Genomic DNA, 288358 nt, shown 5'->3' with positions numbered 1-288358 from the left:
AGCACCACTTATTGAAGAAACTATTGTTCCTCCATTGTATAGTCTTGCCTCCTTTGTCATACATTAATTGACCATAGATGCATGGGTTATTTCTGGGCTTTCTATCCTCTAAGATCAGGAATAAGACAAGAATGTCCACTCTCACCAATTTTATTCAATGTACTGATAGTTTTGAAAGTCCTAGTCATGGCAATCAGAGGAGAAAAAGAAATAAAAGGAATCTAAATTGGAAAAGAAGAAGTAAAACTGTTGCTGTTTGCAGATGACATCATACTGTACATAGAAAATCCTGAAGACGCTACCAGAAAACTACTAGAGCTCACCAATGAATTCAGTAAAATTGCAGGATACAAAATTAATACACAGAAATCTGTTGAACTTCTATACACTAATAATGAAAGATCAAAAAGGGAAATTAAGGAAACCCATTTACCATTGCATTAAATATTATAAAATACTTAGGAATAAACCTACCTAAGGAGGCAAAAGACCTGTACTCCAAAAACTATAAAACACTGATGAAAGAAATCAAAGATGACACAAACAGATGGAGAGATATACATGTTCTTGGATTGGAGGAATCAATATCATGAAAATGACTATACTACCCAACGCAATCTATAGATTCAATGCAATCCCTATCAAATTACCAATGGCATTTTTTTTCACAGAACTAGGACAAAACAATCTTAAAATTTGTATGGAGGCACAAAAGATCCCAAAACTCACAGCAATCTTGAGAAAGAAAAACGGAGCTGGAGGAATCAGTCTCTCTGACTTCAGACTATACTACAAAGCTACAGCTATCAAAACAGTATGATACTTGCACTAAAACAGAATTGTAGATCAATGAAACAGGATAGAAAGTCATGTGATGCTAAAAGTTGTCAATTGGACATTTCTTAGCATTAAAATTTTCTTTCTTATGTTGTCATTATATCTGTCTCCTTTTACATATCACTATGGATCCTAGTTAAATAATCCTCTCAGACATTGTGAAAGTGACATTATTACTTGGGCAAACCAAACAAGTCCAAAATATTTTATATGTGATAACTTTTCACATATTTGGAGAGAGCTCTTATGTCCTGCAGGAAACTTCTTATTCTGGATAAATGAACAGAAGTATTTCAAATATTTATCATATGACAATGTGTCTAATTTCATCACTATCCTCACTATATTTTAATTTGTTTAATGCTTGAAAAAAAAAGTGATGCCTTATGAGGAAACCAATATTCCAGATATTGACTCCAGAATGTAAATCAAGAAAGAATATCTCATCCATTATTGCAAGTATTGTACTCAACTTAAAGTCATAATATCACGTTAATATTTTTTGGCTGTCATGTCATATTTTTATCACACTCAGTTCATTTTCAATTAAAAGCCATTGAATCTTTATTATGTGGGTTGTTGAAAAGCCTTTCTTATGCATTTCATGGATATTTTCCCCTTTTCAAGCACAGAAATATTTTATTTATTTAATATTACATTTATTCTTTTTTTCCCATCAAAATTATTTGGACATTGATGATGACAATAATATATTGTTTCAATATGTGTCACTGGGAGTAATGTCAGCAAAATGGCAAACTAAAAGCCTCCAAGCTCTTATTTCCTCACAGAAACATTTTTAAAAATAATTAAAAAACAACAACAAGTAGAAACTGAGCTAGTTTATCAGTGCTCTGAAAAACATTCAAAGCCTTACAGCAACAAATCAAACACCCAATTTAAAAAAAGCTATCAATCATTTTGGAAAGTTTTGTGGTGTTTTTACTCATTCCTGCTTTACACCCTTCTTGCTGTGGTAGCTGTCTTTGTCTTCAAGTGAAGCAGCCTGGTTGCTAATTATTTCTCTCAAACTAGAGGAAGCTGAGCAGAACTTATTTGCAAATTATTGTGTAGAGTTCTTCTAATCTGTCTGGCGTCTACCTAACTACTGACGAAAAATGCACATCTCTGTTTTGCCTAATGTAGATCTCATTCAGAAAATGCAATGGGCACTTTTGAAAGTTTCACGATGGTCTAAAGACCCAAGAAATTTGGGGCAAAAGATTATGGGTGTCTCAGGACATACAATAAACTATCTAAGAAAGAGGAGAATCTGAGCTGGGACTCTTTGATAAATTACAATGTTCAAAGCAGCCATGCAAACTGAGAAATTTAGAAAGCCATGAACATGCCCAGGCAAGATACATGTTCAGACAAGATTTTAGAAGCTAATCTGTCAGGTTGGGCTGATACTTATGGTCAGAAAAGCCTAGCTAAGTGTGAAGTGACCCAGCACTGATAAAAGCAGAAAAACTTGGAGAGGTGATTTTTTTTTTTTTTTGCTTCTCTCTTTTATATTTTTTGTGTTTTGGTTTGTTTCATTTCCTTGCATCCAAGGAAATTTCTGTCAATCATTAACTGAACATGAAGGAAAAGAGTCATCACTAATAACACATGACACAAAATATTCTATGTAAAAATAGTTTGGAAAGGTCTAAAAAAACAGACTACTACAGTCTGTAACAAGCACTGAGGAAGGAGGAAAATCTGATTTTCATAGTTGCAACATTATAATAGTCAAATACCAAATTTTCTATATGAAGTCTCAAGGCATATGAAGACACAGGAAAACATGGCTCGTTCAAAACAACAAAATAAACATGCTAATACCCCTGAAGAAGAGTGGACATCAGACACACTAGACAATAACTTTGATACAACTATATTAATTATGTACAAAGAGCTAAAAAGAACACATACAAAGAACTAAAGGAAATCAGAAAAATGACATATGAACAAAATGAGAATATCAACAAACATGTAGAAACTATATAAAAGGAACCAAACAGAAATTCTGGAGATGAAAATTACAATAACTAAAATACAAAATTCACTAGAGGAGCTCAACTACAATTTTGAGCAGGCAGCAAAAAGAATCAGAAGACTTGAAAGTAGGAAAATGAAAACTGTTGAGTCTATGGAGCAGGAAGAAAAAAGATGGAGAAAAAGTAAACAGAACCTAAGGGATTTGTGGTATACCTCCAAGTGGACCAATATATACATTATTGGATTCCCATAAGGAAAAGAGAAAGAAGAAACAGGGAGGTAATTTGGAGAAATTATGGTGCCAAACTTCCTAACTTTGATTGAAGGACATGAATCTACAAAGTTCAAAGTTTAACAAACTCCAAATATTCCAAAATGATAAGAATGAGACACATTAAAATCAACTGTTGAATACCGAAGACAGAGAAGGACAGGAAAAATGACCCTTTACATATAATGGACACTCTATAGGATTATCAGCCAATTTCTCATTCAATATCTTGGAGATCAAGTGGAGATGGAATTATATTTAAAGTACTGAAAAAAACCTATCAGCCAAGATCTCTACATCTGGCAAAATTGGCCTTTAAAAATGAGGGAGGGGCTTCCCTGGTGGTGCAGTGGTTGAGAATCTTCCTGCTAATGCAGGGGACACGGGTTCGAGCCCTGGTCTGGGAAGATCCCACATGCCGTGGAGCAACTGAGCCTGTGAGTCACAACTACTGAGCCTGCGCGTCTGTAGCCTGTGCTCCACAACAAGAGAGGCCTCGACAGTGAGAGGCCCGTGCACCGCAATGAATAGTTGTCCCCGCTCGCCGCAACTAGAGAAAGCCCTCGCACAGATACGAAGACCCAACACAGCAAAACATAAATTAATTAATTAATTAATTTTTAAAACATGAGGGAAAAATTAAGACATTCTTAGAAAAACAAAACGTGAGGGATTAAAGAGGCCAAGAAGTCCCACAATCTGCCATCTGTAAGCTGGAGAACCAGGAAAGCCATTGATGTACTTCAGTCTGAATCTCAAGGCCTGAGAACCAGGGGAGCCAATAGTGTAAGTCCCTGTCTGAATCTGTAGGATTGAGGACTAGTAATTCTGATGTCCAAGGACAAAAGAAAATGGGTGTCCTAGTTCAAGCAAAGAATGCAAATTTGACACTCCTCTGCCTTTTTGTTCTACGCAGGCCCTCAGTGGATAGGATGATGCCTACCTACATTGGTGAAGGTGATCATCTTTACTCAGTCAACTGAATCAAATACTAATATCTTCCATAAACATCTTCATAGACTCACCCAGAAATAGTATTATATTTACCAGTTATCCAATCATCCCGTACCTCAGTCAGGTTAACACATAAAGTTAACCATCACAACCATCACAAGTCCATCCATTGTCAACTTGACACCCATACACATCTCTTTAAACCTCACTTAATCTCCAGATAAATACAATAACAAGGATATAATTCCACCTAACATGATACAACTATCCTCACAACCAAAAATTCACTAATCTCTTCCCCAGAAGAGGGGGTAAAGTTCTTGAGTGGTCTTTATGCTTATCCTGATACCCTGTTTAAATAAATACTATGATGTAAAATTAACAATATTAAACACTGATAGAAAATAAATACATCTTACATTACATGATAAGGGAACAAGAGAGGAAATAAAACAAAGGTATTTGCTCAATATATGTATATACACACAAAAATGTATTCATAATATTTTTCATAATATAAAGAGGAAATTCACCTTCCTCATGACACAGTCCTAGATCCTGTAACTTGTAACATGGTTGTAGCTTGTATTTGTTAACTACCTTATTCTACTATCCCTTTGGTATTGCTTTTGCCTTCAGCAATGATCTCAGCTGGTCCTGATTTTTCACCTGGTGGGGTGACCCAAATCCTTATTCCTTAAGGGTCTGGGCTATTGTTAGTCCCTCCTGGATTGAGCTGTAGTTTTCCACTAACCTTAATCACAGGACATGGTAATACTAAAATACACCCTGTGTGATCTCCTGTAATCCAGATATGCTTTCCTTTGCCCCTATTATGGAATAGTAGTATAATTTACCCTTAGTAGACTGGATCAATCACCCTAGCTGACACCATTATTCCTTTTTTTGCCCTTTGATTCAGAGGCATTAAGTATCCCAGTGTGGTCAGGTGACATTCTTAGCTTCCAGTGTAATGAAATCATTACTGTTTCTCCTGGTATAAGTATTCCTCCCTCTGGAACAAATACCTCTATGCCAGAAAAGCATAAGGTTGCAGGACCAGGAAGCAAAATTTTTGCTAGTGGGTCACTAGGGGTATTAGTGAGTAGTGCCACTCCCATTTTCATTGCTTGATACCTGGATCTGTGAATCCTGGCTATGGGAGAAATAGCACCATATATTGAATGCTTATTCAAAGCATATACACCCTTCTGGAGAAGCTTTATCCAATGCTGTGATGTACTGCCACCTAGATGGCACAGATACTGAGTCTTCAAAGGCCATATCACCATTTGATCACACCAGCTGTTTCAAGATGGTGGGGAACATGATAAAACCAGTGAAGTATATGAGTATGAGCCCATTGCCACACTTCTTTTGCTGTAAATTGATTTATTTGAGCAGAAGCAATGCTATGTGCTATATAATGACTGTAGATAAGGCCTACTGTAAGTCCATAGATGGTAGTTTCGGCAGAAACAATGCATGCATAGAAGAAAATTCCATATCTAGAGTGTCTATTCCAGCAAGAACAAAACACTGCCCTTCCATGACAGAAGCTGTCCAATATAATCAACCTGCCACCATGTAGCTGACTGATTGCTTCAGAGAATGGTGTCATATGAAGAATTCACTGTTGGTTGCTAAGAGCAGATTGGGCATTAATGGTGTCCATAGTAAGATTGGCATTATTTTTTGTTGTTCAATATTAAATCACTTTTTTATATAAATATAGTTGATCACAATATTATATTAGTTTCAGGTGTGCAACATACTGATCTAATATTTTATAGATTATACTCCTTTTAAAGTTATTACAAAATAATGACTATATTTTCCTGTGCTGTACAATATATCCTTCTTGCTTATTTATTTTATACATAGTCGTTTGTGTCTCATAATCCCATACCATTATCTCATCCCTCCCGCATTTCCTCTCCCCACTGGTAACCACCAGTTCGGTCTTTATATCTGTGAGTTTGTTTCATTTTTTTAATATATGTACCTTCCTTCAATTTATTTTTTAGATTCCACATATAAGTGATTAACATACAGTGTTTATCATTCCCCGTCTGACTTATTTCACTAAGCATAATATTCTCTAGGTCCATCCATGTTGCTGCAATTGACAGAATTTTATTCCCTTTATGGTTGAGTAATAGTCAATTCAGTGTGTATAGATACAGAGATAGAGACACAGTTGATATATGTATATACCACGTGATATATATATATACCACGTATTTTTATCCTTCATCTGTTGATGGGAATTTAGGTTGCTTCCATTTCTTGACTGCTGTAAATAAAGCTGCTATTAACATTAGGGTCCATGTATCTTTTTTTTTTTTTTAATTTTATTTCTCGGAGTACTTTTTTTTTTTAATTAATAGCTACTTTCTTTCTTTCTTTCTTTCTTTCTTTCTTTTTAGCTGTGTTGGGTCTTCGTTTCGTGCGAGGGCTTTCTCTAGTTGCAGCAAGCAGGGGTCACTCTTCATTGTGGTGCGGGGGCCACTCGTCATCGCGGTGCACGGGCCTCTCACTATTGCGGCCCCTCCCATTGCGGGGCACAGGCTCCAGATGCGCAGGCTCAGCAGTTGTGGCTCACGGGCCCAGTTGCTCCGCGGCATGTGGGATCTTCCCAGACCAGGGCTTGAACCCGTGTCCCCTGCATTAGCAGGCAGATTCTCAACCACTGCACCACCAGGGAAGCCCCCATGTATCTTTTTGAATGGGTGTTTTCATTTTCTTTGTTTACATACCCGAGCATAGAATTTCTGTATCATATGGTACTTCTATTTTTAGTTTTGGATGAACCACCAAACTGGTTTCCACAGTGGTTACAACAATCAACAAGCCCATCAACAGTATACTAGGGTCCCCTTTCCTCCACATCCTCAAACAACATTTGTTATTTGCACACATTTTGATGATAGCCATTTTGACAGGTGTGGGGTGATATTTTTGTTTTGATTTACATTCCTCTGATAATTAGTGATGTTGAGCATTGTTTCATTATCTGGTTAACCATCTATATATCTTCCTTGGAAAAGTGTCTATTCAGTTCTGCCAGTTCTCTAGTTGGGTTCTTTGGTTCTTTGATATTGAATTTTATGAGCTGTATATAAATTTAAATATTAATCCCTTATCAGTCATATTATTTATTTATTTAACTTTTTTTTTTATTGGGGTATAGTTGTTTTACAATGACGTCTTAATTTCTACTGTACAGTGAAGTGGAGTTCCCTGTGCTATACAGCAGGTTCTCATTAGCAATCTATTTTATACATATTATTGTACATAAGTCAATCCCAATCTCCCAATTCATCCCACCCACCCCTTTCTCCCCTTGGTGTCCATACGTTTGTTCTCTACATCTGTGTCTCTCTTTCTGCCTTGCGAACCAGTTGATCTGTACCATTTTCTGACATTCCATATATATGCGTTAATATATGATATCTGTTTTTCTCTTTCTGATTTACTTCACTCTGTCTGACAGTCTCTAGGTCCATGCATGTCTCTACAAATGACCCAATTTTTTTCCTTTTTATGGCTAAGTAATATTCCATTATATATATGTACCACATCTTCTTTATCCATTAGTCTGTCGATGGACATTTAGGTTGCTTCCATGACCTGGCTATTGTAAATAGTGCTTCAATGAATATTTGGGCACATGAGTCTTTTTTTAATTATGGTTTTCTCTGGGTGTATGCCCAATAGTGGTATTGCTGGGACATATGGTAATTCTATTTTTAGTCTTTTAAGGAACCTCCATACTGTTCTGCATAGTGGCTGTATCAATTTACATTCCCACTAACAGTGCAAGAGGATTCCCTTTACTCCACACTGTCTCCAGCATTTATTGTTCATAGATTTTCTGATGATACCCATTCTAACCGGTGTGAGGTGATACCTCACTGTAGTTTTGATTTGAATTTCTCTAATAATTAGTGATGTTGAGCATCTTTTCATGTGTTTTTTACCATCTGCATGTCTTCTTTGGAGAAAAATCTATTTATGTCTTCTGCCCATTTTTAGATTGGATTGTTTGTTGAGCTGCATGAGCTGTTTATATATTTTGGAGATTAATCCTTTGTCAGTTGCTTCATTTGTAAATATTTTCTCCCATTCTGAGGGTTGTCTATTCATCTTGTTTATGGTTTCCTTTGCTGTGCAAAAGCTTTTAAGTTTCATTAGGTCCCATTTGTTTATTTTTGTTTTTATTTCCATTACTCTGGGAGTTGGGTCAAATAAGATCTTGCTGTGATTTATGTCAAAGAGTGTTTTTCCTATGTTTTCCTCTAAGAGTTTTATAGTGTCCGGTCACACATTTAGGTCTTTAATCCATTTTGAGTTTATTTTTGTGTATGGTGTTAGGAAGTGTTCTAATTTCATTTTTTAAATTATTATTTATATTTTGGCTGTATTGGGCCTTCGTTGCTGTGTGAGCTTCTCATTTGTTTTATTTTATTTTATTTTACTTTATTTATTTATTTTAACAGCCACAATAGTTTATTTACAATTGAACTCTTTATAAGATATTTACAAGACAACCAATTTAACACATCAGAAATGGTATCAAAAATATGAATTACAGCACAGACAACAGTATGAAATGGGCATAAAACAAAGCTGAGGTGGACAGACAAGCAATTTCTCATTTTAATTTATTAAAACTAGCTTAAACTTTGTTAAAGAAAGAAACAAAGAGCTATGTTTTAGAAGAATTTCAGGGCCTTCAGTTGAAGATTGAATTTCACAGTGTTGTACCCCATGTAGGGAAAAAATAAAACTAATTTTCCCCCCACAATCTAACACACTGTAATTTTGCTCTTGGAACTTCTCTTGTTGCAGAGCATGGACTCTAGGTGACCAGGCTTCAGTAGTTGTGGCTCGCAGGCTCTAGAATGCAAGCTCAGTAGTTGTGGCACATGGGATTTGTTGCTCTGTGGCATGTGGAATCTTCCTGGACCAGGGATCGAACCCATGTCTCCTGCATTGCCAAGTGGATTCTTAACCATGGCAGCACCAGGGAAGTCCCCAATTTCTTTCTTTTACATGTTGCTCTCCAGTTTTCCCAGCAGCACTTATTGAAGAGATTATTTTCCATTGTATATTTTTGCCTCCTTTGTCACAGATTTGTTGAACATAGGTAAGCGGGTTTATCTCCGGGTGTTCTATCTTGTTCCATTGATCTATATTTGTTTTTGAGCCAGTACCATATTGTCTTGATTACTGTAGCTTTGTTGTATAGTCTGAAGTCAGGGAGTCTGATTCCTCCAGTTCTGTTTTCTTTCTCAAGATTGCTTTGGCTAATCAAGGTCTTTTGTGTCTCCTTAAAATTTTTTTAGTTTTTTTGTTCTAGTTCTGTGAAAAATGTCATTGGGATTTTATAGGGATTTTATAGGGATTGCATTGAATCTGTAGATTGCTTTGGGTAGTATAATCATTTTGAAAATATTGATTCTTCCAATCCAAGAACATGATAGGGATTGCATTGAATCTGTAGATTGCTTTGGGTAGTATAATCATTTTGAAAATATTGATTCTTCCAATCCAAGAACATGATATATATCTCCATATGCTTGTGTCATCTTCGATTTCTTCCATCAGTGTCTTATAGTTTTCTAAGTACAGGTTTTTACCTCCTTAGGTAGGTTTATTCCTAGGTATTTTATTCTTTTTGTTGCATTGGTGAATCGGATTCATTCCTTAATTTCTCTTTCTGATCTTTCATTGTTAGTATATAGAAATGCAAGAGATTTCTGTGCATTAATTTTGTATCCTGCAACTTTACCAAATTCATTGATTAGCTCTAGTAGTTTTCTGGTGATATCTTTAGGATTTTCTATGTATAGTATGATGTCATCTGCAAACAGTGACAGTTTTAGTTCTTTTCCAATTTGGAATAGTTTTCTTTCTTTTTCTTCTCTGATTGCCATGGTTAGGTCTTCCAAAACTATGCTGTATAATAGCACTGAGAGTGGACATCCTTGTCTTGTTCCTGATCTTAGAGGAATTGCTTTCAGTTTTTCACCATTGAGAATGAAGTTTGCAGTGGGTTTGTCATATATGGTCTTTATTACATTGAGGTAGGTTCCATCTATGCCCACTTTCTGGAGAGTTTTTATGATAAATGGGTGTTGAATTTTGTCAAGAGCTTTCTCTGCATCTATTGAGGCTATCATATGGTTTTTATTCTTCTATTTGTTAATATGGTATATCACATTGCTTGATTTACATATATTGTAGAATCCTTGCATCCCTTGGATAAATCCTACTTGATCATAGAGTATGATCCTTTTAATGTGCTGTTGGATTCTGTTTCCTAGTTTTTTGTTGAGGATTTTTGCATCTATATTCATCAGTGATATTGGTCTATAATTTCCTTCTTTGTGACATCTTTGTCTGGTTTTGGTATCAGGGTGATGGTGGCCTCATAGAATGAGTTTGGAAGTGTTCCTTCATCTGCAGTTTTTTGGAAGAGTTTGAAAAGGATGCGTGTTAGCTCTTCTCTAAATGTTTGATAGAATTCACCTTTGAAGCCGTCTGGTCCTGGACGTTTGTTTGTTAGAAGATTTTTAATCACAGCTTCAATTTCATTACTTGCGATTGGTATGTTCATGTTTTCTATTTCTTCCTGGTTCAGTCTAAGAAGGTTATAGCTTTCTAAGTATTTGTATATTTCTTCCAGGTTTTCCATATTATTGGCGTATAGTTGCTCATAGTAGTCTCTTATGATGGTTTGTATTTCTTCAGTGTCTGTGGTAACTTCATTTTCATTTCTAACTTTATTGATTTGAGTCCTGTCCCTCATTTTCTTGATGAGTATGGCTAAAAGTTTATCAATTTTGTTTATCTTCTCAAAGACCCAGCTTTTAGTTTTATTGATCTTTGTGATTGTTTTCTTCATTTCTTTTACATTTATTTCTGCTCTGATCATTACGATTTCTTTCCTTCTAACTTTGGGTTTTTTGTTCTTCTTTCTCTAGTTGCTTTAGGTGTGAGGTTAGGTTGTTTATTTGAGGTTATTCTTGTTTCTTGAGGTTGGATTGTATTGCTATAAACTTCCCTCTTAGAAGAGCTTTTGCTGCTTCCCATACATTTTGGGTCTTCATTGTCATATTTCTCTCAGTATTTTTTGATTTCCTCTTTGATTTCTTTAGTTATCTCTTGGTTATTTTGTAATGTATTGTTTAGCCTTCATGTGTTTGTGTTTCTTACAGTATATTCCTGTAATTGATTTCCAATCTCATAGCATTGTGGTCGGAAAAGATCCTTGATATGATTTCAAATTTCTTAAATTTACTGAGGCTTGATTTGTAACCCAAGATGTGATCTATCCTGGAGAATGTTCTGTGTACAATTGAGAAAGAAGTTCATTCTGCTGTTTTCAGATGGAATGTACTATAAATATCAATTAAATCTATTGGTCTATTGTGTCATTTAAAACTTGTGTTTCCTGGTTAATTTTCTGTCTGGATGATCTGTCCATTGGTGTAAGTGAGGTGTTAAAGTCTCTGACTATTATTGTGTTACTGTCAATTTCTCCTTTTATGGCTGTTAGCATTTGTCTTATGTATCAAGGTGCTCCTTTGTTGTGTGCCTATATGTTTATAATTGTTATATCTTCTTCTTGGATTAATCCCTTTATCATTATGTAGTGTCCTTCCTTGCCTCTTGTAACATACTTTATTTTAAAGTCTATTTTATCTGATATGAGTATTGCTACTCCAGCTTTCTTTTGATTTCCATTTTCATAGAATATCTTATTCCGTCCCCTGACTTTTATTTCCTATGTGTCCCTATGTCTGACATGGGTCTCTTGTAGACAGCATATATTTGGATCTGGTTTTTGTATCCATTCAGACACTCTGTGTTTTTGATGGGAGCTTTTAATCCATTCACATTTAAGGTAATTATCGACATGTATGTTCCTATTACCATTTTCTTAATTGTTTTGTGTTTGTTTTTGTAAGTCCTTTTCTTCTCTTGTCTTTCCTGCTTAAAGAAGATCCTTTAGCATTTGTTGTAGAGCTGGTTTGATGGTGCTGAATTCTATTAGTTTTTGCTTGTCTGTAAAGCTTTTGATTTCTCTGTCAAATCTGAATGATCTTCTTGCTGGGTAGATTTATCTTGGTTGTACGTTTTTCCCTTTCATCACTTTAAATATATCTTTTCACTGCCTTCTGGCCTGCAGTGTTTCTGCTGTAAAATGAGCTGATAACCACATGGAGATTCCCTTGTATGTTATTTTTTGCTTTTCCATTCCTGCTTTTAATATTTTTTCTTTGTATTTATTTTCTGATAATTTGATTAATATGTGTCTCAGCCTGTTTCTCCTTGGGTTTATTGTGTATGGGACTTTCTGCACTTCCTGCACTTGCTTGACTATTTCCTTGTCCATGTTAGGGAAGTTTTCAATTATAATCTCTTCAAATATTTTCTCAGACCCTTTCTTTTTCTCTTCTTTAAGTGGGACCCCTATAATTTGTATGTTGGTGTATTTAATGTTGTCCCAGAAGTGTCTGAGAGTGTCCTCACATCTTTTCATCTTTTTTTTTTTTCTGCTCCGTGGCAGTGATTTCCACCATTCTATCTTCCAGATCAATTTTCTGTTCTTCTGCCTCAGTTATTCTGCTATTGATCCCTTCTAGAGTATTTTTAATTGCAGTTATTTTGTTGTTCATCACTGTTTGTTTGCTCTTTAGCTCTTCTAGGGTTAAACGTTTCTTGTATTTTCTCCATTTTATTTCTGAGATTTATGATCATCTTTACTATCATTACTCTGAATTCTTTTTCAGGTAGACTGCCTATTTCCTCTTCATCTGTTTGGTCTTGTGGGTTTTTACCTTTCTCCTTCGTGTGCTGCATATTGTTCACTCATGCCAGGGAGAGGGAGGGATATGGCAGTCACAATTGGGATATGTAGGAAGTGCCTACGGTGGCAGAAGCTGGCAGGAAGTTGCTACAGCCTGAGGTGCACCGTGCATTCTCCCAGGGAAGTTAGTCCCGGATTGCAGGACACTTGACAGTGGGGGGCTTCACAGGCTCCCAGGAAGATGTGGGGAGTGACCTGCACTTGCTCACAGGAAACTTGGTAACAGTGGCGGCAGCCATCACACCCCCCTCTGGGGTCCTAATTAACAGCCGTGGCTCATGCCCACCTCTGGAGCTCACGTAGTTGGTGCACTGCCATCTGTGAGCACATGGAGCAAGAAGCTCCTATGGCGGGCCCACCCCTCTCCTCACACCCAGCAAAAATGGTCTCTTGCCTCCTTGGTAGGCCCAGGTCTTTACCTAGACTCCCTCAGCTGTGGCATACTAACCCTCTCAGGCTGTCTTACGAAGCCAACCCCAGTCCTCTCCCTGGGGTCTGACCTCCGAAGCCAGAGCCTCAGCACCCAGCCACCACCTGCCCCGAGCAGACAAGCATCTCAGGCTGGGGAGTTCTGTTTGGCACCAATCCGCTGTGCTGGATTCTCTCCACTTTAGCCTCTGCACGCCTGTTGCTGCTCTCTCCTCTAAGGCTCTGAAGCTCTCCCATCCCCACCAGTGAGGGGGCTTCCTAGTGTGTGGAAACTTTTCCTCCTTCACAGCTCTCTCCCAGAAACAAAGGTCCATTCTGATTCCTTTGTCTCTCTCTCTCTTTTAATTTTTTTTTTCTTTTTTCTTTGCCTTACACAGTTATGTGGAGATTTTCTTGCCTTTTTGGAAGTCTGAGGTCTTCTGCCAGCATTCAGTAGGTTTTCTGTAGGAGTTGTTCCACATGTAGATGTATTTGTGGGGAGGAAGGTGATCTCCACGTCTTACTCCTCCACCATCTTGAAGGTCCTCTGGTCATATTATTTAAAAATATTTTCTTTCAATTCGATTGGTTGCCTTTTTATTTTGTCACTGATTTTCTTCACTCTACAAAAGCTTTTAGGTTTAATTAGATCCTATTTGTTTATTTTTGCTTTTATTTATTTTGCTCTAAGACACAGATCCAAAAATTATTGCTACTATTTATGTCAAAGAGTGTTCTGCCTATGTTCTCTTCTAGGAGTTTTATGGTTTCAGGTCTTACTTCCTTCTTTTACATGTAGTCTCCAGTATTCTCAGCACCATGTATCAAAAAGACTCTTTTCTCCTCATTTGTCATAGATCAATTGATCATAAGTGAGTGGGTTCATTTCTGGTCTCTCTATTCTGTTTCATTGATCTATGTCTGTCTTATGCCAGTACCATGCTGTTTGATTACTATAGCTTTGTTGTACAGTCTGAAGACACAGGGCATGATACTTCCAGTTTTGTTCTTTTTTTTTCAATATTGCTTTGGAATTCAGGATCCTTTGTGGTTCCATATAAATTTTAGGATGCTTTTCTACTTCTTTGAAAAATGTTATAGGCATTTTTATAAGGATTGCATTAAATCTGTAGATTGCTTTGAGTAGTATGGTCATTTTAACAATTTCAATTATTCCAATCCAAGAACACATATAGCTTTTCATTTCTTTGATTCATTTTCAATTTCCTTCATCAATATTTTATAGGCTTCAGAGTATAGGTTTTTTACCTCCTTGGATATATTTATTCCTAGGTATTTTATTCTTTTTGATACAATTGTAAATGGGATTGTTTCCTTAATTTCTATTTCTTATAGTTCATTATTGGTATATAGAAAATATATATATTTCTGTATGTTAATCTTGTACCCTGCATCTTTACTGAATTCATTTTTTACTTCTAATAGTTTTTTTTTGTGGAGAATTTAGAGTTTTCTATATACAGTGTCATGTCATCTGCAAATAGTGACAGTTTTACCTCTTCCATTCTAATTTGAATGTCATTTGTTTCTTTTTCTTGTCTGATTGCTATGGCTAGTACTTCCAATATTGTGTTAAATAGAAGTGGCGAGAATGTGCATCCTTGTTTTGTTCCTGATTTAAGAGGAAAATATTTCAATTTCACTATTGAGTATGATGTTAGCAGTGAGTTTTCATAAATAGCTTTTATTATGTTGACATATGTTCCCCCTATAGCAACTTTAATGCAAGTTTTTATCATGAATAGTTGTTGAATTTTGCCAAATGCTTTTGTCTGCATCTATTGAGATTACCATGTTTTTTATCCTTCTTTTTGTTAATGTGGTATATCAAATTGATTGATTTGTGAATACTAAACCACCCTTATATACCTGGAATAAATCCCAATTGATCTGGTTTTTGATACGTTTTATATTTTGTTGAATTCTGTTTGCTAATATTTTGTTGAGGATTTTTGCACCTATATTCTTCAGAGATATTGGCCTATAATTTTCCTTTTTTGTAGTGTCTTTGGTTTTGCTATCAGGGTAATGGTGGTCTTTTAGAATGAATTTGGGAGTCTTCCATTATCCTTTTTTATTTTATATTTTTATTTATTTTATTATTTTTTAAAGTAGTTTGAGAATGATAGGTACTAGCTTTACTTTATATGTTTGGTAGAATTATTCTATGAAGCTGTCCTGTGTTGGACATTGTGTGGAGTTTTTTTTTTTTTTAATTAGAAATTTAATTTAACTACTTGTAATTAGTCTAATCGTATTGTCTATTTCTTCCTGATTCAGTTTGGAAGGTGGTATGATTCTAGAAATTTGTCTGTTTCCTTTAGGTTGTCCAATTTGTTGGCATGTAACTGTTTGTAGTGTTCTTTTATCTTTTTTTTTTTTTTTTGTTATCTCTATGGTATCAGATGATATTTCTCCTCTTTCATTTCTTACTTTGTTTATTTTCATTCTCTCTCTTTTATTCTTGGTTAGCCTGCGTAAAAGTTTATCAATTTTGTTTATCTCTTCAAAGAACCAGCTCTTGGTTTCCTTGTTTATTTCTATTGTTTTTTGATCTCTATTTTATTTATTTCTTCTCTGGTCTTTATTATTTCCTTCCTTCTTCTGATTTTGGCATTTGTTTGTTCTTATTTTGCTAATTCCTTTAGATGGAAATTTAGGTTGTTTGAGATTTTTCTTGTCTCTTGAGGTCGGCCTCTATTGCTATGAACTTCCTTCTTATAACTGCTTTTGCTGCTTCCCATAGATTTGTGAAACTTGCTTCCTTTTTCATTTGTCTTGAGTTATTTTCTGATTTTCTCTTTGATTTCTTCATTAACCCATTGTTTTGTTTTTTTTGTTTTTTTTTGTTTTTTGTAGCATGTTTTTTAGTCTCTACATGTTTGTGCTTTTCACTTTATCCTTCCTGTAATTAATTTCTAGTGTCATACCATCATGGGCAGAAAAAAAATGCTTGATATAATTTTAATCTTCTTAAATTTGTTGAGACTTGTTTTGTGGCCTAGCATGTGAACTATTCATGAGAATGTCCCATGTGCACTAGAAAAGAATATGTATTCTGTTGTTTTTGGAGGAAATGTCTTGTACATATTTATTAGGTCTAATTGGTCTTGTGTGTGAGTTAAGACCACTGCTTCATATTGATTTTCTGTCTCAATGATCTGTTCATTGATGTAAGTGTAGTGTTAAAATCCCCCATCATTGTGTTATTGTCAATTTTTCCCTTTATGTCTGTTAATGTTTGCTTTATATTTCTAGGTGTTTCTATATTAGGTGAATATATGTTAATGAATGTTAAATCATCTTCTTGTATTGATCCTTATATTATTATATAATGCCCTTCTTTGTCTTTTGTAATAGACGTTATTTTAAAGTCTACTTTTCTGATATGAGTATTACTACTCCAGCTTTCTTTTCATTTCCATTTACATGAATTATCTTTTTCTATCCTTTCACTTCCATTCTGTATGTGTCTTAGCTCTGAAGTGAGTCTCTTATAAGCAACATATAGATGGGTCTTGATCCTTAGCCTTTACTATATATTTGCCTTTACTAATAGGACTGTTCCTTTTCTATAGGTACTTGATTCTTATTATAGCCTTTTCTTTTCCACATAGAGAAGACCCTTTAGCATTTCTTTTAGGGTAATTTGAGTATTGATAAACTCCTTTAGTTTTTGCTTGTCTGAGAAGTTCTTGATCTCTCCTTCAATTCTAAATGATAATCTTGCTGGGTGGAGTATCCTAGGTTGCAGGTTTTTTACTTTTAGCTCATTAAGTATATCATGCCACTATGTTCTGGTCTTCAAATTTTCATCAGAAAAATCAGCTGATAGCCTTATGGGAGTTCCTTTGTATATGATTCTTTGTTTTTCTCTTGCTACCTTAGAATTTTCTCTTTTTCTTTAACTTTGGCCATTTTAATTATGATATTTCTTGTTGTGTTCCTGTTTGGTTTCATCTTGTTTGAGATTGTTTGTGCTTCCTCTACCTGGATATCTGTTTCCTTATTTAGGTTTTGGAAGTTTTCATAATTTCATTAAATACATTTTTGAACCCCTTCTGTCTCTTTTTCATTCTGGGACCCCTATAATGTGAATGTTGGTATGCTTGAAGTTATGCCAAATATCCCTTTAACTGTTTTAATTTTTTAATTTGTTTTTCTTTTTGTTGTTCTAATTAGGTGATTTCCATTATTCAGTCTTCCAGATCACTTATGCACTTTTCTGTACCACCTACTCTGCTGTTCATTCCTTCTAGTGTATTTTTCATTTTATTGTATTCTTTGGTCCTGGCTGGTTATTTTTTATATTTCTAATCCCATGTTAAACTTCTCACTGTGTTCATTTACTCTTTTTCCTAAATAAGTTTGCATTAGTATTACTAATACTTTGAATTATTTTCTAGTTGTTTATTTCTCTTTTATTAGTTCTTTTTAGGGGAGTTTCTCTTGATCTTTTAATTGAGACAAATTCCTCAGTCTTCTCATTTTGCTTATCTTTGTCTCTATGAAATTAGGTAAAATAGTTACCTATTCTGTTCCATTCTTCTTAGTGTCTATTTTTACGCCAGCACCATACTGTTTGGATTACTATAGGTGTGTCATACAATTCGAAGTCAGGAAGTGTGATGCCAAGACCTTTGTTCTTCTTGCTAAATATTGTTTTGGTTATTCAGGGTCTTTTGTGATGCCATGTGAATTTTTCGATTTTTCTTATAATTTCTGTGAAAAATTCCATTGAAATTTTGATAACTATTGCACTGAATCTGTAGATTGCTTTGAGTATTATGAACATTTTCACAATATAAATTCTTCCACTTCATGAACAATAGATATGATTTGCATAATTGCTCTAGCTAGGACTTCCAGCACTATGTCATATAGAAGTGGTGAGAATGGTCACATTTGTTTTCTTCTTGATCTTAGAGGAAATGCTTTCAGTTTTTCATCATTGAGTATGATTTTGGCTGTGGTATTGGCATATATGGCCTTCATTATATTGAAGTATACATCCCTTCTATTTTATTTCTCTCTTTAGTTCTGTTAATATTTACTCTATATATTAAGATGTTCCAATGTTGGGTGCATATATATTTACAGTTGTTATATCCTCTTGTTAACTGACCTCCCTTTATCATTATATAATGACCTTCTCTGGATATAGAGAAAGTTTTTGACTTAAATACTGTTTTGTTTGATATAAGTACAGCTCTTTCACTTCTATTTTTATGGAATATCTTTTTCTATCCCTTTACTCTTCCATCTATGTGTATCCTTAGGTGAGCCTCTAATAGGCACTATATAGTTTGGTCTCTTTTTAAATGTATTCAGTCTCTATATCTTTTGATTTGAGAATTCATTTATCTTTAAATTAATCATTAAAGGGTAAGGATTTACCATTGCCATCTTATTGTTTTCTGGCTGTTTTGTAGTTCCTCTGTTTCATTTTTCCTCTCTTTATGTTTTTTTTTTTTTTGATTTGATGATTTTCTGTAGTTGTATGCTTTGATTATTTTTTCTTTACAATATATGTATACACTATAGATTTTTGCTTGTTGGTTACCATAAGAATTTCACAAAATATCTTATAATTATAGCTGTCTATTTTAATCTAGTAACATGTTAAATTTGATCACATACAAATACTCTAGCCTTTTATTCTCCTCATCATATTTTTTGGTTTTGGTATCACCACTTACATCTTTTTATATTGTGCATACATTAACAACTAACTTAGTACTTATGTTCTTTTTAGTTTTATGCTAGTTATGTGATTTTTACACCACAATTACTGTATTAGTGTTTTCTGAACTTGTGTATACACTTTCATTTTCTAGTGAGTTTTATACTTTCATATGTTTTCATGTTTCTAATTGACATTCTTCATTTCAGCTTGAAGAAATACCTTTTAGTATTTCTTGTATGTCAGGTCTAGTAATGCTTAACTCCCATGATGGCTAACTCCTGTTTTGGGGTGGGGGGGCGATTGTCTACATATCTTCTTCATTCTTGAAGAGCTTTATGTTATGTCATATTCCTGGTTGTCAGGGTTTTTTTTTTCCTTCAACACCTTAAAAATATCTTCCCTCTCTCTTCTGGCCTGCATTTGTTCTTTTGTGAAATTGCCTAGAGCTTTAAGGGGGTTCCTTTGTATTTCGTGAGTCTCATTTCTCTTAGAAGTTTCAAAATTCTTTTTACTTGATTTTTACTCTTGATTATGTGTCTTGGTGAAGTCATCTTTATGTTGAAACTCTTTAGGGCATTTTGAGCTTCATGTACCTGGAAGTCCATATGTCTCTCCATTTTGGGGAAGTTTCCAGCCATTATTTCTTCCAGGAATATTTCTCCATCTGTTCCTCTGTATTCTACTTCTGGGATTTCCATAATATTTATATTAATAATGTTTCTTATATTCCACAAATTCCATAAGCTTTCTCTACTCTTTTTTATTCATTTTTCTTTTTTCCTTTGATTGTATATATTTTCAAATAACTTGCCATTATTGTAAATTATTTTTTTCTGCTTGATAAAGTCTTATGTTGATATCCTCTATTTTAAAAAAAAATTAATTGTTTACGTTTTTAGAGCAGTTTAAGGTTCAAGGCAAAATTGAAGGGAATCTACAGGAATTTCTCATATATTCCTTGCCCCCCACATACATAGCTTCTTCATTTATCAACATCCCCCACTAGAGTGATACATTTGTAACAATTGATGAACCCATGTTGACACATTATTAACACCCAAACTCCATAGTTTCCATTAACATTCATGCTAGGTGTTGTACATTGTAAGTGTTTGGAGAAATGTACAATGACATATACCTAATATTATGGTATCATACAGCATATTTTCACTTACCTAAAAGTCACTTGGCTCCACCTATTTAATTTTTCTCCCCCGGGTAAACCTGCAGCTACTGTCCTTTTTACTGACGTCATAGCTTTGCCTTTCCAGAATGTCATGCAGTTGAAATCATACATTGTGTACACTTTTCAAATTGGCTTCTTTCATTTAGTAAAATGCACTTAAGTTTCCTCCATGTCTTTTCATAGCTCAATAATTTATATATTTTCAGTGTTAATTAATATTCCATTATCTGGTTATACCACAGTTTATTTATCCATTCACCTTCTGACGAACATTATGGTTGCAATCATGATATGACAGTTATGAATAAAACTGCTCTGAACATCCTTGTGCAGTTTTTTAGGTGGATGTAAGTTTTCATCCCTTTGGATGAATAACAAGATGTGTGATTGCTAAATTGTATGGTAAGAGTATGTTTAGTTTTGAAAGGAACAACCAAAATGTCCTCCAAAATGGCTGTACTATTGTTCATTCCCACCAGCAAGTAATGAGAGTTGTTACATCACATCTTCACTAGTATTTGGTATTATCAATGTCCTGGATTTTGCCCTTTCTATAGGTGAATATTGCTATCTTGTTATTTGTATTTGCCTTTCTCTGTTGACCTATAATGTAGAGCATATTTTTATATGCTTTTTTGCCATCTATATGTCTTCTTTGGTGAAGTGTCTGTTGAGATCATTTGCACATTTTTAAATTATTTGTTTTCTTATTGTTGAATATTTAGTATTCTTTGTATATTTTGGATAGCAGTCCTTTATAAGACTTCTTTCACAAATACTTTCTGCCAGTATGTGGAATGGCTTCTCATTTGCTTAACATTATCTTTCAGAGAAGGAGTTTTTAATTTTATTAATTAATTAATTTTTATTTATTTTTATTGAAATATAGTTGGTTTACAATGTTATTTTGTTTCAGGGGTACAATATAGTGACTTGAAGTCTCTATAGATTATACTCCATTTAAAGTTATTATCAAATATTAGTTGTATTCTCTGTGCTGCACATTATATGTTTGTATCAATAATTTATTTAGTACCTAATAGTTGTACTTCTTAATCCCCTTCCCCTATGTTGCCCACCCACCTTCTCCTCTCTCTGCTGCTAACCACTAGTTTGTTCTCTGTATCTATGTGTCTGTTCTAGTTTTGTTATTTTCATTTGTTTGATTGTTTTTAAAATTTCACATATAAGCGAAAATATACAGTATTTTTCATTCCCAGTCTGACTTACTTCACTAAACATAATACACTCCAGGTGCATCCATGTTGTTGCCAATGGCAGCATTTCATTCTTTTAATGGCTGAGTAATATTCTATTGTATATATTACAACTTCTTTAACCATTAATCTGTTGGTGGACTGTTAGGCTGCTTCCATATGTTGACTATTGTAAAGGATGTTCACATGAATATTGAGGTGCATGTACATTTTAGAATTAGTGTCTTCATTTTCTTTGGATATATACCCAAGAGTGGAGTTTCTGGATCACATAGTAGTTATATTATTAATTTATTTAGGAATCCTTATACTATTTTCCATAGTGGTGATATCAATTTATATTACAACAACAGTGAACTAGGGTTTCCTTTTCTCCACATCTATGACAATATTTATAATTTGTTGTCTTTTTGATGCTAGCCATTCTGACGGGTTTGAGGTGATAAGTCATTTTGGTTTTGATTTGCATTTCTCTGATACTTAGGGATGTAGAACATCTTCTCTCCTGCTTGTTAGCCTTGTGTATGTGTTCTTTAGCAATATAACTGTACAGGTCTTCTGCTCATTCTCTTAATCAGATAGTTTTTTTAAAATATTGAGTTTTATGAGCCCTTTATAAATTTTAGATATTAACCCACTTATCAGACATTTGATTTGTAAATATTTTCTCCAATTCAGTAGGTTGTCTTTTCATTTTGTTGACTGTTTCCATTGCTGTGCAAAAAATTTTAGGATTAATTAGGGGCCATTTGTTCATTTTTGCTTTGGTTTCCCTTACCTGAGGAGAAAAATCTGTATATATATTGCTAAGATTTATGACAAAGTGTGCCCTATCAATGTTTTCCTCTAGATGTTTTATGGCTTACAGTCTTACATTCAGGTCTTTAATTCACTTTCAGTTTATATTTGTATATGGTGTGAGAAAATATTTTAATTTTATTCTTTTACATGTAACTGTCAAGTTCTCCCAACACCACTTATTGAAGAGACTGTCTTTTCACCATTGTATATTTTTGTCTACTTTCTCATAGATTAATTGACCATAAATATGTGGGTTTATTTCTGTACTCTCTGTTCTGTTCTCTTGACCTATGTGTTTGTTCTTTGTGCCACTACCATGCTCTCTGAACTATTGTAGCTTTGTAGTACAGTCTGAAGTCAGGGAGTGTGATAGCTCCAACTTTATTTTCTCAAGATTACTTTGGCTATTTAGGATATTTTGTGGTTCCATACAAATTTTAGAATTATTTTTTCCAGTCCTATGAAAAATTTCATGGGTGTTTTTATAGAGATTGCATTAAATCTATAGATTGCTTAGGTAGTATGGACAATTTGACAATATTAATTGTTCCATTTCATGAACACAGTATATCTTTTAATTTCCTTGTATCATTTTCAATTTCCTTCACCAATTTATTAGGGTTTTCAGAATATAGGTGTTTCACCACCTTGGCTAAATTTATTCCTAGGTGTTTTATTCATTTTGAGGCAATTTTAAATGGGATTGTCTTCTTGCTTTCTTTTTCTGAGAGTTAATTATTAGTACATGGAGAAGCAATAGATGTCTGTATGTTAATCTTGTATCCTGCAACATTACTGAATTCATTTATTACTTCTACTAGTTCTTTTGGTGGAGACTTTAGGGTTTTCTTTATATAGTATCATATCATCTGTAAATAGAAACAGTTTTACTTCTTCCTTCCAATTTGCATTATTTTATTTCTTTTTCTTGTCTGATTGCTGAGGCTAGAATTTCCAATACTCTGTTAAATAGAAATGTTGAGAATGATCATTTTTAGTTTGTTCCCGATTTTAGAAGAAAAGCTTTCAATTTTTCACTATTCAGTATGATGTTAGTTGTGACCTTTATTATGTTGAAGCATGTTCCATTTATACCAACTTTGTTGAGATTATTTATCATGACTGGTATTTTGAATTTCATCAAATGTCTTTTCTGCATCTATTGAGATCATGATCTGTTTTGTATTCTTCTTTTTGTTGACGTTGTGTATCTCATTGAATGACTTGCAGATATTGAACCATCCTTGCATCACTGAAATAAGTCCCACTTGATCTTCATGTATGACTCATTTTATATACTGTTGGGAATTATCTGCTAATATTATGTTGAGGATATTTTGCATCTATATTCATCAGGGATATTGGCCTATAATTTTCTGTTTTTATAGTGTCTTTGTCCAGTTTTGGTATCAGGGTAATGCTAGCCACATAGAATGAATTGGGGAGCATTCCCTTCCCTTCAATTTTTTTTTTTTTTTTTTGCACTAGTTTGAGAAGGATAAGTATTAACTCTTTTATATGCTTGCAAGAATTCTCCTATGAACCTGTCTGGTCCTAGACTTTTGTTTGTTGGGAATTTTTGATTACTGATTCAATTTCTATGCTAGTATTCAGTTTGTTCAGATTATCTATTTCTTCCCAGTTTGTAAGTTTGTATGTTTCTAGGAATTTATCCATTTTTTCTAGGTTGTCTAATTTTTTGGCATATAACTGTTCAGAGTGGTCTATTATGACTGTTTGTATTTTGTGATATCTGTTGTAATTTCCTCTCTTTCATTTCTTGTTTTGTTTGAGTCCTCTCTCTCTCTCTCTTTTTTTTTTTTTTAAGGAGCCTGGCTAAAGGCTTATCAACTTTATTTATCTTTTCAAAAATAACTCTTGTTTTTATTAATTTTTCCAATTGTTTACTTGACCTCTACCTATTTCCTCTTTGATCTTTATTGTTTCTTTCATCTGCTGACTTTGGGCTTTGTTTGTTTTTATTTTTCTACTCCTTTAGATGGTAAGTTAAGTTGTTCATGTGAGATTTTTCTTGTTTCTTGAGGTAGACATTTATTACTATAAACTTCTTTCCTAGAATTGCTTTTGCTGCAGCCCATAGATTTTGGAAAGTTGTGTTTTTATATTTATTTTCTCTAGTTATTCCCCATTTCCACTTTGATTGGTTCATCGATCCATTGATCCTTTGGGTCTTTTAGTAATATTTTGTTTAGTCTCTACGTGTTTTTTTTCCATTTTCTTCCTTTAATTGTTTTCTAGTTTCATACTGTTGTGGTTGGAAAAGATGCTTGATATATTTACTATTATCTTAAATTTGTTGAGACTTATTTTGTGGACTAGCACATGATCTATCCTGAAGAATGCTTCATGTGCAGTTTAGAAGAATGTGTAGTCTGCTGTTTTTGTATGAAATGTCCTGTATATATTTACAAGTCTAACTGTTCTAGTGTGTCGATTATTATTGTATTATTGTCAATTTCTTCCTTTATGTCTGTTAGTATTTGCTTTATATACTTATGAGCTCCTATATTAGATGCATATATATTTATGAATGTTACATCCTCCTTTTACTGTTCCCTTTATCATTAAATAATGCCCTAATTTTTCTTGTATTACAGACTTTGTTATAAAATCTACATTGTCTGTCATATGTTACCCTATAACAGACAAAAGCTACCCTAGCTTTCTTTTCATTTCCATTTGCATGGAATATATTTTTCCATCCCCTCACTTTAAGCATGTGTGTGTGTTTCTTTACCTTTAAAGTGAGCCTCTTGTAGGCAGCATATTGATGGGTCTTTTTTTAAAATCCAATCAGCTACTCTATGTCTCTTTAGTGGAGAACTTAGTCAATTGACATTTCAGTGATTATATATCAGTTTTTACTTGTTGACATTTTGTTACCTGTTTTCTGGTTGTTTTTTGTAGTCTTCTCTGTTCTTTATTATTTTCCCTTGTGGTTTGATGATTTTCTTTAGTGATATGTTTGTGTTCCTTTCTCTGTAGTTTTTGTACATCTGTTGTAGGTTTTTGATTTGTGGGTACCATGTATTTCATATATGTTGACCTATACCTGTATCTACTTTTTTAAGACTGATAATCATTTGAGTTCAAACACTTTCTAAAGGCTCTATGCTCTTTACTCCCCACTCCATGTTTTGTGTTTTTGATGCCTTATTTTACATCTTCATGTCTATGCCTTTACTGTTTATTGTAGTTATAGTTCATTTTACACTTTTTGTTTTTTAACATTTGTACTAGCTCATTTAAATGTTTGGTCCATAGCCTTTATTTGCTGTTACCAGTTGGATTTTCCCCTTCCTTTAATTTCTTATTTCTTTTTATGGCCTTTTCTTTTTCACATAAAGAAGACTCTTTAATACTTTTTATAAAGTTGGTTTAGTACTTTGGAACTTTTTTACTTTTTGCTTGTCTGTGAAGCTCTTTATCTCGTTTTCAATTCTGAAGTATAACATCTTACTGGATAGACTATCCTAGGTTGTAGTTTTTCTTTTTTTCCTTTCATGACTTTAAATACATCATGCCAGTCTCATCTGGCCTGCAAAGTTTCTGCAGAAAAATCAGCTGATAGCCTTAGGAGGGTTCCCTTGTATGCAAGTCTTTCTTTTTCTTTGGTTGCCTTTAGAATTTTATCTTTATTTTTAACATTTGCCATTTAAATTATAGTATGTCTTGGTGTGGGTCTTTTTTAGCTCATCTGTTTGGGACTCTGTGTGCTTCCTGTGCCTGGGTATCTTTCCTACTTCAGTTTTGGGAAATTTTCATCCATAATTTAATCACATACATATTTGACCCCTTTCTCTCTTTTCTCCTTCTGGGACCTCTAAAATATGAATATTAGTATGCTTGATGCTCTCTCAGAGGTCGCTTAAACTATTCTCATTTTTCATTTTTTTTTCTTTTTGCTGTGCTAATTGTGTGATTTTCATCATTCTATCTTCCAGATGGCTTATGCATTCTTCTGTATCATCTAATCTGTTGTTAATTCCCTCTAGTGTATTTTTCATTTTATTTAATGCATTCTTCAGCTCTGTCTGATTCTATTTTATATTTTCCAGGTCTGTGTTAAAATTCCTACTGTGTTCATTTATTCTTTTCCTCACTTCAGTGAACATTTTTGTTACTATTCCTTTGAACTCCTTATCAGGTAAAATATTTATCTGTGTTTTATTAGGATTTTTTACAGTATTTTTTTTCTTTTATGTTCTTTTTTTGATTCATATTCCTCTGTTTTCCCATTTTGTTTTTCTTTTTCTGTCTGTTACCTTTCCTTGAAGGAGTGACGTTGTGTGGGATCTTCCTTATGCAATATGTGTGGCTTTGGTGCATGAGCTGGTTCTGAAGTGAACATGGACTGATGAGGTGTCCTGGCAGCCACCACCTTGGTGGGAGGTAGGGATGGGTTGGATGGACTAGAGCCAGAGCTCTGAGGGAGTTGATTTCCTTCTGAGTGTGTTGGCTGTCCCCAGCTTGGTTTGGGGCATGGTTGGGGCCTGAGGGCTTAGGGCTGCACTTCTGTGCTGGTTTCACTCTTTCGCTGATGTGTGCAAATTTGTTAGCAGCTAGGTCTGGGCCAGAGGATTTGGTGCCATCACTCAGTGGGCCTCTCCATCTCCCAAGTGTGCACAGGGACACTCACTCATACAATGATGATCTCCACACTGGAACTAGCTTCATTCCATTCAAACCATGCACAAGAATTGGCACTCCTGTATTGGTGGTCTCTGTCCTGGAGCTAACATTACTCCTTTCTGAGTGTGTGTACCAAAGTGTGCACTGGCAGTGGCTGCCTTTACCTTGGTCAGAGACAGGACAGGCATCCAATTTGGCCCCATTCCCTTCAAGGATGCACACTCTTATTGATAAAGGCCTCAGTGGGGAGCAATGCCTGGGCTTGAGGGACTGGAATAGGAGCCCAGTGCAGGCTGGATGCCATGCTGGGCCAATTCTGCCAAGCCAGCCAGAATCCTAGGCAGTTTTCAATCTGCTGCCTCCATGCTGTGACTGGGAGTAAGCAAGTTTGTGCACATGCTCTCCAAGAGTTGAGTCTTGTTGAGGCTTACAACCTTTTGGTTTGTCCTACTGGTTTTCAAAATGGTTAAGGGGACTTCTCTTCCCAGTGTCAGACTCCAGGGGTGGGGTGCCTAATATGTGGCTCAAACTCCTTGCTCCCAGGGAGGATCCTCAAGGCTGTGACATTTTTCTTCCTCTTCTGTGTCCCCCACTAGCAGTGGGAGTGCTGACCAGATTGCTTCTCCTCCCTACCAGACTCTGTGTGGATCTTTCTTTAGAGCCTTGGTTGTGGAGAGTTGTTCAGCTAATCCCTAGGTCAATTTCAGTGAGAGACACTCCATATGTATTTGTAATTTTGATGTATTCATGAAAAATGTGAGCCCAGCTTCCTCCTACTTCACCAATTAGATCTCTCTTCCCAGACTTTTTAAATTTAATACAGTCCAGCTTATTGATTGTTTCTTCCATGGATTGTGTCTTTCGTGTTATAGATAAAAAAGTAATTGCAATATGCAACATCATCTAGGTTTACTTTTATTTTTCATTTAGATCTGTGATGCATTTCAACTTTATTATTCTGCAGGGTATAACGTCTGTGTCTAGATAAAGATGACAATGATTGCATTCAGGGGATCAGTTGTTCTGCACCATTAGTGCAAACGACTATTTTTGTTCCTCTGTCAAAGATCAGTTGATTATTTTTATGTGGGACTTTTTATGGGCTCTCTATTTTTTCCCATTGATGTGTTTGTATTTTATTTCACTGGTATCACAGTATCTTGATTACTATAGCTTTAGAGTAAGTTTGAAGAGGATAGTGTCAGTCTTTCAGCATTGTTCTCCATTATTGTGTTGGCTAGTCTGGGTTTTTGTCTCTCCATATAAAATTTAGAATTATTTATCAATATTCATAAAGTATCTCTAGAGATTTTTATTAGGGTTTCACTGTATAGTTCAAGTTGGGAAGAACTGTCATCTTGACATTATTGTCTTTCTATACATGAACATGGAATATCTCTCCATTTATTTATTTCTTATTTGATTTTGTTTATCAGAGTTTTTGTTTGCTTTGTTTTCCTCATAAAGATCTTGTACTTATTTTGTAAATGTATACCTAAGTGTTTCTTTCATTTTTTAGTGGTTTTATTTTATATATAATATAAATTTCACAGATGTATATTTCAAATTTTACTTGTGTGTTGCTGGTGTATAGAAAAAAAATTAACTTTTGTTAATTAACCTTGAATACCAGAATCTTTCTATAATGGTTTATGAGTTCCAGGAGCTTTTTTTGGTGTTGATTATTTTGGATTTTCTGCATAAGTTATCATGTCATCTGTGAACAAATACTGTTTTATTTCTTCCTTCCCAATAGGTATACCTTTTATTTCCTTTTCTTATCTTACTGAAATATCTAGAACTTCCATTACAATGTAAAAAAGTGATGAGAACAGACATTCTTTCCTTGTCTCTAATCTTAGTGTGAAAGTTTTAAGTTTCTCTCCATTAAGTATTATGTTAGCTGTAAGCTACTTGTAGATATTCTTTATCAAGTTGTGAAAGTTTCTCTCTGTCCTTATTTTACTTAGAGTTTTTACATTGAATGGGTGTTGGATTTCATCAAATGCATTTTCTGCATCTATTAATATTATCATGTGATTTTCCTTTTTTAGTCTGCTGTTGTGATGTATTATATTAATTGATTTTTGAAAGGTGAACCAGCCTTGCATACCAGAGATAAATCCCATTTCGTTATGGTGTATAATTCTTTTCATACACTGTTGGATTCATTTTGTTAATATTTTATTTAAAATTTTTGAATCTATGTTCATGAGAGATATTAGTCTGTAGTTTTCTTACAATATCTTTGATTATGGTATTATGATAATGTTGGTCTCAGAGAATGACTTAGGAAGCATTCCCTCTGCTTCTGTTCTCTGAAAGAGATTATAGAATATTGGTATAATTTCTTCCATAAATGTTTAGTAAAATTCACTACTGAACTCATCTGGGTCTGGGGTTTTCTCTTCTGTAAGGTTATTATTGAATCATTTTATTTAATAGATATTATAAGCCATCTATTGCAGTTTAAAATTTTTATTCATTGTATTCTTTTCCCCCAGAATTTCTGTTTGGTTCTTTTTCATATTTTCTATCTCTTTGTCAAATCTCTCATTTTGTTCATGTATATTTTTCCTGAATTTATTGAGTCATCTATCTTTGTTCTCTTGTATCTCATAAGCTTCTAAAGAAGACAACTATTTTGATGTCTTTGTCAGGCAATTTGTAGGTCTCCATTTCGTTGGAGTTTGTTGCTGAAAAAAATGTTGTGATTTTTTTGTAATGTCATGTTTCCTTGATTTTTCATGTTTCTTTTAAACTTGCATTGCTGACGTCAAATTTGTAAATACAGTTAATTAATTCACTCTTTACTGACAGGCTTGGGGAGAGAAATGCCTTCATCAGTATGCCTAGCTAGGGATTCTAAGGATCTTTCAGAAGTTTTATATGGATGTGCCCACTTCACATGTCTTGTTCCTTTCTGGAAATGAAGGGAGAGGTTCTTAAGATTTTATTTATTCTCTCAATCCTACAAAGTCATGCTGAGTGCTGAAAGCCTCACATTTGTTTTCTCTAGTGGGCTGCCCTAAAATTCTCAATTTGTCTGTGTGTGTCTTCACCTAATTCTGCAGATTCAGACTGGCTTTCTGCATGTGCTTGTGAATCTTCTAAAAAGGGTTGCACTTCTTGTCAATGGGCATGTGTGCAAGGAGCATACCACAGGATGTGAATGAGGTGCATGGAGCATTGGGTGTGCCCATGCATCAGTTAAAGGGGTCAGCAGTAAGGCATCACAAGAAGCTCATGGGCGGGCTTCCTGAATGGGTCCAAAAAGCTTTTAGTAATACCTGCATTCCTTTCATTAGATCTGGAGTTGCTGTGCTGCAAGTCTCTCCCAGTCCTTCAGCTTTGCCAATCACATCAGTATTCTAGGTGAGGCATGAAAGAGGTAAGCCTCTTGGGCAGTGTCTCACTTGATTGGGGAATCCAGGCACTCACTGACTCTACTCTCACTTTCCCTGTGGTAGAAATCACAAATCAAGGTGGTCTCTCTTGACACTGAGCTGTGCTGTCTTGTGGGAAGTGTGATGTAGGTAAAGTGACACTGTTCTTACCCTCTTTAATGTATTTAATCTTGGATTTTTTGCTCTAATTGTATTCTTTCATTTCTATGCTGGGCTCCTGAACTTCCACAAAGATATTCTTGTCCATAGGTGTTGTCAAAATAGATGTTTTGTGGAGGGATGATGGTAGAAAATTACTATTTTGCCATTGTGCTAATGTCGTTCTGCCTCAAATTTTTTTGTTACTAATTTTCTAATTATGTTCCTTCCAAGTTCTTGGACATACAGCTAAGCCACTGGAAACAGCCCATAAGTAGGTATATACTCAAACATTTGGCATTTTCTCCTTCCAAGAAAAGTAAACAACCAGATGCACTGCCCAAAGTTCTGTCCACTAGGAGGATTTTCCTTTATCACTCTCCTTCAGTGATGTCCCAGAGAGGGGCTGCAGTGTTATAGCTGTCCAGTTTTAGGTGGTGACTGCAAATTGTGCAGAATAATCTGTAAACTAGGCCCAAGTCTTCTCTACTTCTGTCAACTTATTATAGGAAACTTTCCATAAGGCTATAGGTGCAGGCTGGGATACAGAAGACTGTGTAGCTAGAGTGGGACCATGGGCACTTGGACCACTTCTTTTTTTTTTTTTTTTAACATCTTTATTGGAGTATAATTGCTTTACAATGGTGTGTTAGTTTCTGCTTTAAAACAAAGTGAATCAGTTATGCATATACATATGTACCCATATCTCTTCCCTCTTGCATCTCTCACCCTCCCTATCCCACCCCTCTAGGTGGTCACATAGCACCGAGTTGATCTCCCTGTGCTATGCGACTGCTTCCCACTAGCTATCTATTTTACATTTGGTAGTGTATATATGTCCATGCCACTCTCTCACTTTGTCCCAGCTTACCCTTCCCACTCCCCGTATCCTCAAGTCCATTCTCTAGTACGTCTGCAGCTTTATTCCCATCTTGCCCCTAGGTTCTTCTGACCATTTTTTTTCTTTCTCTTTTTTTTTTATATTCCATATATATGTGTTAACATACAGTATTTGTTTTTCTCTTTCTGACTTACTTCACTCTGTATGACAGTCTCTAGGTCCATCCACCTCACTACAAATAACTCAGTTTCATTCCTTTTGATGGCTGAGTAATATTCCATTGTATATATGTGCCACATCTTTATCCATTCATCCAATGATGGACACTTAGGTTGCTTCCATGTCCTGGCTATTGTAAATAGAGCTGCAATGAACATTTTGGTACATGACTCTTTTTGAATTATGGTTTTCACAGGGTATATGTCCAGTAGTGGGATTGTTGGGTTGTATGGTAGTTCTATTTTTAGTTTTTTAAGGAACCTCCATACTGTTCTCCATAGTGGCTTTATCAATTTACAATCCCACCAACAGTGCAAGAGTGTTCCCTTTTCTCCACACCCTCTCCAGCATTTATTGTTTCTAGATTTTTTGATGATGGCCATTCTGACCAGTGTGAGATGATATCTCATTGTAGTTTTGATTTGCATTTCTCTAATGATTAATGATGTTGAGCATTCTTTCATGTGTTTGTTGGCAATCCGTATATCTTTGGAGAAATGTCTATTTAGGTCTTCTGTCCATTTTTGCATTGGGTTGTTTGTTTTTTTGATATTGAGCTGCATGAGTTGCTTGTATGTTTTGGAGATTAATCCTTTGTCAGTTGCTTCATTTGGACCACTTCTTCAAGTAAGTTAATTGTGCCTTCAGAAGATATGCGGGCCCAATCATGTATATACTATTTCCATTTGATAATGTAGTGTTGCTGGGCACACCCAACTTTATGACTTGTTGAGTCAGATAACACCCAGTTTATTATGGACAGCTTAGTTTGCATGGTAACTTGGTGGTCCTTGGTTAAGTGTTCAGTATCTACTGAGCCCAGTAGCAGGCTAAGACCTATTTCTCAAAATGAGAGTAGTTATCTGCAGATGACAGAATGACCTTATGACAAAATTATAAAGGACTACTCTGTGGTTCACCTATAGGTGTATGACATGCAAATGTCTTACAAATAAGTATACAGAAGTTACTACTTCCTTCTTACTAGGTCCAATCAGCATATGCAACCACACCCACCTTGCCTTTGGCAGTTGAATGCTGCCATATGGCTCCTGCCACCCAAGGATTCAATTACTCACATTACATCTAGGTTTTTCAATTATGTGGCTGTTGTTCCCACTGTAAGTTCTGGCCTACAGAAAAGAGCAATCACGGAGCACTTTAAGGATGCTGGAGGCTCCCCTCATACATTTATTTCTCGAAGTATTAGTGAACGGTGTGTGTTCTGAACCCTCCCAATGTGGGTGAGTAGATGTTAAATGACAAATTGCTTTCAACATTACAATGTCCATAAGCCTCAGAATCCTTTTCTCTACATTAAATCAAGGAAGATCAGGCATTTCTAATTCACTCACAGTGGACCATCTTTTGATCCACATTTCAGCCAGTCAGCCAAAAAGTTTTAGAGATATTTTTAACTCCTCGAGCCGCAACATTAAATCCAGAATTTCTGCTTAATAGGCTCATATCAATAAATGCACACTGATCCAACTTTCTGAATATATCACACCCTTGGTATCCAATCCCATACATGTTTCCCAGATTTTTGCTTGTATAAATTAGAAAAATCAAGTAGTTCTTTTAGAGTGTACTGTACCTTCTCATAGATCATACTTTCAACTTCACCTTAGGATTCTGTTGGGACTTGAGTCTAGTTACTGGCCCAGAAGCACAGAGGAGGTGGTAGGTGTGGATCCCAAGCAGAATCAGCATTGTCTTCCATGACATCTGCTTCAAGGGAGACAGTTAACATTTCCTCAAGCAATGTTGGGCTAATCCCCTGAGGTGGAGGCGGAAAGGCTAATACCTCTGAGGTTGTGGCTGCCACCAGGGATGGGGAAGTCACTTCTGCTGGGGTTGAGGAAGCCACTTTTGCTGGGGGTTGGGAGACCAATTCCACTGAGGGTGGGGATACCTCTTCCACTGGCAAAAAAGACTCATCATAATTTAAGGGCTCAATTCCCCAGCTTCATAAGGTTCTTCCCACATGTCCCCATCCAAAACTACATGATCCCATTCTTTCCCTGTTGATACTCTCACATTAATAGTAGATACCTTCTGAGCCTGAGAGTTCAAATTGCTTTGTAAGTTAGCCAATTGCAAGATAAGTTACTGTGCCTGACTTTCAGCAATGTCATCCCTGTGGCTACAGAACATAAGGCTTTTGTTCAGAACACACATAGTAGCTCCTAGACATTTATATAGCTCTTGCATAAAGTAATGTATCAACTGTGGTATGCATTTTTGAATTGGGTCGCTTTCTTTTGTGTTGTTGTATTGGAGGACATTTCTCTAAAGAAGACCTACAAGTAGCCAAATAAGTACATGAAAATATCCTCAACATCAAAAGACATTGGGAAATGCAAATCAATATGACAAGTAGATACTACTTTACATGCATTAGGCTATTAAACATAATAGAAAAATAAAAAGTGATAGTGAGGATGCTGAGTAATTGGAACCCTTGTGCATTGCTGTTGGAAATATAAACTGGTACGTTGTCATGAACAACAATTTGGTGGTTTCTTAAAAATAATTAAACATAGCATTATCATATGATCCAGCATTTCACTTCTAGATATATATTCCAAAATATTTAAAGCAGGGACTCATATAGTTGTAACCAATGTTCATAGTAGCATTTATTCATAATAGCCAAAAGGTGGAAGAAAACTCATGTGTTCATTAATGGATGAATGGATAAACAAATTGTGGAATACACAAAAAACAGAATATTATTTAGCCTTAAAAAGGAATGAAATTGTGACACGTTACAACATGGATGAATTTTGAGGACATTATGCTTAGTGGAATAAGCCATTATAAATAGGTGAGTAACATGGTTAAGTTTTAGAAAGTAAATATGGGATGGGATAAATTTAATTTACTTTTGTTCATCACCAACTTTTACTATTCCTTCCTTTCTTCAGTCGAAGATATGTCTACTGAATAAAACACACAGTGTAAGAGCAGTGAGGTTCAGTTTTGTCTGAGGACATTACTGAGGACTATAGCTGTATCCCTGAAACTGAGACAAAAAATTACATTGAGGTAAGCTCATGTTTGTTAATACATATCTGAATATTGAGGTTGTTATAAAAAGGGACAACTATGACCTTGATGTCTTCTTAGAGACAGAGTCCTGGGATTGTAGGGGAGCAGAATTCAGCACCTTAAAACTATGTCTCCTTGGCATATTTATTATTTTAATCTGGTTATTTTCTGAGAAACATCAAACATGAGAAAAACTGAAAACTAAGTAGGAACTACCCTTTTGTAAGAAACATTTACATTTATAAGGGAATCTCTATTTGTAAGGGTGTCTCCCTTCCTCTACGAGGAAATGAAAGATGACCAAATTCCTCGAAACTTTTATCAGTGGAGAAGGCAATTACTTAAATCTGCATAACAAACTTATTTTTGTTATTTGTGCTTTTCCTGGCAATCTTGCATAACTAACTGTCCCCACTCTCAAGATCTTCTTCTGTCTTTAGCTGATGATCTTTAAGGTGAGGGTTTTGGCCATTTTGGCAAGTTACACATTTTCCTGAGTCTCTCCCATGTATAATGTTGTTAAACTTTTTGTTTGATTTATCTCCTGTTAATCTGTCTCATGTCAACTTAATTATCAGACCAGCCAGAAGAAACTAGAAGGATAGAGGAAAATGTGTTCTTCCCCAACAATATGGTTAATCACGGGCCTGTGTTTATTCTTGTAAAAATGTAGAATACCCATAGTGATTAGTTCTTCAACTTCCTTAGTTTCAGCTCCTGGAAGCTATACTGAGTCCTAGTTTAGGAGAGGTAATTTGGTACCTTATGTTGAGCTGAATTTAAACTGTAAGCACTTAGGGGAAGTCAGAGATACATAGTGAAATGAGAACTGACCTTTTATAAGCTAATCATATGTAATTTTTCTTCTTCCTGTTAGATAAAACTGATTAAGATGGAAAAAAGTGCAAATTGATTAAGGTAGTTATCGTTCAGCAAAGCAGCCTCATAAATCAATTCTCAGATGTGACATTTTATTGTGATAAAGTCACAATAAGCATTAACTGTGGGACAGACAAGTAAACCATTTAAGGTGACTTTCACAAATGCTATTGGAAGAGGTGGAAATTAATATCTGAAAGGTTTACCTGCTTTCCATGAACTCTAATAAACTAAAAAAAGACAACATTCTCTTGCACCACAGAAGCTGAATTTGTAATAGCTCATCACTTGTCGAAAGTCTACACAATATTTATTATTGTCTATGAGTTCAGTGATAAGTTGATCTCTTTAAAGTCTTATTCATGAATTTTTATAAAATTATAAAATGTGAGAAGTGAATAAAATTATAGACTATTAAGTCTAACCATTTTATGGATTTTCTCCAAATAGAAATACTGAGAAACAGGGGAGGGAAATAATCTATCTAATGTCATATTGCAAGTTAGTGGTAGAACTGGATATAAAATTTAGATAGTTTGGCTCCTGATTATAAACTCTTTTCACTTTGGGCCTGGAAGGATTTTCTTAGCTGGCCGGCAAGACCTACTTTATGCATGGATATAAGTGGTATAATGAGGGGCATTAGTTGCTTAAGAGGTATAATGAGGGCCATCAGTCAAAGCTCCATGCCCCAAATATTTCTCCCATTACCAAGTATATTAATATAATTACACAGTTAATAAACTCTTTTGGGAGGGGCCATACACTCCCTGATTTTACTCTATAAAAATACACACCCTCTGCTACCAACCCACATGACCAGGGTTGAAGGAGGGTGTTAAAGTGTTATCTGTCTCTAAATTATTTAGTGCAATTTACTATTTTTTATTACTATAAGTGCCCTCTTAACAAGTAGTTAAGGTTTAGATTAAAATTGTGGGTGAAGAAAGGGGTCTAGGTTTTATTTTATTCAACTGCTCTTTACCCATTTGTGTGGAAAGAATTCCTATGCTAGGGTTATGTGGATGACCAAACACACAACACCTGACACTGGAAAGATGTGATCTACAGCAGTATATTAGTCACATATACTCACAACTTAGAGGAGGAGGAGACAACATATCATGCAGGGCTACATGGGGCTTGTCCTCAGAAACAAAGTGAAACCAGGGGCATGGGAAACAAGCATAGTAGTATAATATTAAGAGGAGGAGGTAATACCTGGTTCCCATGGGATTATATGATTGGCTTGTTTAATGATTCCATGGTCTGTCACGGAACTGAAGCCTTATACTCAGGGATAAGCAGTCATTGTACCTCCCCTGTAATAATAATGGTTGTTAGGATAGGGAACCTTTCTGAGTGACCATAATAGGAAGAGGAACTTGCAGTTAGGCCATTTGAGGCCTTTTCAGTTTTTTCTAAATGCCAAGGTACACATAATATTGCACCTTAATTTTAGGCACTATGCCACAGATTTTAAGCGTGGGGGCATTTCTAGGCAGAAATCTTCAATGGGCTTTCAATGTTTTTAGGACAAAGACCCAAACTTTTAACATAGGCTAGAGGACCCCAAATGATATGGTTCCTGTTCACTTTTCCAGTCTTATAACCCTACCACCCCCCACTTCCCACCTTGATGCAGCAATACTGGTTTTGTTTCAGTTCTTTAAATGGACTCTATTGTATCTTCAGTACTATTTTCTTATCTGTAGACTTTTATACTTACTTCTTCCTTCTGAAACTTTTCTAACACATGCCATTATTCTTCTGGCTGACTCCTACTCGTTCTTTAGATCGCAGCTTAGAAATCGTTCCCTTAGGAAGATATTTCCTGAACCTATCTGTTAGGTCCTTCTTGTAACATTTACCAAATAGCATTCAGTACTTTTCTTATAAATTAACAGCCTTGTTTTTCCTCTATTCTTCCCATGAAGTTGGCAGAATAATGGTTCTCCCAAGACATGCATGTCCTAATCTGCAAAACCTGTATCTATGTTTAGCATAGAAGACAAAAGAGACTTTGAAGATGTTATTAAGGTTATGCACCTTGCAATAGGGAGATTATTCAGGTGGGCCCAATCTAATCACATGACTCCTTAAAGGCAGGAAACCCGGCTGAAGTCAGAGAGATGTAGTAGAAGAAAAGAGAGAGAGAGAATTGAAGCATAAGAGGGACTCTTCATTGTTTGCTTTGAAGATGGAGAAATGAGGCAATGAGACAAAGAATGTGGGTGACATCTAGAAGCTAGAAACAACCCTCAGTTGACAGCCAGCAAGAAAATGGAGAACTCAGTCCTACAACCACATGGAATTAAATTCTCCCAATAGCTTGTATGATCAAGAAAACATATTCTCCTCTACAGTCGGCAGAAGAGAATACAGCACTATGAATACCTTGATTTTGACACCGTAAGCTTCTAAGCAGAGGAATTAGTTGAGCAACACTGTGTTCAGACTTCTCTCACATACAGAATTGTGGGATAATAAACTTGTGTTGTTTTGAACTGCTAAGTTTATGATGATTTGTTATGGTAGTCATAGAAAATGAATACCTTAATAGACTGAAAACTCCATGAAGGTATGGGTTATATCTGCCTTTGTTCCTCCCAGTATCCCCAGTGTACAGCTCAGTGTCTGGCAGAAAGTACTTCAATTTTTGTTGAACTCAAGAGAATCAAACAGGAGACAGGTAAAGTTCCTGGGTTTTACTTGGAGACAGTCAGACATTAGAAGAAGGAAGAAAAACACATAAAATGTAGCCATGAAAGTACCATAGACCAGTCTTGTCGTTATGTACATTATTTCACACAGGACCAACTCTCATAGCTAGCTTTACTTAGAGAAGAATGATGTGCTCACAGTCTACAATGGAAAAAATGTTTAGCTTGTGATACCATCAGCTGTGATATTAGCAAGCACTTTAACTCTTGCCTGATCCACACAGAACTCTGATGAGTTTGGACAATGCAACTCAAGTGCTTATTCCACTAGTTTTTCAAATTCTACTGTTTTTTCAATATTTGCTTTACCTCCATTTAATTTTTTAGTTTTACATTAGCAGACTTCAGATACAGAATGAAGGACCCTGAAAAATACTTTAAATTTTCAGCTTCAGTGGCTCAATACACAGTGCAATCATATAAATAAGATCCCAAAGCCTATTCAGCTTAGTTAGAAACAAATTTAAAATGTGCTCTAAATACATTTGACGCTCTTGTATTCAAATAGTTAATGTGTTATGTTCTGTTCAAGAAAAAGAAAACTGTCACCCTGTCATTTTAGAGTCTGACACTAAGCTTGTCAAAAGAGACAGCTGTTAAACTGAATTACTGTTGACATGAGGAGAAACGACCCTTGCTAGATGTAAAGGACATCTGTGACAATAAAGTGGTACAGGGTGGCTTTTCAAATGTGGTCACACTGGTATTTGAATAGCATGTCTATGGCATGAAAACATGGCTTTGACTTACTCCATTTAAGGCAGTGAACCAAAGGCAATGAGAAGCACAAAGAAACTGATCTCTGTTGCTATAACTTATGCCTGGGTATAAAAACAGTACAGTAACAAAGCCCTCACATTCTTATCTTGTATTCAGAAGCAGGGGGGGCTTAAACCACAGCCAGAAATTTGAGTTTCTAGGTCATTGAGTATGTGGCTAGATGAGGTGTAAATTGATGAAGTAGATTTTACAGAGAATGAATGAAAATATTCTTGTATTCTAGTAACAAATGTTTCTGTGATAATTTTAAAAGGTTTTAAGTTGGTAAAGAGTTTGCTGGTTGAGGTATTCTGACACTGTTCTTCAGGAATTTAAAGCACTGAATTTACAGATAGACAACACAGATAAATTTTTAGTACATATGAGTTACATTGATGACCAAACAACAGAGGTAGTTCAAAAATATATACTAATTGCTTAATATGTCTGAGCTACTGTGTTAGGTATTACTCAGAATGCATGAAGTGTCCAAAACTGAGGACTTCCTCCCTCAAAGAGCTCCTTATCTAATGGGAAGATGAACACAAACACAAAAAAGTCTTTTCTGAGGAAGACTGTGATAAGAGCAGGGACTAAGGCACCAAAAATATTTTTCAATAATGAATAAGAAAAAAAGATCAGCAAAGGTACCATGGAAGAGGTAAGAAGTTAGCGGAATCTTAAAGGACAGGTGTATGTATATATATATAAAAATAAGAAGAAGAAGAAAAAAGAAAGTATCAATGCAAACACATTTTCGAAGGTTGTTTCACAAATAATTTGGAATTTAAGGAATTGAGCTAAACAGTACATTCTATTATTAACCATTGTGTTCCTTGACTATCTCTAATTGTACCTCCAACAGAACTATACCCACTTCAGATCAGAACAGAAAGTGTGAGATTATTCATCCCTAGAGGCCAGAATCATCCAAGCAGTTAAGCCAGAGCCAGATCTGATTTTCCTTTTCCATGACTGGTAAGAGCAAAAATCTCATGGCTTGGTGGTGGTACATAGAGACAGACTAAGAAATCATTTCACAAGAAGGAGCATGATTCTACTACAGTATTAGATATTATTAGCCATCATTTATTGGGCTAGTTGCTTTATATCATATCTCAGTTAATAGGCACATCAATGCTGTTAGGAGGTATTTACTATTACCATATTTTAGATAAGGAAACTGAGGCTCAGAGATGGAATCACTTGCACATGCTACACAGTAGAAAGTGGTGGATCCCTTGGAATGCCTGAGTCCAAAGACTTTCATGCTTTGTTACTTACAACTGCTTTTACAAGCTCTGGAGTAGATGCTTGATAGCTTTACTCAGTAAAGCAGGTCAAAGTAGGAGAAATATCTGTAACTCAACTTTAATACTTGCCTTCTCAGTTCACTACTGCTGGAGACACCATGTATTACCATGTAGCCCCAAAACTGTTTGGTGAATCATTTGGCTTGTAATTTTGGCCACCTGTAAACCATACCTGAAGTGAATGGAAATATTTGAGGACTTTAAATAAGAAAGAACTGTCAGAACCAGTCCCATATAGTTCAAAATCATATTTATCCCACTACAAAAGGAATTAAAAATCTAAGAAATTTGGAGCTGCACATATACCCCAATATTAAATCTAGAGTAGCCACTTGTTTTTAATAGACTTTCTTTTTCGAGTAATTTTATGTTGAGCAGAAGGTATGGAGATTTCCCATATACCCCCTGATCCAACACATGCATAGCCTCCCCCATTTTCAACATCCCCACCAGGGTGGTACCTTTGTTAAAATTGACAGGCCTACATTGACAGATCATTCTCACTCAGAGTCCATAGTTTACATTAAAATTAACTTTTGGTGTTCTACATTCTATGGGTTTGGACAAATGAATAATGACATGCATCCACCACTATAGTATAATACAGAGTAGTTTCACTGCCCTATAAATCCTCTGCTCTTCACCTATTCATTCCTCACTTTCCCCTCACCTCTGGGAACCACTGATCTTTTTATTGTCTCTATAGTTTTGCCTTTCTCATAATGTCGTGTAATTAGAATCATACAGTGCGTAGTCTTTCAAAGTGACTTCTTTAACTTAGTAGTATGCATTTTAAGTTTCCTCCATGTCTTTTCACGGATTGAGAGTCATTTTTTATCGCTAAATAATATTCAATAATCTGGACGTACCACAATTTATCCATTCATCTACCGAAGGACATCTTGCTTGCTTCCAAGGTTTGACAATTACAAATAAAGTGGCAATAAACGTTTTTGTTCAGCTTTTTAGGTGGACATGAGTTTTCAACTCCTTTGGGTTAATATCAAATATTAAGATTACTGGATCATATGTAAGAGTATGTTTAGTTTTGCAAGAAACTGCCAAGCCATTTTCCAAAGTGGCTGTACCATTTTTCATTCCCACCAATAATGAATAAGTGTTCCTGTTCCACTGTATATATGTACCACATCTTCTTTATCCATTCCTCTATTGATGGACATTTAGGTTGCTTCCATGTCCTGGCTATTGTAAATAGTGCTGCAATGAACATTACTCAGCCATAAAAAGGAACAAAATTGTGCCATTTGCAGAGATGTGGATGGACCTAGAGACTGTCATACAGAGTGAAGTAAGTCAGAAAGGGAAAAACAAATATCGTATAATATCACTTATATGTGGTATCTAGAAAAACGATACAGATGAACTGATTTACAGAGGAGAAATAGAGACAGAGATGTAGAGAGCAGATGTATGGATACCAAGGGGGGAAGGACGCATGGGATGAATTGGGAGATTGGTATTGACATATATACAGTACTATGCATAAAATAGATAACCAAACCGAACCTACTGTATAGCACAGGGAACTCTACTCAGTGCTCTGTGATGACCTAAGTGGGAAAGAAATCCAAAAAAGAGGCGATATATGTATACATATAGCAGAATATTTTTGCTGTACGGTAGAAACTGACACAACATTGTAAAGCAACTATACTCCAATAAAAATTAATTAAATAAAAAAGAGTTCCTGTTGTCTATATCCCTAGTGTTTTCAATGTTCTCTATTTTGGCCACTCTAATAGGTATGCAGTAGTATAGCCACTTTTTAAAGACATCCTTAACTCTTTGTTCCCTCATAGATATATCTTTGGGTTTAAAATACTAGCATAATGAATACCGCAAAGATCTAACTGCCCTCTGTGTAAATTACATTTAAAAATGGGCAATCACTAACGTAAAGAGAGTAATTTATTAAAATACATGAAAGATCATCCAGTACATGATGAGACCTAGAATTAAGGGGCACGGTGTGTGTGTGTGTGTGTTTGTGGGTGTGTGCACATGCAATGTGTGTATTGAGGATGTTGGTGAGAAGATTTGTGTTAAGAGGTGAATTCCCAATAATCCTAGTTTAAGATATACCACAGACTTCCTGAATGAATTTTTCAAGTTTATCTTCCAATCTGGTTTTCTGTATCCTCATTTTAAAAGTAGAAGTTGTTATCAGATTATCATTGTCACTTTTTTAAATTTATTTTTTTAATTTTTTTTTAAATTGGAGTATAGTTGATTTACAATGTTGAGTTAGTTTCTACTGTATGGCAAAGTGAATCAGTTATACATATACATATATCCCCTCTTTTTTGGATTTCTGGCACTCACATAAAGGGGTTCTAGGGTTATAGGATAAAGAGTGAGAAAACATCCCAGAAAATTTGCTATTTTAAACATTTTTAGTGTAAAGTTCAGTGCAATCAGTTACACTCAAAATGTTGTGCAACCATCATATTACCTATTTCTAAAATATTTTATCACCTCAAACAGAAACTCTATAGCCATTAGGTAATAACTCTCATTCCTTCTTACCCACAGCCCCTGGTAACCACTATTCTACTTTCTATTGCTATTAATTTGATTTATTTATTTTAGGTATCTCATGTAAGTGGAATCATTAAATACTGGTTATTTTGTGTCTGGATTATTTCACAAGGCATGTTTTCAAGATCCACCCATGTTGTAGTATGTATTAGAAATTCATTCCATTTTATGGTTGGATAATATTCAATTGCAGGCATATAACATTTTGTTTATCCATTTATCTGTTGATGAACACTTTGGTTGTTACAGCCTTTTGAGTATTGTGAATAATGCAGCTGTGAATACTGATGTACAGTTGTGTGTTTGAGGGTCTATTTTCAATGTTTCTGAGTTTATACATAGAAGGGAGATTGTTGGGTCATATGGTAATTCTATGACTAACTTTTGAGGAACTCCCAAACTGTTTTTCACAGCAGCTGCACCCTTTTACATCGCCACCAAGAAAGTATTATGGTTCCAATTTCTCTACATCCACTCCAAAACATATTTTCATTTATATATATGTATATAAATATATATACATATAAACACATATAAATATATATATATATATATATATATATATATATATATATATATATATATATATATACTCATCCTAGTAGGTGTGAAGTGGTATCTCATTGTGGTTTTGATTCCCATTCCCTTAATGACTAATGATGTTCAGAATTCTTTCATGTGTTTATTGGCCATTTTTATATCTTCTTTGGAGAAATATCTATTCAAGTCCTCTGTCCATTTTTTAATTGGATGGTTTGTCTTCTTGTTGTTGAGTTCTAGATGTTAAGTTGTTCTCTATATATTCTGGTTATTAATCCGTTAGAAGATACATGATTTGCAAATACTTTCTCCCATTCTGTGGGCTTTCTTTTCACTCTCTTGATAGTGTTATTTTATGCACAATGTTTTTAATTTGAATAACATCCAATTTACTTTTTTCTTTTGTTGCTTTTTCTTTTCATTTCTTATTAAAGAAACCATTGCCAAATCGAACACAGATTTGCCTCCATGATTTCTTATAGTTGTAGCTATTAAATTTAGGTTTTTGTTCTATTTTGAGTTATTTTTTATATGTGGTATAAAAGTGCAACTTCATCCTTTTATTCAAATTTTGGTATATCCACTTTTCTCTTCATCATTTGTTGTTCTTCCCCCTTTAAATAATCTTGGCTCTCTTGTTGAAAAATCAATAGACCTTAGATATGTGGGTTTATTTCTGGGTTTCCAATTCTACCGCATTGGCCTATATGTCTGTCTTTATGCCAGTTCTACACTGTTCTGAGTATTGTAACTTTGTAGTAATATTTGAAATTTGAAAATTTGAGTCCTCTAATTTTGTTTTAGTTTTTCAATAATGTTTTAGCTATTTGAAGTTTCTTGAGATTCCATATAAGCTTTAGGATGAGATTTTCCATTTCTTTACAAATGTCACTGGGATTTTGATGGGTATTACGTTGAATCTGTAGATCACTTTGGGTAATATTGACATCTTAACATTATTAAGTCTCCCAATTCATGAACACAGGATAGTTTTCTGTTTACTTGTGTCTTCATTTTCTTTAGGCAATATTTTGTGATTTTCAGTATATGAGTCTTTTTACTTCTTTGTTAAATTTATTCCTAAGTACTGTTTATTGATGCCATTGTAAATTAAATTGTTTTCTTAATTTCCCTTTTGGATTGCTTATGCTAGTACGTGGAAATATAGCTGATTTTTGTATGTTTATTTTGTATGCTGCAACTTTGCTGAATTTGTCTGAGTTCTAACATGTGTGTGTGTGTGTGTGTGTGTGTGTGTCTGTGCCTGTGTGTGTGTGTTTTAGGGTTTACAAAAGGAAGGTCATGTCATCCGACGATATAGTTTTATAATTTCCTTTCCAATCTGGAAGCTGTTTATTTTCTTATTTTTTGCATAATTTCTCTGGCTAGAATTTCTACTAATATGTTGAATCTAGGCGATAAAAGCAGACATCCTTGTCTTGTTCCTGATCTTAGTGGGAAATATTTTGCTCTTTCATTCTTGAGTATGATGTTAGCTGTGTTTTCCTTTTTTAAACTTGGCTTTGATCATATTGATAAACTCCCCTTATATTCCTAGTTTACTGAATGCTTTTATCATGAAACGGTGCTTCCTTTTTTCAAATATATTTTCTGCATCAGTTTATATGGTCACATTTTCCCCTTTAATCTACTCATGTGATACATTACATTGATTGTTTTTCATATGTTAAATCCACTCTTACATTCCTGGGATAAATCCTATTTGGTCTTGGTATATAATTACTTTAATATGCTGTTGGAATAGGTTTGCTAGTATTTTCTTGAGGATTTCTGAATCTATATTCATAAAGGATATTGGTTTGCAGTTTTCTTTTCTTGCAGTGTCGTTGTCTAACTTTGCTTTCAGGGCAATGCTGGCTTCATAGAATGAGTTAGAAAATGTTCCTTCTTCATATTTTTGGGAAAAGTTTGAGAAATGTTGGTGTTTAGCATTTTTAAAATGTTTGGTAAAATATATCAAACATTTGGTAGTGGGTTTTTGTTTTGGGGAGGTTTTTATTAGGGATTCAATCCTCTTAGTTTTTATCAGCCTATTCAGATTTTCTGATTTTCTATTTCTTCCTCAGTCAGTCTTGGTAGTTTGTGTGTTTATCAGAATTTGCTCATTTAATCCAGATATCCAATTTATTATTTTTTTTGAATTTTATTTTATTTATTATTTTATGCAGCATGTTCTTATTAGTTATCCATTTTATACATATTAGTGTATATATGTCAATCCCAATTTCCCAATTCATTCAATTTAGTGTCATGCTGATGTTCATTATATACTCTTATAATGTTTTTATTCCTGTAAAATCAGTAAAGTTCCCTTTTTAATTTCACAATTTAATAATTTGAGTCTTCTCTTTGATTTAGTCAATCTAGTTAAAAGTTTGTCAATTTTGTTGATCTTTATAAAAAAACTTTTGATTGTTAATTTTCTCTATTGTTATTCTTTTTATATTTAATTTATCTCCACTCTATATGTAGTATTTCCTTCCCTCTTCTAGCTTTGAGTTTAGTTTGCACTTTATCTTCTACTTCCTCAAATTGTACTGTTCAGTCTTTCTTCTTTTTAATGAATGCATTTATAGTTATAAACTTCTATCTTATCACTGCTTTTACTGCATCCTACAAGTTTTTGTATGCTGTGTTTTCATTTTCTTTTGTATTAAGGTATTTTATAATTTACCTTGTGATTTATTTTCGACCCCTTGGTTATGTAAGTGTATGTTGTTTATTTTCCACATATTTGTGAGTTTTCCAGTTTTCTTTCAGTTATTGTTATCTAGCATTATTCCATTGTTCTCAGAAAACACACTTTATATAATTTCAATCTTTCTAAATTTGTTAAGATTTGTTTTGTGGCCTCACATATGGTCTATTCTGGAGAATAGTCTATGTACACTTGAGAAATATGTATATTCTGCTATTTTTGGGTGAAGTGTTTCTCATGTATCTGTTAAGTAGGTCTAATTGTTTTATAGGGTTATTCAAGCCCTCTCTTTCCTTATTTTACCCTGTCTTGCTGTTCATTCCATTATTAAAATTGAGGTATTGGAGTCTCCAAATATTATTCAAGATCTGTATAGTTCTCTCCTCAATTTAGTCAACTAATACTTCATATATTCAGTGGCTCTATTGTTAGATACATGTATGTTTATATATGTTATATCCTCTTGGATTGAGCCTTAATCAATGTATAATGTCCTTCTTGATCTCCTGTAATCTTTTATTACTTAATATCTATTTGGCTGGTAATTATATAACCACTCCAGCTCTGTTTTGGTTAATAGTTTCTTGGAATATTATTTTAAATTATTTTACTTTTCACCACTTTGTTTCTTTTCATCTAGTTTCTTGTAGATTTTATATAAATGAATCATGTCTTTTTATCCATTTTTCCATTACCTATCTTTTAACTGAAGATTTTTATTCATTTACATTTAAATTAGTGATAATAAAATATTTCTGCCTCTATGTATTTTTTAAAGAATGATTCGTTTTAAAAAGTATTTTTCCAGTTTTATTCAGATATAATTGACAAACAGCACAGTATAATTTTAAAGTGTACAGCATAATGATTTGACTTACGTACACCATGAAATAATTACCACAATAAGTTTAGTGAATATGCATCATCTTGTATAGATAAAAAATTAAAGAAATAGAAAAAAAAGTTTCCCTTGTGATGGGAACTCTTAGGATTTACTCTCTTAACAACTTTCTTAAATAATGTACAGCAGTGTTAATTATGTTTATCATGTTGTACATTATATCAATAGTACTTACTTACCTTATAACTGGAGTTTGTACATTTTGACTACCTTCATCAAATTGCCCTTTCCCCCTACCCTGGTCCCTTGTAATCACGAATCTGAACTTTTTTCTATGAGTTTGTTTTGGATTTTTTGTGGTTTTTTTTTGAAGTATAGTTGGACTACACCATTTTGTTAGTTCCTGGTACAGAATATAGTAATTTGATATTTCTATACACTTTACAACAATCACCATGAGAAGTCTAATTACTATCTGTAACCATACAAACATATTACATAATTATTAACTATATTCCCCACACTGTATATTTCATACCTGTGACTCACTTATTTGTAACTGAAAGTTTGTACCTCAATCTCCCCCACCTATTTCTCTCCTCCCATCCCTGCCCTCTGGCAACCACCTGTTTTTTCTCTGTATCCATGATGGTGTTTCTGTTTAGTTGAGTTTGTTAATATGTCTTTTTTTTTTTAGATTCCACATATAAGTGAAATCATACAGTATTTTTCTTTCTTTGTTTGACATATTTCATTTAGCATTAATACACTCTAGGACCATCCATGTTGTCACAAATGGAAATATTTCATTCAGTTTTATGGCTGATATATACATATATACATATACATATATATTATATATATATATATCTCACATCTTCTTTAACCATTTATCTATTAATGGACACTTAGATTGCTCCCATACCTTGACTATTGTAAAGAGTGATGAAATAAACATAGATGTACATATATCCTTTTGAATTAGGGTTTGTATTTTTTTTCATAGATGCACAGAATGAAATTACTGGATTCCATGGCAATTCTATCTTTAGTTATTTGAGAAATTTTCATACTGTTTTCTATAGGCTACACCAATTTACATTCCCACCAACAGTGCATGAGTGTTCCCTTTTCTTCACATTGTCACAAAAAACTTGGTGTTTCTTGTCTTGTTGATAATAGCCATGCTGACAGATGTGAGGTGATATCTCATTGTGGTTTGTATTTGTATTTCCCTTAAGATTAGTGATGATTCACGTCCTCTAAATAGACATTTAAATCAAATTGTTTGTTATTTTGATGTTGAGTTTTATAAATTCTTCAAATATTTTGAATATCAACCTTTTATCAAATATATTGTTTGCAAATATCTTCTTCCATTCAGAAAGTTGCCTTTTGTTGTTTTTGACAGTTTTCTTCACTGTGCAAAAGTGTTTTTTTTTTTTTTTTTTGCTTTGTTTTGTTTTGTTTTGTTTTTTGTAGTCCCATTTGAATCCCATTTATTTATTTTTGCTTTTGTTGTCCTTGCCTGAGGAGACAGATCCAAGAAATTGTTGCTAAGTCTGATGTCACAGAGATTACTGTCGTGTTTTCTTCTAGGAGTTTTATGGCTCTAGGTCTTACTTTTAAGTCTTTTAATCAGTTTTGAGATTGTTTTTATATATGGTGTAAAAATGGTCCAGTTTCTTTCTTTTATTTGTAGCTGTCTAGTTTTTCCAACACCATTTATTGAAAAGACAGTCTTTTCCTCATTGTTATATTCTTGCTTCTTTGCCATAGATTAATAGACCATATAACCATGGCTTTATTTCTGGACTCTCTATTCTGTTCCATTTATTTATATGTCAGTTTTTGTGTCAGTACCATGTTATTTTGATTACTGTAACTTTGTGTTATAGCCTAAAATCAGGGACTGTGATAACTCCAGCTTTGTTCTTCTATCTCAAGATTGCTTTGGCTATTGGAAGTCTTTTGTTGTTCCATACAAATTTTATAATTATTTGTTCTGGTTATATGAAAAATGACATTGATATTTTGATAGAGATTGCACTGAATCTGTAGATTGCTTTCGGTAATATGGAAATTTTTGCAATGTTGATTTTTAATTTAATGGATTTTTAAATCCATAAGCATTGTATATCTTTGTTTTATTTGTGTCATCTTCAATTTCTTTCATTAATTTCTTACAGTATTCAGAGTACAGGTCTTTCACGTCCTTCTTTAAACTTATTCTTGGGCGTATATTATTTTTAATGTAATTGTTAATGGGATTATTTTCCTCTCTCTTTCTGACGATTCATTATTAGTGTATAGAAATTCAACAGATTTATGCATATTAATTTTGTTTCCTGCAACTTGACTGAATTTATACTTCTAATAATTTTTTTTGGTGGAGTCTCTGGTTTTCTACAGATGGTATAATGTCTTCTGCCAATAATGACAGTTTTATTTCTTCCTTTCCAATTGGGATGAATTTTATTTCTTATTCTTGCCTAATTGCTCTGATTAGGACTTCCAATTATATGTTAAAGAAAAGTGGTGAGAGTTGGCACCTTGTCTTGTTCCTAATCTTAGAGAAAACGAGTTCAGATTTTCACCATTGAGTATGACAGTAGCGGTGGGTGTGTCATATATGGCCTTGATTATGATGAGCTACGTGACCTCTATACCCAATGTGTCAAGAGTTTTTATCATAAATGGAGGTTGATTTTTTTCAAATACAATTTTTACATTTATGATATGATCATATGATTTTTTTAAACATCTTTATTGGACTAAAATTTCTTTTCAATGGTGTGTTTGTTTCTTCCTTATAACAAAGTGAATCAGCTACACATATACATATATCCCCATATCTCATCCCTCTTGCGTCTCCCTCCTTCCCTCCCTATCCCACCCCTCTAGGTGGTCACAAAGCACTGAGCTGATCTCCCTGTGCTATTTGTCTGTTTCTCACTAGCTATCTATTTTGCATTTCATAGAGTGTATATGTCCATGCCACTGTCTCACGTCATCCCAGCTTACCCTTCCCCCTCCCCTTTTCCTCAAGTCCATTTCTACATCTGCATCTTTATTTCTCTCCTGCACCTAATTTCTTTCATCAGTGTCTTACATTATTCTGAATACAGGTCTTTTGTCTCCTTAGGTTAGTTTATTCCTCGATATTTTATTTTTCTGTTGCAATGGTAAGTGGGAGTGTTCCCGTAATTTCTCCTTCAGATTTTTCATCGGTACTCTATAGTAATGTAAGAGATCTGTGCATTAATTTTGTATCCTGCTACTTTACCAAGTTCATTAATTAGCTCTAGCAGTTTTCTGGTAGCCTCTTTAGGATTCTCTATATGTATTATCATGTCATCTGCAAACAGTGAGAATTTTACTTCTTCTTTTTCAATTTGGATTCCTTTAATTTCTTTTTCTTCTCTGATTGTTGTGGCTAAAACTTCCAAAACTATGTTGAATAATAGTGGTGAGAGTAGCAACCTTGTTTTGTTTCTGACATTAGTGTAAATGGTTTCAGTTTTTCACCATTGAGGATGATGTTGGTGGTGGGTTTGTCATACATGACCTTTATTATGTTGATGTAAGCTCCCTCTATACCTACTTTCTGTAGAATTTCTATCATAAATGGGTGTTGAATTTTGTCTAAAGCTTTTTCTGCCTCTATTGAGATGATCATATAGTTTTTCTCCTTCAATTTGTTAATATGGTTTATCACATTGCGTTATTTGTGCATATTGAAGAATCCTTGCATTACTGGGATAAATCCCATTTGATCATGGTGTATGATTCTTTTAATGTGAGTTGGATTCTGTTTGCTAGTATTTTGTTGAAAATTTTGGATCTATGTTCATCAGTGATATTGGCCTGTATCAGGATGATGGTGGCCTCGTAGAATGAGTTTGGGAGTGTTCCTCCCTCTGCTATATTTTGGGAGAGTTTGAGAAGGATAGGCATTAGCTCTTTTCTAAATGTTTGATAGAATTTGCCTGTGAAGCCATCTGTTCCTGAGCTTTTGTTTGTTGGAAGATTTTTAATCACAGTCTCAATTTCAATGCTTCTGATTGGTCTGTTTATATTTTCTGTTTCTTCCAGATTTAGTTTCCAAAGGTTGTGTTTTTCTAAGAATTTGTCTGTTTCTTCCAGGTTGTCCATTTTATTGGCATATAGTTTCTTGTAGTAATGTCTCATGATCCTTTGTATTTCTGCAATATCAGTTGTTACTTCTCCTTTTTCATTTCTAGTTCTATTGATTTGACTCTTCACCCTTTTTTCTTGATCAGTCTGGCTAATGGTTTATCAATTTTGTTTATCTTCTCGTAGAACCAGATTTGAGTTTTATTGATCTTTGCTCTTATTTCCTTCATTTCTTTTTCATTTATTTCTGATGTGATCAATATGATTTCTTTCCTTCTGCTAAGTTTGTGGTTTTTTTCTCTTCTCATTTGTCTAATTGCTTTAGATGTGAAGTTAGGTTGTTTAGTTGAGATGTTTCTTGTTTCTTGAGGTAGGATTGTATTGCTATAAACTTCCCTCTTAGAACTGCTTTTGCTGCATCCCATAGGTTTTGGGTCATAGTGTTTTCATTGTGATTTGTTTCTAGGTAGTTTTTGATTTCCTCTTTGATTTCTTCAGTGATCTCTTGGTTACTTAGTAGTGTATTGTTTAGCCTCCATGTGTTTGTAATTTTTACAGAGTTTTTCCTGTAATTGAAATGTAGTCTCATAGCATTGTGGTCAGAAAATTTACCTGATATGATTTCAGTTTTGTTAAATTTAACGAGGCCCAATTTTTGACCCAAGATATAATCTATCCTGGAGAATTTTCCATGAGCATTTGAGAAGAAAGTGTATTCTGTTGCTTTTGGATGGAATGTCCTATAAATATCAATTAAGTCTATCTTGTTTAATGTATCATTTAAAAATTGTGTTTCCTTCTTTATTTTCATTTTGGATGATCTGTCCATTGGTGAAAGTGGGGTGTTAAAGTCCCCTACTATGATTGTGTTACTGTCAATTTCCCCTTTTATGGCTGTTAGTATTTTCCTCATGTATTGGGGTGCTCCTATGTTGGGTGCATAAATATTTACAATTGTTATATCTTCTTTTTTGATTGATCCCTTGATCATTATGTAGTGTCCTTCTTTGTCTCTCGTAATAATCCTTATTTTAAATTCTGTTTTGTCTGATATGAGAATTGCTACTCCAGCTCTCTTTTTTTTTTCCCTTTGCATGGAATACTTTTTGCCATCCTCTCACTTTCAATCTGTTTATGTCCCTAGGGCTGAAGTTGGTCTCTTTTAGACTGAATATATATGGGTCCTGCTTTGTATCCATTTAGCCAGTCTGTGTCTTTTGGTTGGGGCAATTAATCTATTTACATTTAAGGTAGTTATTGATATGTATGTTCCTATTACCATTTTCTTAATTGTTTTGGGTTTGTTTTGGTAAGACTTTTCCTTCCCTTGTTTTTCCGGCCTAGAGAAATTCCTTTAGCGTTTGTTGTAAAGCTAGTTTGGTGGTGCTGAATTCTCTTAACTTTTGCTTGTCTATAAGGTTTAAATGTCTCATGATTCTGAATGAGATCCTCACTGAGTAGAGTAATCTTGGTTGTAGGTTTTTCCCCTTCATCACTTTAAATATGTCCTGCCACTCCCTTCTGGGTTGCAGAGATTCTGCTGAATGATCACCTGTTAACCTTATGGGTATTCCCTGTATGATTTTTGTTGCTTTTCCCTTGGCACTTTTAATGTTTTTTATTTGTATTTAATTTTTGGTAGTTTGATTAATATGTGTCTTGGCATGTTTCTCCTTGGATTTATCCTGTATGGGACTCTGTGCACTTCCTGGACTTTTGGATTATTTCCTTTCCCATATTAAGGAAGTTTTCAACTATAATCTCTTCAGATATTTTCTCAGTACCTTTCTTTTACTCTTCTTCTTCTGGGACCCCTATAATTCAAATGTTGGTGCATTTAATGTTGTCCCAGACGTCTCTGAGACTGTCCTCAATTTTTTTCATTGTTTTTTCTTTATTCTGCCCTGCAGTAGTTATTTTTCACTCTTTTATCTTCCAGGTCACTTATTCGTTTTTCTGCCTCAGTTATTCTGCTATTGATTCATTCTAGAGAATTTTTAATTTCATTTATTGTGTTGTTCATCACTGTTTGTTTGCTCTTTAGTTCTTCTAGTTCTTTGTTAAACGTTTCATTTATTTTCTCCATTCTATTTCCAAGATTTTGGATCATCTTTACTATCATTACTGTGAATTCTTTTTCAGGTAAACTGCCTATTTCATCTTCATCTGTTTGGTCTAATTGGTTTTTACTTTGCTCCTTCATCTGCTGCATAATTTTCTATCTTCTCATTTTGCTTAACTTTGTGTTTGGGGACTCCTTTTCACAGCCTGCAGGTTGGTATTTCCCATTGGTTTTGGTGTCTGCCCCCAGTGGGTAAGGTTTGTTCAGTGGGTTGTGTATTCTTCCTGGTGGAGGGGATTGGTGCCTGTGCTCTGGTGGATGAGGCTGGATCTTGTCTTTCTGGTGGGCAGGATTGCATCTGGTGATGTGTTGTGGGGTGTTTGTAAAGTTATTATGATTTTAGGCAGCCTCTCTGTTAATGGGTGGTGTTGTGTTCCTGTGTTGCTAGTTGTTTGGCATACGGTGTCCCGCCCTGTAGTTTGCTGGTCGTTTAGTGGAGCTGGGTCTTAGCTTTGAGTTGGAGATCTCTGGGAGAGCTTTCGCTGTTTGATATTATGTGGAGCCGGGAGGTCTCTGGTTCACCAATGTCCTGAAATTGGCTCTGTCACCTCAGAGCCTCAGGCCTGACATCTGGCTGAAGCATCAAGACCCTGACTGCCAGATGGCACAGAAGAAAAGGGAGAAAAAGGAATAAAGAAAGAAAGAAGGAAAGAAAGAAAGAGAAAATAATAATATAAAGAAAATAAAATAATTAAAATATAAACTAAAAAATATTATTATAAATAAAAACTATTTAAAAAGTACTTAAAAAGAAAAGAAAGAAAGAAGAGAGCAACCAAACCAAAAAACAAATCCACCAATGATAACAAGCACTAAAAACTATACTAAGAAAAAAATAAAAATAAAAACGGACAGACAGAACCCTAAGACAAATGGTAAAAGCAAAGCTATACAGGAAAAAATCACAGGAAGGAGCATACACATACACATTCACAAATAGAGAAAAAGGAAAAAATATATATATAAAAGGAAGAGAGCAACCAAGTCAATAAACAAATCTACCAATGATAACAAGCTCTAAATACTAAACTGAGATAAACATAAAACCAGAAATGAATTAGATTCAGAAAGCAAACCCCAAGTCTATAATTGCTCTCAAAGTCCACTGCCTCAATTTTGAGATGATTTGTTGTCTATTCAGGTTTTCCACAGATGCAGAGTACATCAAGTTGATTGTGGAGATTTAATCTGCTGCTCTTGAGGCTGCTGGGAGAAATTTCCCTTTCTCTTCTTTGTTCACACAGCTTCTGGGGTTCAGCTTTGGATTTGGCCCCACCTTTGTATGTAGGTTGCCTGAGGGGGTCTGTTTCCCACCCAGACAGGATGGCATTGAAGTAGCAACTGATTAGGGGCTCTGGCTCACTCAGGCCAGTGGGATGGAGGGGTATGGAATGTGGGGCGAGCCTGAGGCTGCAGAGGCCAACATGATGTTGCAACAGCCTGAGGCATGCCGTGTGTTCTCCAGAGGAAATTGTCCTTGGATCATGGGACCCTGGCAGTTGCAGGCTGCACAGGCTTTTGGGAGGGGAGGTTTGGATAGTGACCTGTGCTTGTGCACAGGCTTCTTGGTGGCTGCAGCAGCAGCCTTAGTGTTTCATGTCTGTCTCTGGTATCTGTGCTGACAGCCATGGCTCGCACCCATACTGGAGCTCATTAGGCAGTGCTCTGAATCATCTCTCCTCACCCACCCTGAAACAATGGTCTCTTACCTCTTAGGCAGTTCCAGGCTTTTTCCTGGACTCCTTCCCAGCTAGCTGTGGCACACTAGCCCTCTTCAGGCTGTGTTCATGCAGCCAACCCCAATCCTCTCCCTGGGATCTGACATCCACAGCTGAAACCTCAGCTCCCAACCCCCACCCACCCAGGTGGGTGAGAAGACAAGCCCCTCAGGTTGGTGCATGCTGGTTGGCACCTATCCTCTGTGCAGTAATCTCTCTGCTTTGCCCTCTGCACCCCTGTTGCTGTGCTCTCCTCCGTGGCTCTGAAGCTTTCCCCCGCCCACCCCCCATCTCCACCTTCGAATGGGCTTCGTAGTGTGTGGAAAGTTTACCTCTTTCACAGCTCCCTCCCAGAGGTGCAGGTCCCGTCCCTATTCTTTTGTCTCTGTTTTTTGTTTTTTCTTTTGCCTTACTCAGGTTCGTGGGGAGTTTCTTTCATTTTGGGAAGTTTGAGGTCTTCTGCTAACATTCAGTAGGGCTTCTGTAGGAGTTGTTCCACATGTAGATGTATCTCTGCTGTATTTTTGGGAGGTACATGATCTCCACGTCTTACTCCTCTGCCATCTTGAAGGTCCCTCTGATCATATGATTTTTATTCATCATTTTGTTGGTTTTGTGTATGACATTGATTGCTTTGTAGATGTTAAATCATCCTTGCATCACTGGAATAAATCCCATTGCAGAGTATGGAGTAGAGTTCCCTATGCTATATAATAGGTTCTTATTAGTTATCTATTTTATACATCCTAATGTGTATATGTCAATCCCAATCTTTCAATTTATCCCTCTCTCAATTACCCCCTGTTAACAATAAGTTTGTTTCTACATCTGTAACTCTATTTCTGTTTTGTAGATATGTTCATTTGTACCTTTTTTTTTAGATTCCACATATAAGTGATAACATATGATATTTGTCTTTCTCTGACTTACTTCACTCAGTATGACAATCTCTAGGTCCATCCATGTTGCTGCAAATGGCATCATTTCATTATTTTTAATGGCTGAGTAATATTCCATTGTATGTATTTACCACATCTTTTTTATCCATTTTTCTGTTGATAGAAATTTAGGTTGCTTCCATGTCCTGGCTATTATAAATAGTGTTGCAATGAACATTGGTTGGATGTGTTTTTGAATTATGGTTTTCTCCAGCTATATGCCCAAGAGTGGGATTGCTGGATTATATATTAGCCATTTTTTTCTTTTCCAAGATTCCCTGCTTCTCTTCCTCTTTTTCCATCAAATACATGAATTTGTGCTAATCAAATGTAAACTGAGAGAAGTGATATTTCCCCCAGTTTTATTGACAAATAATTGACATACATTAATGCATAAGTTTAAAGTGTACAGCAAGAAAGTTTGATTTACATATAATGTGAAATGATGACCACAATAAGTTTAGTTACCATCTATCATCTCATACAGGTACAAGAAAAAAAAAAGAAAACCATTCTCCTTTTGCTGAGAACTCTTAGGATCTAGTATCTTAACAACTTTCTTATATTTCATAGAGAACTGATAAATATAATCATGTTGTACATTATATCCCTAGTACTTATTTATCTTATAACTGGAAGTTTATACCTCTTGACCACCTTCCTCCAATTCCCCCTCTTCCTACCTCTTCACCTCTGATAAGAACAAATCCGATCACTTTTTATATGAGTTTTCTGGGGTTATTTTTGGTTTTTGTTTTTTTGTTTCTTTTAGATTCTACTTACAAGTGAGATTTTACAGTGTTTGTCTTTGCTTTATTTTACTTAGCATAATATCATCAAGATTCTTCCATGTTGTTACAAATGGAAGAATTTCCTTGTTTTTTATGGTTATATATATATATATATATATATATATATATATAATCTCACAACTTCTTTTTTTCATTTATCCATCAGTGGACACTTAGGTTATTTCCACGTCTTGGTTATTGTAAAAAATGCTGCTTTAACATGGGGAGGCAGATATCTTTTCAAATGAGTGGTTTTGTTTCCTTTGGATATAGTATTCCCAGAAGTAGAATTGCTGGATCATACAGTAGTTCTAGTTTTTATTTTTTGAGGACCCTCCATACTGTTTTTCATATTGGCTATCCCAATCTACAATCCCACCATCAATGCACAAGGGTTCTCTTTTCCCCACATCCATGCCAGCATTTGTTATTACTTGTCTTTTTGACAATGACCATTCTAACAAGTGTGTGATGATACCTTACTGTGGTTCAAGTTTGCATTTCCCAAATGACTAGTGATATTGAACATCTTTTCATGTATCTGTTGGCCATTTTTATATCTTCTTGGAAATTTTTGGAATGTTTATTCAGGCCCTTTACCCACTTAATTGGATATTTTTGCTATTGAATTGTATGAGTTCTTTATATTTTTTGAATAACAACTCCTTATCAGACATATGGTATGCAAATATTTTTCCATTCCATAGCTTATCTTTTCATTTTGTTGATGTTTTCTTTTGCTGTGCAATCGTTTTTAGTTTGATGTACTTCCAACAGTTTATTTTTGATTTTGTTGCTTGTACTTTAGGTGTGATTTTCAGAAATGCATTACCAAGAGCCAAGTCAAGGAATTTTTTCTTCTGTTTTCTTTTAGGAATTTTATGGTCTCAGATCTTACATTTAAGTCTTCAATCCATTTTGAGTTATTTTTTGTGAGTTGTATAATTATGGGTCAAGTTTCATACTTTTACCTGTGAATATCTTACTTTCTCAGCACCATTTTTTAAAGATACTGTTATTTCTTCATTGAGCATTTTGATTCCCTTGTCAATTATTAGTTGACTGTGAAGTGATATTTTTAAAAAAACAACAAAATGAAAGAACGTGCAATCCCCTCACTCACTCAAACTTGATCAGCAGAAAGTTATTTGCGTGGACTTTATTTTCCTATCTTCTCTTAAGATAGCCTTCAATGAGCTACCATTTAAAGTTATGCTTTTGGCCTTTATCAAAGTTCTGTAAAGAAAACCTACTGGTAGATTGCTTATTCACTTGCTTTCCATCTGTTGTCAAAAAGACATTGCTAATTATATCAGTTGAAGTCTTCCATAAAATTTCCTGTGTGATAAATTAATTTGTAGTCTTAACATTGGAAATAAGTGTGTTTTGATGAAGAACTAATATACTATTTTTATCAAATTATGAGTGAAAGATGCCGAGAATTAGCAATCAGAAAGAAGGATAATTAAGAAGCTACAAGGAAGCTAAAAAGAAGGGAATTATCAGAAGGTGTAAAAGATCAGAGAAATGGATGACTTTGGAGAAAGAGCTAAAACTGTTCATCGGTAGATTTGTGAAACTGGATGTAGTCCACTATCACAAATCTACCAATTTGTGATAGTGGATAATGTGATAGTGGATTTGTGATAGTGGATAGTGTGATAACCCATTTGGATGAGCCAGCATTGGATCTGTCATAGTCCCATGTTTTGGTCTTAGCTTCCCGTCCTGGTCCCTGAAGCCTATATACAGAGACTCCTTCTTTTTGTTTAACTTGGGGCAGCCACCCAGAGTTTCTAATCATTATGTTAGTACTCAACCATTGAAATTAGTATCATCTCAATAGCACAATTTTGGGGAGCAAAGTTGCAACATATCTTTACTAAATGAAGAAAAACAACTTCTTGGCAATATATCCTTTGTAACATAGCTTTTAAATTGCTGCCTTTCTTCTTTAGCTCATTCATCACTCTAATAACTGGTGAACGGGTGGGAGATTCACCCAAAGTGTCACTTCTCCAAATTTTTCAAATCACACTGCCCAAACATTTGTATATCTTGTTAAATTCCAGAGCTTAATAATCATAAAAAGACATGTCTTATTAAATATCATGTATGATAAATGTGACAGATAGCTACCATATAGGTAGTTTTTCACCCCAACCTCTTTCACACCACCAACCTCTTGATACAATGCTTAGCACAGTGCCTTCTTTAGAGTGAGTAATGAATAAAATAGTTATAATTACAATTACATGGACATAAGACCATTACTCCTTATCATTCAATTAAATATATTTTAAGATATTTATTAACAACTCAAAAGAATTTTGAGGTGATATAGAGGGGAAAATATTGCACTTGAAACTAACTCTGCTTTCCATAGGCTTGCATTCAATACTGAGTACAATAACTTCCCCCATGTCTTTTCTGAAACCACATTCCAGAAAGTTCCAGAAATGAGAGGCATTAAATATAATTAAAGGTGGAATTAATGTAACTAAAACAGAAGGGTATGTTGATATTCTGTGAAAGGAGCATTTAAACACCCAGATGCCTTCTTACTGCTTAGTTAGCCAAGCCATTATCCATCTCTCATCCCTTAAGAATTTAGATTTGTTCCTTGAAGAAATTAAGTGAAAAATTCCCCAGGATTTGGAAATGGGACACAGTAAAAGTCTGGTGGTAATATTTGGTGGCTAAAAACAAAGAGAATAATTGAAAGCCTATGTAATGAACACTAAGATATTGGTTTCTTGTTCTATCTATATCCCAGCATTGTGATAGCCAGCTTGAAATATCTAAGGCAGGAGATAATTTTTTTTGAGAAAATACACTGCTCTAGAGAAAATATCTACAAATACTGATATCTCGGTGTTTCTGTGGTGAAAAAAAAAACTTGCTTGCTAACTGATTACCTTAGAGTAGAACATACCAGTCATCAAGCTCCACCCATGTACCTAGAGCTTCCAATCAACTATTTAGAGTACTATTTCTCAGTATGAATGGATATCTAAAAATCTTCAGATATATGAAGAAAATCTAAAATATGAAAGGAGAAAAATAAATAAAATGTTGTTTGGTTTACTTAGAAAGAGTCAAAAATATGTTATATCCTTAAAACATGAGTATAAGGCTATGAAAGAAAAAAAAAAGGACAGACTAAAAAAGTATATATATAGAGAGAGAGAGAGAGAGAGAGAGTTTAAGCATGAACATGCTCACCCTCCTTAATTTAATAAAAAGACTGAAGAATAAAATTTTTATAAAAATCTCTCAAGGATGTAGATCTGAAAACACAAAGGCTGGGATAATTTAAAAAATATACATAAAAGACTAATCTAAGAGGTCCAACTAAATGGAGTTTCAGTGGATAACAGAAAATGAAATTAAGGCAAGTAGTAAAAAATTATAGAAACAAAATTTCAAGAGCTGAAGAAGTACACGTAGTTTCATAGTGACAGGGCTCATCAAATGTTCAATAAACTGAATGAATTAAAAAGATTCCTATTCAAAACAACAAGGATAAGAGAACTCCTAAGAGAAAAACAAGTTTAGAGGAAGGACAACAGGTCATAGATAAAAAATAACTCTCAGAAGGACATCAGGCCTCTCATAAAGAACTCTGATGTAGAAAATAGTAGAATATTGCCTTAAAATTCTGAGGAAAATTTGTGAACCCAGATATCCAGACACAGCAAAACAATAAATTAAGTGGCGTGTCTACAGATTTTCAGATATGCAATCATAAAAACACTTCCTAAGATTTTAACTGGAAGCTCTACTTCAGTAATATGAGGGAGAGAACTGAAGAAAAGTAAAATATGAGATTGAAAAAAAGAGGGCACAACTCAAAAGAATAGTGATAGAAAGTGTCAGGATGAGATCTGGGCAGAGTTCTAGGGAGCTACTGATTCCAATTGGAACAGTAGGATAGAAGGGCACATGAAAGAGGACTGTCAGAAAAATGAAGTCCCCAGGAAACAGACAGTGTAATGAAAAGGATAAAAATATCTGGAAATACAATGGAGGCTGATTTTTTTTCTAACAGATATTTTTAAAGTTCTGGTAGAAGCTCTTGAATTCATAAAGAGAAAAAAAGTCCAAATATTTCCAAATAATTATAAACAAAGTAAAATATTCCATGATTTTAAGCAATTAGGGAAATATAGTTGACCCTTGAACAACATGGTTTTGAACTGCACAAGTCCACTTATATGAGGATTTTATAAAAATGGTAAATACTATGGTACTACATGATCCACAGTTGGTTGAATTTGTGGATATGGAACTGTGGATAGGAGAGAACAACAGTTACCAAGGAACTGGGTTATAGAAAACAGTTATAAGCAAATTTTCTATCGCAGAGAGGGTTGGGGCCCCTAACATCCACATTCCTCAAGGGGCAATGGCCTATGAAAAATTTAATCATTTGTCTTCAATGCTTTAAACATTTACCTTTGAATGGTTGAAGGAAGAGAGCACAGTCGATCGTTTTAAATACTCCAGAGCAAATAATTAAATATGAGGAGTAAAGTACACAGAATTTACTGAAAAAACGTATTTTGTCAGATTGTAAATGACTTTACATTTTTTACAAAGTATTTGAAATGGCTTTAGCAAATTCGTAGTGAGGGAAATAAGTCGATTAATGTAGACAACTCTGCCAATAACTAACTCTGATGGGGAGAGAAAACATAGAACAGAAGATAGAGCTCTGGTTGAAGTTGATTTTGCCTTTTCTTATTTTCTTTTAACTTTTAAAAAATTGACATACAGTTGATGTACAATATTATAATAGACATATACAACATTGTGATTCACAATTTTTGACAGTTATACTCTATTTTTAGTTATTATAAAATATTGGCTATGTTCCTTGTGCTGGACAATATATCCCTGTAGTTATTTATTTTGTACCTATTTTAAACCTATACCCATATTTTCCCCTCCCCCTTCCTTCTCCCCACTGGTAACCACTAAAATTTTCTCTATATCTGTGAGTCTGTTATTTTTTTTTTTAGTTATATTCACTAGTTTGCTGTATTTTTTAAATTCCAAATATAAATTATATCATACAGTATTTGTCTTTCTCCTTCTGAATTTTTTTATTTAGCATAATATCTTCCAAGTCCATCCATGTTTTTGCAAATGGCAATATTTCTTATTTTTTATGGCTGAGAAGTATTCCATAAATAAGAATATATATGAGTATATATATATATATATATATACATATTCTTTTTCAGATTCTTTTCTCTTACAGGTTATTACAAAATACTGAGTACAGTTCCCTGTGCTATACAGTAGGTCTTTGTCGCTTATCTATTTTATATACAGTGTGTATATGTTAATCCCAACCTCCTAATTTATCCCTCTGCCACCCCTTTCACCTTTGGTAACCGTGAGTTTGTTTTCTATGTTCTGTGGGTATATTTCTGTTTTATAACTAAATTCATTTGTATTTTCTTTTTAATTCCATATATAAGTGATATCGTATGATATCTTTCCTTCTTTGTCTGGCTTACTTCACTTAGTAAAATAATCTCTAGGTCCATCCATGTTGTTGCAAATGGCATTATTTCATTCTTTTTTCATGGCTGAGCAATATCCCTTTATATATATATATATATATATATATATATATATATATATATATATATATACAGTCTTTTGTATGGAAACAAAAAAGACCCCACATAACCACAGAAATCTTGAGAAAGAGAAACAGAGCTGGAGGAATCAGGCTCCCTTGACTTCAGACTATACTACAAAGTGACAGTAATCAAAACAGTATCGTACTGACAACAAAACAGACATATAGATCCATGGAACAGGATAGAAAGCCCAGAAATAAACCCACACATCTGTGGTCAATTAATCTATGACATAGGAGGCAAGAATATACAATTGAGAAAAGACCATCTTTTCAATAAGTGGTGCTGGACTGGACAGCTACATGTTAGAGAGATTAACTTACCCATACACAGCTATGCATTGAAGTGTACAGAAATTTAAAACCCATGCTCTTAAGTAGAGTTTTTCAATGTATAGTGAACATGCCTCTGATTTGGAATGGTACATTTGAATATTTTTGATACTTGCAGCAGGTATTTATTAATTTTATTATATTTAAAATATATAACATGTACTTTTGTGATATTAGGTGCAGGGTTACATAAATGCCAATTAGATCAAGTAGGTTTATAGTGCTGTCCAAGTCTTCTAAATCCTCACTCATTTTCTGTCTATTTAAACGTTCTATCAATTATAAAGAGGAAAGCTAAGGACTCAAACTGTAATTGTGACTTCTTTTGCTCCTTGTATTTTAAAGCTATAATTTAGATGTATACACTTTCAGGATGGTATTTTTTTTAATAATTTGATCCCTTTATTGATATGAAAAGCCCCTCTATATTTCATGTTCTGATCTCTATTTTATCTAATACTAATATAGTTATTTCAGTTTTTATTGATTAGAGTTTTGATAGTTTATATTTTTATATCATTTAATTTTTAATAAACCTGAATATTTTATGTAAAGTAGGCTCTTTGTATACAGCAAATAATTAGGGGCTACACTTTTTCTTTCAGTTTTATTAAGATATAATTGAAATAAACGTCTGTAGAAGTTTAAGGTGTACAGCATAACAACTTAACATATATTACAAATGACTACCATAATAAGCCCCAAATGAAAGAAATCCTGCCATTTGTGACAACATGGATGGACCTTGAGGACATTGTGCTAAGTAAAATAAGTCAGACAGAGAAAGACACATACTGTATAATTTCTTTTATATGTGGAATCTTAAAAAAAAAAAAAAAAAAACGCATAGAAAGAGATCAGATCTGTGGTTACCAGAGGTGGGAGGTGTGGGTGGGGGAATTGGATGAAAGTGGTCAAAAGATGTAAACTTCCAGTTTTAAGAAAAATAAGTACTAGGTTCCTACATTTTTATCTAATTTGACAATTTCTGCTTTCTAATTGGAGTGTTTTTACCATTTATGCTTAATATAATTATCAGTTTGGTTCATCTCAAATCTACTATATCTTGCTTTTTTTTTTCTTTTTAATTTTCCTAGCTGTAGCTGTTCACTGTCTCTTTTCTCTCTTTTCCCACCTTGTCTTGAATTAAATAATTTTAATGATGCCATTATATCACTACTATGGGCTTACTTTAAAATTTTTAAATATTATTGGTATGAATATTCCTATATCCAAGCAATGAACAATTGGAAATTGAAATTAAAACAAGATTTCATTTTACAATATTATCAAATTGAGATATATATACAAAAAATATCAGTAAAAAACTACAGTAGACATTTTATAGAAATGGACAAGCTGATGCTAAAGTGTACATTGAAATGCCAAAGCCCTCTAATATTCAATACATTTTTGAAAATAATAAGACAATTGTGGATCTTAGATAACCTTATATCAAAACTTAACATAAAGCTACAGTAATCAAGACAGTGTGGTAATGGTGAAGGCAGATCCATAGATTTATGGACTAGAATAGACACACTAAAAATAGATCCATATACATATAGTCAACTGATTGTTGATAAAGGTGGAAAAGCAATTCACTGGAGGAAAGACAGTCTTGTCAAGAAATGGTTCTGGAACAATTGTATATACATCCATATAGTAGTAACACAGATGTAGTCCTCACAACTTACACAAAAATTCACTCAGAGTGGACCATATATGTAAATGTAAAACACAAAACTCTAAAGTCTAGAAAAGAGTAGAAAATCTGTGTAAATTTAGGTTTGGTGATGAGTTCTTTTTTAAAATACAACATCCAAAGAATGATAAATGACATACAAAATTGATAAGTTGGGCTTTATTAAAACTAAAAAGTTCTGCTCTGCAAAAGACACTATTAAGAGAATGACAACATGAGCCACAGACTGAATTTAAGTATTTGTAAAATACATATCGTATAAAGTAGTTGTATCCAATATAGTTTTTTAAATACTCTCGAAACTCAAAAGAAAAAAGAAATTTAAAAAGGGGGAAATATCTAAAAAGCCATCTCCCTAAAGAAGAATTTCATATGGCAATTAAACATAGGAAAGGATGCGGATCAATTATCATTAAAAAATGCAAATTAAAATAGCAATGAAATACCAACTCACTGATTGGAATGGATAAAATCCAAGATCTGACAATAGGAGGGGACACCTTCAAGATGGCAGAGGAGTAAAACTTGGAGATCACCTTCCTCCCCACAAATACATCAAAAACACATCTACATGTGGAACAACTCTTACAGAACCCCTACTGAACACTGGCAGAAGACCTCAGACTTCCCAAAAGGCAAGAAACTCGCCATGTACATGGGTAGGGCAAAATAAAAAAGAAAAAACAGAGACAAAATCATAGGGATAGGACCTACACATCTGGGAGGGAGCTGTGAAGGAGGAAAACTTTCCACACACTAGGAAACCCCTTCACTGGTGGAAATGGAGGGTGGATGTGGGGGAAGCTTCAGAGCCACGGAGGAGAGCACAGCAACAGGGGTGCAGAGGGCAAAGCAGAGAGATTCTCACACAGAGGATTGGTGCCAACCAACACTCAACAGCCTGAGAGGCTTGTCTGCTCACCCGCTGGGGCAGGTGAGGGCTGGGAACTGAGGATTGGGCTTCAGAGGTCAGATCCCAAGGAGAGAACTGGGATTGGCTGCATGAACATAGCCAGAAGGGGACTAGTGCACCACAGCTAGCTGGCAGGGAGTCTGGGAAAAACTCTGGACCTGCCTAAGAGGCAAGGGACCATTGTTTTGGGATGCACGAGGAGAGAGGATTCCTTCCCTGTCTGCCCACAGAAGGCAGAGCACAACCTAAATGAACTCCACAGATGGGTGCGAGCCATGGCTATCAGCTCCAGAGCTCCCTAATCAGCTGCTGCTTTAACCTCGTCCTGTCTCGGTGGGAACAGATGCCTGAGGCAACCTACATGCAGAGGTGGGGCCAGAACCAAAGCTGAAGCCCAGGAGCTGTGTGAACAAAGAAGAGAAAGGGAAATTTCTCCATGCAACCTCAGGAGCAGTGGATTAAATCCCCACAATCAAATCGAGGTACCGTGCATCTGTGGAATACCTGAATAGACAAAGAATCAACCCAAAATTGAGGCGGTGGACTTTAGGAGCAACTGTAGACTTGGGGTTTGCTGTTTGTAACTGACTTGATTCTGATTTTTATATTTACGTTAGTATAGTTTTAGTGCTTGCTATCATTGGTGGATTTGTTTATTGGTTTGGTTGCTCTCTTTTTTTAATTACTTTTTAAAATTTGAATAATATTTTTATTTTAATTATTTTATTTTATTTTTTAAATTATTTATTTTTCTTTATTTTTCACCTTTAACTCCTGAGCCATGTACCTGACAGGCTCTTGGTGCTCTGGCCTGGTGCCAGGCCTGAGCCTCTGAGGTGGGAGAGCCAAGTTCAGGACATTGGACCACCATCAAACTGTGAAAGTTCTCCCAGAGATCTCTGTCTGAACCCTAAGACTCGGCCCAGACAACAGCAACAAGCTCCATTGCTGGATGTCACATGCCAAACAACTAGCAAGACAAGAACACAACACCACCCATTAGCAGAGAGGCTGCCTAAAATCACACTAAGTTCACAGACACCCCAAAACACACCACTGGACACGGCCCTGCCCACCAGAAAGACAAGATCCAGGCCCACCCACCAGAACACAGGCACCAGTCCTCTCCACCAGGAAGCCTACACAACCCACTGAGCCAACCTTACCCACTGGGGGCAGACACCAAAAACAATGCGAACTACAAACCTGCAGGCTGCAAAAAGGAGACTCCAAACACAGTAAGTTAAGCAAAATGAGAAGACAGAGGAATACACAGCAGATGAAGGAGCAAGGTAAAAACCCACCAGAACAAACAAAGAGGAAATAGGCAGCTTACCTGAAAAAGAATTTACAGTAGAGTAAAGATGACCCAAAATCTTGGAAATAGAATGGAGAAATTCAAGAAATGTTTAACAAGGACCTAGAAGAACTAAAGAGCAAACAAACAATGATGAACAGCACAATAAATGAAAATAAAATTCTCTAGAAAGAATCAATAGCAGAATAACTGAGGCAGAAGAATGGATAAGTGACCCGGAAGACAAAATAGTGGAAATAACTACTGCAGAGCAGAATAAAGAAAAAGAATGAAAAGAATTGAGGACAGTCTCAGAGACCTCTGGGACAACATTAAATGAACCATTTGCATTATAAGAGTCCCAGAAACAGAAGAAAAAGAGAAAGGCCCTGAGAAAATATTTGCCACTTGTGAATTCTTGTTGACTATGATAAGGAAACCTCATGTAGATAATCACTAAGGTCTGAAAATTGGTTTTCTTATTTGCATGACAGTTTGCTTCTCTTTTGCCTTTCAATGTGCATAATTTTAACTCTGTAGAATTGCATTATAACATTAAAAAGTAAGACATTTTACTTCTTTTACTAAGTTGTAAGCAGCTTAATGGCAGATATTTTTTCTGATATAATTTACAATATTTCACACTGGTGCACATATTGTAGTATTTAGTAAACATCTGTTGGTAAATAAAATAAAGTTTCAAAAGATCACATCTTCCAACATGTGGAGGAGATATTTTAAGTTAAAAGAAAGATTTCAGGGCTTCCCTGGTGGCTCTGTGGTTGAGAATCTGCCTGCCAGTGCAGGGGACATGGGTTCGAGCCCTGGTCTGGGAAGATCCCACGTGTCGCGGAGCAACTAGGCCCGTGAGTCACAATTACTGAGCCTGCGCGTCTGGAGCCTGTGCTCTGCAACAAGAGAGGCCGTGATAGTGAGAGGCCCACGCACCGTGATGAAGAGTGGCCCCCACTTGGCACAACTAGAGAAAGCCCTCGCACAGAAACGAAGACCCAACACAGCCATAAATAAATAAATAAATAAATAAATAAACCCAAAGTTTAAAAAAAAGAAAGATTTCAAAATAGGAGAATACTAAATCTTCATATTGCTTAAAATGCACAAAAGTCCTAAGTAAGGTATTAATTACCGTTACTTTCAAAATATTTATCACCGTTTCTTATAAATTCACATGAAAATACTCTATGGGCAATTGTGTTGGTGACTGGGAAGGGAGATACAGAGAAAGACATGGAAAGTAGCAAAGGGAGATAATTAAAGAAAGGGAGATAATTAAAGAAAGGGAGAGGGACAAAAGGAAACAGAAACAGACTTAGAGAAACATTGAGAAAGAAAATGATGTGGAAACAAAGAGAATGGAAAGTATAGATGCAACCACAGAAAATGAGACAAGGAGAAAAAGAAAACAGAGCATGAGAACAGGTAAAAAAAAAAGAATGACAGGCATATTCAAGAGAGAGGAATTATGAAGGAGAAAAATAAAGTCTGAGAAAACATAGATAAAGAGATGGTTTTGTTTCAGAGCAAGATAGAGTAAGTATATTCCACTTCTTTCCCACTGAACGGAAATATAAATCATTTTAATGATAAAGGAAGCAGCTATATGGGACCATAAAAAGTAAATTATAACAGGTGGATTAGGGAAGTAAGTTAGAATTTGATATACCACCGAATGGTTGGGTGGTGGTGGTGGTGATGAGTTTTCTGATCCTCACTCCTCACCCTAGTCTTGCCTTGCTGGATTCAAAGACAGACCAAATTCCAGAAGTGTATGCTCAGTGCAGACAAAGAGTTTTAGAAGACTACTTTTCCTTTCCTAATGAGCAATAAAAAGAGCACCTAAATCAGAGAAACAGGGGAAATGCCTTTATTTTCTTTTTGTTTGTTCAATTTCATTCTAACACTCAGGTAATTCTATGGTATCCCATTGTCAGTAAAAGCTGAGCTGGTGCCTAGCACTCTGAGAGGAGATTCTTTCTCTCTGACTAGAGGAATTATGGTCCCCCAAATTTGGGGTGAATTCCCATCGCATTTTGTTTCTCTTTTCTTGTTGCTTTGCCCAGGATAGGGCCATAGTAGTGGAAATACATAACAGAGAAGAGAAACTAAAGTCTTGGCTTTCTAGCCAGAGTAAAATGAAGCAAACCCCCAGGGAACCAAAAAGTGTTGGGTAATTCACGGAGATGAAAGAACTCAAGACCAGTGCCATAGTGAGGTGTATGAACACCTGGGTTCACCTTAAAGGCCACTTACATGGATCTAACCTATATAACTCACCAAAAGCTTTGAAAACTGACCTTCAGAGTTAACTACCACTAAGTTTACAGAACAACTACTGGGTGGCGCACATGCAAGGTAAATCCAAGTAACATTACAAAGGCTTTGAAAAATGAAGAGATGATATCTGTGATCACATATCACAGAAGGCATGTAGGAACTTTTGGCCAGAATAGAAACAAGTTTATTATCTATTAAAACAAACAAAAATCAGCATTCTCCTTAGGATTTAGACAGGATCTGGACAGGAATGCCCAGTGGACAGATCTGAAGAACAGTGTAGAGACTGTGAAAACTGTAATGACATTTGAACAACAGGCCACAGAAAGTGCGTAGAAAATTGTGGCCTAAACCTACCAAGTCAATTGCCTGCTAAAAGAAACCAGAAGTTAACATTCTGCTCAAGATTTTAACAAGACAAAGCGTCTCATAAGAAAATATAGAAAGGTAAAAGAAATAATCTAAAATTACTTGGCATATGAAGAATCAGGAAAGAAAATTTACAAGGAAACTGCTAATCAACAGATGAAAATCGAAAAATGAAACTGATGTTGGAATTATCAAAGACTTTAAAGCAGTTTTTATAATCATGTTCCAAGAAGTAAGGACTTACACTCTTTGAACAAATGGAAAGATAAAGAATCTTATCAAATAAATAGAACATATAAAGAACCAAACAAAAATTGGGAACTAAAAATACAATAATCAAAATTAAACTCACTAAGTGGCTTCAATAACAGGATGGAGATGACAGAGGAAAGATTTAGTGGTCTTGAAGGTAGATCAATAAAAAGTATTCAATCTAAATTAAAGAAAATGAAAAAGATTGACAAAAATTAACTGGACATTGGAGACCTGTGGGACTATAACAAAAACTATAGCATTCAAACATTATCAATACTTGCATTAAATGTATATGGTCTAAATATATCAATTAAAAGACAGATTGTTAGAATGGAGTTTTTAAAATGACCAAATGATTTATTGTCTATAAAATAGTTTACTGTCTATATTTATTGTCTATGTAACTCACTTTACATATAATGATAATAAATACTTTAAAGGCAACAGGATAAAAAATATTTACCATCCAACTCCAAAGAAAACTGGAGTGGCTTTATTAATATAAGGCACAGTGTATTTCAGGTATCAGGAGGAACATTACATAGGGTAAAAGTTTCAATTCACCAAGAAGGCAGAACATAATAATCCTAAAAGCACATACATTTAACAATAGAATTGTAAATTATGTAAAGCAAAAATTGATACAACTCTGAGGAGAAATGGAGAATCTCTGGTATTTTTCACTGGAGCACAATTTTCAGCAATCTTCATGTATTGGATTTTCAAATAGTGTTGAAAGGTTTTCTAAATATAAATTAATCTTAGAAGCTTTCCCGACTTCTAATTAAAACAAAAATTTCATTACTATCAGTATATACAGGTAATAAGAATTTATTTTACTAATGAACTTATGTGTTCTAAAACCTCTTATGTATTTATTCCAGTTGATTTTCTAATCTTTATGGAAGAAGTGAGAATGAAGTGTTGATACGTTTCCCTCTTCAGAGTCTATAACAATATTTGGCTTATCTCTTATGAAAATCCCAACTCTGACATTTTGTTAAGCATTTTTGTAAAAATTGAAAATTTTTCATCTAGGAGGGTCTTGAAATGTGAACGAATCAAATATTACTTGACCATAACTTCTAGACCTTTGAATCAAAATTATGGAATTTCTGCATTGATTTGACTCCTAAGGGAGACAAAATCAGTTGGACACATTGCTTCTTTTTTATCAGGGAACTACTGATGGTGTTATGTTTCCATTGTACTCCCTGTCAATGAGTATGTCTTTCATGGGTATGCAGGAATAAAAAAAATAAGTAAAGAAGTATTCTATGAAAACAAAAACCTAGGACATTCATTTATTTATTTAGCACATAAAAATTACATGAAGGCCTACTCTGTCAGACACAAAGAATAAAGTGAACAACGACACAATATTTGCTGGAGAACATCTTACCATCTAACAGGGTTTAGAAAATTAGTGCAAAAAAAGTAAAGTAGTAGAATTCTAATACTTATAAACGTGATATAGTATGAGTACTGTTACCATCGAAAGCAAAGTCTGAGGAAGTTATAAATTTAGTCCTGAGATGCTGCTATTGTTCAAAACATTTTGAATACTCTTCCAAACTTTGGAACTTCCTTCAGAACCATTGCCACATTCTTGGAATATTTTTGTGGGATAAACTTACAGCTTTGGAATGTGGATATGATTTTCAGAAATAGTCAAAAGCTTTCTGGAAGAAAGATGATGAAATAATGGAAATTGGAATTGGAGAGATGGAGAACAATATTGACAAATGGATTGATTTTTAAAAGAGGAAAAATGGATTCTGGCAATAGATGTCAGGAAATCTTGAAATGAATGTCTCTCTGGTAAAACTGTAGGATGAATTATTGAACTAATTGTTTGTAAACACTTAGAAATTGAGGCAGTAATCACTAGAAGGGAACTTAACAGTGAGTTTGTCAAGCTAAACTCCTAACCCTTTCTAATAGCATTATCAGACTGGCCAAATTAGGGTAATGGTAGATGTAGAAATGAAAGCTAATTAACATTTAATAAACTCCTATCTGGTACTGGGCCAGGTGCTTTATATCATTTGATCCTCACCAATATCCTACAAATTAGATAATATCACCCTCATTTTACTAATAAAGAAATTGCAGTTGAATGAATTTCAGTAATGTGGTACAGAACTGATAAGCCTCAAATTGACCTCAAGGTTACCCAATTGCAAAATACGAGTTTTATTTATTTCAGAATTGTGTAAAATTTCAAACATACAGAAAAGTATAGTGACTAATATAACCAACACCCACAGACACTGTCAAAATTAACAAATATAAATATTTTCTTTTGATTTTTAAATAAATAAACCTTACAAATACAGTTTAAGCCCTCTTATGCTTTTCATCATCTCATTGCTTTTGCTTCTCCTTCAACTACATCCATTATCTCGAAGTTAATGTGAACTGTATCTACCCACGCTATTTCAATTTTTTAAATGTATCAATATATCACAATATTTACTATTATTTTTGTGCTTTAAAACTTAATTCCAAGACATGGAAGCAACCTAAATGTCCATCAATAGATGAATGGATATGGAAGATGTGGTACATATATACAATGGAATGTTACTCAGCCATAAAAAAAGAATGAAATAATGCCATTTGAGGCAACATGGATGGACCAAGAGATTATCATACTAAGTGAAGTAAGTCAGAGAAAGACAAATATCATAGGATATCACTTGTCTGTGAAATCTAAAAAGATCATACAAATGAACTTAGTTACAAACTGAAATAGTCATACAGACTTAGAAAACAAACTTATGGTTACCAAAGGGAAAATGTGGTGGGTGGGAATAAATTATATATATTCTGTATATTGTATAACATATACACAGTACTATATATAAAATAGATAATCAACAAGGACATACTGTATAGCACAGGGAACTCAACTCAATACTCTGTGATAACCTATATGGGAAAAGGTTCTGAAAAAGAATAGATATATGTATACAGATAACCAAATCACTTTGCTGTACACCTAAAACTAACAAAACATTGTAAATCAACTATACTCCAATAGAAAATAAAAATTTTTAAATAAAAATAAAAATAAAAGTAAGTATTATTTACAGTATACGTTATTGTGGAACATCATTTTCTCATTCAATACTATTATTGAGATCCACTAATATTGATACATGTGGTTCTAGTTCAATTATTTTCACTGCTCTAGCATAATTAATCATATGCCTTTTAATGCATACTTTTAGTTTCCCCACACCAAAATTTCCACTCTGGGAAATAGTACTGCAATAGATATTTTTGCAAATGTTTTCATTGTACACATGTGCTGGAGTTAATATGTACCTTGGAGTGGAATTGTTAAATTGTTGACAATGCACATTTCATATTTACTAGGTATTTTCCTAATTGTCCTACATAATTGTTGACCAATTTACAATCCTTTTGCTGTTAATTTTTTTTTAATTGCCCGTCCTATATGGTTTTTGAAAAATACCTCATTTTTATTTTAACTTGTAGTTTCCTGATTAATAATGAAGGTGATGACCCTTTCTTGCAATTACTGTTCATTCAGGTTTCCTCATCTGTTAATTGCCCATCCATATCATTTGCCAGTTTTTATATATATTTTATTTTACTTATTGGCTTATAGGAATTATGTCTTATGAATTGGAAATATTTTATCCTAGAACCTCACATAAATATTTATTTTGTTTATAGTATTTTTTCACACAGATGATTCTTGTTTTAATGTAGCCAAATTTATCAATATTTTCTGTATGTTTTGTGCTAATTATGTCCTATTCAAGAAACCCTTCTTTACACTGACATATACATATCTTTATGCTTTCTATTACAATATATAGAGTTCTAAATTTTTACTTTGCTGTCTTTGATGCATATTTAATTCATTTTAAGAGATATGTGAAACCAAGATGGTGGAGTAGAAGGACGTGCTCTCACTCTCTCTTGCGAGAGCACCAGAATCACAACTGGCTGCTGGACAATCATTGACAGGAAGACCCTGGACTTCACCAAGGAGGATACCCCACGTCCAAGGACAGAGGAGAAGCCACAGTGAGATGGTAGGAGGGGCGCAATCAGAGTAAAATCAAATCCCATAACTGCTGGGTGGGTGACTCACAGACTGGCAAACACTTATACCACAGAAGTCCACCCACTGGAGTAAAGGTTCTGAGCCCCACGTCAGGCTTCCCAACCTGGGGGTCTGGCAATGGGAGGAGGAATACCTAGAGAATCAGACTTTGAAGCCTAGTGGGAATTGATTGCAGGACTTCGAGAGGACTGGGGGAAACAGAGACCCCACTCTTGGAGGGCACACACAAAGTAGTGTGTGCATCGGGACCCAGGGGAAGGAGCAGTGACCCTGGGGGAGACTGAACCAGACCTATCTGCTGGTGTTGGGGGGTCTCCTGCAGAGGCAGGGGGTGGCTCTGTTTCACTGTGGGGACAAGGACACTGGAGGCGGAGGTTCTGGGAAACACTCCTTGGCGTGAGCCCTCCCAGAGTCTGCCATTAACCCCACCAAAGAGCCCAGGTAGGCTCCAGTGTTGGGTTGCCTCAGGCAAAACAACCAACAGGGAGGGAACCCAGCCCCACCCATCAACAGTCAAGTGGATTAAAGTTTTACTGAGCTCTGACCACCACAGCAACAGTCAGCTCTACCCATCACCAGAGCCTCCCATCAAGCCTCTTAGATAGCCTCAACCACCAGAGGGCAGACAGCAGAAGCAAGAAAAACTACAATCCTGCAGCCTGTGGACCAAAAACCACAGTTACAGAAAGATAGAGAAGATGAAAAGGCAGAGGGCTATGTACCAGATGAAGGAACAAGAAAAAACCCCAGAAAAACAACTAAATGAAGTGGAGATAGGCAACCTTCCAGAAAAAGAATTCAGAATAATGATAGTGAAGATGATCTAGGACCTCGGAATAAGAATGGAGGCAAAGATTGAGAAGATTCAAGAAATGATTAACAAAGACCTAGAAGAATTAAAGAACAAACAAACAGAGATGACCAATACAATAACTGAAATGAAAACTACATGAGAAGGAATCAATAGCAGAATAACTGAGGCAGAAGAACGGATAAGTGACCTGGAAGACAGAATGGTGGAATCCACTGCTGTGGAACAGACTAAAGAAAAAAGAATGAAAAGAAATGAAGACAGCCTAAGAGACCTCTGGGACAACATTAAACACAACAACATTCGCATTATAGGGGTCCCAGAAGGAGAAGAGAGAGAGAAAGGACCAGAGAAAATATTTGAAGAGATTATGGTTGAAAACTTCCCTAACGTGGGAAAGGAAATAGCCACCCAAGTCCAGGAAGCGCAGAGAGTCCCATACAGGATAAACCCAAGGAGAAACACGCCGAGACACATAGTAATCAAAGTGGCAAAAATTAAAAACAAAGAAAAATTATTGAAAGCAGCAAGGGAAAAATGACAAATAACATACAAGGGAACTTCCATAATGTTAACAGCTGATTTATCAGCAGAAACTCTACAAGCCAGAAGGGAGTGGCATGATATACTTAAAGTGATGAAAGGGAAGAACCTACAACCAAGATTACTCTACCGGCAAGGATCTCATTTAGATTTGATGGAGAAATCAAAAGCTTTACAGACAAGCAAAAGTGAAGAGAATTCAGCACCACCAAACCAGCTCTACAACAAATGCTAAAGGAACTTCTCTAAGTGGGAAACACAAGAGAAGTAAAGGACCTACAAAAACAAACCCAAAACAATTAAGAAAATTGTCATAGGAACATACATATCAATAATTACCTTAAACGTGAATGGATTAAATGCCCCAACCAAAACATATAGACTGGCTGAATGGATACAAAAACAAGACCCATATATATGCTGTCTACAAGAGACCCACTTTAGACCTAGGGACACATACAGACTGAAAGTGAGGGGATGGAAAAAAGATATTCCATGCAAATGGAAATCAAAAGAAAGCTGGAGTAGCTATACTCATATCAGATAAAATAGACTTTAAAAAAAAGAATGTTACAAGAGACAAGGAAGGACACTACATAATGATCAAAGGATCAATCCAAGAAGAAGATATAACAATTATAAATATATATGCACCCAACATAGGAGCACCTCAATACATAAAGCAACTGCTAACAGCTATAAAAGAGGAAATCGACAGTAACACAGTCATAGTGGGGGACTTTAACACCTCACTTACACCAATGGACAGATCATCCAAAATGAAAATAAATAAGGAAACAGAAGCTTTAAATGACACAATAGACCAGATAGATTCAATTGATATATATAGGACATTCCATCCAAAAACAGCAGATTACACTTTCTTCTCAAGTGCGCACGGAACATTCTCCAGGATAGATCACATCTTGGGTCACAAATCAAGCCTCAGTAAATTTAAGAAAATTGAAATCATATCAAGCATCTTTTCTGACCACAACGCTATGAGATTAGAAATGAATTACAGGGAAAAAAACGTAAAAAAGACAAACACATGGAGGCTAAACAATACGTTACTAAATAACCAAGAGATTACTGAAGAAATCAAAGAGGAAATCAAAAAATACCTAGAGACAAATGACAATGAAAACACGACGACCCAAAACCTATGGGATGCAGCAAAAGCAATTCTAAGAGGGAAGTTTATAGCTATACAAGCCTACCTCAAGAAACAAGAAAAATCTCAAGTAAACAATCTAACCTTACACCTAAAGAAACTAGAGAAAGAAGAACAAACAAAACCCAAAGTTAGCAGAAGGAAAGAAATCATAAAGATCAGAGCAGAAATAAATGAAATAGAAACAAAGAAAACAATAGCAAAGATCAATAAAACTAAAAGTTGGTTCTTTGAGAAGATAAACAAAATTGATAAACCATTAGCAAGACTCATCAAGAAAAAGAGGGAGAGGACTCAAATCAATAAAATCAGAAATGAAAAAGGAGAAGTTACAACAGACACCGCAGAAATACAAAGCATCCTAAGAGACTACTACAAGCAACTTTATGCCAATAAAATGGACAACCTGGAAGAAATGGACAAATTTTTAGAAAGGTATAACCTTCCAAAACTGAACCAGGAAGAAACAGAAAATATGAACAGACCAATCACAAGTAATGAAATTGAAACTGTGATTAAAATTCTTCCAACAAACAAAAGTCCAGGACCAGATGGCTTCACAGGTGAATTCTATCAAACATTTAGAGAAGAGCTAACACCTATCCTTCTCAAACTCTTCTCAAACATTGCAGAGGAAAGAACACTCCCAAACTCATTCTATGAGGCCACCATCACCCTGATACCAAAACCAGGCAAAGACACTACAAAAAAAGAAAATTACAGACCAATATCATTGATGAATATAGATGCAAAAATCCTCAACAAAATACTAGCAAACAGAATCCAACAACACATTAAAAGGATCATACACCACGATCAAGTGGGATTTATCCCAGGGATGCAAGTATTCTTCAATATATGCAAATCAATCAATGTGATACACCAAATTAATAAATTGAAGAATAAAAACCATATGATCATCTCAATAGATGCAGAAAAAGCTTTTGACAAAATTCAACACCCATTTATGATAAAAACTCTCCAGAAAGTGGGCATAGAGGGAACCTACCTCAACCTAATAAAGGCCATATATGACAAACCCACAGCAAACATCATTCTCAATGGTGAAAAACTGAAAGCATTTCCTCTAAGATCAGGAACGAGACAAGGATGTCCACTCTCACCACTATTATTCAACATAGTTCTGGAAGTCCTAGCCACGGCAATCAGAGAAGAAAAAGAAATTAAAAGAATACAAATTGGAAAAGAAGAAGTAAAACGGTCACTGTTTGCGGATGACATGATACTATACATAGAGGATCCTAAAACTGCCACGAGAAAAATGCTAGAGCTAATTAATGAATATAGTAAAGTTGCAGGATACAAAATTAATGCACAGAAATCTCTTGCATTCCTATACACTAATGATGAAAAATCTGAAAGAGAAATTATGGAAACACTCCCATTTACCATTGCAACAAAAAGAATAAAATACCTAGGAATAAACCTACCTAGGGAGACAAAAGACCTGTATGCAGAAAACTATAAGACACTGATGAAATAAATTAAAGATGATACCAACAGATGGAGAGATATACCATGTTCTTGGATTGGAAGAATCAACATTGTGAAAATGAGTATACTACCCAAAGCAATCTACAGATTCAATGCAATCCCTATCAAATTACCAATGACATTTTTTTACGGAGCTAGAACAAATCATCTTAAAATTTGTATGGAGACACAAAAGACCCCGAATAGCCAAAGCAGTCTTGAGGCAAAAAAATGGAGCTGGAGGAATCAGACTCCCTGACTTCAGACTCTACTACAAAGCTACAGTAATCAAGACAATATGGTACTGGCACAAAAACAGAAACATAGATCAATGGAACAAGATAGAAAGCCCAGAGATTAACCCACGCACCTATGGTCAACTAATCTATGACAAAGGAGGCAAAGATATACAATGGAGAAAAGACAGTCTCTTCAATAAGTGGTGCTGGGAAAACTGGAGAGCTACATGTAAAAGAATGAAATTAGAATACTCCCTAACACCATACACAAAAATAAACTCAAAATGGATTAGAGACCTAAATATAAGACTGGACACTATAAAACTCTTAGAGAAAAACATAGGAAGAACACTGTTTGACATAAATCACAGCAAGATCTTTTTTGATCCACCTCCTAGAGTAATGGAAATAAAAACAAAAATAAACAAATGGGACCTAATGAAACTTCAAAGCTTTTGCACAGCAAAGGAAACCATAAACAAGACAAAAAGACAATCCTGAGAATGGGAGAAAATATTTGCAAACGAATCAACGGACAAAGGATTAATCTCCAAAATATATAAACAGCTCATGCAGCTCAATATTAAAGAAACAAACACCCCAATCCAAAAATGGGCAGAAGACCTAAATAGACATTTCTCCAAAGAAGACATACAGGCGGCCACGAAGCACATGAAAAGATGCTCAACATCACTAATTATTAGAGAAATGCAAATCAAAACTACAATGAGGTATCACCTCACTCCTGTTAGAATGGACATCATCAGAAAATCAACAAACAACAAATGCTGGAGAGGGTGTGGAGAAAAGGGAACCCTCTTGCACTGTTGGTGGGAATGTAAATTGATACAGCCACTATGGAGAACAATATGGAGGTTCCTTAAAAAACTAAAAATAGAATTACCATATGACCCAGCAATCCCACTACTGGGCATATACCCAGAGAAAACCATAATTCAAAAAGACCCATGCACCCGAATGTTCATTGCAGCACTATTTACAATATCCAGGTCATGGAAGCAACCTAAATGCCCATCAACAGACGAATGGATAAAGAAGTTGTGGTACCTATATACAATGGAATATTACTCAACCATAAAAAGGAACGAAATTGAGTCATTTGTTGAGAATTGGATGGATCTAGAGGCTGTCATACAGAGTGAAGTAAGTCAGAAAGAGAAAAACAAATATCGTATATTAACGCATGTATGTGGAACCTAGAAAAATGGTACAGATGAGCCGGTGTGCAGGGCAGAAGTTGAGACACAGATGTAGAGAAAGGACATATGGACACCAAGGGGGGAAAACTGTGGTGGGTTGGGGATGGTGGTGTGCTGAATTGGGCTATTGGGATTGACGTGTATACACTGATGTGTATAAAATTGATGCCTAATAAGAACCTGCAGTATAAAAAAAAAAACAAAAAAACAACTAATACTAAACTTTCATTGGGTTATTTGTATGGAAATACGTTAATATAAATGTTTCAGACATTACATGAAATTTCTAAAAATCTTATATTTGTATTTGTATGGAAATATGTATGGAAATATGTTAATATAAATGTTTCAGACATTACGTGTAATTTCTAAAAATCTTATATGTTCTGGTATAATGTTATAAGTAATAATCCTAGTTATTACTTTAAAATGTATATCTCAGAAATAACTAATTTTCTTGTGAACTGCATTATTATGAACTTTCATCAAATCTTTAACTGTGGTCATTTTTAAGTCTTTTGTCATTTACAGACAGTTCTGGGTGTACTCTGATGCTTTTGCAAATATGTTCCTATAAAAGGCTTTCATCTTCAAGAAATTCATGGAAAAGACTCTGACAAGTACAGGTTTCTGGTAACTGACTGTACTGCTGAACTGAATGAATAAGCGTTTTCAGAACTCTAATGAAAAACTGATGAACTCATAAAAGTGCTAACAAAAGATCAAGATGAAAAAAAAATTAATTACATGGGACTGAGTGAACTGATGAGGATGAGTATAATTTTTGTGACTTTCTGTCTGAATTAAAAAAAAAAAAATCCCACAAGGTCTCAGAGGCAAAGAATATACAAGTCAATTTTCACTGCAAAGTAAAGGAGCTGTTACAGTGGAGGATTACTGGACTGAATGTCAATATTATGAAATAGTATGAGTCTGTTTCATGTTTGGTAATTGCAATCATTGTTGCTTTTGTTGTGGTCATCCATGTACAATGCTTGGTGTCAGTCTATTTATCTCTTGTAAAAATAAAATACAGTGTGTGTGTGTGAAAAAAAAAAAAAAGAGATATGTGAGGTGGGCATCTAATTTTGCTGTTTTTCATATGGAGAGTCAGTTGTTCCAAATTATGACACTGTATAAAATATTATTTCCCTACTAATCTGTAATGCCTCCTGTGTTACATTATATATATAATATATATATATATATATATATATATATATATATATATATATATATAAATTTTCGAAATACATTTTTGAATCAATTTTCATGATAAATTTTATTGTGATTTAAATTGGAATAGCACTGGCTTTTAGATATTAATTAGCAGATGATCACCATCTTTATGAAATTAAATTTTCCCATTCAGACACATGGCATACCTCTACTTATTCAGGTATTTAAAAATGTACTTTAAACAATTTCTTTACATTTTGTGTCATTCAGCCTCAGGTTTATATGCCCATTGATAATATAAATCCATAGACAGCATAAGCCTTCTCATATATGTCATTGTGTCTTCTGCAATGTTTGTCACAGTGTTAGATATATGATTGAAGCAAAGTCACTACTATACTCTTGTAGACTTTTAATGATGGCCAATCTAACTTGTGTGAGTGATAGCTCATTGTAGTTTTCCTTTGCATTTCTCTAATAATTAGTAATGTCGAGCATCTTTTCATGTGCCTGTTGGCCATCTGTATGTCTTTTTGGAGAAATGCCTATTTTGGTTTTCTGGTCACTTTTTAATGTTTTCTTTTCCTTCTTTTTTTTTTGATATTGAGCTTATGAGCTGTTTGTATATTTTGGAAATTAATCCCTTTTGTCTCATCATTTGCAAATACTTTCTCCCATTCTGTAGGTTGTCTTTTCATTTTATTTATGGTTTCCTTTGATGTGCAAAAGGTCTTAAGTTTAATTATGTCTCATTTGTTTGTTTTTGCTTTTATTTCCATTATCCTAGGACACAGATCCAAAAAATATTACTGTGATTTATGTCAAAGAGTACTCTACCTATGTTTTCCCCTAAGAGTTTTATAGTATCCAGTCTTATATTTAGGTCTTTAATCCATTTTGAGTTTATTTTTGTATCTGGTGTTAGAGAATATTCTAATTTCATTCTTTTACATGTAGCTGTCCAGTTTTCCCAACACCATTTATTGAAGAGACTGTCCTTTCTCCATTTTATATTCTTGCCTTTTTTGTCTTATATTAATTGACCATAAGTGAGTAGGTTTATTTCTGAGCTTTCTATCCTGTTCCATTTATCTATTAGTCTGTTTTTGTGCCAGTACTGTATTGTTTTGAATACTGTAGCTTTGTAGTATAGTCTGAAGTAACGGAGCATATGGCCGTTAGCATGTGGAGCATATGGCCACCTACCAATTCATTCAGCTCGCTCCTTCTTTCTCAAGATTGTTTTGGCTATTCTGGGTCTTTTGTGTTTTCATGCAAATAATAAATGCTTATAGGGTTTAGAGAAAAAGGAACACTTGTAAACTGTTGGTGTGAATGTAAATTGTTGCAGCCACTATGGAGAACAGTGTGAAAGTTCCTTACGAAACTAAAAATAGAGTTACAATATGATCCAGCAATCCCACTCCTGGGAATATATCCCAGAGTAAACCATAATCCTAAAAGATACATGTACCCCAACTTTCACTGAAGCACTATATACAATAGCTAAGACATGTAAGCAGCATAAATGCCCATTTATAGATGAATAAAGAAGATGTGAGATATATATATATATATATATATATATATATATATATATATATACACACAATGGAATATTATTCTGCTATAAAAAGAATGAATTAATGCCATTTGCACCAGCACAGAGGGACCTAGAGATTATTATATTAAGTGAAGTAAGTTAGACAAAGACAAATATCACATGATATCACTCACATGTGTAATCTTAAAAAATGATACAAATGAACTTATTTACAAAACAAAAATAGACTCACAGACACAGAAAACAAACTTATGATTACCAAAGGGGATGGGGTGGGAGATAAATTAGGAGTTCAGGATTAACATATACACACTACTATATACAAAATAGGTAAACAGCAAGGACGTACAGTATAAGTCCTTTCCTATAGTATAAGAAACTATACTCAATATCTTGTAATAAGATATTGTAATATATATTATCAATATCTTGTTATATATATATATATGTGTGTGTGTGTGTGTGTGAATCATTTTGCTGTACACTTGAAACTAACACATTATAAATTAACTATCCTTCAATTAAAAATATACTGTAGTCTTCATTTGAATCCACAGTATGAAAGTTAATAGCAATGTGGTTTTTATATTGCACCAACATTAAATTCTTATTATTGAATATTTATTATGAAGAATAATATTATGAATATAATAATATTATGAAGAATATTTATTTCATGAGTAAAATGAGATGATTATGAATATCAAATACAAAATAGGAAATCAATAATATGCTGTTTAATGTTAGATTGAAAAGCCAGATCTGTGTGGTAAAGAAATTGATCATACCTACTATGGGGATATTGATGTTATGCACTTTGTTATTATTATTGTCACTGTTGTATAATTTTATAAATTATGTGCCTACTCACTTCTAATAACAAGTTTGATAATGAACCAGAGTGAAAAGTGACCCTCAAAGGTCACCAAAAGAGCTAGAGATCAAGTTGATGGACTAAGAAAATGTGGAGTGCACCACCCTCAATGAAGACATCAAAAAATTCATCTACTTTGAGAACAATTTCCACTGAAAACTTCCAGAAGGCCTCATGTACAACAAAGGCTGTAAGAAATATATACACATTATCGAGTATGACTGGAAGAAAATGATTAGATCAGCACCTGTGCCCCTGGGAGGTGACTCAGAGGAAAAGGGAGATAGCAAGGGTAGACATCCACCCTAGGGAATAAACAAGTCAAGCCACAGATTGGGTGTCCCTGTCCTGAGATCATACATGTAGGATACAAGCCACCTTGGCTGGTTGGAGAAATGCTGGGACAGATAGAATGGCTGGAGAAGCCTGGACTCCACTCATGAGGAGTGCATGAGTGCTTGCTTACTTCAAGGCAGAGTGGAGAGAGGTCTGCCCCAGTGACTGCTGGGATTCCTGTGACCTCCTTGCCCCACTCCCAAGGCTGAGCTAAGTGAATGTCCTGACCCTGCTCACTCCATTCCACACCACAACACTGGATCTAAGGCACCCAGGAAATGGGAAAAGACTCAACCTTGGGGTGCAGAAGCAACCCAGTCCTGGGATGGAGCCCAGGTAGAGCAGCAGTGGCCATTTTTGGTGCTTATTCAAGTGGCACCCCTGAAGCAGCCCAGACTTCCAGTGGGAGCATGGCTGCATGGTTTCTCACAATAATCTCAAAGTGTGCCCCAACCAAAGCAGAGCAAATAATCTAGCCCTGCTTACTCCATGCACAGCACAGCACCAGATTTGCGGCGGCCATGATGGAGGAAAAGACACAACACTGGGCTGCATTATAGTAGAGTTGCAGATATCTACACAGGCAGAGTATCAGATATCTGTAGGCACACGAGAGTCACTTGCTTCAGTACTCTGTCCTTTGGGGAAAGGTCCTGGTGTGGGTAGAAGGAAAAACACACATAAAGGGAACACATCCAGCTCCAGCTTGACCCTCAACACTTCTGCTTCAGCAACTTGGGAGAAGACCCTGCCCCTGACAGGGTGGTGATGGCCACTGAGCAAAGAGGAAGGGAAGTCCTGCCTCACATCTTGCACACCCTTTGGCTCCGCTGTTTCAAGCTGTACCACCTACCAAGGTGATAGGTACCAGCACAACCTGAGGAAATACATGACTGTGGACCACATCAAATCCAGGCCTCCCATCAAAAGCACTGGGTACACAGAGTCTGCATTGGGATGTTCCCACCTAAGAACACCCCTTCAAGACCACAAAAGGTAACTGTTTCTCCTAAATTCATAGAGTCAGAAAAAGTTATGTAAATGAAAAAGCAGAGGAACTACTCTCAATTGAAACAGTAAAAGAGAACACCTGATAAAATAATGAAACATAAATAACTTAACAGATTAAAAATTCAAAACACTGGTAATAAAATGCTAACTTAATTAGGAAAAATAATTGATCTAAACACAGATCATTTTTTCAAGGAACTGGAAAAAATATAAAAAGACCAAATCAAGGAGAGATAATTCAATATCTGAAATAAAAAAAAAAACACTCTAGAAGCAGTAAAAAGCACACTACATGATACAGAAGAATGCATAAGTGATCTGAAAGATAATGTAAATTATCTTTAAAATAATTAAAGATAATGTAAATTATCTTTAAAATAATTTAAAAAATATAAAAATAATGTAAATCACCAAATCGAAACAGCAGAAAGACAAGTAAAAAATGAAATCAATCTATGAGGTCTTTGGTATAACATTAAGCATGCTAACATTCACATCATAGTGGTTCCAGGAGGAGAAGAGAAAAGAGGTTCAAAATTGTATTTGAAGAAACTATGGCTGAAAACTGTCCAAACCTATATAAGGAAACATATATTCAGGTACAGGAAGCATAGAGAGTCCAAATAAAGATGAACCCAAACAGAACCAAAACCAGATACATAATTAAAATGTCAAAAGTTAAAGATAGATAATTCTAAAGGAAAAAGAGAAAAACAAAAAGTCATATAAACGGGAACCTATATAAGGCTATCTGCTAATTTCTGTGCAGAAAATTTGCAGGCCGGAAAGCAGTAGCATGATATATTCAAAGTGATGAAAGAGGAAAACTTGCAACCTAAGATACTCTACGCAACAAGTTTATCATTTAAAATAGAAGGAGAGATAAAGAACTTCTCAGAAAAGCAGAAACTAAAAGAATTCATCAATACTAAACCTACCTTAACAGAAATGTTGAAGGGCCTTCTCTAAATGGAAAAGAAGTAAGAATCTATAGGAAAGGGAAAATCCCACTAAGACAGGCAAGCATATAGTAAGGCATAAAGATTACTGAAATAGCCAGTATGTAGATTAAAAGGCAAAACAAATGTAAAAGCCAATATAACTACAATAAACAGGTAAGGGATAAGCATGACAATGTAAAATATGATATTAAAACATAAAATGTGGGGGAGGGAAGTAAAAACTAACCTTGCACCTAAAGCAATTAGAGAAAGAAGAACAAAAAACCCCCAAAGCCAGCAGAAGGAAAGAAATCATAAAGATTAGGTCAGAAATAAATGAAAAAGAAATGAAGGAAACAATAGCAAAAATCAATGAAACTAAAAACTGGTTCTTTGAGAAGATAAACAAAATTGATAAACCATTAGCCAGACTCATCAAGAGAAAAAGGGAGAAGACTCAAATCAATAGAATTAGAAATGAAAAAGGAGAAGTAACCACTGACACTGCAGAAGTACAAATGATCATGAGAGATTACTACAAGCAACTCTATGCCAATAAAATGGACAACCTGGAAGAAATGGACAGATTCTTAGAAATGCACAAACTGCCGAGACTGAACCAGGAAGAAATAGAAAATATGAACAGACCAGTCACAAGCACTGACATTGAAACTGTGATTAAAAACCTTCCAACAAACAAAAGCCCAGGACCAGATGGATTCACAGGCGAATTCTATCAAACATTTAGAGAAGAGCTAACACCTATCCTTCTCAAACTCTTCCAAAATATTGCAGAGGGAGGAACACTCCCAAAAACGTAAATCTTTTAGAATGTGTTAGAACTTAAAAACTACCAGTTTGAAACACATAGATATAATCATGTTGAGGTTCAACATATATGAACTCATGGTACCACAAATCAAAAACTTACAATAGATACACAAAAATCAAAAAGAAAGAAACCCAAGTATAGTCCTAAAGAAAATTATCAAACAAAACAGGAGAAATAAAAAGAAGAAATGAATAGAAAATAACTACAAAAACAACTGGAGAACAAGTAATAAAATGACAATATGTCAATGGAATAAAAGCTCCAATCAAAAGACAGCATGGATGATTGGATTAAAAAACATATATGCTGCCTATTAGAGACTTACTTCAGGGTTAAAGACATACACAAACTGAAAGTGATGGGATGGAAAAAGATATTTCATACAAACAGAAATGACAAGAAAGTGGAGGTAGCAATACTCATATCAGATGAAATAGACTTTAAAACTAAGGCTCCAGGGAAAGGAGTCAAGATGGTGGAATAGGAGGACATGGAATTCACCTCTTCCCACAAGTACATCAAGAATACATCTACAAATGGAACAATTCTCACAGAGAACCTGCTGAACACTAACAGAGGACCTTGGACACCTAAAAGGACAAGACAAACACCTATGCAACTGGGTAGGATTAAAGAAAGCAAAGAAAAAAAAAAGGAAAAGAAGAGTCAGGATAGGACCTGCAACCCTAGGGGGAAAGCTGAAGGACAAGAGAGGTTCCTGGACCCATAGAAGCCCCCTAACTGGTGGGGAGACAGGCTGGAACAGAAAGGGAGCTTCAGGGGCTTGGAGGAGTATGCAGCAAACAGTATGTGGCAAGCAAGACAAAGTAAGACCTACACAGATGGCCCATGTCACAGCCCTACACACTCCAGCCTGAAATGTGTGCCTGATGGTGCAGTTGTGGGCTGGGTCTAGATTGTGAGGTTTGGAGAGCAGACTCAGGGAAGGGACTGTTGTTGGCTGAGAAGAGACAAACTGAAGTGACAGCAGTAAGGAGCTCCACAACCAGGAATGTTCGTGGAGGAAGCCCAGACACCCATGGAAGCAGAGTGCCATTGTTGAGTGGCACATGAGGAGTGAGGCTGCCATTGCAGCCCCTTCACTACATGCTGGTCCCTGCTTCCATGGGCACTAGGAGGGGCCCCTGCCTGAGCAGGGTCATGCACCTCACCTGCTGCTGCCTCCTCTGCCCCTTCTGTTCAAACAGGCCCGTGTGCCCCACACACCACCTCCTCCTCCACCCCCACCAGCCTGAGAGGGCCCACACTCCCTGCCTGCCACACTCTCCAATGCTCCTGCCCACCTGCATGAGTGCCTGTGCTCTGGAGCAGCCTCAGGAGCAGACACCAGTGGGAGGCCCACACACAGAGGTGAGGCTGAGACCACAACTGAATCTCAGGGGCCGTACAACTAAGGAGGAAGTGCTGAAATCTCTCCTTGCATATGCAGGAACTGCAGATTTACAGCCCTGCTGCTGGGTTTGTAAACTTAGCACCTGTGGAACATCCAAATGGACGAGTGCTCCTGTAGCTGAGATGGGTCTAGCTTTAGCAGCTGTGGGCTTTGTAGGCACATACACGCAGTGACTGGACCAGGCCAGAATCTGAGCTGCCTCCATAGCTCCCACAGCGGTTCAAGGTACATGATTACTGCAGTCCTGGAACCTGACTTCTGTTGGTCTGAACTGGTGACATGATTAAAAGAACACCCGAGAGACACCAGGGCCAACTGCTGGCATATCCACAGTTAAAGTGTGGCTGAAAGTAGTGCCAACAACAGTGTAATTTTTTAGCCAGCACAATGGGGGAAAAGTGACACAACAGAGTAGACTCATAGGTGAACAGCTCCAGAGGAGGAAAACTCAGTGCATTCTCTCCCAGTGGGAGTGATCCAATCCCACCTACCTCACACAGCAGATCAAAAACACAGCTCAGGAACATATCTGGGGGCCTCTACTCTAACAACTAGGGAACAGATCCTGCCCCTAACAGGACAGTGACAATCACAGAACAAAGGGGAGGCTGTGCTCAATATCCAGTGAAGGCTCAGATCACCACATCAGTCACACCTCCTATCAAGGGGATAATGGCCAGCATACACAGAGGAAAGAGGTGGCAGACATCCATACTAAAAACAGCCCTTGAACCAAAAAGTATTATATTCATGCAGGCTACACGGGGACATTTCCACATAAGTAATAGCCCTCTAAGATAGTCAGAGGGCCAGGCATTAGGAGGAAGAACCCCCAGAGCATTTGGATTTGAAGGCCATTAGGGTGTGAAAGCAGGAGCTTCACAGGACTGGGAGAAACACAGACTCCACACGTGGCAGGAGCACACAAGACCTCACATGCACTGGGACTCAGCACAAAGCAATAGGGACAGGGGCTAGAATTACCTGGGGTCATGGAGTGCATCATTGGGAGGCAGGGGTTGGCTGTAGCTCACTAGGGGGACAAGGACACTGGTGGTGTAAACCCAAGGGAATATTGATCAGGGTGAGCTCTCCTGGAGGTCCTTGTATTGGCACCAAGATCCAGGTCCACCCAACAGCCTACAGGCTACAGGGCTGGAATGCATCAGGCCAAACAACTAGCAAGACAGGAAAATAGCCCAATCTATCAGCAAACAGGCAGCCTAAAGCTATAGTGAGCTCACAGTTACCTCAAAACACACCTTTGATACAGACCTGTGCATCAAAGGGACAAGGCACAGCTCCACCCACCAGTGGGCAGGCATAAGTGCCCCCAACCAGGAAGCCTGCACAAGTCCCTCAACCAATCTCAACCACCAGGGGCAGACACCAGAAACAAGAAGAACTACAATCCTGCGGCCTGCAGAAACAAGACCACAAACACAGACGTTAGACAAAATGAGACAATAGAGAAACATGTTGCAAACGAAGGAAGAAGATAAAAACCCACAAGAACAATTAAATGAAGAGGAGATAGGCATCGATCTCAAAAAGAAAAAAAGAAAATTCAGAGTAAAGATAGCAAATATGATCCAAAATCTAGGAAAAAGAATAGAGGCACAGATTGAGAAGATACAAGAAATGTTTAACAAGGAGCTAGAAGATTAAAGAACAAACAAAGATGATCAATAAAATAACTGCAATGAAAAATACGGTAGAAGGAATCAATAGCAGAATAACTAAGGCAGAAGAAGGAATAAGTGAGCTGGAAACAGAGTGGTGGAAGTCACTGCCACAGAACAGAATAAAGAAAAAGGAATGAAAAGAAATTAGGACAGTCTCAAAGACCTCTTGGACAACATTAAAAGCAACAACATTTGCATTACAAGAGTCCCAGAAACAGAAGAAAAAGAGAAAGGCCCTGAGAAAATATTTGAAGATATTATAGCCAAAAGCTTCCTAACATGAGAAAGGAAACACTTAAGCCCAGGTAGCACAGAGAGTCCTATACAGGATGAACCCAAGAAGGAACACACCAAGACACATGTTAAACAAACTGACAAAAATCAAAGACAAAGAAAAAATATTTAAAGCAACAAGGGAAAAGCAACAAATAACGTACAACAGAATCCCCATAAGGTTATCAGCTGATTTTCAGCAGAAACTCTGCAGGCCAGAAACGAGTGTCATGATATATTTAAAATGATGAAAGGGGAAAACCTACAACCAAGAATATTCTACACAGCAAGGTTCCCATTCACATTCAAGAAATAATCATAAGCTTAACAGACAAGCAAAAGCTAAGAGAATTCAGCAACATCAAACCAGCTTCACAACAAATGATAAAAGAACTTCTCTAGGCGGAAAAGTGACCAGCAACTTATAACAACCTTCTGTATATATAGACTGCTATATCAAAACCTCATGGAAAATGCAAACCAAAAATCTACAGTAGATACACACACACACACACAAAAGCAAGCAAAACACAACACTAAATATAGTCATCAAATCAAAAGAAAAGAGAACAAAGAGGAAGGAAAGAAAAAAAAACCTACAAAAACAAATGAAAAACAATTAAGAAAGTATCAATAGGAACATACATATCAATAATTATCTTAAGTGTAAATGGATTAAATGCTCCAACCAAAAGACATAGATTGGCTGAATGAATACAAGAGCTAGACCTGTATATATGCTGTCTACAAGAGACCCACTGCAGACCTATCAAAACACACAGACTGAAAGTGAGGGGATGGAAAAAGATATTCTATGTAAATGGAAACCAAAAGAAAGCTGGAGTAGCAATACTCATACCAGAAAAAATAGACTTTAAAATAAAGACTATTATAAGAGATAAGGAAGGACACTACATAATGATCAAGGGATCAATCCAAGAAGAAGATATAACAATTGTAAACATATATGCACCCAACACAGGAGCACTTCAATATATAAGCCTGTTTCTTTGTTTGTTTTGATATTGAGCTGCATGATCTGTTTGTATATTTTGGAGATTAATCCTTTGTTGGTCACTTTATTTGCAAATATTTTCTCCCATTCTATGGGTTGTCTTTTCGTCTTCTTTATGATTTCCTTTGCTGTGCAAAAGCTTTCAAGTTTAATTAGGTCCCATTTGTTTATTTTTGTTTTTGTTTTCATTACTCTAGGAGGTGGGTCAAAAAAGATCTTGCTGTGATGTATGTCAAAGAGTGTTCTGACTATGTTTGCCTCTAAGAGTTTTATATTACCCAGCCTTATATTTAGGTCTTTAATCCATTTTGAGTTTATTTTTGTGTATGGGGTTAGGCTGTGTTCTAATTTCATTCTTTTACATATAGCTGTCCAGTTTCCCCAGCACCACTTATTGAAGAGACTCTCTTTTCTCCATTGCATACCCTTGCCTCCTTTGTCATAGATTAGATCACCATAAGTGATGTGGGTTTATCTCTGGACTTTCTATCCTGTTCCATTAATCTATATTTCTCTTTTTATGCCAGTACCATACTGTTTTGATGATGCTAGCTTTGTAGTATAGTCTGAAGTCAGGGAGCATGATTCCTCCAGCTCCATTTTGCTTTCTCAAGACTGCTTTGGATATTTGTGGTCTTTTGTGTTTCCATACAAATTGTAAAAATTTTTCTATTTCTGTGAAAAATACCATTGGTAATTTGATAAGCATTGAAGTGAATCTGTAGATACCCTTCAGTAGTGTAGTCATTTTGACATTATTGATTCTTCCAATTCAAGAACATGGTATATTTCTCCATCTGTTTGTGTCATCTTTTGTTTCTTTCATCAGTATCATAGTTTTCTGAGCACAGGTCTTTCGCCTCCTTAGGTAGGTTTATTCTTAGGTATTTTATTGTTTTTGATGTGATGGTAAATGGGATTTTTTCCTTAATCTCTCTGATTTTTCACTCAGTGTATAGGAATGCAAGAGATTTCTGTGTACTAATTTTGTATCCTGTAACTTTACCAAATTCATTGAAGAGCTCTAGTAGTATTCTAATAGCATCTTTAGGATTTTTTATGTATAGTATCATATCATCTGCAAACAGTGACAATTTTACTTCTTCTTTTCCAATTTGGATTACTTTTATTTATTTTTCTTTTCTGGTAACCATGGCTAGGACTTCGAAAACTAAATTGAATAAGAGTGCTGAGAGTGGACAACCTTGTCTTGTTCCTGATCTTAGAGGAAATGCTTTCAGTTTTTCACCATTGAGAATGATGTTTGCTGTGGGTTTGTCATATAGGGCCTTTATTATGTTGAAGTATGTTCCCTCTATGCCCACTTTTTGGAGAGTTTTTAGCATAAATGGATGTTGAATTTTGTCAAAAGTTTGTCTGCATCTGTTGAGATCATCATATGTTTTTTTTTTTCTTTAATTTGTTAATATGGTGTATTACATTGACTGATTTGCATATATTGCATATATTGCATCCCTGGGATAAATCCCACTTGATCATAGTGTATGATCCTTTTAATGTGTTGTTGGATTCGGTTTGCTAGTATTTTGTTGAGGATTTTTGCCTCTATGTTCATCAGTGATATTGGTCTGTAATTTTCTTTTTTTGTGATATCTTGACTGGTTTTGGTATCAGGGTGATGGTGACCTCATAGTATGAACTTGGGAGTGTTCCTTCTTCTGCAATTTTTTGGAAGAGTTTCAGAAATGTACGTGTTAACTCTTCTCTAAATGTTTGATAGAATTTGCTTGTGAAGCCAGCTGGTCCTGGACTTTTTTTTTTTTTTTTTAAGAAATTCACATTATTTTTTAAATTAATTAATTAATTTATTTATTTATGTCTGTGTTGAGTCTTCGTTTCTGTGCGAGGGCTTTCTCTAGTTGCGGCAAGTGGGGACCACTCTTCATCGCGGTGCGCGGGCCTCTCACCATCGTGGCCTCTCTTGTTGTGGAGCACAGGCTCCAGACGCACAGGCTCAGTAATTGTGGCTCACGGGCCCAGTTGCTCCGTGGCATGTGGGATCTTCCCAGACCAGGGCTCGAACCCATGTCCCCTGCATTGGCAGGCAGATTCTCAACCACTGCGCCACCAGGGAAGCCCTGGACTTTTTTATGTTGCAAGATTTTTATTCACAGTTTCAATTTCAGTTCTTGTGTTTGGTCTGTTCATATTTTCTATTTCTTCCTGGTTCAGCCTTGAAAGGTTGCATCTTTCTAAGATTTTGTCCAGTTCTTCTAGTTTGTCCATTTAATTTGTGTATAGATTCTTGTAGTAAACTCTAATGATCCTTTGTATTTATATGGTGTCCATTGCAACTTCTTTTTCATTTCTAATTTTATTGATTTGAATCCTCTCCCTTTTTTTCTCTTGATGAGTCTGGCTAAAAGTTTATCAAATTTGTTTATCTTCTCAAAGAAATAGCTTTTAGTTTCATTGATCTTTCCTATTTTTTTCTTTGTCTCTATTTCATTTATTTCTGCTCTGATTTTTATGATTTCTTTCCTTATACTAACTTTAGGTTTTGTTTGTTCTCCTTTCTCTAGTTGCTTTAGGTGTAAGGTTAGGTTGTTTATTTGAGATTTTTCTTGTTTCCTGAGGTAGGACTGTATTGCTATAAACTTCTCTCTTAGAACTGCTTTTGCTGCATCCCATAGGTTTTGGATTGTTGTGTTTTTGTTGTCATTTGTCTGTAGGTATTTTTTTATTTCCTTAGTGATCCTTTGATTATTTAGTAACATATTGTTTAGCGTCCATGTGTTTGTGTTCTTTACAATTTTTTCCCATAATTGATTTCTAATCTCATAGCATTGTGGTCGGAAAGGAGGCTTGATATGATTTCAATTTTCTTAGATTTATGGAGGCTCTATTTGTGACCCACAATGTGATGAATCCTGGAGAATATTCCATGTGCACTTGAGAAGAAAATTTATTCTGCTGCTTTCAGATAGAACGTTCTTTAAGTATCAGTTAAGTCCATCTGGTCTAATGTGTCACTTAAGGCTTGTGTTTCCTTATTGATTTTCTGTCAGGATGAGCTATCCATTGGTGTAAGTGGGATGTTAATAACACCCACTATTATTTTGTTACTGTTGATGGTTGTTAGCATTTGCCTTGTTTATTGAGGTGCTCCTGTGTTGGGTGCATATATATTTACAATTGTTTTTTCTTCTTCTTGGATTGATCCCTTGATCATTATGTAATGTCCTTTCTTGTCTCTTGTAAAAGTCTTTATTATAAAGTCTATTTTGCGTGATATGAGTATTGCTACTCCAGCTTTCTTTTGATTTCCATTTGCATGGAATATCTGTTTCCATCCCCTCACTTTCCATCTGTATGTGTCCCTAGGTGTGAAGTGGGTCTCTTGTAGATAGCATATGTACAAGTTCTGGTTTTGTATCCATTCAACCAATCTGTGTCTTTTGGTTGGAGCATTTAATCTACTTCATTTAATGAAATTATTGATATGTATGTTCCTATTGCCATTTTCTTTATTGACCGGGTTTGTTCTTTTAAGTCTTTTTCTTCTCTTGTGATTCCCGCTTCAAGAAGTTACTTTAGCATTTGTTGTAAAGCTGGTTTGGTTTTTCTGAATTCTTTTAGCTTTTGCTTGTCTGTAAAGGTTTTTATTTCACTGTCAAATATGAATGAGAACCTTGCTGTGTAGAATATTCTTGGTTGTAGGTTTTTCTCTTTCATGACTCCTTTCTGGCCTGAAGAGTTTCTGCTGAAAAATCCACTGATAACCTTATGGGGATTACCTTATATATTATTTGTTGCTTTTCCCTTGCTGTTTTATTTTTTTTTTATTTGTACTTAATTTTTATTAGTTTGGTTAACATGTGTTTTGGCATGCTTCTACTTGGGTTTATCCTGTTAGGGGCTCTCTGAGCTTTCTGGACTTGGGTGACTATTTTGTTTCCCATGTTAGGGAAGTTTTTGACTATAATCTCTTGAAATATTTTCTTAGACAATTTCTTCTTTCTCTTCTTCTTCTAGGACCCCTATAATTCTAATGTTGGTGTGTTTAATGTTGTCTCAGAGGTCTCTGAGACTGTCCTCTTTTCTTTTCATTCTTTTTTTCTTTATTCTGTTCTGTGGCAATTATTTCCACCTTTCTATCTTCCAGCTCACTTATCTGTTCTTCTGCCTCAGTTATTCTAGTATTGATTCCTTCTAGTGTATTTTTCATTACAGTTATTATTTTGTTCATCACTGTTTGTTCTTTAGTCTTCTAGGTCTTTGTTAAACATTTCTTGTATATTCTCGATCTGTGCCTCCATTCTTTTCCCTATATCTTGGATCATGTTTACTATCATTATTCTAAATCCTTTTTCAGGTGGATTGCCTATTTCTTCTTCATTTATTTGTTCTTTTAGTTTTTTACCTTGCTCCATATGCAACATATTCCTCTGTCATCTCATTTTGTCTAACTTGGTGTGTTTGTGGTCTCCTTCCCACAGGCTGCTGGGTCATAGTTCCTCTTGCTTCCGGTGTCTGCCCCTTGCTGGGTGAGGTTGGTCCAGGGGCTTGTGTTGGCTTACTGGTGGGGGGGACTGGTGCCTGCCCTCTGGTGTGTGCAGCTGGGTCTTTTCCCTCTGATGTGCATAGCCACATCAGGGTTTTTTTTTGTGTGTGTGTGGTATCTGTGAGCTTAGTGCAACTATAGGCAGCTTATTTGCTGATGGGTGGGGCTCTGTCCCTGTCTTGCCTGTTGTTTGGCCTGAGGCGCCCAACAGTGGAGCTTGCAGGCTGTTGGTTGGAGCCTCATCTTGCTGTTGAGATGGGGCATTCTGGGAGAGCTCATGCCAATCAATATTCCCAGGGGACAGGAATTGTCTGGTGGTCCAGTGGCCTGGTCTCAGTGCTCCCACAATTGGGGCTCAGTTGTGACCCATGGCCAGGAAACCAATACCCTGCAAGAGACACAGCACAGTCAATTAAAAAAAAAAGACAAAAGCCAAGACAAATAATAAAAACAAAACTGAACAAAGACAAAAACAAACAAGACAAATGAATAATAAAAAACACAGAAAACAAAAAGCAGGAAACAATAAACCAAACAAACAAAAAGAAAACCCAAAAGCAGAACAAATAAAAATAAAAAAACAAACTAAAAAATGCAAAGAAAACAAAAGACAAACACAGAAAAAAATGACAAGAAAAAAGAAAAACAAAACAACAAAAATCAAAAGACAAAAAAACCCTAAAACAACATCAACAACAAACAGAAAAGAAAAGATAAATAAATAAACATAGAAAAAATATATCAAAAAAGTAAAAAAAGAATAAATAATAAAAAAAACACAACAAAACAAAACATATATTCCCTGAGGTCTCCACTATCAAGGTCCTTGCCCACATGGTGAGCCACAGCTAACCCCTGCCTCCTTAGGAGGCCCTCCATGACCTCTAGGTAGGTCTCTGGACCCACTGTGTGGGCACTGTAGGGTAGCTCAGACTCTGACTTGGCCCAAGTCTTGTGTGTACTTGTCCCCAAATTTCAGAGCTGCTAAAGCTATACTGGTCTTAGTTGTGAGAGCACTCATTGTTCATTCATATTTTCCACAGACCTTGGGTTTACCAAGCCAATCACAGGGGTTTAATCCGTGGCTTGTGCAGCTGCATGGAGAGATTTCAGTTCTTCTTCCTTAGTTGCACAGCCCCTGGGGCTGAGCTTTGGTTTCAGCCCCACCTCTGTGTGTGGGCCACCCTTGGGCTTCTGTTCCTCACCCAGGTGAAAAGGGGTAAAGGCAGTGACTGACTGGGGCACACTTGCTTGCTTAGGTGGAAGAGGGATAAGGTGTCAATGCCTGTGGTGCATGCTTGCTCTGATGGGATCCCTCTCTAGTGCCTGCAGAGGCAGGGTCTGGCAGGAGGCAGCAACAGACAGAGGTGCACTCACTCTGGTGGGAGTCCCTCCCATTGCCCACAGAGTCAGGGGTTGGTGTGTGGGGAGAGAAGCCATGATGGAGACCTTGTCCCTTGTGCTCCACTCAACAATGGCACTTCACTTCCAAGGCAATCTGTGCTTCCTCAAGGAGGAGTCCTGGCTGTGGAGCTCCTCTCTCCCATTCCCTCAGGCTGTCTTGGCACAGCTGATCGACACACTCCCGTCCCTTCAGGCCACCTCCATGCAGCCAACAGCAGTCTTCTCCCAGGGTCTGCTCTCTTAATCCCATGCTTCAGCACCCAGACCCCACCAGCCTTGGTGGACACCCTTCTCAGGCTGGGGTGTGCAGTGTTGTAGCACAGACCATCCGTGCAAATCTTGCTCTGTCCTACCTGCCACAGACCATCTGCTGCACTTCCAATAACCCCCAAAGTCCCCCCCTCTACTTCTGCATATCCATATCTTGTTGTTTGTGAGGGGCTCTCCCTGGGTGCAGTAACCTCTCCCCTTCTTCAGCTCCTCCCCCAGGAATGTGGGTCCCATACCATTTCCTCTTTTCTTTTTCTTCCCTTTCTGAGACTCCTTCATCCTACCCTGTTGTGCAGGGGTCTATTCTTGTCCTTTTAGATGTCTGAGGTCCTCTGTTAGTGTTTAGCAGGTGTTCTGTGCAAATTGTTCCACTTGCAGATGTATTCTTGATGTACTTGTGAGTAGAGGTGAACCTCAGGTCTTCCTATTCTGCCATCTTGACCAGGATTCCCTTTTCTTGATGCTTTGTTTTTCTCTTGCTGTCTTTAAAAGTCTTTAACTTTTGCCAATTTAATTGTGATATGTCTTCATGTTGGTCTCTTTGAGTTTATCTTGTTTCAGACTCTCTGTGTTTCCTGTATGTGGAAATCTGTTCCTTTCTGCAGGTTTGGGTAGTTTTCTGCCATAATTTCATCAAATACATTTTCAATCTCTTTCTCTATCTTCTTATTCTTCTGGGGGCCCTTTTATACAAATGTTGGTATGCTTGTTTTCCCAGAGGTCTCTTCAACTGACCTCATTTTTAAATTAAAAAAAAAAATTTGGCCATGCCATGTGGCATGTGGGATCTTAGTTCCCCAATCAGGGATTGTACCCACAGCAGCTGCATTGGAAGTGTGAAGTCTTAACCACTGGGCCACCATGGAAGTCCCAACTGTCCTCATTTTTTAAAGTTTGTTTATCTTTTTGCTATTCTAACTGGATGATTTCCATTATCCTATCTTACAGACCTTTTTTCTGTATCACTTAGTGTGTTGTTAATTCCTTCTAGTGTGTTTTTCATTTCAGTTATTGTATTCTTCAGTTCCAACTTTTATTCTTTATATTTTCTAGTTTCTTGTAAAAATTCTCACTGTGTTCATTTATTATTTTCCTATGTTCAGTTAGCATTCTTAATATTTATGCTTTGAACTCTTTATCTGTCAAATTATTTATTTCTATTTCATTAGGTTTTTTTTAGGGTTTTTCTCTGTTCTTTTATTTGAAACAAATTCCTCTGTCTCCTCATATTTTTCAGTTTGATCTGTCTCTATGAAATTAGGTTAAACAGTTATCTATACTGCTCTTGAAGGGGTGTCCTAATGTGGGAGGATCCCTATGCAGTCTTCATGTGCCTAGTGCCTGGTGGTATGGTTGGATCTGAAGTGAGCATGGATCACCTCTCCCCCCGTGGCATGATGCTACCTATCACCGTCGTGGGATATGGGACTGGAGATGAAGTGGCTAAAGCTAGAGCCAGGTGAAAACTGGAGCTACTCCTATGCTCACTGGCTGTCACCAACCTATGGGGACAGGATCAGTAAGATCAGTGTGGAAGGTGCTGGTGCCCAAGACTTGAGTGTCAGGGCTATGGTGGTTCTTTTACCTCTAAGTGTGCACTCGTCACCCTCCTGGCAATGGTGCCTTTCTCCCAGAAAGAAGTAGCTCTGAAGCAAGAGGGGCTGGAGCCACTGCCAGGTGCAGGCTGGGGCATACGCTGGGAAGTCCCAGTATGCCAGTCACACCTCCAGACAGCTTCTGATTTGCCATCTCCATACATGCCAACTAGGTTCACCCTTGCCCCATTTGGATGTAGTGCCGGTTCCAAGCTGGCTCTGTCCCTTCCAAGTGTGCACTCTCCTTGGAAAAGGCAGGCTTTGTCAAACTGTACTGGAACATGAGGGGCTGGAGCAGACACCTGGTGCAGGCCAGGGCTTGCAGTGGTGCAGACATAGGAAACTGGTCTGAGCCCCAGGCAATTTCATTCTGCTTCTTCTACCTTGTTTCCAGGAGTAAGCAACAATGTACATACATTCTTCATGAGTGGAGTCTCAGTTTCTTTCAGGCTTCCTGTAAGTTCCACTGGTTTTCAAACGAGCTAAGGGGGATCATCTGCCTGGTGTTGGACCTCAGTGCTGGGGTGCCCTATATGTGGCTTGAACCCTTCACTCCCCACAGAAGATTTCCAAGCCCATGTTTTCCCTCTCTTCTTCTATGTCCCCTTCTAGGGCCAAATGTCCCAACCTGATCACTTCTCCTCCCTTTCTACCCAACTCCACTTGGATCTTTCTGTACAACCTTGGTTGTAGAAAGATCTTTCTTCCAGTCTTCAGTTTGTTTTTATTGTGAGTTGTTCCACATGTAGACATATATTTGATGTGTTCATGGGGGGAGGTGATCTCACCATCCTCCTACTCCACCATCCTTTTCTCCTCCACCTCTTGAATTCCTTTAATCATATTTTATAGTTGAAATGATAATAACACTGTCTGATATGGAGCTCAGTGCACATAAATAAATAATTCATAAATTAAATGTTTAAATTGAGAAGACAAAGAAATCTAATGGAAGTAACGTTTCTTGAAGTTTTAATACTTTAACACCTCTAGGCTGTGATAAGTTGTGTATGTATATGTATTATAATACCTACATCAACCACAAAGCAAATAGAACAAGGCTATGTACTAAAATAGATGAATCCAAATGGAATTCTAAAAAAGATACAAGCAGCCTCCTGAGGAATGAGGAAAGGAGGGAACAAACAGAAAATAAAATAGCAGATATAGAAGCTAATATATCAATAATTACTTTACATACAAATGATCTAAATACAACAACTAAAAGACAGAAATTTTCAGAGTGGCTCAAAATCCACACAACTGACCCAACTGTATGCTACCTACAAGAAATTCACTTTAAACCTAATGCCAGAGGTAGGTTGAAAGCAAAAGAATGTAAAGAGGCATTTCATGCAAAAAGTATTGAAGAAATGGAGTGGATATATTAATATCAACTAAGCAAATACTATTATTAAGTACTTAACTAAACTAAGATCAATTCTCCAAGCACATAATTGTAATTCATTATGAGTATTTACAAAACACCAGAACTCCAAAATACATACAGCAAAATTGTTAGAGATGAAATGAAAAATAGGCAAATCCCTAATTTCAGATGGGGACTTCTGTAGTCCACTCTCAGAAATTGATATAATTACTAGTCAGGAAATTTTCAAGGATCTAGAAGAACAGAACAATAACAAGAGCCAAAAGAATCTAATTGACATTTATAGAACATTTCATTCTACTACAGAATACACATTCTTTTCAAGCACCTGTGAAACAGTCATCAAGCTAGACTACATTTTAGGTCATATTACTATTCTTAACACATTTAAAAGAATTGGTATCATATAGAGTGTGCTCTCTGATAAAAAATGAAATCAAACTAGAAATCAGTAATAGACAATGATAAAATCTCCAAACACAAGGAAATTAAGCAAAAAATGTCTAAATAGAGTCTATAGATCAAAGAGAAAATAACAAAGGATTTGAAAGAAATGAATGAAAATGAATATAAAACATAACCAAATTTGTGGGATGCAGCCAAAGCGGTAGTGAGAAAAAAGCTTGTGACACAAAATGCTTATATTAGAAAACAGTAACAATCTCAATTCTTAGTTTTTACTGCAAGAAACTGGAAGTAGAAGAGCAAAAACATCCCAAAGCAAACAGCTGGAAAGAAATAATAAATACAAAAGCACATATAAATAAAATTGAATAGAGGACAACAATGGAGAAAATTAATAAAACAAAACCTAATTCTAAAAAAATCAATAAAATTAGCAAACTTTTAGCAGCATTACAAAGATAGAAAGAGAGCACAAATCACCAATATCAAGAATGGAACAGGGCCATAAAACATATTCTACATCCATTAAACGATAATTAGGAAATAATACTTATAAATTCAATAATTCATAAGAAATGAACCAATTTCTTAAAAAACACAAACTTCCCAACTGAAATAGATAACCTGGAAAATGCTATAACTATTAAATAAGTTAAATGTTTAATTAAAATACTCCCCCAAAATAAATCTCCATGTCCAGATGGTTGCATTGGAAATTTTTACCAAATATTCAAAGAATAATTAACACCAATTTTAGAAAATATCTTCCATAAAATAGAAGAGGAGGAAACATTTCCCAACTCATTTTAAGAAGGCATTATTACCCTGTGTGATTATTAATTTTATGTGTTAACTTGGCTGGGCCATGGTGTCCAGACATTTGGTCAAACATAATACTGGATGTTTCTGTGAGGGCTTTTGAGGGGGGATGAAATTAATATTTATCAGTGGAGTTTGAGTACAGTAAAATAGATTGCCCTTCATAATGTGAGTAGGTCTCATCCAGAAAACTGAAGAGAAAAAATTACCTCCCATGAACAAGAAGAAATTCTGCAGCATATGATTTTGAACCTGAATAGCAATATTGGCTCTTTTCTGGGTCTCAAGCCAGATGGCCTACCCTGCAGATTTTGGACTAGCTGGTCTATAATCATATGTGCCAATTCCTAAAAATAAATTTTTTTCTCTATATATGCACATCCTATTGGTTCTGTTTCTCAGGAGAATGCTGACCAGTATATCCTGACACCAAAATCAGGATAGGAAAAGAAAAATGCAGACTAATATTTCTCCTGATCTTACACAAAAATTCTCAGGAAAAGTTTACCAATAAAATCTAAAAATGTATAAAAGGAATAACATACTACAAACAAATTGGGTTTTTTCCATGTAAAGCCTGGTTTGATATTTGAAAAATGAATCATAAGCTACAAGGATATATTGTACAACATGGGGAATATAGTTAATATTTTATAATAATTATAAATGGAATACAGCCTTTAAAAATTGTACATCACTACATGTACACCTGTAACTTATATAATATTGTACATCAACTATATTTTGATTAAAAGTCAATCAATGTAATCATTCATATCAACAGACCGATAAAGAAAAATATCCCATGATAATTTTAAATGTTGCAGGAAAAGCATTTGACAAACTTCAATAACCATTTATGAAAAAAAAACTCTCACTACACTATAAATAGAGAAGACCTTCCTTAATCTCATATAGATCATCTACAAATAAAACAGCAGGTAACTTCAAACTTAATGGTAAAGGACTGGATGTTTCCTCTTAGAGATAAAAATTGAGGCAAAGAGAGCAACAATATATATATATATATTATTTCCCTTTTTCTCTTTCTGTGAGGGTGTATGTGTATGCTTCTGTGTGTGATTTTGTGTGTATAGCTTTGCTTTTATCATTTGTCCTAGGGTTCGGTCTATCTTTTTTTTTTTTTTTTTAGTATAGATTTAGCACTTGTTATCATTTGGTGGATTTGTTTTTTGGTTTGGTTGCTCTCTTCTTTCTTACTTTCTTTTTTTTAATTACTTCAAACATTTTTAAATAATATTTTTTTTATTTTAAAAACTTTTAAATTTTATTATATTTTATCTTCTTCTTTCTTTCTTTCTTTTTTTTTCTCCCTTTTATTCTGAGCCATGTGGATGACAGGCTAATGGTGCTCCAGCCAGGCATAAGGGCTGTGCCTCTGAGGTGGGAGAGCCAAGTTCAGGACATTGGTCCACAAGAGACCTCCCAGCTCCAGGTAATATCAAATGGCGAAAATCTCCCAGAGATCTCCATCTCAACGTCAAGACCAAGCTCCACTCAATGACCAGAAAGATACAGTGCTGGACACCCTGTGCCAAACAACTAGTAAGACAGGAACACAAACCCACCCATTAGCAGAGAGGCTGCCTAAAATCACAATAAGGCCACAGACACCACAAAACACACCACCAGATGTGGACCTGCCCACCAGAAAGACAGATCCAGCCTCATCCACCAGAACACAGGCACTAGTCCCCTCCACCAGGAAGCTTACACAACACACTGAACCAACCTTAGCCATTGGGGGCAGACACCAAAAACAACGGGAACTACGAACCTGCAGCCTGTGAAAAGGAGACCCCAAACACAGGAAGTTAAGCAAAATGAGAAAACACAGAAACACACAGCAGATGAAGGAGCTAGGTAAAAACCCTCCAGACCTAACAAATGAAGAGGAAATAAGCAGTCTACCTGAAAAAGAATTCAGAATAATGATAGTAAAGATGATCCAAAATCTTGGAAATAGAATGGAGAAAATACAAGAAACGTTTAGCAAGGTCCTAGAAGAACTAAAAAGCAAACAAACAATCATGAACAACACAATAAATGAAATTAAAAATTCTCTAGAAGGGATCAATAACAGAATAACTGAGGCAGAAGAATGGATAAGTGACCTGGAAGATAAAAGAGTGGAAATAATTACTGCAGAGTAGAATAAAGAAAAAAGAATGAAAAGAATTGAGGACAGTCTCAGAGACCTCTGGGAAAACATTAAATGCACCAACATTTGAATTATTGGTGTCCCAGAAGAAGAAAAGAAAAAGAAAGGGACTGAGAAAATATTTGAAGAGATTATAGTTGAAAACTTCTGTAATATGGGAAAGGAAAGAGTTAATCAAGTCCAGGAAGCACAGAGTCCCATACAGGGTAAATGCAAGGAGAAACACGCCAAGACACATATTAATCAAATTATCAAAAATAAAATACAAAGAAAAAATATTAAAAGCAGAAAGGGAAAAATAACATACAAGGGAATCCCCATAAGGTTAAGAGCTGATCTTTCAGCAGAAACTCTGCAAGCCAGAGGGAGTGGCAGGACATATTTAAAGTGATGAAAGGGAAAAACTTACAACCAAGGTTACTCTACCCAGAAAGGATCTCATTCAGATTTGATGGAGAAATTAAAAGCTATACAGATAAGCAAAAGTTAAGAGAATTCAGCACCACCAAACCAGCTTTACAACAAATGCAAAAGGAACTTCTCTAGGCAGGAAACACAAGAGAAGGAAAAGACCTACAGTAACAAACCCAAAACAATTAAGAAAATGGTAATAAGGACATACATATCGATAATTACCTAAAAGGTAAATGGATTAAATGTTCCAACCAAAAGACATAGACTGACTGAATGGATACAAAAACAAGACCCATATATATGCTATATACTAGAGACCCACTTCAGACCTAGAGACACATACAGACTGAAAGTAAGGGGGTGGAAAAAAATATTCCATGCAAATGGAAATCAAAAGAAAGCTGGAGTAGCAATTCTCATATCAGACAAAATAAACTTTAAACAAAGACTATTACAAGAGACAAAGAACAACACCACATAATGATCAAAGATCAATCCAAGAAGAAGATATAAAAATTGTAAATATTTATGCACCCAACATAGGAGCACCTCAATACATAAGTCAAATACTAACAGCCATAAAAGGGGAAATCAACAGTAACGCAATCATAGTAGCGGACTTTAACACCCCACTTTCACCAATGGATAGATCATCCAAAATGAAAATAAATAAGGAAACACAAGCTTTAAATGATACATTTAAAAAGATGGACTTAATTGATATTTATAGGACATTCCATTGAAAAACAACAGAATAAACTTTCTTCTCAAGTACTTATGGAACATTCTCCAGGATAGATCATATCTTGGGTCACAAATCAAGCCTTGGTAAAGTTAGGAAAATAGAAATTGTATTAAGTATCTTTTACAACCTCAACGCTATGAGACTAGATATCAATTACAGGAAAAGATCTATAAAAAATACAAACACATGGAGGCTAAACAATGCACTACTTAATAACGAAGTGGTCACTGAAGAAATCAAAGTTGAAATCAAAAAATACCTAGAAACAAATGACAATGGAGACATGATGACCCAAAACTTATGGGATGCAGCAAAAGCAGTTCTAAGAGGGAAGTTTATAGCAATACAATCCTACCTTAAGAAACAGGAAACATCTCGAATAAACAACCTAACCTTGAACCTAAAGCAATTAGAGAAAGAAGAACAAAAAAAAACCCAAAGTTAGCAGAGGGAAAGAAATCATAAAGATCAGATCAGAAATAAATGTAAAAGCAATGAAGGAAACAATAGCAAAGATCAATAAAACTAAAAGCTGGTTCTTTGAGAAGATAAACAAAATTGATAAACCATTAACTAGACTCATCAGGAAAAAAAAGGAGAAGACTGAAATCAATAGAATGAGAAATGAAAAAGGAGAAGTAACAACTTACACTGCAGAAATACAAAGTATCATGAAAGACTATTACAAGCAACTCTATGCCAATAAAATGGACAACCTGGAAAAAATGGACAAATTCTTAGAAATGCCCAACCTTATGAGACTGAACCAGGAAGAAATAGAAAATATGAACAGACCAATCACAAGCACTGAAATTGAAAGTGTGATTAAAAATCTTCCAACAAACAAAAGCCCAGGACCAGATGGCTTCACAGGCAAATTCTATCAAACATTTAGAGAAGAGTTAACACCTATCCTTCTCAAACTCTTCCCAAATATAGCAGAGGGAGGAAGACTCCCAAACTCATGCTACAAGGCCACCATCACCCTGATACCAAAACCAGACAAGATGTCCCTAAGAAAGAAAACTACAGACCAATATCACTGATGAACATAGATGCAAAAATCCTCAACAAAATACTAGCAAACAGAGTCCAACAGCACATTGATAGGATCATACACCATGATCAAGTGGGGTATATCGCAGGAATGCAAGAATTCTTCAATATACGCAAATCACTCAATGTGATACACCATATTAACAAATTGAAGGAGAAAAACCATGTGATCATTTCAATAGATGCAGAGAAAGCTTTCGACAAAATTCAAAACCGATTTATGATAAAAACCATCCAGAAAGTAGGCATATAAGGAACTTACCTCAACATAATAAAGGCCATATATGACAAATCCACAGCCAACATCATTCTCAATGGTGAAAAACTGAAACCATTTCCACTAAGATCAGGAACAAGACAAGATTGCCCACTCTCACCACTATTATTAAACCTAGTTTTGGAAGTTTTAGCCACAGCAATCATAGAAGAAAAAGAAATAAAAGAAATCCAAATTGGTAAAGAAGAATGAAAGCTGTCACTTTTTGCAGATGACATGATACTATACATAGAGAATCCTAAAGATGCTACCAGAAAACTACTAGAGTTAATCAATGAATTTGGTAAAGTAGCAGGATACAAAATTAATGCCCAGAAATCTCTGTCTGTCGTACATAGTGAAGTGGGTCAGAAAGTAAAAAACAAGTACCGTATGCTAACACATATATATGGAATCTAAAAAACAAACAAACAAAAACGGTCATGAAGAACCTAGGGGCAAAGCGGGAATAAAGACACAGACCTACTAGAGAGAATGGACTTGAGGATACAGGGAGGGGAAAGGTTAAGATGGGACAAAGTGAGAGAGTGGCATGGACATTTATACACTACCAAATGTAAAATAGATAGCTAGTGGGGAGCAGCTGCATAGCACAGGGAGATCAGCTCGGTGCTTTGTGACCACCTAGAGGGGTGGGATATGGAGGGTGGGAGGGAGGGAGATGCAAGATGGAAGAAAGATGGGGATACATGTATGTGTATAACTGATTCACTTTGTTATAAAGCAGAAACTAACACACCATTGTAAAGCAGTTATACTCCAATAAAGATGTTAAAAAAAAAAAGTAAGGCAAAGATGTACAACCATTCTTATTCAACAGTCCTGGGCATTGTAGCCACTGTTACAAGGAAATAAAAATAAATAAAACACCCTTGGAAAGGAATAAATAATGCCATCTCTATTTGCTGACAGCTTAATTATGTACATAGAAAATCACAAGGATTCTACAAAAAAAATTCTAAAAGTAATAAATAAATTTTGTAAGTTCACAGGATACAAGGTCAACACCCAAAAGTAATCAATTGCATTTGTGTACTGAAAATACAGAAGTAGAAAAAGAAATTTTAAAACAAAATGTCATTTGCAGTTGCACAAAAGAAAGTGAAATAATTATCTGTGAATCTAACCAAAACATGTACAGGTTCTGTATGATGAAAATTACCAAACGCTGATGAAAGAAATGAAAGAAAAACTAAATACCTTAAAAAATACTGTGTTCATAGATTAAAAGACTCAACATCGTAAAGTCAATTCTCTCTAAAGTTACCTATAGGTTAAATGCAATTCCTATAAAAATCCCAGCAAGGCATTTCATATATGAAGAGAGCTTATTCTAAAATTTAAACAAAAATGGCAAGGCAATAAAATAGTCAGAACAAGTATGAAAAAAATGAAGAAGAATCAAATAGGAGGAATCACTCTTCCTAATATATGCCTTACTATTTACCTCCCCTAATCAAAACAATATGGCACTGGAGGAGAGATAGATATAAATAAATACCACAGAATAAAGAATCCACAAGTAGATTCATACAAATAACCTAGTTAATCTTAACAAAGAAGCAAAAGCAAACACTGAAGAAGGATAAGTTTTTAAATAAATAGTGCTAGTGATTGGACATCCATAAGCCAGAGAGAAATAGTTAAATTATACAAAATTTAACTCAGAATTGATCATGGACATAAATGTAAAACAAAGAACTCTAAAACTTTTAGAAAAATTCACAGGAAATCTTCAGGACTTAGGACTAGGCAAAGAGTTCCTAGACTTTATACTAAATGCATGATTCATAAAATGAAAAATCAATAATTTGGACCTCATCAATATTATTTTTTTTCTCTATGAGAGACTGTGTGAAGAAGTTGATTAGGGAAAGTAAATACCGTGAGAAAATATGTACAAATTACTATTTGTTTTCTATTTCTGCTGTAACAAATTGTCACAAAGTTATTAGCTTAAAAGAACACAAATGTATTATCTTACAGTTCTACATGTCAGAAGTCCGAAATGGCTCTTACTGGGCTAAAACCAAGATGTTTGCAGAACTTCTTTCCTTTCTGGAAGCTGTAGAGGAGTATCTATTTTCTTATATTTTTCAACTTCTGGAGGTGGGCCTCATTCCATCTTCAAGCCAACAGTGTCATCACTCCAACCTCTGCTTTCATAATCATGTCTTCTCCTCCAACTCTACTTCTCCTGCCTACATCTATCATTTATAAGGCCCTTGTAATTATATTAGGCCCACCCAGACCATCCAAGATAATCTCCCCTTCTCAGAATAAAATTATTACCAACTTTAATTCAATCTGAAAACATATTTCTGTCCCACTAATTATATAACATATACTTAGGTTTGGAGGATTAATATGTGGGCATTTCTGGAGTGGGTGTCATTATTATGTCTATCAGAATCACATATCAGACAGAGGACTTGTATTTAGAATATAAAAAGAATTATAAATCTCAACACTGAAAATCAAACGATTTAACTGTGAAATGGGCTAAAGATATGCACAAACAACTCACCAAAAATATATACATATAAGAAATAAGCACATTAATGTATGTTGAACATAATTAACCATTAGGTAAATGCAAATTAAAATCACAATGAGATATTACTGCACAGCTATCAATACTGTATGTATATATATGTATATATATATATATATATATATATATATATATATACACACCCATATGTATACATCATGCCAAAAAACTGTCAAGAATTTGGAGAAACTAAGTAATACTTTGCTGATCAGAATGTAACATGATAAATCCACTCTAGAAAACTGTTTGACAGGCTTTTTTAAAAACTAAAAATTACATGATACAGTACATAAAAAATCCTAAAGACACTACCAGACACTAGCTCATCAATGAATTTGGTAAAGTTGTAGGTAACAAAATTAATACACAGAAATTTGTTGCATTTCTATAAACTAAAAATGAAAGATCAGAATGAGAAATTCAAAGAACAATCACATTTACCATTGCATCAAAAAGAATAAAACACATAGAAATATACCTACCTAAGGAGACAAAAGATCTGTACTCTGAAAATAATAAGACACTGATGAAAGAAATAGATGACACAAACAGATGGAAAGATATACCATGTTCTTGGATTGGAAGAATCAATATTGTCAACATGACTATACTACCCAAGGCAATCTACAGATTTAATGCAATCCCTATCAAATTACCAATTACGTTTTTCACATAACTAGAACAAAAAAATTTTAAAATTAGTATGGAGACACAAAAGACTCTGAATAGACAAAGCAATCTTATGAATGAAAAGCAGAACTGGAGGAATCAGTCTCCCTGACTTCAGACTATACTACAAAGCTATAGCCCTCAAACAGTATGGTACTGGCACACAAATAGAAATATAGATCAATGAACAGGAGAGAAAGCCCAGAAATAAACCCACACACCTATGGTTGATTAATCTATGACAAAGGAGGCAAGACTATACAATGGAGGATATACAGTCTCTTCAATAAATGGCCCTGGGAAAACCAGACAGATACATGTAAAAAAAAATGAAATTAGAACATTATTTAACACCATACACAAAAATCAACTCAAAATGGATTAAAGACCTAAATGTGAGACCAGACATTATAAAACTTTTAGCGGAAAGTATAGACAGAACACTCTCTGACATAAATCACAGCAATATCTTTTTGATTCATCTCCCAGAATAATGGAAATCAAAACAAAAATAAATAAATGGGACCTAATTAAACTCAAAAGCTTTTGCACAACAAAGGAAACAATAAACAAAATGAAAAGACAACCCACAGAATGGGAGAAAATACTTGCAAATGATGTGACCAAAAAAGGATTAGTCTCAAAAATTTACAAATAGCTCATGTGGCTTAATATTATCAAAACAAACAACCCAATAAAAAAATGGGCAGAAGACTTAAATAGACATTTCTCCAAAGAAGACATGCAGATGTCCAAGAGGCACATGAAAAGATGTTGAACATCACTAATCATTAAAGAAATGCAAATCAAAACTCCAATGAGATACTACCTCACACCAGTCAGAATGACTAACACCAAAAAATCCACAAAAAATAAATACTGGAGAGGGTGTGGTGAGAAGGGAACCCTCCTACACTGTCGGTGGGAATGTAAATTGGTGCAGCCACTATGGAGAACAGTATGGAGGTTCCTTAAAAAACTAAAAATAGAGCTACCATATCATCCTGCAATCCCACTCCTGGGCATATACCTGGATAAAAACATGGTCCAAAAGGAAACATGCACCCCAGTGCTCATTGCAGTGCTGTTTACAATAGCCAAAACATGGAAGTATCCAAAATTTCCATCAACAGAAGAATGGATAAAGAAGATGTGGTACATATATGCAATGGAATACTACTCAACCCTTAAAAATGAAATAATGTGATTTGTGGCAACATGGATAGACCTAGAGATTGTCATACTGAGTGAAGTAAGTCAGACAGAGAAAGAGAAGTATCATGTGATATTGCTTATATGCAGAATCTAAAAAAAGATGATACAAGTGAGCATATTTACAAGACAGAAACAGACTCACAGACTTAGAGAATGAACTTATGGTTACCAGGGGGGAAGGGTGGGGGGAGGGACAGTTAGGGAGTATGGGATTAACATGTACACACTGCTATATTTAAAATCGATAACCAACAAGGACCTACTGTACAGCACAGGGAACTCTGCTCAATATTCTGTAACAACCTAATTGGGAAAAGTATTTCAAAAAGAATAGATACATGTATATATATAACTGAATCACTTTGTTGTACACCTGAAATTAACACAATATTGTTAATCAACTGTACTCCAACATAAAATAAAAAGTTAAAAAAAAATGAATTTACCAATAATTCTCGATTATTGCACTACTAGGCATCCATACCAGAGAAATGAAAACTTATTTTCATGCAACATTTTGTACATAAATACACACAGCAGCTTTATTTTTGATAGGTCCCAAATGTAAACTACCCAAATGTACTTCAATAGGGGAATCCTTAACCAAACTGAGGTATACTGTGAAATGCTACTCAGCAGTAAAAAGAATAAATTATTGATACATGCATCAACTTGTATATATCTTAATGAAATTATCCTGAGTGGAAAAAAATTACTGAATGAATATGTACCAAATTTTTACATTTACTTAACATTTGCAAAATAATATAATTGTAGATGGATAGTAGACTTGTGGTTGTCAGTGGTTAAGGATAGGCAGGGTTTTGGTAGGTGTGAATATGAAGGGCTAGCACCAGGGAATTATGTGTTCATGGTACAGCATGGGGGTTAAGTATCTTGATTGTGGTGGAGGTTGCATGAAGCTAACATGTGTTCAATTCTTGCATAGAGCCTCACATGCACACACACATATGCACACACACATATAGATGAGTACATATATAACTAACAAAATCTCAGTAAGCTCAAAGATTGCTCCAGTGTCAATTGCCTGATTTTGATATTGTACTATAGGTGTGAAAGCTGTAGTTAGAGGAGTCTGGGTAGAGAGTTTATAGGATCTTCCTGTACATTTTCTTTCATACACATGTGAATCTATAGTTATTTCAGAATAATGCCTTTTTTTTTGTAAATTGAGTTACAATAAAAATTATCAGATAGATTTTTCCAGGGAATAAAAATGTATAAATTTCTCATGCTTTCCAAAGAATTTATATGTTAGGCGATAGATGTGGCCATTTTCCTTTCACTTAAGCTTGAAGCATTAGGGGTAATCTGAATTGTTGCATCCTGCCTAAAGTTAGTGTGGATTAACTATTTTTAAAAACTCCTTTAGTAGGGTATGATTGGCATGTAAAAAGCTATACAAATTTAATGTTTACATCTTCATTATTTTGAGGTTAAATATATACCCATGAAATCATCATCACCATCAAGGCCATAAACATTTCATCATCTCCCAAAGTTTCCTCCCAACTTCTTTATTATTACTTTTTTTTTTTGTAAGAAGTAAAAACACTTAACATAAAGTCTACCCTCTTAGTAAAATTTAAGTATACACTACAGTATTGTAAGCTATGGGCAATTTGCTGTATAGGTGTTAATTGAAATTTCTTTCACTTTAACAATCATCTCCCCAATTCCCACTCTCCCAAATTCTAGCAATTTCCATTCTAAATTCTGTCTTTGTGAGTTTGACTATTTTATATTCCACATATAAGTGAGATAATAGAATATTTGTCTTTCTCTGTCTGGCTTATTTCACTAAGCATAATGTCCCCCAGGTAAATCCATGTTGTTAAAAATGGCAGGATTTCCTTCCATTTTTTAGGTTGAATAATATTCCACTGTGTATATATATATATATATATATATATATCACATTTTCTTTATCCAGTTATCTGGCAATAGACATCTAGGTTGTTTCCATATCTTCAGTATTGTGAATAATGCTGTGATAAACATGGGACTGCAGGTAACTCTTTGAGATGCTCATTTTAGTCCCTTTGGACAAATATCTAGAAGTAGAATTTATTCATGATATGTAAATTCTATTTTTAATTTTTTGAGGAACTTTCATACTATATTCCATAATGGTTGTGCCAATTAACATTTCCATCAACTGTATACCAGAGTTCTCTTTTCTCCACATGCTCACCAACACTTTTTTTCTTTTTTTTAATTAATGGACATCCTAACAAGTGTGAGATGAGATATCAGTGTGGTTTTAATTTTCATTTCCCTGATGATTAGTGATGTTGACACATATTCATATGCCAGTTGACCATTTGTATGTCTTCACTGGAAAAAATGTCTATTCAGGTCATTTTCCCGTTTTTTAATTGTGTTATTTATCTTGCTGCTATTCAGTTGTAGGAGCTACTTATATATTTTAGATATTAACCCCTTATCAGATATATGTTGTGTAAATATTTTATCTCATTCCATAGGTTGGCTTTCCATCCTGTAGTTTCCTTTGTTGTGCAGAAATTGTGTAGCTTGACATCATCCTACTTGTTTGTTTTTGCTTTTATTGCTTGTGCCTTTGATGTCGCATAAAAAAAAAACAAAAACAAAACCATTGTCAGGATTGTATCAAGGAGACTTTCCTTCATGTTTTCTTCTGATAATTTAAGAGTTTCATTTCTTATATTTATGTCTTTAATCCATTTTGAATTGATTTTTGTGTATGGTATAACATAATAATCCAATTTCCTTCTTTTTCATGTGGATATCCAATTTCTCAACACTATTTGTTGAGGAGACTATTCTTTGCCTACTGTTTAATTGTGGCACCCTTGTCAAAGATCACATATATGTGGGTTCAGTTCTTGGCCCTATATTTTGTTACATCCATTTTTGAGTCTGTTTTTGTGCCAGTAACATACTGTTTTGATTATAATAGCTGTGTAATATAGTTGGAATTCAGGAAGTGTGATACCTCCAGCTTTACACTTCTTGCTCAAGATTGCTTTGACAATTTAGGGTCTTTTGTGATTTTATATGAATATTAGGAGAGTGTTTTTTATTTTTGTGAAAAATGCCACTAGAATTTTAAGGAATTGCATTGAATCTGTAGATTGTTTTGGGTAGTATGGACATTTTAACAATATTTATTATTCTAATCCATGGACACTGAGTATCTTTGCAATTTTTGTGTCTTTTACAGTTTTTAAATCAATGTCTTGTTGCTTTCAATATAGAGATCTTTCACTTCCTTGGTTAAATATATTCCTAAGTATCTTATTCTTTTTGATGCTACTGCACAAGGGATTGTGTCCTTACTTTCTGTCTCAGTTAGTTTTTTGTTAGTGTACAGAAACTGAACTGATTTTGTAATGTTGAATTTATATCCTGCAAATTAACTGACTTTATTTATTTGTTCTAACAGTGTTTTGGTAGTCTTTAGGATTTTCTATATATGAGATTACATGATCTGAAAATAGAGACAGTTTTACTCTTTGTTTTCCAATTTGGATGCATTTTATATTCTTTTTGTTGCTTAAATCTCTAACGAGGACTTCCAGTACTATATTGAATAGAAATGGTGAGAGCAGGTATGCTTGTATTGTCCCTGATCTTAGAGTAAAATCTTTAAGATTTTTCACTATTGAGTATGACGTTAGCTGTGGGCTTGCCATGCATGGCCTTTACTTTGTTGAGGTACATTCCTTTTACACCAAATTTGTTCAGAGTATTTATCATGAAAGGCTGTTGATTTTTGTCAAAAGCATTTTCTGCATCTATTGAGATGATTTTTATTCTTCCTTCTATTAATGAGATATATTATATTTATTGATTTGCATATGTTTGTCCTTGCACCCCTGGGATAAATCCCATTTTATCATAGTGTATGATACATTTAATGTGCTGCTGAATTTGATTTGCTAGTATTTTGTTGAACATTTTTGAATCTATGTTTTTTGTGAGCTATTGGCCTGTAATTTTCTTTTCTTGTCGTGTCCTTGCCTGTCTTTGGAATCAGAGTAATACTGACCTCATAAAATATTTTAAGTGATTCTCCCTCTTCAAGTTTGTAAAACAGTTCAAGAAGGATTGACACTCTTTCTTCTTTAAATGTTTGGTATAATTCACCAGTAAAGCCTGGACTTTTTTTGTTGTTGGGAGGTTTTGGATTACTGAATCAATCTCCTTACTCTTTATTGGTCTGTTCAAAAATTCTATTTCTTCATGATTCAGTCTTGGTAGGTTGAAAGTTTCTAGGAATTTACCTATATCTTCTAGGTTGTCCAATTGCTTGGCATATAATTGTTCATAGTACTCTCTGTTGATCCTTTGTATTTCTGTGGTATCACCTGTAATGTCCCCTCTTTCATTTATTATTTTATTTATTTGAGTCTTCTCTATTATTTCATAAGTATTCCAGCTAAGGGTAAGTCAATTTTACTTACCTTTTCAAACACCAACTCTAATTTTGTTGATGTTTTTATTATTTTTTCTTCTTTATTTCATTTCTTTCTGCTTTATTATTTTATTTGTCCTGCTAACTTGATATAGTTTATTCTTCTTTTACTAGGTCTTTGAGTATTAAAGTTAGAATTTTTTGGTGGGGGGATTTTTTTCCCTGTTGTTGCTTTGTATTACTTTTATATTCCATATATGAATGAAGTAATATGATATTTGCCTTCTCGGTCTGACTTTATTCACTTAGCATAATACCCTCAAGTCCATCCATGTTGCAAATAGCAATATTTCATCTTTTATGGCTGAGTAGTATTCCATTTTGTGTGTGTGTGTGTGTGTGTGTGTGTGTACACATCTCAACTTCTTTACCCATTTTTCCATTACAGACACTTGGTTTATTTCTATATCTTGGCTATGGTAAATAATGCTGCAATGAATATAGGTATTCATGTATCTTTTTGAATTAGTGCTTTCATTTTCTTCAGATAAATACCCAGAAGTGGAATAGCTGGATCACATTGCTGTTCTCTTCTTAATTATTTGAGGAATCTCCAGAGTTATCCATAGTGGCTATACCAGTTTACATTTTCAACAACAGTATATGAGGGTCCCCTTTTTTCCACATACTTTCCAACATTTGTTATTTCTTGCCTTTTTGATAATAGTGATTCTACTAAAAGGTGTGAGATAATATCTAACTGTAGTCTTGATTTGCAATTCCCTGATGATTAGTGATGTTGAACATTGTTTCATGTGTCTATTGGCCATCTGTAGGTCTTCTTTGAAAATAAATGTATTCAGATCCTCTGCCCCTTTTAAAATCTGTTTTTGTTGTTGTTATTGTTGAGCTGTATGAGTTCTTTATATATTTTTGATATTTTATAGTTTGTCTTTTCATCTTGATGTTTCCTTGGTTGTGCAGAAGCTTTCTAGTTTGATGTAGTCTCATTTGTTTATTTTTGCTTTTGTTTCCCTTGCTTGGGGATACATATCCAAAAAGATATTCCTGGGACCAATGTCAAAGAGGGTACTGCCTATGTTTTCTCCTAAGAGTCATGTTTTCAGGTGTCACATTTACTTCTTTAATCCATTTTGAGTTTATTTTTGTGTATAGTGTAATATACTGGTCTAGTTTGTATTTTTTTATTTTTTTAAATTTTGCATAATGCTGTCCAGCTTTCCCAACACCATTTACTGAAGAGAATATTCTTTTTAAATTTTATGTTCTTTCCTCCTTTGTTATAAATTAATTTTCTATATATGCATCAGTTTATTTGTAGGATCTCAGTTTTGTTCTATTGATCTGTGTGTCTGCTTTTATGCCAATTCCATGCTCTTTTGATTACTATAGCTTTGTAGTATAATGTTAAATAAATGAATGTGATAACTCTAGCTTTGTTCTTTTTTCTCAGAATTGCTTTGTCTATTTGAGGTCTTTCTGGTTTCAAATAAATTTTAGGATTTTTGTTCTATTTCTTTGAAAATGCAACAATTTTTAAAGGGATCACATTGAATCTGTAGATTACTTTAGGTAATATGGACATTTTAACAATGTTAATTTTTCCAGTCCATGAGCACAGAATATTTTTCCATTTATTTACATCATCTTCAATTTCTTTAAACAGTATCTTACAATTTTCAGTGCATAGGTCTTTCACTTCCTTGGTTAAATATATTCCTACATATTTCATTATTTTGTTGCAAATATAGATGGGATTGCTTTCTTATTTTCTCTTTCTGCTAGTTTGCTGTTAGTGTATAGAAATGCAACTTATTTCTGTATATTGATTTTGTACCCTGCAAATTTACTGTGTTCATTTATTATTTCTAATACTTTTCTTGTGGTGTCTTTAGGGTTTTCTATGTATAGAATCATGTCATCTGCAAAACGTGATAGTTTAACTTCTTCCTTTCCAATTTGGTTGCCTTTATTTTTTTCTTTTTCTTGCTTAATTGCTATGGCTAGGTCTTCCAATATTATGCTGAATAAGAGTGGTGAGAGTGTGTATCCTTGTTTTCTTTCTGTTTGTAGGGGGATAGGTTTCTGACTTTTACCATTGAGTATGATGTTAGCTGTATGTTTGTCATATGTGGTTTTTATTATTTTGATGTATGCCATTCTACACATATTTTATGGAGAGTTTTAATCAAAAACGTGTGTTGTATCCTGTAAAATGCTTTTTCTGCATCTATTAAAATGATTATATGATTTTTATCTTTCATTTTGTTAATGTGGTGTATCATGTTTCTTTCTTTTGGTTGCCATTTACATGGAGTATCATCTTCTATGACATCACTTTGAGTATTTGTTTGTCTGTAGAGCTGAGATTATTCCCCTAGAGACAGGATATAGTTAGATCCTATTTTTTTTTAACCCATCCAGCTACTCTGTGTCTTTTGATTAGTGAATTCAATCCATTTACATTTTGGGTGATCATTGATAAATGAGGATTTAGTACTGCTATTTAATTTTTTGTTTCCTTTTTCCTTTATATCTCCATTGTTTCTTTTTCCTTGTGTTTCTGTCTTCTATTTGAGTTTAGTGGTTTTCTATGACGTTTTTCTCAGTTTCTTTTTTTTATGTTTTATATCTCTGCTCTTGATTTATGTTTTATTGTTACCATGAGGTTTCTAAAATAAGAGACTCATAGATAATATAGTCATTTTTCTGCTGATAGCATCTTATTTTCATTTGCCTATATGTGTTCCATCCTTTTCCTCTTTTATGCTTTTGTTGACTTAAATTATCACTTTTTTGTTATGAATTTATTAGAAAATTGCAGTAGCTATAGTTATTTTTACTGTTGTTTCCCTTTAGCCTTTATGATATAATTAAGTTTTTAACAATCTATTCTGGCATAGTGTTGCAATTTTCTGATTCTGTCTGTCCATTTATCACCTTAATCAGAGTTCTGTTTATTTTTGCCTTTTTTATTCCAGGTAGAAGAACTTCTTTCAACATTTCTTGCAAGGCAGGTCTAGGGGTGATGAAATCCATGAGATTTTGTTTGTCTGGGAAAGGCTTTATTTCTTCTTCATATCTGAAGGATAATTTTGCTGGATAGAGTATTCTTGGCTGAAAGTTTTCAATCTTTCAATATCTTTAGTATGCCATTCCACTCTGTCCTGGCCTGTGGATATTCTGCTGAGAAATCTGATGATAACCCAATGGAGGTTCTTCTTTAGGTTACATCCTTTTTTCCATGGCTGCCTTTAAATTCTTTCTTTGTCATTGACTTTGACAATTTACTCTAATGTGTCATGGAGAAGGTCTTTTTGCATTGAGGTAATTAGGTGTTCTCTTAGCTTCATGGGCTTGCATATCCAGTTCATTCCCCAGATATGGCAAGTTGTCAGCTGTTATGTCTTTAAATAAACTCTCTGCTCCTTTCTCCCTCTCTTCTTCTAGGATGACCATTATCCTAATGTTTCTCTTCCTAATAGAGTTTGATAGTTCTCAAGGAAGTTCTTTTTTTTTTTTTCTTTCAGATCTTAATATTCTTTCATTTTCTACCTTTATCATTTCTAGATTTCTTTCTTTGGACTTACTAATTCTCTCTTCCATATGATCTTCTCTATTTCCAATGCTTTCTAGTGCATTCTTCATCTCATTTACTGAGTTCTTCGGCTCCAGAATTTGTTCGGTTCTTCTTTTAGAGCTTCAATCTATTTGGTAAAGTTTTCCTTCTGTTCATTAATTTTATTCCTGGGCTCAGTGATCAGCCTTTATGCATTTTCTTGTAGCTCATTGTGTTTCTTCATGACAGCTATTTTGATTTCTCTATCAGATCACAATATTCCATGACTTTAAGTTTGGCTTCTGGAGAATTGTCACTTGCTTTTTGTGATACCATTTTACCTGTTTTTTCATGGTATTTAATGAGTTGCTCTTCTGCTAGTTCATTTGAGGAAGTAGTGTATACATTTCTTCTTAGGTAAAACTTTTTCTTTTTTATAAGTTTAATTTTAAAGTTTCAACAAGTTCAAAATTAAATGATTTTTTGTTGTTATTTTCAGTAGGTGGTGCTATAGCACAAGTTTTTAGTTTCACTTACTTGAGCTGCCTCTGTTTATATTTGAGAATTCACACTTTCCACCCTTCACCACTTCTGCCAGAAGTGTTGCTTGGTGTCCATTTTGTTGCTGCTTGTGCCTCCAGGGTCTCCAGTCCCTTGTTGCCACTGGTGTCACTGATGCTGTCACTGTCATTTAGGGAACCAGGATGTTTGTTGCCTCTACCATGTTCATGGTCTTCTGGGTCACAGACTCTGCCACAACAGGGGGGAAGTTTGGGGGGATCCAGGGTCATGGGTGCCTCTGCCACTGCTGGGGTCATTGGGTTTGCAGGCACTAATGTTTTGGGTAGAGGGCCAGAGTTGCATACATCTTCACAGCTAGAGGGCTGTTGTCTCAGGCTCCACTGCTGCTGCTGCACAGTTCCTTGTGATCATGTACATTGCTGTGGCCAGGATGTTGAAATTGTACACCACTTCCCCTGCTGCTACCAGGTTCTCTGGGGCTTCAGGCTCATCTGCCATGACCAAGGGTCCAAGATTGCAGACATCACCTCTGCTGTTGCTTTGGTCCCAGCTCCTCTATGTGTTCCAGTCCAACCACCTTTAGATGTACAGATGCATAGAATTCTCTAGCATCTCAGTGAGTTGGGCAGAGACACCTTGTTATGTTATGGACATTTTACTTGCTGTAGATTGAAGCAGAGAGACAAAGGAAATGTCTCACAGTGACATGATGCTGACATAGTTCTCTTTGTTTTCACAATGTAGGTATTTATCACTATAAACTGCCCTCTTAGAATTGCTTTTGTAACATCTCATACATTTTGTTATGTTGTGTTTCCATTATTGTTTGTCTCAAGATTTTTAAAATTTCTTCTTTGACTTACTGGTTGTTCAGGAATATGGTCTTTAATTTCTACATATTTATTAATTTTCCACTTTTCCTTCTGTTCTTAAGTTCTAGTTTCATACCATTGTTTTCAGAAAAAAATACTTGTTATGATTTTAATTTTCTTAAATTAGTTAGAACATTTTTGTGGCCTAACATATGATTCATCTTGGAATATGTTCCATGTGCACTCGAGAAGAATGTGTATTCTACTGCTGTTTGATAGCATATTCTGATATGTGCATTATACATTTGGTCTATAGCCTTGCTGAAATCTGCTGTTTCCTTATTGATTTTCTGTCTGGATAATCTTTCCATTTTTGAAAGTGAGGTATTAGAAAAGTGAGGTATTATAATCCCTTGTAACATCATTATATTGCTGTTTATTTCCCCTTAAGTTCTATTAATATTTGCTATATATATTTAGGTGATCCTATGTTTAGTATATATATATATATATATATATATATATATATATATATATATACAGTTCTTTCTCTTGATGAATTGACTCATTTATCATTATATAATAACTTTCATTGTCTCGTGGCAATTTTTGATTTAAAGTCTGTTTCATCACATGCAAATGTAGCCATTCGTACTTTCTTTAGGCTACCATTTGCATGAAATATTTTTTTTCATTCTTTCACTTTCATCCTACATGTGTCTTTAAAGCTGAAGTGAGTTTCTTATAGGGAGCATATAGTTGGGTCCTGTTTATTTTTATCCATTCAACCATTGTGTGTCACTTGATTGGAGAATTTAAACCAATTACATTTAAGTAATTATTGAAAGGTAAGAACACACTATTGCCATTTTGTTGTTTTCTGACTCTTTTGCATTTTCTTTGTTCTTTTGTCCTTCTATTGCTATATTTCTTTGTGATTTGATTATTTTTTGTAGTGTATGCTCTGAGTTCTTTCTTTTTATATTTTGTGTATCTATTATAGGCTTTTTTTCTTTGTGATTCCCAAAAGGCTTACAGAAAATATCTTGTAATTGTCTAAGATGATAACAACTTAACAGCAATCATATACAAAACTCTGTATCTTGCTTCTCTTTCTTCACCATTTATATATTTTATGTTAAAATTACATTTCTTTATATTGTGTATTCCTCAACAAACTAATGAAGCAATAATTTAAATGATTTTGTGTTTAGATTTTTATACTTGAGATATATGTGATTTATGTACCATCATTACAGTATTATTCTGGACTTTAGTATATACTCACCTTTACCAGTTGGTTGTATATTTCCATAGGTGTAAATGTTGCTAAATAGTCACTTTTAAATTTCAATTTGAAAAACTGCTTTTAGCATTTCTTGTAAGATAGGTCTAATGGTGATGAACTCCCACGGATTTTCTTTGTCTGGGAAAGTCTTCAACTAACTTTAATTTCTGTAGGACAGCTTTGTCACATAAAGCATCCTTGTTGCAAGTTTTTTTTTTTTCTTTCAAGCATTTTGAATATATAATTGCACTCTCTTCTGGAATGAAAGATTTCTGCTGAGAAATCACTAGCAGTCTAATGGAGGTTACTTTGTATGTGAAAAGTCACTTTTTTCTTCGTGATTTCAATACTGTCTCTTTGTCCTTGACATTTGACAATTTGATTATAATGTGTCTTTGGGTAGACTTCTTTAGATTCCTCCTATTTGGAGGTTTTTGGAATTCATGGATATATATGTTAATTTTACTCCTGAAATTTGGAAAGTTTTCTGTCATTGTTTCATTTTTTTAACATCTTTATTGAAGTATAATTGCTTTACAATGGTGTGTTAATTTCTGCTTTATAACAAAATGAATCAGTTATACATATACATATGTTTCCATATCTCTTCTCTCTTGCATCTTCCTCCCTCCCACCCTCCTTATCCCACCCCTCTAGGTGGTCACAAAGCACAGAGCTGATCTCCCTGTGCTATGCGGTTGCTTCCCACTGGCTATCTATTTTATGTTTGGTAGTGTATATATGTCCATGCCACTCTCTCACTTTGTCACATCTTACCCTTCCCCCTCCCCATATCCTCAAGTCCATTCTCTAGTAGGTTTTTGTCTTTATTCCCGTCTTGCCACTAGGTTCTTCATGACCTTTTTTTTTTTCCCCTTAGATTCCATATATATGTGTTAGCATACTGTATTTGTTTTTCTCTTTCTGACTTACTTCACTCTGTATGACAGACTCTAACTCCATCCACCTCACTACAAATAACTCAATTTCATTTCTTTTTATGGTGGACTAATATTCCATTGTATATATGTGCCACATCTTCTTTATCCATTCATCCGATCATGGACACTTAGGTTGCTTCCATGTCTTGGCTATTGTAAATAGAGCTGCAATGAACATTTTGGTACATGACTCTTTTTGAATTATGGTTTCTCAGGGTGTATGCTCAGTAGTGGGATTGCTGGGTCGTATGGTAGTTTTATTTTTAGTTTTTTTTTTTTTAAACATATTTATTGAAGTATAATTGCCTTACAATGGTGTGTTAGCTTCTGCTTTATAACCAAGTGAATCAGTTATACATATACAATATGTTCCCATCTCTCTTCCCTCTTGCATCTCCCTCCCTCCCACCCTCCCCATCCCACCCCTCTAGGTGGTCACAAAGCACCGAGCTGATCTCCCTGTGCTATGCGGCTGCTTCCTACTAGCTATCTATTTTACATTTGGTAGTGTATATATGTCCATGACACTCTCTTATCCTGTCACATCTCACCCCACCCCCTCCCCATAGCCTCCAGTCCATTCTCTAGTAGGTCTGTGTCTTTATTCCCGTCTTGCCACTAGGTTCTTCATGGTCTTTTTTTTTTTTTTCCCTTAGATTCCGTATATATGTGTTAGCATACTGTATTTGTTTTTCTCTTTCTGACTTACTTCACTCTGTATGACAGACTCTAACTCCATCCACCTCATTACAAATACCTCCATTTCATTTTTTCTATGGCTGAGTAATATTCCATTGTATATATGTGCCACATCTTCTTTATCCATTCATCTGTCGATGGAAATTTAGGTTCCTTCCATGTCCTGGCTACTGTAAATAGAGCTGCAATGAACATTGTGGTACATGACTCTTTTTGAATTATGGTTTTCTCAGGGTATATGCTCAGTAGTGAGATTGCTTTAAAACAAAGGCTATTACAAGAGACAAAGAAGGACACTACATAATGATCAAGGGATCAATCCAAAAAGAAGATATAAAAATTGTAAATATTTATGAACACAATATAGGAGCATCTCAATACATAAGGCAAATACTAACAGCCATAAAAGGGGAAATCAACAGTAACACAATCATAGTAGAGAACTTTAATACCCCACTTTCACCAATGGACAGATCATCCAAAATGAAAATAAATATGGAAACACAAGCTTAAAATGATACATTAAACAAGATGGACTTAACTTATATTTATACGACATTCCATCCGAAAACAACAGAATACACTTTCTTCTCAAGTCTTCATGGAACATTCTCCAGGATAGATCATGTCTTGGGTCACAAATGAAGCCTTGCTAAATTTAAGAAAATTGAAATCATATCAAGTGTCTTTTCCGACAGCAACGCTATGAGACTAGATATCAATTAATGGAAAAAAATCTGTAAAAAATACAAACACATGGAGGCTAAACAATACACTACTTAAAAGCCAAGAGATCACTGAAGAAGTCAAAGAGGAAATCAAAAAATACCTAGAAACAAATGACAATGAAAACACGATGACCCAAAACCTATGAGATGCAGTAAAAGCTGTTCTAAGAGGGAAGTATATAGCAATACAATCTTACCTTAAGAAACAAGAAACATCTCAAAAAAACAACCTAAACTTAGACTTAAAGCAATTAGAGAAAGAAGAAGAAAAAACCCCCAAAGTTAGCAGAAGGAAAGAAATCATAAAGATCAGATCAGAAATAAATAAAAAAGAAATGAAGGAAATGATAACAAAGATCAATAAAACTAAAAGCTGCTTCTTTGAGAAGATAAACAAAATTGATAAAACATTAGCCAGACTCATCAAGAAAAAAAGGGAGAAGACTCAAATCACTAGAATGAGAAAAGAAAAATGAGAAGTAACAACTGACACTGCAGAAATACAAAAGATCATGAGAGAATACTACAAGCAACAATATGCCAATAAAATGGACAACCTGGAAGAAAAGGACAAATTCTTAGAAATGCACAACTTTCCAAGACTGAACCAGGAAGAAATAGAAAATATGAACAGACCAATCACAAGCACTGAAATTGAAACTGTGATTAAAAATCTTCCAACAAACAAAAGCCCAGGACCAGATGGCTTCACAGGCAAACTCTACCAAACATTCAGAGAAGAGCTAACACCTATACTTCTCAAACTCTTCCAAAATATAGCAGAGGGAGGAACACTCCCAAATGCATTCTACAAGGCCACCAACACCCTGATACCAAAACCAAACAAAGATGTCACATAAAAAGAAAACTACAGGCCAATATCATTGATGAAAAAAATTGCAAATATCCTCAACAAAATATAAGCAAACAGAATCCAAAGGCACATTTAAAGGATCATACAACATGATCAAGTGGGGTTTATCCCAGGAATGCAAGGATTTCTAAGTATAAGCAAATCAATCAATGTGATACACCATATTAACAAACTGAAGGAGAAAAAACATATGATCATCTCAATAGATGCAGGGAAAGCTTTTGACAAAATTCATCACCACTTATGATAAAAACCATCCAGAAAGTAGGCATAGAGGGAACTTTCCTCAACATAATAAGGGCCATATATGACAAACGCAAAGCCAACATTGTCCTCAATGGTAAAAAACTGAAACCATTTCCACTAAGATCAGGAACAAGACAAGGTTGCTCACTCTCACCACTATTATTCAACATAGTTTTGGAAGTGCTAGCCACAGCAATCAGAGAAGAAAAAGAAATAAAAGTAATCCAAATCAGAAAAGAAGAAGTAAAGCTGTCACTGTTTGCAGATGACATGATACTATTCATAGAGGATCCTAAAGATGCTACCAGAAAACTACTAGAGCTAATCAATGAATTTGGTAAAGTAGCAGGATACAAAATTAATGCACAGAAATCTCTTGCATTCCTATGCACTAAAAATCAGAAACTGAAATTAAGAAAACACTCCCATGTACCATTGCAACAAAAAGAATAAAATATCTAGGAATAAACCTACCTAAGAGGACAAAAGACTTGGATGCAGAAAATTATAAGACACTGATGAAAGAAATTAAAGATGATATCAATAGATTGAGAGATATACCATGTTCTTGGATTGGAAGAATCAACATTGTGAAAATGTCTATACTACCCAAAGCAATCTACAGATTCAATGCAACACTATCAAACTACCACTGGCATTTTTAACAGAACTAGAATAAAAAATTTCACAATTTGTATGGAAACACAAAAGACCCCGAATAGCAAAGCAATCTTGAGAAAGAAAAGCTGAGCTGGAGGAGTCAGGCTCCCTGACTTAAGACAATACTACAAAGCTACAGTAATCAGACAGTATGGTACTGGCACAAAAACAGAAATATAGATCAATGGAACAGGATAGAAGGCCCAGAGGTAAACCCATGCACATATGGTCACCTTATCTTTGATAAAGGAGGCAAGAGTATACAATGGAGCAAAGACAGCCTCTTCAATAAGTGGTGCTGGGAAAACTGGACAGCTGCAGGTTAAAGAATGAAATTAGAACACTCCCTAACACCATACACAAAAGTAAACTTAAAATGGATTAAAGACTTAAATGTAACCAGACACTATCAAACTCTTAGAGGAAAACATAGGCAGAACAGTCTATGATATAAATCACAGCAAGATCCTTTTTGATCCACCTCCTAGAGAAATGGAAATAAAAACAAAAATAAACAAATAGGACCTAATGGAACTTAAAAGCTTTTGCACAGCAAAGGAAACCATAAACAAGATGAAAAGACAACCCTCGGAATAGGAGAAAATATTTGCAAATGAAGCAACTGACAAATGATGAGTCTCCAAAATTTACAAGCAGCTCATGTGGTTCAATATCACAAAAACAAACAACCAAATCGAAAAATGGGCAGAAGACCTATATAAACATTTCTCCAAGGAAGATATACAGATTGCCAACAAACACATGAACGAATGCTCAACATCATTAATCATTAGAGAAATGCAAATCAAAATTTCAATGAGATATCATCTCACAGTGGTCAGAATGGCCATCATCAAAAAATCTACAAACAATAAATGCTGGAGTGTGTGTGGAGAAAAGGGAACCCTCTTGCACTGTTGGTGGGGATGTAAATTGATACAGCCACTATGGAGAACAGTTTGGATGTTCCTTAAAAAACTACAAATGGAACTACCATAGGACCCAGTGATCCCACTACTGGGCATATATCCTGAGAAAACAATAATTCAAAAAGAGTCATGCACCACAATGTTCATTGCAGCTCTATTTACAGTAGCCAGGACATGGAAGCAACCTAAGTGTCCATCAACAGATGAATGGATAAAGAAGATTGGCACATATATACAATGGAATATTTCTCAGCCATAAAAAGAAACAAAATTGAGTTATTTGTAGTGAGGTGGATGGACCTAGAGTCTGTCATACAGAGTGAAGTAAGTCAGAAAGAGAAAAACAAATACCGTATGCCAGCACATTTATATTGAGTCTACAAAAAAGAAAAAAGAAAAAACAAAAAACAACAATAGTCATGAAGAACCTAGGGGCAAAACGGGAATAAAGACGCAGACCTACTAGAAAATGGAATTGAGGACATGGGGAGGGGGACGGATAAGCTGGGACAAAGTGAGAGAGTGGCATGGACATATATACACTACCAAATGTAAAACCGATAGCTAGTGGAAAGCAGCCGCATTGCACAGGGAGATCAGCTTGGTGCTTTGTGAATGCCTAGAGTGGTGGGCTAGGGAGGGTGTGAGGGAGGGAGATGCAAGAGGGAAGTGATATGGGGATATATGTATATGTATATCTGATTCACTTTGTTATAAAGCGGAAACTAGCACACCATTTTAAAGCAATTATACTCCAATAAAGATGTTAAAGAAAAAAAACAAATAAATAAATAAATAAATACAGTAGCATGGGAAAAGCAACAAATAATATACCAGGGAATCCTCATAAGGTTTATAGCTGATCTTTCAGCAGAAATTCTGCAAGCCAGAAGGGAGTGGCAAGACATATTTAAAGGGATTAAAGGGAAAAAGTTACAACCAAGATTGCTGTACCCTGCAAGTATCTCATTCATATTTGACAGAGAAATTAAAACCTTTACAGACAAGCAAAATTTAAGAGAGTTCAGCACCACCAAAGCAGATTTACAAAAATTCTAAGGAAACATCTCTAGGCAGGAACCACAAGAGAAGGAAAAGACCTATGAAAACAAGCCCAAAACCATTGAGAAAATAGTGATAAGGCATATAGGTAATAACCTTATATGTAAATGGATTAAATGCTCCAACCAAAAGACACTGACTGGTTGATTGAATACAAAAAGAAGACCCGTATATAGGCTGTCTACATGAGACACACTTCAGACATAGGGACACATACATACCGTAAGTGAGGGGATGGAAAAATATATTCCATGCAAATGTAAATCAAAGAATGCTGGAATAGCAATACTTATATGAGATAAAATAGATTTTAAATTAAAGACTAGTACAAGAGATAAAGAAGGACACTACATAATGATCAAGGTTTCAATCCATGAAAAAGTTATAACAATTGTAAATATTTATGCACCCAACAAAGGATCACCTCAATACATAAAGCAAATGCTTACAACCATAAAATGGGAAATTGACAATAACACAATAATAGTAGGGGACTTTAACATCCCAGTTTCACCAATGGACAGGTCATCAAAAATGAAAATAAATAAGGCAACAAAAGCTTTAAATAACACATTGGACCAGATGGACTTAATTGATATTTATAAGACATTCCTTCCAAAAGCAACAGAATTCAGTTACTTCTCAAGTGCTTATGGAACTTTATCCAGGATAGATCATAGTTTAGGTCACAATACAAGTCTCAGTAAATTTCACTTTGAAGATTTTGTTTTTCCATGATATTTTTTTCAAGGAGACCGAGTTTTCTTCTCAATGGGACCTTGCAAGGCAGGGTGTGTTTCCCTCGTTTCTGTGCAGGTGGGTTGATTAAAGATGGTGTTTTCTTCTCAAATAAATAAGAAAATTGAATTCATATCAAGTATTTTTTCCAACCACAACACTTTGAGACTAGATGTCAAGTACAGGAAAAAAAATGTAAAAAATACAAACATATGGAGGCTGAACAATCCACTACTAAAAAACCAAGAGATCAAATAAGAAATCAAAGAGGATGTAAAAAAATACCTAGAAACAAATGACAATGAAAAAACGATGACCCAACACCTATGGGATGCAGCAAAAGAAGTTCTAAGACAAAAGTTTATAGCAATACAATCCTACCTCAAGAAACATCTCAAATAAGCAAACTAACCTTACACCTAAAGCAATTAGAGAAAGAAGAAGAACAACAACAAAAAAACCCCAATGATAACTGAAGGAGAGATATCAGAAAGATCAGATCAGAAATAAATGAAAAAAATAAATGAAGGAAATGATAACAAAGATCAATAAAACTAAAAGCTGGTTCTTTGAGAAGATAAACAAAATTGACAAACCATTAGCCAGACTCATCAAGAAAATAAGAGAGAAGACTCAAATCAACACAATTAGAAATGAAAAAGAAGTAATAACTGACACTGCAGAAATACAATGGATCATGAGAGATTACTACAAGCAACGATATGCCAATAAAATTGACAACCTGGAAGAAATGGACAAATTTTTAGAAATGTACAACCTTCCTGGACTGAACCAGGAAGAAATAGAAAATATGAACAGACCAATCACAAGCACTGAAATTGAAACTGTAATTCAAAGTCTTCCAACAAACAAAAGCCCAGGACCAGATGGCTTCTCAGGCAAATTTTATCAAACATTTAGAGAAGAACTAACATCTAGCTTTCTTAAAATCTTCCAAAATATAACAGAGGGAGGAACACTCCCAAATGCATTCATCGAGGCCACCATCACCCTGATACCAAAACCAGATAAAGATGTCACAAAAAAGGAAAACTACAGGCCAATATCACTGATGAACACAGATGCAAAAATTCTCAACAAAATACTAGCAAACAGAATCCAAAGCACTTTAAAGGGAACACACACCATGATCAAGTGGGGTTTATCCCAGGAATGCAAGGATTCTTCAATATACACAAATCAATCAATGTGATACACCATATTAAGAAATAGAAAGAAAAAAAGTATGATAATCTCAATAGATTCAGAAAAAGCTTTCAACAAAATTCAAGAACAATTTATGATAAAAACGCTCCAGAGAGTAGGTATAGATGGAACATACCGCAACATATAAAAGGTCATAGATGACAAACTCACAGCCAATATCATTCTCAACAGTGAAAAACTGAAACCATTTACTCTAAGATCAGGAAAAAGACAAGGTTTCCCACTCTCACCACTATTATTCAACATAGTCTGGAAGTTTTAGCCACAGCAATCAGAGAAGAAAAAGAAATAAAAGGAATCCAAATAGAAAAAGAAGTAAAATTGTCACTGTTTGCAGATGACATGATACTATATGTAGAGAAACCTAAAGATGCTACCAGAAAAATACTGGAGCTAATCAATTAATTTGGTAAAGTAGCAGGATACAAAATTAATGCACAGAAATCTCTGCATTCCTAAACACTAATGATGAAAAATCTGAAAGACAAATTAAGGAAACACTGCAATTTTCCACTGCAAGAAAAAGAATAAAATGCCTAGGAATAAACCTACCTAAGTGGACAAAAGACCTGTATACAGAAGACTATAAGACATTGATGAAAAGAAATTAAAAATGATACAAACAGATGGAGAGATATTCCATGTTCTTGGATTGGAAGAAACAACATTGTGAAAATGACAATGCTACCCAAAGCAATCTACAGATTCAGTGCAATCGCTATCAAGCTACCTTATCTTTGATAAAGGAGGCAGGAACATACAATGGATAAAAGAGAGCTTCTTCAATAAGTGGTGCTGTGAAAACTGGACAGCTACATGTAAAAGAATGAAATTAGAACACTCCCTAGCACAATACACAAAAGTAAACTCAAAAAGGATTAAAGACCTAAATGTAAGGCCAGATATTTTAAAACTGTTAGAGGAAAACATAGGCAGAACACTCTGTGACATAAATCATAGCAAGATCCTTTTTGACTCACCTCCTAGAGAAATGGAAATAAAAACAAAAATAAACAATTGGGACCTAATGAACTTAAAAGCTTTTGCACAGCAAAGGAAACCATTAACAAGATAAAAAGACAACCCTCAGAATGGGAGTCAATATTTGCAAACGAATCAACAGACAAAGGATTAATCTCCAAAATATATAAGCAGCTCATGCAGCTCAATATCAAGAAAACAAACAACCCAATCCAAAAATAGGCAGAAGACCTAAATAGACATTTCTCCAGAGAAGATATACAGATTGCCAACAAACACATGAAAGGATGCTCAACATCACTAATCATTAGGGAAATGCAAATCAAAACCACAATGAGATATCACCTCACACCAGTCAGAATGGCCATCATCAAAAAATCTAGAAACAATAAATGCTGGAGAGGGTGTGGAGAAAAGGGAATCCTCTTGCTCTGTTGGTTGGACTGTAAATTGATAGAGTCACTATGGAGAACAGTATGGCGTTTCCCTAAAAAAGTTAAAATAGAACTACCATATGACCCAGCAATCCCACTCCTGGACATATACACTGAGAAAACTATAATTCAATAAGAGGCATGTACCACAATGTTCATTGCAGCACTATTTACACTAGCCAGGACCTGGAAGTAACCTAAGTGTCCATCGACAGATGAATGGATAAAGAAGATTGTCACATATATACAATGGAATTTTACTCAGCCATAAAAAGAAATGAAATTGAGTTATTTTTAGTGAGTTGGATGGATATAGAGTCTGTCATACAGAGTGAAGTATGTCAGAAAGAGAAACACAAATACCGTACGCTAACACATATATATGGAGTAAAAAAAAAAAAATGTTTTGATGAACCTAGGGGCTGGACAGGAGTAAAGATCCAGACGTAGAGAATGGACTTGAGGACATGAGGAGGGGGAAGTGCAAGCTTGGATGAAATGAGATAGTTGCATTGATGACATATATACACTACCAAATGTAAAATAGATAGCTAGTGGGAAGCAGCTTCATCGGACAAGGAGATCAGTTTGGTGCTTTGTGACAACCTAGAGGGGTGGAATAGGGAGGGAGGCACAAGAGGGAAGGAATATGGGGATATATGTATACATATAGCTGATTCACTTTTTTATACAGTAGAAACTAACACAACATTGTAAAGCAATTATACTCTAATAAAGATATTAAAAAAAAATAAGCAAATGGGACTGGGTTAAACCCAAATACTTTTTCACAGTAAAGGAAACCATCAGCAACCAAAAAGAGAATGTACTGAATGGGAGAAAATATCAATATTTGCAAATGATATGGCCGATAATGTGTTAATATACAAAATATACAAACAGCCATACAAGTCAATATGTAAACAAACAAATAAACCTGATTAAAAATGGGCAATCTCCTCAATAGACATTTTTCCAAAGAAGACATACAGATGACAAACAGGCACCTGAAAAGATGCTCAACATTGCTTATTATCAGAGTAATGCAAATCAAATTCACAGTGAGATATCACAGCACACCTGTCAGTATGGCTATCGTCAAAAACACTGGAGAGAAGAAAATTTGGTGTGGAGAAAAGGGAACCCTAGTGCACTGTTGGTGAGAATGTTTATTAGTGCAGCCACTATGGAAAGCATTATGGAGGTTCCTCAAAAACTAAAGATAGAGCTACATATGATCCAGCAATCCCATCCCTGGGTATATACCTGAAGAAAACAAAATTACTTATTTTAAAAGACACATGCACCCCAATCATAGCAGCATTATTTACAATAGCCAAGATGTGGAAGCAATTTAAGTTCCATCAACAAATGAATGGATAAAGAAAAATTATATATATATATATATATATATATATATATATATATGTGTGTGTGTGTGTGTGTATGTGTATATATATATATATATATGTATACATATATATATATATATATATATATATATATATATATTAATGGATTTGGTTGCTTTTATGCTTAGTGCATTAAGTCAGAGAAAGACAGGTCCTGCAGGTTACCACTTATTTATGGAATCTAAAAATGAAACAAATGTATGAATATAACAAAACAGGAACAGTCTCACAGATGTAGAGAAAAACTAGTTGTTACTTGTGAGGAGAGTAAAGCGGGGAAGGGAAAGATAGGTTTAGGAGATTAAAAGTTACTATGTATAAAATAATCTATAAGAATATATTGTACAGCAGAAGGAACACAGCCAATATTTTATAATAATTTTTAAAGGAGTATAATCTATAAAATAATGAATTACTATGTTGGTCACCTGAAACTAATATATTTTATTTTATTTATTTTATTTTTTAATTTTTTTGGCTGTGTTGGGTCTTCGTTGCTGTATGCAGGCTTTCTCTAGTTGCCGTGAGCAGTGGCTACTCTTTGTTGCAGTGCACGGGCTTCTCATTTCAGTGGGTTCTTTTGTTGCAGATCACGGGCTGTAGGTGTGCGGGCTTCAGTAGTTATGGCTCACAGGCTCAGTAGTCATGGCTCGCGTGCTGTAGAACGCAGGCTCAGTAGTTGTGGCACACGTGTGTAGTTGCTACGTGGCATGTGGGATCCTTGCAGTCCAGGGCTCGAACCCGTGTCCCCTGCATTGGCAGGTGGATTCTTTTTTTTTTTTTTTTTTTTTTAAGAGATTAGAAATGGTCCCTGATCAGATTCAGGGCCAGTTGCTTCTCGGAATGTTTGGTGATATTCTTTTTAAAGTTTAATTTTTATTTATTTATTTATTTATGGCTGTGTTGGGTCTTTGTTTCTGCGTGAGGGCCCTCCCCAGCTGCGGCAAGCGGGGGCCACTCCTCATCGCGGTGCGCAGGCCTCTCACTATCGCGGCCTCTCCTGCTGCGGAGCACAGGCTCCAGACGCGCAGGCTCAGCAATTGCGGCTCACGGACCCAGTCGCTCCGCGGCACGTGGGATCCTCCCAGACCAGGGCTCGAACCCGCGTCCCCCGCATTGGCAGGCAGACTCCCAACCACTGCGCCACCACGGAAGCCCTGGCAGGTGGATTCTTAACCACTGTGCCACCAGGGAAGCCCTAACATAATATTTTAAATGTACTATACTTTAATAAAAAATGGAAAGGAAATTATTCTATGACTCAGAAAATCTACCTCCTGGAATTTTCCCTAGAGAAAACCTTATATGTGTGTACAGGGAACATGCAATGGGTTGTTTATTGTAATAGTTTAAAAAATGCAAATAACCTACTTGTCCATCTTTCTAGAAATGGGTATATCAATCGTGGTTTATTCATAAATAATGAATACTATACAGCTGTCTTAATGAATGAATGAATTTTCTAAGTAACAATATGGATACAACTCAAAAAAAAACTAAGAAAGAAGCACATCAGAATGTGATGTACAGTGCATTATAAAGTTACAAAACTATGAATGGGTATAATATGGCTCAACTATGAGGTATTTTACCTCTGAGGAATAGGGGTGGAAGAGATGGGAGATGATAGTGGGGATTTAGCTGTTTTTCTAATGTTTTATCTGTTAAAAATATTAGAGAGCATCTTCAATGTAAGCATGACAAAGTTGTAGATCTATTAAATATGGTTGGTGGCTACATATCTACCATATTACTTTATGCACGTTTGAGATATTTTATAAATAATTTTTAATTAAAAGAATATATATTATTCCTAATGATATAAAAAATCTTCACTTTCAACTATTGTCATTATAAAAGATTGATCATGTAAAGAAAATAGTTAATGTTTTGTTGTACAAATACATTGTTAAGGTACAAAAACTTTCATCTTTTAAATAGAAATAATGCTACATATACGGAAATAAGATTTAGCTAGATTTATAAAACAAATGGACTTTGATGAAAACTGGGATAAAAGACATGGTGTATTGTTTTCTTTTAAAGACTGTGGGCATTTGATGTAGCTTGGATGGAAGATCTTATAAGTATGGTGGTCCTTTTAACCTATAAGTAGGTGTTTGGAACTTCAGTATATACAAGAGCAATTGGCAGCAGGGGAAGTGAGTGTTCACTCTTTTGGCGAGGAAAAGAACATTCAGAATACAACTGCTTGGGTGGGGGCAAAGACAGTGAACATTTGTCTGCACTATACTTGAGTATCCAGGTAAAATAGCACAGTGACTTTGCTTGGATATTAAGGGAGAACCATATAATGACCAGGAGCACAAGTTCTGGGATCCTGGCTGCTATCCACTCACCAGGTTATTTCATCGCTGAAAGTCTCAGTTTCCCTAGATGTAAATGTGATTGACAAAATAGTATCTATCTCATTAGACTGATGAGATGACTGTATGAAATAATCCATATAAAATTATTAAAGCATTTTCTGACATGTAGTAAGTTCTAAGTAAATATTAGCTTTATTTTAGGGTCCATAAGACACACTGTGCCCAATTTGGGGCACTATCTGGGTCTGAGCCCTGTATAAAAGATTGAGATTAGATGGGTCCTAATGGCAGGAGTTTCAGATAGCATAAATCCCCATGAGTGCATTCTCATAATAGCTGATTTGGGGCACTTTCTGGGCCAATCATCTCAGTCAGTAATGCTAGGATGACAATTGTATCCCAAACAGCAGTCTTACAAATACATGAACATAAGAGAGTCATATATGAAACTCAGTTATGTTCAAAACTCATGGTAATATCTCTGGCCTTTTTTAGTGTTCTTTATCTTGGTTAAAGGCCCTGCCATCCATTCAGCTGAGTAGCTAGAAACCTAGAAGTTGTGCTAGGCACCCCTTTCTTTCACTTCCATTCCCTATTCATGAATTTATTATGTGGATTTTACTTCACAAAGAACCCTAAAATAGATCTTTCTTCCACATTTCTACTACCACTGTCACCACCAAAGCCCAAGACAACATCACCCTGACTGAGGTAACCACATTAAACTCCTGGACTAGTCTCTCCACATCTATCCTTCCTTGACACCCAATCCTTTCTTTTTACAGAAGCTACAGCTTTTTTTTTTTTAAATACATGACTAATGATCACTCTCTTGCTTTAAAAAGCCTTATATGGCTCCCAGTTGTTCTTAGAATACAGAATAAAATTATGCCCTGAATGGTCTGGACCCAACTTACCCTCCAACCCCATCTTACAGCAAGAACTTCCTTTCCTTCTATTCTTAACCACATTCTTTCTTTCACTTTCTCAATGGTGTCATACCCTCATCCAATGTAGGGCCTTTGCACATGTTGTTCTCTCTGCTGAAATATTCTTTCTGTTCTTGTCTTATATAGCTCCTACTTTTCTTTCAGTTTTCTGCTCCATTATCATTTCTATGACTTGTTCAGCTGCTCTTGTTATATGCTTTCCTAGAACCATCACACTTTACTTCATAGCATATATCCTTTTACATTTATTTTAGTTGCCATCCATGGTTTGTTAGTATCTCACACTAATCATAAACATATCTGTTTTTGTTCACATTTTTTATACTCAGAACCTTAACACAGTGCCTAATAATTGTAGGAGTTCAATAACTACTTGTTCAATGCATGCAATATAATTATACATAGATGTTTATCACTATATATTTGAAAGTCTCAATTAAAATATTACCTCCTCTGAGAGGCTTTTCCAGATTGCCTTAACTAAAGATGCTCAACCTACCTACCGACTCCCTATGTTGCTCTCTACTTTATTACCCTTTTTTATTTTTTTTAATTGGCATGTATTCCTACTGGAACATATATATTTATTTATTTAGATAAAAACTCTCTTTACACCACTAGAATATGAGGTCTGTGAGAGTAAAGACTTTGATTTTCTGATTTGCTGCTGTATCACCAACAACCCTCACAATGCTTTACTCAGAGGAGACCCTAAATGTATTTGTCAAATGAATGAATGAATAAAAATATCTCACTATACTTCTACTTATTTTTAGATGTTCTGACAAATGAAAGTCTTCCCTAGAAAGAATGATTTCTAGAAAAAATGTTTATCTTTGCAAATGTTGAGATCCCCCAATACTTTAAAACTTAATAAATAAAAATAATGGCAAAAAAGTATATATCAGAAATACTAGGAAAATATTAATAATTAGATTGATGAGTCCAAGTAAGCATGGAATTTTGGTATCTCTCCTGTCTGACCCCAAGATTAAAACAACAAAAGTAACAGAACATAGAAGTTATTTGATGCCTGTAATTGTTGCAAAAAGAAATGAAGTAGTGAAATGATGTTTCTATGTATCTAGGCCTCTAAAGTATATTATCTATAATATAGTAGGATGGTTTCAAGTCCTCCTGGGAAGAAGACTAATCTCCCTTCTGCCCCTTATCTACTTCAACCCATCCACAATCCCCATTTCAAAATAATAAAATGCTTATTTATTTATGTTATACTCTCTTTGGTTTCATAAAGGATAAAAGCAGTTTTATAAAGTATGAGTGACCAATACATTTTAATGGCAAATTTTATGAAAAGGTAAAATGAGGGAACATGAACGTACCAAATGACTAAGTTGATATAGTTAGAATACTTGAGCTATAATTTTAGCACTGAGAGTCATGTCAGCTACAGTTAACGAGGAATATAATGGGTAGCCTGATAGAAGGAAATGGGCCAGCTTCCTGGGAGAGGGAACTTTTTCTCTAGAATTGAATTTTAAAAGCTAATTTTTTATGTAAATCATTAATTAGTATCAATGACTAATATAAAAGACTATGTTTTCAACAGTATGTTTTACTAAAGTTTTTGTGATTTTGGTAAGATGTGATGTGCTTCCTAGAAAATGTTCACAAAGCTTCTTGAGAGCAGCCTGTCAGGCATCGTGGTGTTTTCTAGGCTCTATATTCTAATAGTGAATTTTCAAATCCAATTTCCCCTATTTCTAGCCTTGAGAAATATATACTGTATTTGTTATGATGTGGTTGACCTTTGGATTCTCCATCATTTACATTAACCACCTATGATATTCATAATAATATCCTTTAAATTATGTCTGCAGAAGTCAACAGTGCACAGTCAAAACACACACTGCACTTTATTTATTTACTCAGTAAAATATTCCTTGACAAGATGACCTCAGTAGCAGAACACTCATTACCATAAGGCTTCAGGATGGGAGCTGGAGAGTGAAGGTGGGAGACAACAGACTTATGTTCATCTCAGATACATTCTTCTAATCTTAATGAATGAAACACTTCAATCATAAATTTTAAAAAATGGCCAGTCTCTAACTGGCAGGAATTTTTTAATGGGGGGGGGGAGTTTTCTTCCCATGTTATTTTTTTTAAAAAATAGCAAGCAACAATATATGTATCCTGAATTGTAATTGAGAGAAAAGCCACAAGGTTTTGGAAGAGAAAGAAAAGGTCATTAAAAATTGTATTTGACTGCAACAGCAAACAGATATGCCATACATTTATTTTTAAATGTCAAGACAGAAGAACCCCTACAAACAGAAGTTGAAAGTCAATTCCATAACCATTATATGCAGTTGTTGAAATACCTTGCTCCAAGGGATTTGAGATTATACTCTAGACAGGCTGAATAGCCTGCTGTTCCTCACCTCAATGAGCAGCCAGAAATGTGCAGTGACAAAAGATTTCACAATATACTGGGTCACAGACATAAAGTGCCATATACATGAAATGAATCTTTAAAATAACATATGCTATAAATATTGTATCCTGACTGCACACTCAGAAAGACTGAGAACAAAAATGATAAAATAAGATACATTTGGCAAACTTTGAGTGACTTCCTTTACTCAATCTTGTAACATTTTGGCTGAAATAACTGTTTGGATGAAATCATTTTTACAATTTAATAATGACATGCACATGTTAGTACTAATCTCTGTAGTGATGATTAATTAGTGAATAAATGATGTTCAACCTGCCAATAATTGGAGCAGGAGCAATAGTAACTTTAACTGATAATGAGACTTTATTATTTGTAGTAAGAAATCTGCTTAAGTAAAGATTTTATTGAAACCATTTCATGTGGTCATTAGAAATGCCTGGTGACTTGAGACTCAGATATGACAGCCACTGAAAACAATAGACTAGGGCAAACTAAGAACTGGAAATGAGTATAATTTAAGGTAACTGATATAGCAGTATTAAGGATTTAACCTCAGCAAAACTATGAATGAGATTGTCTCTGATTCATGACTATCTCTCCTCTATTTCACCTACCTCCATCTTACTTGCTCCTGATGAATAGTTATCAATAAAGATGATAGGTATTAAGATTGTCAGTTGTACAGTATTTGTTTTCTATTGCTGAATAACAAATTATCACAAGTTTAGCAACATAAACAACCCCATTTACTAGCTCAGAGTTTTATAGGTCAGAAGTCATGGCAAACTCAGCTAGATTCTCTACTTAGGTTCTCACAAGGCCAAAATCAAGGTGTTGCTTGGGTTTGATTCAACTGGAGGCTCTGAGAAGACTCTACTTCCATTTTCATTCACATTGTTGGCTGAATTAGATGCCTTGTGGTCATAGGTCTGAGGTCCCCATTTCTTTGCTGACTGTTAATAAGGGGCTGCTCTTAGCTTTTATAGGGCCACCTGCTTTCCTTCTCACATGGCCTAATCCATCTTCAAGGGCAGAAATAATTCATCAAATCCTTTTCTTACGTCAAATCTCTGAATTCTTCTTCCACTGTCAGTGGGAGAAAATTCTCTGCCTTTTTTTTTTTTTTTTTTACCTTTATTGGAGTATAATTGCTTCAAAATGTTGTATTAATATCTGCTGTACAAAAAAGTGAATCAGCTATATGTATACATATATCCCCATATCCCCTTCTTCTTGCGTCTCCCTCCCACCCTCCCTATCCCACCCCTCTAGGTGGTCACAAAGCATTGAGCTGATGTCCCTGTGCTAGGCAGCAGCTTCCCCCTAGCTCTCTATTTTACATTTGGTAGTATATATATGTCAAGGCTACTTTCTCACTTTGTCCCAGCTCACCCTTCCACCCCTGTGTCCTCAAGTCTGTTCTCTACATCTGCATCTTTATTCCTGCCCTGTCACTAGGTTTACCAGTACCATTTTTTTAGATTCCATATATATGCATTAGCATATGGTATTTGTTTTTCTCTTTCTGACTTACTTCACTATGTATGACAGTCTCTAGGTCCATCCACCTCACTACAAATAACTCAGTTTCTTTTTATGGCTGAGTAATATTCCATTGTATATATGTGCCACATTTTCTTTATCCATTCATCTGTCGATGGACACTTAGGTTGCTTCCATGTCCTGGCTATTGTAAATACTACTGCAATGAACATTGTGGTACATGACTATTTTTGAATTATGGTTTTCTCAGGGTATATGCCCAGTAGTGGGATTGCTGGGTCTTATGGTAGTTCTATTTTTAGTTTTTAAGGAACTTCCATACTGTTCTCCATAGTGGCTGTATCAATTTACAGTCTCACCAACATGGCAAGAGGATTCCCTTTTCTCCACACCCTCTCCAGCATTTATTGTTTGTAGATTTTTCGATGATGGCCTTTCTGACCAGTGTGAGGTGATACCTCATTTAAACTCTCTGCCTTTAAAGGGCTTATTATGATTAGATTAGATCCACCCAGATAGACTCTCATTGCCATGTAATGTGACAAAATCAAAAGAGTGTATCTTATCATATTCACAGGTTCTACCCTCATTCAAAGGGGAGGGTATATACAGGAGATTCACAGGCTGCCATTCTTAGAATTCTGCCTATCACATCACCTAAATCTGTTATCTGCTAAGACTTAAAACCTTCCACTTTATTTATATTTACAGTGACCTCTTTCATGGAAAAATAAGCATTCAAAGCCCAAAGGAATGAACGTACAATTGTAAAATGCTGACACAAGAGTTGATAATCTGGGTCAGAACACTTTACTACATATTTCTTCAAATCATGCTACATAGTTATTTTGTTCAAAATTTTGGTTATAAGTGAGGAATATTATTTTATCCATTTTCATATTTACTGATTTTTAATAAAATCAATACATTTATTGCTAATTTAGAGTTATATTTAAAATTTGTTGTGATATGTAAATAGTCTTGAATTTAAGAGCAGGTAAAACAGTAATTATAGTCTCAGGTCAGCCTACAGAAGCAGAAATATTTTATATTTTCAATGAAAAAAAGGAAACCAGTAATCTTACTAGAACATGAGCATTTAAACAAAACCAAAATATAGTAATAAGAACAATCATAAGGTATATGAAATAGCCTTTTACTTACCTTGAATATTGTAATTTGGGAATGGCTTATTAGATTAGAGTATGACTGTTCTATGGTGGATACACACAGCCTCAGCCCAGCTTTTGAGGTTAGTCCCTAGAAGAAGGTAGAGTGGGTAGTAGATTGTTTTTGGGCAATGTGAGATAAAGCTGGAACCAAATTCATAGGGGAAGAAGGGTAAAAGTGAGGAGATGCTAAAAGTCATGACTGAGTTTTCAGGATTGATTGTGTGTCAAAGAACACACAATTCTAGGCTGAGTCTTTAGGTTATAAATTCAGGATGAGTGAGTTAAGAGTGAAAAAAAGGCAGTTGATGAAGTTGCTAATTCAAACATCTTCTGGGGCCAGCAAAGTGACATAAATATGTGAAGAGACTGCATGTATGAGTGAAAGTAATGGGACCTGGGAATGAAAATAGAGTACTTTCCCCACATGACCTTATGGTGTGTGACCCATGAGTACAGACATGTGTGTTGGTTTTTTTTAAATGTTTTAATGTTTGAGTCTAACTGAGGTAATTTAAATAAGGGATAGACTAATATTATGGATAAAAGTAAGGTGGTGGTGGTGTGATGGTGGTGATGATGATGATAGTGGTGGTTTATGATAATGTGTTGGGATTTCTCTGGTGATTCTTCTCCTGGATGGTAAACTTCGAGCCTGAAAATTTGAAGGGCTGAATGTGCTGATCTTTACTCATACTAATTCTTACTTTATCTAACAATTATGATTTCTAGAGGGAAGAGTGAAAGGAACTAATGATATGAGCAAAGGACAAGGTTGTCTCCACTTGGCAGATGATGAAACTGGAGCTCAGAGTGGTTATATAAGTTGTTCAAGCTTAAACAGCTAAGCTTAAGGGGTAAATAAGGGGTAAAGCCTGTGAACCCCTTTTCTTACATAACAGTCATAATCTCTTACTAAAAGAGAACCTCGGCTGGGGTGCCAAGGAGCTAAATCTTGCCACAGTTGTGTGTGAAGAATCTGTATATATCAGAGCTACTTTGTGCCCTTCATCATAACGGTGTTAATGTGCTGTAACCTATGAACCTGAGTATAAAGGTACTAATCTCTGAATGTAACAAAGATAAGGAAGTAGCAGAATTCTTTGGGGAAGAATCAGATGAGAACTAGTGGCCACTTTAAGGTACTTTGGTGGTTATATATAACGGTAGATTTCACTCTCAAACACTCCTTAAGAATATGTGATAAGCTTCTCTGATAAACATCTGAGTAAAAGCCTATAAATCATGCCTAGGGAATTTGGCTCTTTTGTTTGGTTTTAAAATGGAATAAAATATGTGTTGTAAGCAAGAGAGAACTTTTTATGTAATAAAGCAGGAAACATTTGGCAAGGAAAATAGAACTATAATTGGATTAAAGAAGATATTTTGAAAGAAATAGCCAAATGTAAAACTAACTGAAATGTGAACAGAGGGACACAGAATAAAACAGGGAAGGTAGTGTGTGCACAATCCCCTTAAGGGAGAAAATGGAGGGAATACAAAAGAAAATTTGGCTGCTTCTTATGCCAGTAGGTAGGTGATGTTGTTGTCCCAGGAAATTTCTGGCTTATTTGGTCTGGATAAAGGGTAGTATTTGACAGGCATTCTTAAAGTGAGGAGCTTTATGTCTGCTCAAATACGAAGTTACAAGATGGATATATCAGGGGTGATGTTTGCATTATGAAACAATTATTTGCTTTGCATGAAGATTCACGGCAGGGCTCCTTTAATTACGGAGTTCCCTAAATACATTTACATATCTGCTTACAGATCATTAACTACACAAAGCAGCTGGGTTAGGGGGGCAGCGAAGCAGAAAACTAAAAATTTAGGAGTGTCTGCCCCTGAAAATCCATCAACTGTAGAGATAAGAGCTTCTCAAGAGCAGGAAATGTGTCATATTTATTATGTCCTATGCATACTAAGTACTCAGTAGATCTTCAATAAATCAATGGAGATTTTATGAACAATATCTAAATTTAATGAATACTTTTATAAATATACCTGCCTTCTTCCAGAAAAGACTTTGACTTGGCCTAAAAGAAAATAAACATGTCCAAATGATGACTGGTGACTGTGTAATAGGCAGAATACTGGTCCTCCAGAGATATCCATGACCTAATTCCCAGAAACTTTGAATATGTAATATTATATGGCAAAGGGGAATTGAGGTTGCAGATGGAATGAAGATTTCTAAATATTTATTTGACCTTAAAATGGAGAGATTATCCTGAATTATCCAAGTGAGCCTACCGTAATTACAAAGGTCCCTAAAAGTGGAAGAAAAGGAAAAGAGTCTGTCAGAGTGCTGTCATGTGAAAAAAGACTTGATTAGTTATTGCTGTCTTTGAAGAGACAGGAAGGGAGCCACAAGCCAAGGAATATAGACAGCTTCTAGAAACTGGAAAAGGAAAGGAAATGGATTCTCCCCTAAAGCCTCCAAGGAGAATCAGCCCTGCTGACTTTGGTTTTAGTCCAGTGAAACCCATTTTGGTTGTTTGACCTCCAGAACTGTAAGATAATAAATTTGTGTCGTTTTAAGCCACTAAATTTGTGCTAATTTGTTATATCAACAGCAAGAAATCAATACACATAGAAACAGAGAAGTTAATTTTCAAGGGTCTGTTTTCAGACATTTTCAGGATGTATTCATTGCATTTAATGAAGAATGCCTACACCAAGGAATGTTTGGTAAGAAACTCTACGTCTCCTTATTTTGAAAAGTATATCTAATAGCAGCATCAATTAACATTGCAAATAGTATATTTTGTTGCTGGTGCTGGAATACCCTGAAACCTTGCTTTGGAAACCATGACCTTCCTGAGGAGCCCCAGAGAGAGGATCACTCTTTTGACAGTGAATGGCACTATTCTAAGTGATCAGGATACAACAATGAATGAAACAAATGTTTACTCTTATGGAGCTTACATCTTAGGGGAAATGCAATAAAAAATTAACAACAACTAAGTATAAAATACAATATTAGGTACTATGATAGATATTATAAAGAAAGTACAACAAAAAGTAAGAAGATAGACAGTGATGGAGTATAAGATGTGTTTTAGGTACGATGTCCAGGGAAAGACTCTAAGAAGGTGACATTGACCTGAACGACGTAAAGACAGAGATTAATACAAAAATGAAATTTTATTATTTTTGATGTACACTGGCTTCTTGGGAGGTGATGATATGACGTCTCAAATTCAGGTTAAAGGAATAAATATTTACAGAGGAGATTTTTGCTTGTCGCATAAGTTTGAGACCCTCCACATACCACTTCTTTTCTAGACTTTTCCTAGTTCAACCTTCTTCCAATGCCATAAAAACCCACTTCCCCACAAGAACAATAGAGCCTTCTATCAAAAGAAAAAAGGCAACTGAGCATAAGGATGCTGCATTTGCCCATTTGGGAAGGTGTTTGTTGTGAGGTATTCTATTTATTGGTATCTCATGACATTCATATGGACCAGCCACTTAAAACCTCCTATCTGAAACAAGGTAAGGCTGCATAAATGCTAAGAATTTATTCTAGAACTATCTATACTATGATCGCAAAAGGGACTTAAAAATTCCTCCAAAATGAAAGGAAATGAAAGACTTGTAAAGAGAAAATAACCACGATAAAATCTCCCCACAAATCTGAAAAAAAATTAGTGGGGTAAAAAGAATGCAGGCCAAGGTGCATTTTAAATTTAGTAATCACTTTTTCTAATGTGATAATCACCCACAGATCCAACACCCAAAATTAAACCTAGGCCTTAATAATAACTTAGCATTTAGTCATATATTTCCCCTCTACCATTCTATTATTCTGGGTCACCTACCCTGAATATCTCATTTTCCATTTTCATTCTGTTCCTTTACTTTCTTTTAGCTTTGCTACATTTAAATATATTCTGAAGAAATATATATTCAGAACCCACCGGGCCCTGAATACCACTAGTCATCCTTCTGTGTCTATTGATACTCTTATTCTGGGTATTTCATACAAATGTAATAATATAATGTGACTCTTTAGTGTCTTGCTTCTTTCATGTACTGTAATGTTTCCAAGGTTCAAGCATGTTGTAGCACGAATCAATACTTCATTATGGAGGGATTAACCAAGATGGCGGAGTAGAAGGACGTGCTCTCACTCCCTCTTGTGAGAGCACCAGAATCACAACTGGCTGCTGGACAATCATTGACAGGAAGACACTGAAATTCACCAAGGATGATACCCCACGTCCAAGGACAGAGGAGAAGCCACAGTGAGACGGTAGGAGGGGCGCAATCAGAGTAAAATCAAATCCCATAACTGCTGGGTGGGTGACTCACAGACTGGCGAACACTATACCACCCACTGGAGTCTACCCACTGCAGTGAAGTTTCTGAGCCCCACATCAGGCTTCGCAACCTGGGGTCTGGCAACGAGAGGAGGAATTCATAGAGAATCAGACTCTGAAGCCTAGTGGGAATTGATTGCAGGACTTCGACAGGACTGGGGGAAACAGAGACCCCAATCTTGGAGGGCGCACACGGAATAGTGTGCGCATCGGGACCCAGGGGAAGGAGCAGTGACCCTGGGGGAGACTGAACCAGACCTACCTGCTAGTGTTGGAGGGTCTCCTGCAGAGATGGGGGCTGGCTCTGTTTCACCGTGGGGACAAGGACACTGGCAGTGGAGGTTCTGGGAAGTACTCCTTGGTGTGAGCCCTCCCAGAGTCTTCCATTAGCCCCACCAAAGAGCCCAAGTAGGCTCCAGTGTTGGGTTGCCTCAGACAAAACAACCAACAGGGAGGGAACCCAGCCCCACCCATCAACAGTCAAGTGGATTAAAGTTTTACAGAGCTCTGACCACCACAGCAACAGTCAGCTCTACCCACCACCAGAGCCTCCCATCAAGCCTCTTAGATAGCCACAACCACCAGAGGGCAAACAGCAGAAGCAAGAAAAACTACAAACCTGCAGCCTGTGGAAAAAAAAACCACATTTACAGAAAGATAGACAAGATGAAAAGGCAGAGGGCTATATACCAGATGATGGAAAAAGAAAAAGACCCAGAAAAACAACTGAATGAAGTGGAGATAGGCAACCTTCCAGAAAAAGAATTCAGAATAATGATAGTGAAGATGATCCAGGACCTCGGAATAAGAATGGAGGCAAAGATTGAGAAGATTCAAGAAATGATTAACAAAGACCTAGAAGAATTAAAGAACAAACAAACAGAGGTGACCAATACAATAACTGAAATGAAAACTACACTAGAAGGAATCAATAGCAGAATAACTGAGGCAGAAGAACGGATAAGTGACTTGGAAGACAGAATGGTGGAATTCACTGCTGCGGAACAGACTAAAGAAAAAAGAATGAAAAGAAATGAAGACAGCCTAAGAGACCTCTGGGACAACATTAAATGCAACAACATTCACATTATAGGGGTCCCAGAAGGTGAAGAGAGAGAGAAAGGACCAGAGAAAATATTTGAAGAGATTATAGTTGAAAACTTCCCTAACATGGGAAAGGAAATAGCCACCCAAGTCCAGGAAGCACAGAGAGTCCCATACAGGATAAACCCAAGGAGAAACATGATGAGACACATAGTAATCAAAGGGGCAAAAATTAAAGACAAAGAAAAATTATTGAAAGCAGCAAGGGAAAAATGACAAATAACATACAAGGGAACTCCCATAAGGTTAACAGGTGATTTCTCAGCACAAACTCTACAAGCCAGAAGGGAGTGGCATGATATACTTAAAGTGATGAAAGGGAAGAACCTACAACCAAGATAACTCTACATGGCAAGGATCTCATTTAGATTTGATGGAGAAATCAAAAGCTTTACAGACAAGCAAAAGTGAAGAGAATTCAGCACCACCAAACCAGCTCTACAACAAATGCTAAAGGAACTTCTCTAAGTGGGAAACACAAGAGAAGAAAAGGACCTTCAAAAATAAACCCAAAACAATTAATAAAATGGTCATAGGGACATACATATCGATAATAACCTTAAACGTGAATGGATTAAATGCTCCAACCAAAAGACTCAGGCTTGCTGAATGGATACAAAAACAAGACCCATATATATGCTGTCTACAAGAGACCCACTTTAGACCTAGGGACACATACAGTCTGAAAGTGAGGGGATGGAAAAAGATATTCCATGCAAATGGAAATCAAAAGAAAGCTGGAGTAGCAATACTCATATCAGGCAAAATAGACTTTAAAATAAAGAATGTTACAAGAGACAAGGAAGGACACTACATAATGATCAAGGGATCAATCCAAGAAGAAGATATAACAATTATAAATATATATGCACCCAACATAGGAGCACCTCTATACATAAGGCAACTGCTAACAGCTATAAAAGAGGAAATTGACAGTAACACAATCATAGTGGGGGACTTTAACACCTCACTTACACCAATGGACAGATCATCCAAAATGAAAATAAATAAGGAAACAGAAGCTTTAAATGACACAATAGACCAGATAGATTTAATCGATATTTATAGGACATTCCATCCAAAAACAACAGATTACAGGTTCTTCTCAAGTGCACACGGAACATTCTCCAGGATAGACCACATCTTGGGTCACAAATCAAGCCTCAGTAAATTTAAGAAAATTGAAATCATATCAAGCATCTTTTCTGACCACAACGCTATAAGATTAGAAATGAATTACAGGGAAAAAAACGTAAAAAGCACAAAGACATGGAGGCTAAACAATACGTTACTAAATAACCAAGAGATCACTGAAGAAATCAAAGAGGAAATCAAAAAATACCTAGAGACAAATGACAATGAAAACACGACGACCCAAAACCTATGGGATGCAGCAAAAGCAGTTCTAAGAGGGAAGTTTATAGCTATACACGCCTACCTCAAGAAACAAGAAAAATCTCAAGTAAACAATCTAACCTTACACCTAAAGAAACTAGAGAAAGAAGAACAACCAAAACCCAAAGTTAGGAGAAGGAAAGAAATCATAAAGATCAGAGCAGAAATAAATGAAATAGAAACAAAGAAAACAATAGCAAAGATCAATAAAACTAAAAGCTGGTTCTTTGAGAAGATAAGCAAAATTGATAAGCCATTAACCAGACTCATCAAGAAAAAGAGGGAGAGGACTCAAATCAATAAAATCAGAAATGAAAAAGGAGAAATTACAACAGACACCACAGAAATACAAAGCATCCTAAGAGACTACTACAAGCAACTTTATGCCAATAAAATGGACAATCTGGAAGAAATGGACAAATTCTTAGGAAGGTATAACCTTCCAAGACTGAACCAGGAAGAAGTAGAAAATATGAACAAACCAATAACAAGTAATGAAATTGAAACTGTGATTAAAAATCTTCCAACAAACAAAAGTCCAGGACCAGATGGCTTCACAGGTGAATTCTATCCAACATTTAGAGAAGAGCTAACACGTATCCTTCTCAAACTCTTCCAAAAAATTACAGAGGAAGGAACACTCCGAAACTCATTCTATGAAGCCACCATCACCCTGATACCAAAACCAGACAAAGACACTACAAAAAAAGAAAATTACAGACCAACATCACTGATGAATATAGATGCAAAAATCCTCAACAAAATACAGGAAAACAGAATCCAACAACACATTAAAAGGATCATACACCACGATCAAGTGGGATTTATCCCAGGGATGCAAGGATTCTTCCATATATGCAAATCAATCAATGTGATACACCATATTAACAAATTGAAGAATAAAAACCATATGATCATCTCAATAGATGCAGAAAAAGCTTTTGCCAAAGTTCAACACCCATTTATGATAAAAACTCTCCAGAAAGCGGGCATAGAGGGAACCTACCTCAACATAATAAAGGCCATATATGACAAACCCACAGCAAACATCATTCTCAATTGGGAAAAACTGAAAGCATTTCCTCTAAGATCAGGAACGAGACAAGGATGTCCACTCTCACCACTATTATTCAACATAGTTCTGGAAGTCCTAGCCATGGCAATCAGAGAAGAAAAAGAAATAAAAGGAATGCAAATTGGAAAAGAAGAAGTAAAACGGTCACTGTTTGCAGATGACAAGATACTATACATAGAGAATCCTAAAACTGCCACCAGAAAACTGCTAGAGCTAAATAATGAATATGGTAAAGTTGCAGGATACAAAATTAATGCACAGAAATCTCTTGCATTCCTATACACTAATGATGAAATATCTGAAAGAGAAATTAAGGAAACACTCCCATTTACCATTGCAACAAAAAGAATAAAATACCTAGGAATAAACCTACCTAAGGAGACAAAAGACCTGTATGCAGAAAACTATAAGACACTGATGAAAGAAATTAAAGATGATACCAACAGTTGGAGAGATATACCATGTTCTTGGATTGGAAGAATCAACATTGTGAAAATGACTATACTACCCAAAGCAATCTACAGATTCAGTGCAATCCCTATCAAATTACCAATGGCATTTTTTAGGGAGCTAGAACAAATCATCTTAAAATTTGTATGGAGACACAAAAGACCCCGAATAGCCAAAGCATTCTTGAGGGAAAAAAACGGAGCTGGAGGAATCAGACTCCCTGACTTCAGACTCTACTACAAAGCTACAGTAATCAAGACAATATGGTACTGGCACAAAAACAGAAACATAGATCAATGGAACAAGATAGAAAGCCCAGAGATAAAACCACGCACCTATGGTCACCTAATCTATGACAAAGGAGGCAAAGATATACAATGGAGAAAAGACAGTCTCTTCAATAAGTGGTGCTGGGAAAACTGGACAGCTACATGTAAAAGAATGAAATTAGAATACTCCCTAACACCATACACAAAAATAAACTCAAAATGGATTAGAGACCTAAATGTAAGACTGGACACTATAAAACTCTTAGAGGAAAACATAGGAAGAACACTGTTTGACATAAATCACAGCAAGATCTTTTTTGATCCACCTCCTAGAGTAATGGAAATAAAAACAAAAATAAATAAATGGGACCTAATGAAACTTCAAAGCTTTTGCACAGCAAAGGAAACCATAAACAAGACCAGAAGACAACCCTGAGAATGGGAGAAAATATTTGCAAACGAATCAACGGACAAAGGATTAATCTCCAAAATATATAAACTGCTCATTCTGCTAAATATTAAAGAAACAAACACCCCAATCCAAAAATGGGCAGAAGACCTAAATAGACATTTCTCCAAAGAAGACATGCAGACGGCCACGAAGCACATGAAAAGATGCTCAACATCACTAATTATTAGAGAAATGCAAATCAAAACTACAATGAGGTATCACCTCACTCCTGTTAGAATGGGCATCATCAGAAAATCAACAAACAACAAATGCTGGAGAGGGTGTGGAGAAAAGGGAACCCTCTTGCACTGTTGGTGGGAATGTAAATTGATACAGCCACTATGGAGAACAATATGGAGGTTCCTTAAAAAACTAAAAATAGAATTACCATATGACCCAGCAATCCCACTACTGGTCATATACCCAGAGAAAACCGTAATTCAAAAAGACACATGCACCCAAATGTTCATTGCAGCACTATTTACAATAGCCAGGTCATGGAAGCAACCTAAATGTCCATGGACAGACGAATGGATAAAGAAGTTGTGGTACATATATACAATGGAATATTACTCAGCCATAAAAAGGAACGAAATTGTGTCATTTGTTGAGACATGGATGGATCTAGAGACTGTCATACAGAGTGAAGTAAGTCAGAAAGAGAAAAAAAAATATCATATATTAACGCATGTATGTGGAACCTACAAAAATGGTACAGATGAGCCGGTTTGCAGGGCAGAAGTTGAGACACAGATGTAGAGAACAGACATATGGACACCAAGGGGGGGAAAACTGCGGTGAGGTGGGGATGGTGGTGTGCTGAATTGGGCGATTGGGATTGACATGTATACACTGATGTGTATAAAATTGATGACTAATAAGAACCTGCAGTATAAAAACAAACAAACAAAACAACTAATACTAAACTTTCATTGGGTTATTTGTATGGAAATATGTTAATATAAATGTTTCAGACATTACATGAAATTTCTAAAAATCTTATATGTTCTGGTATAATGTTATAAGTCATAATCCTAGTTATTACTTTAAAATGTATATCTCAGAAATAACTAATTTTCTTGTGAACTGCATTATTATGAATTTTCATCAAATCTTTAACTGTGGTCATTTTTAAGTCTTTTGTTATTTACAGACAGTTCTGGGTGTACTCTGATGCTTTTGCAAATATGTTCCTATAAAAGGGTTTCATCTTTAAGAAGTTCATGGAAAAGACTGACAAGTACAGGTTTCTGGTAACTGACTGTACTGTTGAACTGAATGAATAAGCATTTTCAGAACTCTAATGAAAAACTGATGAACTCATAAAAGTGCTAACAAAAGATCAAGATGAAAAAAAAAATAATTACATGGGACTGAGTGAACTGATGAGGGTGAGTATAATTTTTGTGACTTTCTGTTTGAATTAAAAAAAAAAATCCCACAAAGACTCAGAGGCAAAGAATATACAAATCAATTTTCACTGCAAAGTAAAGGAGCTGCTACAGTGGAGGATTACTGAACTGAATGTCAATATTATGACATAGTATGAGTGTGTTTCATGTTTGGTAATTGCAATCATTGTTGCTTTTGTTGTGGTCATCCATGTACAATGCTTGATGTCAGTCTATTTATCTCTTGTAAAAATAAAATACAGTGTGTGTGGGTGTGAAAAAAATACTTCATTACTTTTTATGGATGGATAATATTTGATTGTATGGATATACCACATTTATTTATCCATTCATCAATTGATAGACATCTGAGTTGTTCTAACCATTTGGCTATTATAAATATTACTGCTTCTATTAACACTTGTGTGTAAGTTTTTGTGTAGACATTTGTTTTTATTGATCTTGAGTATATATCTAGGAGTAGAATTGCAGGGTCATGTGGTAATGCTGTGTTTAACATTTTGAGGAAGTGGCACACTCTTTTCCAAAGTGACTATACCATTTTACATTCCCATCAGGATTCATGAGACTTCAGATTTCTCCAAATCCTTATCAACATTTATTATTCTCCATGTTTTTTATTATGGCCATCCTAATGGTTGTGGAATGGTATATTGTGGCTTTGATTTGCATTTCTTTGATGAATAATGATGTTGAGCATCTTTTCATGTGCTTATAGTCCAATCTAATATCGTTTTTGGAGAAATGTCTCCACAGATATTATGCTCATTTTTAACTGAGTTATTTTTCTTTTCATTTTTGGGTTATAATGGTTCTTTATATATTCTGGATTCTAGCCCATTATCAAGTATGTGACTTGCAAATATTTTCTCTCATTCTGTGGCTTATATTTTAACTTTCTTGATGTTGTTCCTTGAAGCACAGAAGTTTTTAATTTTGAGGAGTCCATTTTTTCTATTTTGCTTTTGTCACTTTTGATTTTTGTGTTATATCTAAAATGGTCAGGAAAATTTACTCATATGATTTCTTCTAATAGTTTTAACTCTTACACTTGTGTCAATGATCCATTTTGAGTTAAGTTTTGTATATGATGTATGGTAGAGGTACAACCTCATTCTTTGTCATGTGGACACCCAGTAATCCCAGCATCATCTGTTTAAAAGACTATGTTTTCCCTATTGAATGGTCTTGGCACCCTTGTCAAAAATCAATTGGCTATAAATGTAAGCATCTATTTCTGGAATCTCAATTATATTCTGCTTATCTATATGTTTATTCTTATGCTAGTAGTACACTGGTTAGTGTAGTTTTGTAGTAAAGTTTGAAATAACAAAATATGAGTCCTCTAACTTTTGTCTTCTTCAAGACTGTTTTGACTATTCTGGGGCTCTTATTTCCATATGAATTTTAGGATCAGCTTGTCAATTTCTGCAAAAAAAAAACAAACAGTTGGGATTTTGATAGGGATTGCATTGAACTTATAGATCAGTTTGGGGAATACTGCCATCTTAATGATATTAATTTTTCTAATCCACAAACACCAGATGCCTTTCTATTTATTTAGGTTTTCTTTAAATTCTTTTAACAATATTTTGTACTTTTCAGTATACATGTCTTTCACTTCTTTTTAAAAAATTTATGTGCATGTATTTTACCCTTTTTGATGTTATTGTAAATGGAATTTTCTTAATTCTATGTGTGGATTATTCATTGTTCAAATGATTTTTTTATACTAACTTTTACCTGCAATCTTAGTGAACTCATTTATTAGAATTATTAGTGAATAACTAATAAGTAATAAACTCTTATTATTAAGAGTTTTAGTGAATTCTTTAGGATCTTCTATATAAAAGATTATATAATCTTTAAGTAGAAATAGGTTTACTTACTCCTTTCCAGTCTGCATGATTTTTATTTCTGAGAAACAATTTTATTTTCAAACCCAGCACACCCTGCCTCCTTTACATTCAAAAGTTTTTACTTTAGCTTAACATTTTTTTTCCCTCACATTTTACTATAACAGCAAGAAGAAGCCAGGAGTCCTTTCTATGTTCTGCCTGGAAATCTCCTTAGTTATATCATCCATTTCATTAGGTGAATTTTCTTATTTCCACATTACTATAGACAGAATTGTTGTTAAACTTTTCCCTTTCCTCTAGTTTCCAATAACAACTACTGATTTCTCTTTAAGTCTTCACCTACAACCTACTAGAGAGCCAACAATCTGTAGCTAATAACCTCTTCACGGCCCTTACAAATTTTTCCTGTCTCCTTGTCCTAAAGACTCCACAAGATTTTTAGATTTTTCTTATGACAGCACTCTACTCCCAGTACCATAATCTATTCCCAGTATCTCATGTTGTATAATAAATTACTTGAAAAGTTACTGGCTTAAAATAACAGAAATAATTTACTATATCTCACAGTTTCTGTGGATTTGAAATTAATGTATGGCACAATAGGAAGAGATGGTCTCTGCTCCATGATTTCCGAGCCTTTGTTTCAAGCATGGCTCATTGCAAAGAAGGCTTGGGCCTAGAATCATCTAAATCAATATTATATATATATTATATATATATTATATATATATATATTATATATATATATTATATATATATATACAAATATATATGTATATACACATATATATATTGGAGAGAATTTTTTGTTTCTGTTTCATGAAAACATACACACCCACAAACAGCCTAACTAAAGTAAGCTTTATATTTTTTATGGATCCTGTGTTTAAACTATTCTTCAGAGTTAAATACTCCCATCACTTTAGTTCTAAGTAGAGAAAAATGAACTATGGAGGACAAGGGAAGTTGGAAAGAAGGTGCAGCCGGCTCATTCCAAAATCAACAGCAGGCTTAAGTGGTAATTGTGAATGAATCACAGTATTTTATGACAAAGTGAGAAAAAGATATTCTAGCAATTTTAGAGAAGGTAAATTATCTTCTGTCCAAAAAAACAGTAACATACTTCATTTGCAAAAAATCATTATTACCCATGTGTAAGCCATATAATCTTGTAGTCTACTATAGTTATTTTATTGAAAACATCTTTGGTAAGCTAATGTCTGTACACTCCTGGTTTTCATTTTTGAATTTAAAAAATATTGTACATTCTAAACTTATAGTTTAAGTTGTTTCTTCTTTCATGGCAAGGACATTTATATTATCACACAATTCCTGCCCAGCATGGAAGCAGAGAACATCTTCTGTTCCCTTTACCAAACCTTTCCTTCCTCTTGAGGCAGCCAGAAATGTGAGCTGACCACTACCACAGGCATCAAAATACCCAATACTCACCAGTGTAAAACAATACCCACAGCAATGCAGTATTTGTTACACAAGACTTGAGTTCTGCCTCTGTCTCTGTGAGTGATACACTTCATCTTTTTTTTAACTTTTTCAACTGTTTTTTACAAGTTCTTTACTTGTAAAACAAGGATAATAATATCACAACAATTTATACTTTAAACATCACTGTGTTGCATTTGCTGGCTTACTTGTATCCATCCTCCTCTCCACACGCCCAACATAACTCTACCACAAAGTGAATGAAGGAACAATGCTTGTATTCCTCATCATTATTTTTCAAGTGCCAAAAATAGTTCCTGGCACATAGTAGGTGCTCTAAATTGTTTGTTTGAATAAACAAACAGAAAATTTCCTGTTGCATTTCAGCTTGCTTTGATTTTAATATTCTGACAGATGGTATAGCAAAGTAATTTGACTTACAAAAATTTCAGTTTTATTTTATTTTATACTATAAAATTTTATTATGATGTTCTTTATTAGCAGTACATTTGTTCACAACTACCTTTCGAGATTTTTGTTTAGGCTGCATATGCTGAGTTTAATAGGAAGCTACAATTATAGAGATTTAGGAAATTTTCAGAAAGATATGGTAATTCTATTGCTTATTCACATCCTATATAATTAAAATGTAAATATGGACATATGACTATGATTTGTAGTATGACATCCACATGATCTAACCTTTGGTATATTTTTAGTTTTATTACCACACAGAAAATGGAAAAAATCAACATGGCCAGAAGTTTGAGATTAGTTTATTCTCCCATATGAAGTTCATTTGTTGTAGAGGGATGATGAATCACTAACACGTGTAAAAGAGGGAAATTTTAATGTAAAATTATAAAACAACTTTAGCCGTTTTCTTTTTATCAACTTATTGAGACGATTTCTCTTAAACAATATGCCTACTGTACAGTTTTTATTCCCACTAGCTAGCTTTGAGGATTCCATGTTATAATAATAAAAATAACTACAATAATAATAATGGTAATAATAATCACTGAATAAAATGGAAGAATTAGTTGTACATTAGGATGAGTGATGGCTTGAAAAAAGCAGTGCCCTGTTCTAATTGCTATGTAATATGGCACTAGTTCCATGCGTTCTATAGCTTTATAAGACTCACATGTTTTGTACTCCTTTAGTAGCACAATTTTAGGTTTGATTTGGAGAGGTAACTCACAGAGGCTTGTTTCTAACCATATCTTCATGCCCCAAGGGTAGCACAAATAACTTCTTGAATATAGAAGAGACTTCATCAGACATGAAGTTCTAATTCGATTAGTGTTTCGATTTCCTTGAAATTCTATATTCCTGTGCAGTGGTTTTATCCAGTGGAATGCTGTGAAGAGAGTAGCCTTGGCAAAATTGTAAGATAAGTTTGTCCTGGGCTTTTTTATTCCCCTTCTACCTGCTTCCCTTCCTATGTCCTCTTCTGCCTTTACATGCTCTCCTACTATCACAAGCAATAAAGTGGTCCCATACTGCTCCTTTACTGCCAAGGTCCCACAGTGTAAAGTCCTAAACAAACCAAATCTCGATAAGCATATAGTACTGCTCTGGTTCTTCTGTTGTTTCTACCATCAAAATTTACTTTGCTTAGGCTTTAGTTGCTAGAGCCTCATTTTGTGGCTGGCTAGCACCTTAGCAAAGCTATTCACCAAATTCAATATTAGGCATAAGAAAATAACAGTGTAGAGAATGAGATCCACAGTTCCCTGGCATTGGTAGTCTACATTTTTGGTGCCTAGACCTTAGTGTCTTCTTATCCTCACTGTTTTAATGACTTTCCCTAGACCAAGGACCCCCAGAATTTTGGCAGTTAAAACTTCACTGGCATCTGACTGAAATGATACCCATGTGTTTCTCTTCCTCTCCAAACTGTTGTTCCATTTCTTTCTACTTATAATTTGGTATAAATCCATTGTGTCACCAATTAGCTAATTTTCTCTCATATCATAATTCACTTCTTGGAAAAAACATCTATTGAATATATACTACATGACCAGCACTATGCTATGTATCAAAAGGATACTCCTAAAGATCATGTAATAATAATATGATTGTGATAAAAATAATAGTCATACTTGAATTATATTCAACATTTCACAGTGTAAAAGAGTTTTCGTATTCATTATATCATTTTATTTATCTATTAAACAAATATTTATTGACCATCTTACTATATTCCAGTCACTGTGCACGATGTTGAAAGATATAATGGTGGACAAAACAGGTTTTTATAAATCTTACAGTTTAGTGGGTGACATAAACATTAATCAAATAATTATAGAAGTAAATATATAATTATAAACTGTGATAAGTGATATTATAGAAAATTAGTGTATTATGATACTATATAATAGGAGTCCAAATTAATTTTTATTTATGGGGCATTAGGGAAGGCTTTTTTGAAAACTTGACCTGTGAACTGATGTCTAAGGGTTAAGCTATTTGACTATCTGGAGTGCAGGTAATGGAAGGGAAGGAAAAAAGGGACTAGTACATACAAATATCCTGTAGTGAGGAGGGGCATGCTATAAGATAAGAACTTCATAGACTGCTACAGTGTTTTGTCTTTATACTAAAAGAAATAGAAGGCTTTGAAAGGATTTAGGCAGGAAAGTAGTATATTAGACCTACAGTTTGAAAATATCACTCTGTATTAAACTTGAATGAGAGATAATGGTGAAAAATGGAAGACTAGAAGGCTACTATTACCATAGTACAAGTGAGATATGTTGGTGGTATGAACTAAGGTGGTGTGGTGAAAATGGAGAGAAATTATAAATCTGTGAGCTTTTAGAGAGTACTCACTATTATTCTTTGAGGTAGACAGGGAAAGAATTATAATTCACATTGTGAGAATTAGAGAATGAAGTTTAGGAGACATTCAGTTACTTGCTCAGTGTCTTATCAATAGCTCTTAAATGGTGAATGTGGGTCTTAAACCCATGTCTTCTGAATGTCTTCCCAAACAACTTTCAATTTGCAAAGTAATATAGGATATGTCCACAAGTAATGTGTGGATTTTTACCTCTCTACACAGCATAAAATATTGGGAATGATCTATGTTAGATTCAAGATAAAAAAAGAGAAAACAGAAAAATCATATAGAATTGATTAGACTATGAATAACCAGTCTTGGCCTCCATGTTTAAGCTGTGAAACCTTATTCAAGGTAGTTAACTACTCTGGGCCATACTTCTATTGTCTACTAACATAAACATAAAACTGGTTTTGCAAAAGAGTACCATTTTTAAGAATAAATTTAGGATATATCCAAATATTTGGTGGTTGTAGCGAAACTGCCTTTATAAGCTAAGATTGGTGTTCAGATACCAGGTTTAGTTAGCAATTCAAATAGATTAAAAGAGTTTTAGAATTGAAGATATTTAAAGAGCATAGAACAGATTAAAATATTGGCAAATAGATTTAGTGTCCATTGAAGGAGAAAAGGAAAACTATATACCTTTCCCAAAGCAATTGCATAACTTGCCTAACTATAGAACCCAACACTATCTTTATGGAAAAGACTGACAGAAGGAGGGAGATCAAGATGGTAGATTAGGAGAATACAAAGACCACCACCTCCATAAACACATCAAAAAAACTTCAACATGTAGAGCAATTATCAATGAAAAGAAAACAAAAATGGACACTGGAAGAAATATTTTTATACAACAAAGGTTGTAAGAAAGATCCACACAGAATCAGGTAGGAAGGGACGAGAAACAATCAGGTCAAGACCTGCACCCATGGGGGGGACACAGAAGAAAAGGGAGATTGCATGGTCTTGGAGACCCTCTGGGAAGTGAGCAGTTCTAACCACATACTGGGTGTCCTAGCCCTGGGGTCACACATAAGGAAGAGGAGTTCCCTTAGCTGGTTTGAAACCAGTGAGACTGACAAAAGGATTATAAGAAACAAGGCTCTGCTTGTGAAGAGTGTGCACATGCTTGCTCACTCCCCCAAAAGAGGTGGAGGAATCAGATTGAAATTGCCTAGGACTCTGGCCAGTTTCCCACAAACACACCAGTGCCTCTGTCTCAGCTCTAACTGGGTACACAATCCTGCCTGGCTTGCTCTGCAGTGCAGCTCAACACTAGGGCAAAGGCTGCCATGGCAAGGGGAGTATGCAGTTGTGGGGAACAGAGCCAGCTCAAACTTGGCATGGTGTGTAAACAAGGTGATGGTGGCCATTGCTGGTGCTCATGGAGGCAGTGAATTGGAGTGGTACATGATTCTGAACCTGAGTGCTAGGAACCATACATCTTGTACCCTGAACTATGATGAGTGCCCACTCCAGCCCCTCTTGCTCCAGCACTTCTCCCCACCAGGATGAGGTTGCTGATGACAGAATGAGGGAAGGCACACACTCAGTGGAAATGGAGGCAACTCAGACCCAACCCTCAGGGTTTATGCTCCAGCAACTTGACACCTGACTCCACCACCCAATAAGGTGGAGTTGGCCAGTGAGCAGAGGAGAAGCCTAGGCTCACACCTAACTGTAACCCTAGCCCTTCAATCTCCAGCCCCACTTCCCACCAAGACAATAGCTGCCAGCAAACTCTGAGGGAACAGGTGATTCATGCTCACTTCAGATCCAGCTCTACAACCAAAGCCAACAGGCACATGCAGACTGCAAAGGGATGCTCCCACATAAGCACACCCTTTCAAGACCTGGATATGTAACTGTTTCACCTAATTTCATAGAGACAGAGAACGTTAAGCAAAATGAAAGACAGAGGAGTATGTTTTAAATGAAAGAACAAGGGAAACCCTCCCAAAAAATTAATGCAACAGAGATAAATAAGTAACCAGATAAAGAGTTCAAAGCATTAGTAATAAGAATGCTAACTGAATTAGGGAAAGTAATAGATTAACAAAGTGAGAATTTTAACAAGGAACTAGAAAATATAAAAAGGAACCAGTCAGAGAATACAGACTGGAAACAGAAAAATAAATAACTGAAATGAAAAACACACTACAAGGAATTAAGAGCAGACTAGGTGATACAGAAGGACACATAGTGATCAGTAAGACAGAATAATGGAAATCCTTCAATTAGAGCAGGAAAAAGAAAAACAAATGAAAATAAAACACTTTAAGGGAACTCTGGAACAACATCAAGTGTACCAATATTCCCATTATAAGGGTCCTAGAAGAAGAGAGAGAGAAAGGGGTTGATGATGTATTTGATGAAATTTTGGCTGAAAAATTTCTGAACTTGAAGAAGGAAATTGATACCCTGGTACAGGAAGCACAGAGGGTCCCAGACAAGATGAACCCAAACAGACCCAGAGCAAGACATATCATAATTAAAATGGCAAATTTTAAGATAAAGAAAGAATTCTAAAGGCTGGAAGGGAAAAACAAAGAGTCATACACAAGGGAACCCACGTAAAGATATCAGCTGGTTTTTCTCCAGAAAATTTGCAGGCCAGAAGTGTGTGTCATGGTATATTTAAAGTGCTGAAAGGGAAAAAAAATCCATGACCTATGATACTTTACCAGCAAGATTATAATTTAGAATTGAAAGAGAGATAAAGAACTTCTCAGACAAACAAAAACTAAAAGAGTTCATCAATACTAAACCTACACTAAATTTTTTTTAAAGAGTCTTCTCTAAGTGGAAATGGAAAGGCTACATCAAGAACTAAAAATCTATAGTAACAGAAAGATCTCACTAGTCAAGGAAAATATACAGTAACAGCTGTAGATCAACCATTTAAATAAGTTAGTACAAAGACTAAAAGACAGAAATTGTAAAATCAAATATAACTGCCATAAACCTTTAAGGGATAACCATGAAGATGTAAAATATGACATCAAAAACCCAAAACATGGAAGACCAGAGTAAAAAAAAAAAAAAAAAAAGTGGAACTTTCAGAATATGTTTGGCATTAAATGGTTACCCATTTAAAAAAACTGGATATATTTATAGGTCAACATATGTGACCCCCTGGTAACAACAAAATAAAAGAACTATAAGAGATACACAAAAATGAGAGAGAAAGGGACAAAAGCATTACACTCAAGAAAGCATCAAACCACAAGAGAAGAAATTAAAAGAAAAATAAAAGAACTACAACACACACACACACACACACACACACACACAGAAAGCAAGTAACAAAATGGTAATAAGTGCATACCTCTACCCATAATCACTTAAGACATCAATGGACTAAATGCTCCAATCAAGAGACAGAGAGTGGCTCACTGGATAAAAAAAAAAAATTAAAAATATAAAAAAATAAAAACTATACATATGCTTCTTACAAAAGATTTATTTCAGAGCTGAAGAGACACATAGACAATAAAGGGGAAGGAAAGAGATATTTCATGCAAATGGAAATGACAGAAAAGCTGGGAGCTAACAATACTCATATCAGACAAAAAGATTAAAAGTCTATAACAAAAGACAAAGAAACATGTTATGTAATGATAAAGAGATCAATATAAGAAGAGAATATAACACTTGTTTACATAAACACACCTTATATAAGGCCACTTAAATAAGTAAAGTAAATAATAACAGATGAAAAGAGAGAAATTGACAATAACACAATAATACTACGGGACATTAACACCCCTACATCAATGGACAGATGATCCAGACAGAAAATCAAGAAGGAAACAGGAGTCTTAAGTGGCACATTAGACCAGTTGAATTTAATAAATATCTATAAGATATTTGATTCCCAAACAGTAGAGTATGTATTGTTTTCAAGTTCATGTGAAACATTCTCAAGAATAGATCACATGGTAGGCCACAAAGAAAGTCTCACCAACATAAGAGGATAGAAATTATATGAAGCATTTTTTTCTGAACAAAATGGTATGAAGCTAGAAATCAGTTACAGGTAATAAAATGAGAAAAACACAAACATGTGGAGACTTATCAAAATGCTACTAAAAAACCAATGGGTCAATGAAGAAATCAAGAGGAAACTAGAAAATACCTCATGGCAAGTGAAAATATAAACATAATTTTCCAAAATCTATGGGATTCAGGAAAAGCAGTTCTAAGAGGAAAGCTTATAGCAATAGAGACCCTCCTCAAGGAACAAGAAAAATTTTAAATATACAACTTAATTGATCATCTAAAGGAATTAGAAAAAGAACAAATGAAGCCCAACATCAGTAGAAAGAAGGAAATAATAAAGATCAGAGAGGAAATAAGTAAAATAGAGATGCTCCCTCCCCCAAACAGAAAAGATCAACAAAGCCAAGAGCTGGTTTTTTGAAAAGATAAACAAAATTGATAAGTCTTTAGCCAGGCTCATCAAGGAAAAAAAAAAGAAAAAGAAAAAGAAAGAAAGAAAGAAAGAAAGAAAGAAAGAAAGAAAGAAAGAAAGAAAGAAAGAAAAAAACAGAGAGGATGAAAATAAATAAAATAAGAAATGAAAAAAAGAAATTTCAGTCAATATCACACAGATACAAAAAATCAAAAGAGAATACTGCAAACAGCTATATGCTAATAAATTCAACAACTTAGAAGAAATGGATCAATTTCTAGAAACATACAATCCACCAAGACTGAACCAGGAAGAAACAGAAAATCTGAACAGATTGATCACTACAAGTGAAATTCGATTTGTAATTTAAAAAAAAACCTCCCAGAAGTCCAGGATTGGGCAGCTTCAACTGGGAATGCTTGTGACAGAAGCCCAGACCACAACAGAAGTGAAGTGCCATTGATGAGTGATACACAGAGGGCAGGGCCACCTTTGCAGCTTCTATACTCACACACCAGCCCCTGCCTCCAAGAGCACTAGAGAAGGATTCCACCAGAGCCAGCTCAGGTGCCCCTGTAATCACCTCCTCCACCACCCGACTGCCTGGGTGGCCTGCTCCTCCCGACAGCTGTCTCATGGGCTCTCATATTCCAATCACTACCCCAGCACCTTCCTGCCTGAGTAGCCTGCTCGCCCTGACAGCCACCTCGGCTCCTTCCTGCCTGATGGGCTCCTGTGCTCCAGCAACCTCTGGAGCAGATTCTGGTGGGAGGAACACATGCAGAGGTGGGGATAAAACCACAGCTGCGTCCCAAGAGCTCTGTGACTAAGAAAGAAGAGCTGAAATATCTTCTCACAGCTGTGGGAAATATGGAGTTACAACTCTGCAGAAGGCTTCCTAAATTCAGCACCTGCAAAATATCCAAAAGGACTACAAGTGCTCCTGCAGCTGGGTCAGGTCTGGTTTTGGCAGCTGTGGGCTTTGTGGGCATGTACACACAGGTGTTGGGCCAAGCCAGAGTCTGAGTGGCCTCTGTACCTCCCACAGCAGGTCCAGGTGCATGACTACTGCAGTCCTGGGAACTGACCTCAGTGGATCTGCACCAGTGGCCTGATGAAAACAATGCTTGAGAGACACCAGGGCCAATATCCATCATACTCACCATTAAGGTGGGACTGGGAGCAGAGTCTAAAACAGTGTACTTTGTGAGCCCACACAATGGGTGAAAGGAGAAACGACAGAACACATTCACAAGTGAACAGCTCCAGAGCAGGAATACTCAGTGGCTTCTCTCCCAGTGGAAGTGCTCCAGTTCTGCCTAACTTACACTGCAGATCAGAGACACAGCTAAAAACAGATCTGAGGGCCTCTATTCCAACAACTAGGGAGCAGATCCTGCCCCTGACACGGCTGTGACAACCACAGAACAAAGGAGAGACCCTGCTCAATATCCAGGGTAGGCTCTGGTCTCCGCAAGACCAATCAAACCACCTACCAAAGGGATAATGGCATGAGTCTCTGGACCAATCTCATCCAGCAGGGGGCAGACACCAGAAGCAAGAGGAACTACAATCCTGCAACCTGAAGAAAGACCACAAACGCAGTAAGTTTGACAAAATGAGAAGACAAGGAATTATGTGGCAGATGGAGGATCAAGATAAAAACCTACAAGAACAACTAAATGAAGAGGAGATAGGAAAACTACCTGAAAAGGAATTCAGAGTAATGATAGTAAAGATGATCCAAGATCTCGGAAAAAGAATGGAGGAACGAATCGAGAAGATACAAGAAATGATTAACAAAGACCTAGAAGAACTAAAGAACAAACAAACAGAGATGAAGAATACAATAACTGAAATGAAAAATACACTAGAAGGAATCAATAGCAGAATAACTGAGGCAGAAGAATGGATAAGTGACCTGGAGGACAGAATGGTGGAAATCTCTGCTGTGGAACAGAACAAAGAAAAAAGAATAAAAAGAAGTGAGGACAGTCTCAGAGGTGTGGGGGACAATATTAAACACACTAACATTTGAATTATAGGAGTCCCAGAAGAGGAAGAAAAAAAGAAAGGGACTGAGAAAATATTTGAAGAGATTATAGTCGAAAACTTCCCTAATGAGGGAAAGGAAATAGTCACCAAGTCCAGGAAGCACAGAGAGTCTCATACAGGATAAAATCCAAGGAGGAACATGCCAAGACACATATTAATCAAATTCACAAAAATTAAATACAAAGAAAAAATAATAAAAGCAACAAGGGAAAAGTAACATATAACATACAAGAGAATCCCCATAAGGTTATCAGCTGATTTTTCAGCAGAAACTCTGCAGGTCAGAAGGGAATTGCATTATATATTTAAAGTGATGAAAGGGAAAAACCTACAGCCAGGATTACTCTACACAACAAGGTTCTCATTCAGATTCAATGGATAAATCAAAAGCTTTACAGACAAACAAAAGCTAAGAGAATTCAGCACCACAAAAGCAGCTTTACAACAAATGATAAAGGAAGTTCTCTAGGCAGAAAACACAAGAGAAGAGAATAAAAGAGGAAGGGAAGAAAAAAGACCTACAAAAACAAACCCAAAACAATTAAGAAAATGGCAATAGGAATATACATATGGATAATTACCTTAAATGAAAATGGATAAAATGCTCCAACCAAAAGACTGGCTGAATGGATTAAAAACAAGACCTGTATATATGCTGTATATATGCTGTCTACAGTGGAACCATTTCAGGCATAGAGAAACATACAGTCTGAAAGTGAGGGTATGGGAAAAGATATTACATACAAATGGAAATCAAAAGAAAACTAGAAATACTCATATCAGACAAAATATACTTGAAAATAAAGATTGTGACAAGAGACAAGGAAGGAAACTACATAATGATCAAGGGATCAATCCAAGAAGAAGATATAACAATTATAAATATATATGAACCCAATATAGGAGCACTTCAATATATAAGGCAAAGCTAACAGCCCTAAAAGGGGAAAACAACAATAACACAAAAATTGTGGGGGACATTAACACCCCAATTACACCAATTTACAGATCATCCTGACAGAAAATTAATAAGGAAATGCAAGCGTTAAATGACACATTAGACCAGATAGATTTAATTGATATTTATAGGATTTTTGAACCGAAAGCAGCAGAATGCACTTTCTTTTCAAGTGCACACAGAATATTCTCCAGGACAGATCACTTTTTGGGTCAGAAATCAAGGCTCAGAAATTTAAGAAAATTGAAAACATATAAAGCATCTTTTCCGACCACAATGCTATGAGATTAGAAATCAATTACAGGAAACAGTGTGTATAAAACACAGACATATGGAGGCTAAGGAATATGTTACTAAATACCCAATGTATCACTGAATAAAGTAAAAAAAATCAAAGGAAAAATAAATGAAATAGAGACAAAGAAAACAAGAGCAAAGATCAATGAATATAAAAGCTATTTTTTTGAGAAGATAAACAAAATTGATAAACTTTTAGCCAGACTCTTCAAGGAAAAAAGAAAGGAGAGGACTGAAATAAATAAAATTAGAAATAAAAAAGAAGTTACAATGGACACCACAAAAATGAAATGGATCTTTGTGACTACTACAAGCAAATATACACAAATAAAATGGACAACATAAAGAAATGAACAAAATCATAGAAAGGTACAACCTTCTAAGACTGAACCAGGAAGAAACAAAAAATATGAACAGACACATCACAAGTACTGAAATTGAAACTGTGATTAAAACTCTTCCAACGAACAAAAGTCCAAGACCAGATGGCTTCACAGGTGAATTCTATCAAACATTTAGGGAAGAGTTAAGTCGTACCCTTCTGAAACTCTTCCAAAAAATTGCAGAGGAAGGAACAATCCCAAGTTCATTCTATGAGGTCACCATCACCCTGATACCAAAACCAAAGATATCACAAAAAAAGAAAATTAGAGGCCAATATCACTGATGAACGTAGACAAAAAATTCTCAGCAAACTACTAGCAAACCGAATCCAACAACGCATTAAGAGGATCATACACCATGATCAAGTGGATTTTATCCCAGGGATGTAAAGATTCTTCAATATAGACAAATCAATCAGTATGATACACCACATCAACAAACTGAAGAATAAAAACCATATGATCATCTCAATAGATGCAGAAAAAGCTTTTGAAAAAATTGAACACCGTTTATGATTAAAAAAAAAAAAAAAACTCCAGAAAGTGGGCATACAGGGAACCTATCTCAACATAATAAAGGCCATGTACGACAAACACACAGCAAACATCATTCTCAATGGTGAAAAAATGAAAGCGTTTTCACTAAGATCAGGAACAAGACAAGGATGTCCACTCTCATCACTTTTATTCAACGTAGTTTTGGAAGTCCTAGTCATGGCAATCAGAGAAGAAAAAGAAATCAAATGAATCAAAATTGGAAAGATCTAAAAATGTAAATGTTTGCAAATAACATGATACTATACATAGAAAATCCTAAAGATGCTACCCGAAAACTACTAGAACTAATCAATGAATTTGGTAAAGTTGCAGGATACAAAATTAATACACAGAAATCACTTGCATTCCTATACACTAATAATGAAAGATCAGAAAGAGAGATAAAGGAAACAATCCCATTTACCATCACATTAAAAAGAATAAAGTACATAGGAATAAGCCTATCTAAGGAAGCAAAAGACCTGTACTCAGAAAACTATAAGATACTGATGAAAGAAATAAAGGTGACAAAAACAGGTGGAGAAGTATGCCAGGTCCTTGGATTGGAAGAGTTAATATTGTTAAAATAACTATACTACCCAAAATAATCTACAGATTCAATGCAATCTATATCAAATTCTCAATGGCATTCTTCACAGCATTAGAACAAAATTTTAGAATTTGTATGGAAACACAAAAGACCACAAATAGCCAAAGCAATCTTGAGAAAGAAAAAGGAAGATGGAGTAATCAGGCTCCCTGATTTTAGACTACACTACAAAACTACAGTCATCAAAAGACTATGGCACTGGCACAAAAACAGAAATATAGATCAATGGAACAGGATAGAAAACCCAGAGATAAACCCACGCACCTATGGTCAACTAATCAATGACAAAGGAGGCAAGGATATACAATAGAGAAAAGACAGTTTCTTCAATAAGTGGTGCTGCGAAAACTGCACAGCTACATGCAAAAGAATGAAATTAGAACACTCACTAACACCATACACAAAAATAAACTCAAAATGGATTAAAGACATAAATTCAAGGCAGGATACTATAAAATTCTAGGAGGAAAGCATAGGTAGAAACCTTACTGACATAAATTGTGGCCAAGTATTTTTTAGTCTACCTCCTAGAGTAATGAAAATAAAAACAAAATAAACAAATTGGACCTAATGAAACTTAAAACTTTTGCACAGCAAAGGAAACCATAAACAAAATGAAAAGACAACTCACAGTATGAGAGAAAGTATCTGCAAAAGAAGCAACTGACAAGTGATTAATCTCCAAAATACACAAACAGCTCATGCAGCTCAATATCAAAAAAACAAACAACACAATCAAAAAAATGGGCAGAGAAGCAACTATATGCCAATAAAATGGACAGCTTCAAAGAAATGGACAAGTTATTGGAAAGGTAAAATTTTCCAAAACTGAACCAGGAAGAATTAGAAAATATAAACAGACTTATCACAAGTAATGAAATTGAAACTATTATTAAAAATCTTCCAATAAACAAAAGTCCAGGACCTGATGGCTTCACAGGTGAATTCTATCAAACATTTAGAGAAGAGCTAACACCTGCACTTCTGAAACTCTTCCAAAAAAATTGCAGAGGAAGGAACACTCCCAAGCTCATGCTATGAGGCCACCATCATACTGTAAGCAAAACCAGAGAAAGATATCATACACAAAAAATTAGAGACCAATATTAATGATGAACATTGATGCAGAAATCCTCAACAAAATACTAAAAAACAGAATCCAATAACACATTAAAAGTATCATACACCATGATCAAGTGGGATTTATCCCAGGGATGCAAGGATTCTTCAACATATGTAAATCAATCAATGTGATACACTACATTAACAAACTGAATAATAAAAATCATATGATCATCTCAATACATGCAGAAAAAGCTTTTGAAAAAATTCAACACCATTTATGATAAAAATTCTCCAGAAAGTGGGCATAGAGTGAACATAACTCAACATAATAAAGGCAAACACGCAGCAAACATGATTCTCAATGATGAAAAACTGAAAGCATCTCCTCTAAGATCAGAAACAAGAAAAGGATGCCTACTCTTGCCACTTTTATGCAACAGTTTTGGAAGCCCTAGCCTCAGCTATCAGAGAAGAAAAAGAAGTAAAGGAATCCAATTTGGAAAAGACAAAGTAAAACTCACTGTTTGTAGATGACATGATACTATACATAGAAAATCTTAAAGATGATACCAGAAAACTACTAGAGCTCATCAACAAATTTGGTAAAGTCGCAGGATACAAAATTAATACACAGAAATCGGTTGCATTCCTATACACTAACAATGAAAGATCAGAAAGAGAAATTAAGGAAACAATCCCATTTACCATCACATCAAAAAGAATAAAATACCTAGGAATAAATCTACCTAAGGAAGCAAAAGACCTGTACTCAGAAAACTACAAGACACTGGTGAAGGAAATCAAAGATGACATAAACAGATGGAGAAATATACCATGTTCTTGGATTGGAAAAATCAGTTTTGTGAAAATGACTATACTACCCAAAGTAATCTACAGATTCAATGCAATCCCTGTCAAATTACCAATAGCATTCTTCACAGAATTAGAACAAAAATTTTACAACTTATGTGGAAACACAAAAGAACCCAAATAGCCAAAGCAATCTTGAGAAAGAAAAATGGAGCTGGAGGAATCAGGCTCCCTGACTTCAAACTATACTACAAAGCTACAGTCATCAAGACAGCATAGTACTGGCACAAAAATAGAAATATAGATCAATGGTATAGGATAGAAAGCCTAGAGATATACCCACGCCCATATGGTCACCTAATTTATGACAAAGGAGGCAAGGACATACAATGGAGAAAACACAGGCTCTTCAATAAGTGGTGCTGGGAAAACTGGACAGCTCATGTAAAAGAATGAAATTAGAACACTCCTTAACACCATACACAAAAATAAACTCAAAATGGATTAAAGACCTAAATGTAAGAGGGGGCAATATCAAACTCTTAGAGGAAAACATAGGAAAAACACTCTTTGACATAAACTACAGCAAGATCTTTTTGACCCCCCTCCTAGAGTAATGAAAATAAAAACAAAAATAAACAAATGGGACCTAATGAAACTTAAAAGCTTTTGCACAGCAAAGGAAACCATAAACAAGATGAAAAGACAACCCTCAGAATGGGAGAAAACATTTGCAAATGAATCAACGGACAAAGGATTAATCTCCAAAATATACACAGGTCATACAGCTCAATATGAAAAAAACAAACAGCGCAATCAAAAATGGGTGGAAGAGCTAAATAGACATCTCTCTAAGGAGGACATACAGATGACCCAGAGGCACATAAAAGGATGCTCAACATCACTAATTATTAGAGAAGTGCAAATCAAAACTACAATGAGGTATAACCATATACTTGTCAGAATGGCCATCATCAAAAACTCTACAGTCAATAAATCCTAGAGAGGGTGTGGATAAAAGCAAACCCTCCTACATTCCTTGTGGGAATGTATATTGGTACATCCACTATGGAGAACAGTATGGCAGTTCCTTAGAAAACTAACAGAGCTACCATATGATCTAGCAATCCAACTCTGGGGCATATATCTGGAGAAAACCAATCAAAAAGATACCTGCATCCCACTGTTCATTGCAGCACTATTTACAATAGCCAGGACATGGCATTAACCTAAATCTCCATCAACAGAGGAATGGATAAAGAACATGTGGTACGTATATACAATGGAGTATTACTCAGCCTTAAAAATGAACCAAATAATGCCATTTACAGCAACATAGAAGGTCCTAGAGATTGTCATATTGAGGTAAATCAGACAGAGAAAGACAAATATGAGATGGCATTGCTTATATGTGGAATCTAAAAAAAGGGGGTACAAGTGAACTTATCAAAAAACAATTAGAGTTACATATGTAGAAAACAGACATTTTTACCAAGGGGTAGAGTGGGAAAGATAAATTGGGTGATTGGGATTGACATATACATACTACTATATATATATAATAGATATATAATAGATAGCTAATAAGAACCTACTGTACAGCACAAGGAACTCTACTCAATGCTCTGTAATGGCCTAAATGGAAAAAGTATCTAAAATAGTAAATATAGGTATATATATAACTGATTCACTTTGCTGTACACCTGAAACTAACACATTATAAATCAACTATACTTCAATAATTTTTTTTAAAAAGAGAGGCCAGCCATAAACCCATGTACCTATGCTCAATTAATCTATGACAAAGGAGGCAAGTATATACAATGGAGATAAGACAATGTCTTCAATATGGTGCTGGGAAACTGTACAGCTCCATGTTAAAGAAGGGAACTAGAACATTTTCTCACACTGCATACAAAAGTAAGCTCAAAATGGATTAAATACCTAAATGTAAGGCCAGAAACTAAAACTCCTAGAAGAAAACATAGTCGGAACACTCTTTGACATAAATCATAGTAATATTTTCTTGACTCTGTCTCCTAAGGCAAAGGATACAAAATGAAAAATAAACAAATGGGACTTAATTAAACTTAAAACCTTTTGTACAGCAAAGGAAACCATAAAAAAAAGGAAAAGACAACCCTCAGAATGGGAGACAATATTTGCAAATGATATGCCTGGTAAGGGGTTAATATCCAAAATATATAAAGAACTCACCAACTCAATACTCCACCCCCTAGAAATAAGCAACCTAATTAAAAAAGTGGGCAGAATACCTGAAGAGACATTTTTCCAAAGAAGTTATATAGATGACCAACAGACATATGAAATGATGCTCAACATTGCTGATCATTAGAGAAATGTAAATCAAAACCACAGTGAGATATTCCCTCAAGCCAGTCAGAATGACTACTATTGAAATGTCTACAATAAAAAACAATGGTGAGGATGTGGGGAAAAGGGAACATTAGTTCACTGTTGGTGGGAGTGTACATTGGTGTACCCACTATGGCAAATTGTAAGGAGGTTCCTCAAAAAACTAAAAATAAAATTACCATATGATCCAGCAATTCCAATCCTGGGTACATACCCAAAGAAAACAAAAATGCTAATTCAAAAAGTTACATGCTCCACAATGTTCATAGCAGCATTATTTACAATAGCCAAAATATAGAAGCAACCTAAATGTCCATCAAGAAATGATTTGATAAAGAAGATGTAGTAAATAAATATATATATAATCTATATTTATATCAATCTATCTTCTATCTATATTAGCCATAAAAAGGGAAATTTTGCCATTTGCAACCACATGGAAAGTATTATGCTTAATGGGAAAAGTCAGAGAAAGAGAAATACTCTATTTTATCACTTATATGTGGAATCTAAAAAATAAAACAAATGAACAACTATAACAAAACAGAGAAAAACTCACAGATATAGAAAACAAACTAGTGGGTACCAGTTAGGAGAGGGAAGGTTGGAGGGGCAAGGTAGGGAAAAGTTGGAGGTACAAAAGACCATGTGTAACATAAATGAGCTATAAGAATATATTGTACAGTACAGGGAATATAGCCAGTATTTTATAATAACTTTGAATAGAGTATAATTTATAAAAATAGTGAATCACTATGTTGTACATCTGAAACTAATATAATATTTTAAATCAACTATACCTCATTAAAAACACAGATAATTGCCTATAAATATCCATTCTCACCTTCTTCTTTAGTAACAGAACCCTAGATTGGGAGCTGATACTGTAGAAAAACTACATTTTCAGCTTTCTTGTAGATAGCATTGGCTATGAGATGTAAGCAGGCATTCTGTGATAGTTCCTTAAAACATGGATGTCTTATTCAGCTAAAAGATGTTTACCTTTTGCCCTAACCTTTTTTGCTACCTGGAACGTGACTAAGTTGTCCTGACCAACAGAAACCATGTAGTGAGCATGACACAAATTTGAAGGTTGAAGTTACTTACATGTTAAGTGTAAGAAAGAAGCAAAATAAAAAGAGCTGATGATATCATGGAACCAATCAATGAGCCCTAGATTGGCTACCTCCTGAATACATTTTTTGTGTGTGTGAGAAAAGCAACAACAACAAAAACCCTACATCTTCCTTAAGCCTATTTTTTTTTCAGGTATTTTTTTACTGACTATAAATGCAATTCCTAGGCAATTGAGTCTTGGAAGTTAAAGAATCTGGTTCTAGGTAAATGTCCATTAACCTGGAAAATGGAAGTTACAAGAAACAAATCTGTCATGTGTTTCCTTTACTGGGACCACGCACATCGTTACATGTCTTCCCAGGTCCTGCCTAATAACCCAAACAACTTTAAATGCCAAGAGCAGGGGATGGGTAAAATATGTCTCAAACTCAAAACTGTCTCAGTTCTCTCTTCAAGTATGCTAAAATTTTGTCAAGGTTTTATCATCAATCATCCATTTAGGAGATTAGGTCTACATTGGCACATTAATGCCTCTGCCCTTAGGTTTGATATGCTGAACTCCATAGTAGAAGAGACAAATAAACTAAAGAGGGTATAAAAAGCTCATCTTTTAGAACAAAAGAGTGAATACATGTATACTTTATCAATTTTTCAACCTTCCCAAACACTTAGCAGCTTTCAATTAGCAACAAATATATTACCCAACCATAATAAAGGTAGAGATCATATGATCACAGCAAAACAAACTTACTAGATTGAGCATTGTGATGTCATACAGGGAATATATACTAATTTTGATTGCCCACAGACTGTGGACAATAGTGAAATAAATGTAAATGAAAATTTCAGCTGAACAATTTATTTCATGCCACAGAGGAAAAATAAAAATGGATTACAAATGGTAGTAAGTTACAGTCGAATTATATTGTAACCATTGTTGCTTTTAAGGCTAAATTGAGAATTAAAACTACTTACAGGCGTCTTATAGGAAAATAGAAATCAAATCATCTGTGAAGTACTGAGCCACTGGTTTATTGTAGTGTGAATCACCAACAGCTATGAAGGACTAAGAACTGAGAAGCTTGAGTAAAGGAGAGATGGTAATCTTCCAGCTTGCAGAGATTGTGGAATTGTCAAGAACAGAGAGAACGAGAAAAGAGTTACTTTGCAAATTCAGGATAAATACCAAATAAACAGTGAGCTATGAGGAAGGGATTGGGAAAATGCGAGGCAGGCTGGTCAGACATAAACATGAAAGGGAATAAGACAAAATGGTTAAAAGAGAAAAGTGAAAAAAAAAATCAGATGTTAGCTAGCAAGGAAAAATGTGATGGAAATATTACAGGCATGTTGGGCAATAGGGTGCTAAACACTGTTCTCTATTTTTATACCTCTACCTGTCACATTTAATGTTTTAGAGTTGAGCATCCCCAGCATTGTTACGTATATTCACTTAGATCAAAGCATCAGGCAAAGTCTTGTAGAATAAAATCCATAGAGAAAAGGATCTATTCATCAATATAGGACATTAGAGAAAATATTAAAGCTCTCAAAACCAAGAGAGTGAAGTAATCACTGAGTAGCCAGATAGACACAAATTCCTTTGCCAGAAGTGTTTAAAAATAATTTGAGGAGGGAAGTGGCTTATTAGAGTGGCAACAAGGGTGATAAAAGGAAAAACTTGGAAGTACATATTATAGGAAATAATGAAAGATTAAAGCATAAACAATAAAATTTCCAAATTCCTGAGTCAGCAAAGGGTTGCAGGTTATGATTGCATAATTGAAGAATTCTGAAAGAAAGTTCTTAAATTGTGCATTAAACAGGTATTTACCATTTGCAAATGATGGAAAACTATAATCAGACTGGCTTTAGCAAAAAATATACAATAAAGGGCCTCTCCCTCTCTCTCTCTCTCTGTCTCTCTCTCTCCCCTCTACGCTGTACTCTGTGCTTCTTTCACAGTCAAATTCTCCCCAAGTGTCTCTCTTCGGAAGCTTTGGTCTTACTTCCTACTGGGTTGGTAACCTCCAGTAGATAAATAAAATGTTATCACCTTCTGTGACCAAAACCAGATTTCTGAGCCTAATGTCTTCCAATCTTTGACTACTCTCAAACTATTCTGGATCTTGTTTTCTCAAGACATAAGGATTTGAAAATAAGCAGTGGGAAATGGAGCTGAGAAACTTGTGAAGATATAATAAGTAGAGCTCAGAAACTAGGCTGGGATTTCTAGATTTCTAATTGAGAATAATTATTATATACCTTTCTCTTAGAGATCATCCACACTGCAATAAGGATATCCTGCATTCTAGACAGCTGACAGTGTGTGAAAATTTAGACTTGCTAGAGAGGAAAGGGGACTGAATGATGTAGTCTAGGCTGTAACTGAAATAGAGGGTATCCCCTTCCTTCCTTGACTGGTGGTGGAAGGCAGTAGTAGAAGATTTATTTGAAGTCCTTGATACCTTGTTACAATACACATGATAGAAGAGAGGCCCAGTCTCTTTCTTTTGGTCTATAAAGTCCAGCAAAGAAAGGCATAGAAATGTAAATAACATAAAATTTGGGACCAGATAGTGGGGAATAGGAAGGGAGAAAGTTTAAAAATTCTTCTGTATCTAGAGAAGAGGGCCATAACAAGATGTATTTCGCAGAAGGAAACAAGAAGAAACTAGAATGTGAAAGGAATTTTATGTCATGAAGACAGAGGAAGATCACCACAAAAGGCCAGTCAAAGGCAAATAGTGGAACTTTAAGGTCAGTCAATTTTATTTTCATTGCTGGATAATCTTTTAATGCCAACTTAAAGTGTAGCTGAAATGAAGAGGGCACATCCCTCCTGGTTTATGAAATGGTGGTAAAGGTGTAGAAATCTCATTGGAAAATATGACCTTTGTTCAGCAACCACTATGTTGTTTTCACCTGCTGTCATCTTCTGCATTCACAGTTTTTGAAGTTGAATCTTTTTAAAGGAATAAATTCTCTCACCAGGCAAAAGGATAGATTTGATTACAAGTCTACATCTTTCCTGCATCTAGCACTTAGAGGTCTGCCCAGCAAATGCGAGGGCAGTAAAACCTTTACATTTAAATCTTACAACATTAGTCCCTAATGAACTATATTCTTCTTCCTTGGAAGATGTGTGTGTGTGTGTGTGTGTATGTGTATGTGTGTGTGTGTTGATATAGAAAATTGTTGCCCTTCTAGGTTAAGATAGGGATAGGGGCAAGGAAAGAAGCGATGCTTAGGGAGACAAAGAGCCTGACTTTGGCTAGGGCTATGAGATGAAATGCAAGACGTTCAATTAAATTTGAATTTCAGATAAATAATAAATGATTTTTAGTATAAGTGAGTCCCAAATATCTCAAATATTGCATATTAAATAATATTTGTTGTTTTACTGAAATTCAAATATAGCTTGAAATTCTGTATTTTTATTGCTTAATCTGGCAACCTTAGTCTCAAAATGGTAAATCTAGAGGTGAGAAGCTATCAGTCTTCTATGGTATCTCTAGAAAGATATTTGAGTGATATATTTTCACGACCTACACAATCCACCCCATACATCATATAGATCTACTTACCCATACAGGTTTTAGAAGTAGCTTCTCCATGGTTCCCATGTATAACATATTGAAATTTGGGGGATAGATGAATGTATTTTGCATGTTGGATAGACATAAATCTCTGGTGCCCAGATGGTAGACTGTGGAAGACAGAATAATGCCACCTCCCAAAATATCCACATCCTAATCTCCAAAAACTGAATATGTTACCTTTCACAGAAAAAAGGACCTTTTAAAAGTGATTAAGTTAAGGATCTTGAGATGGGGAGATTATTCTGGATTATCCATAGGGGCCCAGTATTACCATAGAGATCCTTATAAGAGGGAGTCAGGAGGGTCAGAGTCAGAGATGGAAGCAGAGGGTGAATAGGCAATGTGATGTTAAAAGAGAGATAGAGAACATGTGACAAAAGAGCCAGAGGTAAGAGTCAGAGAGAGACTTAAAGTTGCTACACTGCTAGTTTTGAAGATGGAGTATGAGACTATGAGCCAGGTAATCAGGCAATATCTATAAGCTGGAAAAGACAATAAAACAGGTTCTCCACTAGATCCTCTAGAAGGAACAATCCCGCTAACACTTTGACTTTAGCCCAATGTGACCTATTTTGTACTACGGACTTCCAGAAGTTTTAGAAAATAAATGTGTGATGTTTTAAGCCACTATGTGGTAATTTGTTAAAATAACAATAGGATACTACTACAGCGTTAGACTCACTTCCTGAGGGTAAACCTAAAGGGACAAGGCCAGTAAAATAAACTATAACACTTATCACTGCATTTGGTCTAGGAGTACACAAATTGTACTCCTCCTTCTTCTCCTCCACTATTATAATTTCCCTTCTCTTTCATCTATTACTTCTTGCAGGTTTTGATGGCTTTTCTGGGTGCTCTAAAACCTTTATCTTTTTAGAGGTCTGCTTCCTTGGTAATTATGCCTTTCTCAGGTGGGGGATACTACACATGTCTTTCCATAATTACAATTGAACAGAAGAATTCTATGTGTTCCCAGGTAGGTCACCTGGGCTCTACATGTATTCTTTTCTATCCCTATTGTATAAAAACATCCCTACCTCTTCGTGCTGATCAGATTCAGTTACCTCTGCCAAAATAGCAACTCCTTTTCTTACCTGCTAGTCTCTAGACATGAGGAGTTCAACATGCCAAGGCAGAAGCTGTGGCTTATAGTTCAATGGGACTTTTGCTTTCTCATGACAAGAGTGTGCCCCTTTTTGGCAACCTGGATCATCAGTTTTATACACTTTGTATTTGTAAGAATGGGAAAGCACAAAATCTTCCTGTGGGTCGTTGAGAATGATAGTGAGTGGAGTCATTCTCGTTTCCACCTTTTGATCCTATTGGAGACACAGCAGCATAGAGATTTCTGATTAAGTGAGCATTCACCTTGAGTAATCCAGGATGATAACCCATCTTTTCAAAGTACTTCCTCTGACCTGACAATCCAACTGTTCCTTCAGCAAAATACCCCAGTTACTCTATTAGGCAAGATTCTTCTGTATGGTTTGGTATATAATACATTTGATGGATTTTGTGATCATAGGTCCATTCCTTTTTCTCCTTCACTGTGCAGGATGTCCCGTAGTAGGATAATATGTTGTGTGGGATTCTATGACTATGGATTAAACATTTAATAAGCCCCCCCAGATAGTGATACTAGTTGAAGGACTGTCAACAGGAGATGCAAAAGTATCCATCCTGTGAGAATAAATTGCTGTTCCTCCCAAGATACACAGAACCAAGACCATTGCATGTTTTAGATTATTAATATTAGCAATAATCTCAGTCATTATAATATAGTTTTATGAATGCTATCTTTCATCAGTTCTGAGTTTCTGTCCTGGGGCTAGTCAGTTAGCCTTCTTGAGCAGCTGATTAAATCCACACCCCTAACCAGCTCCCTTATTATGCTTTCACACTTTGAGCCACAGTACACACACAATAACTATCCCAGGGCCTAGTAATAGACAACCAGGGACATCCTAATTCAGAGCCTGCTGAAATTGTTCAAACTAATCAATCCTAAAGCTGCTTGCCTTGCCTCTCCCATTTCTTCCTACAAAAACCACAGTAAGGTCCTCACCAGCAGTTTTCCTCTCTCCCTCTGCCTCCTGACCAACACTGGTGTTTCCCTTGAGAGGCCCTACATGACATCAGTATTCTCCTCAGGAACTAAGTATAGTCAGTCCTGCATATCTGCGGATTCCACATCCTCAGATATGAAGGGCTGACTGTACTACGCCATTTTCTATGAGGAACTTGAGCACCTGTGGATTTTGATGTGCAAGGGGAATCCTGGAACAAATTTCCCGTGACTACCTAGGGATAACTGTATACCACAACAAGACTCTTATTTCTCTCTTTTGATATGCATCTGGCCTCACCATACCTCATCCAAAGTAATATAGTTAAAACAGTCTTCTCCCATGGGAAGTGAGATTGTTTTTAAGTCTGTGATCACGACAAATGGAGTTTCAGAGGTTTCTACTTGGCCTTCTCCACCAGATAAATTTTATTCTACATGCTAAAGACTCAACATGGAGGTTACTTCAGTTGGAAGTATATTGATTCAAGTTATACATTTGGAGACACATTGGGAAAATGACTACTAGGTGGATCCTTGGACCCTGATGGCCCACTTTGAGCTGGACTTCAGGTAGGACACCTTTTGTTAACTGACTCTTTTATGCCTCTACTCTAGCAAGGTGGCTGTGATTATCCATTGGATCTCTAGGCATCAATGTCAATCTAGTCCTTTGTCTAATAGTCATTGAAATATCAAAGTATTCCGTTTTCTTCGAACTTCTAGTAGCTGTGTGTTTTCCCTATTTCGACTAGTCCTTTCAGCTAATGCTAGAGAAGTGTTAGCTCATAATAGAAAGAGGTGGTAAATATCAGGAAGCTCAGAGGGTCCAGGAGAGTCTACAGAGTCAAAATATTCCAGGGCAACCATCCAGATGCACCCATTCCACATTTCAAAGCCCCAAATAGGGGACTGGAATTACCATAACAGACTTGCCTTGCTGAGAAATTAAATGTGTCTGAAGCTCGGCCTTACTATTAAATTCAGTGTCTGCACCTTAGCTATGTCCACTCTTTCAATAAAGAAAATGTGTCTTTTTGTAAGTTACCAAAGAGGTCCACTGGTTTTCACACTTAGTCTTTTTCTTTAATTTTTATTTTATATTTGAATATATTAATTTACAACGTTGTGTTAGTTTCAGGTGTACAGCAAAGTGACTCAGTTATGCATAAACATATATCTATTCTTTTTCAGATATTTTTTTCCATATAGGTTATTACAGAGTATTAAGTAGAGGTTCCTGTGCTATACAGTATGTCCTTGTTGATTATCTATTTTATATATAGTAGTGTGTATCCGTTAATCCCAACCTCCTAATTTATCCCGCCCCCCCTCCCCCACATTTCCCCTTTGGTAATCATAAGTTTCTTTTTGAAGTCTGTTTCGGTTTTGTAAATAAGTTCAGCTGATTCATATTTTTAGATTCCATACATAAGAAATATCATATGATATATATCTTTGTCTGACTTACTTCACTTAGTATGATAATCTCTAAATTCATCCATGTTGCTTCAGATGGCGTTAGTTCATTCTTTTTTATGGCTGAGTAATATTCCATTGTATATATGTACCACATCTCCCATATCCATTCATCTGTTGATGGACACTTAGGTTGCTTCCATGTCTTGGCTATTGTAAATAGTGCTGCAATGAACATTGGGGTGCATGTATCTTTTTTGAATTATGGTTTTCTCCAGATATATGTCCAGTAGTGGGATTGCTGGGTCATATGGTAGTTCTATCTTTAGTTTTTTAAAGGAACCTCTATACTATCCTCCATAGTGGCTGTACCAATTTACATTCCCACCAAGAGTGTAGGAGAGTTCCCTTTTCTCCACACCCTCTCCAGCATTTATTATTTGTAGACTTTTTGATGATGACCATTCTGACCAGTGTGAGGTGATACCTCATTGTAGTTTTGAGTTACATTCTCTAATAATTAACGAAGTTGAGCATCCTTTTATGTATTTCTTTGGCCATCTGCATGTCTTCTTTGGAGAAATGTCTATTTAGATCTTCTGCCCATTTTTTGATTGGGTTGTTTGTTTTTTTGATAGTGAGCTGCATGAAGTGTTTGTATATTTTGGATATTAATCTCTTGCTGTCACATTGTTTGCAAATATTTTCTCTCGTTCTGTGGGTTGTCTTTTTGTTTTGTTGATGGTTTCCTTTGCTGTGTGAAAGTTTTTGTTTACTTAGGTCCCATTTGTTTATTTTTGTTTCTATTTTTATTATGCTAGGAGGTGGATCCAAAAAGATATTACTGTGATTTATGTCAAAAAGTATTCTGCCTATGATTTCCTCTAAGATTTTTATAGTATCTATCTTTACACTTAGATCTTTAAGACATTTTGTGTTTATTTTTGTGTATGTGGTTTGAGAATATTCACACTTAGAATTTAATAGTTTGTTAACTGCCCTCAGTTTCTCATGATGCCTATGGAGGCTATCAGTTCCACTTAGCAATAAACAAAAAAACTCCACTGTCCTTACAGATATTGTCTTTCTCAATTATTTCAAACCCTTTAATTTTTGCAAATGTAAGGATATTCTACACTGGAAAAGTGTCAGTACAAGTGAAATCATTGGCAATTGTACTGCCACGTTTTCCCAAAGACATTCATTTCCCCACATACCAGTGAGAATGGGGTTCTTTTGCTAGCTGAGATATGAGTGACTCAAACTCTTTCTTACTGGTACTATTTACATCCACTTGGTTCCTCTGAGAAGCAGATTCCAAGGTGGGATTAGATGTGCAAGAGACTTACTGGTGAGAGGGATAAGGACTTATGTTGGAAAAAGGTAAGGATAGCTTTCACACTGTGATGTGTATCTGACACTTGTGAAAAGAGAAAAGAAATGAAGGACGATTAGATAGGAGGAGTTTCAGCACTCTTCTAAAGAAAGTGCTGGAGCACTGCAGCACTCTTCTAAAGAAAGTTCTGGGTTAGCTGATGAGACTACCTCAAGTTAATGTTGCCTGATAGAAGATTCCAGAGAAATGGGCCTGTCCTAGTACTCTTACTGTGCTCAGTCATTGGCTGGGAAGAAACCTATAGATGTGTGGACATAATGTGAATGTAGCAGTATTCCAAAGAAATGACAGGGTTGTCAGTCAAATATACTTACCACAATCTAAGAACTGAATGGTGCATTTTGATTGCCGTAGTATGTGATTAGAACATTTTTTTCAGACATATTGTGATCCAAGTTCTCTTATCAGCTATTGAACTTTATTTGACCTCTCTGAACCTTATTTTACTGCCCAGTTTCATTAAACAAATGTGAAAATTTCATTCTAATAGGGCTACTGTAAGTGCATGATAAAGTATAAGTAAAGGATCTTGGGAAATTTTCAGATACTAGACAGATATGAGGACATTTATTATCATACAAAATTAGGTAAGTTAAAGGAAGACTTCTCTTCTATGCATATTTAATTTTAAATCACTGAATTGAAACAAGAAATTATATTTCAGGTATAGCTTCCATGTACAAATGAACTACTCTGAAGCTTAATTAATTAATTTTATTCAAATGATACATTCAGTCTGTTCTGTCCCAGGTATTTTCCCAGACTTCTCTCAGGCTCACCCATTTCAATTGGCTCTTTCTTGCTCTCAGTTCCTTAACTAACCCTCCTATCCTTTGGCTTCATGTCTTACTTCCAATTATTTGCCTCTTGTCCTCTTTGTTTTGGACAGGGTTTTCTGGCTCTGAAAAGTGTACTAATCCTTGATCTCCATTTGTGTTCACCCACTGGCTAAACATATCAACAGATTTGTAATGAGGTGTGCTTCCCACTTCTGCCCTGGTTCTGCATAGTTCATGCTATCTAGGCTGTCTCCACCTATCCTCCAATGAGGATGTTGGAATCAGACACTTATTAGATTCTAATTTCTGACTGTTTAACACTGCAATCTATTTCTAACACCTAATACTTTTGGTGCTCATCGATGGTTTATTAAATACATTAATGAATGATCAATCATTTTTCTCATATTTTGGGTCCTAGGCACATTAATGGCCTTCCCAGTTTCTTCCCCAGTCTTTTCTCACTCTTATTTCTGCCAGCTCTGATTATGGCATTGCTTGCTCAAAAACTTTTAGTTAATATCTACTGCCTTAAAAATTCAATAAAGAGTCCTTTGTACTCAAAATTCTCTTTTTGAGAGATGCTTCCTAGTTCTAAGTCTGTGCTAATGCTTACTCATTGACGTAGAACAGCCTTTGAAATATGTAAAGCTGTTTTGCTCACATACTAAGACCTATGCCAAATGCTATATCTCCCTTGATTAATTGTTCTTAATCAAGGGACAAACAAATATTCTTGAGAATCTCCCCCTTTTCATGGAGGCCATTATTCCTAAGAATATATTTGTTTTCTAAACAGTGTGGATAATGGATATGGGAAATCCAAGATTATAAGAATCTGGAAAGAGCTTTTGCTCTACATAAGGAAAGGAAATATTTGTATAGATATACCTAGAGGGAAGGTCCAAGGACCTTGAGGTACAGAGGGGGCTGAATAGGAGATATTTGAGGCTTTTCTGGAAAGCAATTATAAGTAGGAAGCCTGGTTAGGTGGCAGTTGAAAAGGAAGTGATTCTGATGTAAACATATCTAATTTGGGATTATTAAAACATACTGTTATGAAATATAAACTATTTGTCCTTTATTTTCACAAAATATGCAGCAAAATATCCATTATGCACCCTTACTGTGTAGAATAAATTTTCTTGGAAGAGTTGGTTGAAGGGTGATATAGGATGGGTGGAATAAAACCAAGTATGGAGTTCTTGGGTTGGCCAACAGGATTAGCTAACACTGAAATCAGTGTCTACCACATGTGGGTTAAATAACATTGTCCAAACAAATGTGATTTCTCCCCTTTTGAACACCCCAAACATTTTGTCTATACATCTATTTGTCATATTCTGCCATGTGTTTAAACCTTGTTTACTTGTCTTAGACTCTTTTCTTGACTACTTGATTAAAAGTACCTTGAAGGTAGGAACTATATGTAGTCTCTCTGTATCCCTTAAAGGGGTAATTTTTACATAAAGTACCACTTATTCTCATTGATGTTGCTTGAGAAACTCATAGGTGTGCTGTAATAGTTGAGATAATTTTTTTCAAAATTATCCAATTTCTGTTATTGAAACAAATGCAAGGTAGCATTTTTAAAATGTGTATTTCACATGATTAAATTACTTTATGTAGATATTTCTGTGTATTTTACTTTTTGGCAATATTTGTTTACATTTTTGGAGGGGTAGAATATTTTAATTTTTCCCCAACAATGTATTGTTTAATATTCTGTGCTAGTTTAGACCATGACTTGGCAGTCAGCATGGTTTTATTCCTACTTCTGCCACATTCTAAATGTGTGACACTGAGAAAATTTTTGAGCTTTAGTGTTCAACCTGTACAATTGAAATGCTAGAAACACCTAACTCATAGGAAAGCTGTAATGATTAGATGAGCTAGCCTTTAAAAAGAGATTTATAAATGGCAACTGTATTAGTCAGCTCTTACTACTGTAAAGGAATATTCTAGCCTGGGTGGCTTAAACAAGAGTAATTTATTTCCCCATGGTTCTGGAGTCTGGAAAGTCAAAGATCAAGGTTCCTGCAAGGTTTGATTTCAGGTGAGAGCTCTCTTTCTGGCTTGCAGATGGTCATCTTCTCACTGTGCCCTCAAATGGTTGAAAGAGAGAGGGTGAGCTCTCTGGAGTCTATCCTTATAAAGACATTAATCCTATCAAATCAAAGTCCCACATGTGAATCTATATGCTACATTATTTCAATGTCTATGTTAAGGGTAGTTGAATCAGACCTCATTTAACCTTAATTAACTCTTTCTAGGCCCTATCTCCAAATACAGCTGCATAGGTGTTAGGACTTCAACACATGAATTTTAGAGGGATATAATTCAGTCCATTGTAGCAATCCAACTAGTATTTTTAAATGTTGCATATCTGTACAATGTACCAGGTTTTGTATTCAGTAGATATACAGTAAACATTTGTAAGTTAATTTTGTGGGGGAAGGCAAAAAGTGAGAGGAATATCACTCTTCTTCATCTGCTCTTTCCTTTAAAATCTCTCTCCATCTTACTCTTTCTCTTTTCCATTCATTTACACTATCCTTTCTTACCAAAGTTGAAGCAGCATATGAGGGAGGGAGCCAGGCAGTTCTAGGAGATATGGTCAGGATTGGGGGATTGAATCAGGCTTAGGAGAATCATTTCAAATTACCCACCTTCAAGTCTTCCTTAATTGACTACATTATAATCATTAAATGATCCTAGTTACCTGACATATGTGTAATTGAGTACGTAACATAATAAGAAGTGTATATGTTTCCTCAAAGCACATGTCTCATCACTAAAAAATATTTCAATGAAAGTAAATACAGAGCTTGAAGAAGAAAAACTTCATTTATATTGTGAAGGTGTTTTATTTCGTAAAGTTACAGACAAATATCCAACACTGTGTGGCACAGTTCTACTTTACCTCAATACATGTGCTTAAGAAATGTAATTACTTTTTATTTATTTATTTCTCCAAGCTACATAAAAGCCTCACAAAGCTAGGAGGAGAAAAATACTGATACACATCATCTCATTCCAGCCCTGAGGAATACCTAGGGTCCAATGGAAGGTCTTGAGAGGAAGGAGAGTATGTGCCCATATGGAATTCTTTCACAGGCTCTAGTGAAATCATCTCAACTAGGGAAACGTGTTATTTACAGCATTAAAGCAAAGCAGAAAATATTTACCTAAAGGATAAGCAGGAATTCATACTGTCAAGTAGATGTTGGTATTTGGGGCAAGATTTTATTTGAGGATAAGGACAATCACTATTGCTGCTTCATGTCTTGGAAATATAATAGAAAATCCTTAAGCTGCATCACATGACCATGGAACAGAATGAAGCAACTAATACTAACTGGGGAAAGTGCAGCCATGGTCTTAGTATCTAATATTAACCCAATGGATCTCAAAATTGAGCATGCATGAGAATCACCTCAAGGGGTTTTAAAAACACATATGCTGGACCCCACTTCCAATATTACTAAATCAGTAGGTATGAGATAGGGCCTGATCACTTGAATTTATAAAGAATTTGGTGGTGATATTGATGCTGTCTGTCTAGACACCACACTTTATGTTAACTAACTGAGCTTAAGACTAGCCCCATCGCCTTCTAGGAGGCACCTTTTATAAATATTTGCTAAACTCTGGTGCCAAACTTTTTAGTTGAGAGATGTTCACAGCACAGATTCTGCAGGCCTATGTCGCCACTAAAAGTATTCCTTATGAGATAAGGAATTAGATACCTTATATAGAGGTATAAAGTATACCTCTATAACCTCTATAGTATACCAATATAACCTATTGTAAGTCTGTCCATTTTAGGAGCAGGAGAAATCTAGAAAACATAGAGACCATGGATTCTGAAGCCATCTCTTCAACAGCTGAGGAAAATGAAGTCCTAAGAATGGAGTGGACTCTCATAAGGGCATAGTGATGGAACTGGCATTTAAATCTCCTGATTCCTGATGTACATTTATTTCATCTGTCATTTTTACCCTTACAGTATGACATTTTAAGATGTGGGGTGCAGAACACCTCTGTCACAATCAATTGGAGACTTTGTTAAATGTACATTCATGGGCTCTGTATCAGCCTACTGAATCAGAATGTGTGAAGATGGAAGCCTGGCACGTGCATGTCTATTAATTTCTGATACGTATCCTTAAAATCACTAGTTAAAAAACACACACACTAATTTTCTACATGTGAATCTAAATGCTACATCATTTTGTTGTTGAACCATAGTTGATTTATAATATAGTGTTAGTTTCAGATGTACAGCATAGTGATATAGTTACATATTTTTTAAGATTATTTTACATGCTAGATTATTACAGGATATTGAATATAGTTCCCTGTGCTATACAGTAAATCCTTGTTGCTTATCTATTTTATATAACGTATTGTGTATTAATTCTATATTCCTAATTAATCCCTCCATCCCTTCCATTTTCCCTTAGGTAACTGTAAGTTTGTTTTCTATGTCTGTGAGTTCATTTCTGTTTTGTAAATAAATTCATTTGGATTAATTTTTAGGTTTGATATCACATAAAATTTTCTTTCTCTGTCTGAGTTACTTCACTTAGTATCATATTCTCTAGGTCCATCCATGTTGCTACAAATGGCAATAATTCATTCTTTTTATGGATGAGTAATATTCTGTGGTGTGTATATATATATATATATATATATATATATATATATATATCCTGATTCTTGATGTATTTTTTTTTCATTTGTCAATTTTACCCTTATTGTATGGCATTTTGATGTGTGGGTCACAGAACACCTCCATTACAATCAATTGGAGACTTTGTTAAATGTAGATTCTTGGGATCCGTATCAGCTATACTGAATCAGAATGTGTGAAGATGGAAGCCTGGCATGTGATATATATACATATATATATATATATATATATATATATATATATATATATATATATATATATATATATGTATATATATCACATCTTCTTTATCCATTCATCTGTTGATGGACACTTAGGTCGCTTCCATGTCTTGGCTATTGTAAATAGTGGTGCTATGAACATTGGGGTGCATGTATCTTTTTGAATTAGAGTTTTCATCTTTTCTGGAGTAAGTCTGCTACATATGAATGAGTTCCATTTTGAGAGCATGTTCGTAAGTCCAATTTGTTCGTAACTCCAAAAAAGTTAGCCTAGGTACCCAAATAACAAAATCAGCTATTTAGTACTGTACAGTAATAGGTTTATAATACTTTTCACAGAAATAATACATACAAAACAAACACAAAAAATAAATAAAACATTTTTAGTCTTGCAGTACACTACCTTGAAAAGTACAGTAGTACAGTACAACAGCTGGCATACAGGGGCACATTTGTATCTTTGAAAGTTCGCAACTTGAAGGTTCTTATGTAGGGGACTTACTGTATATGCCCAGGGTGGGATTGCTGAATCATATGGTAGCTCCATTTTTAGTTTATTAAGGGACCTCCATACTGTTTTGCATAGTGGCTGCACCAGTTTACATTCCCACCAATAGTATATGAAAGTTCCCTTTACTCCACACCTTTTCCAGCATTTATTTATTGTAGACTTTTTGATGATAACCATTCTGATCCATGTGAGGTGATACCTCACTGTGGTTTTAATTTTAATTTCTCTGAAGTTAGCGATTTTGAATATCTTTTCATGTGCCTCTTGGCCATCTGTATGTCTTCTCTGGAGAAATATCTATTTATGTTTTCTGCCCATTTTCTGATTGGGTTATTAGCTTTTTTGATATTGAGTTGTTTGAGCTGTTTATACATTTTGGAAATTAACATCTTGTCAATCTCATCGTTTACAAATATTTTCTCCCATTCCATAAGTTTTCCCTTCATTTTGTCTATTGTTTCCTTTGTCATGCAAAAGCTTTTAAGTTTGATTTGGTCCTATTTGTTAATTTTTGTTGTTACTTATTTTGCCTTGGGAGAATGACCTAAGAAAATATTGCTACAATTTATGTCAGAGAATGTTTGCCTATGTTCTTTTCTAGGAGTTTTATGGTGTTATGTTTCATATTAAGGTTTTTAAACAATTTTGAATTTATTTTTATATATGATGTGAGGTAGTTTTCTAATTTCATTGATTTACATGAGGCTGTCTAGCTTTCCCAACATTACTTGCTGAAAAGACTGTCTTTTTCCCACTGTACACTTTGCCTCCGTTGTCGAAGATTAATCAACCGTAGGTGTATGGGTTTAGTTCCAGGCTCTCTATTCTATTCCATTGATCTATATAACTGTTCTTGTGCCAGTAGCATGCTCTTTTGATTACTGTAGCATTGTAGTACTGTCTCAAATCTGGGAGGGTTATGTCTCCAGCTTTGTTCTTTTTCCTCAGGATTCATTTGATGATTCTAGGTCTTTTGTGGTTTCACATAAGTTTTAGGGTTATTTGCTCTACTTCTGTGAAAAATGTCCTGAGTATTTTGATAGGGCTCACATTAAATCTGTAGATTACTTTGGGTAGTATGGCCACTTTAACAATATTAATTCGATCCAAAAACGTGGGATATCTGTACATTTCTATTAATCACCTTCAATTTCTTTTATCAATGTAGTTCTCAGTGTATAGATTTGTCACCTACTTCGATAGGTTTATTCCTGGGCATCTTATTTTTATTAACATGGTTTTAAATGGGATTTTCTTAAACTTTCTCTTCCTGATATTTCATTGTTAGTGTAAAGAAATGTAACAGATTTCTGTACATTTATTTTGTATCTTGCCACCTTGCTGAATTTAATCATTAGTTCTAATAGTTTTTGTAAGGGGTCTTTACGGTATTTGTATATAGAGTATTCTGTCATCTGCACATAATGACAGATTTAACTCTTCAATTTGGATACCTTTTATTTATGTTTTATTCCTGAATGCTGAGGCTAGGACTTCCAATATTATGTTGAATAGAAGTAGTAAGAGTGAGCATCCTTGTTTTGTTCCAGAATTTATCAGGAAGGCTTTCAGCTTTTCATCGGTGAGTACTTGAGGACAAAGTTTGCTGTGGGTTTGTCATAACTGACTTTTATTCTGTTGAGGTATGTTCCTTCTATATGCATGTTGGTGAGCGTTTTTGTCATGAATGGATGTTAAATATTATCAAATGCTTTTTTTGCATCTATTGAGATGATAATGTGGATTTTCTCTTCTATTTTGTTAATGTGGTGTATCACATTGATTTATTTCTTTATGTTGAACCATACTTGCAACCCTGGAATTAATCCAACTTCATCATGTTGTATGGTCTTTTTTATGTATTGTTGTATTGGTTTACTAATATTTTGTTGATGATTTTACATGTATATTCATCAAATATATTGGCTTGTAATAATTTTCTTTGTAGTGTCTTTGGTTTTGATATAAGGGTGATGGTGGCTTCACAGAATGACTTTGAGAGTATTCCCTCCTACTCAATCTTTTGAAATAGTTTGAGAAAGTTAGATATAACTTATTATTTGTATGTTTGGTAGAATTCCTGAGTGAAGCCATCCAGTCCTGGACTTTGGTTTGCAGGAAGATTTTTTTTTTCTTAAATTACAGATTCTATTTCAGTTCTAGTGATCAGTCTGTTCAAATTGTCTGTTTCTTCTTGACTCAGTTTTGGAAGGTTGTATGTTTCTAGAAACTTTTCCGTTTCTTCTATGTTGTCCAATTTATTATTGTGTAACTGTTCAAAGTGTTTCTTAGGATTTTTTTTTGTATTTCTGTGGTATCAGTTGTTATTTCTCCTCCTTTATTTCTTATTTATTTCTTTGGGTCCTCTCCCTTTCCTTCCTGGTAACCCTGACTTGAAGTTTCTTGATTTTGTTTATCATTTCAAAAAAACAGCTCTTGGTTTTATTGATATTTTGTATTGTTTTTTTAATCCCTATTTTATTTATTTCCTCTCTGATCTTTATTATTTCCTTCCATCTGCTGACTCTGAGTTTTGTTTGTTCTTTTCTTTAGCTATTTTAGCTTGTAGTTTAGGTTTTTCATTTGAGGTTATTCTTGTTTCTTGAGGAATGCCTGTATCATTATGAACTTCCCTCTTAGAACTGCTTTTGCTGCATACCATAGATTTTGTAATGTTCTGTTTTTATTGTCATTTATTGTCAAGGTATTTTCTGATTTCCTCTTGGATTTAATTGTTGAACCCCCCCCCCTTTTTTTTTTTTTAATAGCATGTTGTTTCTGGGGCATGTAACCACTTTTTTCTCATTTTTCTTTCTGTGGTTAATTTCTAGTTTCATACCATTGTAGTCAGAAAAAATGCTTGAAATAATTTTTTTTCCTCTTAAATTTGTTAAAGCTTGTTTTGTGTCCTCGTATGTGGTCAGTCATAGAGAATGTTTCATGCATGCTTGTTGATTTTTGGTCTGGAAGATCTGTCTGAAAGATCTGTCTATTGATGTTAGTATAATGTTAAAGCCTTTTATTGTATTCCTGTCAAATTCTCCCTTTATATCTATCAGTCTTTCTTTTGTATATTTAGGTGCTACTATATTGGGTGCATATATGTTAAGGAGTGTAATATCCTCCTCTTGTATTCATCCCTTTATCATTATATAGTGTCTTTCTTTGTCTTTATTTATAAATTTTGTTTTAAAGTCTATTTTGTCTGAGTACTGCTAACCTTGCTTTCTCGTCATTTCCATTTGCATGAAAATCTTTTTCTGTTCCCTCACTTTCAATTTATGTGTCTTTTGCCCTAAAGTGAGTCTCTTGGAGGCAGCATATTGTAGGTTCATTTTTTTTTAGACAATCTGCCACTCTATGTCTTTTGATTAGAGCATTTAGTCCATTGACATTTAAAATAATTATTGATAAGTTGTGTATTTATTGGATTTAAACCTTGTTTCCCAGTTGATTTTGTATCAATAGTTCTTATGTGTTCCTTGCTTCTTTTGTGTGTGTGTGTGTGTGTGTGTGTTATGATGGTTTTCTTTTTTATTATGCTTGAGTTCCTTTTTGTTTTTTGTAACTCTATTGTATGGTTTTGATTTATGGTTATCCTGATTTTCAAGTATGTTAGCCCAGAACTATATTTACTTGTTTTAGACTGATAGTCATGTAAGTTCAAACACATTTTAAAAGTTGTACTTTTTTTACTCCCCTCTCCCACAGTTTGTGATTTTCTTGTCCAATTTTATATATTCATGTTTATCCTTTTGCTGCTAATTGTAGTTGTAATTGCTTTTACAAAAATTTTTGATGGTTTCTTCATCTATGTTCTGGCTTATTTAAATGATCTTCAATTCTTACTACATGTTTGCCCTTTCTATTTCATTATTTCCTTTCCTCTAGATTCTTGCTTCTTTCCTATTTAGAGAAGCCCTTTCAAGATTTCTTTTAGGTTAGATTTAGTATTAATGTATTCTCTTAATTTTTGCTGGTGGTAGTCTTGCTGGATAGAGTATCCTAGGTTGCAGGTCTTTCCCTTTCAGGATTTTGAATATATCACACTACACCCTTCTGGCCTATAAATTTTCTGTAGAGAAATCAGCTGATAGCCTTATGGGAGTTCACTTGTGACTGACTTTTTGTTTATCTCTTGCTGCCTTTAGAATCCTCTTTTAAAAAAAAAAATTGTGAGGATTTTATAGTTTTAAGCTTTTACACTTAAGTCTTGGGTTCATTTTGAGTTAACTTTTGTATATGGTGTAAGGGAATGACCCAAATTTTTTTTTTTTTAAGTAGATATGCGGTTTTCACAGCAACATTTTATTTTTCCATGAAATGGCCTTGGTTCCCTGGTTAGAAAATCATTTAAACATATATTTGAGAGTTAATTTTTGGACTATCTATTCTATTTCATTGGTTATTGTGTCTGTATTTATGCCACTCCACACTGCCATAATTTCTGTAGCTGTTAAGTAAGTTTAAAATCAGGAAGTGAAAATCCTCCAACTTTATTCTTTCTATTTTCAAATGTGTAATTGTTACTTAGGGGTCCTTGAGATTTTCTATTTCTGCAAAAACATCATTGAGATTTTGATTAGGATTACATAGAATCTGTAGGTCAATTTGAGTACTATTGACACCTTAAAAACTTTGTTGTTCAAGCCATGAACAAAGGATGTTTTTCCTCTTATATGTTTTCGTTAATACTTTCAGCAATATCTTGTACATTTTAGCCTACAAGTCTATTGACTAATTGGTAAATTATTCCTCAAGTTTTATTTTTTTTGATGCTATTGTAAATGGAATTGATTTCATAATTTATTTTAAATTACTAGCATATAAAGTAAAACTGATATCTGTGCATTGATTTTATGTCATGCAATTTTTTTCTTTATTCTGTAAATGAAATATATTGCATTGATTGATTTTATTTTCTTTCCAGGTTTATTGAGCTATAAATAACAAATAAAATGGTATACATTGAAATTTATAATTTGATGATTTGATACACATATATATTGTGAAATACTTGCAAAATCAAGTTATTTAACACATCTATCGTATCATATAGATGCATTTTTTTAAATTTATTTTATTGAAGTATAGTTGATTTTAGATGTCTAAATTTTTTGTGGTGACAATGCTTAAGATTTATTCTCTTAGCAAATTTCAAGTATACAATACAGTATTATTAACTAAAGTAACCATACTGTACATTGGATCCATAGAACATATTAGTCTTGTAACTAAAAATTGTACCCTTTTAAAATTATCTCTCCATTTTCTCCACCACCCAGTCCCTTGTGACCACTATACTTACTATTCCTTGATTCTACTAGTTTATAGATATAGTTTCCACATATAAGTGATATCATACAGTATTTGTCTTTGCCTGGCTGGCTTATCTCACTTAGCATAATGCCCTCCAGAATCACAAAGATCACAAATGGCAGGATTTTCTTTATTACAGCTGAATAATTCTCCATGGTGTATATACACACCATATTTTCTTTATCCATTAATTCATCAATGATGGACACAGGTTGTTTCCATATCTTAGCTATTGTGGATAAAGCTGAAATGAACACAGGAATGCAGACATTTCTTTATGAGAGTAATTTTATTTCCTTTGAATTTATACTCAAAATGGATTGCTGGATCATAAGGTAATTCTATTTTTAATTTTTCAGGAATCTCTACAACGTTTTCCATACTGGCTACACCAATTTACACTTCCATCAATAATACACAAAGTTTCCTTTTTGTCAACATCTGTGCCAACACTAGTTGTCTCTTGTCTTTTGCTACTAGCCATCTGAACAGGTGTGAGGCAGCTTTGATTTGCATTTTCCTGATGATTAGTGATGTTGTTGAACAACATTTCATGCACTGTAGGCCATTTGTACATCTTTAGAAAAAGTTATTTTGCCTGTTTTTTTCAACATCATTATTGCAGTATAATTGCTTTACATTGTTGTGTTAGTTTCTGCTGTATAACAAACTGAATCAGCTATACATATACTTATATCTCCATATCCCCTCCCTCTTGTGTCTCACTCTCACTCTCCCCATCCCACCCCTCTAGGTGGTCACAAAGCACCAAGCTGATCTCCCTGTGCCATGAGGCTGCTTCCCACTAGCTATCTATTTTACATTTGGTAGTATATATATGTACATGCCACTCTCTCACTTTGTCCCAGCTTACCCATTGTCCTACCAGAGTCCTTAAGTCCATGCTCTACATCTGCATCCTTATTCCTGTCCTGCCCTTAGGTTCATCAGAACCCCTTTTTTTTTTTAATCCATATATATGTGTTAGCATACAGTATTTGTTTTTCTCTTTCTGACATACTTCACTCTGTTTGACAGATTCTAGGTCCATCCACCTCACCACAAATAACTGAATTTCATTTCTTTTTATGTCTGTGTAATATTCCATTGTATACATGGGCCACATCTTTATCCATTCATCTGTCGATGGACACTTAGGTTGTTTCCATGTCCTGGCTATTGTAAATAGTGCTGCAGTGAACACTGTGGTACATGCCTCTTTTTGAATTATGGTTTTCTCAGGGTATATGCCCAGGAGTGGGATTGCTGTGTCATATGGTAGTTCTATTTTTAGTTTTTTAAGGAACCTCCATACTGTTCTCCATAGTGGCTGTATCAGTTTACATTCCCACGAACAGTGCAAGAGGGTTCCCTTTTCTCCACACCCTCTCCAACATTTATTGATTGTAGATTTTTTGATGATGGCCATTCTGACCGGTGGGAGGTGATACCTCATTGTAGTTTTGATTTGCATTTCTCTAATGATTAGTGATGTTGAGCATACTTGCATGTGTTTGTTGGCAGTCCGTATATCGTCTCTGGAGAAATGTCTATTTAGGTCTTCTGCGCATTTTAGGATTGGGCTGTTTGTTTTTAGATATTGAGCTGCAAGATCTGCTGGTATATTTTGGAGACTAAGCCTTTGTTTGCAATTATTTTCTCCCATTCTAAGGGTTGTCTTCTCTTCTTGTTTATGGTTTCTTTTGCTGTGCAAAAGCTTTTAAGTTTCATTAGGTCCTATTTGTTTATTTTTGCCTTTATTTCCATTTCTCTAGGAAATGAGTTAAAAAAGATCTTGCTGTGATTTATGTCATAGAGAGTTCTGCATATGTTTTACTCTAAGAGTTTTATAGTGTCTGGCCTTACACTTAGGTCTTTAATCCATTTTGAGTTTATTTTTGTGTATGGTGTTAAGAAGTGTTCTAATTTCATTCTTTTACATGTAGCTGTCCAGTTTTCCCAGCACCACTTATTGAAGAGGCTGTCTTTTCTCCATTGTGTATTCTTGTCTCCTTTATCAAAGATAAGGTGACCATATGTACATGGATTTAACTCTGGGCTTTCTATCCTGTTCCATTGATCTATATTTCTGTTTTTGTGCCAGTACCATACTGTCTTGATTACTGTAGCTTTGTAGTATAGACTGAAGTCAGGGAGCCTGATTCCTCCAGCTCCGTTTTTCTTTCTCATGTTTGCTTTGCTTATTCGGGGTCTTTTGTGTTTCCTTACAGATTGTGAAATTTTTTATTCTAGTTCGTGAAAAATGCCATTGGTAGTTTGATAGGGATTGCAGTGAATCTGTAGATTGCCTTGGGTTGTATAGTCATTTTCACAATGTTTATTCTTCCAATCCAAGAACATGGTATATCTCTCCATCTGTTTGTATTGTCTTTAATTTCTTTCAACAGTGTCTTATACTTTTCTGCATACAGGTCTTTTGTCTCCTTAGGTAGGTTTATTCCTAAGTATTTTATTCTTTTTGTTGCAGTGGTTAATGGGAGTGTTTCCTTAATTTTTCATTCAGATTTTTCATCATTAGTATATAGGAAAGAAAGAGATTTCTGATCGTTAATTTTGTATTCTGCTACTTTACCAATTTCATTGATTAGCTCTAGTAGTTTTCTAGTGGCATCTTTAGGATTCCCTATATATAGTATCATGTCATCTGCAAACAGTGACAGCTTTACTTCTTCTTTTCCAATTTGGATTCCTTTTATTTCTTTTTCTTCTCTGATTTCTGTGGCTAAAACTTCCAAAACTATGTTGAATAATAGTGGTGAGAGTGGGCAACCTTGTCTTGCTCCTGAACTTAGTGGAAATGGTTTCAGTTTTTCAACATTGAGAACGATGTTGGCTGTGTGTTTGTCATATATGGCCTTTATTATGTTGAGGAAGGTTCCCTTCTATGCCTACTTTCTGGAGAGTTTTTTTTTTTTTTTTATCATAAATGGGTTTTGAATTTTGAGGACATTGATTTTTTGTCTAATATTTTTCTGCATCTCTTTGAGACAATCATATATGTTTTAGGTGTCAGTCTGTTATTTTGTTGTATCACATTTTTTGATTTGCATATTTTGAACCATTCTAGAACCCCTGGATAAATCCTATTTGATCAAGCTATATGATCTTTTTATAAGCTTTTGAATTCAGTTTATTAGTATTTTGTTAAGAATTTTTGCGTGTATCTTAATTAGGGTTATTGGCCTGTGTTTTCATTTTCTTTTATTTTCCTTGTCTGTCTTTGGTGGCAGGGGAATACTGGCTTCACAGAATAATTCTGAAACTATTTCCGCCTCCTCAGTTTTTTCAAGGAGTTGAGAAAGATTGATGTTATCTATTTTTTAAATGTTTGTTTCAATTCACCCAATAATTCATCTGGTCCGAGTAATTTATTTATTTATTTATTTATTTATTTATTTATTTATTTATTTATTTATTTATGGCTGTGTTGGGTCTTCATTTCTCTGCAAGTGCTTTCTCCAGTTGCGGCAAGTGGGGGCCACTCCTCATCGCGATGCGTGGGCCTCTCATTATAATGGCCTCTCTTGTTGCGGAGCACAGGCTCCAGACATGCAGGCTTAGCAACTGTGGCACACAGGGTTAGCTGCTCCGCGGCATGTGGGATCCTCCCAGACCAGGGCTCGAACCCGTGTCCCCTGCATTGGCAGGCAGATTTCCAACCACTGCGCCACCTGGGAAGCCCTGAGTAATTTTTTTCTTGGGAGGTTTTTGACTACTGACTCAACCTACTTACTAGTTATAGGTATATTCAGATTTTCTATTTCTTCATCATTTCAGTCTTGGTAGATTGTATCCTTTTTTTAAAACTTTACCCAACTCCTTAATGTACAATTGTTCATAGAAGGTTTCTTATGATCTTTTGTATCAGTTGTTATGTTTCCTCTTGCATTTCTGATTTTATTTATTTGAGTCTTATTTTTTATTAATGGAGTTAAATGTTTGTCAATTTTGTTTATCTTTTCAGAAACTGCTATATTTGTTGATCTTTTTCTAGTCTTTATTTCATTTATTTCTGCTCATATCTTTGTTATTTCTTTCCTTCTACTAATTTTGGACTTTGATTTTTCTTCTTTATGTAGTTCCTTGAGGTATAAAGTTAGGTTGTTTCATTGAGAGCTTTCTTTTTGTCTTAATTTAGGGGTTTTTTGCTGTAAACATTTCCTCTTATAACTGCTTTTGCTGTGTCCCATAGAATTTGATATGTTGTGTTTCCAGTTTCGTTTGTCTCAAGATATTTTTCAATTTTCTTTTTAATTTCTTATTTGACCCATTCAAGAATGTGTTGTTTTGTTTTCAGATATTGTGAAGTTTCCAGTTTTCCTACAGTTTTTGATCTCTATTTTCACATGATTTTGGTCAGAACATGTTCTTCTTATAAGTTCAATGTTTTAAATTTGTTAAGATTTGTTCTGTGATTTAACATATGATTGATCCTGGAGAATGTTCCATGGGCACTTGGAAGAATGTATATTCTACTGCTGTTTGACAGAATGTTCTATATATGTCTTAGATCACTTTGCTCTAAAGTGTAGTCCGAATCCATTTTATCCTTATTAATTTTCTGTGTGCATGACCTATCTATTGTTGAAAGCAGGCTATTTAAGTCTATTATTATTATTAAATTGCTGTCTATTTCTCTCTTCAGAGCCATTAACATTTGCTTAATATATTTAAGTGCTTCAATATTGGGTACACATATATTTACAAGTGTTATATCTTTTTCATAAATTGATCCCTTTACTATTATTCAAGGACATCCTTTGTCTTTTTTTTTTAATTAATTAATTAATTAATTAATTAATTTTTTTGCTGTGTTGGGTCTTTGTTTCTGTGCGAGGGCCCTCTCCAGCTGTGGCGAGTGGGGACCACTCCTCATCGTGGTGCACGTGCCTCTCACCGTCACGGCCTCTCCTGCTGTGGAGCACAGGCTCCAGACGTGCAGGCTCAGCAGTTGTGGCCCATGGGCCCAGCCGCTCTGCGGCATGTGGGATCCTCCCAGACCATGGCACAAACCCACGTCCCCTGCTTTGGTAGGCGGACTCCCAACCACTGCACCACCAGGGAAGCCCCTTCCTTTGTCTTTTGTTATAGTTTTTACTTAAATATTTTCTCTCATATATTTATAATTACCCATGTTCTTTTTTGCTTGTTTCCATTTATGTGAAATCTTTTTCCATCTCTTAACTTTTTCACTTTTAGTCTATTTGTTCCCTTAAAGCTGGAGTGAGTCTCATTTAAGCAGCATAGAGTTGGGTATTTTTTTATCCATTCAACCACTCTGTGTCTTTTGATTGATAAATTTATTTTTGTACATTTAAAAGTAATTATTGATAAGTTATGTACTTACTGTTGCCATATTATTGTTTTCTGGCTGTTTTGTAGTTCATTTCTTCCTCTCTGCCTTCCCTTGTGATTTATTGATTTTCCATAGTGGTATGTCAAAAAAAAAATGTTTTTGACAAATTCCGTCACCTGTGACAACATCTTTAACACTGATGAGGTGAAGACAGGCTCTTCACGTCTTTCTCCTTTGGAGCTGCCAGAGAGGTGAAAACAATAGTGACAATTCTTTGTGAATGAAGTCTGTTCTACAACTTTCAGAACCAGAAAAGTGGACTGTTATTTTCAAGGCTATTTTTGCACTGGGTATTGGGAAATGACACTGGGATAATTTAAAATGCCACAAAGCTAATTTTTCTTACTGAGATTTATCCATTTTCTTGAATAAGCAATCCCTGTGTTTCTGCAACACTTTGGTTAATTTCCACGATTCTGAAAAAGTTAATTCTTTTTCTTTTTTTACTTTTTTAAAGTTTTTTTGAAAACATCTTTATTGGAGTATAATTGCTTTACAATGTTGTGCTAGTTTCTGCTGTATAACAAAGTGAATCAGCTATATGTATATATTAATTCTTAAAAATTATGGAGTGGCAGAAATTCAGAGTTTCTTCTACACTGTTTTCTCTGAAATGTTCCAGTGAATTTTGTAATTTACATATTGTAATTTTTAGTTACAAATTTAAATTTAGCTCTGTTTTATATTTCTTATCTTGAGTTGAGATTTTCTATTTTTAATTTTTTTCAAGAGCCTGTATTTCTTGTAGTATTTTTTTTTTTTTAATGATAGCTGCTTTAAAGTCTTTTTCCGGCAGTTCTGACATGTGTGCTTTTACAGTGTTTGTGTGTGCAGATTGTCTTTCTCTTGGTAAACTGACATTTTCCTTGTTCTTATTATGTACAGTGATTTTAGATTATATTCTGAAATCTTTGAATATTGCATTATTGGATATTCTGTTTTATTTAAGTTCTGTTTTAACATGCAGTGGACCTTTGGGTTCAAGCCTCAAGTTCTGTGGGTGGCAGTTTCAATATCAATTCCATTTTAAAGTCATTTGCAGTGCTATTTAGAACCGTCCCATGTATATGCCATTCAGTGATAAGTCTGGACCACTGGGAGGCAATCTATCACAAAGCTATTGCTATGTTCTCAATGCCTTTGTTATGCTGAATAGAATAAAATACAAGCAGTGAGCCTAGGAATCTATGCACGTCTTTATATGGTTGATTTCAGAACTCTCCTTTCTCCGTGATATTGCTAGTACTTTATGGTTCCCAGGGCCTCCCCATTTTGATTTTCCAGACAGAAAGCAGGGACTTTATTTACACTGTGTGCTTTCTATGTCTGTGCTAACATTCAGCGCCAAGCAATAATAGGACAGATGGTAAAATATCAGTTGGGCTCTGCCCCATGCTTTTGGGTCCACGACTACTCCAGTACAAAAATAAGATCCACCTCTCTGAGGTTGTTAGGCTTCCATTGGCCCCTATTTTTGCTATTCTGACCATCATAGGATTAATTAGGAGAGGATCAAGAGTATCAAGAAAAGAAAAATAAAATCAAGTTATTCTTCTCTACTTTTACTGAGCATTAGGAAATACTCTCTCCAATATTTGAGCCAGAGTTAGAATGTTTATTCTGAAGCTCTGTCTGTTGGTGCCAACTCTGACTTCCAGGTTTTGAGCTGTGGTGGATTTTGGCCAGGCCAAAAGAAACAAACAAACAAACAAAAAGGTAAACTAATGACAATTTTGGTACTACTTCAAATTATTTTCTTCTTCCCTAATCCATTTGTAACTTTAATATCGATGTTTTCAAATAACTGTACCATGCATTCTGTCAAGTTTTTATAGCTACTTCTGTAGGAGAGATTGGATGGGAATGTATTTACTACACCATACTCAGAAGAGGAGCATGTAGGTGTTATTGTAATCCATGTTTTAGGGGTGAAAAAACCAAGGCTCTTATAAATGTGAAAACATGTCAATGATCAACAGCAAAGAAGTGGCACAGCCAGAATATATACCTCAATTTATGTTGCTGCAGAGTCCTGACACTGAGACACAATACCATTCTACCTCTTACCATGAAGATACTCCAAAACAAATATATGTTTTGTTCTTGACTGTCCAGCTGACATTCCTTCCAACATGTCTAAGAATTCTTAGATACAATATCTGGCAGCTCATGCCAATTCCTAGAAAAGCAGTCTTATGTATGGTTCAACCACATTCCTCCATTCCCATCCACCATTCCACAGCTCTCTAATCTCTAAATCTCAACTCACAGTGCACTGACAAAGCCTCTACCTATACTGTGAATTTATTCCTTTCTGCCCTCTCTACCTAGCCCTATCTCCTGACACCTCTCACTCTGAATACTTGTATAATGGCTATAGTTTTCTATAAATTTTCTCATTTATTACATTTGTCTGTTTTCATGTCCACTCTCTATCTTTCTTTATTTTAGATATCTCTGGAGCCTGTTTGCATTTAAAAAATTTGTATCCTGTGACATTAGTACCAGGAAATTATTTTACACAGTAGTTTATTTTTTTTTCATTTAATTTATCAACAAACATGTTCCTCTATGTACCAAGTACTTTGAGAAATGTTGGGAACTCAGAGATTTAAAAATCAAACAAACAAACAAAAATACACTTGCTTTCTTCAAGAGACTCAAAATTTCTTCCTTCATTTCCTTCTTTCTTTCCATCTTTCTTTCTTTCTTTCTTTCTTTCTTTCTTTCTTTCTTTCTTTCTTTCCTTTTCTTTCTTTCTTTCTTTCTTTCTTTCTTTCTTTCTTTCTTTCTTTCTTTCTTTCTTTCTTCTCTCTCTTTCTTTCTTTCTTTCTTTCTTTCAAGGGGACAAAGAGAACAACTTATAAAAGTTATCAAAAACAGAATGGTTAAGTTATGGGAACATAGAAGAGGATTCCCAATGTACATTTGAGGTGGGGAGTATTACAGAAGGATTCTGGTTAGATACTTGGCACCTAACTGCTCAACCTGTTTCACAGAAATTAATGTATATACTTAGTTCTGCCAATCTCTTCTGTATCTTTTCCACAAACATTCAGTGGCCAATGGAAACAGTTGGATCAATGTCACTGTGTCACTGTGACTATATCACTGGGCCTATGCCATTGCAGTATCTACGCTTCAGCCCTAAAAGATGAAACTTTTTTATCAGCTGCTCCAACATGGAGAATCCATCTTTTTACTCATCCCTCATGCAGTCTATCCTAGACTTCTTGACACTATTGAGTGGGCAAAGCCAGAAGAGTCAGTTCCTTACACTGCAGTTTAGATAAGGCATTTTCCTTTCAGTTCTGTTTTTTTGATTCTGAGAGTTGCTTCTTCCTTGATGTATATTTGACACCAAGAATTGCCTCACATTAAAAAGTGAAATTTGCCTGTACATAAAAGCCCAATAATTTAACAGCATATTAAACTTATAACAACCCTAACATACATTTATTTATTTTTAACATCTTTATTGGAGTATAATTGCTTTACAATAGTGTGTTAGTTTCTGCTTTATAACAAAGTGAATAAGCTATACATATATATATATCTCCATATCTCTTCCCTCTTGCGTCTCCCTGCCTCCCACCCTCCCTATCCCACCCCTCTAGGTGGTCACAAAGCACCATGCTGATCTCCCTGTGCTGTGCAGACCCTTCCCACTAGCTATTGATTTTATATTTGGTAGTGTATATATGTCCATGCCACTCTCTCACTTTGTCCCAGCTTACACTTCCCTATCCCTGTGTTCTCAAGGCAATTCTCAAGTAGGTCTGAGTGTTTATTCCCGTCCTGCCCTTAGGTTCTTAATAACGTTTTTTTTTTTTTTTTTTAGATTCCATATACATGTGTTAGCATATGGTATATATTTTTCTCTTTCTGACTTACTTCACTCTGTATGACAGACTCTAGGTCTATCCACCTCACTAGGAATAACTCAGTTTTGTTCCATTTACTGGCTGAGTAATATTCCATTGTATATATATGCCACATCTTCTTTATCCATTCATCTGTTGATGGACACTTAGGTTGCTTCTGTGTCCTGGCTATTGTAAATAGAGATGCAATGAACATTGTGGTACATGACACTTTTTGAATTACGGTTTTCACAGGGTATATACCCAGTAGTGGGATTGCTGGGTTGTATTGTAGTTCCATTTTTAGTTTTTTAAGGAATCTCCATACTGTTCTCCATAGTGGCTGTATCAATTTACTTTCCCACCGACAGTGCTAGAGGGTTCTCTTTCCTCCACACCCTCTCCAGGATTTATTGTTCATAGATTTTTAATGATGGCCATTCTGATGGGTGTGAGGTGATAACTCATTGTAGCTTTGATTTGCATTTCTATAACAATTAGTGATGCTGAGCATCCTTTCATGTGTTTGTTGGCAATCGGTATAACTTATTTAGAGAAATGTTTATTTAGGTCTTCTGCCCATTTTTGGATTGGGTTCTTTCTTTTTTTGATACTGAGCTACATGAGCTGCTTGTATATTTTGGTGATAAATCCTCTGTCACTTGCTTCATTTGCAAATATTTTCTCCCATTCTGAGGGTTGTCTTTTCATCTTGTTTACAGTTCCCTTTGCTGTGCAAAAGCTTTTAAGTTTCACTAGGTCCCATTTGTTTATTTTTGTTTTTATTTCCATTTCTATAGGAAGTGGGTTAATAAGATCTTGCTGTGATTTATGTCAGAATGTTCTGCCTATGTCTTCCTCTAAGAGTTTTATAGTGTCTGGCCTTACATTTAGGTCTTTAATCAATTTTGAGTTTATTCTTGTGTATGGTGTGAGGGGGTGTTCTAATTTCATGCTTTTACATGAAGCTGTCAAATTTTCCCAGCACCATTTATTGAAGAAGCTATCTTTTCTCCATTGTATATTCTTGCCCCTTTATCAAAAATAAAGTGACCATATGTGTGTGGGTTTATCTCTGGGCTTTCTATCCTGTTCCATTGATCTATATTTCAGTTTTGTACCAGTATTGTACTGTCTTGATTACTGTAGCTTTGTAACATACTCTGAAGTCAGGGACCCTGATTCCTCCAGCTCTGTATTTCTTTCTCAAGACTGCTTGGGCTATTCTGGGCCTTCTGTGTTTCCATACAAATTGTGGAAATTTTTTTCTAGTTCTGTGAAAAATGTCATTGGTAGTTTGATAGGGATTGCATTGAATCTGTAGATTGCTTTGCTTATTATAGCCATGTTCACAATGTTGATTCTTCCAATCCAAGAACATGGTATATCTCTCCATCTGTTTGTATCATCTTTAATTTCTTTCGTCAGTGTCTTATAGTTTTCAGCATACAGGTCTTTTGTCTCCTTAGGTAGGTTTATTCCTAGATATTTTATTCTTTTTGTTGTAATTGTAAATGGGAGTGTTTTCTTAATTTCACTTTCAGATTTTTCGTCATTAGTGTATAGGAATGCAAGAGATTTCTGTGCATTAATTTTGTATCCTGCTACTTTACCAAATTAATTGATTAGCTCTAGTAGTTTTCTGGTAACATCTTTAGGTTCCTCTATGTATAGTATCATGTCATCTGCAAACAGTGACAGATTTACTTCTTCTTTTCTGATTTGGATTCCTTTTATTTCTTTTTCTTCTCTGATTGCTGTAGCTAACACTTCCAAAACTATGTTGAATGATAGTGGTAAGAGTGGGCAAGCTTGTCTTGTTCCTGAACTTAGTGGAAATGGTTTCAGTTTTCCATCATTAAGGGCAATGTTGGCTGTGGGTTTGTCACATTTGGACTTTATTATGTTCAGATAAGTTCCCTCTATGCCTACTTTCTGCAGGGTTTTTATCATAATTCCATGTTGAATTTTGTCAAAAGCTTTTTCTGCATCTATAGAGATGATCACATGGTTTTATTCATCAGTGTGTTAATATGGTGTATCACATTGATTGATTTGTGTATATTGAAGAATATTTGCATTCATGGGATAAACCCCACTTGATCATGGTGTATGACCCTTTTAATGTGCTGCTGGATTCTCTTTGCTGATATTTTGTTGAGAATTTTTGCATCTATGTTCATCAGTGATATTGGCCTGTAGTTTACTTTCTTTGTGACATCTTTGTCTGGTTTTGGTATCAGGGTGATGGTGGCCACGTAGAATGAGTTTAGGAGTGTTCCTCCCTCTGCTATATTTTGGAAGAGTTTGAGAAGGGTAGGTGTTAGCTCTTCTCTAAATATTTGATAGAATTCACCTGTGAAGCCATCTGGTCCTGGGCTTTTGTTTGTTGGAAGATTTTTAATCACAGTTTCAATTTGAGTCCTTGTGAAAGGTCTGTTCATATTTTCTATTTCTTCCTGTTTCAGTCTGGAAAGGTTGTACATTTCTAAGAATTTGTCCATTTCTTCCAGGTTGCCCATTTTATTGGCATATAGTTGCTTTTAGTAATCTCTCATGATCCTCTGTATTTCTGCAGGTTCCATTTTTACTTCTCCTTTTTCATATCTATTTCTATTGATTTGAGTCCTCTCCCTTTTTTTCTTGATGAGTCTGGCAAATGGTTTATCAATTTTGTTTATCATCTCAAAGAACCAGCTTTTAGTTTCATTGATCTTTGTGATTGTTTCCTTCATTTAGTTTTCATTTATTTCTGATCTGACCACTAAGATTTCTTTCCCTCTGCTAATTTTAGAGTTTTTTTGTTCTTCTTTCTCTAATTGCTTTAGGTGTAAGTTTAGGTTGTTTATTTGAGATGTTTCTTGTTTCTTAAGGTAAGTTTGTATTGCTATAAATTTCCCTCTTAGAACTTCTTTTGCTGCATGCCATAGGTGTTGCATCATTGTGTTTTCATTGTCATTTGTTTCTAGATTTTTTAAATTTCCATTTTGATTTCTTCAGTGATCTCTTGGTAATTAAGTAGTGTATTGTTTAGCTTCCATGTTTTTTATTTTTTACAAGTTTTTTTCCTGTAATTGATATCTAGTCTCATAGCCTTGTGGTCAGAAAAGATACTTGATATGATTTCAATTTTCTTAAATTTACCAAAGCTTGTTTTGTGACACAAGATATTATCTATCCTGGAGAATGTTCCATGAGCACTTGAGAAGAAAGTGTATTCTGTTGTTTTTGGAAGGAATGTCCTATAAATATCTATTAAGTCCATACTTTTTAATGTATCATTTAAAGCTTGTGTTTCCTTATTTATTTTCATTTTGGATGATCTGTCCATTGGTGAAAGTGGGGTGTTCAAGTCCCCTACTATGATTGTGTTACTGCTGATTTCCCCTTTTATGGCTGTTAACAATTGCCTTATGTATTGAGATGCTCCTATGTTGTGTGTATAAATATTTACAATTGTTATATCTTCTTCTTGGATTGATCCCTTGATCATTATGTAGTGTCCCTTTATCTCTTGTAGTAATCTTTATTTTAAGTCTATTTTTTTTCTGATATGAGAAATGCTACTCCAGCTTTCTTTTGATTTCCATTTGCATGGAATACCTTTTCCTTCACCTCACTTTCAGTCTGTATGTGTCCCTATGTCTGAGGTGGTTCTCCTGTAGACAGCATATGTCCAGGTCTTGTTTTTGTATCCATTCAGCCAGTCTAGGCTTTCTGGTTGGAGCATTTAATCCATTTCCATTTAAGGTAATTATTGATATGTATGCTCCTATTACCATTTTCTTAATTGATTTGCGTTTGTTATTGTAGTTCTTTCCCTTCTCTTGTGTTTCCAGCCTAGAGAACTTCCTTTAGCATTTGTAGTAATGCTGGTTTGGTGGTGCTGAATTCTCTTAGCTTTTGCTTGTCTGTAAAGTTTTTAATTTCTCCATCGAATCTAAATGAGATCCTTGCTGGTTAGAGTAATCTTCGTTTTTCCGTTTCATCAGTTTAAATATGTCCTGCCACTCCCTTCTGGCTTGCAGAGTTTCTGCTGAAGTTCAGCTGTTAACCTTATGAGGATTCCCTTGTGTTAGTTTTTGTTTTCCCTTGATGCTTTTAATATTTTTTCTTTATATTTAATTTTTGATAGTTTGATTAATATGTATTTTGGTGTGTTTCTCATTGGATTCATCCTATATGGGACTCTCTGTGCTTCCTGGACTTGAATAACTATTTCCTTTCACATATTAGGAAAATTTTCAACTATAATCTCTTCAAATATTTTCTCAGTCCCTTTCTTTTTCTCTTCTTCTTCTGGGACACCTACAATTTGAATGTTTGTGTGTTTAATGTTGTCCCCGAGGTCTCTGAGACTGTCCTCAGTTCTTTTCTTTCTTTTTCCTTTATTCTGCTCTGCAGTAGTTTTTTCCACTATTTTATCTTCCAGGTCACTTCTCTGTTCTTCTGCCTCAGTTATTCTGCTATTGATTCCTTCTAGAGAATTTTTAATTTCTTTTATTGTGGTGTTCGTCATTGTTTGTTTGCTCTTTAGTTCTTCAAGGTCCTTGTTGAACGTTTTTTGTATTTTCTCCATTCTATTTCCAAGATTTTGGATCCTCTTTACTATCCTTACTCTGAATTCATTTTCAGTTAGACTGGCTATTTCCTCTTCAGTTTTTTGGTCTGGTGAGCTGTTACCTTGCTCCTTCATCTGCTCTGTGTTTCTCTATCTTCTCATTTTGCTTAACTTACTGTGTTTGGGGCTCCTTTTTGCAGGCTGCATGTTCGTAGTTCCCTTTGATTTTGGTGTCTGCCCCCAGTGGCTAAAGTTGGTTCAGTGAGTTGTGTAGGCTTCCTGGTGGAGGGGACTAGTGCTTGTGTTCTGGTGGATGAGTCTGGATCTTGTCTTTCTGGTGGACAGATCTTCGTCTGGTGGTGTGTTTTGGGGTGTCTGTGAGCTTATTATGATTTTAGGCAGTCTTTCTGCTAGTGGGTGGAGTTGTGTTCCTTTCTTGCTAGTTGTTTTGCATTGGGTGTCCAACACTGTAGCTTGTTGGTCATTGAGTAGAGCTGGGTCTTGACATTGAGATGGAGATCTCTTGGAGATTTTTGCTCTTTGATATTTTGTGGAGCTGGGAGGTCTCTGTTGGACCAATGTCCTGAACTCATGACTCCCACCTAAGAGGCACATGCCTGACACCCAGCTGGAACACCAGGATCCTGTCATCCACATGGCTCAGAATAAAAGGGAGAAAAAAAGAAAGAAAGAAAAAGAATAAAATAAAGTTATTAAAATAAAAAATAATTATTAAATATAAAAAATTAAAAAGTAATAAAGAAAGAAACATTAAAGAAAGAAGAGACCAACCAAATCAAAAACCAAATCCACCAAAAATAAGAAGCTCTAAAAACTATACCAAAAAACAAAAACAAAAAACCAAAAACTGGCCAACAGAACCCTAGGAGAAATGATAAAAGCAAAGCTATACAGACAAAATTACACACCAAAGCATACACATACACACTCACAAAAAGAGAAAAAGGAAAAAAAAAAAATATATATATATATATTGTTGCTCCCAAAGTCCACCACCTCAATTTTGGGATGATTCGTTGTCTATTCAGGTATTCCACAGATGCAGGGTACATCAAATTGATTGTGGAGATTTAATCCACTGCTCCTGAGGCTGCTGCGAGAGATTTCCCTTTCTTTTCTCTGTTCGCTCAGCTCCTGGAGTTCAGCTTTGTATTCGGTCCCACCTTTGCCTGTAGGTTGCCTAGGGGCATCTGTTCTTTGCTGAAACATGACGTGGTTAAAGTAGCAGCTGATTAGGGGGCTCTGGCTCACTCATACCAGGGGGAGGGAGGGTCGCGGGGTTACACTGAGGTGGCAGAGGCCGTTGTGACATTGCAACAGCCTGAGGCGTGCCATGTGTTCTCCCAGGGAATTTGTCCCTGGATCATGGGACTGTGGCAGTGGCTGGTTTCACAGGCTCCCAGGAGGGGAGGTGTGGATAGTGACCTGTGCTTGCACAGAGGTTTCTTGGTGGCTGCAGTAGCAACCTTAGCATCTCATTCCTGTCTCTGTGGTCTGCGCTGATAGCCGGGTCTTGTGCCCCTCTCTGGAGGTCATTTAGGCAGTGCTCTTAATTCCCTCTCCTCGTGCAACATGAAACAAAGAGGCAAGGAAATGTCTCTTGCCTCTTTGGCATTTCCAGACTTTTTCCTGGACTCTTACCAGCTAGCTGTGGCACACTAGTCCCCTTCAGGCTGTGTTCATGCAGCCAACCCCAGTTCTCTCCCCAGGATCTGATTTCCAAAATCGGAGCCTCAGCTCCCAGCCCCCATGCCCCCCTGGGGGTGAGCAGACAGGCCTCTCTGGCTGGTGGGTGCTGGTCAGCACCAATCCTCTGTGCGGGAATTTCTCCACTTTGCCCTCTGCACCCCTGTTGCTGTGCTCTCCTCCGTGGCTCCAAAGCTTACCCCTGCCCACCCCCCATCTCTGCCAGCGAAGGGGCTTCCTAGTGTGTGGAAACCTTTCCTCCTTCACAGCTCCCTCCCACTGGTGCAGGTCCCGTCCCTATTCTTTTGTCTCTATGTTTTCTTTTTTCTTTTGCCCTACCCAAGTATGTGGGGAGTTTCTTGCCTTTTGGGAGGTCTGAGGTCTTCTGCCAGTGTTCAGTAGGTGTTCTGTAGGAGTTGTTCCACATGTAGATGTATTTCTGATGTATTTGTGGGGAGGGAGGTGAACTCCACGTCTTACTCTTCTGCCATCTTTAATGTCACCTAACATACATTTTTTTTTAAACATCTTTATTGAAGTATAATTGCCTTACAATAGTGTGTTAGCTTCTGCTTTATAACAAAGTGAATCAGTTATACATATAAAATATGTTCCCATTTCTCTTCCCTCTTGCATCTCCCTCCCTCCCACCCTCCCCATCCCACCCCTCTAGGTGGTCACAAAGCACCGAGCTGATCTCCCTGTGCTATGCGGCTGCTTCCCACTAGCTATCTATTTTACATTTGGTAGTGTATATATGTCCATGACACTCTCTTACCCTGTCACATCTCACCCCACCCCCTCCCCATATCCTCAAGTCCATTCTCTAGTAGGTCTGTGTCTTTATTCCCGTCTTGCCACTAGGTTCTTCATGGCCTTTTTTTTTTTTTTTTTTTCCTTAGATTCCGTATATATGTGTTAGCATACTGTATTTGTTTTTCTCTTTCTGACTTACTTCACTCTGTATGACAGACTCTAACTCCATCCACCTCATTACAAATACCTCCATTTCATTTCTTTTTATGGCTGAGTAATATTCCATTGTATATATGTGCCACATCTTCTTTATCCATTCGTCTGTCGATGGACATTTAGGTTGCTTCCAGGTCCTGGCTATTGTAAATAGAGCTGCAATGAACATTGTGGTACATGACACTTTTTGACCTATGGTTTTCTCAGGGTATATGCCCAGTAGTGGGATTGCTGGGTCGTATGGTAGTTCTATTTGTAGTTTTTTAAGGAACCTCCATACTGTTCTCCATAGTGGCTGTATCAATTTACATTCCCACCAACAGTGCAAGAGTGTTCCCTTTCCTCCACATCCTCTCCAGCATTTATTGTTTCTAGATTTTTTGATGATGGCCATTCTGACCGGTGTGAGATGATATCTCATTGTAGTTTTGATTTGCATTTCTCTAATGATTAATGATGTTGAGCATTCTTTCATGTGTCTGTAGGCCATCTGTATATCTTCTTTGGAGAAATGTCTATTTAGGTCTTCTGCCCATTTTTGGATTGGGTTGTTCGTTTTTTTGTTATTGAGCTGCATGAGCTGCTTGTAAATCTTGGAGATTAATCCTTTGTCAGTTGCTTCATTTGCAAATATTTTCTCCCATTCTAAGGGTTGTCTTTTGGTCTTGTTTATGGTTTCCTTTGCTGTGCAAAAGCTTTTAAGTTTCATTAGGTCCCATTTGTTTATTTGTGTTCTTATTTCCATTTCTCTGGGAGCTGGGTCAAACAGAATCTTGCTGTGATGTATGTCATAGAGTGTTCTGCCTATGTTTTCCTCTAAGAGTTTGATAGTGTCTGGCCTTACACGTAGGTCTTTAATCCATTTGGAGTTTATTTTTGTGCATGGTGTCAGGGAGTGTTCTAATTTCATACTTTTACATGTACCTGTCCAATTTTCCCAGCACCACTTATTGAAGAGGCTGTCTTTTCTCCACCGTATATGCTTGCCTCCTTTATCAAAGATAAGGTGACCATATGTGTGTGGGTTTATCTCTGGGCTTTCTATCCTGTTCCATTGGTCTATATTTCTGTTTTTGTGCCAGTACCAAACTGTCTTGATTACTGAAGCTTTGTAGTATAGTCTGAAGTCAGGGAGCCTGATTCCCCCAGCTCCATTTTTCGTTCTCAAGATTGCTTTGGCTATTCGGGGTCTTTTGTGTTTCCATACAAATTGTGAAATTTTTTGTTCTAGTCCTGTGAAAAATGCCAGTGGTAGTTTGATAGGGATTGCATTGAATCTGTAGATTGCTTTGGGTAGTAGAGTCATTTTCACAATGTTGATTCTTCCAATCCAGGAACATGGTATATCTCTCCATCTATTTGTATCATCTTTAATTTCTTTCATCAGTGTCTTATAATTTTCTGCATACAGGTCTTTTGTCTCCTTAGGTAGGTTTATTCCTAGATATCTTATTCTTTTTGTTGCAATGGTAAACGGGAGTGTTTTCTTAATTTCACTTTCAGATTTTTCGTCATTAGTGTATAGAAATGCAAGCGATTTCTGTGCATTAATTTTGTATCCTGCTACTTTACCAAATTCATTGATTAGCTCTAGGAGTTTTAGGAGAGCCTCTTTAGGATTCTCTATGTATAGTATCATGTCATCTGCAAATAGTGACAGCTTTACTTCTTCTTTTCCGATTTGGATTCCTTTTATTTCTTTGTCTTCTCTGATTGCTGTGGCTAACACTTCCAAAACTATGTTGAATAATAGTGGTGAGAGTGGGCAACCTTGTCTTGTTCCTGATCTTAGTGGAAATGGTTTCAGTTTTTCACCATTGAGGACAATGTTGGCTGTGGGTTTGTCATATATGGCCTTTATTATGTTGAGGAAAGTTCCCTCTATGCCTACTTTCTGCAGGACTTTTTTCATAAATGGGTGTTGAATTTTGTCGAAAGCTTTCTCTGCATCTATTGAGATGATCATATGGTTTTTCTCCTTCAATTTGTTAATATGGTGTATCACATTGATTGATTTACGTATATTGAAGAATCCTTGCATTCCTGGGATAAACCCCACTTGATCATGGTGTATGATCCTTTTAATGTGCTGTTGGATTCTGTTTGCGAGTATTTTGTTGAGGATTTTTGCATCTATGTTCATCAGTGATATTGGCCTGTAGTTTTCTTTCTTTGTGACATCTTTGTCTGGTTTTGGTATCAGGGTGATGGTGGCCTCGTAGAATGAGTTTGGGAGTGTTCCTCCCTCTGCAATATTTTGGAAGAGTTTGAGAAGGATAGGTGTTAGCTCTTCTCTAAATGTTTGATAGAATTCACCTGTGAAGCCATCTGGTCCTGGGCTTTTGTTTGTTGGAAGGTTTTTAATCACAGTTTCAATTTCAGTGCTTGTGATTGGTCTGTTCATATTTTCTATATCATCCTGGTTCAGTCTCGGCAGTTTGTGCATTTCTAAGAATCTGTCCATTTCTTCCAGGTTGTCCATTTTATTGGCATAGAGTTGCTTGTAGTAATCTCTCATGATCTTTTGTATTTCTGCTGTGTCAGTGGTTATTTCTCCTTTTTCATTTCTAATTCTATTGATCTGAGTCTTCTCCCTTTTTCTCTTGATGAGTCTGGCTAATGGTTTATCAATTTTGTTTATCTTCTCAAAGAACCAGCTTTTACTTTCATTGATTTTTGCTATTGTTTCCTTCATTTCTTTTTCATTTATTTCTGACCTGATCTTTATAATTTCTTTCCTTCTGCTGGCTTTGGGGTTTTTTTGTTCTTCTTTCTCTAATTGCTTTAGGTGCAAGGTTAGGTTGTTTATTCGAGATGTTTCCTGTTTCTTGAGGTAGGCTTGTATTGCTATAAACTTCCCTCTTAGCACTGCTTTTGCTGCGTCCCATAGGTTTTGGGTCGTCGTATCTCCATTGTCATTTATTTCTAGGTATTTTTTGATTTCCCCTTTGATTTCTTCAGTAATCACTTCATTATTAAGTAATGTATTGTGTAGCCTCCATGTGTTTGTATTTTTTACAGATCTTTTCCTGTAATTGATATCTAGTCTCATAGCGTTGTGGTCGGAAAAGATACTTGATACGATTTCAATTTTCTTAAATTTACCAAGGTTTGATTTGTGACCCAAGATATGATCTATCCTGGAGAATGTTCCATGAGCACTTGAGAAAAATGTGTATTCTGTTGTTTTTGGGTGGAATGTCCTATAAATATCAATTAAGTCCATCTTGTTTAATGTATCATTTAAAGCTTGTGTTTCCTTATTTATTTTCATTTTGGATGATCTGTCCATTGGTGAAAGTGGGGTGTTAAAGTCCCCTACTATGATTGTGTTACTGTCGATTTCCCCTTTTATGGCTGTTAGTACTTGCCTTATGTATTGAGGTGCTCCTATGTTGGGTGCATAAATATTTACAATTGTTATACCTTCCTCTTGGATCGATCCCTTGATCATTCTATAGTGTCCTTCTTTGTCTCTTGTAATAGTCTTTATTTTAAAGTCTATTTTGTCTGATATGAGAATTGCTACTCCAGCTTTCTTTTGATTTCCATTTGCATGGAATATCTTTTTCCATCCCCTCACTTTCAGTCTGTATGTGTCTCTAGGTCTGAAGTGGGTCTCTTGTAGACAGCATATATATGGGTCTTGTTTTTGTATCCATTCAGCCAGCCTGTGTCTTTTGGTGGGAGCATTTAATCCATTTACATTCAAGGTAATTATCGATATGTATGTTCCTATTCCCATTTTCTTAAATGTTTTGGGTTTGTTATTGTAGGTGTTTTCCTTCTCTTGTGTTTCTTGCCTAGAGAAGTTCCTTTAGCATTTGTTGTAAAGCTGGTTTGGTAGTGCTGAACTCTCTCAGCTTTTGCTTGTCTGTAAAGGTTTTAATTTCTCCATCACATTTGAATGAGATCCTTGCTGGGTAGAGTAATCTTGGTTGTAGGTTCTTCTCCTTCATCACTTTAAGTATATCCTGCCACTCCCTTCTGGCTTGCAGAGTTTCTGCTGAAAGATCAGATGTTAACCTTATGGGGATTCCCTTGTGTGTTATTTGTTGTTTTTCCCTTGCTGCCTTTAATATGTTTTCCTTATATTTAATTTTTGACAGTTTGATTAATATGTGTCTTGGTGTGTTTCTCCTTGGGTTTATCCTGTATGGGACTCTCTGTGCTTCCAGGACTTGATTAACTATTTCCTTTCCCATATTAGGGAAGTTTTCAACTATAATCTCTTCAAATATTTTCTCAGTCCCTTTCTTTTTCTCTTCTTCTTCTGGGACCCCTATAATTCGAATGTTGGTGCGTTTAATGCTGTCCCAGAGGTCTCTGAGACTGTCCTCAGCTCTTTTCATTCTTTTTTCTTTATCCTGCTCTGCAGTAGTTATTTCCACCATTTTATCTTCCAGGTCACTTATCCTTTCTTCTGCCTCAGTTATTCTGCTATTGATCCCATCTAGAGTATTTTTAATTTCATTTATTGTGTTTTTCATCATTGCTTGATTCCTCTTTAGCTCTTCTACGTCCTTGTTAAATGTTTCTTGAATTTTGTCTATTCTATTTCCAAGATTTTGGATCATCCTTACTATCATTATTCTGAATTCTTTTTCAGGTAGACTACCTATTTCCTCTTCATTTGTTAAGTCTAGTGTGTTTTGACCCTGCTCCTTCATCTGCTGTGTGTTTTTCTGTCGTCTCATTTTGCTTATCTTACTGTGTTTGGGGTCTCCTTATCACAGGTTGCAGGTTTGTAGTTCCCGTTGTTTTTGGTATCTGTCCCCAGTGGCTAAGGTTGGTTCAGTGGGTTGTGTAGGCTTCCTGGTGGAGGGAACTAGTGCCTGAGCTCTGGTGGATGAGGCTGGATCTTGTCTTTCTGGTGGGCACGTCCACGTCTGGTGGTGTATTTTGGGGTGTCTGTGGCCTTATTATGATTTTAGGCAGCCTCTCTGCTAATGGATGAGGCTGTGTTCCTGTCTTGCTAGTTGTTTGGCATAGGGTGTTCAGCCCTGTAGCTTGCTGGTCATTGAGTGATGCTGGGTCTTGATGTTGAGATGGAGATCTCTGAGAGATTTTTGCCGTTTGGTATTACATGGAGCTGGGAGGTCTCTTGTGGACCAGTGTCCTGAAGTTGGCTCTCCCACCTCCGAGGTACGGCCCTGATGCCTGGCTGAAGCACCAAGAGCCTTTTGTCCACACGGCTCAGAGTAAAAGGGAGAAAAAATAGAAAGAAAGAAAGAAAGGAAGGAAGGAAGGAAGGAAGGAAGGAAGGAGGAAGGAAGGAAGGAAGGAAAGAAAGAAAGAAAGAAAGAAAAGAAAGAAAGAAGCTATAATATAGTGAAGTAAAATAAAGCTATTGTAAAGCAAAGCTATACAGACAAAATCTCCCCCAGAAGCATATACATATACACTCACAAAAAAAAAAGGAAAAGGGGAAAAATTAATATATCCTGCTCCCAAAGTCCACCTCCTGAATTTGGGATGATTCGTTGTCTATTCAGGTATTCAACAGATGCAGGCACATCAAGTTGTTTGTGGAGTTTTAATCCGCTTCTTCTGAGGCTGCTGGGACAGATTTCCCCTCCTCTTCTCTGTTCGCACAGCTCCTGGGGATCAGCTTTGGATTTGGACCCGCCTCTGCGTGTAGGTCGCCTGAGGGCGTCTGTTCCCCGCCCAGACAGGACGGGGTTAAAGGAGCAGCTGCTTCGGGGACTCTGGCTCACCCAGGCCGCGGGGAGGGAGGGGTACAGAGGAGGCGGGGCGAGCCTGCGGCGTCAGAGGCCGGTGTGACATTGCAGCAGCCTGAGGCGCGCAGTGCGTTCTCCCGGGGGATGTTGTCCCTGGATCACGGGACCCTGGCAGTGGCGGGCTGCACGGGCTCCCGGGAGGGGCGGTGTGGAGAGTGACCTGTGCTCGCACACAGGCTTCTTGGAGGCGGCAGCAGCAGCCACAGCGTCTCACGCCTGTCTCTGGGGTCCGCGCTGATAGCCGCGGCTCGCGCCAGTTTCTGGAGTTCGTTTAGGCGGCGCTCTGAATCCCCTCTCCTTGCGCGCTGCGAAACAAAGAGGCAAGAAAAAGTCTCTTGCCTCTTCGGCAGCTGCAGACTTTTTCCCGGTCTCCCTCCCAGCCAGCTGTGTTGTGCTAACCCCTTCAGGCTGTGTTCACGCCGCCAACCCCAGTCCTCTCCCTGCGATCCGACCGAAGCCCGAGCCTCCGCTCCCAGCCCCGCCCGCCCCGGCGGGGGAGCAGACAAGCCTCTCAGGCTGGTGAGCGCTGCTCGGCGCCGAGCCTCTGTGCGGGAGTCTCTCCGTTTTTCCCTCTGCGCCCCTGTTGCTATGGGATCCGCGCTGTTAGCTGCGGCTCGCGCCCGTCTCTGAAGTTCGTTTAGGCGGCGCTCTGAATCCCCTCTCCTCGCGCACCAGGAAACAGGGAAGAAAAAGTCTCTTGCCTCTTCGGCAGCTGCAGACTTTTTCCCGGACTCCCTCCCGGCTAGCTGTGGTGCGCTAACCCCTTCAGGCTGTGTTCACGCCGCCAACCCCAGTCCTCTCCCTGCGACCGAAGCCCGAGCCTCAGCTCCCAGCCCCGCCCGCCCCGGCGGCTGAGCAGACAAGCCTCTCGGGCTGGTGAGTGCTGGTCAGCGCCGAGCCTCTGTGCGGGAAGTGCGGGAATCTCTCCGCTTTGCCCTCTGCACCCCTGTGGCTGCGCTCTCCTCCGTGGCTCCGAAGCTTCCCCCCTCTGCCACCCGCAGTCTCTGCCCGCGAAGGGGCTCCTAGTGCGTGGAAATCTTTCCTCCTTCACAGCTCCCTCCCACTGGTGCAGGTGCCGTCCCTATTCTTTTGTCTCTGTTATTTCTTTTTTCTTTTGCCCTACCCAAGTACGGGGGGAGTTTCTTGCCTTTTGGGAGGTCTGACGTTTTCTGCCAGCGTTCAGTGGGTGTTCTGTAGGAGCAGTTCCACGTGTAGATGTATTTCTACTGTATCTGTGGGAAGGAAGGTGATCTCCGCGTCTTACTCTTCCGCCATCTTCTCCGAAGGGCCCCATACATTTTTTTTTTTAAAGCTTTGGGGCCACTTGTTTGTTTGTTTGTTTGTTTTTAATAAGTTATATATTTTAATATTTATTTATTTATTTATTTTTGGCTGTGTTGTGTCTTCGTTTCTGTGCGAGGGCTTTCTCCAGTTGCGGCAAGTGGGGGCCACTCTTCATCACGGTGTGCGGGCCTCTCACCATCGCGGCCTCTCTTGCTGTGGAGCACGGGCTCCAGACGCGCAGGCTCAGCAATTGTGGCTCACGGGCCCAGTCGCTCCACGGCATGTGGGATCCTCCCGGACCAGGGCTCGAACCCTTGTCCCCTGCATTGGCAGGCAGACTCTCAACCACTGCGCCACCAGGGAAGCCCCTAACATACATTTTAAATGAATCTATTACATGTATAAACAGAAGGCATTTCCAGTATGTTTTCAGGTATACCAAATTTAGAATTAATAATTTTTTATTTTATCATTTAATAACAAAATTCTTATACTTCTATTATGGTTCTAATTTCTCTATGCCTTGTACTCCGGGTACAGATATATCACTCTAATAGATTGCAAAGTCCTTCAGGGCAGACTATGTGTCTTTGTTGTTTGTTTTTTTCTCTTCCTCTACAACAGCACTTTACATGAAGTCAGAATTCAAAAAATGGGTGTTTAATAAATTGGTTTTAATGCACTTTTAATGTAGGAAGTAAATATAATTAACTTCACTGTGGAAAATATTTTGTTAAAATACATCTAGAGAAAAAGATGTAGAAATTGATTTTTTAACTAAAATAATGCTTTGTCTTCAAAATATACCTTTCTTTTTTTTTTTTTTTTTTTAAACATCTTTATTGAAGTATAATTGCCTTACAATGGTGTGTTAGCTTCTGCTTTATAACAAAGTGAATCAGTTATACATATACAATATGTTCCCATATCTCTTCCCTCTTGCATCTCCCTCCCTCCCACCCTCCCCATCCCACCCCTCTAGGTGGTCACAAAGCACCGAGCTGATCTCCCTGTGCTATGTGGCTGCTTCCCACTAGCTACCTATTTTACATTTGGTAGTGTATATATGTCCATGACACTCTCTCACCCTGTCACATCTCACCCCACCCCTTCCCCATATCCTCAAGTCCATTCTCTAGTAGGTCTGTGTCTTTATTCCCGTCTTGCCACGAGGTTCTTCATGGCTTTTTTTTCCCTTAGATTCCGTATATATGTGTTAGCATACTGTATTTGTTTTTCTCTTTCTGACTTACTTCACTCTGTATGACAGACTCTAACTCCATCCACCTCATTACAAATACCTCCAATTCATTTCTTTTTATGGCTGAGTAATATTCCATTGTATATATGTGCCACATCTTCTTTATCCATTCATCTGTCGATGGACATTTAGGTTGCTTCCATGTCCTGGCTATTGTAAATAGAGCTGCAATGAACATTTTGGTACAAGAGTCTTTTTGACCTATGGTTTTCTCAGGGTATATGCCCAGTAGTGGGATTGCTGGATCGTATGGTAGTTCTATTTGTAGTTTTTTAAAGAACCTCCATACTGTTCTCCATAGTGGCTGTATCAATTTACATTCCCACCAACAGTGCAAGAGAGTTCCCTTTCCTCCACACCCTCTCCAGCATTTATTGTTTCTAGATTTTTTGATGATGGCCATTCTGACCGGTGTGAGATGATATCTCATTGTAGTTTTGATTTGCATTTCTCTAATGATTAATGATGTTGAGCATTCTTTCATGTGTCTGTTGGCCATCTGTATATCTTCTTTGGAGAAATGTCTATTTAGGTCTTCTGCCCATTTTTGGATTGGGTTGTTCGTTTTTTTGTTATTGAGCTGCATGAGCTGCTTGTAAATCTTGGAGATTAATCCTTTGTCAGTTGCTTCATTTGCAAATATTTTCTCCCATTCTGATGGTTGTCTTTTGGTCTTGTTTATGGTTTCCTTTGCTGTGCAAAAGCTTTTAAGTTTCATTAGGTCCCATTTGTTTATTTGTGTTCTTATTTCCATTTCTCTGGGAGCTGGGTCAAAAAGAATCTTGCTGTGATGTATGTCATAGAATGTTCTGCCTATGTTTTCCTCTAAGAGTTTGATAGTGTCTGGTCTTACACTTAGGTCTTTAATCCATTTTGAGTTTATTTTTGTGCATGGTGTCAGGGAGTGTTCTAATTTCATACTTTTACATGTATCTGTCCAATTTTCCCAGCACCACTTATTGAAGAGGCTGTCTTTTCTCCACCGTATATGCTTGCCTCCTTTATCAAAGATAAGGTGACCATATGTGCGTGGGTTTATCTCTGGGCTTTCTATCCTGTTCCATTGATCAATATTTCTGTTTTTGTGCCAGTACCAAACTGTCTTGATTACTGTAGCTTTGTAATATAGTCTGAAGTCAGGGAGCCTGATTCCCCCAGCTCCATTTTTCGTTCTCAAGATTGCTTTGGCTATTCGGGGTCTTTTGTGTTTCCATACAAATTGTGAAATTTTTTGTTCTAGTTCTGTGAAAAATGCCAGTGGTAGTTTGATAGGGATTGCATTGAATCTGTAGATTGCTTTGGGTAGTAGAGTCATTTTCACAATGTTGATTCTTCCAATCCAGGAACATGGTATATCTTTCCATCTATTTGTATCATCTTTAATTTCTTTCATCAGTGTCTTATAATTTTCTGCATACAGGTCTTTTGTCTCCTTAGGTAGGTTTATTCCTAGATATTTTATTCTTTTTGTTGCAATGGTAAACGGGAGTGTTTTCTTAATTTCACTTTCAGATTTTTCGTCATTAGTGTATAGAAATGCAAGAGATTTCTGTGCATTAATTTTGTATCCTGCTACTTCACCAAATTCATTGATTAGCTCTAGGAGTTTTCTGGTAGCATCTTTAGGATTCTCTATGTATAGTATCATGTCATCTGCAAACAGTGACAGCTTTACTTCTTCTTTTCCGATTTGGATTCCTTTTATTTCTTTGTCTTCTCTGATTGCTGTGGCTAACACTTCCAAAACTATGTTGAATAATAGTGGTGAGAGTGGGCAACCTTGTCTTGTTCCTGATCTTAGTGGAAATGGTTTCAGTTTTTCACCATTGAGGACAATGTTGGCTGTGGGTTTGTCATATATGGCCTTTATTATGTTGAGGAAAGTTCCCTCTATGCCTACTTTCTGCAGGACTTTTTTCATAAATGGGTGTTGAATTTTGTCGAAAGCTTTCTCTGCATCTATTGAGATGATCATATGGTTTTTCTCCTTCAATTTGTTAATATGGTGTATCACATTGATTGATTTACGTATATTGAAGAATCCTTGCATTCCTGGGATAAACCCCACTTGATCATGGTGTATGATCCTTTTAATGTGCTGTTGGATTCTGTTTGCGAGTATTTTGTTGAGGATTTTTGCATCTATGTTCATCAGTGATATTGGCCTGTAGTTTTCTTTCTTTGTGACATCTTTGTCTGGTTTTGGTATCAGGGTGATGGTGGCCTCGTAGAATGAGTTTGGGAGTGTTCCTCCCTCTGCAATATTTTGGAAGAGTTTGAGAAGGATAGGTGTTAGCTCTTCTCTAAATGTTTGATAGAATTCACCTGTGAAGCCATCTGGTCCTGGGCTTTTGTTTGTTGGAAGGTTTTTAATCACAGTTTCAATTTCAGTGCTTGTGATTGGTCTGTTCATATTTTCTATTTCTTCCTGGTTCAGTCTCGGCAGTTTGTGCATTTCTAAGAATCTGTCCATTTCTTCCAGGTTGTCCATTTTATTGGCGTAGAGTTGCTTGTAGTAATCTCTCATGATCTTTTGTATTTCTGCAGTGTCAGTGGTTACTTCTCCTTTTTCATTTCTAATTCTATTGATTTGAGTCTTCTCCCTTTTTCTCTTGATGAGTCTGGCTAATGGTTTATCAATTTTGTTTATCTTCTCAAAGAACCAGCTTTTAGTTTTATTGATTTTTGCTATTGTTTCCTTCATTTCTTTTTCATTTATTTCTGACCTGATCTTTATGATTTCTTTCCTTCTGCTAGCTTTGGGATTTTTTTGTTCTTCTTTCTCTAATTGCTTTAGGTGCAAGGTTAGGTTGTTTATTCGAGATGTTTCCTGTTTCTTGAGGTAGGCTTGTATTGCTATAAACTTCCCTCTTAGCACTGCTTTTGCTGCGTCCCATAGGTTTTGGGTCGTCGTATCTCCATTGTCATTTGTTTCTAGGTATTTTTTGATTTCCCCTTTGATTTCTTCAGTGATCACTTCATTATTAAGTAGTGTATTGTGTAGCCTCCATGTGTTTGTATTTTTTACAGATCTTTTCCTGTAATTGATATCTAGTCTCATAGCGTTGTGGTCGGAAAAGATACTTGATACGATTTCAATTTTCTTAAATTTACCAAGGCTTGATTTGTGACCCAAGATATGATCTATCCTGGAGAATGTTCCATGCGCACTTGAGAAAAATGTGTATTCTGTTGTTTTTGGGTGGATTGTCCTATAAATATCAATTAAGTCCATCTTGTTTAATGTATCATTTAAAGCTTGTGTTTCCTTATTTATTTTCATTTTGGATGATCTGTCCATTGATGAAAGTGGGGTGTTAAAGTCCCCTACTATGATTGTGTTGCTGTCAATTTCCCCTTTTAGGGCTGTTAGTATTTGCCTTATGTATTGAGGTGCTCCTATGTTGGGTGCATAAATATTTACAATTGTTATACCTTCCTCTTGGATCGATCCCTTGATCATTATATAGTGTCCTTCTTTGTCTCTTATAATATTCTTTATTTTAAAGTCTATTTTGTCTGATATGAGAATTGCTACTCCAGCTTTCTTTTGATTTCCATTTGCATGGAATATCTTTTTCCATCCCCTCACTTTCAGTCTGTATGTGTCTCTAGGTCTGAAGTGGGTCTCTTGTAGACAGCATATATATGGGTCTTGTTTTTGTATCCATTCAACCAGTCTGTGTCTTTTGGTGGGAGCATTTAATCCATTTACATTCAAGGTAATTATTGATATGTATGTTCCCATTCCCATTTTCTTAAATGTTTTGGGTTTGTTATTGTAGGTGTTTTCCTTCTCTTGTGTTTCTTGCCTAGAGAAGTTCCTTTAGCATTTGTTGTAAAGCTGGTTTGGTGGTGCTGAACTCTCTCAGCTTTTGCTTGTCTGTAAAGGTTTTAATTTCTCCATCAAATCTGAATGAGATCCTTGCTGGGTAGAGTAACCTTGGTTGTAGGTTTTTCTCCTTCATCACTTTAAGTATATCCTGCCACTCCCTTCTGGCTTGCAGAGTTTCTGCTGAAAGATCAGATGTTAACCTTATGGGGATTCCCTTGTGTGTTATTTGTTGTTTTTCCCTTGCTGCTTTTAATATGTTTTCTTTATATTTAATTTTTGACAGTTTGATTAATATGTGTCTTGGCGTGTTTCTCCTTGGGTTTATCCTGTATGGGACTCTCTGTGCTTCCTGGACTTGATTAACTATTTCCTTTCCCATATTAGGGAAGTTTTCAACTATAATCTCTTCAAATATTTTCTCAGTCCCTTTCTTTTTCTCTTCTTCTTCTGGGACCCCTATAATTCGAATGTTGGTGCGTTTAATGTTGTCCCAGAGGTCTCTGAGACTGTCCTCAGTTCTTTTCATTCTTTTTTCTTTATCCTGCTCTGCAGTAGTTATTTCCACCATTTTATCTTCCAGGTCACTTATCCTTTCTTCTGCCTCAGTTATTCTGCTATTGATCCCATCTAGAGTATTTTTAATTTCATTTATTGTGTTTTTCATCGTTGCTTGGTTCCTCTTTAGTTCTTCTACGTCCTTGTTAAATGTTTCTTGCATTTTGTCTATTCTATTTCCAAGATTTTGGATCATCCTTACTATCATTATTCTGAATTCTTTTTCAGGTAGACTACCTATTTCCTCTTCATTTGTTAGGTCTGGTGTGTTTTGACCCTGCTCCTTCATCTGCTGTGTGTTTTTCTGTCGTCTCATTTTGCTTATCTTACTGTGTTTGGGGTCTCCTTTTCACAGGCTGCAGGTTCGTAGTTCCCGTTGTTTTTGGTATCTGTCCCCAGTGGGTAAGGTTGGTTCAGTGGGTTGTGTAGGCTTCCTGGTGGAGGGGACTATTGCCTGTGTTCTGGTGGATGAGGTTGAATCTTTTCTTTCTGGTGGGCTCGTCCACGTCTGGTGGTGTGTTTTGGGGTGTCTGTGGCCTTATGATTTTAGGCAGCCTTCCTGCTAATGGATGGGGCTGTGTTCCTGTCTTGCTAGTTGTTTGGCATAGGGTGTCCAGCCCTGTAGCTTGCTGTTCGTTGAGTGAAGCTGTGTCTTGATGTTGAGATGGAGACCTCTGAGAGATTTTTGCCGTTTGGTGTTACGTGGAGCTGGTAGGTCTCATGTGGACCAGTGTCCTGAGGTTGGCTCTCCCACCTCAGAGGCACAGCCCTGATGCCTGGCTGGAGCACCAAGAGCCTTTCATCCACACAGCTCAGAATATAAGGGAGAAAAAAATAGAAAGATAAAAAGAGGATAAAATAAAATAAAATAAAGCTATTATAATAAAAAATAAGAAAAAAAATTATTAAGAGTAAATGTATTCAGAAAAAATTTTTTTTTAATTTTTAAAAATAGATTTATTAATTTTTTTATAGTAAAAAATAAGAAAAAGATTTTAAAAAAAAAAATTTATTAAAAAAAAAATTTTAATTTTTTAAAATAAAAAATATGAAAAAACTTATTAAAAAATTTTTTAATTTCTAAAAATAGAAAATACGGAAAAAATTATTAAGAAAGCATATATTAGGAAAAAAAATTTTTTTTAAGTAAAAAAAAAAAAAAAAAAAAAAAAATGGACGGACCTAACCCTAGGACTGATGGTGAAAGCAAAGCTATACAGACAAAATCTCACCCAGAAGCATACACATATACACTCACAAAAAAAGGAAAAGGGGAAATTAATATATCCTGCTCCTAAAGTCCACCTTTTGAATTTGGGATGATTCGTTGTCTATTCAGGTATTCAACAGATGCAGGCACATCAAGTTGTTTGTGGAGCTTTAATCCGCTGCTTCTGAGGCTGCTGGGGGAGATTTCCCTTTCTCTTCTTTGTTCGTACAGCTCCCAGCGTTCAGCTTTGGATTTAGACCCGCCTCTGCATGTACGTTGCCTGAGGGCGTCCGTTCCCCGCCCAGACAGAACGGAGTTAAAGGAGCAGCTGCTTCGGGGGCTCTGGCTCACTCAGGCCGGGGGAGGGAGCGGTACGGAGGAGGCGGGGCGAGCCTGCGGCGTCAGAGGCGTCGTGACGTTGCAGCAGCCCAAGGCGCCCTGTGTGTTCTCCCGGGGAAGTTGTCCCTGGATCACGGGAGCCTGGCAGTGGCGAGCTGCACTGGCTCCCGGGAGGGGCGGTGTGGAGAGTGACCTGGGCTCGCACACAGGCTTCTTGGTGGCGGCAGCAGCAGCCTTAGCGTTTCCTACCAGTCTCTGGGGTCCGCGCTGTTAGCCGCGGCTCGCGCCCGCCTCTGGAGTTCGTCTAGGCGGCGCTCTGAATCCCCTCTCCTTGCGCGCCGCGAAACAAAGAGGCAAGAAAAAGTCTCTTGCCTCTTCGGCGGCTGCAGACCTCCTCTCTGGCTCCCTCCCGGCTCGCCGCGGCAGGCCAACCCCTTCAGGCTGTGTTCACGCAGCCAACCCCAGTCCTCTCCCTGCGATCCGACCGAAGCCCGCACCTCAGCTCCCAGCCCCGCCTGCCCCAGCGGGTGAGCAGACAAGCCTCTCGGGCTGGTGAGCGCTGCTCGGCGCTGAGCCTCTGTGCGGGAATCTCTCCGTTTTTCCCTCTGCGCCCCTGTTGCTGTGGGATCCGCGCTGATAGCCGCGCGGCTCGCACCCGTCTCTGGATTTCGTTTAGGCAGCGCTCTGAATCCCCTCTCCTTGCGCGCCGCGAAACAAAGAGGCAAGAAAAAGTCTCTTGCCTCTTCGGCAGCTGCAGACTTTTTCCCGGACTCCCTCCCGGCTAGCACCAAAGCCAGAGCCTCAGCTCCCAGCCCCCGCCTGCCCCGGCGGGTGAGCAGACAAGCCTCTCGGGCTGGTGAGTGCTGGTTGGCGCCGAGCCTCTGTGCGGGAGTCTCTCTGCTTTGCCCTCTGCACCCCTGTGGCTGCGCTCTCCTCCGAAGCTTCCCCCCTCTGCCACCTGCAGTCTCTGCCCGCAAAGGGGCTTCCTAGTGCCTGGAAACCTTTCCTCCTTCACGGCTCCCTCCCACTGGCGCAGGTCCCCCGTCCCTATTCTTTTGTCTCTGTTATTTCTTTTTTCTTTTACCCTACCCAAGTACGTGGGGATTTTCTTGCCTTTTGGGAGGTCTGACGTCTTCTGCCAGCGTTCAGTGGGTGTTCTGTAGGAGCAGTTCCACGTGTAGATGTATTTCTGCTGTATCTGTGGGAAGGAAGGTGATCTCCGCGTCTTACTCTTCCGCCATCTTGCCCCCTCCTCCCAAAATATACCTTTCTAAACCAGATTACAATTTCAGTTTCCCCAGGTGTCTCTGTAGGATTTGAAAAGGTTCTAAAAAGGTAATAATCAATTTTAATAGTTTCTTAAGAAAATTGTATTTCCTTATATGTTTAATGTGTCCATGCTGTGAGAAATAGATAAATTACTGGACAAAATTATTCCTTCCTGTGAGAATATCTGTGTTCAGATAATCATGAACATTAAAAATCCTTTGGTTTAATTTCCTAATTTTAAAGAAAGGAAAATTATAACAAATAAATGAAGTGACTAAACCAAAGTTACAGGCTTAGGTTGATGGAGAATTTGTAGTATTATCCATAGTTTAAACAGTCACAGTTTTAAGAGGTCTTTCATATATATGTAGAGCAATGTAAATTAGAGTTAGTTGGTAAACTATTAGTGTAAAATCTAGGTAATAGAGTCAGCCTGCATAGCATATGAAAAAATCTACTTTGGATGGTAGTTCCCTGAGAACAGCATGTAGCCTGATTTCCTAATCCCATCTCAGGCTCCTCAGTCACCTAGGGTGAGGTGTGGAGTGGTGGTCTGTGCTGGTGTGTGATGGCTCTAGGCTAACTTCTACACAAGTTCTCACTTGATATCCTAATTTTATCACATTTATAGGCTTAATGCAGACAGAAATTCTGAATTCTCACCTACGACTCTGAACAAGCTGGCATTACCAGTAGAGGATATTTACCATATTCAAGGTGTTATATGAGTCCACACAGATTGTGTGTGGATTCACTTCAGTTCTTTGAAGGTGATTTCTTGCCAATAATTTTGCCTAAGGCATGTCAAATGGTTCCATTTTATTTAGCTATTTTTATAGTTCTCAGTTATGTGTAATTCTTTATTATTTTTTAATTCTCAAGTGAAGGAAGCCAGATAAGGTCCCAAGATTGGTGTACTTGCTTCTAAACCAAAAACTCACATAATTTTTGCTTGGGATTTTCCTTTAAGTATTTCATTGATTTATTCAAATACTGTTTAATATAAATTTAATACCCACTGTGCTGCTTGACTCTAAGTGATGTTATGTTCTGAGGTATATTAAGATATAGTCTTTGCCTCTAAGGAACTTGCAGCCTAGTGGGCTGCAGTTGGGGGGTAGAAGGGCTACAAGAATTATAAATATCTATGCAAAAGAAAAATTCTGCAAGTAACATACAAATGGTGCAAAATGGAATGGGGATTTGGAAAGATAAGAGCTTGCATTTTATTCAGGAAGTCTTTGCTCATTCCCAAAAGTGATCTTTCTTCCCTGAGAGTTTCCCACAACACTTTCTCAACATTTTTCTTATGCAATTTCTCATATTCTACCTTATATGTATTTATATACTTATGTTTCTTCTATAAGAAACACATAGATAGAAAAGTAGAGTTCTTTATTTGAGTGGGGTTCTTCTCAAATGGATTTATTTTAATTGGGATAATATTAAGAAGAATGAATAAAGTGAGTTCTAAAGTCAATCACTGACAGCTCCTATAAACTTAATTTGGAGGTGATGCCAATGAAATGGTACAGTATAAATCTTGGACAAGAAATGTGAAAATAGCCTACAATTGTAAAAATCAACATTTTCAGAATTCTAGAAATTAATCTAAGGCTTGCAGCAATCGAAAAAGCTTTTATTTTAGAGAAAAAGGTTATTACTTGGTAATATCAGTGAGCTTTTACACATTTTAACTTGACCTATTCCTATATCTTCCTCTACAGCTCCATGGTAGTGTTGAAATTCTACAGCCCATGATTCACAATTAAATATAGCAACCTGGCATCAACTAGGGGAAAAGCAGGGTTAGAGCTCCTTTAAAACCTCATTTTCAGGGATTTGTCAATTATATGGCCTGCCTCGTGGTTCCCTGAAAGACACAACTTGAAAGGCTTTTTTTTCACATGACTTGGAGTTTGTCAACTGTGAAGTCTTTTCCATGTGGGCATATTTTGAAAATATTTACAGTCAATTGTTTAACTTTAAGACTGTCTGAGATAGTGGATAGGAGCTGGGACCAACAATAGGCTAACCAAAAATCTTAACAAGAAAAATATGGAGAATTAGCCCCCATTGGGGCCTTGAAAATTTTTAGCATATTCTTGCTAATGTAGAAGGAGATGTATTCATAGGACTATGTGCGTATTAAAACTAAGAAGCCTCTAAGCTCTTGCTGTGGCTGAACTCAAGGCTCTGTACAAGCAGGAAAGGAAGGCTAAGCCAGTTATAAACTACTTTAGTGAGTGTTGAAGATGTGTCCTCACACACAGAGAACCTAGGAAATGACTGTGAGACTTTTTGGTTCCAGACATTTGAGGAATTATATGTGCAATCACTAGCTGATTGCTGACATAACTGAGAAGGTATTTCATTGGCTAAACAAGCCAAAGAATAAAGACTTTACAAAATAAGATAAGAAATGTCACTAAGCAAGCAAACAATGCCACAAACAACAAACAATGAAAGCAAACACTGTACAGGGACAATCTGATTTATAGGGCTAACACATTTTTTATTTAAAATATCCAGTTTTCAACAACAAAATCAATCATGCCATTCAAAGAAGCGTGAAAGATTGGCTCAAACATGAATAAAAAGGCGATCATTAAAAACTTTCCCTGAGCGAGCACCCAAAGACTTTAAATTGGTTTTAAATTGGCTACAGAATATATTTTCAAGGAACTAAAGAAAAACATTTGATAGAATTAAAGGAAATACGAGAACAACATCTTACCAAATAGAATATCAATATAGAGATAAAATGATAAAAAATTGAATAGAAACTCTGCAGTTGAAAGTAAAATAATTGAAATAAAAAAAAAATTCTAGAGAGACTCAAATGCAGATTTTAGTAGGCAAAAGAAAAAAATCAGTGAATTTGATGACAGGGCAATTGAGAGTGTCTAGTCTGAAGAAATGACAGGGGAAAAAAAAGAAAATAAACAGTCAGAAAACTCTGAGACATCATCTTGCTTACCAACATACAATAAAATAAATTCCAAAGGATAGGAGAGAGTAAATGGTGCAGAAATAATATGTGAAAAAATAATAACTGAAAAGTTCAACTTTATGAAAACCATTGATCTAGACATCCAAGACACTCAGTGAACACAAGTAGTACAAACTCAGAGATCCAAAACTAGACAGATTTTAATAAAATTATTTGCGATGGTTAATTTTATGGGTCAACTTGGCTGTGGTAAGAAATGTTCAGATAGCTGGTAAAACATTATTTCTGGGTATGTCTGTGAGGTTGTTTCTGGAAGAGGTTAATATTTTAATTGGTAGACTGAGGAAAAATAATCACCTTCACCAATGCAAGGGAACGTCATCTAATCTGTTGAGGGCCTGTACAAAATAAAAAGACAGAAGAAGAGTGAATTTTCTCTCTGCTTACTCTGGACATCCATCTTTTCCTGTCCATGGACGTTAGTGCTCTTTGTTCTCAGGTCTTTAGACTCAGACTGAGACTAACACCATTGACTTCTTTGCTTCTTAGACCTTTGGGTTTGAACTGAAACTACACCACGGGCTTTCTTGGGTCCGCAGCTTGCAGACAGCAGATCATGGGACTTCTCAGTCTCCACAATCCCTTAAGCCAATTTCTCATATTAAATATCTTTGTATATATATTTATATATCCTATTGGTGCTATTTCTCTGGATAACTCTGACTAATATGCCTTTGAAAGCAAGAGACAAAGAAAAAATCTTGAAAGTAACAAGAGAGATAACTACACTGGATCCTCAATAAAAGCAGAGGTAAATATAAATACATAGACAACTTTTAAGAGGATTCATGTGCTTTTGTTTGTAAAACTTTTTTTCTTTCTACCTAATTAAAAAAAACTTATAATTATATAAGTATGATGGGTATAAAACATATAAATATATAATTGGTATGTCAATAACAGCACAATGCAGCAGGGGAGGGAACTGAGCTATAGAGAAGAAATGATTTTGTAAACTATTCAAGTTAAGTTTGTACTAATCTAAATTGTTATAAATTAAGATGTTAATTCCAATATACTGTGAAACTAAGAAAACAACTCCAAAAATATACTAAAAGAAATGACAAAGGCATTAAAATAGTATGAGAGAAAGTATCTATCTTATACAAGGAATTAAGAAACAAAAAAGACATAAGACCTATAGAAAACATAAGCAAAATGCACACATACATTCTACTTCAACAGGAATTACATTAAAAATGGATTAGAGAGTGACATCTTCAAGTTAATGACAGGTTATTCCAGACTTTGCTCCACTTCACAAGAACAACTAACAACCATTCATGTACAAGACTTCACTGAGAAGATCCTAGAACATGGGGATGAGGATGAGGCAGTCCACTGAACCACAGAGACCAAGATAGACTGCATTAAAAGGTTAAGAGGAGTGGTTACTGACTTGCCCCTCCACAAAGACAGTATAGCAGGACACCCAGAGTTCTCCCTTTAGTGTATGGTTCCTCCAGTGAGAAAAGAGAGCTCAGGATAAACATTCAGCTCCCCCAGCATTGTATATTTCTTCTTAAGAGTTCCCACTCTGGTCTCACCTCACAAGGAAGGTGGGGGAATCTGTGGGGCTTGACCACTAAGAATCTGATTGTTATGGAGAAGGGGAGGGGCTTGTGACAAGCAATTCTCAGATCTTGGCACACCAATCCTACATGCAGCACCAAAGTAATAGTTTCAACCCATAACTTTGCTTACCTGCAGAGCCAAGACAGTGATGCAGTCTGACCAGAGACTTCAGCAGGGTGCAGGTCTTCCTGATTTGTGTCTTTAAATGAAGAGTTTGCCAGCACTGAGCCTGGTTTATCATCACCCTTCCTCCTGTTCAGGCAGAGAAACTGAGCATAGTCCATTGCTGAGTGTAAATCTTGTTGCTGCCTGAACAGAAATCCTGGTTGAAACACCCAGAGGCTATGTAGCTCAGTAACACTTGAGCAGAGAGTACAGCAAGCAAATCTGGTCTTCCACAGGGAAAAGCCCATGTCACCTTTCAGCCAGGAACTTAGAGTGTGAGTCAGTGTGAGTCAAGACCACAGGCAAAGAGCCTTTCTGAGCTTGGAACTAGTTTCTCCCACTACCACTACACCCAGGCAAGGGAGGTGATTCATAACCTTATCCACTACTGAATGTAGCTCCCAGCACCTCCCAACCAGAAAGGCTGACTGGGAATAATTGGAAGTTTGCATGGAGGTAGATTTTCTCTTTTGCCCAGAGAAGGGATCAAATCTATAGTCATACCCATTGCTTATTGCAGGTCCTGATCCTTTTCAACCAGAAAGCCTGACTGGGAACACTTGGGGGACTGCTTGGACCTGGCTTTACTGTTTGACCCAGGCAGTGGAGCTAATACATAGCCCCACCCACTGCTGAGTGTAGATTTTGGCCCTGTCCCCCAGAAATCTTGGCCAAAACACTTGAAAATCTGCATAACTCAGCAACACTTGAGTGGAGAGTCGAGTAGGCAGGGTTGATTGTCTATAGAGAAAAAACTAGTGGCCCTGTTCAGTCAGAAAACTTGGGGTGTGGGTTGGTTTGAGACAAGACCACAATCAGAGAGCATTTTCATCCTTGGAATTAATCTTTCCACTCCATCTGGGCAGAGAACCTTATTCATAGCCCAATCAATTGCTGAGTATAACCTTCAGTCAGTGACCAGGGAACCTAACCAGAGCACATGGGAAGTTGCATAGCCCACCCTTGCTTATAGTGGCACTTGAACAGAGAGCATAGTTCATGGCTTGCCCTATCTGCTGAGTAAATCAGGTGGCTTTCCCTGGCCAGAAAATTTTGTACCAAGTCTTGCCTAATTTGGGTCCCCAAACAATGAGCTATGCAGGCCTTGGGGCTCATTCTGATGTCCTGCCAGGCAAAGGAGGCTAATTCATATCCATACCTACCTTTGAGTATAGTACCCAGTGATGACACTCTAGAAAGCCTGGCCAGAGAACACAGGCAAACTGAAGTCTATTCTACAGCCTTTAATGGACAGGGAACCAAGTCAGCTGTTCTATCCAACTGTTCTCAGCCAGTGATACCCTTCCCTACACTAGAGCTTAGGCAGTGGCCTTGACCAAAAATAGAACTTAATAGCCAGCCACACCTGCCCAAGGACATTACCAGCTGACACATCCAGAAACCCAAACTGAGCTGACTAGTGAAGTACTGTCTATGCCAAGTCAAATCTGTAAAGTCTGGAAGAGGAGACTGCTTACACAAATGCCAGCTATGAATGTAATAAATCAAGAATCTTGAAAAATCAGATAAGCATAACTCTACCAAAGGAAACTAATAAAGCTCCAATAATCTATCTTAAAGAAATGGAGTTCTGTGAACTGTCAGACAAATAATTCAAAATAACCCTTTTAAAGAAGTTTAGTGAACTACAACACACACAGATTAGAAGTTGAACAAAGAAATAAAAACCATTAAAGCAAAACAGTAATGCTAGAGCTGAAAAATATAATGACTGAACTGAAAAGTTTAATATAGAGCTTCAAAAGCAGACTCAAACATGCAGAAGAAAAAATAATTGATTTACAAGGTGAGACATTTCAAATTATTGAGTCAGAGGAACAAAAAGAAAAAAAAAAGAATTAAAAAAGAGTGAAGAGCACCTACAGTATTTATGGAATATAATCCAAAGAAACAATATCCTCATTTTGAGAATTCCAGAAGCAGAATAGAAAGGGACAGAAGGTGTATTTAAAGCAATAATGGCTGAAAACTTCCCAAACCAAGGGAGAGAATTGGACATCCAGATCCTGAAGCCCAAAGTATCCCAAATAGATTGAACTTAAATAGGGCTACAATGAAACAGATTATAATTGTCAAAAGTCAAAGACAAAGAAAGAATTTTGAAAGCAGCAAGAGAAAAGAGAGAAGTTACATATAAGGGAACCCCCAAAAGACTACAGATGGATTTGTCAAAAACTTTTCAGGTCAGAAGAGAATAAATAATATATTCAAAATATTGATAAAAAAATAAACTGTCTACCAAGAATTCTATACCTGAAAAAGCTGTTCTTCAGAAATGAAGGATAGGGCTTCCCTGGTGGTGCACTGTTTGGGAGTCTGCCTGCTAATGCAGGGGACACGGGTTCGAGCCCTGGTCTGGGAAGATCCCGCGTGCCGCGGAGCGGCTGGGCCCATGAGCCACAACTGCTGAGCCTGCGCGTCTGGAGCCTGTGCTCCACAACGGGAGAGGCCGCGATGGTGAGAGGCCCACGCACCGTGATGAGGAGTGGCCCCCGCTTGCCGCAACTGGAGAAAGCCCTCGCACAGAAACGAAGACCCAACACAGCCAAAAATAAATAAATAAATAAAGCCAGAAAACATCTTTAAAAAAAATAAATAAATAAAAGTCAGTCTTGTCAGAGACATTAATTCTCCCTAAATTATAAAAAAAAAAAAAAAAAAGAAATGAAGGATAGATAAAGACTTTCTCAAAAAAGTACTGAGGATACCACTGTCTTAGATCTGCCATACAAGAAATAATAAAGGGAGTTCTTTGGGTTGAAGTAAACGTATGCTAACTTTATTTTATGCTAATTTTTTGATGCTAACATCATAAAAACATAAGAATGTAGCATAAAATTACAGTTGAAAGACACAGAATGGCTGAATGGGTAATAAAACAAGATCCTGTGTTATTCTGCTTACAAGAGAGCCACTTTAGCCTTAATGACATACATAGACTAAGAGTGAAGGGATAGAAAATTATTTCAAGCAAACAGTAACCCCCAGAAAGCAGGAATAGCTATACCTATAACAGACAAAAGAGACTTTGAATTAAAAATAGTAACAAGAGACAAAAAAATGTCATTATATAATGACAAAGTCAATGTATCAAGAAGATATATCAATCATAGATTTTTAGGAACCCAACATTAGAGCACCTAAATACATTATAAAAAAATTAACAGAGCTAAAGCAGTACAATAATAGTTGGGGGACATTAATATCCAATTCTCAACACTGAGTAGATTATCCAGAGAATCAACAATGAAACAAGAGATATGAACAACACTGTAGACCAAACAGACCTCACATATACCCACCATTCTATCTGAGAACAGCAGAACACATTGTCCTTGAGTGCACATGGAACATTTTTCTAGGAAATATCGTATGTTAGGCCACAAAACAAGTCTTAAAATTTCAAGAAGATTTAAGTCATACCAAATATTTTCTCTGACTACTATGGTATGAAACTAGAAATCAAGATGAAGAAAACTGGAAAACTCATGAATACATAGAAATTAAATTACACTCTCCTGAACAGCCAATGGATCAAAGAAGAAATTAAAGGAGAATATAAAAAGTATCCTGAGACAAATAAAAATGGAAACATAACATACCAAAACTTATACGATGCAGCAAAAACAGTTCTAAGAGGCAAGTTCAAAGCCATAAATGCCTACATTAAGAAACAAGGAAAATCTTAAACAATCTAACTCTATGCCTCAAGGAACTAGAAAAAAGAAGAACAAAGTAAGCTCAAAGTTAGCAGAAGGAAGGAAATAATAAAGATTAGAACAGTAATAAATGAGAAACAATAAAATTATTAACAAAATATTTGGTTATTTGAAAAAAATAAATAAAATTTACAAACTTTAACTAGGAGAAGCAAGGAAAAATTAGAAGACCAAATCAACAAAACTATAAATGAAAGAGGAGACATTACAACTGATAACACAGAAATACAAAGCATTATAAGAAGCTACTATTAACAACTGTAACCAATACACTGGACAACCTAGAAGAAATAGAAAAATTCTTAGAAACATAGAACCTACCTAGACTGACTCAGGAAGAAATAGAAAATCTGAGCAGACCAATTAATAGTAAGGATATTGAATCAGTAATCAAACCTATCCCAGGGGAACAAAGCCTAGGACTAGATAGCTTCACTGATAAATTTTATCAAACATTTAAAGAAGTAAAACCAATCCCCAAATCTTCCAAAAAATCAAAGAGGAGAGAACACTCCCAAACTCATTTTACAAGTCCAACATTATCCTAACTTCAAAGCCAGAAAAGAACACTGAAAGATAAAAAAAAAGTACAGATCACTATCCCCAATGCACATAATGCATATAGATGCAAAAATTCTCAATAAAATACTAGAAAACCAAAATCAGCAACACATTAAAGGATCTTTCACAATGATCAGGCAGAATTTGTTAGTGTGAAGCAAGAATAGTCTAACAATCAGAAAAGAAAATGTGATACATCACATTAATTGCATGAAAGATAAGAAGCATATGATCATCTACATTGATACAGGGAAAGCACTTGAAAAAATTCAACATCTATTCATGAAAAACTCTTAACAAAAGAGGTATAAAAAGAACAAATCTCAACATATTAAAGTTCATACATGGCAAGCCCAAAGCTAACATCATACTCAATGGTGAAAGTTTGAAAGCTTTCCTCTAAGATCAAGAACAATACAAGGGTGCTCTATCTCACCACTCCTATTCAACATTCTGCAGGCATTCTTAGCCAAAACATACATATATATATATATATATATGTATTACTTAGTCATGGGAAAGAAGAAAACCCTGTAATTTATGACAACATGTATGGACATTGAGAGCATTATGATAAATTAAATAAGTCAGATAAAGACAAATACTATATAATATGTGCAATCTAAAAAAAATCATAGAAAAAGAGATCAGATTTGTGATTAGCAGAACAGGGGTGAGCAGTGTGGTAAATGGATGAAAATGGTCAAAAGGTACAAACATCCAGTTATAAGATAAATAAGTACCGAAGCTGTAATGCACAACATGATGACTATATTTAACACTGCAGTATGGTATATTTGAAAGTTGTAAAGAGTGTAGATCCTAAGAATTCTCATCAGAAGAAAATTATTTTTCTTTTTTATATCTAAATGAGATGATATATCAACTAAATTTATGGTGGCAATAATTTCAAAATATATGTAAGTCAAATCAGTGTCTTGTACACCTTAAACTTACACAGTGTATGTCAATTACTTTGCAATAAAGCTAAGAAAAAAACCAAATACATAAAGACAAAATGTGATACATAAAATTGATTAAATGCTGCAATGAAAAGGCAGAAATTGGCAGAATGAATTAAAAAAATGATTCTACTGTATGCCTTCCACAAGATACATGTAGATATAAATAGATTCAAAGATACAAATAGATTGAAAGTAAAATGATGGAAAAAGTATTCCATTCAAACAGTAACTAGAAAAGAGATGGAGTGGCTATACTAATATTAGACAAAACAGATTTTACAACAAGAATTTTTGTTAAAGACAAAGGATATTTTATAATAATAAAAGTGTCAATCCATCAAGAAAATATAACAATTATAAACATGTATGCACCAAACAACAAAACCTTGAAATAAATGATTTAAAAATTACAGAATTGAAAGGAGAAATACAGAATACAACAGAAATAGTACAATACAATACTCCCCCTTCTGTAATGGATAGGACAACAAGATAAATACTATCTTATGAAAATAGAAGATTTGAACATCTGTATAAAGCAACTTGATCAAATTATAGAGCACTATGCAACAGTAAGAGAATGTACATGAAAAAATCTACAAGATATACCATATATTAGGCCATAAAGAATTCTCAATACATTTAAAAGAACTGAGATCATGGTACCGAGTCCAAGCTCACTCTGCATGCCACACGACAGGCCAATAAATTGGGAGACGGGGTGTTGAGGCAAGGACTACAACTTCATTGAAAAGCCAGCAGACCGAGAAGATGGCAGACTAATGTCTCAAAAAAAAACATCTTATCAGGGTCGGGATGCCAGATTCTTCTATAGAATCAGAGAGGGAGAAGGAGTGAGGAAGTAAAGTAAAAAGGGCCATCAGTCTTGCAAAACAACTCCTGGAATGGCCAGCCTCGGGGAGGGGATGTGTTAATTTCTTCATTCTTGCTGCCGTTCACCGGTGGGCAAGGTCAGATTTTCTCCCTGTGAGCTGAACAAAGGCACTTTAGTTTAACATTCAGGCAGAGGGGCAGAGTTCCCTGAGGCAGGCCATTATGTATGATTGTAATAACAAAAGCAACTAAAAGCCAATGTTAAAGTCAAAGAAACAGATCCAACATGGAGTCCAATTTAGCTCTTCTCTGTTATAATCACACTAAGTATATTCTCTAAACACAATGAGACAATATTAGAAATCAATAACTGAATGAAATTTGGAAAATTCAAAAATATAGGGAAATTTTATAATGCTCTACTTAATAATCAATGGGTCAAAAAAATAAGTCATAATATAAATTAGAAAATACTTTGAAATTAGTTGAAATGAAAACACAACAAACCGAAATATGGGACACAGCTATGACAGTGTCTAGAAAGAAATTTCTAACTGTAAATGCCTTATTGAGAAAGAAAAAAGTTATGAAATCAATAATCTCACCTACCACCTTAAAACTTATGAAATAGAAAAGACTAAACCCATAATCATCATAATAAAGGAAATAATAAAAATTTAATATAACAAAACAGAAACTAACAGATACAGAAAACAAACTAGTGGTTACCAGGGGGAAGAAGGGTGGGATTAAGGACAAAAGAGGGGAAAGGGATTAAGAGGTACAAACTACTAAGTAATAAAATAAATAAGATATAAAGATGTACTATAGAGCAAAGGGAATATAGCCAATATTTTATAACTTTAAATGGAATATAATCTATAAAAATATTGAATTACTATGTTGTACACTTGAAACTAAAAAATATTGCAAATCAAATATACATCAATTAAAAAGATTACAGTGCAAAATACTAAAATAGAGAATAAAGAAATAAGAAAACTAATGAAATCAAAAGTTGTGTTTTTTTTTTTGAAAAGACAATGAGACTGAAACATTTTAGCTAGATGGACAAAGAAAAAAATTAAATTACTAAAATCAGAAAAGAATGAGGGTATATTACTGTCATTCTTAGAGAAATAAACAAAAGTATTATAAGGCAATACTATGCATGATTGTATGAAAACAAATTAGATTACCTAAATGAAATAAAACAATCCCTTGAAAGACACAAATTATGAAAATAGACTTAAGAAGAAATAGAAATTATGAATATATATATAACAAGATACTGACTTAGTAATGAAAATGTTCTCATTTTTTTAAAAGCTCAGGAACATTTGGCTCTTCTTCATAATTATGCCAAATATTTGAAGTAGAATTATTACCAATTCTTCACAAACTCTACCAAAAAATAAAAGAATGAGTTCCCAAATTATTCCAGCATGCTAGCATTATCCTGATACCAAAATCAAAGAAAGAAATAAGAAAATTATCTACACGGACATTTCCTTATAAATATAGATACAAAAATTCTAAAAGAATACATGCAATCTGAATCCAGTGACATATAAAAAGCATCATAAACCATGACCAATTGAGATTTATTGTCTGGAATACAAGGTTAGCTTAATATGTTATACAGCTAAAATCAATAAATGTAATATTCCATACCAATTGAATAAAAGTCAAACACCAAATGGTCATCCTAATAGATGGATAAAAAGCATTTGACATAATTTAACAACCTTTCATGATACAAACACTCAATAAACTAGGAATAGAAGGGAACATTCTCAAACTGATAAAATCACTTGTGAAAAACACACAGCTACATCATAACAGTGAGAGACTGATTGCTTTCACCTTTAGATAAGAAACAAGATAAAACTGTCTTCCTTTGCCACTATTATTTAACCTTCTACTGGAGGTTCTAACAATGACAACTAGGCAAGAGAAATAAATAAAAATCATACAGATGAGAAATAAAGGAATAAAACTACTTTGCAGATGGCATAATCTGTTTATAGGAAATCCCAAGGAATCAACAAAAAATTATTAGAGCTAATAACAAATTCAGTTCATTTTCAGGATACAAAGTCAATAAAAAAATTATATTTCTATACACTAGCAGCAAACAACCTGAAAATGAAAACAGTTACATTTAAAACAGCATAAAGAATAAATTACAGATAAATACAAAGAAGTGGAAGACTTGAACACTGTAAACTTCAAAACATCATTGAAAGACATTAAAGAAAATCTAGAAAATGAAATAGCATACTGCTTACTAGGATTGGAAGTCCTAATATTTTTAAGATTATAATATTCCCCAATCTGACCTACAGATTCAGTGAGATATCTATCAAAATCCCAACTGCATTTTTTTTTCAGTAATTGACAGGTTGGCATTAAAATTCTTATGTAAACTCAAAAATCCAGAATAACCAAAACAAACTTGAAGAACAATAGAGTTGGAGGATTTACACTTCCCAATCTCAAAACTTGCTACAAAACTACAGTAATCAAAAAAGTGTAGTACTGTCATAAGAATAGATATATAGACCAATGAAATGGAATTGAGAGCTCAGAAATAAACCTATGCATTATCATCAATTGATTATCAACATAGGTGACAAGACATTTAATAGGAAAGGAATAGTCTTTTCAACAAATGGTGCTGAAACAATTGGACCTCCACATGGAAAAGAATGAAGTTAGCCACATACCTCAGAAATAAACCCAAATGGATCAAATACTCAAATGTAAGAGATAAACTATAAAAATCTTAGCAGAAAAATGAGGTGCAAATCTTCTTGACCTTGGATTAGGTAGCAGTTTCTTAGATAAGACACCATAAGCAACAGCAACTTATATGGAATGGATGATTGTGTCTTCTCAAAATTTATGTGTTGAAGGCCTTACCCTCAGTGTGGTGGTATTTGGTGGTGGGACTTTGGGAGATAATTAGCTATAGATGAGGTCATGAGAATGGGATGTGATTAGTGTCCTCATGTGAAGAGGAAGAGACCAAAGTTTTTAACCTTCCTGCCATGTGAAGAGACAATGAGAAGGCAGCAATCTACAAATCAGGAAGAAGGTTCTCACCAGGAACCAAATCTCCCAGCACCTTGATCTTGGACTGCTTAGTCTCCAGGACTATGAGAAATAAATGTACATTGTTAAAGCTATACAGCCCATGGTATTTTGTTATGGTAGCCAGTGGTGACTAAGACAGCAACCAAAGAAAATACACATAAATTGGACTTTGTCAAAATTGAAAAATTTTGTGCTTCAAAGGACAACATCAGAAAGTAAAAAGAAAATCTACAGAATGGGAAAATTCATTTGCAAATCATATGTATGATAATCGGCCTGTTTTCAAAAATACATACACACACACACACACACACACACATATATATATATAAATTTTTATTGAACTGTAGTTGATTTACAATGTTGTGTTAGTTTCAGGTGTACAGCAAAGTGGTTCAGTTATACATACATATATATCAATTTTTTCAGATACTTTTCCCTATAGATTATTACAAAATACTAAGTATAGTTCCCTGTGCTATGCAGTAGGTCCTTGTTTATCTATTTTATATATAGTAGTGTATATGTGCTAATTCAAAGCTCCTAATTTATCCCTCCCCACCTTGCCCTTTTGGTAACCATAAGTTTGTTTTCTATGTCTGCTGATCTGTTTCTGTTTTGAATATAAGTTCATTTGTATCACCTTATTTTAGATTCCACATGTAAGTAATATCATATGTCTGTCTTTGTCTGGCTTACTTCACTTTGTATAATAATCTCTAGGTCCAACCATGTTGCTGCAAAAGGCATTATTTCATTATTTTTTTGGCTGAGTAATATTCCATTGTATAAATATACCACATCTTCTTTATCCAGTCATCTGTCAATGAACGTTTAGGTTGCTTCCATGTCCTGGCTACTGTAAATTGTGCTGCAATGAATGTTTGTGTGTGTGTATCTTTTAGAATTATGGTTTTCTCAGGATATATGCCCAGGAGTGGGACTACAGGATCATGTGTAGCTCTAGTTTTAGTTTTTTAAGGACCCTCCATATTGTTTTCCATAGTGGCTGCACAAATTTACAATCCCCCCCCCCCCCAAAGTGTAGGAGGGTTCATTTTTCTGCACACCCTCTCCGGCATTTATTATTTGTAGACTTTTTCATTATGGCCATTCTGACAAGTGTGAAGTAGTTTGAAGTTTTGATTTGCATTTCTCTAATAATTAGCAATATTGAGCATGTTTTCATGTGCCTGTTGTCCATGGCATGTCTTCTTTGGAGAAATGTCTATTTAGATCTTCTGCCCATTTTTGAATTGGGTTGTTTAGTTTTTTGGTTTTTTTAATAAATTTATTTATTTTATTTATTTTATGTTTGGCTGCATTGGGTCTTCTTTGTTGCGGGCTTTGCGGGCTTTCTCTAGTTGTGGCAAGCTGGGGTTACTCTTCATTGCAGTGTGCAAGCTTCTCATTGAGGTGGCTTCTCTTGTTGCAGAGCATGGGCCCTAGGTGTGCAGACTTCAGCAGTTGCGGTGTGTGGGCTCAGTAGTTGTGGCTCACGGGCTCTAGAGCACAGGTTCAGTAGTTTTGGTGCACGGACTTAGTTGCTTCACAGCATGTGGGATCTTCCTGGACAGGGATTGAACCCATGTCCCCTGCATTGGCAGGTGAATTCTTAACCAGTGCACCACCAGGGAATTCCCAGGTTGTTTGTTTTTTTGATATTGAGCTGTATGAGCTTTTGTGTATTTTGGAGATTAATCCCTTGTGAGTTACACTGTTTGCAAATATTTTCTCTCATTCTGAGTGTTATCTTTTTGTTTTGTTTATGGCTTTAAGTTTAATTAGGTCCCATTTATTTATTTTTGTTTTAATTTCCATTACTCTAGGAGGGGGTTCCAAGAAGATCTTGCTGCAATTTATGTCAAAGAGTGTTCTGTGTTTCCTCTAAGAGTTTTATAGTGTCTGGTCTTAGATTTAGGTCTTTAATCCATTTTGAGTTTATTTTTTGTGTATGGTGTTAGGAAGTGTTCTAATTTCATTATTTTACATGTAGCTTTCCAGTTTTCCCGGCACCACTTATTGAAGAGACTGTCTTTTCTCCATTGTATATTCTTGCCTCCTTTATTACAGACTAATTGACCACAGGTGAGTGAGTTTATTTCTGGGCTTTCTATCCTGTTCCATTGATCTATATTTATGTTTTTGTCCCAGTACCATACTCTTCTGATTACTGTAGTTTTGTAGTATAGTCTGAAGTCAGGGAGCCTGATTCCTCCAGCTCCATTTTTCGTTCTCAAGATTGCTTTGGCTATTCGGGGTCTTTTGTGTTTCCACACAAATTTTACAATTTTTTTCTTGTTCTGTGAAAAATACCACTGTTAATTTGTAGGGATTGCATTGAATCTGTAGATTGTCTTGGGTAGTATAGTCATTTTGACAATATTGTTTCTTCCAATCCAAGAACATGGTATATCTTTCCACCCATTTGTGTCATCTTTGATTTTTTCATCAGCATTTTATATTTTTCAGGGTACAGGTCGTTTTCCTCCTTAGATCAATATATTCCTAGCTATTTTATTCCTTTTGATGCAATTGTAAATGGCATTGTTTCCTTAGTTTCTTTTTCTGATATTTCAATGTTAGTGTATAGAAATGCAACAGATTTCTGTGAATTAATTTTGTATCCTGCAACTTTACGTAATTCATTGATGAGCTCTAGTAGTTTTCTGGTAGCATTTTTAAGATTTTCTATGTATAGTATCATGTCATCTGCACACAGTGACAGTTTTACTTCTTCTTTTCCAATTTGGATTCTTTTTATTTCTTTTTCTTCTCTGATTGCTGTGGCTAGGACTTCCAAGACTGTGTTGAATAAAAGTGGTGAGAATGGGCATCCTTGTCTTTTTCCTGATCTTAGAGGAAACACTTTCAGCTATTCACTGTTGAGTATGGTGTTAGCTTTGGGTTTTTCATATATGGGCTTTATTCTGTTGAGGTAGATTCCCTCTATGTACATTTTCTGGAGAGTTTTTTTATCATAATTGGATGTTGAATTTTATTGAAAGCTCTTTCTGCATCAATTGAGATGATTGTATTGTTCCTCTTCAATTTATTAATTTGGTGTATCACACTGTTTGATTTGCCGATATTGAAAAATCCTTGCATCCCTGGGATACATCCCACTTGTTCATGGTGTATAATCCTTTTAATATATTCTTGGATTAGGTTTGTCAGTATTTTGCTGAGAATTTTTTGTGTCTATATTCATGAGTGCTTTTGGCCTGTAAATTTTTTGTGTGTGGTATCTTTGTCTGCTTTTGGTATCAGGGTGATAGTGGCCTCATAGGATGAGTATGGAAGGGGTAATGTGAAGTGAGTAATGACTGCTATTGAGTATATGGAATTTCTTCTGCGGTGATGGAAATGTTCTGGAATTAGGTACTGGTGATGGTTGGACAATTTAGAACGTAAATGAATTTGAATACAATAAAAAATCCACTGAATTATATAGTTTAAAAGAGTAAATTTTATGGTATGTGAATTATATCTCAATTTTAACAAAACTTTGTCATCAACATGCATATTTATATAACCCAACTTCTTGGGAATACTATAGAGAGTAGATTTTTGGAGAGCCTGTTTCAAGTCTTGAGGAATACCTACAGTTTATGGCCTCTGCTCTTTATTTGGTTCATTCTTAAGAGTAGCTGTTATTAAAGTCTTCTCACATCCTCCAGGGTTCCAAAATTTTCCATGAGAGAGCTTAAAACACTTTACTTATTTGAACTTAGCAAGTGGTTATGTTGAAGCCACATCATAAAAGTGGTAACTGACTCATTTCTCCTCATTCCCCGGGCAAAGAAAAATCCAATGGGTTTTAGGTGTTTGACACTAAGCAAGTCATATAGTCTTTCTGTGGCATAAGTTTCTTTTCTGTAGAATGGAGGTGAAGTTTGACCCCTGCATACTTCTCGTGGATGCTCTACTAATTGAGAAAATCTCTGCAATGAAGACATTAGAACTTCTCATTGCTCAGGTACAATTTTAAAATGATTTTGTTTTTACTTTTGCTTTATGAGGGAGTTGGAAAAAAATTATTCTTCATAAGCATATAAAATATTTTACGTGTAAACTTTAAAAGATTATTGGGAAATTCTGGAAATTGAGGCTACTTATACTGCTTTGATTGGATGCACCATGTATAATAATACAGCAGAGGAACAACTGAACATAAACAATGCTCTTTAAACTTTATTGTGCCAGTATTGATTGGTATTAGAATATATACTATGTAAACATGTGTCAAAACAGTAGGAGAAGGGTTATTCCTCCAGAATTTATTCCAGTTAGGCAAAATCAGAGAAGAAATTTTTTGTGGCTTCTTTAGTTTTGGTACATGTCTCTGAAGAAATATCAATATTAATTGCTGTTATTGGGTTCGTACTATGTTCCAAGGTGTTTTCTATATTCTTTAGATGCATCAATTTGTCAGCCCTCACAAAGATCTCATTATCATTTTAGTTAGGCACTACTAGTGTCATCTTGTTTCAGAAATGAGGCAATTAAGTTTGAAAAAACCTAATTAATTTGTTGAAAGTGAAATATGTGATAAGTGGTAGAATCAGGATTTGAACTCTGGAAGTGTGTCTCCAGAGCATGAGCTCTTAATCAGTATGCTTTACTGCCTCCATAAATAAGGTTTAAGTTGTCTGTGTAAATGTGGTATAAGGGATATGGGAAGGGGAGTACTAATGATATGCGATGGTATTGTGCCATTTTATTGAGAATATAAATCCATTTTTACTTCCCAAAAATTATGCCTTTGTGTCCATTATTGAAAAGTTTGATTAGAAAAATCAGTAATCAAAAATTAACCATTTATTTGTGACCATTAAGGCATAGTACTTGTATATTAAATTTATTTAACAGCATCCTTAATTTATACCTGTATGCATTTTAAATGTGTTAACATTTAAATTTATTTTGTTTTGCAATTACCTTTATTTGGTGACTTCAAACAGTATGCAATCAGTAAATATGTCAGAGTGTATTTGTGATTTTAATGAGAGACTGCACTTATGAGATCTTATTTCTAGTTTTTAAATGGGAATTTTATGAACCTGTGAGGCTTTTGAGGGACATAAGTAGATGTACCCGTATGATCCTAAGCATGACACAAAAAGCCTGACCTCAATTTCAGCTTCCAATGTGACATTTGGGCATTTATTAAAAAGAATGTTAAAAATATAAGATACTACCTACCATTTTTTGCGCTCATACTACCTTCTACCTTCTAGTTGCTCTTATAATCTTTTTACATGCTAATTCATTTAATCGTCACAACAATACTATGAGGCATGCATTATTATTATTCCCATTTTACATATAAGAAACTGAGGCTCAGGGTATTAGGAGAAGGAACTATCTTAAAATACTGCTTCTTTTTTTTCCTTTTTCTGTTTCATGAGCTCTAAGTTAAAAATGCCAGCTGGACCAAGGTCCATGATGAACAGCTAGGAAATACATCATTCGTGTTTCAGGCTGAGTCATACTTAGGATTTTCCATCAGAAGGTGAACAGGAAAGGATTTTTCTAGCATTTGAATTTGGTAAATAAATGTTATTAAATGCATGCTGAAATATGAATTTTAACTAACAGTTTAGAGGATAAAGAAATGTCTATAATTACAGAAAACCTAAATGTTCAGGGTGCAAGTTAGCTGGTCGTTTTATAAATGTTGTTTTCTAAAAGATAAGTAATCTTGAGGCATGATTTTTAATTATTTTTCATGAATCAACAATTCAGGACTAACAAATAAAATCGGGAAGGCTAATTTAAAAAGTTGAAAGTGAAATATAGTTGAAGAAAAAAAAAAAAAGACACTGTAAATGGAGAGAAATATATCACAAAATAGCTGCAGCTGTATATCTCATGAACATAGTAGCAAACAAGGCCTAATTAGTGAGTACAAGTTTATAAAGAGGAAGAAGTCAACTATACATTCTATTTAGTAGATGATTCTCATCTTTAATATTTGGGAAACCAAAGTTTTATGCTCTAAGTGTTGCCACAAAAATGAGCTACTTAAGAAATTTAAGTCGTGTGTCTATTTGGAAATCTATTGTTATTGTTCCCAGGGATCTGAGCCAAGTAAAATATTGGACCAGTTCATGTTAATTTTGGGAATATTTTGGAATTCATGCTTGATCCTGGTTCAATAGAGTAGGAGAATATATTGGCCTGGTCCAAGTTCAAACATATTCAATTAACATTTTTGCTTTTAACTTTGGTTTCATTTGGTAACTCAGTAACTTTCTTCCACTTTTATATTTGATGTCTCAGTTTATTTGAAGTCCTCACCTATTTGGAATTCATCCAGGTAGATTATCCCAAATATTTTCCTAGAAGTGTATAGAATTTAAATTGTGAAGAAATCTGCTTATGTTTAATGTATACCTGCTTGGTTAAGTGGTCTACCTCTCTTATACTATTTTAGCTTAGTGACAAGATAGTCTAGGCCCCTTAAATGGCCTGGCTGTTGAATTTTGCTTGTAAAGATAGTTGAGAATAGGAAAATTGGGAATAGCTACAGTAGGCAAAGTACAAGAATGGGCTTCAACTAAGAAAAAAGGCAATAAGAAGAAAAGATCTCCATAGCAAATCAAGAAATTGTTCTAAAAGGAGTCTGCTCCAGAAGAAACAACTCATAAATAAGGCAGAGAAGAAAGAGTAGCTCATAAAGAAAGACAAAGAGATAGAAAAACAGAGAATGGCTACCTTGAATATAAAGAAATGATTTGAAAAAATGAAGAAAAAACTAAACAACAAAAGTTACAAAAGAGCTGGCTGAGTCATTTATGATTTAGTAAGAACAATCAATATGTTTAAACACTTAGATGCTGAAAGCTGAGTGCAAGCTAGAAAAGGCAAAATTAAAGAGGAGTTTAGGCATACAGTTCAGATTTTTTAAATTTTATTTTCTTTTTGGTTTTGCTTTTCATGGTGATGTTTTAACCATTTAATTCTATTTTTAAAAACAAATGAATATCTTGTAAATAAGTCACTTTCTTACTATATTCAGGAAAACCCTACTGGCATATAACCTAGATTTTCTAGGATCAGAGTGCTCTGTGTCAAAGTTCTAAGATAGGTAAAAAGTATATAATTGCTCCATGAACTTGGAGATAAGATTACTGCCTTGGAGATAAAAGTAGTAAAACATACAATGAATAATATTAGCCATCTGCAGAAGGTTATCATCATTCATCTTACAGGACAATATGTAGTTGTGGTTATTAGGAGATAGTGTGTCTCCTATAATCATGGTGATTGTCTTATTTCCTCAGGACTAAGATGTAATTAAAGTTGTAACTTGATCAGTGCTTTGGTGCTCTGAAGAAAGAATGCATCATAGCTGGAGGTGGTCTGCCAAATTCTTCACAAAAGAGAAGAAAAGAGTAATAATTTAAATTGGCTTTTTAATTTTAGTTTTATTGAGATATAATTGGCATACAAAACCATATAACTTTAATGTGTTCAACATAATGACTTGATTGACACATATTGCAGAATGATTATCACAATAAGTTTAGTGAACATCCATCACCTCATATAGTTACAAAAAAAAAGACAAAAAAAGTTTTCCCTTGTGATGAGAACTTTTAGGATCTACTCTCTTCATAGCATAGTTTATTCAGTAAAATACACTGAAGAGATACACTGCATCTGGTGGACATAAGGTTTCTGTCACTAGATGTCTCTTTTATTGTGGATCAATAATAAATCATAAATCTATCTTACGGTCTAGATTTCATATGTCTCAATTCTTGCCATGTTTGGATTTCTTGTTAACTATTCCCATGACTACCTTCAGTCTACCAAGTACTTTGATGTCATATACATTTTCTTTTTTACTGTTAGATTGAGGTATCTCCAATTGCAAATTAAAAAAATTAGCATTATGGTTTATACATCTATCCCTTCTGAAATCGGTTCATGTGAGACTCATTAAGAGATTATCACCTCTGGGCATAGAAAGAAAAAGGAGTATCTGAGCCTGTATATTTTGTATGGTAAACTAAACTTTTGTAACAAGTAGAATAAAAAGTTTAATATCCCAAACCCAAACACAGGCTTATTTCTTGCTATTTCTAACATTTCAATTTGGGAGCTTCTTGCTGGCAGGATACTCTCCTCCAGGTGGTGTTTTTTGAACGATTTTTTTTTTCTATCTTGTGAATGTGCCACCCTCTAAAGTTTTATTGTCATCTGCATTTAGTTTAAAGAAGGGAAAGTTGTGGGGAAGGTGTACTCACTACTTATAAGCCTTACCAGAAAATAGCACAACTTCTGCTCTTATTCCATTGACTAAAAATCCACCACATAGTTACATCTAATTTCCAAAGAAGCTGAGACACTTAGTCTGTGTGCCCAGAAGAAGAATAAGTGGTTTGGTAATCAGCTGGTAGTTTCTGCCAAAACCTGTGAGGCTGAGAGTGACTTTATACCTTGATGAGAACACCAAATAATGCCAGACAGCCATATTATTAGATATTTATCTTTAATCTCTAACTGTGCTACCAAAAACAGGAATTTATTACTTTGTGATAATAACTGAAGATAAGGTTAAAGTGCTAAGTTCTAGAAGGATTTCATTCTGACATTGGGATTGTCATAATTTTTAACCCCTCAATAGTAATTAGTGGATCATAATAGGTAGCTAGACACAACTAGGGGAGAATGTGACTTTGACCTCAAGTCTTAGGGTTTATTGCAAATGTGGGCAAATAAAGGAAACTTACAGAAATAGAAAGGATTAAAATCCTTAGACTATTTAGGACAATTTATTTTACATAGATTATTGGCATTACAGATGACTTAAATACCTAGTCAGCCTATGTTACCAGTAGTTTTAAAGTTAGGGGGGAGGGAAGAAAAACTGATGAAAGATAGACATAAACAACTGAGTAGAAAGAAACTATATGTTAGCTATAGCCTGAATAGTAGTGAACACCAATTTATCATCCTATTCATTCCTCTTCTCTATACCCTAGCTAGTCTTTCCATTTCATATTATTTTCACGTGGTTCTGATAAGATAGAAAATCCATTCTTAACATTAAACTTACAAAATCAAGATCATAAGAAAAGATTCTTCTAAAGTAAATGAAAAAATGTGATAAAGAAACAGAAATCATTCTCAATTTTGTTTAGTATCAGATCAAGTTTTATATAATAAAGACAAATATACTTCTTATAACTCAATATAACATTAAAACAAATACTTTATATAAGTACCATACTCACTGCCTTAAATGCCCTCTCTCTACAATATTGTCAGATATTAAAATGTTAATTGTGTCTTGTGAATTTAATGCTATGCATTTTTTTAACATCTTTATTGGAGTATAATTGCTTTACAATGGTGTGTTAGTTCCTGCTTTATAACAAAGTGAATCAGCTATACATATCCATATACCCCCATATCTCCTCCCTCGTGCGTCTCCCTCCCACCCCACTCTCCCTACCTGCTATGCATTTTTAAAGGCCTAAAAAATAACAGCTACCACTATGCTAATACTTTTAATTGATTGAAAGTAATTCATGAAAATTGTAATGCATTAACCTGTGTATATATGGTGACAGCATTGAATAGTGTGTCTGAGAGAACATGATATAAGTGAAAAATTAAATGATTTCTTACTCATGATCCCAATTCATATTTTATAATCCAGGTTTCTTTCACCCATTTCTCAGGTTTTTGGGAAATATATATTGGAGAAGCCTTGGAAGGAGAAAATAACTGCAGAAAATAAATATACATTACTATTTATAAGTGCCATATAGAAGACACCATAAATTCCTTTTTTTTAAAGTTTATTTTATTTATTTATTTATTTTTGGCTGTGTTGGGTCTTCGTTGTTACGTGTGGGCTTTTCTCTAGTTGCAGCAAGCCTGGACTACTTTTAATTGTGGTGTGTGGGCTTCTAATTGTGGTGGCTTCTCTTGTTGTGAAACATGGGTTCTAGGTGCATGGGCTCCAGTAGTTGTGGCACATGGGCTCAGTAGTTGTGGCTCACCAGATCTAGAGCGCAGGATCAGTAGTTGTGGCTCACTGTATTAGATGCTCCACAGCATGTGGTATCTTCCCAGGCAAGGGCTTGAACCTGTGTCTCCTGTATTGGCAGGAGGATTCTTAACCACCACACCACCAGGGAAGCCCAACTCCTGGGGTTTAAAGCGAGTAAAATACTTGATCAACATGAAAGTCTTCATTACTCAAAATGTCATATATAAACATATAAATTAAAACTTGTCTATGCACCCAGATTAACTTATTTGGGAAGCTATTCACAAAGATCTAATAAGGCTGCCATTGCTCAAAAATGTTTTACACATTCCTCCCCTTTGAAAAACACTTCTGGGAGTGAGTAACATTATTTTCAAGATTCTTAGTGGTGACAAATAATAATCTTTTGAGGATGAACTTCATTTTTAATTAAAATACCATCAAAACTTAAAGAAGCTTACTACAGGGGAAGACCTTCAAGATGGAGGGGGAGTAAGACGTGGAGATCACCTTCCTCCCCACAGATACATCAGAAATACATCTACATGTGGAACAACTACTACAAAACACCTACTGAACACTGGCAGAAGACCTCAGACTTCCCAAAACGTATATTTTTTTTTACCTTTTTCTCTTTTTGTGAGTGTGTATGTATATGCTTCTTTGTGTGATTTTGTTTGTATAGCTTTGCATTTACCATTTATCCTATGGTTCACTCTGTCTATTATTTCTTTAATATTGTTTTTAGCACTTGTAATCATGGGTGGATTTGTTTTTTGGTTTGGTTGCTCTCTTCTTCCCTTCTTTTTTATTTTTTTTAATATTACTTTTTAATTTTTAAATTTTTAATTTTTTTAATTTTAAAAACATTATTTGTTTTTATTTTATTTTTTCTTTCTTTATTTCTTTCTCCTTTTTCTTCTGAGCTGTGTGGCTGACAGGGTCTTGGTGCTCTGGCCGGATGTCAGGCCAGTGCCTCTGAGGTAGAAGAGCAGAGTTCAGGACATTGTTCCACCAGATTCCTCCCAGCTCCACATAATATCAAATGGCAAAATCTCTCCCAGAGATCTCCATCTCAATGCTAAGACCCAGCTCCACTCAACAACCAGCAAGCTACAGTGCTGAACACCTTATACCAAACAACTAGCAAGACAGGAACATAACCCCACCCATTAGCAGAGAGGCTGCTTAAAATCATAATAAGGTCACAGGAACCCCCAAACAAACCACCAGACACAGTCCTGCCCAACAGAAAGAAAAGATTCAGCCACATCCATCAGAACACAGGTGAACAATCCCCTCCACCAGGAAGCCTACACAACCCAGTAAACAAATATTGGCCACTGGGGGCAGACATCAAACAAAGGGGATTACAAACATGCAACCTGTGAAAAGGAGAACCCAAACACATTAAGTTAAGCAAATGAGAAGACACAGAAACACACAGCAGATGAAGGAGCAAGGTAAAAACCCAACAGACCAAATAAATGGAGAGGAAATAGGCAGTCTACCAGAAAAAAAAATTCAGAGTAATGATAGTAAAGATGATCCAAAATCTTGGAAATAGAATGGAGGAAATAAAAGAAACATTTAACAAGGACCTAGAAGAACTAAAGAGCAACAAACAATGATGAACAACACAATAAATGAAATTTTAAAAATCTCTAAAAGGAACCAATAGCAGAATAACTGAAGCAGAAGAACGAATAAGTGACCTGGAAGATAAAATAGTGGAAATAACTACTGCAGAGAAGAATAAAGAAAAAAGAATGAAAAGAATTGGGGACAGTCTTAGAGACCTCTATTACATTAAACGCACCAACATTCAAATTATAGGTGTCCCAGAAGAAGAAGAGTAAAAGAATGGGACTGGGAAAATATTTGAAGAGATTATAGGTGAAAATTTCCCTAACATGGGAAAGGAAATGGTCAGTCAAGTCCAGGAAACGCAGAGAGCCCCATATAGGATAAATCCAAGGAGAAAGACGCCAAGACACATATTAATCAAACTATCAAAAATTAAATACAAAGAAAAAATATTAAAAGTGGCAAGCGAAAAACAAAAAACAACATACAAGGGAACCCCCATAAGATTAACAGCTGATCTTTCAGCAGAAAATCTGCATGCCAGAAGGGAGCAGCAAGACACGTTTAAAGTGATGAAAGGGAAAAACCTAAAACCACGATTACTCTACCCAGCAAGGATCTCATTCAGATTTGACAGAGAAATTAAAACCTGTACAGACAAGCAAATCTAAGAGAATTCAGCACCACGAAACCAGCTTTACAACAAATGCTAAAGGAACTTCGCTAGGCAGGAAACACAAGAGAAGGAAAAGACCTACAATAACAAACACAAAACAATTAAGAAAATGGTAATAGGAACATAGATATCAATAATTACCTTAAATATAAATGGACTAAATGCTCCAACCAAAAGACACAGACTGGCTGAATGGATACAAAAACAAGATCCATATATATGCTGTCTACAAGACACCCACGTCAGACCTAGGGATACTTACAGACTGAAAGTGAGGGGATGGAAATAGATATTCCATGCAAATGGAAATCAAAAGAAACCTGGAGTAGCAATTCTCATATCAGGCACAATAAACTTTAAAATAAAGACTATTACAAGAGACAAAGAAGGACACTACATAATGATCAAGGGATCAATGCAAAAAGAAGATATAACAATTGTAACTATTTATGCACCCAACATAGGAGCACCTCAATAAATAAGGCATATGCAAAAAGCCATAAAAAGGGAAATCAACAGTAACACAATCATAGTAGGGGATGTTAACAACCCACTTTCACCAATGGATAGATCATACAAAATGAAAAATATAAGAAAACACAAGTTTTAAAAGATACATTAAAGAAGATGGACTTAATTGATATTTATAGGACATTCCATCCTAAAACAACAGAATACACTTTCTTCTCAAGTGCTCATGGAATATTCTCCAGGATGAATCATATCGTGGGTCACAAATCCAACCTTGGTAAATTAAAGAGAATTGAAATCGTATCAAGTAGCTTTTCCGACCACAATGCTATGAGACTAGATTTCAATTACACGAGAAAATCTGTAAAAAATACAAACACATGGAGGCTAAACAATACACTACTTAATAACCAAGAGATCACTGAAGAAATCAAGGAGGAAATTTAAAAATACCTAGAAACAAACGGCAAAGTAAAACGATGACCCAAAACCTATGGGATTCAGCAAAAGCATTTCTAAGAGGGAACTTTATGGTAATACAACCCTACCTCAAGAAAGAAGAAACATCTCAAATAAACAACCTAAACTTACACATAAAGCATTTAGAGAAAGAAGAACAAAAAACCGCAAAGTTAGCAGAAGGAAAAAAATCATAAAGATCAGATCAGAAATAAATGAAAAAGAAATGAAGGAAACAACATTAAAGATCAATAAAACTAAAAGCTGGTTCTTTGTGAAGATAAACAAATTTGATAAACCGTTAGCCAGACTCATCAAGATAAAAGGGAGACGACTCAAATCAATATAATTAGAAATGAAAAAGGAGAAGTAACAACTGACACTGCAGAAGTACAAATGATAATGAGAGCTTAATACAAGCAACTATATGCCAATAAAATGGGCAAGCTGGAAGAACTGGATAAATTCTTAGAAAAACACAACCTTCCATGACTGAACCAGGAAAAAATTAAGCAGAAAATATAAACAGACCAATCACAAGCACTGAAATTGAGGCTGTGATTAAAAATCTTCTAACAAACAAAAGCCCAGGACCATATGTCTTCACAGGTGAATTCTATCAAATATTTAGAGAAGAGCTAATACATACCTTTCTCAAACTCTTCCAAAATATAGCAGAAGGAGGAACACTCCCAAACTCATTCTATGAGGGCAACATCACCCTGATACCAAAACCAGACAAAGATGTCACAAAGAAAGAAAACTACAGGCCAATATCACTGATGAACATAGATGCAAAAATCCTCAAAAAAATACTAGCAAACAGAATCCAACAGCACAGTAAAATGATCATACAACATGATCAAATGGGGTTTATCCCAGGAATGCAAGGATTCTTAAATATACGCAAATCAATCAATGTGATAAAACATATTAACAAATTGAAGGGGAAAAAACATATGATCATCTCAAAAGATACAGAAAAAGCTTTCAAAAATTCAACATACATTTATGATAAAAGCCATCCAGAAAGTAGGCATAGAGCGAACCTACCTCAACATAATAAAGGCCATATATGACAAACCCACAGCCAACATCATTCTCAGTGGTGAACAACTGAAACCATTTCCTCTAAGATCAGGAACAAGACAATGTTGTCCACTCTCACCACTATTATTGAACATAGTTTTGGAAGTTTTAGCCACAACAATTAGAGAAGGAAAAGAAATAAAAGTAATCCAAATCAGAAAAGAAGAAGTAAAACTGTCACTGTTTGCAGATGACATGACTATACATAGAGAATCCTAAAGATGCTACCAGAAAACTACTAGAGCTAATCAATGATTTTGGTAAAGTAGCAGGATACAAAATTAAGGCACAGAACTCTCTTGTATTCCTATACACTAATGATGAAATAACTGAAAGAGAAATTAAGGTAACTCTCCAATTTATCACTGCAACAAAAAGAATAAAATACCTAGGAATAAACCTACCTAAGGAGACAAAAGACCTGTATGCAGAAAACTATAAGACACTGATGAAAGAAATTAAAGATGATACAAACAGATGGAGAGATATACCATGTTTTTGGATTGGAAGAATCAACATTGTGAAAATGACTCTACTACCCAAAGCAATCTACAGATTCAATGCAATTCCTATCAAACTACCAATTGTATTTTTCACAGAACTAGAACAAAAAATTTCACAATTTGTATGGACACACAAAAGACCCCAAATAGCCAAAACAATCCTGAGAAAGAAAAACAGAGCTGGAGAAATCAGGCTCCTTGACTTTAGACTATAGTACAAAGCTTCAGTAATCAAGAGAGTATGGTACTGGCACAAAAACAGAAATATAGATCAATGGAACAAGATAGAAAGCCCAGAGATAAACCCACGCACATATGGTCACCTTAGTTTTGATAAAGGAGGCAAGAATATATTATGGAGAAAAGAGAGCCTCTTCAATAAGTGGTGCTGGGAAAACTGTACAGCTACATTTAAAAGAATGAAATTAGAACACGCCCTAACACCATACACAAAAATAAACTCAAAATTGATTAAAGACCTAAGTGTAATGCCAGACACTATAAAACTCTTAGAGTGAAAAACAGGCAGAACACTGTATGACATAAATCACAGCAAGATCCTTTTTGACCCAGCTCCTAGAGAAATGGAAATAAAACCAAAAATAAACAAATGGGACCTAGTAAAACTTAAAAGCTTTTGCACAGCAATGGAAAATATAAACAAGATGAAAAGACAACCATCAGAATGGGAGAAAATATTTGCAAATGAAGCAACTGACAAAGTATTAATCTCCAAAATTTACAAGCAGCTCATGCAGCTCAATCTCAGAAAAGCAAACAACCTAATCCAAAAATGAGCAGGAGACCAAAATAGACATTTCTCCAAAGAAGATATAGATTGCCAACAATCACATGAAAGGATGCTCAACATCAGTAATCATTAGAGAAATGCAAATCAAAAGTACAATGAGGTGTCACCTCACACCGGTCAGAATGGCCATCAACAAAAATTCTACAAACAATAAATGACGGAGAGGGTGTGGAGAAAAGGGAATCCTCTTGCACTGTTGGTGGGAATGTAAATTGATACAGCCACTATGGAGAACAGTATGGAGGTTCTTTAAAAAACTAAAAATAAAACTACTGTATGACCCAGCAATCCCACTACTGGGCATATACTCTGAGAAAACCGTAATTCAAAAAGAGTCATGTACCATAATGTTCATTGCAGCTCTATTTACAATAGCCAGGACATGGAAGCAACCTAAGTGTCCATCGACAGATGAATGGATAAAGAAGATGTGACACACATGTACAATGGAATATAACTCTGCCATAAAAAGAAACGAAATTGAGTTTTTTGTAGTGAGGTGGATGGGTGAGGTGGATGGACCTACAGGCTGTCATACAGAGTGAAGTAAGTCAGAAAGAGAAAAAATAAATACCATATGCTAACACATATATATGGAATCTAAAAAAAAATAATGGTTCTGAAAAACCTAGGGGCAGGACAGGAATAAAGACGCAGATGTAGAGAATGGACTTGAGGACACGGGGAGGTGGAGGGGTAAGCTGGGACGAATTGAGAGAGTGTCATGGACTTATATATACTACCAAATGTAAAATAGATATCTAATGGAAAGCGGCTGCATAGCACTGGGAGATCATCTCGGTCCTTTGTGACCACCTAGAGGGGTGGGATGGGAGGTTGGGAGGGAGACACAAGAGGGAGGAGATATTGTGATATATGTATATGTATAGCTGATTCACTTTGTTATAAAACAGAAACTAACATATCATTGTAAAGCAATTATACTCCGATAAAGATGTAAAAAAAATAAAAATAAAAATAAAAGGTTACTACAGTCCTGAATAAATTGGCTAATATTACTTTAGGCTAACAAATAAAATTTTAAATTACAGCGACATGGCTAGCATATCAGTGTGATTAAAACTTGTTTCATTAAACATGCATTTACTGAGTATTTGACATGTATGAAAAACTCTCTTCTAGATGATATAGAGAGTTCTTAACTCTGGCTATACAATAAAATTACTTGGAAAGCTTTAAAAATACTGAGTCCCACTCTTATAAATGATGACTTATTAGTGAGGAGCAGCCAAGTTATTGACATAAGAATTTTTAATAACTTCAACTGACTGTAAATGTGTTGCCATAGTTGTAAATGGACGAAGTAAAAAATTTAGAGATAAGTAAGAGAAATAAGATATAACTCAAATTGCTTCTAACTCCCTATTTTATGAGCTTCTCTTTTGGGGTCACAATCTATGGAGTAAGACTAAAAGATGAAATCCAAGTACCATTTACTGAGTGTTTCCTTTGTACCAACCAGGATTTTTTGGTCTTTATATGTTATTTAATTCACAACAATTATATAAATATATAATTGCTATGGTCTGAATGCTTGTGTCACTTCAATATTAATGTTTTGAAATCCTAACCCTCAAAGGTGATGGTACCAGCAAGTGAGGCCTTTAGGAGATGCTTAAGTCATGAGGCTGGAACCCTCATGAATGAGATTAGTGCCTTATAAAGAAGCTCCAGAGTGATCCCTGCCCCTTCGGACTTGTGAGGACACAGCAAGAAAGCACCATCTGTGAATCAGAAAGTAGACCCTCACTAGACACTGAATCGTCAGGTGACTTGATGTTGGCATTCCAGCCTCCAGATCTGTGAGAAATAAACTTCTGTTGTTTATAAGCTACCTAGTCTGTGGCCTTTTATCATAACAGTCTGAACAAAGTAAGATAATTATTTTGTCCCTTTTTTCATAAATGAGGGGGGAAAAAAGTCCAGAGAGGTTATATAACTTGCATGCAGTCACACAGTAAATAATAGAGCCAGGATTCAGATCCATGCCTTCTGGCTTCAAAATTTTTGTTCCTTCTACTCTACAAAATTGATTCTAGTAAGAATAATATAAGGTAGGACATATTAAGTTTTTGAAGATGAATTCCGAAGGGGGAGAGAGAATTTCTAGCTGAAGATAATAAGTGAGAAGCTGTAAAATATAACATTTAAGTTGAAGTATTGAAGACTGGTGGTATTTTTATAGGTGGATATGAAAAGGCAGGGATTTTAAATGTGAGAAAAGCATACAGAAAGAAAAACATGGCGTATATGTTAATGATTAAAAATGGTCCAGATTAATGGACCTCAAACATGGCAGTACTGCTGTGATGTTTAGAAATGAATCTGAGCAATTTTGATTGTCTCAGAATTGGGGACATTCTACAATGCATACAACATTCTTGCCAAATTAGAAATTACACTGTAAATACCAAAAGTGTCTTCATTGATATTTATGCATGTCGTATGTGTAGGAAAGGAGCAGGAGATAAGCTATGGTAGAAAATACTAGTGCTTACTAATACTTCCAGTTCTTTCTTTCTGGATACATGGGAAGATTGAATCTCTTTGCATCCTAGAACTTAGGTACAGCTAGTGAAAGATGAGATAAGGCCAATGAGTTATTTGCAGGCAGAAATATTTACAAGTAGGCATACATTTCTAACTCTCTTCCCCTGCTGATTTAAACTCTGAAGCTTAGTAATGAGAAAGTGGTGGCACAAAACCAAAGCATCTTATATAACTAAGCCATCACAGGGAGGAGAGTTATCCTGAAAAGATGGCCGAGACCACATAAGATTTTGTAATATACTTTTGTTACTTTTAGCCATTGAGATTTTCGTATTGTTTGTCATAACCTAGCTTGTAGAAATTAAGTTTAGATAGATGAATTAAAAATAGTTTCCAAAGTATTTGAATATTAGAACATGGAGTTTTGACATGACTCTGAAAGCCTTTCAAATATAGGATTTCCACCAATGTTCAGAGTATTGATAGCATGATTGGATTATATGTGTAATCTGCCAATTTAAATTCTTTGAAGGATAGCACTCATCATCAGATGTACAGTTCTGATATTTTAAAAATCACTATCATTCCTTTTTAGTCACAAAGCATGAAAATGATCAGAACAACTACTAGATATGTCTTGCTGCTCAGCATCAAAAGCAACTGTACAGGTGAATGAAGGGGAAAACTTTTACTGAAATGCAACTGAACCTCAACAGTAAATACAACTGTTCACCACATGGAGTAGAAAGCTATCCTTCATGCATGTTTGGAAGTACTTAACAGTAAGAAACATTCATTACCACTGTATCCTTTATATAAAGAGGGAGTTTAAGTTCCTCTTATGAAATTACTCATCTCTGTAACAAACATATAGATTCTAATAGTCTGGCTTTCTATAGAAATGGGAGACGTGCTCAAGAAACATTACAATGCTCTTCTGCTCAGATACAGCCTTCTCTAGATCTGTATGAAGTTAAGATAAGCTAAAACCATTTTAAGACAAATTGGCAACATTTACTAAAGGGCTAAACAACGTTTATAGTTTTCAATTGAAGTAATTTCATTTTGGGAAATCTAGCCTAAGAAAATAATACCAAATATAACCAAACTTTAACCACAAAACTATTCAATGCAGCAGCATTTATAATAACAAAAGATCATAAGCAAGTTATTTTTCTAGCAATGGAAATTTACTGAAGTAAATTATAATACATCCATATTATAAAATATTTTTATTTTTAATATATAAGTAATCTATAAATAAGTTAATATGTTAATGATTTTATTAAACATATACATGTTTATATTAAAAAAATAAAAATAAAAACTAATATAGTATGCACAGTATGTACAGTACTATGCTAAATAGATTTGAAGAAAATAGAAGTATACCAAAACTGTTAAGTGGTCATATCAGGGTGGTAGAATTATGAGTCCTTTTTCCCATTTTAGGCTTTTCTACATTTTGCAAAATTTCTATACTAAATATGATTCGTTTTAAAATCAAAATATAAATATCCTAAATTCTGCAATTGCTTCAGCCCAGTCAAGCCCAGCACAACAATAAGGGACAGAGAAAAGAGGTTTTTATAGTGCATCTTGCTTCATTTCTAATATATATCACTCTATTTTACTCCAGCTATCTATCTACTCTTTCATTCATATTTAGAATATTAGAAGACATTGTTTCAATCCCAGGCCATGATTGCATAAATAAGTGATTCATCAGTAAGAAGGCTAGATCATTTATACTAACTCACATATATATTTGTAAATTATGGGAAATATTTCCATTTTATACGCATATATAGATATATATGTATATATTGGTACAAATATAAGCATATATATATACATGTGTACATGCAAACACATATATATATTATGAGAGAGAGAGAAATGAGAAATACATTTTTCCATGGACCAGTGTTGATCTGTGATTAAGTTTTTACTAGTCTTATAAGAAAGTGAAAGGTAAATGAGAAAAATAAAGATCATGCAGTGGGATTTTTCCTGTTTTATACTTACACTTAATTTATTGATTTATGTTGAGTGTTTCCCTTTCCTGCTATTTGGCATTGATTTTATTTAGCATAAAACTTGTGACGGTGTATGGTTGTTTGTTGTTGTTGTTTTCAATGTTTCTATTTAGCAGAAAGAAAATGACAATCCTATGAAATAATCAGTGAAATAAATAATCTCTAGAGTGGCATTACACATCTCTGATACAGTTTAAGCCTGTATTTTGAGGCTAGAGAGCCTGTCTGATCTTTCACCATTCAGAACTTGTATGTAGCTGCTTATATGAGACTAGCACTGACTAGAAGCCTTGGAAGATAAAACCCATTCTTCAAGTAGGACCTATAACATTATTAAAGCTAAAAAAAAACAAAAAACAAAAAAACTGAGTTTCCTATACTCCCTTATTTCACTCTCCAAAAAGAAAAAAGCTTCTGTTTCTCTGGGGTCAGAAGCCTGGGAATGGTGATGGAAAATAATAAAACGAGGAGAGAACCATGTTTAAACAATAAACAGTTGTTATTGCAATACAATGGTCACCTATTTTCTGGCAGCTTCTGAGTTAGAGGGGTAAAGTTTGTCCTACGCATCCCTCATTCTAACATATATAGGTGAAACCTGCCACCGAAGCTATGATATCTGCTGCTGTTCTCTTCATAGCCTGCTAAAGGCCTCTTCATGCTTTTTACTTGGTGTGCTGTTCCCTTCAGGCTGCTGTAATAAAAATACCATAGACTGGATGGCTTAAACAACAAACATTAATTTACTATAGTTTTGGAGGCTGAGAAATCCAAGATCAAAGTGCTGGCAGAGTCAGTGTCTGGTGAATGCCCTTGTCCTGATTCATAGAAAGCCATCTTCTTGCTGTGTCCTCACATGGCAGAAGTGGCAAGAGAGCTCTCTGGTCTCTTTTATAAGGACAATAATTCTATTCACACTGCTATATTTAAAATGAATAACTGACAAGGACCTACTGTACAGCACAGGAAACTCTGCTCAATATAATGTAACAACCTAAATGGGAAAATAATTTGAAAAAATAATAGATACATGTATATGTATAACTGTCACTTTGCTGTACACCTGAAACTAACACAACATTGTTAATCAACTATACTCCAGTATAAAATAAAAAGTTAAAAAAAAACCCTCACCTTGCATCATGTATATTTGTGAACAGAACACCTGGCTTTGACGTCGATTAACCCCTATTGCTGTGTCATTACCATTCAGACAATGAGTGTGTCGGCAAGAAACAGAGAAAAAAAGACTTCTGTGGCTGAGACTGGCCACTCCAGCAGCTGTGGTTCTTTATTGCCTACATTAGAGGGACAGGGACTTTTCGCACCTGCCATTCCCTTCAAATGTAAAAACTCACTAAAAGGTGAATTCCTGTGGGGGTGCAACTGGACTTTAAATAGACAATGTCAATGTAAAACTCATTTGCTTTTTCAAAGTTGGTTTCTTTTTTTTAAGTTTTAGCACCCTCATGATTATCACTCAAAAAAGAAAAATATGCTTATTTATCTGGGTTATTTATATAGTCATCTGATTCACTGCCACCTCTGACATCTAATTTTTCATTTATTGAAAATAAGCTATTAAAAGTATTGTAGTCTTTTGCTCCCACTTGGTAGGAAAAAATTCTAAAAATTGGCTATTTTATTGGCTATGGTTTTCATAATATGTGCCTAATGTTGTTCCAGTTTATTTTTGTAAAAGTTTTCTTACCTATTCCATCACCCCTTAACTGATTTTCGAAGGCAAAGAAAATATGGCTATTCTCTTTCTCACAAGGTTAACATAAAGCTAAATGTCTTATTGAAATAGTTAAGACTGGAAATAGGAGACATTGATAAACATCTCCAAATAGTTTTACTGGTTAAGATGTTACATTTCTCTTTATGCTGTAATTCAATATGTCATTTGTCTCCAAATTAGAGTATCAGAGAATTAACAAAAGGTAATGATTTCTCCCAAAATTAGTATGAGCTCCAAGAAATCACCCAATATTTATATGTTGGTAAGCATTACTGTGTTTACTTTCTGTTAAAGTCCCATCATTAGACACTATGGGAATAATTAAAATGAGAAGGTTTCTGCGGCAAGACCTAACATCAACAACAAAATTTAAAATGTCTTTGTTCAAATCTGCCGGTTAGAGAAGCAAAATATCCTCTCAGTAAAGACTTTTTTTTGTAATATTAAGAAACTGTTTTATCCATGTATATGATTTATTTATTTTGAGCAGTTGAAACCATTGACGTTTTCTCCTTCACAACTCTCATAAACCAAATCTGACAAAGATAGACAATTCAAAGTACCAAGCTCCAAGAAATGTCTTTCTTCCATTAGTGGCTACAGGGAGAACTGTAAAAAGCTCTGAAATACCTTCACCTGTAGGAAGTGGGCATCTAAGGAGATCATTATGAAAAGGATTGGTAATTGCTAATGGAGGCCTTAAAAAAAGATATATCTATACAAACAAAAAAATGAAGCAGTTTGTAGATTGGAAGAATGTAGGTTACTCATTTGCAGGGACCAAAAGCGTGAGTTTTCTTTAACCCTCTATATACCTTGACTGAAATAGAACATACTATTCACTCTTAGTTGACTACAGAGACTAGTTCCTTATTTCCCATAACAAAAAGCTGCTATGAATCTTCTTGCTCTAATTCTCATTCTCCATCTTCCTGAGCAGCCTTCTCTCCTTTTCTCAGCCTTGGCTACCTCTTTGTATTTGTAAAGGCCCAGTTACTACTGGCCTTCTCTTCCAATTTCTTATCATCCTTGTCAAAATTTCCTCCTTTAGTTCACTGTGGCTCCCATTTTCTATGCTCCTTCATTTATGCTATATTTAACTGTTTATATGCAAATAAGTTTTAACCATCAAATGAAATGATAAGTTCCTTAAGGGTAGAGGCTCTTTGAAATGTATTCATATCCCCCTACAGGACTCACAACTAAAATAGAGAGCCCAGAAATAAACTTTCGCATATATGGTCAATTGATTTTCAAGAAGGGTACCAAGACCATTCAATGGGGAAAGGAAAATCTTTGTAAAACATGGTGCTGGGAAACTGAATATCTAATGCTTAAGAATAAAATTGGACCCTTATCTTATATCATATATAAGAATCAACTCATAATGGAACAATGACCTAAACTTAAGAGATAAAACAATAAAACTCTTAGAAGAAAACATAGGGAAAATTTTCATAACATTGGATTTGACAATAATTTTTTGGATATGACATCAAAAGTATAGGAAACAGAAGAAAAAATAGATAAATTAGACTTCATGAAATTATACTTTTGTTCATCTGGGGACACAATCAACAAAATGAAAAGGTAACCCACAGAATGGGGAAAAATTTTGCAAATTATATATCTGAAGGGGATTAATATCCAGAACGTATAAATAAGTCCTACAACTCAACAACAACAAAACAATGTAATTCAAAATGGGCAAAATATTTCAATAGGCATTTGTCTGAAGAAGATACACAAATAGCTATTAAATGCATGAAAATGTGCTCAATATCATTAGTCATGAGGGAAGTGAAAATCAAAACCACAATAAGATAACAATTCACACCTACTATGATGGATATAATCAATAAATTGGAACATATTTTTGGCATGAATGTACAGTAATTGGAGCTCTTGTGTTTTACTGGTGGGAATCTAAAATGGTACAGCCATTGTGGAAAACAGTTTGACACTTTCTCAGTAGCTTAAAAAGAACTACTATATGACCTAGCAATTCCACTCCCAGGTTTATATACAAAGGAATTGAAAACAGGGACTTGAACAGATATTTGTACACTAATGTTCATAACAATATTATTCATAATAACCAAAAGGTGGAAACAACCCAAATGTACATTGATGGATGAATGGATAAACAAAATGTAGAATACGCATACAATGATGTGGGGATGTGTGTGTGTGTGTAGCTGATTTGCTTTGTTGTGGAGCGGAAACTGACGCACCATTGTAAAGCAATTATACTTCAATAAAGATGTTTATAAAAAAAGATATTGATGGTTGTATAAAAGAAAATAAATGAGATAATAATACGCACACACAAAATGTTGTCTTTCTATTTGAGTAAGGAAAGATCATGGATTTTTTCTCCTCCTTCTTCACCTTCTTTTCTTCTTTTAATATTGAAAAAGAAACAAATTCCATTTTCCCCCTAGTCTCTTGAATCAGTCTTCTTCCTCTACTACTTGATGTGGATACTCAGGCCCTGAAAAGCTTTCTATTATTTAATCTCAGCCTCCTGTGAACTATCTTTTCATTCCTTACTTTTGTGTTTAAAATCACTCTTAGTGCCCCCTTAAACTTCATTAAGCTATCATTGGCATTGGTCTCTCAATTTGATGTATTGTAACTTATGGATGGACTTTCTGCATGCTTGATTACCTTTTGCACTTCTCCTTTTCTCTACTCTGGCCTTTAAAACCCACCACTCCACATGCTCTCAATTGTAATTATTTCTATATGGTGTGCATAACCCATGGGAATACATTAATTTACCTTTGAGCACTTTTCTATTTCCCCTCTGTCCTTTGCCTCCATTGTACTAGCCTGCTCAAATTTATCATGCATTTCCAGAAGATGTCTGTGACTGGCTTTGCTGACTATCACACAGCTCAGTTTTCTATTCCTTTAATTAAAACTCAATTATGAGGAATGACTGTTTAACTGTTCCACATCTCCCAACACAGCAGGTCTAATAAGTGTGGTTTTCTCTATATCAAATCAAAACTTCCTCTTAACCTTAAATATTTTTATTTATACTGTGAGAAATTTTAAAGTCTAAAAAGTAGACCACCTAGCCCAATGCTTTTCCCATACAAAATCCTCAAAAGAGGGTAGGGCTTAGTGGTTAAAGATAACAGTCTTAATATCTACACTGCCTAATTCAGTAGCTACAAGCCACATTTGGAAATTTAAATTTAAATTAAATGAAATGTTGTTCCTTAGTTGCACTAGCCACATTTCAAGTGCATAATAACCACACGTGGCTAGTGGTTACCATATTAGACATGGATAGATAAAAGTTTCATCATCACAGGTAGTTTTAGTAGACAGTATAACACTAGAGTCTAATAGTCCCAGATTTGACAGCTGTCTTCATTTCCAGCTTTATAATTTTGAGCAAACAAATATATAACATCGCTAAGACACTATTTCTTGGTCTGTAAATAGTGGATGATTACCAACTGAAAGGTTTATTTCCTAGATACATAGCATAATACATGACATATAATGCATGCTCAAAAAAGTGTTTGTTATTATTAATATTATCACAAGTATCTGTTCCCTTCCTCTCACTATCAAACATACATCACATTAATAAGTAATAAAAATATAATTCAGTAAATATATTTTAATTGAAATATTATCAATATATATAGTACTTCTATTGATAAGTATGCCCAAGTCAGACATAACTATTACTCCTCTTTTATTGAGGACTTCCACTGGATTCACAGAAGCATTCTTTTAGGAACCTTTTAGGTGACCCTGATCTAGTAGGATAGCTCAAACAGAAAGTTTTGTATTTAGCAAAAAAAAAAAAAAAAAACCTCTGGGTTACATTTACACAGCAAAAGTGAAGCAGAAATAGAGCATATTCCCAGTGAATTCAAATCATCTATCTATCTAATCAGCCAGAATGGATTTAACTATGCCTCTGTGTGTGTTGTGAATTTTACTAAATTTAGAAAAATGACTGACTCAACACCACACTACATCTTGGTAACAGTTCAGGTATTGACTTTAAAAATTGCTTTATGTATGTTGTGCTTTCAGCAATTTTATTTTTCTGTTATCTTAGAGAGTTGTAAGTTGGCAGATCCCAAAGACTGAAACTGTATTTGACTAACTTCTGTATGGCATACTGTTTCACTGGCCTGTGTGGTTATTAATATGACTTTGGACATGATTTCTTTTTCCTTATTGGAAATGTTGATTGTATTTTTTCCTTTTAGATCTAAGCAAAGTGTTACGTTAAATTTTTTCATATGAAAAAAAATGTCATCCTTTTCCTGGCTTTGGAAAATTCTTGTTTTTAATCTTCTCTTTAATAATATAAACATTTCTGGTACATAACACTTTCCTTTGAATATGCTGCAGTAAATGTAAATAGAAGAAACAAAGGACCAATATTTTTCAATATTTCAGCAAAATATTTAAAATGCATTACCTGTCTCATTGCTTTTTATACCATTGAATTTTTGTGTCTGTTTGATTTCAATAATAACAATAATAATATTGGTTAAAATTACAGCAGGAAAAATGAACAACATAATACACACAAAATTCTCTGTAGCTATGATTTATTGAACTTGGTTCTAATTTTTACTACTTAGCTCTCTGTTTAGTAACACAGACAAATAAGATGATATACCACAGCCTGTATTTCACAATCTTCCAATCTGCAAATCAGTATACTTTTCTTATAATGCCTTAGGTTACAATCTACAGCATATTGTGCTGTTTTAATTTAGTAGTAAACAAGAGACCTTTCCAATTTTCATTACTAATTAGAAGTTAAGAAAATTCATACCATGGTGCAGAAAAATTTGAAATGGTAATCTATGAATTCCCAAATGTAATTAAGATAATCTAAACCAGCAGTTCATATATTTCTTGATCTGAGAAGGACCCACAAAGAGCTTTGGACTATGTGGGTTATACCTACCAATAACATCCATATTAGAAATTAAATGGAAAGTTTTAAAATATATTAATATATTAATTCATTAAAAATCATAACAATATTAAACCCATTATATGTTTATATATAGAGTATATTATGAAAAATTACTATTATTTCTACAATAAAAATAGTGAGAATAATAACTTACCAGATGACAGCTGAATTCTTCTATCAAATTCTGCATTCAGTACTTTGAGATATTTCTTTAATCAAAGAATGTGAAGAAAATCTGGGTTTATGCAGATATATATGGAAAAGGGAGTGTTGCTTGAACAGTGTTTTTAGATAGCTAGATATATATTTTGATATTACAGCAAACTGGATATTAGTATTTTCTTAAAGATTATAATTCAGAATTTGAAATTCTCAACGTATTTTATAATGTTATATTAAATTTAATTGGCCTATCTTGCACTTAGGGTGAATTTTTTGCACATGTATGATTTTGCACATCACACATTGGTCATTTGAAAAAAGATAATTGTTCATGGAATTAGGCAGAATACCCAAATGTGATAAATATCATTATATAATATAAAAAAAAAAACATTTATTAATATCACTACTGATCTCATCAGAAAAGATTGTAAGTTAGGGAAGCTATCATGTACATGGTGACGTGTACAAGTTTTCCAAAATTCTACTATATCTTGAAAGCTTAAATTTTAACAATGGCTAAAAATATCCCTGTTTCCCATTGAAGTGAAAGGTTCACTGTTAGTTTTTCAGAATATATCTGCCAAATGCCAACAGCTGAATAATCATAGACACTTTGTTAGGTATTCTTCGAAGTAAAAATTGTTTCTTAAAACTTTAGACAGTTCAGCCAGAGAGTCAAACAATGGCAAAAACTTTTCTCCTTAAGACAATTAAGTATGTTTATGTTTCCTTCAGATCCTGCAAGAAAAAATATGTATTATTTTTCACAGCTGGTTAAAATTAGTAGAGATTAATTTTTAGGAATAAGTTTCTAGAAACCTAGCCTAGGAATGTACTCTTATTCAATTTTTTTTTAACATCTTTATTGGGGTATAATTGCTTTACAATGGTGTGTTAATTTCTGCTTTATAACAAAATGAATCAGTTATACATATACATATGTTCCCATATCTCTTCCCTCTTGCATCTTCCTCCCTCCCACCCTCCTTATCCCACCCCTCTAGGTGGTCACAAAGCACAGAGCTGATCTCCCTGTGCTATGCGGCTGCTTCCCACTCGCTATCTATTTTACATTTGGTAGTGTATATGTGTCCATGCCACTCTCTCACTATGTCCCAGCTTAATCTTCCACTCCCCATGTCCTCAAGTCCATTCTCTACGTCTGCATCTTTATTCCTGTCCTGCCCCTAGGTTCCTCAGAAACTTTTTTTTTTTTTTAGATTCCATATATATGTGTTAGCATACAGTATTTGTTGTTCTCTTTCTGACTTACTTCACTCTGTGTGACAGACTCTAGGTCCATCCACCTCACTACAAATAACTCAATTGCGTTACTTTTTATGGCTCAGTAATATTCCATTGTATATATGTGCCACATCTTCTTTATCCGTTCATCTGTCGATGGACACTTAAGTACTTTCCATATCCTGGCTATTGGAAATAGAGCTGCAAGGAATATTGTGATACATGACCCTTTGAATTATGGTTTTCTCAGGGTATATGCCCAGTAGTGGGATTGCTGGGTCGTATGGTAGTTCTATTTTTAGTTTTATAAGGAACCTCCATACTGTTCTCCATAGTGGCAGTATCAATTTACATTCTCACCAACAGTGCAAGAGGGTTCACTTTTCTCCACACCCTCTACAGCATTTATTGTTTTTAGACATTTTGATGATGGCCATTCTTACTGGTGTGAGGTGATACCTCATCGTACTTTTGATTTGCATTTCTCTAATGATTAGCGATGTTGAGCATCATTTCATGTGTTTGTTGGCAATCTGTATATCTTCTTTGGACAAATGTCTATTTAGGTCTTCTGCCTTGTATTTGGTTGTTTGTTTTTTTTTGATATGGAGCTGCATGAGTTGCTTGTAAATTTTGGAGATTAATCCTTTGTCAGTTGTTTCATTTGCAAATATTTTCTCCCATTCTGAGGATTGTCTTTTCATCTTGTTTATGTTTTCCTTTGCTGTGCAAAACTTTTAAGTTTCCTTAGATTCCATTTGTTTATTTTTGTTTTTATATCCATTTCTTTAAGAGGTGTGTCAAAAAAAGGGTCTTGCTGTGATTTATGTCATAGAGTGTTCTGCCTATGTTTCCCTCTAAGAGTTTTATGGTGTCTGGACTTACATTTAGGTCTTTAATCCATTTTGAGCTTACTTTTGTGTATGGTGTTAGGGAGTGCTCTAATTTGTTTCTTTTACATGTAGCTGTCCAGTTTTCCCAGCACCATTTATTGAAGAGGCTGTCTTATCTACATTGTATATTCTTGCCTCCTTTATCAAAACTAAGGTGACCATATGTGCATGGGTTTATCTCTGGACTTTCTATCCTGTTCCATTGATCTATATTTCTCTTTTTGTGCCAGTACCATACTTTCTTCATTACTGTAGCTTTGTAGTATAGTCTGAAATCTAGGAAGCTGATTCCTCAAGCTCTGTTTTTCTTTCTTAAGATTCCTTTGGCTATTAAGGGCCTTATGTGTTTCCATAAAAATTGTGAAATGTTTTGTTCTACTTTTGTGAAAAATGATATTGGTAGTTTGATAGGGATTACATTGAATCTGTCAATTGCTTTGGGTAGTACAGTCATTTTCACAATGTTGATTCTTCCAATCCAAGAACATGGTGTATCTCTCCATCTGTTTGTATCATCTTTACTTTCTTTCATCAGTGTCTTATAGTTTTCTACAAACAGGTCTTTTGTCTCCTTTGGTAGGTTTTTTCCCAGGTATTTTATTCTTCTTGTTGCAATGGTAAATGGGAGTGTTACCTTAATTTCCCTTTCAGATTTTTCATCATTAGTGTATAGGAATGCAAGAGATTTCCGTGCATTAATTTTGTATCCTGCTACATTACCAAATTTATTGATTAGATCTAGTAGTTTTCTGGTAGCATCTTTAGGATTCTCTATGTATAGTATCATGTCATCTGCAAACAGTGACAGCTTTACTTCTTCTTTTCCAATCTGGATTCCATTTATTTCTTTTTCTTCTCTGATGCTGTGGCTAAAACTTCCAAAACTATGTTGAATAATAGTGGTGAGAGTGGACTACTTTGTCTTGTTCCTGATCTTACAGGAAGTGGTTTCTCTTTTTCACCATTGAGAACGATGTTGGCTGTGGTTTGTCATATATGGCCTTTATTATGCTGACGTAAGTTCCCTGTATGCCTACTTTCTGGCAGGTTTTTATCATAAATGGGTGTTGAATTTTGTTGAAAGCTTTTTCTGCTCTTTTGAGATGATCATATGGTTTTTCTCCTTCAATTTGTTAATGTGGTTTATCACATAGATTGATTTGTGTATGTTAAAAAATACTTGCATTCCTGGTATAAACCCCACTTGATCATGGTGTATGATCATTTTAATGTGTGCTTGGATTCTGTTTGCTAGTATTTTGTTGAGGATATTTGCATCTATGTTCATCAGTGATATTGGCCCATAGTTTTCTTTCTTTGTGACATCTTTGTCTGGTTTTGGTATCAGGGTGATGGTGCCCTCATAGAATTAGTTTGGGAGCATTCCTCCCTCTGCTATATTTTGGAAGCGTTTGAGAAAGATATGCGTTAGCTCTTCTCTAAATATTTGATAGAATTCACCTGTGAAGCCATATGGTCCTGGGCTTTTGTTTGTTGCAAGATTTTTAATCACAGTCTCAATTTCAGTGCTTGTGATTGGTCTGTTCGTATTTTCTATTTCACTTCTTCCTGGTTCTGTCACGGAAGGTTGTGTTTTTCTAAGAATTTCTCCATTTCTTCCAGGCTGTCCATTGTATTGACATATATTTTCTTGTAGTAATCTCTCATGATCCTTTGTATTTCTGCAGGGTCAGTTGTTACTTCTCCTTTTTCATTTCTAATTCTATTGATTTGAGTCTTCTCCCTTTTTTTCTTGATGAGTCTGGGTAATTGTTTATCAATTTTGTTTATCTTCTCAAAGAACCAGCTTTTAATTTTGTTGATCTTTGCTATTGTTTCCTTCATGTCTTTTTCATTTATTTCTGATCTGATCTTTATGATTTCTTTCCTTCTGCTAACTTTGGGTTTTTTTGTTGTTCTTCTTCTTCTTTAATTGCTTTAGGTGTTAGGTTAGATTGTTTATTTGACCTGTTTCTTGTTTCTTGAGGTATGATGTTATGGCTATAAACATCTCTCTTAGAACTGCTTTTGCTGCATCCCATAGGATACGGGTCATCAAGTTTTCATTGTCATTTGTTTCTAGGTATCTTTTTTATTTCCTCTTTGATTTCTTGAGTGATCTCTTGGTTATTTAGTAATATATTGTTTAGCCACTATGTGTGTTTTTTTTTACAGATTGTTTTCCTGTAATTGATATCTATTCTCATTGCATTGTGATTGGAAAAGATACTTGATATGATGTGAATTTTCTTAAATTTATCAAGGCTTGATTTTTGACCCAAGATATGATCAATCATGGAGAATATTTCATGAGCACTTCAGAAGAAAGGGTATTCTGTTGTTTTTGAATGGGATGTCCTATAAATATCAATTAAGTCCATCTTGTTTAATGTATCATTTAAAGCTTGTGTTTCCTTATTTATTTTCATTTTGGATGATCTGTCCATTGGTGAAAGTGTGATGTTGAATTCCCCTACTATGATTGTGTTTCTGTCGATATCTTCTTTCATGGCTCTTAGCATTTGCCTTATGTATTGAGGTGCTCCTATGTTGGGTACATAAATATTTTCATTTGTTATATCTTCTCCTTTCTTTGATCCCTTGATCATTATGTAGTGCCCTTTTTTGTCTCTTGTAATAGTCTTTATTTTAAAATCTATTTTGGTGGATATGAGAGTTGCTACTCCAGCTTTCTTTTCACTTCTATTTGCATGGTATATCTTTTTCCATCCACTCTCTTTCCCTCTGTATGTGTCCCTAGGTCTGAAGTGGGTCTCTTGTAGACAGCATATATACAGGTCTTGTTTTTGTATCCATTCAGCCAGTCTACGTCTTTTGGTTGGAACATTTAATCCATTTATTTAAGGTAATTATCAATATGTATGTTCCTATTACCAGTTTCTTAATTGTTTTCCATTTTTTATTGTAGGTGTTTTCCTTCTCTTGTGCTTCCTACCTAGAGAAGTTCCTTTAGCATTTGTTGTAAAGCTGTTTTGGTGGTGTTGAATTCCCTCAGGTTTTGCTTTTCTTTAAAGGTTATAATTTCTCCTTCAAATCTGAATGAGATTTTTGTTTCGTAGAGTAATCTTCGGTGTAGGATTTTCCCTTTCATCACTTTAACTATGTCCTGCTGCTCCATTCTGGCTTGCAGAGTTTCTGCTGAAAGATCAGCTGTTAACCTTTTGGGGATTGCCTTGTATATTATTTGTGGTTTTTCCCTGCTGGTTTTAATAATTTTTCTTTGTATTTAATTCTTGATAGTTTGATTAATATGTGTCTTGGCATGTTTCTCCTTGGATTCATCCTGTATTGGACTCGCTGTGCTTCCTGGACTTGATTGACTATTTCCTTTCCCGTGTTAGGGAAGTTTTCAACTATAATCTCTTCAAATATTTTCTCAGTCCTCTTCTTTTTCTCTTCTACTTCTGGGAGCCCTATAATTCGAATGTTGTTGCGATTAATGTTATCCCTGTGGACTCTGACACTGTCCTCAATTCTTTTCATTCTGCTTTTTCTTTATTCTGCTCTGCAGTGGTTTTTTACTCTTTTATCTTCCAGGTCACTTATCTGGTCTTCTGCCTCAGTTATTCTGCTACTGATTCCTTCTAGATAATTTGTAATTTCATTTACTGTGTTGTTCATCATTGTTTGTTTGCTCTTTCATTCTGCTAGATCCTTGTTAAACGTCTCTTGTATTTTCTCCACTCTATTTCAAAGATTTTGGATCATCTTTACGGTCATTACTTTGAATTCTTTTTCAGGTAGACTGCCTATTTCCTTTTCTTTTGTTTGGTCTGATGGGTTTTACCTTGCTCTTTCATCTGCTGTGTGTTTCTCTGTCTTCTCAGTTTGCTTTACTTATTGTGTTTGGGGTCTCCTTTTCACAGGCTGCACGTTCGTAGTTCCCGTTGTTTTTGGAGTCTACCCCCAGTGGCTACAGTTGGTTCAGTGGGTTGTGTAGTCTTCCTGGTCGAAGTGACTAGTGCCTGTGTTGTGGTGGATGAGCCTGGATCTTTTCTTTTTGGTGTGGAAGACCACGTCCAGTGCTGTGTTTTGGGGTTCCTGTGACCTTATTATTATTTTAGGTAGCCTCTCTGCTGATGGTGTGGTTGTGTTCCTGTCTTGTTAGTTTTTTCGCCTAGGGTGTCCAACACTGTAGCTTGCTGGTCATTGAGTGGAGCTAGTTCTTAGCTTTGAGATGGAGATCTCTGGGAGAGCTTTCACCATTTGATATTATGTGGAGCAGGGAGGTCTCTGGTGGACCAATATCCTGAACATGGCTCTCCCACCTCAGAGGCACAGGCCTGACACCCGGCCAGAGCACCAAGGCCCTGTCAACCATGTGGCTCAGAAGAAAAGGGAGAAAAAAAGAAAGAAAGAAAAAAATAATTAAATTAAATTAAATTAAATTAAATTAAAAGATTTTTAAAATATAAACTTTAAAAAGTCATTAAAAAAGAGAAAAAAACAACTTACACACAGAAACCTAGGACAAATCTACCAATGATAATAAGCTCTAAATACTAAACTGAGATAATCATAAAACCAGAAACATATTAGATACAGAAAGCAAACCCCAAGTCTACAGTTGCTCCCAATGTCCACCACCTCAATTTTGGGATGATTTGCTGTCTATTCAGGTATTCCAGAAATGCAGGGTATATCAAGTTGATTGTGGAGATTTAATCTGTTGCTCCTGAGGCTGCTGGGAGAAATTTCCCTTTCTCTTTGTTCGCACAGCTCCTGGGGTTCAGCATTGGATTTTTCTCCACCTTTGCATGTAGGTCACCTGAGGGCATCTCTTCTTCATTCAGACAGGATGGAGTTAATATAGCAGCTGATTAGGGGGCTCTGGCTTATTCAGGCTGGGGGAGGGAGAGGTACAGAATGCAGGGCAAGCCTGCGGAGGCAGAGGCCAATATGACGTTGCTACAGCCTGAGACATGCCATGTGTTCTCCTGGGGCAGTTGTCTCTGGATGAGGGCACCCTGGCAGTTGTGAGCCACACATGCTCTTTGGAGGGAAGGTGTGGATAGTGACCTGTGCTTGCACACAGGCTTTTTGGTGGCTGCAGCAGCAGCCTTAGTGTTTCATGCCCATCTCTGGTGTCCGCGCTGATAGCCGCAGCTTACACCCATCTCTGCAGCTCGTTTAGGCGGTGCTCTGAATTCCCTCTTTTTGCACACCCCAAAACAATGGTCTCTTACCTCTTAGGCAGTTGCAGACTTTTTCCAGGACTCCCTCTTAGCTAGCTCTGGTGCACTAGCTCCCTTCAGACTGTGTTCACACAGCCAACCCCAGTCCTCTCCCTGGGATCTGACCTTTGAAGCTGCAGCCTGAGGTCCCAGCCCCCACCCACCCTGGCAGGTGACTAGACAAGCCTCTCAGGCTGGTGAGTGCTGGTTGGCACCAGTCCTCTGTGCGGGAGTCTCTCCGCTTTGCCCTCTGCACCCCTATTGCTGCCCTCTCCTTCATGGCTCCGATGCTTCCCCTCCCCCTGTCTTCTCTAGTGAAGGGGCTTCCTAGTGTGTGGAAATTTTTCCTCCTTCACAGCTCCCTCCCAGAGGTTTGGGTCCTGTCCCTATTCTTTTGTCTCTATGTTTTCTTTTTTCTTTTGCCCTACCCAGGTACGTGAGGAGTTTCTTGCCTTTTGGGAAGTCTGAGATCTTCTGCCAGCGTTCTGTAGGTGTTCTGTAGGTGTTGTTGCACGTCTTGATGTATTTCTGATGTATTTGTGGAGAGCATGATGATCTCCAAGTCTTACCCCTCTGCCATCTTGAACGTCTACCCTCTTATTCAATTTTGATTGTCTAAAAAATGAAAACAGTTAAATACCTTTCATCTGTGACATTTTCACACATACTTATCTCTAAAGAGGTAATCAAATGGAACTAATGATAGTTTTCAGAAAAATATAATATGTTTACAGCACCATGATTTTCTAGCTTTTTAAGAAAATGCTATAAATAAATTTTTCTGTACTTGACTCCCTCCACCAGTCTAATTTTAAAATGTTTTACTCTATCTGTCCTACAAGGCCCACCGACAATGTGATTTCTTTACAAAATATTCCCTGAATTTTTCAAACAGCAGTAATATTTCCTTCCTCTCAATTCACACAGCTGTATGTTCATAACCCCTATTTTGGCACTTCTCAGTCTCATATTTAGTATAATGAATTTTATAAATGTCCTCTCTTCACAACTCTAGTGTAAGCTCCTTGAAGTCAAGGGCCATAACCTTACCAAAAATAAAAATAGAAAAGCCCCAAACATTGCAAAATATTTTTCTGTATTTCTTTTTTTTTTTTGTATTTTGGTAAAATGTAGATAATTAGATAATGTATAATTTATCATTTTAATCATTTTAAATGTACAATTCTGTGACATTAATTACATTTGCATTGTTGTGCAACAACCACTGCTATACATCTCCAGAAAATTTTCATTACTTCCAATTGAAACTCTGTACCTATTAAATAGTAACTCCCCATCCCCGTTTCATATAACCCCTAGTACTCTGTATTCTACTTTCTTGCTTGATAAATTTACCTCTCCTAGGTACATCAAGTCTATGAAATCATACACATTTGTCCCTTTATATCTAGCTTATTTCACCTAACATAATGTGTTTAAAGTAAATCCATGTTGTATCATGTATCAGAATTTCATCGAGTGGAGTTCTCAATGGCAGAGTAAGAGGATATGGAGCTCACCTCCTGCCACTAACAAACACATCAAATTTTATTGTCATATGGAATAATTCTCATGGAAAACTAACTGGAAACTGGCAGAAGGACTCCTTTACAACCAAAGCTGTAAGAAAGATACACGTGTATTTGGGTAGGATAAGAAGAAAAGCATCAGGTCAGTACCAGTGTCCCTGGGAGATGCCTATGAAGAAGAAGGAGGTCGCGCAGGTAAACACTTGCCCTGGAGATTGTAACCAGGTCAAACCACAGACTGGGTATCTCAGACCTGGGATCCTACATGTAGGAGACAAGCACCATTGGCTGCTTGGAGGATACCTGGAATGGATAGAAAGTCTGGAGAAGCCTTGGATCCACTCCTGGGGAGTCCACCTTGGTGCTAGCTTGACCCAAGGCAGGGCAAAAAGTGGTCTGCTTTAGAGGCTCTGCCTTGCCACACCCCCCAGTCCTAGCTGAGTGAATGTCCCTGGTTACTCACTACATGCCACAGATTAGCACCAGATTTAGGGTGGCCAGGACATGGAAAACACTTGATCTAGGGATGAAGTGGTAACCCAGGGCCCCAGGGCTCAGCTCAGATGGGACAGCAGCAGCCATTTTTGGTGCTTACTCAAACAGTGCCCCAGAAGCAGACCAGGCTTCTGATAGCATCCTGGCCACCAGAATTCCCATAACTGCTTCACTGCACTCAACAGCCCCAGCCAAAGGAATATGCTGGCCCCACCCATTCCATGTCACAGCATTGTACTGAATCTGGCATAGACACAACATGGGAAAGAACATAAATTTAGGCAGTATCTGAGCAGAGCCACAGACACCTACACAGGCAGGGCATCAGACCTCTGTAAGCATATATGTCCCACTTTCTTCAGCACTCCACTCCTTTGGGGCAAAGGTCACAGCACATGGAGAAGCAAAAAGCACACATTTATAGAGAATAGAGCCAGCTCAAGCCTGACCCTCAGTGCTTCCATTCCAGCAACTTGGGAGCAGACCCTACCCATGAAGGGGTGATAACTGCCACCAAGCAGAAAGGAAGTCCCTTTTAACACCATGTGCAGGCTCCATCACCAGCCACACGCCTTACCAAGGTGATAGCTGCCAGCTCAACCTGAGGAAAGCCATGATTGGTGATTACATTAAAACCAGCTCTCTCACCAAATGCATAGGGCACACAGTTTACATAGGGGTGTTCACACTTAAGAACACCTCTTCAAGATCATACTAGGCAACTATTTCACCTAAATTCATAAAGACAGAGAAAGTTAAGTAAAATAAGTAGGCAGAGGAAATACTGTCAATTGAAAGAGCAAGATGAAACACCTGAAAATTACATAATAAAACAGAATTAAGCAATCTACCTGACAGAGAATTCAAAACGTTGGTTAAAAAAAATGCTAACCTAATTAGGAAAGAAAATTGATCTAAGCACAGATCATTTTAGCAAGTAGTGGGGAGCGATAAGGACCAAATCAAAATATATACTTCAATACCTGATATTAAAAGCATTCTGGAAACAATGAATAGCAGACTGAATGACACTGAAGAACACATATTTGATCTGGAAAATAGGATAGTGGAAATAATGCAATCAGAACAGCAGAGAGAATGACAAATGAAAAAAAAAAAAAGATGAAGACAGCATACAAGATCTCTGGGGTAAGATAAAATGTGCCAACATTTGCAATATAAAATTATCAGAAGGAGAAGAGAGAGAAGGGTATTGCAAATGTGTTTGAAGAAATTATGGATGAAAACTTCCTAAACCTGAAGAAGGAAACAGATCCAGGTACTGGAAACACATAGGGTCCCCCACAAAATTAACCCAAATAGACCCACACCAAGACATATCATAAATAAAATGTTAAAGAGAATTCTAAAGGCAGCAAGAGAAAATCAAAGAGTCATATACAAGGGCATTCCCATAAGGCTACCAACAGATTTCTCTGCAGAAACTTTACATGCCAGAAGGGAGTGGCGTGATACAATTAGACTGCTAAAAGGGAAAAAAATTACAAACAAGGATACTCTATCCAGCAAGATTATCATTTATAATACAAGGAGAGTAAAGAACTTCTCAGACAAGCAAAAACTAAAAGAATTCATCAATACTAAACCTACCTCATAAAATGTTGAAGGCTCTTCTCTAAGTAGAAAAGAAGTAAGATCTATAGAAAAGGGAGAATTCCAATAAGAAAGGCAACTACATAGGATGGAAGATCACTTAATTAAGCCAGTACATAAATTAAAGAATAACAAAATTGTAAAAGCAACTATGATTATAATAAACAGTAAAGAGATAAGTATGAAGATGTAAAATATGACATCAAAAACACAAAATGTGAGGGAGAGGTATAAAAATGTAGTTTCCATAGAATGTGTTTTAATGTAAATGACTATCAGTTTAAATCAAGTAGAGGTCAACATATATAAACCCCATGGTAACCACACATCAAAAAACAACAACAACAACAAAATCATACATTAGATACATAAAAAGCAAAAGGAAAGGAACCCAAGCATATTACAGAAGAAAATTATCAAACCAAATGGAAGGAACAAAAAGAATAAGAAATGAACAGAGAATAACTACACAAACAACTGGAAAACAAGTAATAAAATGGCAATAACTACATACTTATAAATACTTACCTTAAATACTTGCCTTAAATGTCAATGAACTAAAAGCTCATATCAAAATACGTATGGTAACTTACTGGATTAAAAAAAGAGAGAGACCTTTCAACAGGCTGCCTACAAGACACTCTCTTCAGTGGTGAAGATGCACACAGACTGAATGTAGGAGGATAGAAGAAAGATATTTCATGCAAACAAATATGACAAGAAAGCAGAGGTAGGAATACTCATCAGAAAAAAAAAAATAGACTTTAAAGCAAAGGCTATAAGTAAAGACAAAACAGGGCATTATATAATGCTAAAAGGATCAATACAGGAAGAGGATATTGCACTTGTTAATGTACATACCCAGTACAGGAGCAACTAAATAGATGTTAAAAAATTAACAGACATAAAAGGAGAAATTGACAGTAACACAAGAGTAGGAGACTTTAACACTCCACTGACATCAGTGGAAAGATCATCAGATAGAAAATCAATAAAACAACTGTAGTCTTAAATGGAACTATAGACTAGTTGGACTTAATTGATACCTACAGGACAATACAAAGAAAACAGTACAATACACATTCTTTTCAAGCTCACAGTCAACATTCTCCAGGATAGACCACATACTAGGTCAAAAAAGAAGCCTCAACAAATTTAAGAGAACAGAAATTATATCAAGCATTTTTTTTCCAATTACAATGGTATGAAACTAGAAATCAACTAAAGAAAAAAATAAAAACAGGAAAAAAAACACGTGGAGAATAAACAGACTGCTACTAAAAAAAAAAAACAATGGATCAACAATGAAATCAAGTAGGAAATCAGAAAATACCTGGAGACAAATGAAAGTGGAAACAAAACTTTCTTAAATCTATGGGATACAGCAAAATATTTCTAAAAGGGAAATTCATGGTGCTTCAGGCCTTCCTCAAGAAACAACAACAACAACAAAAAACCCTCAAATAAACAATATAAACTACCACTTAAGAGAATAGAAAAAGAAGAATAACCAAAGCCCAAAGTCAGCAGAAGGAAGGATTATAAAAGATCAGAGAGAAAATAAATAGAGATTTAAAAGAAAAAACAATTGAAAAGACCAACAAAACCAAGGGCTGGTTTTGTGAAAAGTTAAGCAATACTTATAAACCTCTTTTAAATTGATTTTATTTTACATTGGAGTATAGTTGATTTACAAAGTGTGTTAGTTTCAGATGTACAGCAAAGTGATTTAGTTATACATATACATATATCTACTCTTTCTCAGATTCTTTCCCAATGTAAGTGATTACAGAGCATTTAGTATAGTTCACTGTGCTATACAGTAGGTCCTTGTTGATTATCTATTTTATATATAGTAGTGTGTATATGTTAATCCCAACTTCCTAATTATTCCATCTCCCTACCTTTCTCTTTTTTGAAATTTGTGAGTCTGTTTTCTGTTTTGTAAAAATCTTCACTTGTATCATTTTTTAAATTATATTCCACATATAAGTGACACCATATAATATTTGTCTTTCTCTGTCTGACTTACTTCACTTAGTATGATAATCTCTAGGTCCATCAATGTTGCTACAAATCACATTATTTAATTATTTTTATGGCTGAGTAATATTCCATTGTGTATATGTATCACATCTTCTTCATCCATTCTTCTGTTGCTGACACTTAGGTTGCTTCCATTTCCTGGCTACTGTAAATAGTGTTGCAATGAATATCGGGGTGCATGCATTCTTTAGAATTATGGTTTTCGCCAGATATATGCCCAGGAAGGGGATTGCAGGATCATATGGTAGCTCTATATTTAGTTTTCTAAGGAACCTCCATACTGTTCTCAATACTGGCTGTACAAATTTACATTCCCACCAACAGTGTAGGAGGATTCCCTTTTCTCCACACCCTCTTCAGCATTTATTGTTGTAGACTTTTTGATGGCCATTCAGACTGGTGTGAGGTGATACCTGATTGTAGTTTTGATTTGCATTTCTCTGATAATTAGTGACGTTGAGCATCTTTCCATGTGCTTTTTGGCCATCTGTATGTCTTCTTTGGAGAAATGTCTATTTAGATTACCTGCCCATTTTTTATTGGGTGGTTTGTTTTGATATTGAGCTGCATGATCTGTTTGTATATTTTGGAGATTAACCCCTTGTTGGTTGTATTGGTTGCAAATACTTTCTCTCATTCTGTAGGCTTTCTCTATGTTTAGTTAATGCTTTCCTATGCTGTTCAAAAGCTTCTAAGTTTAATTAGGTCCCATTTGTTTAATTTGTTTTTATTATCATTATTCTTGGAGCTGGATCAAAAAGATATTGCTGTGATTTGTGTCAAAGAGTGTTCTGCTCTGTTTTCCTCTAAGAGTTTTATAGTATGTGGTTTTACATTTAGGTATTTAATCAATTTTGAGTTTATTTTTGTGTATGGTGTTAGAGAATAATCTAATTTTATACTTTTACATGTAGCTGTCTAGGTTTCCCAGCCCCACTTTTAGAAGAGACTGTTTTTTCTCCATTATATATTCTTCCCTCTTTGTTGTAGATTAACTGACCATAGGATGGTGCATTTATTTCTAGGATTTCTATTCTGTTCCACTGATCTGTGAGGTCTGTCTCTGTGCCAGTACCATACTGCTTTAATTACTGTATCTTTGTAGTATAGTCTGAAGTCAGGGAGCCTGATTCCTCAAGCTCCGTTTTTCTTTCTCAAGATCATTTTGGCTATTCACGGTCTTTTGTGTTTCCATACAAATTTCAAGATTTTTGTTCTAGATCTGCAAAAAATTCCACTGGTAATTTCATAGGGATTAAATTGAATCTGTAGATTTCTTTGGTTTGTATGGCCATTTTGGCAACATTCATTCTTCCAAACCAAGATTATGGGAAATCTTTTGATCTGTTTGTGTCGCCTTTGACTTCTTTCATCAACATCTTATACTTTTCAGAGTACAGTACAGGCATTTTGCCTCCTTAGTTAGGTTTATTTCTAGGTATTTTATTCTTTCTGATGGGCTGGTAAATGTGATTGTTTCCTTAATTTCTTGTTCTGATCATTTGTTGTTAGTGTATAGAAATGCAACAGATTTCTGTGTGTTAATATTGTATCCTGCAACTTTAGCAAATTCATTGATGAGCTGTAGTAGATTTCTGGTAGCATCTTTAGGATTTTCTATAATATCATGTCATCTGCAAACAGTGACAGCTTTACTTCTTCTTTTCCAATTTAGATTCCTTTCATTTCTTTTTCTTATCTTATTGCCATGGTTAAGACTTTTAAAGCTATGTTGAATAATATCGGCAAGAGTGGATATCCTTGTCTTGTTCCTGATCTTGAAGGAAGTGCTTTCAGCTTTATACCTTGGGCATGATATTAGCTGTGGGTTTGTTATATATGGCCTCTATTATGTTGAGGTATGTTCCCTCTATGTCCACTTTATGGAGGGTTATTTATCATAATTGGGTGTTGAATTTTGTCCAAAAGCTTTTTCTGCAACTACTGAGATCATATGGTTTTTATTCTTCAGTTTATTAACGTGATGTATCACACTGATTGATTTGCAGATATTGAGAAATCCTTGCATCTCTGGGATAAATCACACTTGATCATGGTGTATGATCCTTTTAATGTATTGTTGGATTTGGTTTGGTAATATTTGGTTGAGGAATTTTGTGTGTATATTCAAAAGTGATATTGGTCTGTAATTTTCTTTTTTTTGTGGTATCTTTGTCTGGTTTCGGTATCAGGGTAATGGTGGCATCATAGAATGAGTTTGGAAGTGTTATCTCTTCTCCAATTTTTTGAAATAATTTCAGAAGGGCAGTGTTAACTGTTTTCTAAACGTTTGATAGAATTTGCCTATGAAACCAGCTAATCCTGGACTTTTGTTTGCTGGAAGTTTTCAAATCACAATTTCAACTTTAGCATTTGTGATTGGTCTGTTCATATTTTCTATTTCTTCCTTGTTCTGTTTTGGGAGTTTGTACCTTTCTAAGAATTTGTTCATTTCTTCTTGATTGTCCATTTTATTGGTATATAGTTGCTTGTAGTAGTCCCTTATCATCCTTTATATTTCTGCAATGCCATTTTGACTTCTTTTTCATTTCTAATTTTATTGATTTGAGACTTCTCCGTTTTTTTCTTGATGAGTCTGGCTAAAGTTTTATCATTTTGTTTACCTTTTCAAAGAACCAGCTTTTAGTTTTATTGATCTTTTCTATTGTTTTCTTTTTGTCTATTTCATTTATTTCGGCTCTTATCTTTATGATTTCTTTCCTTCCACTAACTTTGGGTTTTGCTTTTTCTTCTTTCTCTTGTTGCTTTAGTTTTAAGGATAAGTTGTTTATTTGAAATTTTTCTTGTTTCCTGAGACAAGATTTTATTGCTATATACTTCCCCCTTTGAACTCTTTTTATTGCATTCCATAAGTTTTTGATTACCATGTTTTTTTTTTTCATTTGTCTTTAGGTATATTTTTTATTTCCTCTTTGATTTCTTCAGTGATCCATTGGTTATTTAGTAGCATGTTGTTTAGCCTCCAAGTGGTTTTGATTTTTACAGTTTTATTCTTGTAGTTGATTTCTAATCTCATATTGTTGTGGTTGGAAATGATGCTTGATATGATTTCAATTATCTTAAATTTACTGAAGCTTGCTTTGTGGAGCAGCATGTGATCTGTCCTGAAGAATGTTCCATGTGCTCTTGGAAAGAATGTGTATTCTGCTGTTTTTGGAATGCTCTATAAACATCAATTAGGTCTATCTGGTCTAATGAGTCATTTAAGGCCTGTGTTTCCTTATTAATTTTCTGCCTGGATGATCTGCCCATTGAACTAATTGTGGTGTTAATGTGCCGCATTATTATTGTGTTAGTGTCAATTTCTCCTTTTATGGCTGTTCACATTTGCCTTAAATTATGAAGTGTTCCTATGTTGCATGCATATATATTTACAATTGTTATATCTTCTTCGTGGGCTGATCCCTTGATCATTATGTACTGTCCTTCTTTGTCTCTTGTAACAATCTTTATTTTAAAGTCTATTTTGTCTATATGAGTATTGTTGATCCAGCTTTCTTTTTATTTCCATTTACCCATTACCAAACAATCCTTAAAAAAAAGAACAAAACTAGAGGTATAACACTCTCAGACTTCAGATTATACTACAGTGCTACAATAATCAAAATAGTATGATACTGGCACAAAACTAGACATATAGATAAACGCAACAGAATAGAGAGACCAGAAATAAACCTATACGCCTATGGTCAATTAAGCTATGACAGCAGAGGTAAGAATATACAACAGAGAAGATAGTCTCTTCAACGAATGGGGCTGGGGAAAACTGGACATCCACATGTTAAATAACGAGATTAGAACATTCCCTCACACCATATACAAAAATAAACTCAAAATGGTTTGAAGACCTAAATTTAATTCATGAAACAATAAAACTTCTGGAAAAGAACATAGGTGGAACAGTCTTTGACATAAATCATAGTAGCAATATTTTCTTGTACCAGTTTCTTAAGGCAAAATAAATAAAATCAAAATTAAACAAAATTGACCTAATTAAACGTCAAAGCTTTGCACAGCAAAGGAGACCATCAACAAAACATAAAGACAACCTCCAGAAAGGGGGAAGATATTTTCAAAGTATGCAACTGACAAGGGGTTAATATCCAAAATATATAAACCACTCATATAACTCAATATTGAAAAAACAGAGAGTCCTATGAAGAAATGGGCAGAAGACCTTAATAGACAATTTTTTTGCAAAGACGACATATAGATGGCCAACAGACAAATGAAAAGGTACTCAGCATCTTTATTTTTTAGAGAAATGCAAATATAAACAACAATGAGATATTACTTCATACCTGTCAGAATGGCTATCATCAAAACGTCTATGAATAACAAATGCTGGAGAGGATGTTGAGAAAAGAGAACCGTTTTACACTGTTGATGGGAAGGTAAGTTGGCACAGCCACTATTTGAAACAGCATGGAGCTTCCTCAAAAAACTAGAAATAGAACTACCACCTGATCCAGCAATTCCACTCCTGGGTATATATCTTGAAAAAAACGAGGACACTAATATAAAAAATATACATACACCCTAATGCTTATAGCAACACTATTTACAATAGCCAATACATGAAAGCAATACAAATTGCCCATCAAAAAAACTGGGTTAAAAAATGTGGCATATATATATATATATATATATATATGTGTGTGTGTGTGTGTGTGTGTGTGTGTATGTATACCCAATAGAATATTAGCCATTAAAAAAGGTTGAAATATTGCTATTTGCAGCAACGTGTATGGAACTAGAGAATATTATTTTTAGTGAAATAAGTCAGACAAAGAAAGGCAAGTAGTGTGATATCACTTATATGTGTAACCTAAAAAAAATACAAATGAATGCATATGCAAAATCAGATACAGTCTCAGAGATATAGGAAACAACGTTGTGGTTAACAAAGGGGAGGGGGAAGGGGGAGGGAAATTCTGGGTAAGGAATTAACAGATAAAAACTCCTATATATAAAATAGATAAGCAAGGAGGATACACTGTTAGCAAAAGGAATTATACCCATTATCTTGTAATAACCTATAATGTTGTATGACTGCAGAAATATTGAATCATTATGCTGTACACCTGAAACTAACATAATATTGTAATTCAACTATATTTCAATAAAAAAGAATGGCACACACACTAAATAGAATTTCATTCCTTTGTAAGATTAAATAATATTCCACTTTATGTATATACCCCATTTTTTATCCATAATGTAATTGATGAACATTTTGGTTGTTTCCATCTTTCAGTTATTGTGAATGATACTGTTATGAACATTGGTGTGAAAATATTTGAGTCTCTGCTTCCAATTTTTTAAATTAATAACATTGATTTGAATTTTATTGGCCTACTTTCCAAAATTTTTATTGTACTAATAGCACTGAACATAAGATCTACCCTCAACAGATTTTTAAGTGAACAATACAGTATTGTTATTTACAGGCACAGTATTATATAGCAGATACCTGGAGACTATTTATCTTGTGTAACTGAAATTTTATAAATATTGATTAGCAACTCTCCCTTTTCCTATTCCTCCAGCCCCTGGCAATCATCATTCTATTCTTTGCTTCTATAAGTTTGACTGTTTTAGATACCTGTATAAGTGCAATCATGCAGTGTTTGTCTTTTGGTGACTGTCTTACTTCATTAGAAAAATGTCCTCAAGTTTCTTCTGTGTTGTCATATAATGCAGGATTGATATTTTAAGGCTGAATAATATTCCATAATATGTGTATAACACATTTTTAAAACAATTTATCTAGCAGAGGGCATTTAGGGTGTTTCACATCTTGGCTCTAATGACTATTGCTGCATGAACATGGGATTGTCAATATCTCCTCAAAATCCTTCTATTAATTCTTTTTGATATGTACGCAGACGTGAAATACCAAATCATATGGTGATTCTATCTTCAATTTTTTGAGGACTGGCTAAACTCTTTTCACAGAGACTGCATCATTTTGCATTCCAATCAGCAAATACAGTGATTCACATTTCAATTGTTCCTCCACGACACTTGTTATTGCCACATATATAAAATATATAATGAATACAATAGAATAGAATAAAAACTATTCTCCCCAGCATTTGCCTTTTCATTTTGATATTATTCATTCTAATGGACATGAGGAAATATCTTCTAGTTTTGATTTGCATTTCCTTAAAGATTAGTGATGTTGAGCACCTTCTCATATAACTGCTAGCCATTGCATGCTTTCTTTGAAAAAGTGTCTATTCAAGTTATTTGCCCATTTTTAAATTCGGTTATTATTTATTTATTTATTTATTTATTGCAATTGAGTTGTATGAGTTTCTTGTATATTTTAAATATTAGGCCCTTACCAGAGGCTTACCCCTGTGTCTATTTGTAGTAGTTTTAGGGCTTCAGGTATTATGTTAAAGTTAATTAACTCATTTTTAGTTAATTTTCATGTTTGACATTAGAAGGGGTTTCAGTTTCATTCTTCTGCATGTAGTTATGCAGTTTTCCCTATACCTTTTATTAAAGGTAATATACTTTCTTATTATATATTCTTGGCCTCTTTGTTGAAAATTAAATTGATCATACATGCAGGGGTTTATGTCTGGGCTGTCTATTCTGTTCCATTGATTTATGTGTCTGTTTTAATGACATGATCATACTGTTTAATGACTATGGCTTTGTAAAATAACCTGAAATCAGGAAGAGTGATGCCTCTGTCTTTGTTCTTTCTCAAGATCACTTTGGCTAGTATGGGTCATTTGTGCTACCATACAAATTTTAGAACTCTTTTTTTCTTTTTCTTTTTCTGAGAAAAAATACCATTGGTATTTCTATGAAGATTGCATTGAATTTATAGATCATTTTGGGAAGTATGGACATTTTAACAAAATTAGTTCTTCTAATCCATAAACACAAAATATCTTTTTTATTTATTTGTGTTTTTTTCAATTTATTTCATCAGTCTTATAGTTTTAATTATAAATATCTTTATCCTACTTGGTTAAAGTTATTCCCAAGTGTTTTGGTCTTATAATACTGTAAATGGGATTGCTTTCTTTATTTCTGTTTCTGATAGTTTATTGTTAGTATACAGAAAGACAACAGATTTTGTATATTGATTTTAGATCCTGATTTTATATCCTCCTGCTTTCTATATATAATATCATTTTATCTGCAAATAGAGATAATTTTACTTCTTTTCTGATTCAAATAACTTTTGTTTCTTTGTCTAGCCTAATGCTCTGGCTAGGACTTCAAGTACTCTGTTGGGTACAAGTGGCTAGAGTAAGCCACTTTGCCTTGTGCCTAATATTTGAGGAAAAATGTTCAGCTTTTCATCACTGAGTATGACATTAGCTTCTCATATGTAGGTTTTAGTATGTTGAAGTATGTTCTTTCCATACCCGATTTGTTGAGAGTTTTTGTCATGAAAGTGTGTTGAATTTTGTCAAATGTTTTTTCTGCATCTATTGAAATAATCATATGATTTTCATCCTTAATTTTTTTAATTCAGTGTATCTTATTGATTGATTTGCAGCATCTTTTCATCCTTGGGATAAATCCAGCTTAATCATAGAATGTGATTTAATGTATTGTTGAATTTGATTTGCTGATATTTTGTAAAGAGTTTTGTCTCTATGATTGTCAGGGATATTAGCCTGTAATTTTCTTTTCTCATATTGTCTTTGTCTGGCTTTGGTATAAGGTAAGCTGGTTTCATAAAATAAGATTGAGAGTGTTCACTGTGCTTCAATTAAAGAAAAAAAAAGTTTGAGAAGAATTGTTATTTCATTTTTAAATGTTTGGTAAACTTCACCAGTGAAACCATCTGGTACTGAGCTTTTATTTTTTGGGAGTTTTTTATTACTGATTCAAACTCCTTACTCATTATTGTTCTTTTTTTTTTTTTTTCATGATTTAATCTAGGTAAGTTGTCTTATGATCCTTTGTTTCTGTGGAATCAGTTGTAATGTGTCTTTTTTCTTTCTGATTTTGTCTCCCCTCTTTTTGTTTTAGTTGGCCTAGCAAAAGTTTTATGAATTTTCTCTTTTCAAAAAACCAGCTCTTAATTTGTTGATCTCTTCTGTTGTTTTGTTGTTGTTGTTATCTATTTTATTATTCTCTGATCAAAGTTATTTCCTTCCATCTGTTAACTTTGGAATTAGTTTTATTTTTTTCTAGTTCCTTTAGATGTAAAGTTATGATTGAGATCATACTGATTTCTTAATGTAAAATTTTGTTTTATTTTATTTTATTTATAAGCTTCCCTCTTAAAACTGCTTTTGCAGTGTGTTTTCAATTGTGTTTGCTTCAAGATATTTTGTGATTTCCATTTTAATTTATTCTTTGATACATTGATTGTACAGGAGGGAGTTGTTTAATTTTTATATATTTGTGAATTGTTTAGATTTCCTCCTGTTATTGATTTCTAGTTTCATATAATTGTGATCTGAAAAGGTATTTAATATGATTTCAATCTTTTTAAATTTATTTAAACTTGTTTTGTAGCCTAACATATTATCTACTCTGGGCAATTTTTCATGTGTGCTTGAGAAGAAAATGTATTCTAAAGCTGCTGGATGCAATGTTGTGTATATGTCTATTAAGTTTATTGGTCTAAACTATGGTTCAAGTTCAATGTGTCCTGCTTGATTTTCTGTCTAGATGATCTATCCCTCTCATGAGCCTTTGCATTTCTGTAGTATTATTTGTAATGTGTTCTCTTTCATTTCCAATTTTATTTAATTGTGACCTATCAGTTTTCCTGAGTTAGTTTAGCTAAAGGTTTGTAAATCTTGTTTATTTTTTCAAAAAAATGGCTTTTAGTTTCATTTGTTTCTATTGTTTTTATGGAACCTATTTCATTTATTTCAGCTCTGATCTTTATTTCCCCTCTTCTGTTAATTTTGGGCATAATTTGTCTTTCTTTTTGTAGTTTCCTGTGGGGTGACCTGCTGTTGTTTATTTGAATTATTTCTTATTTCTTAATGTAGGTATTTATCACTATAAACTTCACACTTAAAACTGCTTTTGCAACATCCTGTAGGTTTTGATATGTTGTGCTTTCAGTTTCATTTGCTTCATAATATTTCTTGATATATGTTTTGATTTCTTTTTTGACCCATTGGTTGTTCAGGAGCTTGCTTATTAATCTCCACCTTTTTTGCATTTTCCAGCTTTCCTCCTGTTACTGATTTCTAGTTTCACCACTGTAGTCAAGAAAGATACTTGGTATGATTTCCATCTTTTAAAATTTTCTAAGACTTATTTGTGACCTATCTTTAATCTACCCTGGAGAATGTTTTTTGTATGCTTGAGAATATTGTGTATTCTGCTCTTCTTGAATGGAATATTCTGCTATATATTTCTGTTAGGTCCATTTAACTTAACTATATTTCCAGCCCAACCCTTTCTTATTGATTTTCTGTCTGGATGATAGATCTATTTTTGAAAGTAGGGGATTTAATTCCCCTACGATTACTACATTTTTAAAATTTCTCTCTTCAGATCTGTTAGAATTTGCTTAGTAAACTTATGTGCTCTGATGTTGGGTGAATAGTTATAATTACTATATATTGTTGATTAATTAACCCTCTCATCACCATACACTGACCATCTTTAAATCTTTATAAAATTTTGTTTTAAAGTCTATTTCACCTGATATAAGAATTGCTATCCCTTCTCGTTTTTTTGTTTACACTTGCATGGAATATCTTTTGTCATCCCTCGCTTTACTTTGAACCTATGTGTGTCCTTAAATCTGAAGTGAATCTACTGTAGGCAGCATATAGTTGGGTTTTCTTTTTTTTTCCATACAGCTACTTTTTATTAGATAATTAAATTCATTACCATTTATAGCAATTATTGATAGGTGAGGACTTACTAATGCCATCTTGTTAACTGTTTCCTGGTTATTTTGAAATTCCATTTTTTAAATACCACCTTGCTTCCGTCTTTGTAAATTGATGATTTGTAATAGTGGTATGGTTTGTTTGCTTTCTCTTTATCTTCTTGTATATTGTGTATTTTTGCTTTGTAGTTTTCATGAGGTTTACAGAAAACATCTTATAGATGCAAAAGTCTGTTTTGTTCCGATAATTTAACTTTGTTTACATACAAAAACTCTATCATTTTGATCCTCCTCTTCTTATATTTTTTTATGTTACCATTTACATCATTTTTAGAAGTTTGTTCTGTGCAAAGATTAATAAAACTGATAGGCCTTTAGAAATACTGATAAAAAACAAGGAGGAGAAAAATGACAATATTAGAAATACAAGAGTGCCTATCACTTCAGACCACACAGACATTACAAAAATAGTAATGAAATATTATGAAAAACACTAGATACATAAATTATACAACTTATGTGAAACAGACCAATTCCTTGAAATCTATAAACTACACAATGACTAATGAATCTTAATTGCCCTGTATATTAAATATTAATATATAGTTAAAAACCTCCATAAAAATCTCCAGTCCAATAGAGTTTCAATGGCAATTTCCACTAAACACTTAAAGAAGTAACACTAATTCCACACAGTCTCTTTCAAAAAGTAGAAGGAAAGAAAATCCTTGGCACCTCATTTATGAGGACACTACTTCCCTAGTGCCAAAAGCAAAGACAATTTGAAAAGAAAGGAAAGCTAAGACCAATATCCCTTACAAATATAACTTCAAAAATTCTCAATAAAAAGATGAAAATATCATATTCAACAATATATACAAAGTATAAGACACCACAGTCAAATGGGTTTTATTCCAGAAATTTAACACTACTTTAATATTTGAAAAAATTATTAATAGCATTCTGTTTTCTGGTCCAGCATGTAAGGAGCTTAGAAATTGCCACTCCATCTTAACAAAAAGCAAAAACCTGAACAAAGTGAAAAATCAAATCTTTTAGGTCCAAAAAAGAACTGCAGTGACAGAGCAGACCACTGCCCCCAAAATTGAAGAATCAGAGAGGAAAATACAGAGAATCTCAAATTGCCAGAGTAGAAACCCACAAGCAAAGATATCCACAAGAACCAGTACTGAGGCTGGAAAAGCTAAAGTGTAATTGACAAATTGCCGGTAGCTCAATATGCTCAAGTCTGATAATTAAAATCTCCAGGTAGAACAGGTCATAAGGGGGCTCTCACACTGCTGTGAATTTTACCTCAGGAGGTCTGGCAAAGTGAAAAATTAAATAAAAATCTCCACTTTTCTGGCAGCAAGAGGGAAGAAATAAACATTTTGAAATATGTAAGAACATTCTGTCCTTAACAAGGCTGGCCCTCAGGACAAACTATTTTCCCAGGGCCTAACCTGCTGGGGTATTAGAGGCTAATCATTCATGGGCAAAGAAATACTCAAATCCAGTACCTTCTAGCCATCTTGTCCATTTAAGTGAAGGGGATAACTCAGAAGCACTGGGAAATTTACAGACCAGGGACACAAGATTACTAAATGACTGAAACCTAATTATAAGACTATGGAAGTCTTCCATTCCCACCACGCATAATCACTACATTATTAAGGTTTATTCACTGTGGTTCATTCTATCTAATATATCC

Source organism: Balaenoptera ricei, chromosome X (assembly GCF_028023285.1).
Source record: "Balaenoptera ricei isolate mBalRic1 chromosome X, mBalRic1.hap2, whole genome shotgun sequence".
Lineage (NCBI taxonomy): Eukaryota > Metazoa > Chordata > Mammalia > Artiodactyla > Balaenopteridae > Balaenoptera > Balaenoptera ricei.
This window is presented reverse-complemented; position numbering follows the sequence as displayed.